General features: G+C 37.8%; 2 protein-coding genes and 1 long non-coding RNA gene across 7 annotated transcripts; all 3 read left to right on the forward strand.

Moving 5' to 3' along the window:
* The first annotated feature begins 46469 nt into the window (after window positions 1–46469).
* Window positions 46470–134789, forward strand: LOC149779639 (apoptosis regulator Bcl-2-like). Of its 4 annotated transcripts, none has more exons than XM_089940448.1 (3): window positions 46470–47140; window positions 48111–48227; window positions 134456–134789. In XM_089940448.1, the coding sequence occupies exons 1-2, from the start codon at window positions 46715–46717 to the stop codon at window positions 48216–48218; spliced, it is 534 nt and encodes a 177-aa protein (XP_089796574.1). In that variant the 5' UTR covers window positions 46470–46714; the 3' UTR covers window positions 48219–48227; window positions 134456–134789. The 4 variants fall into 4 exon arrangements, with proteins under 4 accessions (XP_089796574.1, XP_089796572.1, XP_089796571.1 ...); XM_089940446.1 differs by lacking the exon at window positions 134456–134789 and adding an exon at window positions 58249–58509; XM_089940445.1 differs by lacking the exon at window positions 134456–134789 and adding an exon at window positions 57315–58509 and having other exon boundaries at window positions 46472–47140.
* LOC149779640 (apoptosis regulator R11-like) lies at window positions 123239–227901 on the forward strand. Of its 2 annotated transcripts, none has more exons than XM_089940450.1 (2): window positions 123239–124253; window positions 225707–227901. In XM_089940450.1, exons 1-2 carry the CDS (start codon window positions 123828–123830, stop codon window positions 225812–225814), a joined length of 534 nt encoding a protein of 177 aa, XP_089796576.1. In that variant the 5' UTR covers window positions 123239–123827; the 3' UTR covers window positions 225815–227901. The 2 variants fall into 2 exon arrangements, with proteins under 2 accessions (XP_089796576.1, XP_089796575.1); XM_089940449.1 differs by lacking the exon at window positions 123239–124253 and adding an exon at window positions 222047–224550.
* Window positions 201657–207519, forward strand: LOC149779641 (uncharacterized). Its single transcript, XR_016415690.1, has 2 exons — window positions 201657–204263; window positions 205455–207519. It is a non-coding gene; the product is annotated as an uncharacterized LOC149779641 (long non-coding RNA).
* Window positions 227902–288358: the final 60457 nt, after the last annotated feature.

Below are 288358 nucleotides of genomic sequence, written 5' to 3' on the forward strand. Positions count from 1 at the left end.
GTAACAGCACAACGTGTTGTGGGGAAACACCTCCATGGAACTGTCACTGGGTAAGGTTAAGTAAAATTGGTTTTGGTGACTTATAATTCCAGAGTTCTGTGGCTGTCCGAGGGGTTACTGGACGTCAGAGGCGTGTCTCCGCCCAAAATGGGGTTCTTGTTGTTCGAGTGGTGACTGACACTGGCACTGGACACAAGGTTCCCGTGGTTCCCGTTCGAGGAGAATTTCAGGAAGGGATTGGGAAGCAGGTAACGGATGCAACTGCTCAATAAAATGGTCCACAATTGTTTGTCTCCTTATTGCAAACTCAAATTGGCAATGGCTGCCCCGATGACACAATACACCACGAAGATTTGGCAGAAAAAGACGATTTGCGTTTTAGGCACACGTTCTTTGCACCACACCCACAAGGGTTGTTTTTGTAAATCTTGCAGAGAAGAACTGGGTGAAGAAGTGGTCGACGTAGCTGCGTCTGTGTGAAAGGGCATGATGGTCACTTCTTTTTATAGTCGATGACTTGCAAAGCGTCGATCCAAGAATCAAAACTGGGTGGATATCCTTTCCAACGTACTTTGACTTCTTTGACACGTCGTTTGCCCACTTTACGGGTTCTGCGTTCGAGAATGCTTTCGATGTCGTACACGTCGTCTTCTTTTTTGGTGACACGTTGTAACTCGGGCAAATAAAACGTTCCTTTGAGCACTTCTCCGCTCATGTCTTCCAATTTATAGACGGCAGGATGACGGCCATGCACTCGTCCAGTGACACGAAACAATTCGGTCGTCCAGTTAGGTAAGTAACCTTTGTCGAAAGTGCGTTTGGTTTTGCCAATGCGCACCCAATCTCCTACGGCCAACACTCCACTTTTCTTGGGGACAGCCCTCGTCGGGGACGTACCAAACAGGCGCTCAAACACCAACACTTCGTTGTTGGGAGTCACTTCTTGCGGGGCACGTCCGATGCTTCGATGGTAAGATTGGTTGTACGCTTGCACCAGGTACGGTAAGATGTCGATGTACTTCAGAGTGTGGTGATGCGTAAAATATTTCCACATGCGTTCTTTCAAAGTGCGTTGAAAACGTTCCACGATGCTGGCTTTGGTTTCAGGATTCTCGGTGGTAAAAAAATGAATGTCACGTTTCTTTAATTCTTTTTGGAAAGCTTGGTTCAGAAATTCGGTACCTTTGTCCGTTTGCCATCGAAGAGGGTGACGACCGCTTTGTTTCAACACCCGTTTCAGGGCTCGCACTAACTCGCTGCTCGATTTGGAAGTCAAGGGCACGACCCAGGCAAATTTGGAAAAGACGTCGATGACACAAACAAATATTTGTAGCCACGATTGTAGCTGGCCAAATGAGAGACATCGGCTAAATCGGCTTGCCATTGATGATCGATGCCTTCCACTCGGGTGCGACTTCTGGAAAACATGCGTCGAATGGGTTTGTGTAAATTGTAGGTAGCTTGTTCTTGTAACCATCGTTGCACTTGAGGTAAACGGAGACTTTTCAGTCGCATTTTGGCAGCACGATACAATTTTTGAACTCCTGCGTAACCTGCAGGATGGGAGGGATCGTAGTAAATGTTGGCTAACACTTTTTCCTTTTTGTTGTGTTTGTGTGTTAATAAGACACTCACTCTTGGAGGATGCTACTCTTTTTCTCTTGGGGTATTTTCTTGGATTGCAATGCTTTGCGTGTGCGACCGGTAATAGGCGTCGAGGAGGAGGATGTGTAAACAGGAGATATCAGTTCTTGTTTCACTTCTGTTTTCACTTCTGTCTTCACTTTCTTTTTCTCTTGTGATGAAGAAGGGGTGGCCATCATCTTTTTAATCCATCCAATTCTGGAGGTAGGTGGTGTTGTTAACTTGCGTACTTTTTCTGGTGGAGTTTGAAACCCTTCTTCTTCTTCTTCTCCTTTTTCTGTCTTGGTCACTAGTAGTGGTGGTACTGGTACTGGTGATGGTGCTGGACTTTTCATCAAGGTCTTAAAATCTTTCAGAGTGGGTAGAGCTGTTTCGTCTAAAGCTTTCTGGTGAAAGAGTTGCAGTCGTCGCAAGAGTTGACCGTACTTTTGCGATTTTTCTGTTTCGGACAAATCTTGGCGATCCATCAAGGACTGCAATTCGTGTTGTAACTGGGACATCTCGCTCAAATGAGGATTGGGAGGTAAATGCGGGGTGCGTTGTTCTTGCCACCGATGGTATTCCATCCATCGTTTGTAAGGCACTAAAGCTAGTTTTCGTCCTTCCATGGGGTTGTCAGGTGTCGATTCTGAGATCTTGGGACTTCAGAGGGCCTTTTTATCTTGCTCCCACCAGTCCTCCCAACATGGTTCCCAAGACTCCTTTCAGTAAGGGACCTAACAAGAGGGGTAAAATGCCTCCACGTTGGACCAACATCTTCTTCTTTTGACGAATGGGAATTTTCTTTTGAACCATTTGGCGAAGAACGTGACGATGTTTGCCTAAGCATTGTTTCTGGTGTTTGGACAAATGGATCGTGCCTTTCAAGAAGTTCAAACAGCATTCGCACACGGTATCGATGACCTCTTTGGAGGCTGATTGAATGAGTTTTTTTCGTAGAGGTGGAGAAGCTTTGGACAGGACAGATAACATGTCCCCATGTTTGACTAAACGTGGAGGCAGTCCTTTTCTTTTCTTTCCTTGGGGCTGTTTAGAAGAGGGATGTTTTCTGGAGGGTGACATCTTTGAGTCTTCAGCACCAAAAACACTGATACCCCGACTTGGTCACAGGCCTTTTTTATACTGGAACGCGTCGCCACTGATTGTCTTTACGTCGTATCAGTTTGAGGACAGGCATGACACGTCGTGCAGGGGTACGCAACGGACTAAATCGAGCCAGTTCTTGCTTGGACAAATCCAGTAAACTTTGTAACATGCCCGATCTTTCTTGGACTTTGATTTTGGGAGAAGGTACTTTGTGAGCAGCAGCCACTGCCACTAAATTGGAGGGTCCTGCCACTGGGGAAGTTCTTGGGGTCATCAACGGAGAAGTTCTTGGTGTGATCAACGTCTCCAAGTACTCTTCAGTTCTTGGTGTCATCAACGGAGAAGTGGATGAACCTGAGGCTGCCGGAGACGCAGTCACCGCCGTGGCAGGTCATGGTTTGCGAGTTTATGGTTGCGTCCTGGCCGAAGAAGTGCCTCTCTTGCGACTAGTTTTCTTCTGTGGACTTTTCTTTTTCTGTGGACTTTTTCTCTGTTTCTTTTTCTGGGGCTTCTTTTCTTTTTCCGGGGTGGTGTCTGGTAAGAGGAGGGTCCCGCCACTGGAGAAGTTCTCCTTGGGGACCTGGTCTTTTTCTTCTTCTTGGGGCTTCGTTTGTCTTTTTTCTTGGGGAGAAGTTTGGGGGCGTTAGATCCCATCTTAAGAGAGAGTGAATGATGACCCCTCCTAGAGTACCGCTCCCTCCAGGTTTCAAAATGATTTGTTTTTTGGTTTGAGTGTTGATGCGGGGATCGGCCAGTTGGGTCAAAGCGACTTTGTTTCGATCAAAAAAGCGTTTGGTTTGATGAGGAATCTGAATGATCCCTTGGAGTAATTGACGTGCCGTCACCGTGAACCATCGTAAGACTTCTTTGAGACTAGCTTCTAAGAAACGAGCTCGTATTTGTGGATTTTTTTCTCGACTGATGCCATACAAGGCACGAATCAATTTGACGGGAAGATGCGACTGAAGGGACGTCATGTTCAAAATGTGTGTGAGACAGACGAAAAGGGTCTGAGGTTTTTATAGATTATTTTGTGGAATGAAGTTAAGTCGAGGACGGAGACGTGTACAGGACAGACCCTCCGTCTTGGCACCAGTGGTGAAACAAGTGGGTACGAAATCGCAAATCATCGGGGGTCGTAGGTTTCAAATCGACGAGTAAATAGGCGTGTGGCGTTTGAGTGGCGTCGTCGTACGCCTGAGTCAACCAAGGCGTTCCTAACTGTTTGGCTAAGACTTGCACTTGCGATTTATCTCGAGGGCTTTTAAACAAGACCACGTAATGCCCATTGAGACTGATGGTGCGATGGGCTTTACTTTGTTGAAACAAATTTTGGGTGATGTAAACGACACTGGCATTACGGTGATGCCCTTTGCGCGTGAACCACAGTTTAATTTCTTCTTCGTCTTCTCCTAACATGTCGTCGAAAATGACCAAATGGGTTTGACGGGAGTCAGAGACGATGCCGTCGTCTTCTTTAGGAATGCCTTCCACAAACACGATGGAATCGCCTTGACTTTCTCGCAAGAGGCTGTACGTCGATTGCCACTCTTTGTAACACCACACGATCCGCTGAGGTGGTCGATCGATCAAATGATGTTTATGTTCGATCAAACGTTTGACGAATTCGGTTTTGCCTGAACCGCTAGGTCCAGCAATGAGCATGTTAAAGGGATGGCGAAGATACAAAGCCTCCCAACTGGCACGATCTAAGTGTTCGTCGATGACTTTGACAGTGGAGGAAGAGGGAGCAGGACAGCAGAGGTAGCCATAGTGTCAGGAATGTCACTTGTGACACGAAAACAAACAAGACAAGAGTTGATATACTTTTTTTCAGAACACGTTTATTGAATGTTTTAAACATGAATACGAAAGACAAAAATACATAAAAGCCAAAGGCTTAAGTACAACGATAAAAGGCACTTGAAAATCATTAACGTGGAATAAAAACAAGTGTCTGTACAACATGTTTTGGGTAAAGTTCTGACCAGTTCTATAGGGGGTAAGGTCACACAAGTGCCCTCCCGAAAGGGTCTTTCAGGCCTGTCCACGACAGTCCTGTCCTGGGTGACGGGTTCTTCTGGTACCGTCACTAACACAGGTTGAAAAGTGACTTTTTTCCTTGAACAACTCTCGTGCATACTGGGCCACTTCTTGGGTCCAAGCCTCAAAATCCCATTCTTTCCAGGCACGGACATCTGTCCAATGGGGGTGTAAGTCACAAGCTACGCACACATCGTCATACACGTCTTGGGTAGCTAAAAGTTGACGAATCTTTTTTCCCCGTAGAGGTCGAGAAGTATCCAGATGAAAACGTAAGGCTTTGAGCAAAAGGAGTCTCTCGTGAACATTTAAAGGCACCACTTTCATGTTGAATGGGTGGTAAGTACTGTTCGTAAAGAGTCCACAAGGAATCGGCTGGTAAACGAAATCGCAGAAAACAAGTCACTAAGACACACACCACTTGTCGACCCAAATTGAATGGATACAGTTCTTGTAATAATCGATGGTAATGATCCACGGTTTGAATATGGTCATTGAGTTCCTTCCACGGAAGCTGTTGGATTACATGCGATAAAAGTCGTGGCAAGGCAGCCTGATTTATAGTCTCTTTGTTTCGGAAACAATACACGTACTTTCTAGCCAGAGATCTTCGTTCTCCAGTGGGGAATTTAAATGTTGCATACTGTAACCGAAACGTCAGACTTCGTTTAGAAGTTTCCTCTTCCGCTAAGTAGATTCCACGTAAAATATGTCGGTAATCCTTTACCTTGTCTTCCTCAATGTGTTGTACTAGGTGAATCTCGAAGTAACCAAAATGATCAACACGTGGATCATCGGGGGCCTGGAAGTATTGAACAAGGTCTGACCACTGAAACAATTTCTGACGAATCAGTTCTCTTATACCATTCAGGTACCAGTGGTTAAAGATCTGGTGACGTAACGGATGCAACTGTTCTTTACGTTTCACTTGTATTTTGACCAGCTCTCGGTAAATGCGTTCTCTCAACTCCACAGGCAAAGCACGAATGTTCTCGTGTAAAGTATCCATGAACAGATTATGGTAAGTTACTTCAATGTCTCGGTCCCACTAAGGGTAAGTAATGACAATTCGGTGACCATCGAGCATGTTCTAAGTAGGCCGAATCTTGCGGTTTCCAGTGGTGAAGTGACACACCGCAACTGAAGCACTTGACTTTATCTCCTTCGCCCAAGTAGAAAAATCCGGCTCTGGCTAATTCTTCGGGGGTCAGGCCTCCCAGATACTTAGGCCATTTTCCTCTGAACGATTGAAGACGATTTTCAAAGTCGCAGTATTCCGACAAACGCACAGGAAACGTATATTCGTCTTTCACAGGTTCGTTTCGATGAGGGCTGAGTGACATGGGCAGGAGTTTGCTCAGATCTGAATGACATCCGTAGGGGGGTAGACGTGAAGGTGAACATTCCCCTTTAAAACGAAACCCAGTAAAATGTCCAAGAGGACGAGTGGCATTGCTTTCGCATCCCTCAGGTTTGAAACGCACAGCATCACTTTCCATGATAGGGGTAGTGAGAACAAAGTTCTCATGATGCTTTACGGCATCGCTAAGGTCACAACGTACAGCATCGTACCCATCGCAAGGCTCACAATCGCATTCCACTTCCGAAGCCCCACACTTAAATTGTGCCTGTCTAAACTTGTTTTGTGTTTCTCTGAAAGTATTCATCTTGTTCGCTCGGTCTTGGTAGTCCCAATGAACTATCGATCTTGACCATAGCCCCTTTTTATACTAGTCGCAATGCAGTCTCAAGCTTGTACATCGTTCCTTTTTTATGTTTTTTATGTCTTGTTTTGGAAGGTACCGTCTCTAAGGTACCGTCATCATTGTAGCGTAATGTCATGGGTGGAAAGGCCATAGAAAGGTAAGGGCAGTGCGGAGACCATCGAGTATGTTCCAGAATAGCTGAATCTTTATAGATACATAGATCCATTCGTAACTTCAGGCCACAAGCGAAACACCGTACTTCATATCCCAATCCTGACTCAGGCCCCAAGTAGACAAATCCTGTTCTAGCTAAAATATGCGAAGAAGGTAATCCTTTCCTATCCGTAGGCCATGCTTGAAACGTGTCCAGTCGACGGGCACAATCACAATAGTCAGGCAAGAAAACCGGAAAAGGGTAGGGTTTGAACTTGGAGTTCTCATCGGGTTTCTCACTCGATTCTTGCTGAGGCGAAGTCATCCTTCTGGTGGGTGGCTATCCGCTTACAACCAAAGTTTTATACCAACATGTCCATACGGCAAAGTGAAATGATTGGGCAGTCGCACTCGCTTCTGGCACACGATTTGATAGACTTTTTCCAAGGTCGACTGACGATGTGGTGAGTGGGTAAACGTACAATCTTTGTTCGGTTGATAGGTGTTCATCCTCTCCGGATTGCAAGGCTTCTTTCAATACCCCAAAGTTGACCACACGACTGGTACGATAATTCAGAGTCAATCCTTTCACTTTGCACGTCGTGTGCACTTCTCCTTGTTTGTCCCGGTATTCGTAGCCGTAATTTTTGGACCGCCACTGACGAAACATAGAATCTTGTCGTCGGGATGCTCGTCTGTCCAGGCTCCTAAACGGTCTCCTTCGATGTCAGGGTGTTGTTGACTCGGGTGATGGATGTAAATGCAACTGTCCGTGTCAAAGTACAGGACGCGTTCCCCTAACAGTTCTAAAGCTTTGTACATTTTTAAGCGAGCATGAGCTGTCACGTAAGCCGCAATGATGACATTTCCCAAAGGGTCGTCTTGTACAAAGTCCAGATCTTCTTCGTAATTGACCAAGATCAAATCCTCGCGAACGACGTCCACGTGTTTCATGTATTTGGTTTTGTCGTGAATCATCTGGAAGTAGCGGGAAGGTTCGGTCAAATATTCCGTCTTGGGTAAACACGGTCGTTGTGCCATTTTACCCCACAAGCAATTTAACATCACTTTGGCAAACGATCGCCTGCCTTCGTTTTTCTCGATGTGGTCTAAAGAGATGCCTTCTTGTTCATAGTATTTCTCTTTGAAATGTATTTGGTCTTCGGGAGTGTGACACCAGGACGGATAGCCGCTGGCTTCTTGCTTCAGTTTCAAAAAGGCATCCACGTAGTCGGCGAAAATGCCTTTCTGCGTGGGGTCACCCTTGTGGTATTGTTGTGTCTTGGGAAAGTGGCAAATTTCGTACACTTCTAACAGGTGGTATCCCATGTCCAGAGCTTTGAACAATTCCACGCTGACCCAGGTTCCCGTCAAGGCACGTTCTTCCTGGGTGTGCTGACAAGGCTGGTCTTGGTTGCACGTTTCGGCACAAGTACGGCACAAAGGAAACATCAGTTTGCCTTGGCAATGCTGAGGTAACACGGGATGGTACAAGTCCGTTGGCGGCAAAACTTTACACTTGATCAGACCTTCGTATTGTCGAATGTTTTTCAGGTCGATGTGTTCCGTCAGCAATTGTGGGTGCCCTACAGGAAAGCGACAATATTTGCACACGTAGGGATACAGCGAACACACGTCCAAGTATTTGATTTCTTCTCCTTTCTCTTCGTCGGCTTGGTACAGCAAACAGGTGGCATTGGTTCTACCTTCGTACAAACTATCCCTCGGGTTCAGCGGGTCCACCCACTGGTAACTTTCTACGAGGCGTTTAAATTCGGGATCGGTTTTGAAACGGTGATCGTACTCGTGTTCCCACATTTCCACCACTTGGTATCCTTCCTGTTCTAACTTTAGGCGTCGCTGACAAGTGGCCTGGTACAGGTCTTCCATGGTTCGTTGTAAAAACTGATTTTTAGTGTCGCGGTCAGGGTAACAGACGGGACATCCGTGAAATAAGCAACCGTTAAACTCGTACACGATCTTGGGGTTTTCTAAGTCCCAGCCATCGACCGAATGCGTTCCGATGGTCTTTTCGCCCCCTCCGTTGCGGGCATGCTGAATCCATGTGTCTTCCTTGTCGCACAAGTAATGTAACCAACGTAGGGCTTTGACCGAGTATTGACGTTTGACATAGTTGGTCGTTTGAGGACTGATGACAGCTACGGTGTTTTAAGGCATGAATCGTTGTCGATACACTAAGGAACACGCTTTGGCAATGGTGCAAGCTTCTTTCAAAGGATCGACCCCTCCGTGTTCCATGAACAGTTCTCGAAATTTTCCACAGCAACGCCGTAAAATGTCCACGTCGGAACGACAATACTTTAACATTTCTTCCTGAAAGTCGAAAGGGTCGGAGGCGTGAGCCTGGTACCAAGCGTAGAGAGCTTCTCGTTGTTCGGTACGCATGTTGTCGGGGTCGTAATAGTGAGCCTCAGGTAAATGGGGTAGAACGGCGTGTTGATTGGCTTCCGTATTGAAAAAGTGTGGAAAGTACCCTTTAGCCATTTCTGTCATTCCAAACGTTTTAGGCATTCGACTCAAAGGCATGGCCAAGTAACTCATCGAATCTTTAAACTGTACTTGTCCCACTTGCATGAAAATGATTTTGGCTCCGTTCAAAGTCACTTTAGGACGTTCGGTGCCATGTTCCGTATAGTATCTGAGAAGAAACTGTCCATCGTATCCGGAGAAATTGTGAGCCATCACCGTGGCATGACGATGACAATCTCCGTAACGTTCGATGTCCTCTTGGCTCCACGTCTTGTCGATGGGGTCTAAGACCCATCGAGCGAAATCGGCTAGCGTGTTCGGTCCCCGAAAGATTTTTTCCCGTCCTCCAGGAATCTTGCTGCAGTGAGGGCAATGACTGAAGATAGGTTCTTGAATGCACTTCTCGCACGCTCGATGAGCCACGCAGAAATTAGGAATGTGAATACCGGTCTCTTGCATGCATTCGAAATCGAAAAAGATGAAATTGCCTTTCTTCTTGTTACCGTCCTCTTTCTCTGGTGGGGGCTGGTATTTTTGCACGTAGCATTGGTGTTCCAAGTCCACGATGTGGTGACAAATGTGACATTTTATCTTTCCTGAACATACGTGTGTCTTGGCACTGTTGGTACATAGGCCTTGTCCACACGTAGGGCACAATCTCAGCAGTTGACAAGCACATTTCTGCTGTGAACCTTGCGTCTTCAGATGTTGCTGGTAACAGGCAGGGCTGACAAACGTGCGCAGACAAGCAGGACAATGTCTCTTTCTTGTCCTTCGCTCAGACAGGGTGGAGAGGCCAAACATCCTGAACATTTCAATCCGCAATGTTTGTGTTGCTCTCGATTATTATAACCATAGTCACATTTCTCACAGTAATAACCGTATCCCAGGAATGCAGTGATACTGGTAATGGTATCGAAATGGTCATCGTGATAATAGACATGAATGTATTTTCCGTCCTTAAAATCTTGGCCTCGAAACAACATAGGTCCGCGCACTTCTTGAGGGTGTACTTTCAAGGTGTTGAATGGAGCTAGGACATCTTGCAATTTTTGCATTTCAGGAATGCCACAGGGTGTGTCTTTGGACAGTCCGGCTTGTTGCAACAGGAGTTCTGCTTCGTTTCGTTGTTTGGCTCAGTCCGATTGTCGAATAGTTTTCCAGGCTCTTTTCCATTCTGTCGTGTCGTTCTTGTTGGCATAGGTTCGTCCCACCACAATGGCTCGGGCTAAACACATCTGGTCTTGAAAATTGTGAATTTGGACGAGACTCTTTTTGGTGCTGCGAGGGTCGTTCACCAATAACACTTTATTCCGTTGTCCGGTCCCTTGAGGAGGAGAGACGTGGGTCATGTCCAGTGTGGCTTTTCCATCGGTGATGTCAAACTGGTCATTAGATTGTTGTACGTGTTGAATCTTGTCCATGACTTTGGAAGCAGTCAATTCTTCGGGTCTGCTAAACTCGATCCAAACAGGGAATTTCAAACCGTCGTGTTGTATGGAAAGTCTCAAGTGATCGTCTTCTTTGGGTTGACATTGTCGCTTGAGTGCGGTGAGCAAAGAATCCCACACCCCGGTGATGAACCTTTCTGCTTTCTCTAACGGTACTTCAGCCTTGAAATCTTGAAACTTCACTTAGCATTTGTAAGCCGTGGTTCTAAATTTTCTAGAGGAGCGCTTTTCCGTCTCTCGAATGGAATAGTACTTTTCAGGGTTGACTAAGGGTGGTGAACTTGGTTTAGAGGGTTCGGATTCTGGTTCACTCATGTCCTCTTCAAAATCACTGGCATGAATTTGTGCCAAGACTTCAGCCCTGGTACGAGGCGATAGATCACGTTTCTGCCTCTTACTTTCTTCTTCTTTCTTCTCGAATGAATAGGATCGTTTCATCTTGAGTGCAAAACGTCAAATGACTCAAGTTTAAACACCATAGACTAATTTATAGTCATGGCAGACCAGCGTATATAAAAGGGCGTGTGTCTTGTCCTTTCACTATTCATTTCACTCTCAAACCGAGCACAACGATGGAAGAGACTAGCCAAATCGAACGTTTCATCGGAGCTTTGCGAGGGGTCATTAGAAAATTCTCTTCAGACCAGCCGACGGACTACTCTCCTTCCTTTCAAGATAAAAGTCAAGATACTTCCTATATCTGTCAAAAGAAAGGGCATTGGTCTTCAGAGTGTCCAGACCGTCAAAAAAGAAAAACAGGGGCTAAAAAAGACAAAAGTCAAGATACCTGTTATTATTGTAAAGAAAAAGGACATTGGTCTCCAGATTGCCCAAAAAAGAAACAAGAGGAGTCAGAAGAAAAGAGATATTCTTCAGAAGAAGAGAGGGATTCTTCAGAGGAAGAAAGCAGCCAGGTGAAGAAAAAGAAACAGGAGAAGAAAAGAAGAAGGGAAGAAAGTGAGGAGGAAGAAGAGGAAAAGACTGTGACGGTGAAGAAATTGAAAAAACAGAGAGAGTAAACAATGAGATAGAAGAAGTCTATGAACTTTTTAAAGTGTTCTGTTGTGAATTGTGAATTGGATTGTAACTATTGAGAAAAGAATAAATTAATTATATAAGGTAAGTGTCTTTGATTTTTGATTTTAAAATAAGAAGCTACACTCACGCACTCATATACACGTACTATAGGGGTAAAATGGATTTTTTTTTTGAGTTATTGGCAATTGAAAGTGTATCTCTTTTCGAGAGACGTGGGTGGCCCTGAAAATTGCATTTTTTTGGTGTAGGGGTGCGTTTAAGCAATCAACTTTAACTGCCTTAAGCCTTTGCCACGGCCAAGGCCTACTTCTGGACTGCGTACTGTTGATGATGATGATGATTTGGTTGAAATCACTAAGGGTGGTACGGTAGGCTTAGTCACAGGGTTGACGTGTTTAGCTCTGGAAGGTCGTATTCTCTTCGGTCGTAATAAAGAAGTCTGATACATTTGTTTCATACTTCTTAACTCCGCTAAAATGTCCAACAGTACCGTGACGGTTTGACTTTCACCCTCTTGTTTCTTTGCTGCTACTTCTTCTTCTTGTTGTTTTTTTCTTACCTCTTCTTCTTGCTGCTGTTGCTGTAGGAGAAAAGCTTGTTCCGCTTCCTTTTGTCGTTGTATAAATTTCTCCAATTCTTCTTTCTGTCTCTGTCTAAAATTCTCCACTTGCGGTAATGAAGAAGGAGACGAAGGTTCCGGAACAAATTCTTGCGAGGTAAGAAAATCCACAAAATCCCAATTTACCTCTTCTGAAAGTAAGTCCGGGTTCCCTTGGACGGTCTCCACTGCTGGTGCACCCCAATGAATCGTTTTCTGAGTTTCCGTCATGTTGAATCACTGTCGCATAGATTGACTGCACACAGGCGCTAGCGAATCTATATAGACCACGTGACGTCACAGACTGCTCTCTTCGGATTGGATGCGGGCTGACTGAATTTTGTAACGCGTGTTTGGATTGGTCAATGAACTCAATCCGTTTCAATCCTTCCTCTACCTATAAATAAGTGCAGTTCACTGCATTGATTCACCTGTTCTCGGCGCCTCAAGATGTGGACCGATGTGCAATCTTCTACGCTTGTGTCTTCGATGATGTTCCGGACGGACATACCCATGTATGTCTGGTCCAAGTGGACAGTTGTCCACAGGACAGACACCAGTCTGTGGATACGTAGGATCTACGTAGAAAGACAAGGATGCCTCAAAAGAGTCCTGATTTACGGTCCTACAGTGAGGCGCAGTCTAAGGACAAGAAGAAGACCAATGCGGTGCCCCTTATGTTAATGGATACATTAACATATACCCAAAGGCCCTTTTCAGGGCCACCCACATTTCTCGAAAAGAGATTGACTTTCCATTGCCTACCCCATTTTTGTTTTTTTTTTATTTTGATTTTTGATTTTTGATTTTTTTAAAAAAAAAATAGAGTGACCCAAGACTTTTTTACCATTGTTCATATGCCCTTGAGGCTAAACAGTCCCACCCTGTTTATTCCCATATTCCCATGTTCAATTCCCCTTGAGGCTAAACAGTCCCACGAGTTTTCGTCCATGTTAAATTTCCCTTGAGGCTAAACAGTCCCAGGATGGTTAATGTTAAATTTCCATTGAGGCTAAACAGTCCCGGGGGGGGGGGGAAGGTCTGTAATGCTAATTCCCATTGAGGCTGAATCGTCCCTATTCACTACTCCAGATTCTAACTTCATCTTTTTCAACCAACAATTTCATACAGTCAGACATCACTGGCGATATCAGAACGGCACAGTTAATGTATCATTTAAAAAGAGGCAGTTCTTTGTATACTTGTTTTCTTTTGTTTGTTGTTTGGGGTTTTAAACTTAATTATTTATGAACATACCCAGCCTCTTACAGGATTAATATAATAATAATAATAATAATAATAATAATAATAATAATAATAATAATGAGAACTTTGTATAGCGCCTAATCTTTTGAAGCTCTAAGCACTTTACAACATTAGACAACACCTATAAGATAAAAAAACATATATAATGATATGATTACAAACACAAACACAATGAAATTAGAAAACAGAGAAAAAAACATGCTGAGAATATTTAAGGCAGGAAACATTATTAGGTCTTTAAGTTTGTTCTTGCAGTCGAAATAAGTGAGTTTTGAGAGCACTCTTGAATGTGATCACTGTGTCTTTGTGTCTAAGTTCAGTGGGCAATTCATTCCACGTTGCTGGGCCCTGGTATGCAAAAGAACGCTGTCCATATGACTGTTTTCATAGTGGGAATAATGAGTATACTATTGTCAGAAGAGGAGCGTAAGTATCTTGCTGGTGTGTACACATGGGTGAGGTAGGATAGGTATGTTGGACTAGAGTCCGTCAGTGAAACGTGGCACAGAGAACAAATTTTGTGTTTGATTCTGGATCGAATGGATAGCCAGTATAGGATACAGAGCAGCGGAGAGGTGTACTCTGATCGTGGTACTCTAAGTATGATCCGAGCAGCTGTGTTTTGAACTTTTTGAAGTTTTTGGAGTAGATATTGAGATGAACCAGACAGAATTGAGTTACAATAGTCCAGTCTTGAAAGTACTAATGAACACACAAGTGTTTTAGTGGCATCAACTGAAAGATATTTGCGAATGGAGCTGATGCGTCACAGCTCAAGATATGCAGCCTTGCATATGTTCATGACATGTTGGTGCAATGTGAGAGTACTGTCCAGAGTAACACCTAGGTTTCGTTCTGATTGTGTGAATTTAATGTTGGTGTTGCTGATATTTATTGTTTGAGGTAAAGGATGTGAATGAGAAAGTCTTTGTGTTGTAATCAGAATGGCCTCAGTTTTATCATTATTCATCTGCAGCTTGTTACATGTCATCCATTATTTCACGTCAGAAATGCACCTCTCTACACCTTGGATGGTAGCATCAACTTCAGTTGGGTGGCTAGATTTGTATATTGGGGTGTCATTAGCGTACAATTGGTGAGACACTGGATGATGACCTATGACACTTGAAAGCGGCTGAGTGTATAGAATGAAGGGAACAAGTCCAAGAACAGACCCCTGTGGAACACCGTAACATAGATCAACTGGGCTGGAGAAATATAATTTCTTGACGGAAATAGAACGACAATAAAATGTTAAAAAATATAAAGGTGTAACAAATTTACCTTATAAGATAGAGTTAATATTTTCTTCTAATATAAAAAATTCCGTAGACCTGTGATCTGCGATGATTAATAAGAGATCGACCTTTCTATTGGGGTGGGGGGAGCAAGCTTCAAAAAATATTATCTTACTCTGGTTTGTAGAAAATATTACCTTTTTCTATCCATCACATTAGTTTGTTCGTATAAAAAACTTGCCATAAAAGAGAAGAAAAAAAACCCCAATAGCATACTACAGTGTATTTGCAAATAAAATCGTCTCCACCTTGACACCCCAACCCTACCCCCGCATTTTAAATGGTCAGTCCCTAAACGGTGGTACCTTGGACTGTTTGAGACGGTATGTGAAAATAAAAATGAAACTGGAGACTTAAATAGCTGTGCGTGGCATTAAAAATGTTGTGGTGGGGCAAGATGGGCGAAACGTCTGCATTCTTCGCCTACATGTATGAAGTTTATGTATTTATTCAATAACGTTCGACTTGTTGGAAATGCCATGTTGCTTCTAATATCAATGCACAAATCACAACCCTGCTATTTTTCACCCAGATATAAGCTAATAAATTGGATACCAAAAGCCATCTTCGCTAGTCAAGGACAGGTTAACATATTGGAGCTTTGGCTACCGAAGACGACCAGTCGCATCAAGTTGTTTTTTGTCATATTACAGAATATGGGATGAACGCTGGTATCTTGAGAAAGTCTAAATGACTGCGTCTCAGTCTCATATTGACCCGATTTAAAAGTAAGTCAGACGAAAGAAACACAAATTTCTGTAAACAGGATTTGTTGATTGCACGGAACACATAGAGGCTGTGTGTACTTTTAACTTGACATATCTTCCGATTGTTTATTTACACAAAGCGAGTTCGTTTTCAAAACACATTTTACCATAGACTTTTAAGTGTACCTCCATTTTCTTTCTGTCTGTATTTTCCAATTTCACCATTTGATTTTCATTCTTTTTTGTTGTTGTCCCTTTTGCTGTTTTCATATCATCATCCGTACGTACTTGTTACTGCTTTGTTGAATAAAATGAATGGCATGGGTTACAGAAACCAAGATCCTAATCGGTTATATATTATCACGCTTTTCTGTCTCGAGGCTATGTCCTAAAAGGACTCACCCGAACTACGTCCATTATGCTGTGAAGAAATCTATGTTTGTACCCTGATGTACATTTGTAGGGGTTCTTTCAAAATCGTTTGGAAATGTTTGGGATTTTGTTATTTTGTTTTGTAAAATTCGTAAAAGGAATACAAATAAAATCAAAATTAAACAAATTAATTGTTTCTGGTGGCACTTAATTAAGTATTTACACCCATTTGTAATTAAAACAATTGCTTGTTCTATTGGAGCGTAATGCATTATGTATAACTATTTGTAAATATTGTAATGCACCCAAGTAGTAGGTACTCCTGTTAGTTAGAATTAGTTGCGTTCATTCGAGGTCTTATTGCCAAGACTCAGTGTGTAAAGACCATATTGGGCACATGCACATTAATAACACTAATTTCTTAATGTTGAGCGCCTAGCAAGGCAGTTGTTAGTACCATTTGTGTAAGTCTTTGGTATGACTTGGCCCGGGTTCGAACCGCGGACGCTCTAAACACCAGGCCACCGGAGCAGTTAACTTGAAGTCAATAGGAGCAAAATACTAGTCGATGACAGTAAACTTTAAGTTGAAACATTTTACATACATCTAAGATTTGTTTGCTTTGGTTGAACCAAACCATATTGTGAATGACATTTTAATACCCAGATGAAGAAATATTATAAATATACATTTAACATGCATCAATTGATTGGTTAATTTACATTAATTACACCGCATAGTTCGATTTTAATCGATTTGATAATTCGTAATGTTATTTAATAATTCATCAGGTTCGTTAAATTCCAAAACTTAGTTTCAAGGGCAACGTTGTTTTGGTCTACAACAAGCAAAAAAGAAATACATAGAAACTTGTTAAAGAGAGGTAAGTGGGATATTACAAACATGTCGATACATGAATAGGTTAGTAGAATTTCAACAAATATCTCTAAGGATATCAATATCTACTTAATGATAAGCATTGTAGATGGAATTTGTATTCAACTGTGAAGTTTAATAACGTTTACATCGTTCCTAAACTTTCTTTAATATTCATCTACAGCAGGGGTTCCCAAAGTGGGCAGTACCGCCCCCTTAAGGGCGGAGGGATTACCGAGGGGTACGCTAATGTGAATAACGCTTGTTACGGGGTTAAACAGTTTGAAGATAGTCATACTTTGGTACAGCTACACCAACAGTTATATCAGGTTTCAAGGTAGCACGGTAATGTTTTTTCCTATAAAAGGATACCGAAACTGGCAAGTTGTTGTTGTTGTTGTAGGGTTTAACGCCATTTTCAGCACACGATAGTCTATACATGGCGGCAGTATTAATGGTGGAGGAAGAACCCGGGAAAACCCCGGAAAGAACCACCGACCTACGAGAAGTTACTGGCAAGCTTTCTCACATACCCACATTGGCCGAATCCGAGACTCGAACCCACGCAGACAGAGGTGAGATGGCAGTGGGCCCCAAACTGGCAAGTAAGAAATTAATTTTGTTTCTTCAAATGTGGTAGTCGTAGTCTGACCTACATAACATTACTGAAATTGTGAAGTTACTTTTTACACCTGACATTCTTTAGCATGGCGAGTCAGTGATTTCTTTGTCTGTAGAAGATATTTCCTAATGCATGCTAGGATATCAAATGCATACTAGGATCTCCAATGCATACTTGTGATAATCGATGCCAGATTTTGAAACTTGGTAAGCATCTTACTGTAGAGTCTGGTGTCCTGAATCGGCAACAAAATATAAGCACCTGTGTTAGTAGATGCTTTTGAGTGGAAAATATATAGACATCATCTATATCGTCTTTACATAATAGCACAGAGTTTTCAACTACCATTAGCGCAGTCTAAGACAGTTCAAAAGTACCATCTCACAATCTTACACAGTTCAAAAATACCATTTGCGTAATCTTAGAGCGAAGCAGCTCTTGCTATTCAGCCGCAGATTGATCTCTACACCGGGTTACATTACCTGGCTCTGTACACACACACACACACACACACACACACACACACTCTCTCTCTCTCTCTCTGATCTTTAATGTTGAAAACACTTTCATTTTATATTTTAATTTTAATTTAGATGCATGAACTATGCAGTCTGAAATAAGAATTCTTATCTTAGTTTGTATATTTTTTGATTTCCTACAAATTTACATTTACATCCTACACATAGAACCATCCAGCATATTCATTTGTGTCCATTCATACTGAAGTAATCACAAATCTATTAAAAATACACAATAAAGTATTCAATTGTACTGTTTAATGATGAAATCAATAAATATTGAAATGTATGGTATGGAAATCCTGTTGTATTCTCTTTTAATATTTTGGTTTAGTTTAGTTCTTTACGGCACATCAACAGCAGCAGGGGGGGCGAATCGGACAATATTCCGACAAAATTTTGATTGAGGCCTCAAAACGACAAATAGAGCCTTCCTTCGAAATCTTACTTTTTAAACAAAAAAAAAATAAAGTCTCCATTTGCCAAATGGAGACTTAGCGTTTTTGCTCGAAAACACACAACGTTTTCCCATGGTAATCATTGGGCGTCCCGCGTTGTTGTCATTCGCACCCCCCTGCTGCTTACAACTAACCGAATATTTTACCAAGTTCGTTACAAATTCATGTGGGGGTTAACTTCGATGGGGCGGGTCCATTCCACAATTTGTTGTTATTGTTGTTGTTGTGCAAAATAAAAAAAAAATTCCATTGGAATAATGCCCCACCGGCGAGTGCTAACCGACGAAGACGTCAGCGAAATCATGCGACTCCGTGGGAAAATACCAATATCGGAAATAGCTGATCAATACAAAATCAGCTACCAGCGTATATACAAACTATGGAAAAACGAACCCGGCAATGATATCAGAATGATGGATATCAGCATCGACGATGAAATAAAACAGATTGTTGACGCACCCAGTAATGCGAATTTATCCATGGACGCCATTGCGGATAAACAGACCATTCAAGACCTGCAATGGCGGTTAAATAACTTAACCAACGAGAATAAATCATTACAGCAACGTGTCAAACACGTGTCAAATACAGCCGATTACAATCGCATACAACGGCGTTATGATTATTTGCAACAGCGTTATGACGATTTGCAACAGCGTTATGACTGTTTACAACGGCGTCACGATGATGCGCAACGGCGTCACGATGACATGCGACGCACCATTGGTGGGCTTCAGTATGAACTCGGAAATGTCCGGAAGGAATTAAATGAAGCACAACACGATAATGCGCTACTGATTCAGCGAATCACCGAGATGACCGCCGCCCTCAACGAGCCGGAAAAGAAAAATCCCCGCGAGAATAAACCCCGCGAGGACAAATTCGTAATTGATGAAATTCCCGGTGTGGTATCTCGCAAGGACATCAGGTTTGTGAATCGCATGGACAGGGCGCTTCAAGATGGCGACTGAACCCTTCGTTCGGTAATTACCCATACTGTATCAAATCGTTTGACATCATGGTTTGGAAACATTTTTTCATATTCTCTCTGGTAATATTTGTTGCGGAGAGACAACCGAGCTTTCGCTGAACGACTCTCAAATACCATACAATCGTACTTATCCCCGCTGGGGAATTTTTGAACCGCATGAAAGGTTCCGTTCTTGTATTTTACGCTGATTGGCATTCTCGGGCAGGACTTTTTATAATAGCTAATGACGCTGTCGAATTTCACCGGGTGATATTTCAACAGCGCCATTATAATTAAAGCCGTTATTTAATTAATTATTAAAATGATATTAGAATAGTATGGGATTTGGATCGCATCATGTTTCTCATGATAGAATAAATTGGATTGACCGCAGCAATAATGATTTACCGCCTTATGTTCCACCACGGCAATTTCGATATGATAAAACCCGAAAAACAACACCCGATGGCGTCGTTATGGGCTGGCAAATAAATACTATCTGTTTGAACATCTCAAAGAAAAAAATTATCGAGTTTGATTCAGCGCCAGAAACCGCTAGGCATTTTAATATTTATCAAGTCCACAATGATGATCTCCCCTGTTATCTCGTTGATGGCATCGGAGACATTTGGATTATACTCCGCGGGGATATTCCTGATGAAAAATGCGCTTGGTTTGATAACCTCGAAACGTTATTCGATAACGCCGTTGATGATCTTCCGTTGCGTTGTCGCGACGAGGTAGCGCGAATGCTCCGACGACCTATTAGTTAATTCAAAACCATCGTTGGATAACCATCTCGGTGGGAGCCTATCAAGTTTGGGGAAAGTTACATAATGACATCGGGAGAACCAATCGCATCACGGGGTGATTGCCGTGGTCGTGGAAGCCTTATTTCGCCGTGAAAACGACTTATTGATGGGGAAACTGTCAAAATTACTATAATAAATATTAACTCTGACACTTTCCTCATTACTCTGACCGGCATCAATGGATGAGGAAACTGTCAAAATTACTATAATAAATATTAACTCTGACACTTTCCTCATTACTCTGACCAGCCTCCATCGATGGGGAAACTGTCAACACTTTGACCAGCCTCCATCAGTGGAATTACTGTAATAAATATTAACTCTGACACTTTCCCCATTTTACTCTGACCAGCCTCCATCGATGGGGAAACTGTCAAAATTACTGTAATAAATATTAACTCTGACACTTTCCCCATTTTACTCTGACCAGAATCCATCGATGGGGAAAATGTCAAAATTACTATAATAAATATTACTCTGACACTTTCCCCATTTTACTCTGACCAACATCGAGAAAACCAACCGTTGACCGACCACACATGAAATCGTAACATTGTAGTGTGCTCGTCCGTCGCGGTAACATTCCCTCCAGCGAATCCAACATCATTGATTGTCTCGTTGTTCCACGCCGGATCGCCTGCAAAATCAGATTTGGGCCACTCAGGATAATACAGCGTATAGTTAGATCGATCAGCGTGTTTAGTATCATCCGATTGTAATCGCCCGCCGAACCCCTTGTAGATCGATTTGATTTTTTTAATAATGTGTCTCGGCGTCAAATTACCCCTTCTAAACCTCATGTCCGGAAATATATCGCCGAAATGTTTCAACAGCGCGTTGTACTTGTTAAGTTGATCCGGTTGCGCCAACATCGCTGAAATATTTTTGATCAACTCGCCGCGGTTAATTGGCACGCATGCTATATCCAATCGATCCGGAACCACATCAGGGAGTTGTAGCGCGTCAAGGACATCGCGAACAATTTTAAGTTGTTGCCGCGGACTGATTTTATCGGATCGACAAGGCGTCGTTTCCACAGCGCTGCCGTTATTATGCTCGTCGACGAGAACCCGCTGATATCGCTGCAGTCGCGAAACGTTTTTATTTAAATATTCTATCCTGTCGCCGTCTAGTTTCTTCACATCGGTCTGAAATACGTAATTGAGATATGTCAACGCCTTTTCATATGGCTCTAGCCGCTGTTCGGGGTCGTATTGGTAGTATTTATCACGTGTGGTCTCACTGTTGACCGCAGCAATTCTTTCTCCGATGGAAGATTTCAAGAAATCATCTACACGTGGATCGCTATTGAGTACCGCGTTACTGACTCGTTTTCGCCTCCGTTGTTTTTTTTCCTTCCATATTTCGTATTCATCTGGTAGCTCCCATTCAACTGAATAACCGGTTCGTTTCATCATTTCAACGAGTCTGCACGTGAAATAACATTTGGAGTTGTTCTCGTCGATAATTGTGCTGATAAACATATATCCGTAACCGGTATGCACGTCACAGCGATTTGGGGTTCTAAACGGCAACTCTGACGGCGATAGATTCCTTTCATGTGATTCGATTGCGAAAATAATATCATCGCGGGTCAGTGGGAGCTCCGTGCGACCTCGTCTTGTTGCTGAATAATGTATTTCTGAAATATTTCTGAAACGATGGATAGCCTGTTTGGTCGCCTCTACAGAACCCAATTCCTCAGAAAACACCGTCATGTACTTGAATCGCGGGTCCACAATGGATACCCCGGCCTCGACGGTATAATTGTAGATCACCACGTCGATGTTTTCAAACGCCGCAGTGGTATCAGCGAAATCTCGTTGGTTTTCGGCCGGGTCAGTGTCCGCATGATAGTACTTTACCCGGTATCCTAAGTGCTGCAACAATCTGGCAAGTGTTTCCACAGAATAATTCCCGCGTCGTTTATTGTGTGCGAATACAACCACACGTTTTCCCTGTCGTAACGTATCCAGTAGTTTACTGTAGTTGTCGTTGTGAGATTGTTCCACAATGAAGTTTTTACCATAATTGGGCTGATACGCGTTAATAATCAACTTCATGTCGGGGCGATTTAGGTGTTTTCTGAATAATTCTAAGTCGTCATTGTTGGCATCCGCGTCAAGTACAATTACCCGTCTCGCGGATGAAATCAGCCATGTCAGTGCGCCCCATATCTGTTTACCGCGACTTGATGAGACCACCTGTCGAAGGATTCCGTGCCACTCATCGAGCAACAACACGTCAGGAATCCCCCGGACTCGCACAATCGACTCTATCTGGGAAATGACTCTACGGGGTGTTTTAACATTGAATATAATATCCCCATGGATATTTTCGTACGATTCGAGACTATGATCGATGGTAGTCTTTCTGGTGAAGGTCTTTCTGTACGAGACACACAACACGGACTGATCATCTCGTAGTGATTTCCATGCCGACTCTGATTTGCCGAGCCCACAGTGGGATCCGTCCATATAGTCATCGTTGAGTATGATTTTACATCCCCGGCCGCCTTCATGAACAGGTGGCTCACAGTAGGTATAATCGGGGGTCCTCTTGGGAAACTCACCACTGTGATCTCCACGGCGGTAATTAAAACCCCTCACATACCTTTCGTAGTCACCGGCGGTTTCAGTATCACGCGGTATTATTATTCTCCGCGTGCTTCTGTAACAACCGATTACAAACTGATCAGAGTAAACGCATACAAATGCGTCAATGGCCTTCCTCTCGATGAATCCACCGATCTCATTGTACCCGTGACGTCGCTGGCAAATATTGCAAAATGAGCCTGCAACTCTCCCCAGCGATATCATGTTGCCGAGTTGATTTGTGGTTCCGGTGATTTGATCGGGCTGTCCGGACAACAGTGTGGAAAACTGTCGAATTTGTTCAGCGGTGATTTTATCATCACCAGTGATTTTATCACCAGTGATTTCATCACCAGTGATTTCAGGTTCCGGTTGTTCGTAACACGGCTGAACAGAGACCGGACAAGATAGCAGCGTGCCGGTGAATCCAACAGGATGAATTAATCGCTTATCAACGCTGTTTGGCCTCGCCGATCTGGTTCCGGGCAATTTGATGCTATGCAGCCCAGCTTGTGTATCAACATTCCATGTTGGTCTATCCGCGGCGATTTTCCTCAACAGCGCCCGATGTTCCTCGAAATCTACCGGGATCGTTTTTAACAGAATGTGATAACCGCCGCTGGTCTCAAAAACCAAAACATCGTTGATGGAATCAACTAACTCATGGAAATACGACAACAACTCGGCCAGCGATGGCGTCTTGGAATCCACGTCGATGGTCGGATATCTACATCGGTGTTTCGGAATGATCTCATTGACCGCGGCCCCACCCCGGAATTCCATTATGTCCGGATCATCCACAAACACGTGAAATCTCCCCATCTGTTGAATGATTACTCCACGGAACCGATAGTCCGCAACGGTAAGAAGGTCAATTGCGGACCTTTTACTGGAAACGCTCCAAGACGGCCCCAAATGCCTTCGATAGTACTCTCGTAATTCATGATACGTTTCCGGGTGCGTAAAAAAGTCATCCGGGGACTCCTTGTAGTAAGATGTTCCGCGCCCCAACTCGTCGATGAAGGCGTTATGGGAATAATTATTATCCATTATACTGTATTGTTTTTTAGTATTTAATTGAATGCTTATTAATGGTTAATGATAATGGTTAATCCTGCGCTTGCTGTCAACAAATGCAAATGGCTCCCCCAGGGATCCAGGGTCACATGTGGAAAAAATTGCTACGGCGAGTTTTGCGGGGTACATAATTGTCGATCAAAACAGGGGCGCAAGGACGGTCCTCAGCCCTGTCTCGGATGCGGCACGGGAGTCCGAGGAAAGATTAGAATTTGTATTGGTTGTGGAAGCCCCCAGTATCGGTCAGCGGTAGAATACTGCCAACGAAAGAATAAACCGGTACCATCCCCGGAGGAGTTTTTAAAGTCCCGAAAGGAAGCGAACGGGGACCGTCACACATGAGGAAAGTGTCAGAATTCCTATAATGACAGTTTCCTCATTGATGCTGGTCAAGTAATGGAGGAAATGTCTGTAGAAACCATGACACTTTCCCCGCAATGATACAAACCCCGCAACATTGCCCTAAAACAACCGTGGAAGACTTATTTCGTCGTAAAAACGACTCATCGATGGGGAAAGTGTCAAAATTACTATAATAAATATTACTCTGACACTTTCCCCATTTTACTCTGACCAGCATCCATTGATGGGGAAACTGTCGACACTCTGACCAGCCTCCATCGATGAGGAAAGTGTGGAATCTCTATAATAATAATAATAATACCACACTTTCCTCATTACTCTGACCAGCCTCCATCGATGGGGAAAGTGTCAAAATTACTATAATAAATATTACTCTGACACTTTCCCCATTTTACTCTGACCGGTATCGATGAGGAAACTGTCAAAATTACTATAATAAATATTACTCTGACACTTTCCTCATTACTTGACTGGCATCGATGGAGGAACTGTCAAAATTACTATAATAAATATTACTCTGACAGTTCCTCCATTCCGTGTATCCGCATATGGCCTTCTATTCGTGCATCCGCATGTCAAATTCCCTATCCCCATTTTGTGTATCCGCATATGGGACCCGTAGAGCCTTCTATTCGTGCATAGGGGCCTTCTATCCGCATGTGGGGAAAGTGTCAAAATTACTATAATAAATATTACTCTGACACTTTCCCCATATGGCGCCCTGCTGGAATATCCCCCTGGCCGACCAACGGAATGTGCTACCACCACACGCTTCTACGTGCCAGCGGAAATGTTTGTTCTTGCATCAAATGCGGCACAAAAAAAATAATGGAGGATAAATGAATTATAAAAATATTTTTTTTCTGCGGTGAAAAATATATCAGTTGTTTTTATTGTTGTTGTTATAGCAAGGTTACTACTAGTAGCAACTGCTTGGGGGGTATATAACAACAACAATAAAAACAACTGATATATTTTTCACCGCAGAAAAAAAATATTTTTATAATTCATTTATCCTCCATTATTTTTTTTTTGCCGCATTTGATGCAAGAACAAACATTTCCGCTGGCACGTAGAAGCGTGTGGTGGTAGCACATTCCGTTGGTCGGCCAGGGGGATATTCCAGCAGGGCGCCATATGGGGAAAGTGTCAGAGTAATATTTATTATAGTAATTTTGACACTTTCCCCACATGCGGATAGAAGGCCCCTATGCACGAATAGAAGGCTCTACGGGTCCCATATGCGGATACACAAAATGGGGATAGGGAATTTGACATGCGGATGCACGAATAGAAGGCCATATGCGGATACACGGAATGGAGGAACTGTCAGAGTAATATTTATTATAGTAATTTTGACAGTTCCTCCATCGATGCCAGTCAAGTAATGAGGAAAGTGTCAGAGCAATATTTATTATAGTAATTTTGACAGTTTCCTCATCGATACCGGTCAGAGTAAAATGGGGAAAGTGTCAGAGTAATATTTATTATAGTAATTTTGACACTTTCCCCATCGATGGAGGCTGGTCAGAGTAATGAGGAAAGTTTGGTATTATTATTATTATTATAGAGATTCCACACTTTCCTCATCGATGGAGGCTGGTCAGAGTGTCGACAGTTTCCCCATCAATGGATGCTGGTCAGAGTAAAATGGGGAAAGTGTCAGAGTAATATTTATTATAGTAATTTTGACACTTTCCCCATCGATGAGTCGTTTTTACGACGAAATAAGTCTTCCACGGTTGTTTTAGGGCAATGTTGCGGGGTTTGTATCATTGCGGGGAAAGTGTCATGGTTTCTACAGACATTTCCTCCATTACTTGACCAGCATCAATGAGGAAACTGTCATTATAGGAATTCTGACACTTTCCTCATGTGTGACGGTCCCCGTTCGCTTCCTTTCGGGACTTTAAAAACTCCTCCGGGGATGGTACCGGTTTATTCTTTCGTTGGCAGTATTCTACCGCTGACCGATACTGGGGGCTTCCACAACCAATACAAATTCTAATCTTTCCTCGGACTCCCGTGCCGCATCCGAGACAGGGCTGAGGACCGTCCTTGCGCCCCTGTTTTGATCGACAATTATGTACCCCGCAAAACTCGCCGTAGCAATTTTTTCCACATGTGACCCTGGATCCCTGGGGGAGCCATTTGCATTTGTTGACAGCAAGCGCAGGATTAACCATTATTATTAACCATTAATAAGCATTCAATTAAATACTAAAAAACAATACAGTATAATGGATAATAATTATTCCCATAACGCCTTCATCGACGAGTTGGGGCGCGGAACATCTTACTACAAGGAGTCCCCGGATGACTTTTTTACGCACCCGGAAACGTATCATGAATTACGAGAGTACTATCGAAGGCATTTGGGGCCGTCTTGGAGCGTTTCCAGTAAAAGGTCCGCAATTGACCTTCTTACCGTTGCGGACTATCGGTTCCGTGGAGTAATCATTCAACAGATGGGGAGATTTCACGTGTTTGTGGATGATCCGGACATAATGGAATTCCGGGGTGGGGCCGCGGTCAATGAGATCATTCCGAAACACCGATGTAGATATCCGACCATCGACGTGGATTCCAAGACGCCATCGCTGGCCGAGTTGTTGTCGTATTTCCATGAGTTAGTTGATTCCATCAACGATGTTTTGGTTTTTGAGACCAGCGGCGGTTATCACATTCTGTTAAAAACGATCCCGGTAGATTTCGAGGAACATCGGGCGCTGTTGAGGAAAATCGCCGCGGATAGACCAACATGGAATGTTGATACACAAGCTGGGCTGCATAGCATCAAATTGCCCGGAACCAGATCGGCGAGGCCAAACAGCGTTGATAAGCGATTAATTCATCCTGTTGGATTCACCGGCACGCTGCTATCTTGTCCGGTCTCTGTTCAGCCGTGTTACGAACAACCGGAACCTGAAATCACTGGTGATGAAATCACTGGTGATAAAATCACTGGTGATGATAAAATCACCGCTGAACAAATTCGACAGTTTTCCACACTGTTGTCCGGACAGCCCGATCAAATCACCGGAACCACAAATCAACTCGGCAACATGATATCGCTGGGGAGAGTTGCGGGCTCATTTTGCAATATTTGCCAGCGACGTCACGGGTACAATGAGATCGGTGGATTCATCGAGAGGAAGGCCATTGACGCATTTGTATGCGTTTACTCTGATCAGTTTGTAATCGGTTGTTACAGAAGCACGCGGAGAATAATAATACCGCGTGATACTGAAACCGCCGGTGACTACGAAAGGTATGTGAGGGGTTTTAATTACCGCCGTGGAGATCACAGTGGTGAGTTTCCCAAGAGGACCCCCGATTATACCTACTGTGAGCCACCTGTTCATGAAGGCGGCCGGGGATGTAAAATCATACTCAACGATGACTATATGGACGGATCCCACTGTGGGCTCGGCAAATCAGAGTCGGCATGGAAATCACTACGAGATGATCAGTCCGTGTTGTGTGTCTCGTACAGAAAGACCTTCACCAGAAAGACTACCATCGATCATAGTCTCGAATCGTACGAAAATATCCATGGGGATATTATATTCAATGTTAAAACACCCCGTAGAGTCATTTCCCAGATAGAGTCGATTGTGCGAGTCCGGGGGATTCCTGACGTGTTGTTGCTCGATGAGTGGCACGGAATCCTTCGACAGGTGGTCTCATCAAGTCGCGGTAAACAGATATGGGGCGCACTGACATGGCTGATTTCATCCGCGAGACGGGTAATTGTACTTGACGCGGATGCCAACAATGACGACTTAGAATTATTCAGAAAACACCTAAATCGCCCCGACATGAAGTTGATTATTAACGCGTATCAGCCCAATTATGGTAAAAACTTCATTGTGGAACAATCTCACAACGACAACTACAGTAAACTACTGGATACGTTACGACAGGGAAAACGTGTGGTTGTATTCGCACACAATAAACGACGCGGGAATTATTCTGTGGAAACACTTGCCAGATTGTTGCAGCACTTAGGATACCGGGTAAAGTACTATCATGCGGACACTGACCCGGCCGAAAACCAACGAGATTTCGCTGATACCACTGCGGCGTTTGAAAACATCGACGTGGTGATCTACAATTATACCGTCGAGGCCGGGGTATCCATTGTGGACCCGCGATTCAAGTACATGACGGTGTTTTCTGAGGAATTGGGTTCTGTAGAGGCGACCAAACAGGCTATCCATCGTTTCAGAAATATTTCAGAAATACATTATTCAGCAACAAGACGAGGTCGCACGGAGCTCCCACTGACCCGCGATGATATTATTTTCGCAATCGAATCACATGAAAGGAATCTATCGCCGTCAGAGTTGCTGTTTAGAACCCCAAATCGCTGTGACGTGCATACCGGTTACGGATATATGTTTATCAGCACAATTATCGACGAGAACAACTCCAAATGTTATTTCACGTGCAGACTCGTTGAAATGATGAAACGAACCGGTTATTCAGTTGAATGGGAGCTACCAGATGAATACGAAATATGGAAGGAAAAAAAACAACGGAGGCGAAAACGAGTCAGTAAAGCGGTACTCAATAGCGATCCACGTGTAGATGATTTCTTGAAATCTTCCATCGGAGAAAGAATTGCTGCGGTCAACAGTGAGACCACACGTGATAAATACTACCAATACGACCCCGAACAGCGGCTAGAGCCATATGAAAAGGCGTTGACATATCTCAATTACGTATTTCAGACCGATGTGAAGAAACTAGACGGCGACAGGATAGAATATTTAAATAAAAACGTTTCGCGACTGCAGCGATATCAGCGGGTTCTCGTCGACGAGCATAATAACGGCAGCGCTGTGGAAACGACGCCGTGTCGATCCGATAAAATCAGTCCGCGGCAACAACTTAAAATTGTTCGCGATGTCCTTGACGCGCTACAACTCCCTGATGTGGTTCCGGATCGATTGGATATAGCATGCGTGCCAATTAACCGCGGCGAGTTGATCAAAAATATTTCAGCGATGTTGGCGCAACCGGATCAACTTAACAAGTACAACGCGCTGTTGAAACATTTCGGCGATATATTTCCGGACATGAGGTTTAGAAGGGGTAATTTGACGCCGAGACACATTATTAAAAAAATCAAATCGATCTACAAGGGGTTCGGCGGGCGATTACAATCGGATGATACTAAACACGCTGATCGATCTAACTATACGCTGTATTATCCTGAGTGGCCCAAATCTGATTTTGCAGGCGATCCGGCGTGGAACAACGAGACAATCAATGATGTTGGATTCGCTGGAGGGAATGTTACCGCGACGGACGAGCACACTACAATGTTACGATTTCATGTGTGGTCGGTCAACGGTTGGTTTTCTCGATGTTGGTCAGAGTAAAATGGGGAAAGTGTCAGAGTAATATTTATTATAGTAATTTTGACATTTTCCCCATCGATGGATTCTGGTCAGAGTAAAATGGGGAAAGTGTCAGAGTTAATATTTATTACAGTAATTTTGACAGTTTCCCCATCGATGGAGGCTGGTCAGAGTAAAATGGGGAAAGTGTCAGAGTTAATATTTATTACAGTAATTCCACTGATGGAGGCTGGTCAAAGTGTTGACAGTTTCCCCATCGATGGAGGCTGGTCAGAGTAATGAGGAAAGTGTCAGAGTTAATATTTATTATAGTAATTTTGACAGTTTCCTCATCCATTGATGCCGGTCAGAGTAATGAGGAAAGTGTCAGAGTTAATATTTATTATAGTAATTTTGACAGTTTCCCCATCAATAAGTCGTTTTCACGGCGAAATAAGGCTTCCACGACCACGGCAATCACCCCGTGATGCGATTGGTTCTCCCGATGTCATTATGTAACTTTCCCCAAACTTGATAGGCTCCCACCGAGATGGTTATCCAACGATGGTTTTGAATTAACTAATAGGTCGTCGGAGCATTCGCGCTACCTCGTCGCGACAACGCAACGGAAGATCATCAACGGCGTTATCGAATAACGTTTCGAGGTTATCAAACCAAGCGCATTTTTCATCAGGAATATCCCCGCGGAGTATAATCCAAATGTCTCCGATGCCATCAACGAGATAACAGGGGAGATCATCATTGTGGACTTGATAAATATTAAAATGCCTAGCGGTTTCTGGCGCTGAATCAAACTCGATAATTTTTTTCTTTGAGATGTTCAAACAGATAGCATTTATTTGCCAGCCCATAACGACGCCATCGGGTGTTGTTTTTCGGGTTTTATCATATCGAAATTGCCGTGGTGGAACATAAGGCGGTAAATCATTATTGCTGCGGTCAATCCAATTTATTCTATCATGAGAAACATGATGCGATCCAAATCCCATACTATTCTAATATCATTTTAATAATTAATTAAATAACGGCTTTAATTATAATGGCGCTGTTGGAATATCACCCGGTGAAATTCGACAGCGTCATTAGCGATTATAAAAAGTCCTGCCCGAGAATGCCAATCAGCGTAAAATACAAGAACGGAACCTTTCATGCGGTTCAAAAATTCCCCAGCGGGGATAAGTACGATTGTATGGTATTTGAGAGTCGTTCAGCGAAAGCTCGGTTGTCTCTCCGCAACAAATATTACCAGAGAGAATATGAAAAAATGTTTCCAAACCATGATGTCAAACGATTTGATACAGTATGGGTAATTACCGAACGAAGGGTTCAGTCGCCATCTTGAAGCGCCCTGTCCATGCGATTCACAAACCTGATGTCCTTGCGAGATACCACACCGGGAATTTCATCAATTACGAATTTGTCCTCGCGGGGTTTATTCTCGCGGGGATTTTTCTTTTCCGGCTCGTTGAGGGCGGCGGTCATCTCGGTGATTCGCTGAATCAGTAGCGCATTATCGTGTTGTGCTTCATTTAATTCCTTCCGGACATTTCCGAGTTCATACTGAAGCCCACCAATGGTGCGTCGCATGTCATCGTGACGCCGTTGCGCATCATCGTGACGCCGTTGTAAACAGTCATAACGCTGTTGCAAATCGTCATAACGCTGTTGCAAATAATCATAACGCCGTTGTATGCGATTGTAATCGGCTGTATTTGACACGTGTTTGACACGTTGCTGTAATGATTTATTCTCGTTGGTTAAGTTATTTAACCGCCATTGCAGGTCTTGAATGGTCTGTTTATCCGCAATGGCGTCCATGGATAAATTCGCATTACTGGGTGCGTCAACAATCTGTTTTATTTCATCGTCGATGCTGATATCCATCATTCTGATATCATTGCCGGGTTCGTTTTTCCATAGTTTGTATATACGCTGGTAGCTGATTTTGTATTGATCAGCTATTTCCGATATTGGTATTTTCCCACGGAGTCGCATGATTTCGCTGACGTCTTCGTCGGTTAGCACTCGCCGGTGGGGCATTATTCCAATGGAATTTTTTTTTTATTTTGCACAACAACAACAATAACAACAAATTGTGGAATGGACCCGCCCCATCGAAGTTAACCCCCACATGAATTTGTAACGAACTTGGTAAAATATTCGGTTAGTTGTAAGCAGCACGGGGGGGGGGGGGGCGAATGACAACAACGCGGGACGCCCAATGATTACCATGGGAAAACGTTGTGTGTTTTCGAGCAAAAACGCCAAGTCTCCATTTGGCAAATGGAGACTTTATTTTTTTTTTGTTTAAAAAGTAAGATTTCGAAGGAAGGCTCTATTTGTCGTTTTGAGGCCTCAATCAAAATTTTGTCGGAATATTGTCCGATTCGCCCCCCCCCCCCCCTGCTGCTTCAACACAAGTAGGTTATTTAGTGTCCAGGTAAGTGGAATAAAGTGTTTTGCCCAAGGACACAATGCTTTAGCTGACCCAGACTGGTCCGACGTCAGAATTCGAACCCGTTGCTTTTAGGAATGACTTTTGAAGCCACAGTTTAAAACTGAGTTTCTCGTTTACTTCAGGTAAATCATTTTTTATTTTGTTTCAATAAAAATGATGTAAAAATAAAAAAAATTGTAACATATAAATATTGCACATCTAGTGAAAACAAATATCGGTTACTTAGAAGATAAACAAAAAAATTCCTTGGGGTGGGTGGTGATAGTGTATATATGGAGAATCACATAATATAAGATTGTTGTAGTGTGAATCAGACATTCCCATACTATGCGTAGTACTACAAAATGTAATGAGTACAATTGTTGCAATGTAAATCAAGCATTTAAATACTATGCTTAGTACTAAAAAATGTATCGAGTAAAATTGTTGTAATGTAAATTAGCCATACTATGCTGTGATGTGAATAAGACCTTCCCACTCTATGCTTAGTACTACAAGATGTAATGAGTAAAATGCAGAATGAGTATACTACGTCCGAGATGTACGTCAAGAATTATTCTTTGCTCTCTTCTGTTAGCGAAGCCACAATAGTCTTCATCGTTTTCCACAAAACCACATTTGTCCAAATATGGTCTAACTACATGGGTAACCTGCACAATTACATGCATCCTGATTTTGAAGTTGAAAAATGTGTCTGGAGCCAATTTACGAAACTGTAGTGTGCCACTAAAGAGCAAGGAATAAGGTCACGTGTCTTGTAAAAGTACACGGTCCTAGTATGCATCATTAAGAATACAACTTCTTACATTGATTTGAATAGACCAGTTTGACAATACCTGAAAATATCGCTCTCGGGTTATCTCGCAAAATCTCGAAATTCCAAAACGAGACGCTCGTTAAGAATACGGCTTCTTTCATTGCTCAGAATTGAGTTCAAATTCATTTCTTCATTCTAACTGTGTCGTGAAATTGCATCGATATTACCACTTTATCCTAATTTTTTTAGTCGTATGATTATAATCTATACATACGTATTGCAGAATCGTAACATCTTGACCTGTAATACTTTACATTGTAGTGCTGTAGGCTTACTTTGATTTCGAAGGGTTTAGCTTTTGAAAGCTTTTATTCATTTTGACATTTTTAGAACTGTGCTTTTAGTTGACAATGTCTAGCTATTATTGTTCTTAAAACAACAACAACAACAACAACAACAACACATTGTCGTATTACTCAGATTTTGTACTCATTTTAATTTGATTTTCAGAACAAGAATAATGTAAAAATGGAAAATCAATTACGTATTCGGTGATTCATTATTATTGTTTATTTGAATATGGCGCAGTTCCATTATCATATTGTTGACATATTATCGTATTGTTTATATACTCAAGGCTTTGTACTCTTCCAAATTCAGATAGTGTCAGCCATGACCAGCTGGCACGCACTTTAAGTCAGGTAAACACACACAAGGATTAACTATGAAGTTACAGTAACACGCGTTTATCTGTTTCTGACGGATCTTACTTTATATAGCTCCACTGAACTCGTAAACACCTTGCTGATGGTTACTTGCCCCCCCCCCCCCCCGTTTTTGCATTGCATAAGAATTATTTGGAGAGCTTCGGTTGCTATACTGATTCATTTTTATTTTCGTTAATTAATACATCTATCTAAATTAGAAGGATATTGTATCGTATTTTCATGATTTGTTTTCAAAACATACAATATTTACACGCATGCACCCACCACAATATATAGTAAAATAAAACTGGCCAGTGTTTATTCTTTAGAGATTTAAAAAAAATATATTTGGTCATAAGCGCTAGAGTGTACTAGCTGTTTTACCTGTATTGACAGTAAAGCCCGACACGATTTATTTTATGACATGGTTTACCTGGGTTGTGTATCTTATGTATCATAAAGGTACAGTCATGTTACCTTCATGCAGTGCCGGATTACCCATGAAGCACGCTAAGCACGTGCTAAGGACACTGGGCCAACAGGGGCACCAGAAAAAAAGTTCAGATTAATTGTTGATGATTAAATTGAATGAATTATGTATGACCATTTCGATCTGCATGTGCGAGTATTTTGATTTGGAATGATGGCAACACTGGTATTTTACCACCTTATTAGATTTTAATATTTTTCTTTTGTTCGAGTTTCACATTTTGTAGGACTAGCAGCTGCCTCGCTTGGCGCTCAACATTAAGAGGTTGTTGTTGTTGTTCATGGGTTTAACGCCATTTTTCAGCACAAGATAGGCTATACATGGCGGCCAGTATAACTGGTGGAGGAAGAACCCTGGAAAACCCAGGGAAGAACCACCGACCCGCGAGAAGCTACTGGCAGGCTTTCCCACGTACCCATGCTAGCCGAGCCTTGGACTCGAACCCACGCAGACAGAGGTGAGATGGCAGTGATCCGGAACGGTGAGCGCTTTAGACCACTCGACCACTCGGGGCATTTAGAGGTTAGTGTTAGGACTGGTCGGCCTGGTGTCAGGATAATGTGACTGGGTGGGGACATCATGCTACATGTCTGCGGCATGATGCCCCAATGCTAGACATCACTATATACTGTCACACTGCAGACATAGTAGAGATACGACTGAAAAATTGTTAAAGCTATGTTAAAATTCGAAATCTCTCTCTCTCTCTCCCTCTCTCTCTCTCTCTCTCTCTCTCTCTCTGTCTCACACACACACACACACAAACACACACTTTATAGGGGAGGGGGCATCATACTATTTTCAGTGCTTAGGACCCTGGAAGGCCTTAATCCGGCACTGGCTACATGTATCATATTTTGTCACACACGCACAGTCTCTTACAGGGCACGTTTGAGGCACTTTTGGGGATTAGCACGAAACGAAGACTGTCCATTTGTGAAAATGGATTAAAAACGAATTCTTTGTGATTTTCTGTATGCCATCATGAAATAAATGTTCATTTCTGTTTGAATATTTGCGTATCTGAAATTTCTACTTTAATGAGATGATGTGATCCAAACTGTATTCTATATTTAATGGAGCACTGCTGCATACATTTTCAGACTTTTTTATACTTTAATTTAGATTTGTTTTCTCCGTTAGATTCAATATGTCGAACAATGTTGAAATTAGGCTTGTGTTAGATCCAAAGAGGCTGAAGATCGCTTTTAAAGACGGTCAAACTTCGACGTTCTCGTCTAAAAATAGAGCTTGGCGACACGTAATATGCTCACATGACAGATCAAAATGTTAATCTATTGCACTTACGGCGCTTTATACCTTCACATTATTTTCATTGACAAAAGAAGACTATCTACCGCTGTCGCCAGTGGGATAAAAGAATTTAATACATAGCAATGTTTTCTCCTTGCAGTAAAACAGTTTGTTTTAGAGCAGCGGATAAAGCAATTAATTTTGTGTATAATGTGTTAGTGGGGGACATCTCAAAGTGTAACCGATTAATGTTACTTTATAATCTCTCTCTCTCTCTCTCTCTCTCTCTCTCTCGTAAAATAACAAAAATTAAAAGGATGAACCCTATATATGTTTATCTATATGGTAAACACACACTAACATCAAGATCGCCCATAGTGAAAAATTTAATGTTAATAAGTGAAGATCTATATGACTTTCAGCATATATAGTGAAGTCAGATGGACCGATACAATTAGAGGGACAAAGTAGATCCAATATACCGCCAGCTAACTGGTATTTAAGGGAAATATTTTGAACGGGTCAAAACTCTTGACTGCTTTTCAACAAATGAACTCTATTAGGTTCATGAAACACACTTTAAAATAACCAAATACGGCTTACTAGGCTAACTTTGAAATAAACGTAAAAAAAATAATATAAAAACATAATAATAATTTGCAGGTTAAACTTGGCTCAGAGAGTTTTTCTCCCAGCTGCATTAATGTCAGGGACTGTTCAATAAATTTTCAAAAGGCGGTGGGGGCTGGAATATTTTACCCCAAAACCACAAATTACCAGCCCTCAAATAGCCTGAACACATTCTCTCTCTGATTTGTTGACAAAAGACTTATCATATCGATAATATTATTTGAAAAGAATTAATTATCTTGAGTTAATAGAAAAAAAAATTATAGTTTGCAAGAAAATCCAAGGCGCCACCCCCACACTGACAAAATAAAAATTTTTCCCTTACAGGACAGTTTTTCTCCATAGATACAGCTATTGCAGAAAATGTAAAAAACAACACCTTATATTTCTTTCAGTCACTACATATGTTCATGCAGGATCGATGATAAATGAACAATGTATGATATTGTACGCGTCATGTCTCACTTTTTATGACGCTAGCAGTAGGAACATTCCTCAGATTCTTAGCCCATTAAAAAAATAGTCAGGTGAAGAGCTCTTTGGAACCAAGCATTTTTGTCATAGTGAACTTATGGATAGTAATTTTGAAGAAGACATCTTCAGACAGGCAGCATATCTGTATGCTCCTCCCTTTGACGCATTATTAACTGATATTGCTATAGCTGCATGCATAGAAAATTGATGAACATTCCGCTATACAGATGGCCAAGATACACAGAGCACCCAGAATTTCACACCATTGTCACATGGGTTGATATCATAAGCGCGTAGAGTTATCCGCTCTTGAAGATGGCACCAAAAACAGGCTGTAAGTCACAAGAATACCACGCATCACATTATTATGCCGATCTCGTTTATTTTTCCAGACCAAAGACCTTGACCTTTGAGCTACAAGTCTGGCAGATTCATGATAACATGTGGAGTTAGACAAAATTTCATAAAACTATATTAAGTGGTTAAAAGATGACAGCCTGGATAGGAAAATAGACCAGTAACCTCCCTTGCTTTTGACTTAATGCTTGGTGGCAGAGGGTATGTCCACGAATATATATATATATATATATATATATATATATATATATATATATATATATATATATATATTTCTTGTCTATGAACTTAATCTTCATACTGAAATCATGGATTTTTTTTTATCACTAATAATGAAATATAACCGGTTCGAATTAGATTAAAATATCTTCAGTATTTTAAAAGTCTTCCTTCAGAAAATGTAAAAACAAAATCACAAAGTTATGTTTACCCGTGCCTTGCTTTGAACTTAACTTAGAGGCCGGGGGGGGGGGATTTTACGGCACGTGACGCAACGTCTAGTCATGATATGTACATGGCCGAAGTTTCATAGAATCTCACCAACTGCCATAAAGTTATTTGCTGGACAGTAAGATGGACGGATGTAAGATGGACGTAAAAATGCACAAATAGTCATGCCATAATTTAACATGTGACCAGAAGTGTTCTTTATTTGACCTTGAACTTGGAAAAAAAGACAGAATATGGCATGTAACACACTCTCTGTTTCATTATACATACATTCTTCCTAATATCTTTAACAGCTTCACTCTACAGGCTCGATATATACGTTAAATACCAAAACATTTTAGATAGAACTATGAAAGTGGTATACGCAATACTGTCCAATCATTATGGAAATGAGCATATTCAGTTTCCTGTCTCTAAATATGGGCTTTAGTTCAAGACTTAGCAAGAAATATACGCATATCGCCATGTGATCGTAACTTTGTAGCAAAGATAATGAAAGCCATAAAACGTTAACATATAAAATTGTACAATGTTTGATAATAATTGTCTTAATAGCTTAAACTTACAGCCATGCCAACAAGAGTAAGTAACATTATGATGACCATGTCCTTAACTTTCCAAATAGGACCATGATACTGGTTCAGAACACACCATCAAAAATATTTTATTTTCATTCACTCAAACAGCTATTGAATTACAGCCCAACCATGCAAAATGGCACAGACGTTTAAAATCGGATATAAAAAAAATAGTGTGTTATGTGGCATGACCTTAGGTCATGATGCATGAATAAACACAGTCTCATCTCACTATTCTTGCTAATGTGAGAGCTTCGACAGAGAAATAGATAATTAACAAAACACTTATGACAATATCAAGACCAACAAAATGACACAGTCAGACGTTACGAGTTAAACTTGAGTTTAATTAGACCACCTTCAATGAATTTTGAGATACAGTCCTAAATGAAAAGGCAAGTAAGCTTCACGCGAGAGTTCGATGTTGCTGATAGGATCACGATATTGACACGGATGATACGTACATAATTTACCCTCAAGCTTAGATTTTGCAGGGTGAACCATTCCATTATCTGTAATAACAGCGTCTGAGTGACAGCTGCGACACAACAATGTTATTGACCTGTGACCCGAGACCTGGACTTACAATAGGTCCATGAAAGTGCCACCGATAAATATTAATGTCCACATTTGACTTTCACATGAGAAGTGGCAAATTTGACTCCCTTGTCTGACATGTTTAACAGTTTATTGATTTTCATGCTACTGCTTCTATCATATTCAGATTTACTAACAGCATATAATGTTGAGTCGGTGGTTCTTTCCGTGGTTTTCCCGGGTTCATCATCCACCATTAATACTGGCCGCCATGTATAGCCTATCGTGTGCTGAAAAATGGCATTAAACCACACAACAACAACAACAACAACAACAATAAACAGCATATCCTCAGGGTAACATTAAGTTTAATAAGTGACCTTGACCTTCAAGAAAGAATGACGACACTCTATTGCTCTGATAACATTTACAAAACATCATCCGGCCAATAGGTTAGTTTTAGTAAACATTCCAAGAAGAATAGTATTGGAAGATTTTGTACAAAATTACACTAGTAATTTACTAAAACAGCTTTTGAACAGCAGCCTACTTGCAGACACATTGATTCCACATTTACTTTAGAAAGCACCTGGACAGTTTCACTTGATTAGTTTTCACACAGAAGGATTGCTGGCGTCACGATCAGATTCAGTGTAATCCAAAATGAGATACAGGAAAATACCTAGAATCAAGTAAACGACATGGCATAGAATATCACGATGCTTCCAGTCTATATGAAAAAGGGTTTAGTCTGATTCCGGGGCAACGTAGAATATCACGATGCCTCCAGCCTAAACGGCAAGGGGTTTGGCCTGATCCCGGGGCAAATGTTTCAATACTCCGAATAATTATGCCTCTATTAATACCTAGTAAGTGTATACATGGGTATATCATGGGAATCCCAACAGTTTCCAAGTTATGAATCAAGGGCAACTTCCTTACTCCGGGGTCATGGCACAGGATGTGTGTCGGATGTACAGGTGCATATATTTCCCTTGTGTTCATTAACCGATCCTAACAGTTTTCAAGATATGACCCATGGTCAAGATCCCAATCACAGGGGCACAACCCAGGGTCTATCCTGTATATATGTCTAATTTTGTCTTTCCGTGCCTTTCAAACCTTTATATGGGTATTAGCTGGGGATCTCAACAATTTTAATGTGATGACTCGAGAGCAACTCTCTTTCTTAAGTAATCATATCTCAAAGTTTCCAGTCTGTGTCTTTATGGTGTAGGAAATACATTGCATTACTAATGGAGGTATGTAAAGGGGGGGGGGGGCGCGTACAACTGACGAACAGACAGGAGACATAATCCACACATTTTGAAAAGATGCATGCGGATATAAGTGATGTTAATTTTTATCACGAATTTAAACATTGTGACCGTGATTGATACTTATAGCTTTCATATACGATCGATACTTAGGAGAAAATTCCTTCGTTGAGTACACCTGCCATGAAATAACCTTTCACGATAGGAGCAACATAAAACAAATTTACGTACATCTAAACTTAATGCTACAGTTAATAATTTCACATATTTACTTTATAGAAAACAATTTCGTTTTATTTTTTTAATTTTAATTTTCAATATCAATTATACTTTAATTACAGTTAAAAAATAACAGAACCTCTAGCTGAAACATAATTTTCAAACTACCCTAATTATATGATATTACAATTGTCTTCCGGCTTTTAATAAAATATACTTTCGATTCAGTTGTCAAGACCATCGAAAGAATGATTATGAGTTATACAAGGAGTGAATGGGAAAAGAAAACTGCAAATAGCAACCTATGGATACTGCAGCTGAATATTATGATCATTATTATTATTACAAGTTTCACAATTAGAAAAATAAAGCGTTTACAGTTTATTTATTTTTTTATTTGTGTGTGTGAAACTGTCAGTTGGCGAATGTATGGTATTTTGTGACAGCCAAGTCCCTGCGCTTACTAGGTATTATAATTCAACTGAAGTTTGCATCAAGAAAATGTGACAATTTCTCTTCAGATGATAATTTTAAAAGATTCTGAGATTATAATATATATTATAATACCGGATAGCAACACTTCTTTAAATACAAACATTAAGACAAACCACCATTTTACTCATTGTAAGAACACAATTGTCAGAGATGGAAGACGAGTTGAGATCCCCCACACTTTATGGTACTTTGGTTATCGTTATATGGCAGATGATCGACCAATGTGGTACTGTTGTTGTTGTTGTTGTTGTTGTAGGGTTTAACGCCATTTTTCAGCACAAGATAGGCCAGTATAATTGGTGGAGGAAGAACCCTGGAAAACCCAGGGAAGAACCACCGACCCACGAGAAGCTACTGGCAGGCTTTCTCACGTACCAACGTTAGCCGAGGCTGAGACTCGAACTCACGCAGACAGAGGTGAGATGGCAGTGATCCGTAACGGCGAGCGCTTTAGACCACTCGGCCACTCGGGGCCCCCATGTGGTACTGACCGAATCGAGTAAACAATAAAATAAAATATGAGAATAATGGATGGAATAACAGATATCTGAGCAGAGATATGGAATAGAACAACATGAGCCCTAGAATTCAAAATATAAGAATTCAATCAGTTATATGAAAAAGAAAAATGAAATTGAACATGACATTTGAATGCTTCACTTTCTCTTAGAAATAGTTACAAAATTTATAAGAAATACAAGTAGCCGCTCTATGTAATTACACCGATAAAACAAATTTCATCATATAATCGAGCGACTGATCGAACTCATATTGCCAGCATGTCAGCATCACCTGGTTGCTTCCCGTGTTTTCCAAATCACTGTTGGTGTAGGTCAGCGTTTGCACTGTGCAATACAGGTATGGAGCTATTGCCTTCAAATAAAATAACCAACCTATATTCGTGTCAGGTTTTATCTTCTCCTGGGATCAAACAATATTCCCACTATTTTGCGTCAGATATGGTCAATCGTTATTCAACAGAACTAAGATATGGTCAGTTCGCAATCTAAAACACACTCGTAAACTATTATCGTGAATTTATGTCTTTCTAGCTGCTCTTCGCATTCCTACTACATTCTCCAGCTAATTAGATCTCTCATATAAACCATCACATCACTCTGTGGCTATAAAATACCAGCTGACTATGTAAGTCTGTATACGTTCCTAATGCCACACTATCGATTGTCGTTGGAAAAGAATTCACAACTTAATTGCACAAACGAATTAATGGACATAGACCTTGTCCTACCTATGTTCCTTTATTAATTGGCGAGTCATTTACCTATAGTTCCAGCCATATAAAAATCATTTTCAGCATACATGATACAAATCATTTCAGATTCAGAGAAATACACGAGATTTTTAGGATTCTTGATTCCAATTACATACAAACCACTAAATCCGAACACATTCATATAACACACGAGTCATTTAAAATTTGAGACAAAGGCACGCGAACCCTTAGCTTCCGAAATCACGGAAAAATTGATGTATGAATTTAAAATGAATAAATTCATCAACAAACAATTACAAACTTACATCACTGCATACTTTATGTGATTCAGGCTAACCTTGTGTTTTATTGATACTCCTTCTTAATATGCAGCTGAATCCCTCTATTTTAGTCCTCAGCTTTCCAACACACGCCCCTTATAACAGTCTAACGAGAAATACTTATTTCCCGGAGCTAAAATTCTTATTCTCCTTAGAACTTAGACTGACTAATTTCGCGTGGGGAATTTCTTAAAACCTTGAAGTCCGTCTGGGACCCCCCACCCCTTTAGCTTAGCCAATCAGGTTTACTTTCTCTAACAGCCAAAAGATTTTAACACTCCCATCGAAGTCAGAATAATCCTCTCCAGACTGCCGTTATTAATAACTATTCTGGAAAATGTCATTTTATGACACTCATTTCAAATGGCACAAGATTTCTCAAACTCCAGCGCAATTTCCAAGTATTTGACCTTACTCTAACATTGGTCTCTTCCATCTGTCTGGCCGTTATCGGATGGACTCTAATTAAACTTCAATTCATACCCCAAACAAGAGAGACTAACCATCAAGAGCTGTCAAGTCAATGGGAGCCTAGCCCATACTCCAATCTTAATGATTACGTGTCACGCTGACCACGACATAATGTACTGCGAAATTATCTCTAGTAAATTTTGCACCACTACAACAGTGTATATGAATTCTGCAAACAGAAACAATTACCATTCATTGGATGCATTTTAAGTACAGTACAGTTCTGATTAAGGTAAACCTATGCAAAGCATCCGTCACCATGAAACTAAACTTTTCTCCATGTAAGCTAAGTTCACAATAAGTCTAAATGGATAGAAGAGTTTCTGAATCATATATATGGCAGTTACTGTAAGGCCTCTGCTAAGATGGCTTGAATAGTTCTGTTAAACCGTGGGTGGTTTACCTTGATGTAACGTGATACCTGAACGTTTTTAAAATAAGGAATATAAACTAAAACACATTCATTAAGTAGTATAAGATGCTGAATGCACCCGCAGTACATGCAGTACGCAACGAAGAAACTTCGAGTAAAACAACTGAATCGGAATTTAACAGTAACAGATTTCCGCATTAATATTAAAGACGTTAGAAATCGTTCCAGGTTATGTTGACAGCACGCACTGCAGTGGTGCACTCAATTAAAGGTCAAAATGTGTTAAACATACAAGCTGTTCTCCGCCTTTTTTTCTGACTTGACTGGTTGCCAGATTAGTTAAATCTCTCCCCTTAAGGAAATAGGTTTTGCAGGGTGCTGACTGAACCTGTTATCTGGTATAAAATGAAACTGTATATAAAAAGAAATCCGTATAAAAATCATAATTACATATAATTCAGTAAAACACATATTGACAGAGTTACACAAGGAACAATTATACTTTTTCAGGGCGAAAATCAAGAATCTTTTCTTGCAGAAAAGACGCGATTTGCAGAATCAAGATCTATAGGGTGATAATCATAGATACTTTAATTTCCAGAAAAAGACTGGATTGGCAGAATAAATATCTTTTTTCTGCTCTTTCTACTAATACACAGTATTTCTTTTCAGGTGAGCATTGCTATAATGCTATGCAAGATTATCACCAATATATATGAAAAGCATAAATCCAAAATTCCATGTTTTCCATCACGTCAGCGCGAATGTTTTTTTAATCCGTCTTAGATACACAATGCTAAACAGTAATAATACTGCTTTCCGTCACGTCCGCGCCAGGAATATTTTCAATCCAACTTTAACATCTAGCTCTGCAACAAGAAGATAGATAAATGGTGCCCACAATTGGTACTAATAACAAGACCATGGAAGCAAGACTTGGCACTCCAGTATAATAGCCCAGACTACGAAAATTCCAACCGAGTAACAATAACAGGGATGATAAATGAAACGAAGCTAAGCGTCTCCATCACATCAACGCGAGAGACAGATTTCAATCCGTTTTAGACTATCAAGATCAATAACAAAAGTCATATGATGCAAAATCGAACTAATGATGTTTTCCATCGTGTCCGCTTTGAGAATAATTTCAGTCCGTCTTTTGAAACAAGATCGAAGACGATAATACTCAAACAAGAGGCGAAAAATAACAAAATAAATAAAGAACCAACAAAATACAATAATTAATAACCTTAACCATACACACAAAAATACCAAACACGCACTCATTAACAACACACGCCACATTTACTTAAACTTTCCGAGCTTTATTTTTATTTTTGTTTAGTACTTCTATTTTCTTCTTTCTCTCCCAGGAAGGTTATTTAATCACAGACAATAGACTGTAACAAGAAATTTGACTTAGACAAGCTCATCCCGAACAACAATACTTTTGTTGTTGTTGCTGTGGGGTTTAACGCCATTTTGCAGCACATGATAGGCTATACATGGCGGCCAGTATTAATGGTGGAAGAAGAACCAGAGAAAACCCCGGAAAGAACCACCGACCCACGAGAAACTACTGGCAAGCTTTCTCACATACCCACATTGGCTGCCGAACAACAATACAGAAATAAAATACATCTTGGTACCCTGGTTCGTAACATAAAACAACCAGCGTTTTAACCAACGACCCAGGGTTACCCGGACGGAGTGAAATTGCACACAACACACGCAACACTAATAGCACCACACCATGGGAGAATAGTTACATGTCTAATAGAGCTTAAGGGTAAAGGTTAGTATTTAATCAAAACATTGGAATTTATAATGATGATCCCCAGGCTGAAATGTTTTGAATTTTGTAATAATCGGTCTTCATATGCTATACAAACTGATTGACCCAAAGTCATACAAAAGAGAAAACAAATGAATATTGAATATATTTTAAAGAAATGTCTCTAAAATACCAACACCATGTATATAACTAAACTCTTTCCCTACACGTGACCTAATTGACTCGCCATATATTCCATTGCAGAAAAACACGAGGAAGCCTTCATGTATGCATGTCAAGCTCACTGTCTCTGACGATGCGTCGCTACACTTTGTTTACCATTCAGGCTTAGTGACTGTCGTAACATCCAACAGATCTTGAAGGGAACGACCTTCTAACAGGCCTGGCCCCAGTATGTGAGGGGCCCAAGGCAGTATGCGCGGCCCAAGGCAGCAAGCGCTGTGCGCGGGGCCCCAAGCACAAAAAAAAAAAAAAAAATGCATTGCCTGAAAGCGCGGGGCCCAAGGCGGTTGCCTCGTTCGCCTTGCTCTAGGACCGGGCCGCCGTCTAAAGCTTGCATTGTCTGATACATCTTACAAGATCACCCACATTTGTCCGTGTGTCTTGGTTGCCAAATAAGAGGTCGCGAGCTCGAAACTCGCTGCAGCATCTCAAATTATTTCAATACCTTTTTTGAACTTTTACCTTTAAACTTCGTCTTAAACTGCCTCATCCCAATTTTTCTTATTTTGTTTTTAACTTCTTGTTTTAATTCATGTCATATAACAGGTAATTAACCTTGTTTTTACATAATTAATGGTTTTCTTCTCATGAACACGATGAACAATACCTTCTGCTTTATGGGAAGTACCTCCTCACACAGTTAGAACGTCCCCCCCCCCCGAATGTGGGTGGTCGCGGGTTCGAACCTCGGCCGAATCATATCAGATACTTATAAAATGGTACTAGCAGCTGCCTCGCTTGGCGCTCAGCATTAATAAGTTAGTTTTAGGACGGGTCAACCTGGTTTCAGGATAATGTGACTGGGTGGGACATGATGCTACATGTCTGCGGCATGCTGCCCAAGTGCTAGACATGACTTTAAACTGCCACACTGCAGATATTGTTGCGTTATGATTCAAATTGTTAAAGCTACATTAAAAATATACAAAAATATAACCCCAAACAAACCTTCTCACACTCTAGTGGGAACGCACCCTCCACCAAAGGTATTTCTCACTGTGGCAAGTAGAAACAATGCATGTACCATTTACAAAGAAATATAATGCATACTTACGATACAGAACAAATTAACGTAGTTATCGTTAACTTTTGATAGGTATTAAAAATTACGATTTCAAACACCGGAAGACACACATACACGCACGCATACACACACACACACACACACACACACACACACACACACAGAACAATATACGATGAAGCGACAGAGGACTAGCAAATGGAATGTAAGCAAACAAATAACTCAGTTGATATAATGCATATTAAACATGTTTTAAAATTTTCTGTTAACAATGCCGATCAGAACTATACTTTCTTTATGGAAACTTTGATAGCACCGGGCTACTGATATGTGTGGTATATAACTCTTTTTCGAGGGATTATATTGATTGGAACATAACCAATATGGCTGCCTTAATTACATTACATCGGGATGTTTACCACGTGCGGTGTACGTCAGGCCCCATGTGCATGCAAAATGTAAAGCTAGGTTATCGACATTTTTCAGCACATGATAAACTGTACATAGCCGGCAGTATAGTGAATGGAGGAAGAGCCCAGAAAGCACCACCAACCCACGGGAAGCTGCTGGCAAGCTTTCTTGCATATCCACGTTGGCCGAGCCCGAGACTCGAACCCGCGCGGACAGAGGTGAGATGTGTGTGATTTGTAACACGCGGTCGGATTATAACTCACTTTCGTTATTCGTACAGAGAAAAATCATATACATCTGTTAATCTATAACTTCAGATCTGAGGTTGTATTAACTAAATTGTTACAGTGCAGCACACATGCTAAGGTAACCTTTATGTTTGTTTACCAACATTTTTTTTTGTTTGGTTCGCAAAGAATGCATCACTATCTTTCCAGAAGTTTTTGTTTTGAATAAAATGCGATATCCAATTAAGAAAACCTAGGTTTTCCAAAAGGAAAATTTAAATACGTGTGAAACAATTGGAAAGGATATATCGACAATGCGTTGTTTATCTTTACGTCTAAAAATAAACACGCCGAGTGTATATAGCCACTGTGCAACAAGCGAAATGAGAATTTTGAAGTGCACGTCAATACTGCGGGAATAGACCTATTATACCGAGAAGGATATGGAGAACTGTACCTCATTTCAGGATGTTCTTTTGGCATGTATCAATGACAGGTTAGTGGAGAATGGATATACACCATGGACAGGGTATCCCATTAAGACAGGCGTCAAAGACCCGAGGGTCATAGAAACGGCCTCGAGAGTATGCAAGGAATACAGTAACCATGACTCTCAGAGACTGCAAAATATTTTGACAATATGCCATGACTTGCACATTACCGAGAAGAACGTGCACGTTGCATGCTCTTCTATCTGCGAAGGAGGAATGCATTGGAGCAAATTTGTAGCTATCCTAGTTTTTGCCAGCATAATGTCAGTTGAATGCTGTAAAAGAAATGATCCATCGCAGATTAATTACGTTATAGACTGGACTTCTGAATTTGTCTGCACGCATATTTTGGAATGGATGAACAAAAATGGTGATTGGGTAAGTAAACCAAACATGTATGTATGTATGTATGTATCTGTGTGTGTGTGTGTGTGTGTGTGTTTATTCATCCATCCCATCGAATCCAATCGAATCGTAGCTCGAGCATTTATTCTGAAAGTAAAGATCCAGGTTAATGCCTGTCCATGAACAACAGATATGCCTCGTGGTACATATTTAACCCATAATTTTTTTTTCAAATAATACCTTTATTAAAACTGTACATTACCACAACGAAATTCTATTTGGGAAAATCATGTTTTGTTTGAAACTTTGGCAGTGATTACTTAAATCTACTAAGTTGCATAATTTATGTTTACATATTCTAGCCAATCTCCACATTTTTATAAATCATGAACATTTTACATTTGAAAAATCTTCGGTACCGACTAATTCATTTGTGGGTGGGTGTTGAGAAAGAATTCTGGATCGCAAATATCTTGCTGATTGATGGAACCACCTCCTCGCCAAACATATATATTCATTTTATTAGTTGCAAAATAATTATCTCGAGGTGTAAAAGCAAAAATCTGGATCGAAAGAAAACCCTGCCCCCCCCCCCCCCCGAGAAAAAAGAAAGAAATACCACGATACCACGATCCCTAACTATTCAAAGTAGAGTTTCAACCCACCATTTTGTACTTATTGCCTTCTATAACATTTTCAGAGATCGGGACATGTTTTCCCATAATTATTAGAATGTTGGTGAGAGTCAAAGTAATTAATGGGTGGCAGTAACAATAACAACACGTATCACAATTGTTTTAAATCTTAGCCCATCAATACGCTTTGCTCGACAACACAAGTCAAAATAATTGTTCAGATTATTGTTAGATGTTAGATGAGAACGTTCTCATGTAGATACTTTACGTAGAAGAGTGTCTTATTGATTTCTGTTTAGGAAAAGTTAAAGTTAATATATTTATGATGTCTAGTTTTCCGAATACACCAAATGTTATTTAATTTACAGGCCGGATTCGTCTATAAATTTGCAACAAGAGACACGATAAGTTGGAGATCATTTTTCGATGCTGTAAGAAACGTGGCCATTGGAAAGTTGGCACTGAAACAATTCTGACGAAGCATGGTAATCCACAGCTGCCTCAAATTTCCCTTGAAGTTCCAGTACTTTCTGTTTTGATAACTCAGTAGTATTTTGATAATTAATTGTGCTGTTCTTCTTGTATACATCAGGATAAAAGAGGGAGTGATCCGAACAGAGAGAGAGAGAGAGAGAGAGAGAGAGAGAGAGAGAGAGAGAGTTTATATGTGACAGGGGCTTGGTGGGTTGGGTAGCAGCACATCGGCACAATACAAGCTGCATAGTACCAGAAGATGTTATTCCGCCACCACCACCCCATTTATACAAAACAAAGAGAAAAGAAAAAGCTAAAACACTTGAAATCGTCGTATATACATAGACATGCTGCACTATTGTAGAAAGTTCAACCTTCTTTGATGAATATAATCCCAGCGCTCATACAATTACACGGTACCAGCGGTGGATCTAGAAATATCGTTTTTTGGGGGGCGGTGGTGGTGGTTAAATAAGTAGTTGAGAAACTATGTGATGGACCTCCATGGGAGACCCGGAAGCATCTGCATTTTAAGCGTTTGCAGAGAATAAATTGAACCATCTAACTGTAAAGAAAACTTGCTCAAGGAAGCGTTCCGGTTGTTACGCACTTATTTTTATGGGGATTTTAGCGCCGACTGCTCCCCTCTCCCCGCCCCATTTGCTCCGAATACATTTATAACCTCGTACAATAGTTTCATCATTCAGCTAGAAAAATATATATCAATTTATTATTTATTTGTCACATGCAGTCTTTCAATATACAGAAGAGATGTTTTCTCTCCTAAATAATTTAAGAGAACGCATTTACAAAGGATGAGAAGTTTCATGTACCAATGTGTTTATGCAATTCAGTGACAGAACTTTATAACTCATTTTAGCACATGCTTGTAACATTCAATAATATTTTTTTTGTAACCGAGACTTTTCATTATTATGTCATTGGATGCGATATTTTTTTTAATGCAATTGACAAAGTTTTTACTGTTTCTTTATTTGATATTACCATGTATGCCCCCACCCTCACACACGTTGTTTTGCTGAGACTACATTAGTCCAGTCGGGATGCTTTCAAGATAGAACATTTTTCATATGACTAGGATAAGAATGAATTAACATGCTTTTGTTTTTTGTAAACGAAAATCATAAGAAGATCTCATAATTGTTTATATAGACACTCGTACCATATCTTAGTTATTTTTTATTTACTTTTTCAAAGTATACAGTGAGCATTATTATTTCCAAACATGACACTATAGTTCAGGTTATAGTATATTTGTATTTCCACACACAAACACACACACACACACACACATATATATGTATGTATCTACATATATATATATATATATATATATATATATATATATATATATATATATATATATATATATATAATCCATTTGTTATTGTAGAAAAAAAATATATTCGATGTAATTTGTGCTCATATGTTAGAAAAATTGGCAGTAATACAAAAAGTCACCAGGTTTGACGAACCTATAATAAATTAGACGTGATAAAGAGTGAATAAAACCTCCACGTATGATTGTGTCTGTATTCTCGCACCACTGCCCTACTCATCACCGCATCATAACACCCTTAAATGTTTCACTTCTATGACTACAACATACCTCCTTCTGTTGTTGTTGTTCATCTACTTGTAACACTGTTGAGATGTGGTGTCCAAGTGGTTTACTTGCCAGACGGATGCGAGTTAAGATCATACCGTCGGATCAGCTCGTGTCAGAAACCGTGGTGTGTCCCTGGGCAAGGCACTTTACCCCAATTGCCTCGGAACTAAATGAACTATATGCAGGGCCGTAGAGAGCGATCGCGGGCCCTGGGGTAAGAAATACTCTGGCCTCTTCCAGTTTTTGTTCAAACAAAACTTTTCTTTTATAAAATTAAAACTTTTTGTTCGGCCCGAGCCCCCTAACGGGCCCAGACTTGCCCCAACCCCCCGTGTTGGCCCTGCCTATATGTGTTGCTTCGCTGTTAAACACCAAACCAATCTTCTTGCACTACTGTTTCTCTTGTTGGTGGTGGTCAGCTTTTAATGTTGTGAAAGGAACAAAAATCTTTGTACTATTATCAATATAATCATCACTATCATTGTGGTCAGTTGACTTCAGCCACTGCTACTAGTTTCTGCTGTGACTATTCTGTGTCCTTTGCTGTTTGCTTTGCTGCAGTCACGAACAAGAGCACGACAATAATACAGTTAATTTTTTTATATACCTTTTCCCCCTCTTCTTTAGGAACCCTGTATTGCATACAGTCTTTCTGAAATTTGGTGTAAAGTTACATATTGTCTGAGATAATATATACAAATAAAATTATTATACCTTAGTATAATCTTTTATTTATTTATTCAAAAACATCTTAGTTTCTTTCAAATATTATAAACTTTATTTGTGAAGCATTTCACTTCACAAGAAAGGGAAGAAAGCTCAGGTTTTTCCATTGTATTAATTATTACAACATCATTACTTACATTTAGATATGGATACGATTCTGTTTTGTGTTTTGTTTAAGTTCCTTCCCTTGTATCAAGGGTTGCCTCCTCATAGTTGATAGTTTAAGGTGCAGTAGCTGGCTGAAAGTGCATTTTCTTAGCTTAAAATGATGTTAAAGACATAATTGTTAACCATGTAATAATTGTTTCAAATAAATATAAGAATATATGTAGTTTTTGTCATACTTATTGTTGTTAAAATATAAATTGAAATGGTTGTTATGTTTTCACAATATAGTGATCATACGGAGGTATTTCATGAACGAAAGGGTAGCAACTCCTGTGTTACTAAAGAGCTGATTTGTATTCGTCGGAGAGTAGTATGATAACAGAGATTTGGAATTTTGTTACTGTTCCTCAGCCAGGGCTTCTATCTACCCCATTCCATGACGTTGCCCTCACATCACACGCGAGTGCAGGCAAAGTTGCCACTAGGCGCCCCGCCATAAAAAGGCCATGTGGGGTGGAAGACTTTAACTTTGACCGGTAACCAGAGGAACCGCTATTATCATACAACTTGATTACGAAACCATACGAGTGATAATTGTGATTCCAAATTCCGAAGCCATACGAGTATAGCCCATAAGTGAAGGTATCATGAGGTGCCCCAATGCAATCGTTGTTAGGCGCTGACAAACATTTATTCGATTTTCATTGCCTGTAATCAGGGTTGTTAATACCACGGTTTTGTATATATGGAGACGTCGATTGTTTTCCATTTTCGACAACACTATAACGAACTCAGCCATATTAATTGTTTATCATCAATAGCTGTCGATACACCCCCTCATTAAATTAGATTGTTGTACCTATGATAATTGCTATGGTTAGAATTCGACCAATACCAAAGCCAACAGTGGTAGCTGAGATGATCCCACAAATAGCATCTACAACGACACACACGCGTTTATATTTCACGAGTAGAGCCGTTCTCTATGCAATTTTATCTCGCAGCTTCAGTTGGTAACATTGAGGGTCCATCATAATTATTTATATTAATAATCTGGTCGCGAAGTATAATTGCTCAACAAACTGGCATTGTGTAGGTGCTATTCGCACACACACAATTTAAACCAGTTACCTTTCTTTAATTGTACAACTGCCTTGCAATCATAGAAAATATGTGCTTGGGGGAATATTACGTTTCCGGTAATTGTTTGTTCCGGGGGCCTAACACCACGTTCACTTAGAAATATATTGATGCGCTATCTATTGTTAGTACCATAATTTTTGAAGCAGATATTCTGCGACAAGTGGAACCAAATTATTGTCAATGTTGGCATCACTGGCGGCCAGCTGCTTCAACACTCCGTCGACGAATTCCGCAACATCATTACCGCGTTCAGAATCCATATCTTATATGTAATAAAAAAAAAATCTTGAACATAAACGCCAAAGACGTATAATACCGCTTCATCTGCAATATTTAATCCACGTGTCTCAATTCTTTTGTCTTTATTCATCTTAGGAGCCTGTTACTGATAAACGTTTTAGTGACTTGTCATTGAGAACTGAATTGAATAACCACTTCATAGATTCTGGTATTTAAATTCAAAAGTATTAGGATCTTTGAGTGATTGTCTTTGTGATACTAATCGAATACCAAGAAAGCCCATATAATAGCAGACATGTGCATAATAAAGAAATAATATCCATATCTATCATCAGCATGTCTAAAGAGACCACTAGGATAAAAATATTAATATCTACATTTGATAGATGATATGCGCAAAGTACTGGTTGTGGTGGTTCATACGCCGTTATACTTTTTGGTAACTTGTTGTTACCAACCACGACCTTGATAGAACTGATTTTCATTTTTACATAGCATTGTTGCAGCATCAGTATCATCTGTGGGCTCAGGAATCTTGTGAATTCGATTCCGTTCATAATAAGGTCTCTACTCATTTTATCGCCAGACGTTTGATATTTCGATACCGTATTTGTGTCGACGTAGTCTTTGATAAACGCAACCGGCATACCAGAGTCCCTGTTTCGGCCAGTTTTTTGCGACGGCGCCTCGAAGCCTCACAACATAATTTTGAATATCCACGTTAGACGTCTTAAGTTTTCCAGTTTGATATTGGGAAATCACAAGCACTCGCGTGTCGACGTGAATAATAACCCATTTGATAAACTCAGTAAAATCCGCTTTGGTGACAAACTTGATCAGATTTACATAAGCACCGCGTCGTGTTGCTACCACTTCACGTCAATAAATATAAATCGGCGTTTCATATAATGTTAAGCGTATTTTTTAAGCGACAATTTAAATCATAAAGCTCGCTTGGTGTTGGTGAACGCTCGAGTGCACGTAGTGCTTTAGTGATAAGATATACGTGTCTGGGGCCGTCCAGCCGAGCTTGCAACGGTAGCGTTGAATAAAACAGCAACTTAAAGTGGTGGCGCAAAATACAAAATATGTCGAGGCGTTACCAAGTATTCGACCCAAAGCAGTTCCAGGTGCTGTTGTTAAATCCAGATAAACAATCACAGTTTCCCACTTGCGGAGGATATTCGGTGCAAGTTCATCCCGCAGAAAGTCTCCTCGAAATATTAAACTGACTTTGCCATAGCGAGTAAATCAAAATTGGTTAATGGCGAGGCATTTATTTTCGCACACTCATTTGGTATAAGGTGAACTTTAACTTCTTGATAGGACTTGTTTTTTTAAAAAAAGTAACAGATTAAATTATTATGTTACGGATGTTTTGTTGTTTCGTCAATGAACTCATTCGGCCACATGTTTCTGCCAACACCAGAGTCTTGTCAGAGAGGATCACATCAGTCCATCTGTAACCACCGGGGCGATGGGCAATGGCGGCGGAAAGGGGCCCATTTTATAACTCAAGCGAATTATTTGCGCCAGGGACCAACACGATCGCAGTCAGATATTAGGCAACTGTAATAAGTTCGCAACGACACTAGTCCAATCTCGATTGCGTGACATTCCTCAGCGATGATTGCTGTTGAGAAATCCAAATGAAATTCTGGTTTCGTTGATGCAGTGTAAATGAAAGAGTTAACACTCTTGATTGTATTTGCAACGACACACTTCGTTACAGCATTGATTTTGCAAAGAATCGCCTCAGCATTCATCATTAGTGTTATGTATATCATGGATATCTTCAGTTTGTTCGCGCATCAACACGCGATACGTTCGTGGGTCCATGACGTCTTTGGTGAGCAACCACTGACAAATCAATGTGGCTTCATTGATGACGTCTGGTACGCTGTTGCCTACGCGGACTGACCCTACGATTGTTTTTAACAAATTCATAAACTCGTGGGGGGTTATACGGTCCACCAAGTCATTTCTACGTCCTTTGGTTTTTTCTATTCTTCCTTTTGTCCTCTTAGAATTCTTGTATATTGTGACACAGACTTTTGTGAACGTTCTGCTAACTTCTTAACTTATTTTTTATAATCTTCACAGTACTCGCCACAAGCTTCATTAAAGTCAATAATTTCCCTGACTCCCCACTTGGTCCATATGACTTCTTGGAATATCTCCATCTGCGCTGGCAGGTGTTCAGTAGCTCGTGGTGTTCTAACAACCGGACCTATCGTAGTCACAATATGTTTTCGCAACTTTCTTTAAATCTTCCAAGGTTTCTCGCGTGGATTTTATCAGCGGTACAATCATTTGTTAGAAGCCCTCTGTGAGATCTTTCCGTGCAGTCTTTCAGGACTGTAATATATCTTTGCTACATTTACGACTGACTATATCATTACGGATTAGTTCCTATTATTCGCGGGAAGCTTTGTGGCGTCGCGCTCCATGCCTTGCTTTGGTGTCACTCTCAGGTTGTGAAGTAATATTTATTATGGTTGCTTAAATTGTCATGTCCAGATCTGCGTTAAAGTTTCCCTAGGAAGTTCTGGTCAATAGTGAGGAAACTATCCAGGTTCCGATGACCCGTACAACCATATTCCCAATCTCACCTCACGAGTTGTTCAGTGAATGTTTGCAAGGCCATGAGCATCAACACCAAGAAATATAATGAACATGCTGAAGTTCTCTCGGATCACTTTGGTCACGTGTGCGTATTGTTCTTGTATAGAGCACATCTATGTTTTTACGATTGAAGATTCCACGAGATTCCACTGGCTTGTGATTTTTAAAGCATCTTCACTGTCACAGTAAGCGGCATAATCAAGTACACACGTAGAAGAATCTTCAGTTTAACCAAGGAGGTTTCTGTATGCTGTAACGTTAATATATTGCCCGGACGCATCTTTGCAAGAAGTTTCACCTCGCCTTTACCTGGCTCGTATTTGGTCGGAATAATGTTCCGATAATATTTTAAATCCCTTAAATCACCACGACGTTTATGTAACTCAAACTCAGTGACTTGCAGTCGTGGTGCTTTTGCGGCAGCTTCATTGGCGATAGAGATGAAATACAGCGGTGACGCTCCTATTCGTCGCCAACCACCATCGGTGTACCTGATTCGTGTAGGAATCTTGATATAATACTGCGATGCTATTTCGCGAAGTTACTTACAGTCATACGCTGCTTAACTGTGGAGAGTCCTAAGATTACATGCATCTCGGCTTTTCTTATTGCGCTTGTATCCCACACTGTCGCGAATTTCGCTTGAATTAGTTTTCAGTCGGCATGCTAGTATATATCGGAGAATCATTATCTTATTGCTTATTGTCAATAATATTTTATAATATCTTTACTTTACCAGAATCAGTAGCTGCAATCACTTCAATCCTGGCAATCATTTCATCGACTTATGTATCGTTGACGTCGTCGTTTGTTTCTAAGACAAGAGGTTCTGTATTTGTTGCGCTGGCGAGTCCTTGCTTACGTGCACGATACTATTCGTTAACAGATCAGCATGTTGGACGCGACTTTACCCCGATACCACATTTAAGGCATGGTCGAGCATTGAAATCAGCACGTAACGCGAGCAAGTGGGATTTACAGAATTCATAATGGCATGTTCTGTTGCATAGTTGATATTTTCCAAGGTATACACCTTTGAACTGGTTGCATTCTAATACCATTGATCATTTTATATATCCGGAATCTTTATTTAATTAGGTAATTGTCACGTTATAAATAAGGAACAATAGCCAGATTGCATCATGTATATGCTAGACCCTGAGGCTAATTATTCGCTTCATAAATGTTGCGAGTGTCAGCCTTGCGAACAATGAGTGTCAAAGCGATGTGTACACAGCTGGCCGGCCGGCTTATGTTACGATAGTGTAAGCCGACATCAAAAGCACGGGTGGGAAGCCAGTTGTATATAACATGGCCATAGGAACTTGTTACTGGCGCCTTATTTGGCTGCGTGTGATTCACAGGTAAATGGCATGAATTGCCGGTGTTGGGCTCAAAGGAACATTACGTGGGGGTTGTAAATCCACCCTTGACAGACTGCCGGGGAGGGGGCAATGTCTGCTAATTATGTAGACCATGGATAAATCGACATCCACTCGGAATTGAGCAAGGCGTGGCCACCATTGGAATCGCAAGTTGAAATCTAGTGTCTTGAAACTAAACGTCAGTAGTCGCTAAACCATCTTGCGTGAATTACATAAGGAAGTTATAAGCTACTCCGACGTCATTCGAAATTTGCGGGAAACATTGTTATTCTGGGAATTACAAAGGAGCTTCGGACAGGAAGCTTTTAGGGACCGGAGGAGCTGTAGGAGACAGAGAAGGAAATACCCTGGTACAGTTGGTCCCGAGTCTCTGGGAGACAAGAAAAGGAGAGAACGGAAGTGGAGGAAGTGGAAGGGTGAAGGACGTGGTTGTTGGGCTAAAGGCGTCCTGGGTACCAGTCAAGAAATGCTACAGATGAGTAGAAACACAGGACAGGAGGAAAATCTATCATACTAAGTGAGATGATGAAATAGGCCGTCACTTGGTCGAGTGAAAGACGAGTGATAGGGTTTTGAATATTGAATTTCATTTGAGGAAGGACTGTCTGTAATTGAATGGCATTAAATTTGATGTTTATTTGAATTTCACCTTTTGTGTATTCAGTAATTTAACTGTCGGCATCGCTGACTGGGGGCTCGGAGCTTTGCATCTCTATCACTACTTCAATTTCTAACAAAAACGAGCCAGGGTGGGTCTTCTGTAATAATTAAAAATAATACTGGGAACACCCCACCCCAACCTAAGGTACTCTACGAGACCTCTACAGTAACAATACAGTACTACGAAGAGTAAGTTCGTCATTTATGGTAATCTGAAATATTGTACGAAGGTCCTGTAAATAAGCAGGCTTGCAATCTGTATAATGAGTAATAAATAAGTCTACAAACTTGTGTAAAATGTGTTTTAAGTTAATGCCGGCCTAAATGAGCTAAAAGAACTCATAACTGTTTACCCGCATACTTCTGTACACAACGTCAAATTCAATAATTCTAAACGTTTTGTTGTGTTTATATATCTCGGCTATGGTTTTGCTTCTCTGGATATAGAAACTGTTTCATAAATCTCTCGTTGCTTATTGAGTATGGATGCCATATGTATATTAATACTTAAAATATTTCTTTAAATATGGTGATCCTCGCTAACTTCATTTTAATGTCAGTGTCTTCACGTTTCATTTCAGTATCTTCCTCCAAGGATCGCTTACTGGCGACACGGCTAACGTCAGAGACTTGAAGTTTTCTTGCACAGTATCATGCTATGACTTTTCACGCTTATTGTGACAAGCTTGACCGAGTTACGTCGTTCTTCTTCCAATGCAATCCCTATGTCAATGACTTTTTTGGGACATTCCGAATAAGTATTTGAAAAACTGTACATCTGTTGAGTCTCTTTTACAAATCTGTAAGACGCGTACACGTGAAATAGCGTTTTAATAATCTTTGTGGCATTCGAAGCATTCCATTGTTCGTACAATGTGAATCCACCATTAGATACGCTCATTAATCAATCTATGATGTTTTTGTCATTATATAAGGTTTAAAGTCTCTACAAAATATAGCTACAATCGATATAAAACAAAGCTACACTAAGAAAGAATATCAGCAGCATATTTTATATACTGTATAGTAACGATCAATAATCATATTCTTGTAGCAATGTCATCACATATATGGTACAGTCACAATTAATAATAATGACCTGACTGATGCGCCTTAAAAGAAGTTCACTTATGGGAGCAAATTCGTATGTTTCCGGGATTAGGAACCATAATCATCAATCGTATGTTTTTCGTATCAAGAAGTATGATAATAGGGGTTTGTTTGGTTACTGATCTATGTTGTTTTCCTACCACGCGTGACTTTCTTCTTGCCGGGGATCCTCGTGGTAACTTCGCGTTATGGGTTTGCATGCATTCGCGTGTAATGTGAGGATGAAGTCATGGGGGATAGAAGGCTTTGATCTACATCAGTAACAAAAATCCCAAAATACAAGTATGCTCCTTTTTGAGAAAGTCAACCGGTTCCATATGAAGAAATGAAAAACCAAACCAGAAAACAGATGTAAACCTCAGTCGAAATTGTCTTCAACAGTATTTTTTTTTTTGTTTTCATTAGGAAAAATATCCATTCAAAAACGTTCGGATGCACAGGGAAAAACAGACATATAAGCCTTTGGTATCTGGAAAAAGAATGAGCATCTCTAAAGCTCTAACGGTTTTCTCTTTTTAAGGTGAGTAGTTTCTCTGTGCTGGGACGAGTGGTTTCTCGTTTCTTTGTGCTGGGGCGAGGTTGAGAGGTGTCCACAAATAGAGAAGTACTTAAGTTAAATGAAAATCCTGTAAAATATATTATGTTTAGATAAAACGTTTCAAACTATCAGTGTTGTTCGTTCATGGTACATGTCGCAAAATCGCAAGCTTTAGTTAGTAATGTCAATAGTCTTTCTAGATATACAAGGACATGCATCATCAGTCAATTAAGCGATTTGTACAATATTCATCCCCTCTTAATTTTACAGTTTGTTTTATATAGTTTATATTTGTTTAATCCCAATATTTTTGACATGTGAACAAACATTCCAACCTTGTCATGCTACACTTAAGTGTGTGAGCCACTTGAACTGGTATTTACAGCAAGGATAAGCATCTTGTGACTTTGAGCAATACATGAAACTGCATTACTTCTCAGACGCGGAAATTATTATTTGCCAAATTTATTTGATTCGTCACTGTTTGTGTCTTTACGAAGCGTTGCCCCTTTAACTATTTTGACAGGGGAAAAACCCGGCATGTATCATCGCGCAACTAGACTGGCCTTTGTGGTCAGATAGGGTAAAATAGTTTACAAAATGTCCAAAATGGTATTTATTGCAAGAGATTTGTTCATTCCAAATGAATAGTTATCTCAAATGGCTGATATTTTTACGATCAGCCGATACATGCGCTTGAAAGTGGGGTGAACTTACGAAATGGTGGAGGTCGTGTGCGGAAGAGTGAATTTAATCTTTGAAGCTTCGACTCGGAGCACGTTTGGTATATAATAAAACTAAAAATGTTTCTATGTTAATGCCGTATATAATTCATCTTGTGGTACAAAAACGATTTATTTTAACGAGTGGCGAAGTTACTCGTTAAAATACCACATTTGTTTTGTACCACACGACGAAATATATCCGTTATTGATGTAGAAAAATAAAATATCCTCTTTGTGTTGCCGGCACATGATCAGAGAGTTAAGTGGAGGTAGGGTGCAATTAGCTGAGAAAAATTAATTCACACGAGAAGAAGCAAGGATAGTATCACATGAAATGTACAAGACGGAAGTGAATAATTTATCTCAGGGTGTTGTTTCCTCTTGACAAGTACAGCAATGAACATACGTCATATAATACGTCACATCCAAGTGTATTTTCCTGTGACTAAACATCTACTTAGTAATTTGATGGATTTTCCCTAAATTTTATAAGTGTACATTAAGTCGAAATATGTCAATCCTAATAATTACTAATTGCAATGTTGATCATTTCTACGTTGTGGAGAGCAGAGCCTTCAATTTATTCCCCCACAAAATTATCAAATGAAGTAAACAGCACTACAATTAAGCCTAATTAGACACACTTACAGCCAACTTGACCTTCTAAAGTAAGCATTTATTAGCAAAATTCACTACATGACCATTTTATTTCATAGAACACGTTAATCATTTGGTTATTTGGCAAGGACTAAATCAAAGAAGATGCGTGAAATTATTCGTTTTAAAGGTTGTTTGAAGAAAAGCATTTTGGTTGGTACGCAAATCAGTGGCTTGGGAAATTGGTTCTGTTGTCTCCAAAGAAGGATCATTGTTCTTATGATTCCTGAATTCGTGCTTGAAAATTTTGCTACCACGAAATCTGCAAAAACTTGTTAGCCGTAAAAAAGATAGTGAATTTGATGTAATGTATACGTTCATTAGTTTTGGAATTCATTGCCATTATCATAATACACACGTAGATGCATATCTTTGTTGTATGGTTTTAATTATCTGAAATAAAGTTATGTTGTAGCAATATGACTACGAATGTGCTCAAGTTTGACTATCATCATGACTGCTTTTGTAAATAACAGTCGATATCTTTATCCGTCTAAACAGTCTTAAGTCCTTTTAATATCCTTCTTAATATGACAGTCTTTGATTTTCATCCGTTTAAAACAAACAATTTGATTGTACCCGAGGCTTTGGCTAACTGAAATTCTATCGACTGAAAGAAAATCATCTTAAATTAATCCGGTATGCAAGATGTATTAAATACTTCATGTATACATATTCATGAAAACTTTGTCAAGAATAAATATAAAGCATTGATGTGGTTCTTGAACATGTATTTTTGATGGTGATACAATAAAGTAGATAGTTTTAAAATTCTTGTTTGCAACGTCAACGATTTTTACGGTGATATCTGTTGAATTTCTACCGGTTAAAAGGGTTCTTTTTCCCCCCAAAAATTATAAGGATGAACAGTTTCTCACAACACTGCTAAGAAACCAAACATTTTCAAAGACATTAATTTCGTATTATTACCAGCTTATAATAAACATGGATCTATTAAATGTGTCTGCTAAATTGTCACAAGGGTCAAGCATATAGTGAAATGCAATGCAGAGTTAATGGACCATAAACGAGGTACTCTTTAAACTGTTTGCAAGGCCATCCACGTCAATCACATGGTAAAATACAACGCAGAGTTAATGGATCATAAGCGAGCACTAAGTAAACAGACTTGCAATAATTGCTTTAGTTCTCTGAGTTCATCAAATTTCGACTTATCGACATTTAGATTCTCAATAACGAACAGTCATTTTCACATAGTGTTAATTTTTTAAAGGTATTTAGGAACGACAGAAACATAACAAGGGAAAAATGAATTTCTCAATATTTCGAATAAGTGAAACATATCGTTTATATTTTTATAAGTATTTAAAATTTATAGGTTTCTCAAACTGACAAATTGGGGCCCCGAGTGGCCGAGTGGTCTAAAGCGCTCACCGTTCCGGATCACTGCCATCTCACCTCTGCCTCCGTGGGTTCGAGTCCAGGCTCGGCTAGCGTGGGTACGTGGGAAAGCCTGCCAGTAGCTTCTCTTGGGTCGGTGGTTCTTACCTGGGTTTTCCAGGGTTCTTCCTCCACCAGTTATACTGGCCGTCATGTATAGCCTATCTTGTGCTGAAAAATGGTGTTAAACCCTAGAACAACAACAACAACAACAACAACAAACTGACAAATTTGCCAAATGAGTTTCATAAAGCACAAATGAGAAATGTTGTAGCGTTAAAAATGTATAATAAACCTTAAGGTATGTGTTATTTGTATATTCACATATCCATTTACAACTTTGTTAGAATTTAGTGACTATTTGTTGATTATGATGAGTTATTATTGGGAAGTAATTAGTCAGTTTCTGGAAGCAGACATCATAATGTACAGTATTTACTAAACTTTATGATAGCATGGATTCCTAAACTGGATACTTCCTAATTTCTTCACACGTGGAATTCTGTGGATATTCTAATGTATACGTGTGTAACGTCGCCATCTTAGTTAGAGGGGTGGTTAATTGGGTTTGGCTGGCGTTATTCAAAGGATTACCTCCCTCGATATTATAGCCCTGCGGGAGTGAAAGAAGAATGGAATTTCAACAGAGAACTGAGCGAGAATACTAGGAAGAAATAAACAATACGAGCCCCCTTTTGACAAGAAAAGAACAAATATAATCAGAACAAATTAAAACGGCAATACCACTTCAGGTAAGATTATCTAAGTAGAATTTAACTGGTGTGTCCAATTTGGATTTATTACATCATCATAACGAGAGGCGAAAAGAGCGCAATGTCCACGATCGATTGAATCACCTTCATTCACTTTGACCGTATATCAACGTCTTCTAGTTCATCCTTCCTAAACGCTATGTTCTGCCCCTTCCTGGACTTCCTGGTCCTTTTATTCTGACCTCGTCCTTCTTTCTTTCTTTTCTCCGTACTCCTGTCTTCGGACTGTCTCGTCTTCCTCTCAGAAGCTGTTTCTTAAAGGACAAATTTACCCCATAATTCCGTATACCCACTATTTAGAGGTACATACAAGTCACTTAAAGTTATTCAGAGCCTGTTGCTATCCACACACCGCGTAAATTCTGACTTAGTACGGTAGGACATTGATCTCGCTTTCCAGCGGCAGGTCTTAAATTACCACGTGAACGTCTACCGAATTTTACCGTATCATTTTACATATGCCACAACATGTTTGATTACTATTGCATGAAATTCAAAAGAAATATAATTCATGGCATTGCTTAACTACAAGATTATCCAAGCATTACAAAATCAGATATAATTAGGTAATTATCGTTAACTCACGATGATCTGTAGCGTCCTAACAACAAACGAAGTTATTTCATATAACCATATGAAATCTTACACATGTGAACATTTGGATCGCATGCAATCAATTCTATCAATGAACTAATAACTGTATAATTTAAGGTAAATTGCATAACAATTCTAGCAACAACACTTTCCATGAAATTGAATAAAATAAATTGCATAACAACTCTAGCATCAACACATTTGCATAAAACAAACAATCAAATAATAGAATATTTCGTGAAACTAAAGTTGCGTACCTTATCGCTATTTCTTCTTTCAGGACTTGTGCGTCTTAGCACTAACCATGCCTTTCTTTTTACACGACGACCACCTGGTCCCTTTCTTGTGTCACGAGGAAAGCACTAACCACTTTTATGCTTTCACCGTAGTCGAATAAGCTTTCTCTTCTAGGAAATTTTCAGACTAAAGAATTTCGACTAGGGTCGTCACTTTAAAGTCAGATTGCTCTAAAGTGTACGCCCTAACTATTCTACCCAATCGTAAGCGGTGGTCCCTAATCTTTCCCAAAGAAATAATTCCCATCGTCAGATTTAGACAGCTCAGAATCTGTGTACGACAGTGCGTGACAATTTCCTTTTGAAAATATGATAAGTGGACATAGATTCCTACCAAGCGGTTAGGGTTAGTAGCTCAAATGTTTACTTTCTAAGGACCGTGTTAAGATACCCCGGTCAATTTCACTGGGTCGGAATTCTGTTCCTTTGAAGTTTACACTGAAATGGGGGGGTGGGGGGTGGGGGGAGATGAACGAAGAAAGGTCCAAGTGACCCTTCACCAAGACTTTCTGGCTTAAATGCGTTAAGACTTTAATTGCTCAATGCATTCAACTTTAAAATTTTCTGTAATTCAAAATTCGACACTTCACAGCGTGTCTAGTAATTTGAGATAGGAAAAAATCCTTGTACTGAATGTTTGGGTCATGTTTTGTAGTGCATGGCATAAAGTACCAATCTTCGACTTGGAGAAGCTTAGTGATGAGTCATACAAATGTGATGCAAGAAAGCCCGTGTCATTGTGAAATTAGAAGCAGCAGAGAGGGTGAACAGACCATAGAATTCCGACAAAATAAATAAAACAAACAAATAAAACATCTCGTAGAAAGGTCCAGATTTTACAAATGAACTTTCCTTGAGATGTTTATTTTTGCAATGACCGATTGTACTAATAAAACCTCAGTTCGAAATAGCATCTGAAAAAATAAAGTACTCTACGTGTTTATTTATTTCTTGTTTATTTTTTTGACGACCAACGTTGGTAGGTACCCTCTCTGCTGCTCCCCCTGTTACCCAAATATTTTATCAATACCCACACGATATCTTGTTCTTGGATCATGTAAATTTATTGTTATAAATCCATGTGGGGTAGCTTGCGCTCGTGAGAAGAAATTTTTGAATTTAATTATATCCATGTCACCACCACACCAGGTTTGATGAATATTTCGCAACGTGTGTGTGTCTACGCCATTAAACACAACTAAAATGTTGCAGTTGTCTCTGATCACTTTTGGTATTTGTGTATATCGTTGAGTAACATAGATCACGTCTGTATTTTTATGTCTCCCTCGGGAAAATATTCTGGCTGGATTTGATTGTTTATCTAGCATCACATCGTCGTACACAACTAAATTATTAATAAATCCGTTTATGGAATCTACGGATGGTGCTTCATCAATATCGGTTATAAACTCTATAACATCAGTATCTTCATCCAGTAATCGCGCGTTTTCATTGAAATCTTTAAGTATATCATAACATCGTTGATCATCAACGGATGGTGCTACTAAATACAACTTATCCCATTTCAACCATCTCATTATCAGATTAAGTAATAATTGCGTCTTACCCGATCCAGATGGTCCTATGATAATCATTCTGATGGAGTTCGGTAGCGCAGGATGATGCTTAACTGGCTCTCGCTGCCGAGTTGCTGAGAAATCAATTATATCCATATATATTATAACATGAATTTATATTGTTTACGCTGTAAAGTTAAAACTCCAACTATTGATTTAGTTACGGTTATAACAAAAAACAAAAAAATAGCGTATGGTGGAAAATGTTCTGTGTGCGGTAGGAAGAAATTTTCATTTTTACCTAATAAGCACGGTGGTGATATTGCTAATTTGATGTCAAAGTTTCCAGGTGCTCCATGGGCTAAATACAGCGGAGAAAAACATCTACCAGGATATAATTATTGCGGTCCTGGTACTCGACTTGATATCAGGCTCGATAATCAAGATCAACCAAAACCAGGCGAGGAACCAATAAACGCTATTGATCGAGCTTGTCATGCTCATGATGTAGCTTATAAAAGTAAAAATCTACAAGATAGGCATATTGCAGATGTAAAATTAATTCATTCATTAAATTCTATAAAAAATAAAAATATTAGAGAATCATTAGCTAATTGGTTAGTAAGATCCTCGATGAAAGGTAAATTAGCGATTGGGGCTGGTAATTAATAATGGAATCAATTTATTATTCACCGAGAGGATACTGGAGAGGCAAAGCAGCAATTGATAAACTTGCTGATGCAGCATCGGTTAAACATTCTACTGCTAAAACATGGTTATCTAAACAAGCAATATGGCAAATTTATCTACCACGTCCTAAACAAATTCAGTACTCGTATTTCGATGTCAGTGTTCCTAATGAAGTTCATCAAGCTGATATTCTGTTTTTACCGCATGATACTGTGCGTGGAAAAACGTACAAGTACGCGCTAACCGTAGTTGATGTTGCAAGTAGATATAAAGAAGCAGAGCCGCTATCGGCGAAAACATCATCTGAAGTAGCCGATGCGTTTGAACGAATTTATCAACGAGGTGGTCTGCGATGGCCGCAGCTACTACAGGTTGATCCTGGTAAGGAATTTCTTGGTCCAGTATTATCGCTGATGAAACGACATAATACCAAAATACGACGAGGTCATACTGCAATTCACCGTGATCAAGCAATTGTTGAGCGATTTAATCGAACACTTGCTGAACGGTTATTTGGATATCAATACGCGAGGGAATTTATTCAGGATAAAAGATCTCGTGAATGGGTTGCAAGATTACCAATCGTGATAGCTGCATTAAATAATGAGATCACACGAACAACCAACATGAAACCCATTAGCGCGGTCACAAAAAAAAATATACCAACACAACGAAAAGATGTTGGAAAACAAAAAATATTAGGTGATGTCACAGTCAGATATTTATATGAGCCTGGTGAACTTGAAGGTGGTAGCGCGAGAGCAACTGATCCTATTTGGAGTGTTACCACACACAAAATATCTACCGTGACAAGGTCCACTGGAAGAAATGTAGGCGTTTCCAGACCTGCAATCTACAGATTAGATTCGGCCGCTCCTCAACGTGGATTTACACGTGAACAACTACAAATAATTCCCGCGGATACACAACTACCGCCGCGATCACTTCGGTGATTTCGATCACTTAACTAGCGCCAAGGGTGCCTGCACCCCGACGTCGATTACACTCAAGACAGGTTAACATGGTATTTTCTCGTGTATGACCGCGACTATTATCTTTTCTATCTACGGTAAATTGTCTTGAATCATTACTCGAATATCGCCATAACATTATACAATTACAACTGGTGCAGTGATTGTTCTGCTGCTGTTTTAACTCAATAATAAATTCAACATCAAGATCAAAGTCGCGTTTATTTTTTTTGTCAGATTGTTTGTATCCGATTAATTTTTTTCTTATTATATCATCATCGATGATGTTAAATTTATCAACGATTTCAGGAATTATAATTCTACGTAATTGAGATATATTTCTGACCCTCGATACCGCTAAATAAACTAAATTTGACCACTCGATGCGATCGTCTACAATCCAGACTCGTGTGTCAGAAATAGTTAATCCCTGAGACGAGTGGATCGTCATAGCGTATCCCAACACCCATGGAGATTTGTCAGCGCGTACTGCATCTTCGACCACACTGATATCAACGGCGACAATATCATTTAATACGAGATTCTGTTTCCTTGACTCTGTCTGTCCTGGAATATCAACATTAATATTCTGTTTTCGTGTATCTGATGGTCTATAACACAACGGTACGGGTAGTTCTGAATATTGTTCTTTATGTAGCTGAAATAACTGCTGCTGTAAAGCGTCTCTGATTATTTTTCTACTTGCTACGATCAAATCGGTGGGTCTCCATGAGTTCAAAAAATCACTCATTGATGTCTCTGAGATCACTCCACGTAATATTTCACACTGAATTTTGTTTGATTGTAATCTGATTAATTTTTTAAACTCCTTCAAATTTGCATCAAGAGCTCTATGATCATCATCTATTTCTTCGTAATAATCAACGAAATTTTTTAACCAATCATGTGGAGATGGTCCAACAAAGGGCGGAGGTTGACCATGATCGCCACACATTATTATGGCGGTATTTTTCGTCAACAACCAATCAAGAAACATTTTTAATGTATCTAATGACACCGTGCATATCTCGTCCCAAATAATTATTTTAGGTATATATTTTTCTCCCATTCGTTCAGGAGTCCATGTATCTCCGCGCCATCGGAAGAAACTATGATACGTACACGATTGTACTTGCCGCTGTTTCATCTCACGTGCAAGTCTATGTGTGGGTGTCAGCACGATTATATCTGAATTTCTAAAAACATTAATCGTTCGAGTTGTTTTGCCGCATCCACCAGGTCCATTGAGATATACTGTCTTATATCTGGTTATTGGATCACTCAACGATGGTGCCTTCGACATTTCTGATATTTTATTACCCTCACGATAAACATCTCTCACTGGAACATCTGCTGATTCTACATAATTGTGTAATAGTTCCTTTTTTATTCTCCACGAACCCCATCGTTCATCATTACTTGTAAATTTCATAACAGGTTCTAAATATTTACTTGAAATATAAAACGAGTCCGTTGCGACTCTGACTGCGGCCTCAGGAAATCTATTAATCATCGATAATAAATTTATAGAAACATAAGCCAACATGGAAGATCTTAGATGAGTATATTGCGGGGATACGTCATTTATGTAACTAACGATCGTACCTAATTTTGTTCCGTCGGATAAATAAACACTCTCTCGATTTACAAATGTATTTTTCGCTGTTGTATCAGCGATTATAAAATCGTACTCGGCATCATCTAAAATTAATCGTGCGTGATGTCTTTTATAATCATATGCACCACCTTGAGTAAATTTACCTATAATTTTTCTACCGAGATCTTTTGCGGTTTTGAGTTTATTAGGAATATCGTCCTTAAACTCGCTAATAACTTCAGAATCTGACATGGGCAACCAAACTTTGGTCTGTGCATGATATGATATAATTGCCTCACTGACCACCAACGATGTCAGTATCGCACAATCTAGCATATATCGCAACAGAACTATAGGTGCCCAACGTTTTTCACAAAAATGTCTGCCAAACCAAACATAACAAATCTTGTGAAGATTTTCGTTAAACTCGAATGATTCAATACAGGCGAATCCAGTCAGATCAAAATCAGGTAATGGTCCATTAATTGCCACTCGCGTCATCTCGTTTGTAGGGTGACCAAATCTTTCAAAGTACGTAGAACAATCTCCGTATTCCAGAAAACTTCCTGGATAACATGCAACCATATCAACCGAAATAACATCATTGTAATTGTATTTGGTATTCCATAATCCGACATGTCCATATTCGACGCAACTTGCGCGTACGTCCTCGAGTAAATCAAATCGTGTTGGTTTCCATGAATTTCGTTCCCTGGCGAAATGAGCCGCAACAGATGGAACGGTAAAACAATTAGTTAGTAATTTGTCAGTATTTTCCACGTGCTTGCACTGTAAAAACGTCGCAAGATTTTTCATCTCGTCATGGAGAGATTCTGTGCGATATATTTCACCACTCGGTTTGACAAACTGATCAAATTCACCCTCCTCATTACTTTTGAATAACCATACCGATACAGGATCGGTTTTACTTATTTCGTTAATAAAATCAAACATACTCATATCTGCCACAGATAATTCTGCCACAGATAATTCTGCCACAGATAATTCTGTGGGATAAAATCTAACAGTTCGATCACGTGGAAATATTGTTACTGCGTTAGTCCATGCGTGTGCGTTATGATCGATAATATTTATTGGAGCTCCTTTCGATTTATATTTCGACTGGTACAGTACTTCTCCCGTTATTGTTGCTACGGTTATTGGAAATTTTAATATTTTTCCTAACTCAGCAACATCTTTTATTGTAGCACCGTTATCCTTAACTGAATCAGCCCACGAGTTTATTTTTTCACGCCTTAAATCAGTTAATCCATTTCCACGCATCGCGTTTGTAAAGTGTTCTATTACTCGTTCAGCCACACAATTTAACCTTGACAAGGTCAAGGATGATAATTTCATCGGCGCTAGTTTATCAACGTTGGGTTTTTTATTTATCTCATAAATTCCATAAATAACCGCTGTTACAGGATATGCTCGTTCATAATACGGTTTATCAATACCCGTCAGTAGACCCGGTCTGGAATTTTTACTTAATATGATAGTTTTATTATTGCCAAGGACAGGATCATATTTGTCACGGATAATCCAACTATCTGTTTCTGTTAATACAATAAATTTTACTCTGAATAAATATTTTTGATTGCCCTCGTATTCAGCGATGTAGTTAATGATAGTTGCCGCTCGCTTGTCATTCATTGTAGCGTCCGTGACAAAGTCAGTGTCCCTGACGGAGTTGACACTGACAAAGTCAGTGTTGCGTATAATCTTGAACGTTGACCATGTATGAGATGCACCATCCGTGTAAAATTCTTTCTTAGCGTCATGAATTTTCGAGATCAAACTTTTATTTTTCGGATCAACCAGATCTCGTACTGGCAAGTCAGAAGATAATCTGTCAAGGTTGAATTTATACTTAACAGGCCTAGTTTGGGATAATCTTTCAAACTCGTTCATATAACTAAAACAAATATTTAAATAAAGAAAATTATATATATATATATACAATGTCCCAATGTAGATGGTTGATGATCGGCTCAGTAAATCGATGCAACAAATCCTGTAGAAAGGAATATTGTTGGATGCACTCACAAAACATACGACGAGGAAGTCTAGGACCAATACCATGTCTACGGTGTGGTATTGGAGTGCGAGGAAAGACAAAATTATGTGGAAAGTGTGGCGGGAAACGGTTCAGAGAACTTAAAAGATATTATGACAAAAAAAATAATAGCGGTGAAAACGCTATAAAATCCGTGGAGGATTATATATCAAGATTTCAGACAAACAATGATTTAAACATATAATATTATTATAATGGAGCAAAATATATTTGTCCCACATCCTGTCATAACAAACTATGAATCAAATATTAATGGTATCATCAGACACCGCAAGTGGAAGAGACAAGTTGGTTTTGTCATTAATACTGGTTATCTAATGTTTACTGCTGGAAGGAAAAATTATCTCTGTCATCGTTTCACATACGAGTGTCACAAGGGTTTGATCAATGATGGTCTTGTTATTGATCATATTGATGGAAATCCTCAAAACAATAATTTATCCAATTTACAAGCTATCTCTCACAGTGAGAATAATACACGTGGAAATACAGGAAGATATAAGACAATCGGAAAGAGGGTGGTAATTTCTACAAACATAGAAACCGGTAAAGAAATTATGTTTCAGTCTATGAACGCGGCTGCGACATATTTTGATATTAACTCGCGTGTGGTAAAATACGTCGCAGATAATATGACCAGATCTACTTTCTCGAAAAAATATAAGCAGAAAATTATCTTTAAGTATCAATAACTATCATCACCACATTATTAACTATCATCATCACATTATTAACTATCATCACCACATTGAATTAATTTTTTTTTAATTTATGTCACAGAGGTCCTCCATACACTACTGAATTTTTGATTTAAGGGGAGATTACTTTGTAATATATAGTTTTCTTCGTAGATGGTTGGTTTTTTATGATCGTAATTAGTCAGTTTAACTAATTACATCGTAACTAATTACTCGTAGAAGTATTATTTATGGTTTTTAAATATTTTCCCATCATACAAAAGATAATATTATTGATCCGTAGGAAGTTGTGTGCAAACAGAAACCGTTACTCATTGTAATTGACCTGCAGTTGTGTGTTCACTGAACTTACAATTCTGGAAAGTTCCTTGACTGGTGCATTAATGCCACTATATTATTGATTTTCGGTCTGCTACAAATACAGAAACTGTTATTATCCAGAAACCGCTACAAATACAGAAACTGTTATAAATACAGAAACCGCTACAAATACAGAAACTATTATTCAGAAACTATTATTCAGAAACTATTATTCAGAAACTATTATTCAGAAACTGTTATAAATGCAGAAACTGTTATAAATACAGAAACCGCTACAAATACAGAAACTATTATTCAGAAACTATTATTCAGAAACTATTATTCAGAAACTGTTATAAATGCAGAAACTGTTATGATTCAGAAACCGCTGTTTAGTGTAAATATTGGTTCCTTAGCTATATATTAACTTCCGAAACATATGTTCGTAACAAGGTTTGATAGCTCGATCAGTATGGTATTGGACTGTGGCGCTCGCGGTCCAGGATCAAACCCCCATGGCTGACAATTTGTCGGTGGTGCGCATAATTGCGATTTTTATAATAGTGGGGGGAACCGCAAGAACCCCTCCGCTCAGCAAATTCACAACCACAATATTGACTGGTTGTTGATACCTATTTTTCGTATCACCCACTGGATTAATTATTATGGGTGTGATTTTGCTGAGCGTACCTTAATTAAGTTATATGTTTGTGCTGTCCCAGAAACATCCCGACGAACTCGAAGGGGGTCTGGGATATTTTTTTTTATTTTAAAGATTTATATATATTATATAATGAACCATGAAAATATCAATGATGTAATTGTCGCTATTAAAAAATTAAAAAAAGATGGAATTAATATATCTGATGAACTTAATCCTGAAAAAATAGTTTCTGACTTTGAGATTTTACAAGAACGTAAAACCATGGGGACACACACACTATCATCTGAATACAGGCTCATGAAACGGATTCAATCGGCAATGTTTCAGTCGCTAGCTACCGTAGAAGATGATCATGTGAAGGAGTTCGTTCCTCTTTCTACCGCCGTAGAAAGAATTAAGTCGTTATTATCCCACGAGTATGAGGCAAAGAAAACGATTAGTACTCGCATAAGACAATTAAGAAAAATAATGTCAGCGAGTAACTTCGTTACTGGTGAAACGATCCAAGGTAACTTCGTTACTGATGAAACGATCCAAGGTAACTTCGTTGGTGAAACGATCCAAGGTAACCTCGTTACTGATGATAATGAAAATGAAAGTTTTGGTAACTGGGGTCCAAGTCAACGCTGACCACATGTATTGGTAGTCAAAATCAAGAAAGTTCTAACCTTGTCAAATTTGTTCCTAATAAATTTTATTTATTATAAATTTTATTTATTATAAATTTTATTTATTATAAATTTTATTTATTATAAATTTTATTTTTACTGAGGATTTATTTTTTTTTTACTAAAATCAAGAAAAATGCACAAATTACTTGATTCTGACGGGGTAGTTGGTAGTCAAAATCAAAGAAAAATGCACAAATTACTTGATTTCTGACGGGGTAGTTGGTAGTCAAAATCAGGAAAATTGAGCAATTTCGTTGTATTTTAGTAAAAAAAAAATAAAAATCTCAGTAAAAATAATATTATTAATAAATAAAATTAATTTATAATAAATAAAATTTGTTAGGAACAATTTGACAAGGTTAGAACTTTCTTGATTTTGACGGGGTAGTTGGTAGTCAAAATCAAGTAGTTCGTGCATTTTTATGTTTCTGACGGGGTAGTTGGTAGTCAAAATCAAGTAGTTCATGCATTTTTATGTTTCTGAGGGGGTAGTTGGTAGTCAAAATCAAGTAATTTGTAAAATCAGGAAAATTAATAAATATTATTTTTTTTTGTGATAGAAATTTTAATTTTACTTTCATCGACCTAGCTTTTTTAGTTGCCTAGGCCTTAGTTGCCTAGGCCTTAGTTGCCTAGGCCGATTAATTTGTACCAAACACAAATTTGTGCCAGTAATAATAAAATATTTTTTTAAGTTGATTGAATTTGATTTTGATCTCCGTTACAAATGTTCTTCTAACTGTTAAGAAATCCTCGTGTGTAAAAACCCTCCACATAAAGATCTACGATAAAGTCTTTACGACAAAAGTCTTTACGACAAAAGTCTTTACGACAAAAGTCTTTACGACTTTACATACAGATTTATTATAAGCTCTTCTTCACGTATGTCAATCAAGCGATTAAGGTGGTCTGTGAGTTTAAAATTGATTCGTGTTAACATATTATTGTGACACCGCAAATACACGGGATTAGTTGGTTCTTGCACGATTAAATTTCCAGGGGGAACTTGTGGTGTGAACGTGTACAGGATGTATCCTTGTTGAGCCTGATTTGATCTTCCGAGATCTATTTGATAGCTGCCATCGATTACGTCACAAACCAGATTGACCGCGACCGTCGGTGTTATATTAACGATCCGCGGGGATACGTGTCTTCCGCCGCCGTGTGGATCATTATCATGTCTAAGAACAGCTGCTGGTGGAATTAATTTTCTCCATGCATCGAGTATTTTAGGAAAAAACTCATCAATGACATCATTGACGATTTTCTTAATTTATCCGGATTATAATCAGGAAACTTATACGTTACAATGTCAGCTTCGGGTATTCTCTTAAAGACTGCGAAAAATCTTCTATAATCGCCTGGCGATTCAAAAACCAGGTTTATGATTCTATTATGAAAATATTCAATAGTATCGGCTATATGATTTAAAATTTCCACCTGTTTAATAATTTTTTCACGCGTAGATGTCACATCGGACAAATATTCATGAAAACTATCACGTAAATTAACCAGTTGTTCTTCGTGATCTGAATTTAAGATACTAATGACATTACTGATATTTATATCATAAAATGAATTACCACCTTTAACGTTGTGTAAAACCCAATAGTATTTACCAGTTGGCTCGACACGAAATTGATCACGTTTATCCCATACCCGTTTTTCTATGTTCCACCAAAAACTTGTATAATTCATTTTAATATTATGATGAAAACTTTTCGATGATGTAAAATCATCCCGAGTTGGTTCTGGTAGTCCTTCATACACCGTGGGAATTTCAGGCCATCCTAGCACGGATCTGATTGAAGATTTATAAATATCAACGGCATAATCAGGCGAGTTTATTTCAACCGTCGAGGACAACGTCGGCTCGTGAACGTTTATTGATATTTTTGATTCCTTTCCCGTTATTGATTTTATTCTACGCGCAAATTCCTCACCGATCTCTTCAATCTGGTAACTGCCGGTTGGTATTCCAACAACAACCCAGTCAGTTGTTCCATCGGGTTTGTTGTTGTTAGTAAATACAAGCGAATTATTTGCTGGTGTACCATTAAATGATTTTGATCTGATATTTGGCCAGCTGTAATATACTCGTAATTGTGCAAGTGCTATTTCTTTTACTGGAATTGCAGTAGGAAAATTAACACTAAATTCAGGATTAGTTGAACTTACCGAGATCATCGTTATCTTTGGCGGAGTTGTGTTGGTCACGATCTGCTGGAGTAATTCTGTCATTATTGATACTTGTATCTTTAATACCTTCATCGTATATTTTGGTCATCATTGAAAATTCGAAATCAGATATAATTCCATCACTGAGACTCGCTGATAACAACGAGGATAATTTCGAGTATGCTACCGTCACTGTATGTAATTTTATTTTGTAATCGGATAACTTTTCGTTCGTACAAGTACATATTTTTTTTGTGATGATGCCAAGCACACCTGCAATAGTTGTTGCTGCTGAAATGCAGATAGTTACAACTACTGGTGCCATCGTTGTTAACGCTGATAATATTACACCGGTTGCAGCAACAACAGCGGATACTGAATAAACAATCACATCAACGATAACCAATCGTCGTCGATATTTTTTTACTTTTACTGTATATTGATCAACTTGATCTTTTAGCGCAGCCTGCCATTCACGCGCTTGATTGTATCTGTATTGCGCACCGTCCATATATATTTTTATGCCGTAACCAATTGAGGTGTTTCAGCTACAAATTCCAAACACCACCAGAAGGATGTTGCGGTTAATTCCTTATCAGCTACTTCCAGAATAAATATTTCTTCGGTTCCGCTATTTAATACAACAGATACAACCCCGGAAAACCTGTCTGTGGAATGACGCCATGGAAACGTTGTAAATATTTCAAACTTAGCGGCGGAAAACACAGATAGCCTGTACACGCCAGTGACTGTTGCGGTATATTTGATAGTATTATTTTGCTGCGACCATGTTGCAAATCCCGATGATACCGTGCATACGATGTTTGTGATATGCCCGGGAGTTATTGCAGCTGGAATTTTAATCAGATTGGTTTTATTGACAATCTCAGGAATTCCCGCTACGACGTCTTGCTGTGTTTGTTTGATCGTGTCTAGGTTATTTTTGATATCAACGAGTTTCATGTCAATGACGGAAGGAGTTCCAAAGAACTTACTTATGGAATCATCGGTCCTTTGAAAATTTCTTCGATGCCTTAAAAAACCGGTTACGTGAACATCATATTCGGCCCGTAACGTGGATAATTTACCGTCTACGGTGTCGACGTATTTTTTTGTTGCTGCGTCTTCGTCAGATGTTGGATCCGCTAAAACTACTATTTTATTTCTGTTCATGCTAAGTTCACCCATCATTGTGTCACCGGTGTTTCTCACGCGATTAGCAACACTTTTTGCAATTTCATCTCTGATGGTTTTAAGTGACATACTTGAATCTCTGATTTTACCGCTATCAGTAAACACGGGAATATTATCTGTAACTGCACCAAGTACTCGCCGGACTATATCATTCCATTTGATATTGCTGGTTTTTAGTTTACCATATCGATCTTGAAAAATAACAACCTCATCTGGATCAACTCCAGCAAGGTTCATAATATCAGCGAGGTCATCTTTAGTCGCATACTTTGACAGATCAACGTCGGATTTTATTTTCTTACTAGTAGAAGATCTTCCGTAAATGTCAACCATTATAATAAGATCCGTTGTTTAAAATGCTTTACGCGCAACAAATCGGTTGCTTGTATAATCGTGCACGACTTTATGTGGCGGCCTGGATGATTTTGATATAGCGTCGAGTACATTAATTACTTCACGGCCGCATATTGGCGGATCTGTCATTGTTTGTGTGGGTAGCGTTGAATACCAAACTTTGGTTGTTGCATGGAGTGGTGCGACATACTTGATAAATTCAACAGGTGGAGCTAACCCGTACGAATCAAAATAAACAATTCCACGCGGGTCAACCGCGTATGATACCCAATGAGTACCAGGTCCGGAACGTTTGTCAAGATTAATAATACCTGTTTCAAGTTTGTTTGGTTGTTTCGGTAATTGATCTCGCATAAAAACACCTCTAAAGGCGGATATTTTTAATTTTTTAGCAGCATCAAGTAAATCAAAATTTGATGATGGAACGTTTAACGAAATGACCCTGGAAGCCTTAGGCCTTTTCCCCAACGAGATCCCGGTAATCTTAGACCGCGTCCCTTTTTTTTGTATCCCTGCCCTGTTGCTTTCTTTAGTGCCATTCCAGCGGCTGTTCCAACAGCACCTAACGCGGCCGCTTTTGCTATGGCTGGAGCAGCCGCAGCTATTAATGCCGGAATGGCCGCAAATAATGGGAATATACCACCCGTTTTAACCATGTCTTTGATGGCGCTCGGGGAGAGATGGAATTGAACTCCAGTTTTTGATTCTAGGGCTTTATTGAAATGTTTAATCTGATTATTTGTCAACGATAATTTGTTTGGACCACCACTAATATGATCTCGTTTTAGTGATATTTTAGTTCCGCATTTGTTGGCGGTTTTTGATTGAAGCTTTTTTACCTGACCCGGGGTCAGAGTAACATTAACATGACTATACGACATTTTTATATAAAATATATTTTTCTAAATAGCACGATTAAAGATTTTCCACCGGTGCATCAACGACCCTCATTCGACCACTGCCACCTTCAAGTAACATGGCCTTGTCGCTAAGTATGACCGCGATCGCTCTGTAAAAGCCGGGAACAACTGGTGGACCGGGTATATCAGGAGGAGGGTTAGTAACATGAGCTCGAAAGTGTATATCAACAACAGATTGTTTGGATAAATCAAGATGTTCTAGTGAAAAATAATAAATCGGATATAGACCTGTAAAATCTAGTTGTGATATTTGCAACCCGGTATCTATATTTTGATCACGTCCCATGAATGACATTAAACGATGATATGCGCGCGCTACATGATTTTGTGCATAATTTAGTTGTATATCCTCGGCTGGTTCTTGATGTCCATTTATCCGTAAAGAAACTTCACTAACTCCAAGGTTGTCAAATATCATATGTGAACGTTCTTGATTATTCGTCCGAGCATTATCTTGTAGTGCAATAAAAATATGTCGTGGTGCAGAAACACCTTGTTGTGATGCTATATGCCATGTAAATAAACCATTAATATTGCTTTGAGCAGCATCTGTGGTTACTGTTAACCATGATAACAATGATTTACCGCCTTGATCCATAAAAGATAGTAATTTTTGTTCCTCAGTAATAGATGGAGTCATTACTGGCATCCACAATGAAAGTTTTGATATATTTACTTTACCCTCGGCAACACCAGCACCTCGCCAGATTGCATCATTATCATCACCTTTTCTTACGAGCACAATTGTGTGTTTAGCTCCAAAGATGACTTTTCTAACATTTCTGCAAAATCCAAAGATGTGAGATAATGGAATTGCACATGAAAAATTTCTATTATTTCCCGACAGCGCCGCCCGGCGTGTTGCAAATCCCAAGTTGTAAGTCGCATTAACGCTTTTTATAACATCATAATCAGCACCTGGTCTGTCTGCGTGCTCAAAATCAGCCGTTTGTGGATCAACTGAAGTAGCTCGTGTTACCAGTACTTTGGTATACTGAACATGATCAGCATTGTCAGTAATATCCTTAGCAAACATCATTGTTGGACCGGCTGATCTTGTAAAGTCGTCAGAATATCTCGCCAGACCAATTATTGTTGTAGCAACGTCGACATCATTCTGAACTGATTCAATATTTTTTCCATCAATCATGTATGTGGCGCCACTAAATAATGCCATGATCCCGTTGTTGACAAAACCAACACGCAAATTAGCAGCATATGCCGTATTAGCTACAACATTCGTTACAAGTCTACCTTCTACTTCAATAAACGCCTCAGCGGGCAAGAAATATCTACTTGTATCATGAACCTGTAATTCGATTCTCCCCCGCTGATTTGGTAGTCTTGCGTCATAAGAATAAAATTGATAATCACGTACTGACTCGTACTTAAGGACAGGTGCCTCCATATCAAATGCTGGGTCTGATTCGCGCCTGAACATTTTATTATAGTTACCATTTTTCCAAATGATGATCATCGTCGACGAAGACCACTTCCTGCTATTAAATTTGATGTTATATTTTTTTCTGCTTCTTCAGATATCGCCGCTAGTTTTTGATTTGCAGCCTGATTTATTATTTTACTTACGTCTGCAGGCATCACCTCAGTACTTGCCAGTTTCACCGGTGGTTGTTGTTTTCGTCGCAATAATCGTGATAATCTTTCTTTAATCGCCGAGAACGCCTTACCAGCAACATTGACAATTGCTCCAGGAGCTTTATCACGAACAATATCAATAGCCTTCATCGATAATTGTTTTGCGACGGGTGCTACTTTTGGAGCTATCCTCGTGAATAATCCTCGGATGACATCACCAAGTCCATTTCCGTAAATTGCTTCATAGATTGGTAATCGTGAGTTTACCGCTCTAACCTGTGTGGGTTTACGATGATTATCATGCACAATCATCTTATTTTATTTACCATTTATCTAACAACTAGTCATCAACGAGCTCATCAATAAGTTCTCGGTAAGCGCCAATATCCATGATACCACCTTGAAATAGTCGCCGACAAATATCAGCTATTTCATTAATTATTTCTGGTGAATTATTTCCGGCACGTTTTCCTCCTATGAGAACCTCTAACCGTGATACGTCATTGATGATATTATCAGGACATAAACCAGATCCTGTTTTAGGTTCATCTTGAGGTGTTTTAAATACTGGTGGTTGCATTACCGGAGTAAGTACTTCAGTGGTGGCCGGGGGTGAACCTTCTCGAAATCCATGTGGTGAATCTGTCGGTGTAAATGTCATTTTCGGTGCAGAAATTTTACGTAAAGGTGAAGGAATTTTCTTCGAGGTGAGTAATTTAACTAGCTCTTTAGTCTTTTTAATTTCCGACTTCAACTTTTGCTGTGGCGAAGATTGTTGTTGTTGTTCTATTTGTTGCAGAGGTGGAGGAAGCTGATACTGGAAAGACTCTCCTTGTTTTGGTTGTTCCCATCTCTCTCTATAAAGTCTTTTTACTTCTTCTTTAAGTTTTTCAAATTCTGGACCTCTAGCTTGTTTTTTGTCGTAATATACGCGATATATCCATTTAATGAAATTATCATCATTTGTTTTTTCAAAACGGGGTTTTAAAATACTAGATTTATTAGATATACTATTTAATATTGCTTCAGGTAATCTCTCTCTTTCAGTTTTTCTAATTTCCTCAACAACTCCTTCGTTAAATTTTGCAATTAATTCTACGTTTTCTCCTGCTGGTTTGGATTTAGATGCAAGTTTTTTTCTCACATCGGCGACTTCAGTACGAAGTTCTCCAATACCTTCAAGTATTTCCTCATCAACAGGTGGAGGTTGAGCTGCGGCTATTTCCCTGGCTATGCCAGGTGGAAGGTCTCGTAAAATCTTCTTTGTCTGTTTGGTTCTTCTTGCTGTTTTTTCTAATACCGGAAAAATACCCTTTTTCCTCCTCTCATCTTCCTCCGCAATATCTCCCCATATAGTTTTTTCAGCAGCCGCCGCAGCTTTCTCAGTAGCTGCAGTGACGGGTTTAAACAGTTTTTTAGTGTCCTCTTCATACTCAACTTGTGCTTCTTGCTGCGCTTGCAAGTTTTTTCTAAATGAGTCTCTGACAGGAAGAAATTTTTTAATTGTTTCTAATCGTTCTCGTGCTGTTCTTGCAGTATGAGATTCTGGATGTACCATTTTTATTATAACATGATAATTTAATTAATATCAGCAAAAGAGGAATACAGAAGTTTGATGAACTATTACAGAAAAAGAAAGAACATAAATCCCAAAGTAGAAAAACCACCATCAGAACTTGAATATTACTTGAAACATAGAACAAATTCCGAAGATTCAGATGAAGATGAAACAGATGAGGAAAAACGACAGCGAGAACGTGTTGAAAAATATTCATCAAACTTGGTATGGTGGTAAATTAATAGCAGCAGAGAGGGTACCTACCAACGTTGGTCGTCAAAAAAATAAACAAGAAATAAATAAACACGTAGAGTACTTTATTTTTTCAGATACTATTTCGAACTGAGGTTTTATTAGTACAATCGGTCATTGCAAAAATAAACATCTCAAGGAAAGTTCATTTGTAAAATCTGGACCTTTCTACGAGATGTTTTATTTGTTTGTTTTATTTATTTTGTCGGAATTCTATGGTCTGTTCACCCTCTCTGCTGCTTTAGAGTTTCGTGATGTGTGGCAATCACGTGATCATATACAATTATTGATGTTTAAACGTTTAAGAAAGATTATTTCAGCTGGCAACGACTGTTGTGTTAAGATATTTGGAAATAGAGGAAACATTGACTTCAAGCTAGACTCACGCAGGTGTTGTTTGAGTCGCTAGGTAATTAGACCCCCTTGCATGTTACAAAATATTATCGCACAATAATATAGTGCTGTAATTACTACTACTACTACTACTACTACTACTAATAATAATAATAATTATATCAGACCTTATTTTGATGTCTGTACAAACTTGTGAAGAAAAAAACACATCATCGGAACATAAACCCAGTTTTAAACTTTCATACTTATTGTCGTGTAGTAGTATTGTAACTCAAGCATAGGTTATTAACTGAGTATTGAACAGCACTGGACCCAAGGTCACGTAGCACAGGATTCCCGAGCTTGAGATGACGAGTGCTGGAGCAACTGATTTTCAGCATTGGTGCTAGGTTGAAAGATTTACAGTCTTTGTCGGCTTCTGGTGACCATCACATTCATGACTAGGTCAGCCTTCCACGTTTCCGTCGCCATTTCTTTTCGCCGCGGCTAGATGTAGTTCATCGAATGTCGGCTAGTGTTTATCACATAACGCAGCGGTGAATATTTTTACTTATCTACGGCCTATACCGCTTGCAGTCTTAATTATCAGTCCCCCTTTTCCCCAAACCTATCTTGATACAGATGGATAGTTTAATGATTTGATGTCACCTGTTCATTAAAATGTTTAATTGTGCATGTAAATTTGTCCGGAAACTACAGTTTACAGTTTAGACACTTAACATATGTTTGGTAGCGGCCACATTCATGAACGAGGTTCAAAGTGGCCACATGCCAAAGGCATGTGTTATTCCCATCGATTTACAAGTTCTCAAACAATGCATTCGATCTGTAAATAGTTTGTACATATCATCAAAAGGACCATTCAGCGGTCGGTAGCTCAAGAGATACGAAAACTACCAGGTAAGTGTTTAAAATGCACTCCGATACTTGCGGACAGATCTGTCTACAATGAATGGATGACATCACACAAACAAATTGGCCATCATTACTAACACATATTGGGGAGGGGGGCTGATTTATCGGACTATTTTGCTTGGTATTGACCTGTAGCAACAATGTTAACCTAATGAGATTATTTATTAAGTGTATAAGCCATATTTATTTTGTATATGTATATTGTGTGCTTAATTTTTGTCCTCGATTGGGTATAATGCCTACCTGATTTTTGTCATGTTTCTATGAAGTAAACAAGAGTTTACTTGGATTTGAGTTCAAACCTGGATTTTTCGCTAGGCACAGTGAACATAGTTTATACAGGATTTGGTAAACAATAGTTTATACCTTTATTATGACCCTGCTCTGGAATCATTTGCAGTTGTGTTTAGATATAATTTGAGAGGAATTATTTATTTAAATTATTAATTTGAATTACAAAGCGCTCATTACTCTTTTGACTAAAACCTACATCGTATTACAGAGGCATTCAAAGACATCGTGGATTATGTTATCGTGATATATCAAGACACAAGTCATTGAAACATTTGTACTTTTCGATTGTGATATAACATTTATGAATATTTCGGATTTTATTCTATGTTGGGGATGTCACTCTCCAATGATGGGTTTCCTGTTTTCAAGTTTAAGCAGTTTTCATTACACATATTTTGTCAAGTATATCCAATGCCGCTTTTTATAATATTTGAAATCAATATATGAAGTTTTCCATTAGGAAACCAGCGACTTGGAGGGCAGCTTTGGATGTTTTACCAACACTTTCATTTTCCCTTCATAACATTATGACTTGTCTGCCTACAATATATACTAATTTTTCCAGATTGTATAAGAAAGAACGTGTCTATAAGGTTTTGCAAGTCCATCAGTGTGAAAAGGAAATCCGAAAAGATGATGCAATATTTCTTTAGAGATATTTCAATGTAGTTCAAAGAATATGGCTATAATTTGGCCCTAAAAATTTAAAATTTATTCTGTAACAGACTCGAGATGGTGCCGTGTATATGCAGGCAAGACTTCAAAAGCTGATCTATACATTATGGAGACATTTTAGATCTTTGGAAGACCAAGATCTTTGGAAGGTCAAGATTAGATCTTTAGAAGACCTGAATAACCGGATGGGGACATTCCGGTCTGCTCCATGAAATATATTGGCCAAGTGTTGTATTTGACATTGTTCCTGAGGTGTATAATATGTGGAAGGAAAGTTAGTCTGCTAAAGAAAATATGTGTACACATAAATACACAGGGGCGGGATGCAGAGAGAGAGAGAGAGAGATTGTTTGAATTTGTAATTTTAAAACAATTTTTAACAGCTTATACACACTTGACTTCTGACCATAATAATGATCAATGTCAGATTTTCTAAGTGACACGTATGGAGGATAACGACAAAATTACATTTATCTTCGACATCATCAGCAGTTCATTAGTAGAACAAACGACATAGACTTTGGTCTGCCAGAGTATTTTGCGAAGGCAGATCAGGATCTACGTTATTTGCAGTTGGAATCACATTTTAAGTGACTATATACGGTATTATGTATTCTAAGCGTGAATAACCGCAGGACAATATTTCTTTCTTGCAAGTGTATCTACTATGTTCATTAATGTGTAATATGGCTGCGTAGTTTTAACTGAAATTTTATCTGGACGCAAACAAAATGTGATTTAATAGGCATTACGTATTCATATTAAACCATGCTATGCAGCTACACTGTGAATAGGATACATGAGGCGGGGTGGTCGAGTTCGATGAATTTGACTAAACCATCGTCGTCTTTCCAGGTTTTGGTAACTTATCTGCAGTTATCATTGATTAATCTTTTAAATATTATGAATTTAGAAATTTATTAGCTCTTTTGAATAGAAAATAGTTTGATTTGTGCATTCGTCATGATACAGAGAGCTATAATATGTCATATGTTTGTTGAAATGTATTCGTTAAGAAAGAAGAAAATACGACCAAACTTGTAATAAAAGTGTTGATTATCTTCCGTATGTAAGTATGTATGTATATGTATATATATATATATATATATATATATATATATATATATATATATATATATATATATATATATATATATACTTACATACGGAAGATAATATATATCAGGAAAGGATATAATTGCAAGCAACAGTCTATCAAATGCTTTATAATGACCTTATACAAAAATCAAACTTTCATAGAGATTTTGGCATTTTGCGTCATTGACGTCAATTTTACAAGGCAGGTTTGTCGGTCTTAGAACGCTGATTTCAGCTAATGATCGAATTTATCCAAATGATATATGCTAAAGCCAGTTAAGTAAGTGTGATTAAAACGACTTTTGTTGCTGAATTCAATATAGTGCATTTGGACCAGAGGATCTTATATCAGACGATTATAATTTTAATTTGCACCAGAATAATTTGTAGATTTTATAATCCATTTATCGTGATATAAACTATATATTAATATCGTGTGGTCTCGGAAGCACAATAAAGATTTGTAATTGCGATACCTACTTTCATGATGAAAACGGATACTACATTGTCAGTAGGCCGATAAATCAACCCTTCACCCGTTATGATATTGATTTTCGGGTGAGGGGATGATATCAGCTATTCATTAAAAGCTGCAGTTATCTGGTTCCAAATTTGATTGCACACATCGGTGTACACTTTATACACTCACCGATATTTCTCGTGGCTGTGCAGCTACCGTAGGCTAAAGGGTTCTTTTGGTGACATATACATTATATTTCCGGAGCAAATCCTAAGTTTGTTGACTTGTAAATCTACGTGGAATAACAACCATCTGTCCTGTGGCCATTTTGAATTTCGCGCTTGATATGGCTGTACCAATTACTTGTATGTGTCTAAAGTGTCCGCAGGTTTGCTCCGGAAAGATTTGCATGCAGTCCCACAATATCGTCCATCAGTATCAACACAAATTTGGGGGTGGGGGGTGGGTGGATGATTTATCAGACTACATTGTCAGTTATACAAATTACTGACATTTAAGACAACAAAGTTTCTGTCATGTTTTTTATTTATCTTTTAAAATATTTTTTAAGCACTGAATCTTCCATCAATTTGGTTGACTGTTACTCCTGTTGCTACGACTGAGCTTCTTCAAATTATTTTTCCAACAGTTCATATAGGGTTTATTTCTCTTTGTACCAGACTAATCGACCATCCTCCACGTCGGATAACATAGGATAAAATATTTATGGAATAAATAAAATATTTGTTTCAACTGTGAGGAAAAAATCCCGTCAACTTCAACCATCTTTATCGAAACATTCGAAAAGTAAGTGGCGAATATTAGGCGAAGATCGATTAACTCATTGATTACCCCATTCCCCCGCAAACAGGCACACACACACACACACACACACACACACCATGAAAACATTATTTTTCACCTCGTATGTATGTCTCTCTCCAATGTAAGCTTGCAAAATCAAACATCTTATACAGGGTCTTAAGTTTCTTGTGAATAAGATCGCAACATTAAATTGCAACTTTGTGCGAACTTTGTGTACTAGTTACGTTAACTAGATATAAAATATGCCCCTAGATATTTCATTTTTGGCTGCGCAGACAAATGTTTTCTTGCTGAACACTTGAAACAATAGATGGTCGTAGATGATGTTTGGGACTATGTAAAGAATTCTAAGCCTTGGATCCTGATAGATTTCAACATATTTTGGTTTTATGCCATAACTTGCGTATACACAAGAGGAAATACGGTGAACGCACTGTAGGTATCTGTACACTAGTTAGTCAAAACAACAGCTACTGCATTCTATTGAAATCGCTAATAAAATCATTACTAGCTTATTCCACATGGTCGTTTACCCACCGTTTCTTGTAATATTTCCTTGTATTATAATAACTGATAATCACACAGCTTTTCCACAAGTATCAGAATGGAAGCATGTGTCGTTCTTCAAAATAAGAGGTATGACTGAAATCGAACCACTCGAAAAGAAGAACAGGAATTGTAACAACAACATTAGTATTTTCAGGAACAGCACGCATGGTTACTTCTTGAAACCTAAAAATGCTTGCTCGACAATATCAGTTGAAATCCTTCATAACTGTTAATTGTTGTTGTGGGTTTAACGCAATTTTTCAGTTCACGATAGGCTGTATATGGCAGCCACTATAACTCCGTGAAGGAAGAACCAGGGAAACCCAGGTAAGGACCACCGACCCACGGGAAGCTCTGTAAAGCTTTCTCTCATACCAATATTGGCCGAGCCCGAGATTCGAACCGACGCAGACAGGTGAGATGGCAGTTGCTCGGTGAAGGCGAACGCTTTATACCACTCGGCCACCCGGTGCCCTCATATATTTTGTACAGGATACTGTTGTCATGTAGATATGATTCGTAGAAGGCAGGTGTCTCTGGTTTCGTTTCTAGGAAAACAAAAATGCTATTACTAATACTGGTATGCTGTATAGTTTTCATAGAAAGAAAACACTGGAAAACAGACCGATTTAGTTCATCATTTTGCACCATGAGAAATGATAAGCTTTTCGAGAGTGTGCGAAATGTGATCACTAGAAAGTAGGCGCTGTAAAGTTTCTGATGAAAAACAAACAAGTGGACAAGAGGAAGAAAATAGTTCAAATGTCATTGTTTCTGTGAGAGTGAGTGACACAGGAAGAGAGCATTCATCCTCATTTATTTATCGCTCCATGTTTTTCAAAGACACAAAAGGAGTTGGATCTGACAAATTAACCCAAAGCGCTGCAAAACGAAATAAAAAAATGGGGCAAATTTTCACGTGCCGAAGAGGCTTCTGTGTTACCTCAGATAATATAGATTTTATTTGTAAACCGTTTTTTAAATCCAAAAGTTACGAAATCTAAGGCAGATTTCTCGATATATTTAGATGGGGTAAGAATTATTTTACATAATTTATATTACTGCAGAATGCAAGCCGATACAATCGTCCTAGGTAAATACTGATTTAGATTGATGTTTAAAACTTTCAGTGTTTTAATACAGTTATAGTCGCAGTTGGAAAGATCAAACGGTAGTTAAAACGAGCAACATCATCATTTAATAACACAACCTGTAAATAATAGTTTCAATGTCACACAAGAAGGTTATAATATCAGTCTGATACGAACTGACTACTAATACTAGAGTATATATTTATTGCAAGATTAAGCATATCCTAAATGATTTGATTTAGTACTTTAGTGTCCGTGATTTCGTTCTAAACGCTAAATCTATCGTATTAATACTTGATTTTAAATGTTAGATAAAAATAGATTTATTTGTCTCATTTAAATTAATAGTAGTGGCAGTGGTATTTTGTTACTGTTCTGAGAAGGAAATGACTCATCAGAAAACGATCAAGAGCATGTCTTATTTTACTGCAGAAATTTTATTTACATGAGAAGAAAAAAGGATAATACTGCGCGCAAAGTTATAGACGGGCATGCATGATTAATTTCTGGCTTTCCTTTTTCTCTAGAAGAGAACAGGAATCAAGGAAGCACATCATAGGTCATATCTATGTATATTTTCCTATGACTATCACATCTACGCAGTCATTTCTGAAAAACAAAAGTTGAGCCATCTAATAGTTTACAGTAATTTCCCTCGAACTAATTAAAACCTAATGATTAGTGATAGGAAATTTCATTTCAAATTTCATTATTTCTACGTTGTGGAGAGGAAACCCAACAATTGATTCTCCCACAAGATCGTCATTTGGGGGCCAGTATTAATATTAAACATTATAGGAGTTCGGAATTACTATTAAACGTTATAGGAGTCCGGTATTACTATTAAACACTATATGAGTCCAGTATTACTATTAAACATCATATGAGTCCGGTAATGCTTTTAAAGTATAGGAGTCCGGTGTTACTATTAAACATTATATGAGTCCGGTATTACTATTACAAATTATTGGAGACAAGTATTGCTATTAAACGTTATCGGAGTCCGTTATTACTATCAAATGTTATTGGAGTCCGGTATTGCTATTTACTATTAGTCGAGATATCTAAAGTCAACGAACAACATAATTCATGGAACACTTGAATCTTTAAGGTCAGACAGTAAAAATAATTAAATCTCAGGAAAACTCAGAGAATACATAAAATTTCATTTTCATTTTCGTTCTTATAATTGTTTGTTTCGTAAAACAATATTTCGTCAGTACGTACTTTCGTGGTGTGGGAATGTAGTCCCATTGTCTGCACCAAAGGATCATTGCTCTTGGGATACTTGAATTTGTTGCAAGAGAATGCTTTCTCACAAAACCTTAAGACAATTGTATATTTTTCGATAATAATAAAAACGAACTGAACTTTTTCAAACCAAAGTCTTTGTCTGATTGCTAATAATAACTCATCATAATCAACAAATAGTCACTAAATTCTAACGAAGTTGTAAATGGATATGTAAATATACAAATAACACATACCTTAGGTTTATTACACATTTTTAACGCTACAACATTTCTCATTTTTGCTTTATAAGACTCTTTCATTGGTCTTGTGAATTTGTACGAGTATATATATATTCAGAAATGAGGATGTGCAGGGAAGTTAAGTTAATAATATCTGCCTAAGTGTACTTGAGAATACGTTCATTATAATGCATGCAACATGACATATGATAATATTACGATATCTTGTGTCCAGCTTCGAGCCTTACATGAATAAGATCATCTTGGTGCAATTGAAGTTACAACTAAGGCACTGCATTTCATCACAAAGGGAAGGAAAAGGTAATATAAAGGGAACTTAATTAGTAATTTATTAACAACATTTAGCCCAAATTGGCATAGTACTGCCTTTAGCAATTAGGATTGTAAAACATGTAGCAATCAGCATGATGATTCATGTAGCAATCAATATAGCAATACACATTGCAACTAGTATAGTAATGCCTGTAGCAACCAACACAGTAATTTAGGGCAATTTGTAAAATGCATGTAGCAGTTACGCCGGCAGCAATTAGCATGGTGATGTATATTGCAGGTAGTATTGTAATATATGTAGCAGTTAATATAGTAATGTATGTAGCAGTTAATATAGTAATGTATGCAGCAGTTAAAATAGTAATGTATGCAGCAGTTAATATAGTAATGTATGTAGCAGTTAATATAGTAATGTATGCAGCAGTTAATATAGTAATATATGTAGCAGTTAATATAGTAATATATGTAGCAGTTAATATAGTAATGTATGCAGCAATTAATATAGTAATGTATGCAGCAGTTAATATAGTAATGTATGCAGCAGTTAATATAGTAATGTATGTAGCAGTTAATATAGTAATATATGTAGCAGTTAATATAGTAATATATGTAGCAGTTAATATAGTAATATATGTAGCAGTTAATATAGTAATATATGTAGCAGTTAATATAGTAATATATGTAGCAGTTAATATAGTAATATATGTAGCAGTTAATATAGTAATGTATGTAGCAGTTAATATAGTAATGTATGTAGCAGTTAATATAGTAATATATGTAGCAGTTAATATAGTAATGTATGTAGCAGTTAATATAGTAATGTATGTAGCAGTTAATATAGTAATATATGTAGCAGTTAATATAGTAATGCAGCAGTTAATATAGTAATGTATGCAGCAATTAATATAGTAATATATGTAGCAGTTAATATAGTAATGTATGCAGCAGTTAATATAGTAATGTATGTAGCAGTTAATATAGTAATATATGTAGCAGTTAATATAGTAATGTATGTAGCAGTTAATATAGTAATGTATGTAGCAGTTAATATAGTAATATATGTAGCAGTTAATATAGTAATGCAGCAGTTAATATAGTAATGTATGCAGCAATTAATATAGTAATGTATGCAGCAGTTAATATAGTAATGTATGCAGCAGTTAATATAGTAATGTATGTAGCAGTTAATATAGTAATGTATGTAGCAGTTAATATAGTAATATATGTAGCAGTTAATATAGTAATGCAGCAGTTAATATAGTAATGTATGCATCAATTAATATAGTAATATATGTAGCAGTTAATATAGTAATGTATGTAGCAGTTAATATAGTAATGTATGCAGCAGTTAATATAGTAATGTATGCAGCAATTAATATAGTAATGTATGCAGCAGTTAATATAGTAATGTATGCAGCAGTTAATATAGTAATGTATGTAGCAGTTAATATAGTAATATATGTAGCAGTTAATATAGTAATATATGTAGCAGTTAATATAGTAATGTATGCAGCAGTTAATATAGTAATGTATGCAGCAATTAATATAGTAATGTATGCAGCAGTTAATATAGTAATGTATGCAGCAGTTAATATAGTAATGTATGCAGCAGTTAATATAGTAATGTATGTAGCAGTTAATATAGTAATGTATGCAGCAGTTAATATAGTAATGTATGTAGCAGTTAATATAGTAATGTATGCAGCAGTTGATATAGTAATGTATGCAGCAGTTAATATAGTAATGTATGTAGCAGTTAATATAGTAATGTATGTAGCAGTTAATATAGTAATGTATGCAGCAGTTAATATAGTAATGTATGCAGCAATTAATATAGTAATGTATGCAGCAGTTAATATAGTAATGTATGCAGCAATTAATATAGTAATGTATGCAGCAGTTAATATAGTAATGTATGCAGCAATTAATATAGTAATGTATGCAGCAGTTAATATAGTAATGTATGTAGCAGTTAATATAGTAATGTATGCAGCAGTTAATATAGTAATGTATGCAGCAGTTAATATAGTAATGTATGCAGCAGTTAATATAGTAATGTATGCAGCAGTTAATATAGTAATGTATGCAGCAGTTAATATAGTAATGTATGTAGCAGTTAATATAGTAATGTATGCAGCAGTTAATATAGTAATGTATGCAGCAGTTAATATAGTAATGTATGTAGCAGTTAATATAGTAATGTATGCAGCAGTTAATATAGTAATGTATGCAGCAGTTAATATAGTAATGTATGCAGCAGTTAATATAGTAATATATGCAGCAATTAATATAGTAATATATGTAGCAGTTAATATAGTAATGTATGCAGCAGTTAATATAGTAATGTATGTAGCAGTTAATATAGTAATGTATGCAGCAGTTAATATAGTAATGTATGCAGCAGTTAATATAGTAATATATGCAGCAATTAATATAGTAATGTATGCAGCAGTTAATATAGTAATGTATGCAGCAGTTAATATAGTAATGTATGCAGCAGTTAATATAGTAATGTATGTAGCAGTTAATATAGTAATGTATGCAGCAGTTAATATAGTAATGTATGCAGCAATTAATATAGTAATATATGTAGCAGTTAATATAGTAATATATGCAGCAGTTAATATAGTAATTAGTAATGTATGCAGCAGTTAATATAGTAATGTATGCAGCAATTAATATAGTAATGTCTGTAGCAATTATCACATTTATGGCCAAAGGAACGAGTGTAGTAATGTCTGTAGTAATTGGTATGGCAATATCTAGCAATTAGCACAATATGTCTATAGCAATTAGTATAGTGCTGCCTGTAACAACTAGTATAGTAATGTCTGCAGCAATTAATATAGTAATGTCTGTAGCAGTCAGCGTAGTAATGTCTGTTGCAATTAGTATAGTAATCCACATCAGTTAGTATAATGTAGGTAGCAATTAGCACCGTAATGCCTGTAACAATTATCATAGTAATGCCTATAGTAACTAGTATAGTAATGTTTGTAGCAACTAGTATAAAACATTTGGTAGTAATTAGTATAGTAATGTCTGCAGCAATTAGCATAGTAATGTTTGTAACAATTGGCACAGTAATGCTTAAAGCAACTAGTATAGTAAAGCATGTAGCAATTAGCATAGTAATTTCTGTAGCAATCAGTATAGTAAATTCTTTAACAATTAGTACTGTAATTTCTTTAGCAATCAGTATATTAATGACTGTAGCAATTAGTATAGTAACTTCTGTAGCAATTAGTATAGTAACTGTTCTGAGCAATTAGTATAGCAATGTCTGTAGCAGTTAGTATTGTAATGTCTGTATCAATGTTGTAGCCATTATCGTCTTAACCTCTTACTCTCTGTAAAGTGTTGCAGAAAGTATGACACGCCAACAATTATACTATTATACATTTTTCATTGGTCTTGTGAATTTGTACGAGTATATATATATATATATATATATATATATATATATATATATATATATATATATATATATATATATATATATATATATATATTCAGAAATGAGGATGTGCAGGGAAGTTAACTTAATAATATCTGCCTAAGTGTACTTGAGAATACGTTCAGAATAGACGGATGCAGATTCATTTTCGTTCATTTACACCCGTTTTTCTCGATGGATGTCTGCAAATTAATATTTATAATGTTCCCTCAAATAATTCCATTAAAACCGTAAATTATTTCAAACAACTAGATTTAGTTTAAAATCAGATTTTACTGCAAGCCGATATTTATTGCCTAAATTTATGAAGATGGATGACTTTTATGTGCAAAGACGTTCAGATTATTGTAAAACCTGAACGTTGTGCTTGTGTAAAACTTGTACCGTTTGACAGCTTATTCCACATGGTCGTTTACCCACCGTTTCTTGTAATATTTCCTTGTATTATATAATAACTGATAATCACACAATTTTTCCACAAGTATCAGAATGGAACCATGTGTCTTTCTTCAGAATAAGAGACATTTTCAGGAACAACACTCATGGTTACTTCTTGAAACCTAACAATGCTTGCTCGACAATATCAGTTGAAGGCCTTCATAACTGTTGTTGCTGTTGTGGGTTTAACGCAATTTTTCAGTTCACGATAGGCTGTATTTGGCCGCCACTATAACTCCGTGAAGGAAGAACCAGGAACACCCAGGTATGGACCACTGACCCACGGGAAGCTCTGTAAAGCTTTCTCTCATACCAATATTGGCCGAGCCCGAGACTCGAACCGACGCAGACAGGTGAAGGCGAACACTTTAGACCACTCGGCCACCCGGTGACCTCATATATTTTGTACAGGATACTGTTATCATGTAGATATGATTCGTAGAAGGCAGGTGTCTCTGTCTTCGTTTCTAGGAAAACCAAAATGATATCACTAATTATGATATGTTGCATAGTTTTCATAGAAAGAAAACACTGGACAACGTGTTTTCTTAAAGTTACAGACCGGCTTAATTCAGCAGTTTGCACCATGAGAAATGAAAAGCTTTTCGAGAGTGTGCGAAATGTGACCATTAGAAAGTAGGCGCTGTAAAGTTTCTGATGCAACACAAACAAGTGGACAAGAGGAATAAAACAGTTAAAATGCCATTGTTTCTATGAGAGCGAGTGACCCAGGAGGAGAGCATTGATCTTCATTTATTTATCACTCCATATTTTTCGTAAACACAAAAGTGGGATCTGAAAAATTAAAGCAAAGCGCTGCAAAAGGAAATAAAAATTGGGTCCAATTTTCACGTGCCGAAGAGGCTTCTATGCTACCTCAGATAGTATAGATTTTATTTATAAAACGTTTTTTTTTTTTTCAAACCCGAAAGTAACGAAATTTAAGACAGATTTCTCGATATATTTAGATGGGGCAAGAATTATTTTACATAATTTATATTACTGCAGAATGCAAGCCGATACAATCGTCCTAGGTAAATACTGATTTAGATTGATGTTTAAAACTTTCAGTGTTTTAATACAGTTACAGTCGCAGTTAGAAAGATCAAACGGTAGTTAAAACGAGCAACATCATCATTTAATAACACAACCTGTAAATAATAGTTTCAATGTCACAGAAGAAGGTTATAATATCACCAGTCTGATACGAACTGACTACTAACACTAGATTATACATTTATTGCAAGATTATGCTTATCCTAAATTATTTCATTTAGTACTTTAGTGTCCGTGATTTCGTTCTAAATCTTAAATATATCGTATTAATACATAATTTTAAATGTTTGATAAAAATAGATTTATTTGTCTCATTTAAATTAATAGTAGAGGCAGTGGTATTTTGTTACTGGTCTGAGAAGGAAATGACTCATCGGAAAATGACCAAGAGCATGACTTATTTTACTGGAGAAATTTTATTTACATGAGAAGAAAAAAGGATAATATTGCGCGCAAAGTTATAGACGGGGCATGCATAATTAATTTCTGGCTTTCCTTTTTCTCTAGAAGAGAACAGGAATCAAGGAAGCACATCATAGGTCATATCTATGTATATTTTCCTATGACTATCACATCTACGCAGTCATTTCTGAAAAACAAAAGTTGAGCCATCTAATAGTTTACAGTAATTTCCCTCGAACTAATTAAAACCTAATGATTAGTGATAGGAAATTTCATTTCAAATTTCATTATTTCTACGTTGTGGAGAGGAAACCCAACAATTGATTCTCCCACAAGATCGTCATATGGGGGCCAGTATTAATATTAAACATTATAGGAGTTCGGAATTACTATTAAACGTTATAGGAGTCCGGTATTACTATTAAACACTATATGAGTCCAGTATTACTATTAAACATCATATGAGTCCGGTAATGCTTTTAAAGTATAGGAGTCCGGTGTTACTATTAAACATTATATGAATCCGGTATTACTATTACAAATTATTGGAGACAAGTATTGCTATTAAACGTTATCGGAGTCCGTTATTATTATCAAATGTTATTGGAGTCCGGTATTGCTATTTACTATTAGTCGAGATATCTAAAGTCAACGAACAACATATTTCATGGAACACTTGAATCTTTAAGGTCAGGCAGTAAAAATAATTAAATCTCAGGAAAACTCAGAGAATACATAAAATTTCATTTTCATTTTCGTTCTTATAATTGTTTGTTTCGTGAAACAATATTTCGTCAGTACGTACTTTCGTGGTGTGGGAATGTAGTCCCATTGTCTGCACCAAAGGATCATTGCTCGTGGGATACTTGAATTTGTTGCAAGAGAATGCTTTCTCACAAAACCTTAAGACAATTGTATATTTTTCGATAATAATTAAAACGAACTGAACTTTTTCAAGCCAAAGTCTTTGTCTGATTGCTAATAATAACTCATCATAATCAACAAATAGTCACTAAATTCTAACGAAGTTGTAAATGGATATGTAAATATACAAATAACACATACCTTAGGTTTATTACACATTTTTAACGCTACAACATTTCTCATTTGTGCTTTATAAGACTCTTTCATTGGTCTTGTGAATTTGTACGAGTATATATATATTCAGAAATGAGGATGTGCAGGGAAGTTAACTTAATAATATCTGCCTAAGTGTACTTGAGAATACGTTCATTATAATGCATGCATCATGACATATGATAATATTACGATATCTTGTGTCCAGCTTCGAGCCTTATATGAATAAGATCATCTTGGTGCAATTGAAGTTACAACTAAGGCACTGCATTTCATCATAAAGTGAAGGAAAAGGTAATATAAAGGGAACTTAATTAGTAATTTATTAACAACATTTAGCCCAAATTGGCATAGTACTGCCTTTAGCAATTAGGATTGTAAAACATGTAGCAATCAGCATGATGATTCATGTAGCAATCAATATAGCAATACACATTGCAACTAGTATAGTAATGCCTGTAGCAACCAACACAGTAATTTAGGGCAATTTGTAAAATGCATGTAGCAGTTACGCCGGCAGCAATTAGCATGGTGATGCGTATTGCAGGTAGTATTGTAATATATGTAGCAGTTAATATAGTAATGTATGTAGCAGTTAATATAGTAATGTATGTAGCAGTTAATATAGTAATGTATGTAGCAGTTAATATAGTAATGTATGTAGCAGTTAATATAGTAATGTATGTAGCAGTTAATATAGTAATGTATGTGGCAGTTAATATAGTAATGTATGCAGCAGTTAATATAGTAATGTATGCAAGTAGTAAAGTGGGCCACCCTAGGGACAATGGGAATTAGCATTACAGACCCCCCTGGGCCACTCTAGGGGCAAGGGAAATTTAACATGGAGAAAAACGCTGGGCCACTCTAGGGACAATGGGAATTTAACAGAGAGTTTGGGCTTGTCTAGGGACAAGGGAAATTAACATGAGGAATAGAGTTTGGGCTTGTCTAGGGACAAGGGGAATTGAACATGGGATTTTTTTTTTAAAAAAAAAAATTTGAAAAAAGGGGTAGGCAATTGAAAGGCTATCTCTTTTCGAGAAATATGGCTGGCCCTGAAAAGGGCCTTTGGTTTATCTTCTTCTTCTTCTGCTTCTAATTTCTTCTTTTTCTCCACCAACTTCTTATTTTATCTCCTACACTCTTTCTCTTCTTTTCTTTCTTTTTTTTCTCCTCCTCTTCTTTCTTCTTCTTCTCTTCCTCCTCTTCTTTCTTCCTCTTCTCATTTTCTTCTTCTTTTTCAATTTTTTCGTTCCATTTGCATATTCTTATCCTTTCCTCTTCATCCTCCTTCTCCTCCTTTATCTCTTTCATGACACCACTTATCATATCCTTTACCTTTCTTAAGTTATTAATTTCCATCTTTACACGATGGGGACTATAGGAATAGTGGTCTTCAACGAGTCTTATTAACATCTGCTCCATCATTCCTAAATTGTCCAAAACGTCTTGCAATGTTTGCATTTTGTCAATTTGGTTAGAAGCCATCTTCTTTGTAGAATGGTTTGAACGACGAATACTGTGGGTTCTTATAGTGAAAGCGCGTACGTGAAGGAAAACATCCCCCTAACACATAAAATTGATCTTACCTAGATCATGACCCAACAACGCGCGGACGTGAAGGAAAACATCCCCTACTTTCTCATTTCATATAATAAAACCAAAACTATACTCTCCACATACGCTAAGAAACAATAAATAAACCCATAATCTACTATTCACATAAACATACCTGAGCTCTTACAAACACTAACACACAAACACATACCCTCACATTTTTTAAAAAAGAGTTAGTGTTTATATTCACACTACTCTACCTACACACATTGGCAAATTAATAGTTATTTCTTTTCTAGAGTATTGGGTAGCCCTGAAAAGGGCTGTTTTTTTTTTTTGAACTCCAGATGCACCTATCTAATGGTTGCACCTTCCTGGTCTGGCGCCACACACGCATCTTCTTCCCCAGTCTCCTTTCACCTTTCTTCTTGGGAGTGCAGAGGCAGGATATGTGGCTTCAGAATCCCAATTTTCGGTTTCTGGGATTCTGAAATTTCTTCTTCTCTCCTTTTCCTCCTCCTCTTCTTTGTTTCTTCTCTCCTCTTCTTTTCTTCTTTCCTCCTCCTCCTCCTCCTCTTTCATTCTTGCTTCTTCGACAATGGCCTCCGCGGCCAGTTCATTTAGTATGCGCCTGGCATATTCCAGGTGCATCTGGAGTTCTAACAGTTTCACAATTCTGGTGTTCATTCTTCTGGTGGTGTTGATCAATTAACAAGGGTAGCTAGACTGCCGAGCGAGTTTCAATTTATACTGAAAGCGCGGACGTGATGGAAAACATCCCCTAAAAACATAAAATTGATCTTACCTAGATCATGACCAAAAAACAACAACAACGCGCCGACCTAAAAGAAACGCACACTCACTTTTTTATGCTACCCATTACTATTTTAAAATTTTTTTTATAAATCACTTCAATATACTATTTACATACGCAAAGCAATCCAATCTAACCCCAAATATACACCTCAAACATCATATTAATCTACTATCCACACCAACTTACGTTAGCACTTACAAACACACAATCCTATACACAAACACATACCCTCACATTTTTTATAAAAGAGTTAGTGTTTATTTTCACACTACTCTACCTACACACATTGGCAAATTAATAGTTATTTCTTTTCTAGAGTATTGGGGTAGCCCTGAAAAGGGCTGTTTTTTGTTTGCTATGGCAATCTTTTTTAGTTTCTAAGAATGCGATGTCCTCTAAGGATAGACTTTCTGGCGATAGGTCTGCTTCTTCGGAAAGAGAAGAAGAACTCTTTGGTGTCGATACGACAATCGACAAAGCCTCTGTCAGCTTCAGGTTGCTGCTGCTGCTGTTGTTGTTGTTGCTGTTGTTGCTGCTGTTGCTGCTGTCTCTGAAGTCTGTACTTCTCTGTCCATTCTTCTTTTTCCCTGTTCATTTCTTCTCTGAAGAGCTCTTCTATTAGGTCTTCAGTGACTTTTGGCATTCTCACATTCTCTATCTCTTCTGGCTTCGGTATCAGACTGTGTCTGACCCTATGCAAATTCACGTAGGCTTCGTTGAGCTTAGCTAGTTTGGAGCACATCTTCTTAGGAGGATGAGTCGACAATGGATGGTTCGACTGGAAACAACCCGGTTCGTAAAGTCAAAGCGCGGACGTGAAGGAAAACATCCCCCACACGGTTTTCGAGTCGCAACGTTCAATGAGTGTCATGAGAGGGATAGTAAGAAATTAAAGAGCATCAATCCAACATTCTTATAGTAAACAAAAGACAAAGGCATTTTTTTTCAAAACACAACATTTTTTATTCAAAAATCACTTAACACTAAACAACAACTCTAACAATAATCCAACATGATAACATCAAACATTGTTTCTTCAAATACAGTCTACTTTAAACAGGGCTGACAACGTTGTGAATGAAATTGTGATTTCCACTGTTGGAAATCATTAGGCCATTGATGGACACTACGTTTCCTAGCTTGAGACAAAAGATAAGCATAATGGTCACAAAACCATCGATCTACTTTCACATCGTTTCTAGAAGAAGAACGAGGATCAAAATGAGTCACTAAATGTTCTAAGGAATAACCTAGGCTGCGATGATGCAGAAAATACACACAGTACTGTCCACACACCAAGGAATCTGTGCCTTGTAATTTCACATTATTGAATCGGGTGGTCTGAGCATTTCTTCTCATAAAGTCAATGATATCGTCTTCCAAAGGGGGCAATCCGTACGAATCGAAATATTCCACACATCCTTCTTGAGGAAAGTAAACGGCTACCCAGTGGGTTCCTGGGAGATGACTGTCGTCCGTGTTGATCACGTAAGCTAGATGGTCTTTAGGTTTGCGATGAGGGAGTTCATCTTTAGCACAGACAACATGATTCCAAGAAGACGTATACGAACTGTGGTTCAAAAGGTAATAAAGTTCCCAGGTATCCATTTGTGTGTTGTTTTCTTCTTCACAGATAATAATACATCGTCAATTCGATCCTGACTTTTTGCTTGAAAATGTCTGACAAATAACCGTTTCTTCGTTTCGTCTCCTCACTCTGATTCAGGAGAGCTTCGATACGATGGATCTCTTGAGTGGTTAATGGTGGACAAGAATGTTCACGCAAGTCTTTATAGCACTGGTACAACACGTCTTTGTCCGAGATGAGACTCCAAGCCTCGTCCAGATACTCGTCCAATTTTTCTTCTTGACTCAGCATCAGGCATTTATCGTGTTGAATTTGACTGGGATGATCGTTTTGGCATCCATAGCAATTTTTCTTGATCAATTCCGTCATTTTTTCCACCAAATGTATGACAAAACAGGAGACTAAATGGGCTTCTTGTTCTGGCCATCTTGACTTCATCATGATTACTTCTTCTTCTTCCACAGTTTCCTCACATTTCATGTCTAAAGTTTCTCCACTAGGTAAAGAGGGATAACAGTCTTCCATGGTTTCTAATAGTCTAGAATGACTTCTCTTAAACTGTTGATTTCTATGGTATTGTCGAATTCTGCATACAGGATGACGTTCACCATTTCATCAGGGACTCGGTTTGCAAACTGAATTTCCACACGAATCTGGCCAGATTTTATAGGGTGGAAATGTCCCTCGTCGCTGCCTTGGTCTGGAGTGAAATCAAAAGCCCACAAAGCATAGCCTCCGTCATAATCGTCGTACGTAATACCATGACTGGTGTTGGTTCCTAACTGTCCGGTGGCTTCGTACAGGGACAAGTACGATCTCAAGTAATTCTTCTTGGTAAAGTCGGGTTCGAAAGGTCGGGTACACAAGGTCTTGCCATCGCGACTGACTTCGATCTTGGACACGCCAAAGTGTCGAAAGTAGAAAGGATTTTCATCGAAGTCTCCGTTGAAGGCTGAATTCAGGACCATACCAAGGATTAAACGTTTGGGTAACTGTCCTTGGAACAGATGATCTTCGATCATGGATCGCTGTCCCTTGGGAATGGTGAAAGTTTCCACTTCCACGCGTCGTATAGGATACTTGGCGGTCGTTCTGCTCAACGTCTGACTGATGTCGTTTCCCACTTTAGGTAACACTTCCACACGGCGTACGTAGAGTCTGGCCTCCTCGATTTTGGTTTTGGGATTGCCACCAGTAGTAGCATCAGTATCAGCGAACAAATGGAAAGCGGCACTGCTACGATTCAGGCTCAGGCGGACATTCACCCCGTTCAGCAAATACTTTTCTTGCAACCACATATCCAGATGTAAACGATCCATCAGTTCTAAACTTTGGTTGGGTCCTTGGATTCTCTTTCTTCGTTCTACAAATCCCTCATTGGTGGTTGTTTTTGATTTGGGGTCAGGTTCAAGCTCTTTTTCATTAAATTCGCCCGCTTCGTCAGGTTCCCATAGTACGCAGGTATTGAGATGAGTGTTCTTGGCGTCTATTCCATACGTCAAGAGATTTTCCAGGTAGGCACGGTAAGGGTAAGTATCCATGCTGCTACTGACCAGTTTGTTATTCAAGTACAAGTCCACTCCACTGAACAAGGAATGCATGAAATTGTTGACGGGAGCTACTTTCTCGTTACCGTCTATATCACCTCCAGTTTTATCTTGAACTTTGACTTTCAAGTACAAGTAACTGCTATCCAGATCGATGTAATCTTCGGGCTGTCCTTTGATTTCAAACTCGATGGGAGCGGAATCTGTCAATGAGGAGACGGGGTGAAATTCCACCCATTGGGATTCTTGCATGGTCATCATGGTGGGGGGGGGGGGGCATGGCAAACAGATCCAGTTCCGTCTTGGAACAGGCGCAAGATTCTCGGTGCATCATTTTTTGTTGCAGTGTCTCAATAATCGAAAACGTCTAAGTCTCGAACGGTTCTTCTTTTCTTGGCCTTTCTAGCTTGAAGTCTGGTGAAAGGATGTTTTCTTCGTCGTCTCTTTCTGCCTTGTCCTTGCTGAATGCCTGACTCGGTAGCGTGCAGGGCATTTATATGTGTGTCTCGGCGACCCAAAATGTCTTTGCCCGTTTGCAGCAAGACATTTTTACCTGCCCTCAGGAAGGCTTCTTTAGGGTTTTGTTTGTCGATGATGACATTTTGGAGAAATTCTTTGCCTTGTGTCAGTGCTGCATCTTTCAAGGCGTGCAATCCGCGTGTCACCATCGGTTTCAACACCGGGGCCACCGAACGAAAGGCCGATTTTAACATATCTCCTAAACCGTGTCCTCGCTGTCGAGCAACCCCTCGGTACACTGGATACATGACTTACTTACGAGTCGTGAGAGAACCGTTTCGAAAATGGAGTTTCACCGTGACTTTTCCTTTGGTGAATGGAATATTTTGTCCCAAATCTCCTTTTATAGCAATGTTGACCGTGTCCAAATAAGACTTGCTGACAGGCAAATAGTGAGGATGGACAAATTCCCGGTGAACGTGGTAAGTGTTTCCACCTTCCTGGTCACTGGTTGTGGTACTATCCACTTTGAAAGGAATGACACGCAGTAACGGTACGGATGTGTGTCCCACCACGTTATACTCCACCACATCGGAGTACACGAACATCAAATTCAGTCCTTGGTTCAGTTCTACAGGGAATCGAAAATACTTGTAAAATTCCGTATTGCTGTTGATCTTCGGATTAAAATTTGGAGCCATTTTTGTGTCTCCACCTAAAATATCAAACAAGTCACGATTAAAACTGATGGACAACGTTTGGGTATCCGGAAATTTCATCAGTAAGCGACGAGCCACTTTATGGTACTCCAGGGTGACACGTTTGTTGGTTTGTTTGCTCAGGGCTTTGGCAAAGACTAACTCGAACCTGTCCACAATAGTGTCCACCAAATGTTGGCCACTAAAATAAAACCCTGCCGGAATTTTCACGGTGTAGATACTGAAGGCTGGATTGCTGGCTGGTCTTGTGATCCCTGAAAACCCACCGATGTCATTCATGGTCTTTTGTAATTGTTCGTTCAGGATTTCGACCTCAAAAAAGTTTTGCTTATCAGTGATGTTTTGGATTTGTGTAGGGTGAATCATTTCCACTAAAGCCACTTCCCAATGGGCTTCGTTCGAGGAGAATTTCAGGGAGGGATTGGGAAGCAGGTAACCGATGCAACTGCTCAATAAAATGGTCCACAATTGTTTGTCTCCTTGTTGCAAACTCAAATTGGCAATGGCTGCCCCGATGACACAATACACCACGAAGATTTGGCAGAAAAAGACGATTTGCGTTTTAGGCACACGTTCTCCACACCACACCCACAAGGGTTGTTTTTGTAAATCTTGCACAGAAGAACTAGGTGAAGGAGGAGTGGTCGACGTAGCTGCGTCTGCTGTGTGAAAGGGCATGATGGTCACTTCTCTCTATAGTCGATGACTTGTGAAGCGTCGATCCAAGAATCAAAACTGGGTGGATATCCTTTCCAACGTACTTTGACTTCTTTGACACGTCGTTTGCCCACTTTACGGGTTCTGCGTTCGAGAATGCTTTCGATGTCGTACACGTCGTCTTCTTTTTTGGTGACACGTTGTAACTCGGGCAAATAAAACGTTCCTTTGAGCACTTCTCCGTTCATGTCTTCCAATTTATAGACGGCAGGATGACGACCATGCACTCGTCCAGTGACACGAAACAGTTCGGTCGTCCAGTTAGGTAAGTAACCTTTGTCAAAAGTGCGTTTGGTTTTGCCAATGCGCACCCAATCTCCTACGGCCAACATTCCACTTTTCTTGGGGACAGCCCTCGTCGGGGACGTACCAAACAGACGCTCAAACACCAGCACTTCGTTGTCGGGAGTCACGTCTTGCGGGGCACGTCCGATGCTTCGATGGTAAGATTGGTTGTACGCTTGCACCAGGTGCGGTAAGATGTCGATGTACTTCAGAGTGTGGTGATGCGTAAAATATTTCCACATGCGTTCTTTCAAAGTGCGTTGAAAACGTTCCACGATGCTGGCTTTGGTTTCGGGATTCTCGGTGGTAAAAAAATGAATGTCACGTTTCTTTAATTCTTTTTGGAAAGCTTGGTTCAGAAATTCGGTGCCTTTGTCCGTTTGCCATCGAAGAGGGTGACGACCGCTTTGTTTCAAGACCCGTTGCAGGGCTCGCACTAACTCGCTGCTCGATTTGGAAGTCAAGGGCACGACCCAGGCAAATTTGTAGCCACGATTGTAGCTGGCCAAATGAGAGACATCGGCTAAATCGGCTTGCCATTGACGATCGATGCCTTCCACTCGGGTGCGACTTCTGGCAAACTTGCGTCGAATGGGTTTGTGTAAAGTGTAGGTAGCTTGTTCTTGTAACCATCGTTGCACTTGAGGTAAACGGAGACTTTTCAGTCGAGTTTTGGCAGCACGATACAATTTTTGAACTCCTGCGTAACCTGCAGGATGCGAGGGATCGTAGTAAATGCTGGCTAAGACTTTTTCCATTTTTTTGTGTTGGTTGGTGTGTTAATAAGGCACCCACTCTTGGAGGATGCTACTCTTTTTCTCTTGGGGTATTTTCTTGGATTGCAATGCTTTGCGTGTGCGACCGGTAATATGTGTTGAAGAGGAGGATGTCTGAGCGGGGGATATCGGTTCCTGTTTCACTTCTGTCTTCACTTTCCTTTTCTCTTGTGATGAAGAAGGGGTGGCCATCATCTTTTTAATCCATCCAATTCTGGAGGTAGGTGGTGTTGTTAACTTGCGTACTTTTTCTGGTGGAGTTTGAAACCCTTCTTCTTCTTCTTTTTCTGTCTTGGTCACGAGTAGTGATGGTACTGGTACTGGTACTGGTGATGGTGCTGGACTTTTCATCAAGGTCTTAAAATCTTTCAGAGTGGGTAAAGCTGTTTCGTCTAAAGCTTTCTGGTGAAAGAGTTGCAGTCGTTGCAAGAGTTGACCGTACTTTTGCGATTTTTTTGTTTCGGACAAATCCTGGCGATCCATCAAGGACTGCAATTCGTGTTGTAACTGGGACATCTCGCTCAAATTGGGATTGGGAGGTAAATGCGGGGTGCGTTGTTCTTGCCACCGATGGTATTCCATCCATCGTTTGTAAGGCACTAAAGCTAGTTTTCGTCCTTCCATGGGGTTGTCAGGGGTTGATTCTGAGATCTTGGGACTTCCGAGGGCCTTTTTATCTTGTTCCCACCAGTCCTCCCAACATGGTTCCCAAGACTCCTTTCAGTATGGGGCCTAACAAGAGAGGTAAAATGCCTCCACGTTGGACCAACATCTTCTTTTTTTGACGAGTGGGAATTTTCTTTTGAACCATTTGGCGAAGAACGTGACGATGTTTGCCTAAGCATTGTTTCTGGTGTTTGGACAAAGGGATCGTGCCTTTTAAAACGTTCAAACGACATTCGCACACGCTATCGATGACCTCTTTGGAGGCCGTTTGAATGAGTTTTTTTCGTAGGGGTGGAGAAGCTTTAGACAGGACAGATAACATGTCCCCATGTTTAGCTAAACGTGGTGGCAGTCCTTTCCTTTTCTTGCCTTGGGGTTTTCTGGAGGGTGACATCTTTGAGTCTTCAGGAGCACCAAAAAAACACTGATACCCTACTTGGTCACAGGCCTTTTTTATACTGGAACGCGTCGCCACTGATTGTCTTTACGTCGTATCAGTTTGAGGACAGGCATGACACGTCGTGCAGGGGTACGCAACGGACTAAATCGAGCCAGTTCTTGCTTGGACAAATCCAGTAAACTATGTAACATGCCCGATCTTTCATGGACTTTGATTTTGGGAGAAGGTACTTTGTGAGCAGCAGCCACTGCCGCTAAATTGGAGGGTCCTGCCACTGGGGAAGTTCTTTTGGGGGTCATCAACGGAGAAGTTCTTGGTGTGATCAACATCTCCAAGTACTCTTCAGTTCTGGGTGTCATTAACGGAGAAGTGGACAAATGTGAGGCTGCCGGAGACGCAGTCACCGCTGTGGCAGGTCGTGGTTTGCGAGTGTAAGGTTGCGTCCTGGCCGAAGTACCTTTCTTGCGACTAGTTTTCTTCTGTGGACTTTTCTTTATCTGGGGACTTTTTTTCTGTTTCTTTTTCTTGGGGCTTCTTTTCTTTTTCCGGGGTGGTGTCTGGTAAGAGGAGGGTCCTGCCACTGGAGAAGTTCTCCTTGGGGACCTGGTCTTTTTCTTCTTCTTGGGGCTTCGTTGGACTTTTTTCTTGGGGATAACTTTGGGGGCATTAGGATCCCATCTTAAGAGAGAGCGAATGATGACCCCTCCTAGAGTACCGCTCCCTCCAGGTTTCAAAATGATTTGTTTTTTGGTTTGAGTGTCAATGCGGGGATCGGCCAGTTGGACCAAAGCGACTTTGTTTCGATCGAAAAAGCGTTTGGTTTGATGAGGAATCTGAATGATTCCTTGGAGTAATTGACGTGCCGTCACCGTGAACCATCGTAAGACTTCTTTGAGACTAGCTTCTAAGACACGGGCTCGTGTTTGTGGATTTTTTTCTTGACTGATGCCATACAAGGCACGAATCAATTTGACGGGAAGATGCGACTGAAGGGACGTCATGTTCACACTGTGTGAGACAGACGAAAAAGGGTCTGAGGTTTTTATAGATTTTTTGATTGGGAGTGAAATGAAGTCGAGGACGGAGACGTGTACAGGACAGGCCCTCCGTCTTGGCACCAGTGGTGAAACAAGTGGGTACGAAATCGCAAATCCTCGGGGGTCGTAGGTTTCAAATCGACGAGTAAATAGGCGTGTGGCGTTTGAGTGGCATCGTCGTACGCCTGAGTCAGCCAAGGCGTTCCTAACTGTTTGGCTAAGACTTGCACTTGCGATTTATCTCGAGGGCTTTTAAACAAGACCACGTAATGCGCATTGAGACTGATGGTGCGATGGGCTTTACTTTGTTGAAACAAATTTTGGGTGATGTAAACGACACTGGCATTACGGTGATGCCCTTTGCGCGTGAACCACAGTTTAATTTCTTCTTCGTCTTCTCCTAACATGTCGTCGAAAATGACCAAATGGGTTTGACGGGAGTCAGAGACGATGCCGTCGTCTTCTTTAGGAATGCCTTCCACAAACACGATGGAATCGCCTTGACTTTCTCGCAAGAGGCTGTACGCCGATTGCCACTCTTTGTAACACCACACGATCCGTTGAGGTGGTCGATCGATGAAATGATGTTTATGTTCGATCAAACGTTTGACGAATTCGGTTTTGCCAGAACCGGTAGGTCCAGCAATGAGCATGTTAAAGGGATGACGAAGATACAAAGCCTCCCAACTGGCACGATCTAAGTGTTCGTCGATGACTTTGACAGTAGAGGAAGAGGGAGCAGAGACAGTAGAGGTAGCCATAGTGTGAGGAATGTCACTTGTGACACGAAAACAAAAAAGACAAGAGTTTATATACTTTTTTCAGAACACGTTTATTGAATGTTTCAAATATGAACAGGAAAGACAAAAATACATAAAACCCAAATAGTGATGTACAGGAATAAAAAACACATCAAAACGATCAAAGTGGAATATAAACAAGTGTCTGTACAACATGTTTTGGGTAACCAAGATGTCCTAGGGACAGTGTGTAATGTTCGTACAGTCTCTACATGAGGTATTGTCACACAAGTGTCCTCCCGGAATGACCTTTCAGGCATGTCCATGACAGTCCTGTCCTGAAGCGAGTGGTTGTTCTCGGTGACGGGTTCTTCTGGCACCGTCACTAACACAGGTTGAAAAGTAACTTTTTTCCTTGAACAACTCTTGCGCATACTGGGCCACTTCTTGGGTCCAAGCCTCAAAACCCCCCTTTTTCCAATCACGAACATCTGTCCAATGGGGGTGTAAGTCACAAGCTACACACACATCGTCATACACGTCTTGGGCAGCTAAAAGTTGACGAATCTTTTTTTCCTGTTGAGGTCGAGAAGTATCCAGATGAAAACGCAAGGCTTTGAGCAAAAGGAGTTTTTCGTGACCATTTAAGGCCATTGAGGTGGTAAGTACTGATCGTAAAGAGTCCACAAAGAATCGGCTGGTAAACGAAATCCCAGAAAACAAGTCACTAAGACACACACCACTTGTCGTCCCAAACTGAATGGATAAAATTCTTGTAATAATTGATGGTAATGATCCATGGTTTGAATATGGTCATTGAGTTCCTTCCACGGAATCTGTTCAGTGATATGTGACATAATCCGTGGCATGGCAACTTGATTTTATAGTGTCTTTGTTTCGGAAGCAATAAAGGTAATTTCTAACCAAACATGTTGGTTCTCCAGTAGGGAATTTAAATGTTACATACTGTAACTGAAACGTCAGAGTTTGTCTAGATGTTTCGTCTTTTTCTAAGCAGATTCCATGTAACAAATGTTGGTAATCCTTTAACTCGTCTTCCTCAATACGTTGCAGTAAGTGAGTCTCGAAGTAACCAAAATTACGAACGTCTGGTCCATCATCATTCACAAACTGAAAGTGTTCAACAAGGTCTGACCACTGAAAAAATTTCTGACGAATCAGTCCTCTTACACCATTCAGGTACCAGTGGTTAAAGATCTGGTGACGTAACGGATGCAATTGTTCTTTACGTTTCACTTGTATTTTCACCAGCTCTCGGTAAATCCTTTCTCTCAACTCCTCAGGCAAGCCCAAAATGTTCTCTTGTAAAGTATCCATAAGTATATACACTGTTTTTGGAATCGTTGGGTGGTGGCCAATAGCCTCGTTTAACTTTGTGCCTAATGTAATATCCACTCATAATCAGTCTTCTTGTACTTTGGAACAGAGCATAATTTAAAAACGGATGAATCACTTTGAGTTTGCGTTTCACTTGTATTTTAATCAGTTCTCGGTAAATGCGTTCTCTCAACTCCACAGGCAAAGCACGAATGTTCTCTAACAAAGTATCCATGAATAGGTCATACTAAATCCTCTTTGGTCTGACACAAGAAATGTACTGTTTGCACAAACATGGTTTTACTTCAGTGTCGAATTTAAATCGTTCAGTCACTAATCTACACATTACAATTCGTTCAGAAGTTTCCTCTTTCACCAAGTTGACATTGTGTTCAAGATGTTGGTAATTCGTTAACTCTTCCTCTGGAATTCGATGCAGACGTTTACAATGATGTAGGTAGAATCGTCCATACCAAACCAATCCTTTTTAAAACTAGAGGATCGTTCATCAATGTCTGTCCGATGGAACACTTTCAATTGAATCAGTCCTTGTATAGCCTTCAGGTACCAGTGGTTCAAACACCGGTGACGTAACGGATGCAATTGTTCTTTACGTTTCACTTGTATTTTGACCAGCTCTCGGTAAATGCGTTCTCTCAACTCCACAGGCAAAGCACGAATGTGCTCTTGTAAAGTATCCATGAACAGATAATGGTAAGAAGTTACTTCAATGTCTCGGTCCCACTAAGGGTAAGTAATGACAATTCGGTGACCATCAAGCATGTTCAACGTAGGCCGAATCTTGCGGTTCCCAGTGGTGAAGTGACACACCGCAACTGAAGCACTTGACTTTATCTCCTTCGCCCAAGTAGAAAAATCCGGCCCTGGCTAATTCTTCGGGGGTCGGTCCTCCCAGATACTTAGGCCATTTTCCTTTGAACGATTGAAGACGATTTTCAAAGTCGCAGTATTCCGACAAACGCACAGGAAACGAATATTCGTCTTTCACAGGTTCGTTTCGATGAGGGTTGAGTGACATGGGCAGGAGTTTGCTCAGGGCTGGATGACATCCGTAGGGGGGTAGACGTGAAGGTGAACATTCCCCTTTAAAACGAAACTCAGTAAAATGTCCAAGAGGACGAGCGGCATCACTTTCGCATCCCACAGGTTTGACACGCACAGCATCACTTTCCATGATAGGGGTAGGGACACTAAAGTTCCCATGATGCTTTACGCCATCGCTCAGGTCACAAGGTACAGCATCGTATCCATCGCAAGGCTCACAATCGCATTCCACTTCCGAAGTCTCACACTTGAATTATGCCTTTCTAAACAACTTGTTCTGTGTTTCTCTGAAAGTATTCATCTTGTTCGCTCGGTCTTGGTTGTCACAATGAACTATCAATCTTGCCTAGGGTTCCTTTTTATATACAAACCAATACCGACGTGACCGTACGGCAACGTAAAGTGATTGGGAAGTCTCACTCGCTTCTGGTACACGATTTGATAGACTTTTTCTAGGGGCCGACTGACGATGTGGTGAGTGGGTAAACGTACAATCTTGTTCGGTTGATAGGTGGTCACTTTAAAGTTTCCATCCTCTCCCGATTGCAAGGCTTCTTTCAATACCCCAAAGTTGACCACTCGACTGGTACGATGATTCAGAGTCAGTCCTTTCACTTTGCACGTCGTGTGCACTTCTCCTTGTTTGTCACGGTATTCGTAGCCGTAATTTTTGGGACCGCCACTGACGAAACTTAGAATCTTGTCGTCGGGATGCTCGTCTGTCCAGGCTCCTAAACGGTCTCCTTCGATGTCAGGGTGATGTTGAATCGGGTGATGGATGTAAATGCAACTGTCCGTGTCAAAGTACAGGACGCGTTCTTCTAACAGTTCTAAAGCTTCGTACAATTTTAAGCGAGCATGAGCTGTCACGTAAGCCGCAATGATGACATTTCCAAAAGGGTCGTCTTGTACAAAGTCCAGATCTTCTTCGTAATTGACCAAGATTAAATCCTCGCGAACGACGTCCACGTGTTTCATGTATGTGGGGGTGTAGTGGTTGTTTAGGGGTGGGGTTCTTCTTATAGACTTTAACGAATTATGAGAAGTTCCCCTGGTCCTTATTCAGAAGGTTAATTCTGGACACTATATTATTTATTGACTAAATATATTTATGGCTACGAGCCCCCAGTCAGCAATGCCGACAGTTAAATTAAAAGAAATACAAAGATGAAATTTAAACAATAACAATTTAATAAATGAAATTTAAAAGAATTTAAAGTAATCAATGTCTCTCTTTCACCCAATGATCCCTTTGATCATCATTTGAGTTCACAGTGTGAGGAGATTTTTCCCTTCTTGAGTGCTACTCATCTAAATCTCTTCGTTCCCTTGTCTTTCTCTCCTTTCGTGATCTCCACTTCCGCTTCCTCTTCTATAATCCTTGTTCCTTGCCGTTATCTTGACTTCCGGTTCCTCTTCTAGTATCCGGAACCCTTGACGGTATCCCTTGAGGTCACCCGAAATTCACTCGGTATCTCTCACCGTCACCCGAAATTCTCTGAACTTCTCTCGTCCCCCGAAATTCTCTGAAATTCTTTCGTCCCCCGAAAGGTTCCTGTTGAAAGGTATAATGCATTAGCATACGGTTATAAAAATCTTCCCTCACACTACGTCACTGAACTGAACCATCAGTTTAAGGCGGGACATTTGGGTCGCGCATGCGCACACATCGAAATTCCCATACACTTCCGCCGCTTACAAAAATGGCGCCATAACACAATCACACAAAGGATTCAAATATCTACATACTGAGCCCTATCAGTATATACATACAAAATATTTCAAATATGATTGTACTAAAATATTACTACGATTAGTAATATGACTATCTATATATTTATATATATTTATATATATTTCCTACACAAGCGTACCAAATCCACAATATTCACATTCAAATGGTGATAAACGGCAATCCGTTACTCAATGGCAAAATCTATCATTACGTAAACAAATTTCTTGTCTACCAAAATATAACTACGCAAAGAATTACAATATTAATTCTTATAGCGGCTAGCGAGCAATACAATTCTTCACAAATACAAATCGTCCTTTCAAAAGGGCGTAAACGTAATAATCCACGAAATAATATGCACACATATTACTAGCGAAAGAAGAGAACATTTTCGCCTCACAAATAAGGTGTACATAGTAACATTATGAATAATGATGCAACGAATCAACATCGTAATCAATCGTAAACAAAAGTACTAGCTAAAGTCATGAAAAAAATGCAAAATATTAAGGTCATAATTAACTATTCATACTTCAATACAAGTAAAATGTATACATACGACAAATTCTCTTCAATTAACAGCAGTCGTATCAAGCAGAATCAACGTAACATCAAACTTACCTGATCGAAGCTATTTCATGAATTTCCTAAATTCCGCCAATTTTTACGAATGGCTAACGGAGTGTGTGTCACTGCGACTCTTAAACACCAACTGACGAATTTCAGGCTTGTACAAGTCTTATGCCAGTTTCTCGAATCAAGTCCCACCTACAACGCATCCCGATTGGATGGCGACGGACTCTGGTCATTTGATCGAACTGTCAATCATAAAAATGTCAGTCTGTGTGTCCCCATGTACTGTCCAGCCTACCATTGTCGGCTTCCGGCTCTTTGAAGTTGTCTACGTCACGTGTTCCCATGTACAAAGATTCCCGCCAGATTTCCACTCAAGAGCTCAAACAAAGACTGGGTTACGTAAGAGGATTAGCCAACTTAGGTACTTGGAAAAACAAAGCTTACCTGGCTCCACTTACAGACTTATAAATACATGTATAATACAAGGGGTTGGGGTAAAACATCACAATGTATTTGGTTTTGTCGTGAATCATCTGGAAGTAGCGGGAAGGTTCTGTCAAATATTCCGTCTTGGGTAAACACGGTCGTTGTGCCATTTTACCCCACAAGCAATTTAACATCACTTTGGCAAACGATCGCCTGCCTTCGTTTTTTTCGATGTGGTCTAAAGAGATGCCTTCTTGTTCGTAGTATTTCTCTTTGAATTTTATTTGGTCATCGGGAGTGTGACACCAGGAAGGATAGCCGCTGGCTTCTTGCTTCAGTTTCAAAAAGGCATCCACGTAGTCAGCGAAAATGCCTTTCTGACTGGGATCACCCTTGTGGTATTGTTGTGTCTTGGGAAAGTGGCAAATTTCATACACTTCTAACAGTTGGTATCCCATGTCCAGAGCTTTGAACAATTCTACGCTGACCCAGGTTCCCGTCAAGGCACGTTCTTCCTGGGTGTGCTGACAAGGTTGGTCTTGGTTGCACGTTTCGGCACAAGTACGGCACAAGGGAAACATCAGTTTGCCTTGACAATGGTGAGGTAAGACGGGATGGTATAGGTTCGTGGGAGGCAAAACTTTGCACTTGATCAAGCCTTCGTATTGTCGAATGTTTTTCAGGTCGATGTGTTCCGTTAACAATTGCGGGTGCCCTACAGGAAAGCGACAATATTTGCACACGTAGGGATACAGCGAACACACGTCCAAGTATTTGATTTCTTCTCCTTTCTCTTCGTCGGCTTGGTACAGCAAACAGGTGGCATTGGTCCTTCCTCCGTACAAACTATCCCTCGGGTTCAGCGGGTCCATGAACTGGTAACTTTCCACGAGGCGTTTAAACTCGGGATCGGTTTTCATACGGTGATCGTACTCGTGTTCCCACATTTCCACCACTTGGTATCCTTCCTGTTCCAACTTTAGGCGTCGCTGACAAGTGTCCTGGAACAGGTCTTCCATGGTCCGTTGTAAAAACTGATTTTTAGTGTCACGGTCAGGGTAGCAGACGGGACATCCGTGAAATAAGCAACCGTTAAACTCGTACACGATCTTTGGGTTTTCTAAGTCCCAGCCATCGACCGAATACGTTCCGATGCTCTTTTCGCCTCCTCCGTTGCGGGATGCTGAATCCATTTATCTTCTTTGTCGCACAAGTAATGTAACCAACGTAGGGCTTTGACCGAGTATTGACGCTTGACATAGTTGGTCGTTTGAGGACTAATGACAGCCACGGTGTTTTCAGGCATGAATCGTTGGCGGTACACTAAGGAACACGCTTTGGCAATGGTGCAAGCTTCTTTCAAAGGATCGACCCCTCCGTGTTCCATGAACAGTTCTCGAAATTTTCCACAGTAACGTCGTAAAATGTCCACGTCGGAACGACAATACTTTAACATTTCTTCCTGAAAGTCGAAGGGGTCCGAGGCGTGAGCCTGGTACCAAGCGTAGAAAGCTTCTTGTTGTTCGGTACGCATGTTGTCGGGGTCGTAATAGTGAGCCTCAGGTAAATGGGGTAGAACGGCGTGTTGATTGGCTTCCGTATTGAAAAAGTGTGGAAAGTACCCTTTAGCCATTTCTGTCATTCCAAACGTTTTAGGCATTCGACTCAAAGGCATGGCCAAATAGCTCATCGAATCTTTAAACTGTACTTGTCCCACTTGGATGAAAATGATTTTGGCTCCGTTCAAAGTCACTTTAGGACGTTCGGTGTCTTGTTCCGTATAGTACCTCAAAAGAAACTGTCCATCGTATCCGGAGAAATTGTGAGCCATCACCGTGGCATGACGATGACAATCTCCGTAACGTTCGATGTCCTCTTGGCTCCACGTCTTGTCGATGGGGTCTAAAACCCATTGGGCAAAATCGGCTAACGTGTTCGGTCCCCGAAAGATTTTTTCACGCCCTCCAGGAATCTTGCTGCAGTGAGGGCAATGACTGAAGATAGGTTCTTGAATGCACTTCTCGCACGCTCGATGAGCCACGCAAAAATTAGGAATGTGAATGCCAGTCTCTTGCATGCATTCGAAATCGAAAAAGATGAAATTGCCTTTCTTCTTGTGACCGTCCTCTTTCTCTGGTGGGGGTTGGTATTTTTGCACGTAGCATTGGTGTTCCAAGTCCACGATGTGGTGACAAATGTGACATTTTTTCTTTCCTCGACATACGTGTGCCTTGGTACTGTTGGTACGTATGCCTTGTCTACACGTAGGGCACAATCTCAGGAGTTGACAAGCACATTTCTTCTGTGAACCTTGTGTTTTCAAGTGTTGTTGGTAACAGGTAGGGCTGACAAACGTGCGCAGACAAGTTGAACAAGGCACTGGTTCTTCGCTCAGACAGGGTGGAGAGGCCAAACATCCTGGGCATTTCCATCCACAATGCTTGTGTTGCTCTCGATTATTATAACCATAATCACATTTCTCACAATAATAACCGTATCCCAGGAATGCAGTGATACTGGTAATGGTATCGAAATGTTCATCGTGATGATAAACGTGAATGTATTTTCCATCCTTAAAATCTTGGCCTCGAAACAACAGGGGCCCGCGCATTTCTTGAGGGCTCACTTTCAAGGTGTAGCGTGGAGCTAGGGCATCTTGCAATTTTTGCATCTCAGGAATGCCACAGGGTGTGTCTTTGGACAGGCCAGCTTGTTGCAACAGGAGTTCTGCTTCGTTTCGTTGTTTGGTTCGGTTCGATTTTCGAATGTTCTCCCAGGTTCTTTTCCATTCTACCGTGTCGTTCTTGTTGGCATAGGTTCGTCCCACCACGATGGCTCGAGCTAAACACATCTGGTCTTGAGGGTTGTTAATTCGGACGAGACTTGTTTTGGTGTTGCGAGGGTCGTCCACCAATAACATCTTTTTGCGTCCAGTCCCTTGAGGAAGAGAGACGTGGGCCATTTTCAGTGTGGCTTTACCATCGGTGATGTCAAACTGGTCATTGGATTGTTGTACGTGTTGAATCTTGTCCATGACTTTGGAAGCAGTCAATTCTGCGGGTCTGCTAAACTCGATCCAAACAGGGGATTTCAAACCGTCGTGATCTATGGATAGTGTCAAGCGATCGTCTTCTTTGGGTTGACATTGTCGCTTGAGTGTGGTGAGCAAAGAATCCCACATCTCGGTGATAAACCCTTCTGCTTTCTCCAAGGGTACGTCGGTCTTGAAATCTTTAAACTTCACCGTGTAGGTGTAAGCCGTGGTTCTAAATTTTCTAGAGGAGCGCTTTTCCGTCTCTCGAATGGAATAGTATTTTTCAGGGTTGACTAAGGGTGGTGAACTTGGTTTAGAGGTTTCAAATTCCGGTTCACAGATGTCCTCTTCAAAATCACTGGCATGAATTTGTGCCAAGATTTCAGCCCTGGTTCGAGGCGATAGATCACGTTTCTACCTCTTACTTTCTTCTTCTTTCTTCTCGAATGAATAGGATCGTTTCATCTTGAGTGCAAAACATCAAATGACTCAAGTTTAAACACCATAGACTAATTTATAGTCATGGCAGACCAGCGTATATAAAAAGGGAGTGTGTCTTGTCCTTTTCACTATTCATTTCACTCTCAAGCCGAGCACAACGATGGAAGAGACTAACCAAATCGAACGTTTCGTCAGAGCTTTGCGAGGGGTCATTAGAAAATTCTCTTCACACCAGCCCACGGACTACTCTCCTTCCTTTCGAGATAAAAGTCAAGATACTTGCTATATCTGTCAGAAGAAAGGGCATTGGTCTTCAGAGTGTCCAGACCGTCAAAAAAGAAAGAAAACAGGGGCTAAAAAAGACAAAAGTCAAGATACCTGTTATTATTGTAAAGAAAAAGGACATTGGTCTCCAGATTGCCCAAAAAAGAAACAAGAGGAATCAGAAGAAAAGAGGAATTCTTCAGAAGAAGAGAGGGATTCTTCAGAGGAAGAGAGGGATTCTTCAGAAGAAGAGAGGGATTATTCTGAGGAAGAAAGAAGACTGGTGAAGGAAAATAAACAGGAGAAAAAAAGAAGAAGGGAAGAAAGCGAGGAGGAGGAGGAAGAGGAAAAGAGTGTGACGGTGAAAAAATTCAAAAAAGAGAGAGACTAAACAAGGAAACAGAAGAAGTTAATGAACTTTTAATTAAAGTGTTTTGTTGTGAATTGTGAATTGGATTGTAACAATGGAGAAAAGAATAAATTAATGATATAAGGTAAGTGTCTTTGAGTTTTGATTTTAAAATAAGAAGCTACACTCACGCACTCATACAAAAAGACACGTACTATAAGGGTAAAATGGGTGGGTTATTTTTTTTTTTTGAGTTATTGGCAAAACTGAAGGGCTATCTCTTTTCGAGAAATGTGGGTGGCCCTGAAAAGGGCCTTTTTATTTCGGTGTAGGGGTGAGTTTAAGCAATCAACTTTAACTGCCTTATGCCTTTGCCACGGCCAAGGCCTACTTCTGGACTGCGTAATGTTGATGATGATGATTGGGTTGAAATCACTAAGGGTGGTACGGTAGGCTTAGTCACAGGGTTGACGTGTTTAGCTCGGGAAGGTCGTATTCTCTTCGGTCGTAATAAAGAAGTCTGATACATTTGTTTCAGACTTCTTAACTCCGCTAAAATGTCCAACAGTACCGTGACCGTTTGATTTTCACCCTCCTGTGTCTTTGCTGCTACTTCTTCTTGCTGTTGTTGCTGTTGTGTTTTTCTTACCTCTTCTTCTTGCTGCTGTTACTGTAGGAGAAAAGCTTGTTCCGCTTCCTTTTGTCGTTGTATAAATTTCTCCAATTCTTCTTTCTGTCTCTGTCTAAAATTCTCCACTTGCGGTAATGAAGAAGGTAACGAAGGTTCCGGAACAAATTCTTGCGAGGAGAGAAAATCCACAATATCCCAATTCACCTCTTCTGAAAGTAAGTCCGGGTTCCCTTGGGCAGTCTCCCCTGCTGCTGCACCCCAATGGATCGTTTTCTGAGTTTCCGTCATGTTGAATCACTGTCGCATAGATTGACTGCACACAAGCGCTAGCGAATCTATATAGACCACGTGACGTCACAGACTGCTCTCTTCGGATTGGATGCGAGCTGACTGAATTTTGTAACGCGTGTTCGGATTGGTGAATGAACTCAATCCGTTTCAATCCTTCCTCTACCTATAAATAAGCGCAGTTCACTGCATTGATTCACCTGTTCTCGTCGCTTCAAGATGTGGACCGATGTGCAATCTTCTACGCTTGTGTCTTCCATGATGTTCAGGACGGACATGCTCATGTATGTCCGATCCAAGTGGACCGTTGACCACAGGACAAACACCAGTCTGTGGATACGTAGGATTTACGTGGAGAGGCAAGGATGCCTCAAAAGAGTCCTGATTTACGGGCCAACAGTGAGACGTAGCCTAAGGACAAGAAGAAGACCAATGCGGTGCCCTTTATGTTAATGAAAAGAGATAGCCTTTCAATTGCCTACCCCTTTTTTAAATTTAAATTTAAATTAAAAAAAATTTAAAAAAAAAATGTCCCATATTCAAATCCCCTTGTCCCTAGACAGACCCACACTTTATTCCCCCATGTTCAATTTTCCCTTGTCCCTAGACAGTCCCAAACTCTATTCCCATGTAATGCTAATTCCCCTTGTCCCCAGATTGTCCCACGATCTTTCTCCATGTTAAATTTCCATTGTCCCCAGATTGTCCCAGGGGTGTTTTTAATGCTAATTCCCATTGTCCCTAGGGTATCCCACCTTACTACTTGTGTTAATTAACCGATCCTAAAAGTTTCCAAGGTATGACCCATGGTCAAGATCCCAATCACAGGGGCACAACCCAGGGTCTATCCTGTATATATGTCTAATTTTGTCTTTCCGTGCCTTTCAAACCTTTATATGGGTATTAGCTGGGGATCTCAACAATTTTAATGTGATGACTCGAGAGCAACTCTCTTTCTTAAGTAATCATATCTCAAAGTTTCCAGTCTGTGTCTTTATGGTGTAGGAAATACATTGCATTACTAATGGAGGTATGTAAAGGGGGGGGGGGGGGCTTACAACTGACGGACAGACAGGGGACATAATCCACACATTTTAAAAAGATACATGCGGATATAAGTGATGTTAATTTTTATCACGAATTTAAACATTGTGACCGTGATTGATACTTATAGCTTTCAAATACGATCGATACTTAGGAGAAAATTCCTTCGTTGAGTACACCTGCCATGAAATAACCTTTCACGATAGGAGCAACATAAAACAAATTTACGTATATCTGAACTTAATGCTACAGTTAATAATTTCACATATTTATTTTATAGAAAACAATTTCGTTTTATATTTTTAATTTTAATTTTCAATATCAATTATACTTTAATTACAGTTAAGAAAGAACAGAACCTCTAGCTGAAACATAATTTTCAAACTACCCTAATTATATGATATTACAATTGTCTTCCGGCTTTTAATAAAATATACTTTCGATTCAGTTGTCAAGACCATCGAAAGAATGATTATGAGTTATACAAGGAGTGAATGGGAAAAGAAAACTGCAAATAGCAACCTATGGACACTGCAGCTGAATATTATGATCATTATTATTATTATAAGTTTCACAATTAGAAAAATAAAGCGTTTACAGTTTATTTATTTTTTTTATTTGTGTGTGTGAAACTGTCAGTTGGCGAATGTATGGTATTTTGTGACAGCCGAGTCCCTGCGCTTACTAGGTATTATAATTCAACTGAAGTTTGCATCAACAAAATGTGACATTTTCTCTTCAGATGATAATTTTAAAAGATTCTGAGATTATAATATATATTATAATACCGGATAGCAACACTTCTTTAAATACAAACATTAAGACAAACCACCATTTTACTCATTCTAAGAACACAATTGTCAGAAATGGAAGACGAGTTGAGATCCCCCACACTTTATGGTACTTTGGTTATCGTTATATGGCAGATGATCGACCAATGTGGTACTGATCGGATCGAGTAAACAATAAAATAAAATATGAGAATAATGGATGGAATAACAGATATCTGAGCAGAGATATGGAATAGAACAACATGAGCCCTAGAATTCAAAATATAAGAATTCAATCAGTTACAAGAAAAAGAAAAATGAAATTGAACATGACATTTGAATGCTTCACTTTCTCTTAGAAATAGTTACAAAATTTATAAGAAATACAAGTAGCCGCTCTATGTAATTACACCGATAAAACAAATTTCATCATATAATCGAGTGACTGATCGAACTGAAATTGCAAGCATGTCAGCATCACCTGGTTGCTTCCCGTCTTTTCCAAATCACTGTTGGTGTAGGTCAGCGTTTGCACTGTGCAATACAGGTATGGAGTTATTTCCTTCAAATAAAATAACCAAGCTATATTCGTGTCAGGTTTTATCTTCTCCTGGGATCAAACAATATTCCCACTATTTTGCGTCAGATATGGTCAATCGTTATTCAACAGAACTAAGATATGGTCAGTTCGCAATCTAAAACATACTCGTAAACTATTATCGTGAATTTATGTCTTTTTAGCCGCTCTTCGCATTCCTACTGCATTCTCCAGCTAATTAGATCTCTCATATAAACCATCACATCACTCTGTGGCTATAAAATACCAGCTGACTATGTAAGTCGGTATACATTCCTAATGCCACACTATCGATTGTCGTTGGAAAAGAATTCACAACTTAATTGCACAAACGAATTAATGGACATAGTCCTTGTCCTAACTATGTTCCTTTGTTAATTGGCGAGTCATTTACCTATAGTTCCAGCCATATAAAAATCATTTTCAGCATACATGATACAAATCATTTCAGATTCAGAGAAATGCACGAGATTTTTAGGATTCTTGATTCCAATTACATACAAACCACTAAATCCGAACACATTCATATAACACACGAGTCATTTAAAATTTGAGACAAAGGCACGCGAACTCTTAGCTTCCGAAATCACGGAAAAATTGATGTATGAATTTAAAATGAATAAATTCATCAACAAACAATTACAAACTTACATCACTGCATACTTTATGTGATTGAGGCTAACCTTGTGTTTTATTGATACTCCTTCTTAATATGCAGCTGAATCCCTCTATTTTAGTCCTCAGCTTTCCAAAACACGCCCCTTATAACAGTCTAACGAGAAATACTTATTTCCCGGAGCTAAAATTCTTATTCTCCTTAGAACTTAGACTGACTAATTTCGCGTGGGGAATTTCTTAAAACCTTGAAGTCCGTCTGGGACCCCCCCCCCCCTTTTAGCTTAGCCAATCAGGTTTACTTTCTCTAACAGCCAAAAGATTTTAACACTCCCATCGAAGTCAGAATAACCCTCTCCAGACTGCCGTTATTAATAACTATTCTGGAAAATGTCATTTTATGACACTCGTTTCAAATGGCACAAGATTTCTCAAACTCCAGCGCCATTTCCAAGTATTTGACCTTACTCTAACATTGGTCTCTTCCATCTGTCTGGCCGTTATCGGATGGACTCTAATTAAACTTCAATTCATACCCCAAACAAGAGAGACTAACCATCAAGAGCTGTCAAGTCAATGGGAGCCTAGCCCATGCTCCAATCTTAATGATTACGTGTCACGCTGACCACGACATAATGTACTGCGAAATTATCTCTAGTAAATTTTGCACCACTACAACAGTGTATATGAATTTTGCAAACAGAAACAATTACCATTCATTGGATGCATTGTAAGTACAGTACAGTTCTGATTAGGGTAAACCTATGCAAAGCATCCGTCACCATGAAACTAAACTTTTCTCCATGTAAGCTAAGTTCACAATAAGTCTAAATGGATAGAAGAGTTTCTGAATCATATATATGACAGTTACTGTAAGGCCTCTGCTAAGATGGCTTGAATAGTTCTGTTAAACCGTGGGTGGTTTACCTTGATGTAACGTGATACCTGAACGTTTTTAAAATAAGGGATATAAACTAAAACACATTCACTAAGTAGTATAAGATGCTGAATGCACCCGCAGTACATGCAATACGCAACGAAGAAACTTCGAGTAAAACAACTGAATCGGAATTTAACAGTAACAGATTTCCGCATTAATATTAAAGACGTTAGAAATCGTTCCAGGTTATGTTGACAGCACGCACTGCAGTGGTGCACTCAATTAAAGGTCAAAATGTGTTAAACATACAAGTCGTTCTCCGCCTTTTTTTCAGACTTGACTGGTTGCCAGAGTAGTTAAATCTCTCCCCTTAAGGAAATAGGTTTTGCAGGGTGCTGACTGAACCTGTTATATGGTATAAAATAAAACTGTATATAAAAAGAAATCCATATAAAAATCATAATTACATATAATTCAGTAAAACACATATTGACAGAGTTACACAAGGAACAATTATACTTTTTCAGGGCGAAAATCAAGAATCTTTTTCTTGCAGAAAAGACGCGATTTGCAGAATCAAGATCTATAGGGTGATAATCATAGATACTTTAATTTCCAGAAAAAGACTGGATTGGCAGAATAAATATCTTTTTTCTGCTCTTTCTACTAATACACAGTATTTCTTTTCAGGTGAGCATTGCTATAATGCTATGCAAGATTATCACCAATATATATGAAAAGCATAAATCCAAAATTCCATGTTTTCCATCACGTCAGCGCGAATGTTTTTTTAATCCGTCTTAGATACACAATGCTAAACAGTAATACTACTGCTTTCCGTCACGTCCGCGCCAGGAATATTTTCAATCCAACTTTAACATCTAGCTCTGCAACAAGAAGATAGATAAATGGTGCCCACAATTGGTACTAATAACAAGACCATGGAAGCAAGACTTGGCACTCCAGTATAATAGCCCAGACTACGAAAATTCCAACCGAGTAACAATAACAGGGATGATAAATGAAACGAAGCTAAGCGTTTCCATCACATCAACGCGAGAGACAGATTTCAATCCGTTTTAGACTACCAAGATCAATAACAAAAGTCATATGATGCAAAATCGAACTAATGATGTTTTCCATCGTGTCCGCTTTGAGAATAATTTCAGTCCGTCTTTTGAAACAAGATCGAAGACGATAATACTCAAACAAGAGGCGAAAAATAACAAAATAAATAAAGAACCAACAAAATACAATAATTAATAACCTTAACCATACACACAAAAATACCAAACACGCACTCATTAACAACACACGCCACATTTACTTAAACTTTCCGAGCTTTATTTTTATTTTTGTTTAGTACTTCTATTTTCTTCTTTCTCTCCCAGGAAGGTTATTTAATCACAGACAATAGACTGTAACAAGAAATTTGACTTAGACAAGCTCGTCCCGAACAACAATACAGAAATAAAATACATCTTGGTACCCTGGTTCGTAACATAAAACAACCAGCGTTTTAACCAACGACCCAGGGTTACCCGGACGGAGGGAAATTGCACACAACACACGCAACACTAATAGCACCACACCATGGGAGAATAGTTACATGTCTAATAGACCTTAAGGGTAAAGGTTAGTATTTAATCAAAACATTGGAATTTATAATGATGATCCCCAGGCTGAAATGTTTTGAATTTTGTAATAATCGGTCTTCATATGCTATACAAACTGATTGACCCAAAGTCATACAAAAGAGAAAACAAATGAATATTGAATATATTTTAAAGAAATGTCTCTAAAATACCAACACCATGTATATAACTAAACTCTTTCCCTACACGTGACCTAATTGACTCGCCATATATTCCATTGCAGAAAAACACGAGGAAGCCTTCATGTATGCATGTCAAGCTCACTGTCTCTGACGATGCGTCGCTACACTTTGTTTACCATTCAGGCTTAGTGACTGTCGTAACATCCAACAGATCTTGAAGGGAACGACCTTCTAACAGGCCTGGCCCTAGTATGTGAGGGGCCCAAGGCAGTATGCGCGGCCCAAGGCAGCAAGCGCTGTGCGCGGGGCCCCAAGCACAAAAAAAAAAATGCATTGCCTGAAAGCGCGGGGCCCAAGGCGGTTGCCTCGTTCGCCTTGCTCTAGAACCGGGCCGCCGTCTAAAGCTTGCATTGTCTGATACATCTTACAAGATCACCCACATTTGTCCGTGTGTCTTGGTTGCCAAATAAGAGGTTGCGAGCTCGAAACTCGCTGCAGCATCTCAAATTATTTCAATACCTTTTTTGAACTTTTACCTTTAAACTTCGTCTTAAACTGCCTCATCCCAATTTTTCTTATTTTGTTTTTAACTTCTTGTTTTAATTCCTGTCATATAACAGGTAATTAACCGTGTTTTTACATAATTAATGGTTTTCTTCTCACGAACACGATGAACAATACCTTCTGCTTTATGGGAAGTACCTCCTCACACAGTTAGAACGTCTCCCCCCCCCCCCGAATGTGGGTGGTCGCGGGTTCGAACCTCGGCCGAATCATATCAGATACTTATAAAATGGTACTAGCAGCTGCCTCGCTTGGCGCTCAGCATTAATAAGTTAGTTTTAGGACGGGTCAACCTGGTTTCAGGATAATGTGACTGGGTGGGACATGATGCTACATGTCTGCGGCATGCTGCCCAAGTGCTAGACATGACTTTAAACTGCCACACTGCAGATATTGTTGCGTTATGATTCAAATTGTTAAAGCTACATTAAAAATATACAAAAATATAACCCCAAACAAACCTTCTCACACTCTAGTGGGAACGCACCCTCCACCAAAGGTATTTCTCACTGTGGCAAGTAGAAACAATGTATGTACCATTTACAAAGAAATATAATGCATACTTACGATACAGAGCAAATTAACGTAGTTATCGTTAACTTTTGATAGGTATTAAAAATTACGATTTCAAACACCGGAAGACACACATACACGCACGCATACACACACACACACACACACACACACACACACACACAGAACAATATACGATGAAGCGACAGAGGACTAGCAATTGGAATGTAAGCAAACAAATAACTCAGTTGATATAATGCATATTAAACATGTTTTATAATTTTCTGTTAACAATGCCGATCAGAACTATACTTTCTTTATGGAAACTTTGATAGCACCGGGCTACTGATATGTGTGGTATATAACTCTTTTTCGAGGGATTATATTGATTGGAACATAACCAATATGGCTGCCTTAATTACATTACATCGGGATGTTTACCACGTGCGGTGTACGTCAGGCCCCATGTGCATGCAAAATGTAAAGCTAGGTTATCGACATTTTTCAGCACATGATAAACTGTACATAGCCGGCAGTATAGTGAATGGAGGAAGAGCCCAGAAAGCACCACCAACCCACGGGAAGCTGCTGGCAAGCTTTCTTGCATATCCACGTTGGCCGAGCCCGAGACTCGAACCCGCGCGGACAGAGGTGAGATGTGTGTGATTTGTAACACGCGGTCGGATTATAACTCATTTTCGTTATTCGTACAGAGAAAAATCATATACATCTGTTAATCTATAACTTCAGATCTGAGGTTGTATTAACTAAATTGTTACAGTGTAGCACACATGCTAAGGTAACCTTTATGTTTGTTTACCAACATTTTTTTTTTGTTTTGGTTCGCAAAGAATGCATCACTATCTTTCCAGAAGTTTTTGTTTTGAATAAAATGCGATATCCAATTAATAAAACCTAGGTTTTCCAAAAGGAAAATTTAAATACGTGTGAAACAATTGGAAAGGATATATCGACAATGAGTTGTTTATCTTTACGTCTAAAAATAAACACGCCGAGTGTATATAGCCACTGTGCAACAAGCGAAATGAGAATTTTGAAGTGCACGTCAATACTGCGGGAATAGACCTATTATACCGAGAAGGATATGGAGAACTGTACCTCATTTCAGGATGTTCTTTTGGCATGTATCAATGACAGGTTAGTGGAGAATGGATATACACCATGGACAGGGTATCCCATTAAGACAGGCGTCAAAGACCCGAGGGTCATAGAAACGGCCTTGAGAGTATGCAAGGAATACAGTAACCATGACTCTCAGAGATTGCAAAATATTTTGACAATATGCCATGACTTGCACATTACCGAGAAGAACGTGCACGTTGCATGCTCTTCTATCTGCGAAGGAGGAATGCATTGGAGCAAATTTGTAGCGATCCTAGTTTTTGCCAGCATAATGTCAGTTGAATGCTGTAAAAGAAATGATCCATCGCAGATTAATTACGTTATAGACTGGACTTCTGAATTTGTCTGCACGCATATTTTGGAATGGATGAACAAAAATGGTGATTGGGTAAGCAGACCAAACATTTATGTATGTATGTATGTATGTATGTATCAGTGTGTGTGTGTGTGTGTGTTTATTCATCCATCCCATCGAATCCAATCGAATCGTAGCTCGAGCATTTATTCTGAAAGTAAAGATCTAGGTTAATGCCTGTCCATGAACAACAGATATGCCTCGTGGTACATATTTAACCCATAATTTTTTTTCAAATAATACCTTTATTAAAACTGTGCATTACCACAACGAAATTCTATTTGGGAAAATCATATTTTGTTTGAAACTTTGGCAGTGATTACTTAAATCTACTAAGTTGCATAATTTATGTTTACATATTCTAGCCAATCTCCACATTTTTATAAATCATGAACATTTTACATTTGAAAAATCTTCGGTACCGACTAATTCATTTGTGGGTGTCGTCGGGGTGGGTGTTGAGAAAGAATTCTGGATCGCAAATATCTTGCTGATTGATGGAACCACCTCCTCGCCAAACATATATATTCATTTTATTAGTTGCAAAATAATTATCTCGAGGTGTAAAAGCAAAAATCTGGATCGAAAGAAAACCCTGCCCCCCCCCCCCCGAGAAAAAAGAAAGAAATACCACGATACCACGATCAGTCCCTAACTATTCAAAGTAGAGTTTCAACCCACCATTTTGTACTTATTGCCTTCTATAACATTTTCAGAGATCGGGACATGTTTTCCCATAATTATTAGAATGTTGGTGAGAGTCAAAGTAATTAATGGGTGGCAGTAACAATAACAACACGTATCACAATTGTTTTAAATCTTAGCCCATCAATACGCTTTGCTCGACAACACAAGTCAAAATAATTGTTCAGATTATTGTTAGATGTTAGATGAGAACGTTCTCATGTAGATACTTTACGTAGAAGAGTGTCTTATTGATTTCTGTTTAGGAAAAGTTAAAGTTAATATATTTATGATGTCTAGTTTTCCGAATACACCAAATGTTATTTAATTTATAGGCCGGATTCGTCGATAAATTTGCAACAAGAGACACGATAAGTTGGAGATCATTTTTCGATGCTGTAAGAAATGTGGCCATTGGAAAGTTGGCACTGAAACAATTTTGACGAAGCATGGTAATCCACAGCTGCCTCAAATTTCCCTTGAAGTTCCAGTACTTTCTGTTTTGATAACTCAGTAGTATTTTGATAATTGTGCTGTTCTTCTTGTATACATCAGGATAAAAGAGGGAGTGATCCGAAAAGAGAGAGAGAGAGAGAGAGAGAGAGAGAGAGAGTTTATATGTGACAGGGGCTTGGTGGGTTGGGTAGCAGCACATCGGCACAATACAAGCTGCATAGTACCAGAAGATGTTATTCCGCCACCACCACCCCATTTATACAAAACAAAGAGAAAAGAAAAAGCTAAAACACTTAAAATCGTCGTATATACATAGACATGCTGCACTATTGTAGAAAGTTCAACCTTCTTTGATGAATATAATCCCAGCGCTCATACAATTACACGGTACCAGCGGTGGATCTAGAAATATCGTTTTTTGGGGGGCGGTGGTGGTGGTTAAATAAGTAGTTGAGAAACTGTGTGATGGACCTCCATGGAGACCCGGAAGCATCTGCATTTTAAGCGTTTGCAGAGAATAAATTGAACCATCTAACTGTAAAGAAAACTTGCTCAAGGAAGCGTTCCGGTTGTTAACGCACTTATTTTTATGGGGATTTTAGCGCCGACTGCTCCCCCCTCCCCGCCCCATTTGCTCCGAATACATTTATAACCTCGTACAATAGTTTCATCATTCAGCTAGAAAAATATATATCAATTTATTATTTATTTGTCACATGCAGTCTTTCAATATACAGAAGAGATGTTTTCTCTCCTAAATAATTTAAGAGAACGCATTTACAAAGGATGAGAAGTTTCATGTACCAATGTGTTTATGCAATTCAGTGACAGAACTTTATAACTCATTTTAGCACATGCTTGTAACATTCAATAATATTTTTTTTGTAACCGAGACTTTTCATTATTATGTCATTGGATGCGATATTTTTTTTAATGCAATTGACAAAGTTTTTACTGTTTCTTTATTTGATATTACCATGTATGCCCCCACCCTCACACACGTTGTTTTGCTGAGACTACATTAGTCCAGTCGGGATGCTTTCAAGATAAAACATTTTTCATATGACTAGGATAAGAATGAATTAACATGCTTTTGTTTTTTGTAAACTAAAATCATAAGAAGATCTCATAATTGTTTATATAGACACTCGTACCATATCTTAGTTATTTTTTATTTACTTTTTCAAAGTATACAGTGAGCATTATTATTTCCAAACATGACACTATAGTTCAGGTTATAGTATATTTGTATGTCCACACACAAACACACACACACACACACACATATATATGTATGTATCTGTATATATATGTATCTATCTATATATATATATATATATATATATATATATATATATATATATATATATATATATATATATATATAATCCATTTGTTATTGTAGAAAAAAAAATATATTCGATGTAATTTGTGCTCATATGTTAGAAAAATTGGCAGTAATACAAAAAGTCACCAGGTTTGACGAACCTATAATAAATTAGACGTGATAAAGAGTGAATCAAACCTCCACGTATGATTGTGTCTGTATTCTCGCACCACTGCCCTACTCATCACCGCATCATAACACCCTTAAATGTTTCACTTCTATTACTACAACATCCCTCCTTCTGTTGTTGTTGTTCATCTACTTGTAACACTGTTGAGATGTGGTGTCCAAGTGGTTTACTTGCCAGACGGATGCGAGTTAAGATCATACCGTCGGATCAGCTCGTGTCAGAAACCGTGGTGTGTCCCTGGGCAAGGCACTTTACCCCAATTGCCTCGGAACTAAATGAACTATATGCAGGGCCGTAGAGAGCGATCGCGGGCCCTGGGGTAAGAAATACTCTGGCCTCTTCCAGTTTTTGTTCAAACAAAACTTTTCTTTTATAAAATTAAAACTTTTTGTTCGGCCCGAGCCCCCTAACGGGCCCAGACTTGCCCCAACCCCCCGTGTTGGCCCTGCCTATATATGTTGCTTCGCTGTTAAACACCAAACCAATCTTCTTGCACTACTGTTTCTCTTGGTGGTGGTTTACTACTACGTCAGCTTTTAATGTTGTGAAAGGAACAAAAATCTTTGTACTATTATCAATATAATCATCACTATCATTGTGGTCAGTTGACTTCAGCCACTGCTGCTAGTTTCTGCTGTGACTATTCTGTGTCCTTTGCTGTTTGCTTTGCTGCAGTCACGAACAAGAGCACGACAATAATACAGTTAATTTTTTTATATACCTTTTCCCCCTCTTCTTTAGGAACCCTGTATTGCATACAGCCTTTCTGAAATTTGGTGTAAAGTTACATATTGTCTGAGATAATATATACAAATAAAATTATTATACCTTAGTATAATCTTTTATTTATTTATTCAAAAACATCTTGTTTTCTTTCAAATATTATAAACTTTATTTGTGAAGCATTTCACTTCACAAGAAAGGGAAGAAAGCTCAGGTTTTTCCATTGTATTAATTATTACAACATCATTACTTACATTTAGATATGGATACGATTCTGTTTTGTGTTTTGTTTAAGTTCCTTCCCTTGTATCAAGGGTTGCCTCCTCATAGTTGATAGTTTAAGGTGCAGTAGCTGGCTGAAAGTGCATTTTCTTAGCTTAAAATGATGTTAAAGACATAATTGTTAACCATGTAATAATTGTTTCAAATAAATATAAGAATATATGTAGTTTTTGTCATACTTATTGTTGTTAAAATATAAATTGAAATGGTTGTTATGTTTTCACAATATAGTGATCATACGGAGGTATTTCATGAACGAAAGGGTAGCAACTCCTGTGTTACTAAAGAGCTGATTTGTATTCGTCGGAGAGTAGTATGATAACAGAGATTTGGAATTTTGTTACTGTTCCTCAGCCAGGGCTTCTATCTACCCCATTCCATGACGTTGCCCTCACATCACACGCGAGTGCAGGCAAAGTTGCCACTAGGCGCCCCGCCATAAAAAGGCCATGTGGGGTGGAAGACTTTAACTTTGACCGGTAACCAGAGGAACCGCTATTATCATACAACTTGATTACGAAACCATACGAGTGATAATTGTGATTCCAAATTCCGAAGCCATACGAGTATAGCCCATAAGTGAAGGTATCATGAGGTGCCCCAATGCAATCGTTGTTAGGCGCTGACAAACATTTATTCGATTTTCATTGCCTGTAATCAGGGTTGTTAATACCACGGTTTTGTATATATGGAGACGTCGATTGTTTTCCATTTTCGACAACACTATAACGAACTCAGCCATATTAATTGTTTATCATCAATAGCTGTCGATACACCCCCTCATTAAATTAGATTGTTGTACCTATGATAATTGCTATGGTTAGAATTCGACCAATACCAAAGCCAACAGTGGTAGCTGAGATGATCCCACAAATAGCATCTACAACGACACACACGCGTTTATATTTCACGAGTAGAGCCGTTCTCTATGCAATTTTATCTCGCAGCTTCAGTTGGTAACATTGAGGGTCCATCATAATTATTTATATTAATAATCTGGTCGCGAAGTATAATTGCTCAACAAACTGGCATTGTTTAGGTGCTATTCGCACACACACAATTTAAACCAGTTACCTTTCTTTAATTGTACAACTGCCTTGCAATCATAGAAAATATGTGCTTGGGGGAATATTACGTTTCCGGTAATTGTTTGTTCCGGGGGCCTAACACCACGTTCACTTAGAAATATATTGATGCGCTATCTATTGTTAGTACCATAATTTTTGAAGCAGATATTCTGCGACAAGTGGAACCAAATTATTGTCAATGTTGGCATCACTGGCGGCCAGCTGCTTCAACACTCCGTCGACGAATTCCGCAACATCATTACCGCGTTCAGAATCCATATCTTATATGTAATAAAAAAAATCTTGAACATAAACGCCAAAGACGTATAATACCGCTTCATCTGCAATATTTAATCCACGTGTCTCAATTCTTTTGTCTTTATTCATCTTAGGAGCCTGTTACTGATAAACGTTTTAGTGACTTGTCATTGAGAACTGAATTGAATAACCACTTCATAGATTCTGGTATTTAAATTCAAAAGTATTAGGATCTTTGAGTGATTGTCTTTGTGATACTAATCGAATACCAAGAAAGCCCATATAATAGCAGACATGTGCATATTAAAGAAATAATATCCGTATCTATCATCAGCATGTCTAAAGAGACCACTAGGATAAAAATATTAATATCTACATTTGATAGATGATATGCGCAAAGTACTGGTTCTGGTGGTTCATACGCCGTTATACTTTTTGGTAACTTGTTGTTACCAACCACGACCTTGATAGAACTGATTTTCATTTTTACATAGCATTGTTGCAACATCAGTATCATCTGTGGGCTCAGGAATCTTGTGAATTCGATTCCGTTCATAATAAGGTCTCTACTCATTTTATCGCCAGACGTTTGATATTTCGATACCGTATTTGTGTCGACGTAGTCTTTGATAAACGCAACCGGCATACCAGAGTCCCTGTTTCGGCCAGTTCTTTTGCGACGGCGCCTCGAAGCCTCACAACATAATTTTGAATATCCACGTTAGACGTCTTAAGTTTTCCAGTTTGATATTGGGAAATCACAAGTACTCGCGTGTCGACGTGAATAATGACCCATTTGATAAACTCAGTAAAATCCGCTTTGGTGACAAACTTGATCAGATTTACATAAGCACCGCGTCGTGTTGCTACCACTTCACGTCAATAAATATAAATCGGCGTTTCATATAATGTTAAGCGTATTTTTTAAGCGACAATTTAAATCATAAAGCTCGCTTGGTGTTGGTGAACGCTGGAGTGCACGTAGTGCTTTAGTGATAAGATATACGTGTCTGGGGCCGTCCAGCCGAGCTTGCAACGGTAGCGTTGAATAAAACAGCAACTTAAAGTGGTGGCGCAAAATACAAAAGATGTCGAGGCGTTACCAAGTATTCGACCCAAAGCAGTTCCAGGTGCTGTTGTTAAATCCAGATAAACAATCACAGTTTCCCACTTGCGGAGGATATTCGGTGCAAGTTCATCCCGCAGAAAGTCACCTCGAAATATTAAACTGACTTTGCCATAGCGAGTAAATCAAAATTGGTTAATGGCGAGGCATTTATTTTCGCACACTGATTTGGTATAAGGTGAACTTTAACTTCTTGATAGGACTTGTTTTTTAAAAAAAGTAACAGGTTAAATTATTATGTTACGGATGTTTTGTTGTTTCGTCAGTGAACTAATTCGGCCACATGTTTCTGCCAACACCAGAGTCTTGTCAGAGAGGATCACACCAGTCCATCTGTAACCACCGGGGCGATGGGCAATGGCGGCGGAAAGGGGCCCATTTTATAACTCAAGCGAATTATTTGCGCCAGGGACCAACACGATCGCAGTCAGATATTAGGCAACTGTAATAAGTTCGCAACGACACTAGTCCAATCTCGATTGCGTGACATTCCTCAGCGATGATTGCTGTTGAGAAATCCAAATGAAATTCTGGTTTCGTTGATGCAATGTAAATGAAAGAGTTAACACTCTTAATTGTATTTGCAACGACACACTTCGTTACAGCATTGATTTTGCAAAGAATCGCCTCAGCATTCATCATTGGTGTTATGTATATCATGGATATCTTCAGTTTGTTCGCGCATCAACACGCGATACGTTCGTGGGTCCATGACGTCTTTGGTGAGCAACCACTGACAAATCAATGTGGCTTCACTGATGACGTCTGGTACGCTGTTGCCTACGCGGACTGACCCTACGATTGTTTTTAACAAATTCATAAACTCGTGGGGGGTTATACGGTCCACCAAGTCATTTCTACGTCCTTTGGTTTTTTCTATTCTTCCTTTTGTCCTCTTAGAATTCTTGTATATTGTGACACAGACTTTTGTGAACGTTCTGCTAACTTCTTAACTTATTTTTTATAATCTTCACAGTACTCGCCACAAGCTTCATTAAAGTCAATAATCTCCCTGACTCCCCACTTGGTCCATATGACTTCTTGGAATATCTCCATCTGCGCTGGCAGGTGTTCAGTAGCTCGTGGTGTTCTAACAACCGGACCCATCGTAGTCACAATATGTTTTCGCAACCTTCTTTAAATCTTCCAAGGTTTCTCGCGTGGATTTTATCAGCGGTACAATCATTTGTTAGAAGCCCTCTGTGAGATCTTTCCGTGCAGTCTTTCAGGACTGTAATATATCTTTGCTACATTTGCGACTGACTATATCATTACGGATTAGTTCCTATTATTCGCGGGAAGCTTTGTGGCGTCGCGCTCCATGCCTTGCTTTGGTGTCACTCTCAGGTTGTGAAGTAATATTTATTATGGTTGCTTAAATTGTCATGTCCAGATCTGCGTTAAAGTTTCCCTAGGAAGTTCTGGTCAATAGTGAGGAAACTATCCAGGTTCCGATGACCCGTACAACCATATTCCCAATCTCACCTCACGAGTTGTTCAATGAATGTTTGCAAGGCCATGAGCGTCAACACCAAGAAATATAATGAACATGCTGAAGTTCTCTCGGATCACTTTGGTCACGTGTGCGTATCGTTCTTATATAGAGCACATCTATGTTTTTACGATTGAAGATTACACGAGATTCCACTGGCTTGTGATTTTTAATGCATATTCACTGTCACAGTAAGCGGCATAATCAAGAACACACGTAGAAGAATCTTCAGTTTAACCAAGGAGGTTTCTGTATGCTGTAACGTTAATATATTGCCCGGACGCATCTTTGCAAGAAGTTTCACCTCGCCTTTACCTGGCTCGTATTTGGTCGGAATAATGTTCCGATAATATTTTAAATCTCTTAAATCACCACGACGTTTATGTAACTCAAACTCAGTGACTTGCAGTCGTGGTGCTTTTGCGGCAGCTTCATTAGCGATAGAGATGAAATACAGCGGTGACGCTCCTATTCGTCGCCAACCACCACCGGTGTACCTGATTCGTGAAGGAATCTTGATATAATACTGCGATGCTATTTCGCGAAGTTACTTACAGTCATACGCTGCTTAACTGTAGAGAGTCCTAAGATTACATGCATCTCGGCTTTTCTTATTGCGCTTGTATCCCACACTGTCGCGAATTTCGCTTGAATTAGTTTTCAGTCGGCATGCTAGTATATATCGGAGAATCATTATCTTATTGCTTATTGTCAATAATATTTTATAATATCTTTACTTTACCAGAATCAGTAGCTGCAATCACTTCAATCCTGGCAATCATTTCATCGACTTATGTATCGTTGACGTCGTCGTTTGTTTCTAAGACAAGAGGTTCTGTATTTGTTGCGCTGGCGAGTCCTTGCCTACGCGCATGATACTATTCGTTAACAGATCAGCATGTTGGACGCGACTTTACCCCGATACCACATTTAAGGCATGGTCGAGCATTGAAATCAGCACGTAACGCGAGCAAGTGGGATTTACAGAATTCATAATGGCATGTTCTGTTGCATAGTTGATATTTTCCAAGGTATACACCTTTGAACTGGTTGCATTCTAATGCCATTGATCATTTTATATATCCGGAATCTTTATTTAATTAGGTAACTGTCACGTTATAAGTAAGGAACAATAGCCAGATTGCATCATGTATATGCTAGACCCTGAGCTAATTATTCGCTTCATAAATGTTGCGAGTGTCAGCCTTGCGAACAATGAGTGTCAAAGCGATGTGTACACAGCTGGCCGGCCGGCTTATGTTACGATAGTGTAAGCCGACATCAAAAGCACGGGTGGGAAGCCAGTTGTATATAACATGGCCATAGGAACTTGTTACTGGCGCCTTATTTGGCTGCGTGCAATTCACAGGTAAGTGGCATGAATTGCCGGTGTTGGGCTCAAAGGAACATCACGTGGGGGTTGTAAATCCACCCTTGACAGACTGCCGGGGAGGGGGCAATGTCTGCTAATTATGTAGACCATGGATAAATCGACATCCACTCGGAATTGAGCAAGGCGTGGCTACCATTGGAATCGCAAGTTGAAATCTAGTGTCTTGAAACTAAACGTCAGTAGTCGCTAAACCATCTTGCGTGAATTACATAAGGAAGTTATAAGCTACTCCGACGTCATTCGAAATTTGCGGGAAACATTGTTATTCTGGGAATTACAAAGGAGCTTCGGACAGGAAGCTTTTAGGGACCGGAGGAGCTGTAGGAGACAGAGAAGGAAATACCCTGGTACAGTTGGTCCCGAGTCTCTGGGAGACAAGAAAAGGAGAGAACGGAAGTGGAGGAAGTGGAAGGGTGAAGGACGTGGTTGTTGGACTGAAGGCGTTCTGGGTACCAGTCAAGAAATGCTACAGATGAGTAGAAACACAGGACAGGAGGAAAATCTATCATACTAAGTCAGATGATGAAATAGGCCGTCACTTGGTCGAGTGAAAGACGAGTGATAGGGTTTTGAATATTGAATTTCATTTGAGGAAGGACTGTCTGTGATTGAATGGCATTAAATTTGATGTTTATTTGAATTTCACCTTTTGTGTATTCAGTAATTTAACTGTCGGCATCGCTGACTGGGGCTCGGAGCTTTGCATCTCTATCACTACTTCAATTTCTAACAAAAACGAGCCAGGGTGGGTCTTCTGTAATAATTAAAAATAATACTGGGAGCATCCCACCCCAACCTAAGGTACTCTACGAGACCTCTACAGTAACAATACAGTACTACGAAGAGTAAGTTCGTCATTTATGGTAATCTGAAATATTGTACGAAGGTCCTGTAAATAAGCAGGCTTGCAATCTGTATAATGAGTAATAAATAAGTCTACAAACTTGTGTAAAATGTGTTTTAAGTTAATGCCGGCCTAAATGAGCTAAAAGAACTCATAACTGTTTACCCGCATACTTCTGTACACAACGTCAAATTCAATAATTCTAAACGTTTTGTTGTGTTTATATATCTCGGCTATGGTTTTGCTTCTCTGGATATAGAAACTGTTTCATAAATCTCTCATTGCTTATTGAGTATGGATGCCATATGTATATTAATACTTAAAATATTTCTTTAAATATGGTGATCCTCGCTAACTTCATTTTAATGTCAGTGTCTTCACGTCTCATTTCAGTATCTTCCTCCAAGGTTCGCTTACTGGCGACACGGCTAATGTCAGAGACTTGAAGTTTTCTTGCACAGTATCATGCTATGACTTTTCACGCTTATTGTGACAAGCTTGACCGAGTTACGTCGTTCTTCTTCCAATGCAATCCCTATGTCAATGACTTTTTTGGGACATTCCGAATAAGTATTTGAAAAACTGTACATCTGTTGAGTCTCTTTTACAAATCTGTAAGACGCGTACACGTGAAATAGCGTTTTAATAATCTTTGTGGCATTCGAAGCATTCCATTGTTCGTACAATGTGAATCCACCATTAGATACGCTCATTAATCAATCTATGATGTTTTTGTTGGGCTCAATCATTACTGACTTGAAAAGGCCCTAATCTGTAGTATTTTGGTGTGCCGAACACGAATATAACCGTGAAAAATTTGTATTGGCTCTCGGTTTGAAGATATTCATATACCTCATTTTCTATGTTTCACTGTGTAAATTTCTCCAGTAGGACTGCAGCAACATCCGGAATAATGATGTAACATTGCATAATACCATCATGCTCACATCATCCACAGTTGATTGCATCATTTTCTGATGCAATGCAATACTAATGCCATGCAGCTGCTGAAGTAAGTTGACGTCAGCAGTGTACTATACATGTGTAGGCCTATTATACTAATGCCAGGCGGCTGCTGAAGCTGACGTAAGCAGTGTACTATATAAAGCCCAATCAGATAGGTTCAGCATTTAAAATATTTTAGACGTTGTGCGAGACAGTTCAAGCTACTGTTACATAAAACTTATTATTTTATCCATTTACGTACAATAAAGAACAGTAATGCCTCGAAAGTGTGTTAATACCGCGGACAATTTTTGCTATATTTGTGGGGAAGTGACATTTGCCAACCAGAAGAAAAGTATCAATTCTCAAGTGAAGAAGGCATATCATCTTTACTTCGGATGCAAGGTTGGTGACCAAGACAAGCCTTGGGCTCCGCATATATGCTGTGCTACATGTACAACACAGCTTTCACAGTGGTTGAATTGCAAAAGGTCATCAATGCCGTTTGCAGTCCCAATGGTGTGGAGAGAGCCAAGCAACCACCTAAATGACTGTTACTTCTGCTTGGTTCCTCCTCTTTCCGGCGGAATAACGAAGCGAAAGAAGTCGAGAATAGTCTACCCAAACATTCCGTCTGCATTGAGACCAGTTCCACATGGTGAGGGACTTCCTATTCCAGAACCTCCAGCAGAATATTCTCTTGATTCATCTGACGAAGACAAAGGTGAGTCGACCTGTTCTTCTCCTGGTCCATCAGCATGCAGTGATCCAGATTTTCACTGTGGTGCATCATCAACCCCACACAGAATAACACAGGAAGAACTAAATGACCTGATTCGTGATTTGGACTTATCAAAGAACAAGGCAGAATTGCTAGGATCAAGACTCCAACAATGGAATCTTCTAGAAGAAGATGTCACAATTACTGCATATCGAAAGCGCCACCAGCAATTGGAGCCTTTCTTCAGAAAGGAAAGTAATCTGATATTCTGTTCCGATATTGAGGGCCTCATGAATGCTTTAAAAATCACTCATGACCCACAAGAATGGAGACTATTTGTGGACTCTTCGAAACTGAGTCTCAAGGCTGTGCTTTTGCACAATGGAAACATTCTTCCATCTATTCCAGTAGCGTATGCTGTCCACATGAAAGAGACATACGATAACTTAAGGCAGCTACTGAATTCCATTGAGTATAACAAGTACAGCTGGCACCTCTGTGGTGATTTGAAGGTAGTTGCCCTTTTAATGGGACTGCAGCAAGGATATACAAAATACATGTGTTTCTTATGCGAGTGGGATAGCCGAGCAAGGGAAATGCACTACATGAGGAAGGAATGGACTCACAGGCAGAATGTAGCCATTGGAGAGAAGAATATCCAACACCCAGCTCTGGTTGAGGCTCAGAAAATCTTGCTACCACCCCTTCACATCAAACTAGGTTTGATGAAGAACTTCGTGAAAGCCATTGACCGGACTTTGCCAGCATTCCGATACCTGCATGAAAAATTCCCTCGACTCAGCGAAGCAAAGATTAAAGAGGGAGTTTTTGTGGGTCCTCAGATTCGAGAGCTTTTCAAAGATGACCGGTTCAACAACTTGCTGGAAGGTGACGCGAAACAAGCATGGAATGCTTTTCGCCTAGTTTCTACAAACTTCCTCGGAAATGTTAGGGCAGAAAACTATAAGGAACTAGTAGAAGACATGTTGATGAAGTATAAGAAACTTGGCTGCAATATGTCTCTAAAGATTCACTTCCTTCATTCCCATTTGGATTTCTTTCCTAGCAACTGTGGTATTGTTAGTGATGAACACGGCGAACGTTTTCATCAAGATATCGCAACAATGGAACAAAGATACCAGGGAAAATGGTCCACTACAATGCTGGCTGACTACTGCTGGACACTCCTCAGAGATGCTCCCGAACAGCTGTACAAGAGACAGGCGAAGAAATCTAAGATGTAGTCAATGACTTGATTTTTTATAGGTAGGCTATTACAGTTGACCTTTTACTATTGGAATGCATTTCGTTATGTAAACATTAATTTCTTGCAGATTACAAAAAAACTAGAGCCAATTTTGCAATTTGACTGTCATATTCGTGTTCAGCACATAAAAATTGATAAGAATTGACTAATTTTATTTCAGTAACATGACTTTTGTAAAAATTTGTTGTCCAGTGTAATCATATTCTTGTAGCAATGTCATCACATATATGGTATAGTCACAATTAATAATAATGACCTGACTGATGCGCCTTAAAAGAAGTTCACTTATGGGAGCAAACTCGTATGTTTCCGGGATCTGGAACCATAATCATCAATCGTATGTTTTTCGTATCAAGAAGTATGATAATAGGGGTTTGTTTGGTTACTGATCTAGGTTGTTTTCCTACCACGCGTGACTTTCTTCTTGCCGGGGATCCTCGTGGTAACTTCGCGTTATGGGTTTACATGCATTCGCGTGTAATGTGAGGATGAAGTCATGGGGGATAGAAGGCTTTGATCTACATCAGTAACAAAAATCCCAAAATACTAGTATGCTCTTTTTTGAGAAAGTCAACCGGTTCCATATGAAGAAATGAAAAACCAAACCAGAAAACAAATGTAAACCTCAGTCGAAATTGTCTTCAACAGTATTTTTTGTTGTTGTTGTTTTCATTAGGAAAAATATCCATTCAAAAACGTTCGGAGGCACAGGGAAAAGCAGACATATAAGCCTTTGGTATCTGGAAAAAGAATGAGCATCTCTAAAGCTCTAACGGTTTTCTCTTTTTTAAGATGAGTAGTTTCTGTGTACTGGGACGAGTGGTTTCTCGTTTCTCTGTGCCGGGACAAGTGGTTTCTTTGTGCTGCAGCGAGGTTGAGAGGTGTCCACAAATAGAGAAGTACTTAAGTTAAATGAAAATCCTGTAAAATATGTTTAGATAAAACGTTTCAAACTATCAGTGTTGTTCGTTCATGGTACATGTCGCAAAATCGCAAGCTTTAGTTAGTAATGTCAATAGTCTTTCTAGATATACAAGGACATGCATCATCAGTCAATTAAGCGATTTTGTACAATATTCATCCCCTCTTAATTTTACAGTTTGTTTTATATAGTTTAGTATGAAATATGGAAAAATATTGTTGAAATATTTTTCATATTTGTATAACCCCAATATTTTTGACAAAAATTCCAACCTTGTCATGCTACACTTGAGTGTGTGAGCCACTTGAAGTGGTATTTACAGCAAGGATAAGCATCTTGTGACTTCGAGCAATACATGAAACTACATTACTTCTCATACGTGGAAATTATTATTTGCCAAATTTATTTGATTCGTCACTGTTTGCGTCTTTACGAAGCGTTGCCCCTTTAACTATTTTGACAGGGGAAAAACCCGGCATGTATCATCGCGCAATTAGACTGGCCTTTGTGGTCAGATAGGGTAAAATAGTTTACAAAATGTCCAAAATGGTGTTTATTGCAAGAGATTTGTTCATTCCAAATGAATAGTTATCTCAAATAGCTGATATTTTTACGATCAGCCGATGCATCCGCTTGAAAGTGGGGTGAACTTACGAAATGGTGGAGGTAGTGTGCGGAAGAGTGAATTTAATCTTTGAAGCTTCGACTCGGAGCACGTTTGGTATATAATAAAACTAAAAATGTTTCTGTCTATGTTAATGCCGTATATAATTCATCTTGTGGTACAAAAACGATTTATTTTAACGAGTGGCGAAGTTACTCGTTAAAATACCACATTTGTTTTGTACCACACGACGAAATATATCCGTTATTGATGTAGAAAAATAAAATATCCTCTTTGTGTTGCCGGCACATGATCAGAGAGTTAAGTGGAGGTAGGGTGCAATTAGCTGAGAAAAATTAATTCACACGAGAAGAAGCAAGGATAGTATCACATGAAATGTACAAGACGGAAGTGAATAATTTATCTCAGGGTGTTGTTTCCTCTTGACAAGTACAGCAATGAACATACGTCATATAATACGTCACATCCAAGTGTATTTTCCTGTGACTAAACATCTACTTAGTAATTTGATGGATTTTCCCTAAATTTTATAAGTGTACATTAAGTCGAAATATGTCAATCCTAATAATTACTAATTGCAATGTTGATCATTTCTACGTTGTGGAGAGCAGAGCCTTCAATTTATTCCCCCACAAAATTATCAAATGAAGTAAACAGCACTACAATTAAGCCTAATTAGACACACTTACAGCCAACTTGACCTTCTAAAGTAAGCATTTATTAGCAAAATTCACTACATGACCATTTTATTTCATAGAACACGTTAATCATTTGGTTATTTGGCAAGGACTAAATCAAAGAAGATGCGTGAAATTATTCGTTTTAAAGGTTGTTTGAAGAAAAGCATTTTGGTTGGTACGCAAATCAGTGGCTTGGGAAATTGGTTCTGTTGTCTCCAAAGAAGGATCATTGTTCTTATGATTCCTGAATTCGTGCTTGAAAATTCTGCTACCACGAAATCTGCAAAAACTTGTTAGCCGTAAAAAAAATAGTGAATTTGATGTAATGTATATGTTCATTGGTTTTGGAATTCATTGCCATTATCATAATACACACGTAGATGCATATCTTTGTTGTATGGTTTTAATTATCTGAAATAAACTTATGTTGTAGCAATATGACTACGAATGTGCTCAAGTTTGACTATCATCATGACTACTTTTGTAAATAACAGTCGATATCTTTATCCGTCTAAACAGTCTTAAGTCCTTTTAATATCCTTCTTAATATGACAGTCTTTGATTTTCATCCGTTTAAAACAAACAATTTGATTGTACCCGAGGCTTTGGCTAACTGAAATTCTATCGACTGAAAGAAAATCATCTTAAATTAATCCGGTATGCAAGATGTGTTAAATACTTCATGTATACATATTCATGAAAACTTTGTCAAGAATAAATATAAAGCATTGATGTGGTTCTTGAACATGTATTTTTGATGGTGATACAATAAAGTAGATAGTTTTAAAATTCTTGTTTGCAACGTCAACGATTTTTACGGTGATATCTGTTGAATTTCTACCGGTTAAAAGGGTTCTTTTTCCCCCAAAAAATTATAAGGATGAACAGTTTCTCACAACACTGCTAAGAAACCAAACATTTTCAAAGACATTAATTTCGTATTATTACCAGCTTATAATAAACATGGATCTATTAAATGTGTCTGCTAAATTGTCACAAGGGTCAAGCATATAGTGAAATGCAATGCAGAGTTAATGGACCATAAACGAGGTACTCTTTAAACTGTTTGCAAGGCCATCCACGTCAATCACATGGTAAAATACAACGCAGAGTTAATGGATCATAAGCGAGCACTAAGTAAACAGACTTGCAATAATTGCTTTAGTTCTCTGAGTTCATCAAATTTCGACTTATCGACATTTAGATTCTCAATAACGAACAGTCATTTTCACATAGTGTTAATTTTTTAAAGGTATTTAGGAACGACAGAAGCATAACAAGGGAAAAATGAATTTCTCAATATTTCGAATTAAAATTGCAGGGTTTTGATGATAAGTGAAACATATCGTTTATATTTTTATAAGTATTTAAAATTTATAGGTTTCTCAAACTGACAAATTGGGGCCCCGAGTGGCCGAGTGGTCTAAAGCGCTCACCGTTCCGGATCACTACCATCTCACCTCTGCCTCCGTGGGTTCGAGTCCAGGCTCGGCTAGCGTGGGTACGTGGGAAAGCCTGCCAGTAGCTTCTCTTGGGTCGGTGGTTCTTACCTGGGTTTTCCAGGGTTCTTCCTCCACCAGTTATATTGGCCGTCATGTATAGCCTATCTTGTGCTGAAAAATGGCGTTAAACCCTAGAACAACAACAACAACAACAAACTGACAAATTTGCCAAATGATTTTCATAAAGCACAAATGAGAAATGTTGTAGCGTTAAAAATGTATAATAAACCTTAAGGTATGTGTTATTTGCATATTCACATATCCATTTACAACTTTGTTAGAATTTAGTGACTATTTGTTGATTATGATGAGTTATTATTGGGAAGTAATTAGTCAGTTTCTGGAAGCAGACATCATAATGTACAGTATTTACTAAACTTTATGATAGCATGGATTCCTAAACTGGATACTTCCTAATTTCTTCACACGTGGAATTCTGTGGATATTCTAATGTATACGTGTGTAACGTCGCCATCTTAGTTAGAGGGGTGGTTAATTGGGTTTGGCTGGCGTTATTCAAAGGATTACCTCCCTCGATATTATAGCCCTGCGGGAGTGAAAGAAGAATGGAATTTCAACAGAGAACTGAGCGAGAATACTAGGAAGAAATAAACAATACGAGCCCCCTTTTGACAAGAAAAGAACAAATATAATCAGAACAAATTCAAACGGCAATACCACTTCAGGTTAGATTATCTAAGTAAAATTTAACTGGTGTGTCCAATTTGGATTTATTACATCATCATAACGAGAGGCGAAAAGAGCGCAATGTCCACGATCGATTGAATCACCTTCATTCACTTTGACCGTATATCAACGTCTTCTAGTTCATCCTTCCTAAACGCTATGTTCTGCCCCTTCCTGGACTTCCTGGTCCTTTTATTCCGACCTCGTCCTTCTTTCTTTCTTTTCCCCGTACTCCTGTCTTCGGACTGTCTCGTCTTCCTCTCAGAAGCTGTTTCTTAAAGGACAAATTTACCCCATAATTCCGTATACCCACTATTTAGAGGTACATACAAGTCACTTAAAGTTATTCAGAGCCTGTTGCTATCCACACACCGCGTAAATTCTGACTTAGTACGGTAGGACATTGATCTCGCTTTCCAGCGGCAGGTCTTAAATTACCACGTGAACGTCTACCGAATTTTACCGTATCATTTTACATATGCCACAACATGTTTGATTACTATTGCATGAAATTCAAAAGAAATATAATTCATGGCATTGCTTAACTACAAGATTATCCAAGCATTACAAAATCAGATATAATTAGGTAATTATCGTTAACTCACGATGATCTGCAGCGTCCTAACAACAAACGAAGTTATTTCATATAACCATATGAAATCTTACACATGTGAACATTTGGATCGCATGCAATCAATTCTATCAATGAACTAATAACTGTATAATTTAAGGTAAATTGCATAACAATTCTAGCAACAACACTTTCCATGAAATTGAATAAAATAAATTGCATAACAACTCTAGCATCAACACATTTGCATAAAACAAACAATCAAATAATAGAATATTTCGTGAAACTAAAGTTGCGTACCTTATCGCTATTTTTTCTTTCAGGATTTGTGCGTCTTAGCACTAAACATGCCTTTCTTTTTACACGACGACCACCTGGTCCCTTTCTTGTGTCACGAGGAAAGCACTAACCACTTTTATGCTTTCACCGTAGTCGAATAAAGCTTTCTCTTCTAGGAAATTTTCAGACTAAAGAATTTCGACTAGGGTCGTTACTTTAAAGTCAGATTGTTCTAAAGTGTACGCCCTAACTATTCTACCCAATCGTAAGCGGTGGTCCCTAATCTTTCCCAAAGAAATAATTCCCATCGTCAGATTTAGACAGCTCAGAATCTGTGTACGACAGTGCGTGAAAATTTCCTTTTGAAAATATGATAAGTGGACATAGATTCCTACCAAGCGGTTAGGGTTAGTAGCTCAAATGTTTACTTTCTAAGGACCGTGTTAAGATACCCCGGTCAATTTCACTGGGTCGGAATTCTGTTCCTTTGAAGTTTACACTGAAATGGGGGTGGGTGGGGGTGGGGGGAGATGAACGAAGAAAGGTCCAAGTGACCCTTCACCAAGACTTTCTGGCTTAAATGCGATAAGACTTTAATTGCTCAATGCATTCAACTTTAAAATTTTCTGTAATTCAAAATTCGACACTTCACAGCGTGTCTAGTAATTTGAGATAGGAAAAAATCCTTGTACTTAATGTTTGGGTCATGTTTTGTGGTGCATGGCGTAAAGTACCAATCTTCGACTTGGAGAAGCTTAGTGATGAGTCATACAAATGTGATGCAAGAAAGCCCGTGTCATTGTGAAATTAGAGTTTCGTGATGTGTGGCAATCACGTGATCATATACAATTATTGATGTTTAAACGTTTAAGAAAGATTGTTTCAGCTGGCAACGACTGTTGTGTTAAGATATTTGGAAATAGAGGAAACATTGACTTCAAGCTAGACTCACGCAGGTGTTGTTTGAGTCGCTAGGTAATTAGACCCCCTTGCATGTTACAAAATATTATCGCACAATAATATAGTGCTGTAATTACTACTACTACTACTACTACTACTACTACTACTAATAATAATAATAATTATATCAGACCTTATTTTGATGTCTGTACAAACTTGTGAAGAAAAAAACACACCATCGGAACATAAACCCAGTTTTAAACTTTCATACTTATTGTCGTGTAGTAGTATTGTAACTCAAGCATAGGTTATTAACTGAGTATTGAACAGCATTGGACCCAAGGTCATGTAGCACAGGATTCCCGAGCTTGAGATGACGAGTGCTGGAGCAACTGATTTTCAGCATTGGTGCTAGGTTGAAAGATTTACAGTCTTTGTCGGCTTCTGGTGACCATCACATTCATGACTAGGTCAGCCTTCCACGTTTCCGTCGCCATTTCTTTTCGCCGCGGCTAGATGTAGTTCATCGAATGTCGGCTAGTGTTTATCACATAACGCAGCGGTGAATATTTTTACTTATCTGCGGTCTATACCGCTTGCAGTCTTAATTATCAGTCCCCCTTTTCCCCAAACCTATCTTGATACAGATGGATAGTTTAATGATTTGATGTCACCTGTTCATTAAAATGTTTAATTGTGCATGTAAATTTGTCCGGAAACTACAGTTTACAGTTTAGACACTTAACATATGTTTGGTAGCGGCCACATTCAGGAACGAGGTTCAAAGTGGCCACATGCCAAAGGCATGTGTTATTCCCATCGATTTACAAGTTCTCAAACAATGCATTCGATCTGTAAATAGTTTGTACATATCACCAAAAGGACCATTCAGCGGACGGTAGCTCAAGAGATACGAAAACTACCAGGTAAGTGTTTAAAATGCACTCCGATACTTGCGGACAGATCTGTCTACAATGAATGGATGACATCACACAAACAAATTGGCCATCATTACTAACACATATTGGGGAGGGGGGCTGATTTATCGGACTATTTTGCTTGGTATTGACCTGTAGCAACAATGTTAACCTAATGAGATTATTTATTAAGTGTATAAGCCATATTTATTTTGTATATGTATATTGTGTGCTTAATTTTTGTCCTCGATTGGGTATAATGCCTACCTGATTTTTGTCATGCTTCTATGAAGTAAACAAGAGTTTACTTGGATTTGAGTTCAAACCTGGATTTTTCGCTAGGCAATTTTATCGTGTCTTTGGTACAGTGAACATAGTTTATACAGGATTTGGTAAACAATAGTTTATACCTTTATTATGACCCTGCTCTGGAATCATTTGCAGTTGTGTTTAGATATAATTTGAGAGGAATTATTTATTTAAATTATTAATTTGAATTACAAAGCGCTCATTACCCTTTTGACTAAAACCTACATCGTATTACAGAGGCATTCAAAGACATCGTGGATTATGTTATCGTGATATATCAAGACACAAGTCATTGAAACATTTATACTTTTCGATTGTGATATAACATTTATGAATATTTCGGATTTTATTCTATGTTGGGGATGTCACTCTCCAATGATGGGTTTCCTGTTTTCAAGTTTGAGCAGTTTTCATTACACATATTTTGTCAAGTATATCCAATGCCGCTTTTTATAATATTTGAAATCAATATATGAAGTTTTCCATTAGGAAACCAGCGACTTGGAGGGCAGCTTTGGATGTTTTACCAACACTTTCATTTTCCCTTCATAACATTATGACTTGACTGCCTACAATATATACTAATTTTTCCAGATTGTATAAGAAAGAACGTGTCTATAAGGTTTTGCAAGTCCATCAGTGTGAAAAGGAAATCCGAAAAGATGATGCAATTTTTCTTTAGAGATATTTCAATGTAGTTCAAAGAATATGGCTATAATTTGGCCCTAAAAATTTAAAATTTATTCTGTAACAGACTCGAGATGGTGCCGTGTATATGCAGGCAAGACTTCAAAAGCTGATCTATACATTATGGAGACATTTTAGATCTTTGGAAGACCAAGATCTTTGGAAGGTCAAGATTAGATCTTTAGAAGACCTGAATAACCGGATGGGGACATTCCGGTCTGCTCCATGAAATATATTGGCCAAGTGTTGTATTTGACATTGTTCCTGAGGTGTATAATATGTGGAAGGAAAGTTAGTCTGCTAAAGAAAATATGTGTACACATAAATACACAGGGGCGGGATGCACAGAGAGAGAGAGAGAGAGAGAGAGAGAGAGAGAGAGAGAGAGATTGTTTGAATTTGTAATTTTAAAACAATTTTTAACAGCTTATACACACTTGACTTCTGACCATAATAATGATCAATGTCAGATTTTCTAAGTGACAGGTATGGAGGATAACAAAGAAATTACATTTATCTTCGACATCATCAGCAGTTCATTAGTAGAACAAACGACATAGACTTTGGTCTGCCAGAGTATTTTGCGAAGGCAGATCAGGATCTACGTTATTTGCAGTTGGAATCGCATTTTAAGTGACTATATACGGTATTATGTATTCTAAGCGTGAATAACCGCAGGACAATATTTCTTTCTTGCAAGTGTATCTATTATGTTCATTAATGTGTAATATGGCTGCGTAGTTTTAACTGAAATTTTATTTGGACGCAAACAAAATGTGATTTAATAGGCATTACGTATTCATATTAAACCATGCTATGCAGCTACACTGTGAATAGGATACATGAGGCGGGGTGGTCGAGTTCGATGAATTTGACTAAACCATCGTCGTCTTTCCAGGTTTTGGTAACTTATCTGCAGTTATCATTGATTAATCTTTTAAATATTATGAATTTAGAAATTTATTAGCTCTTTTGAATAGAAAATAGTTTGATTTGTGCATTCGTCATGATACAGAGAGCTATAATATGTCATATGTTTGTTGAAATGTATTCGTTAAGAAAGAAGAAAATACGACCAAACTTGTAATAAAAGTGTTGATTATCTTCCGTATGTAAGTATGTATATATATATATATATATATATATATATATATATATATATATATATATATATATATATATATATATATATATATATATATATACATACTTACATATGGAAGATAATATATATCAGGAAAGGATATAATTGCAAGCAACAGTCTATCAAATGCTTTATAATGACCTTATACAAAAATCAAACTTTCATAGAGATTTTGGCATTTTGCGTCATTGACGTCAATTTTACAAGGCAGGTTTGTCGGTCTTAGAACGCTGATTTCAGCTAATGATCGAATTTATCCAAATGATATATGCTAAAGCCAGTTAAGTAAGTGTGATTAAAACGACTTTTGTTGCTGAATTCAATATAGTGCATTTGGACCAGAGGATCTTATATCAGACGATTATAATTTTAATTTGCACCAGAATAATTTGTAGATTTTATAATCCATTTATCGTGATATAAACTATATATTATTATCGTGTGGTCTCGGAAGCACAATAAAGATTTGTAATTGCGATACCTACTTTCATGATGAAAACGGATACTACATTGTCAGTAGGCCGATAAATCAACCCTTCACCCGTTATGATATTGATTTTCGGGTGAGGGAATGATATCAGCTATTCATTAAAAGCTGCAGTTACCTGGTTCCAAATTTGATTGCACACATCGGTGTACACTTTATACACTCACCGATATTTCTCGTGGCTGTGCAGCTACCGTAGGCTAAAGGGTTCTTTTGGTGACATATACATTATATTTCCGGAGCAAATCCTAAGTTTGTTGACTTGTAAATCTACGTGGAATAACAACCATCTGTCCTGTGGCCATTTTGAATTTCGCGCTTGATATGGCTGTACCAATTACTTGTATGTGTCTAAAGTGTCCGCAGGTTTGCTCCGGAAAGATTTGCATGCAGTCCCACAATATCGTCCATCAGTATCAACACAAATTTGGGGGTGGGTGGGTGGGTGGATGATTTATCAGACTACATTGTCAGTTATACAAATTACTGACATTTAAGACAACAAAGTTTCTGTCATGTTTTTTATTTATTTTTTAAAATATTTTTTAAGCACTGAATCTTCCATCAATTTGGTTGACTGTTACTCCTGTTGCTACGACTGAGCTTCTTCAAATTATTTTTCCAACAGTTCATATAGGGTTTATTTCTCTTTGTACCAGACTAATCGACCATCCTCCACGTCGGATAACATAGGACAAAATATTTATGGAATAAATAAAATATTTGTTTCAACTGTGAGGAAAAAATCCCGTCAACTTCAACCATCTTTATCGAAACATTCGAAAAGTAAGTGGCGAATATTAGGCGAAGATCGATTAACTCATTGATTACCCCATTCCCCCGCAAACAGGCACACACACACACACACACACACACACACACCATGAAAACATTATTTTTCACCTCGTATGTATGTCTCTCTCCAATGTAAGCTTGCAAAATCAAACATCTTATACAGGGTCTTAAGTTTCTTGTGAATAAGATCGCAACATTAAATTGCAACTTTGTGCGAACTTTGTGTACTAGTTACGTTAACTAGATATAAAATATGCCCCTAGATATTTCATTTTTGGCTGCGCAGACAAATGTTTTCTTGCTGAACACTTGAAACAATAGATGGTCGTAGATGATGTTTGGGACTATGTAAAGAATTCTAAGCCTTGGATCCTGATAGATTTCAACATATTTTGGTTTTATGCCATAACTTGCGTATACACAAGAGGAAATACGGTGAACGCACTGTAGGTATCTGTACACTAGTTAGTCAAAACAACAGCTACTGCATTCTATTGAAATCGCTAATAAAATCATTACTAGCTTATTCCACATGGTCGTTTACCCACCGTTTCTTGTAATATTTCCTTGTATTATAATAACTGATAATCACACAGCTTTTCCACAAGTATCAGAATGGAAGCATGTGTCGTTCTTCAAAATAAGAGGTATGACTGAAATCGAACCACTCGAAAAGAAGAACAGGAATTGCAACAACAACATTAGTATTTTCAGGAACAGCACGCATGGTTACTTCTTGAAACCTAAAAATGCTTGCTCGACAATATCAGTTGAAATCCTTCATAACTGTTAATTGTTGTTGTGGGTTTAACGCAATTTTTCAGTTCACGATAGGCTGTATATGGCAGCCACTATAACTCCGTGAAGGAAGAACCAGGGAAACCCAGGTAAGGACCACCGACCCACGGGAAGCTCTGTAAAGCTTTCTCTCATACCAATATTGGCCGAGCCCGAGATTCGAACCGACGCAGACAGGTGAGATGGCAGTTGCTCGGTGAAGGCGAACGCTTTATACCACTCGGCCACCCGGTGCCCTCATATATTTTGTACAGGATACTGTTATCATATAGATATGATTCCTAGAAGGCAGGTGTCTCTGGTTTCGTTTCTAGGAAAACAAAAATGCTATTACTAATACTGGTATGCTGTATAGTTTTCATAGAAAGAAAACACTGGAAAACAGACCGATTTAGTTCATCATTTTGCACCATGAGAAATGATAAGCTTTTCGAGAGTGTGCGAAATGTGATCACTAGAAAGTAGGCGCTGGAAAGTTTCTGATGAAAAACAAACAAGTGGACAAGAGGAAGAAAATAGTTCAAATGTCATTGTTTCTGTGAGAGTGAGTGACACAGGAAGAGAGCATTCATCCTCATTTATTTATCGCTCCATGTTTTTCAAAGACACAAAAGGAGTTGGATCTGACAAATTAACCCAAAGCGCTGCAAAACGAAATAAAAAATGGGGCAAATTTTCACGTGCCGAAGAGGCTTCTGTGTTAACTCAGATAATATAGATTTTATTTGTAAACCGTTTTTTAAATCCAAAAGTTACGAAATCTAAGGCAGATTTCTCGATATATTTAGATGGGGTAAGAATTATTTTACATAATTTATATTACTGCAGAATGCAAGCCGATACAATCGTCCTAGGTAAATACTGATTTAGATTGATGTTTAAAACTTTCAGTGTTTTAATACAGTTACAGTCGCAGTTGGAAAGATCAAACGGTAGTTAAAACGAGCAACATCATCATTTAATAAAACAACCTGTAAATAATAGTTTCAATGTCACACAAGAAGGATATAATATCAGTCTGATACGAACTGACTACTAATACTAGAGTATATATTTATTGCAAGATTAAGCATATCCTAAATGATTTGATTTAGTACTTTAGTGTCCGTGATTTCGTTCTAAACGCTAAATCTATCGTATTAATACTTGATTTTAAATGTTAGATAAAAATAGATTTATTTGTCTCATTTAAATTAATAGTAGTGGCAGTGGTATTTTGTTACTGTTCTGAGAAGGAAATGACTCATCAGAAAACGATCAAGAGCATATCTTATTTTACTGCAGAAATTTTATTTACATGAGAAGAAAAAAGGATAATACTGCGCGCAAAGTTAGAGACGGGCATGCATGATTAATTTCTGGCTTTCCTTTTTCTCTAGAAGAGAACAGGAATCAAGGAAGCACATCATAGGTCATATCTATGTATATTTCCTATGACTATCACATCTACGCAGTCATTTCTGAAAAACAAAAGTTGAGCCATCTAATAGTGTACAGTAATTTCCCTCGAACTAATTAAATCCTAATGATTAGAGATGGGTAATTTCAATTGAAATTTCATTATTTCTACGTTGTGGAGAGGAAACCCATCGATTGATTCTCCCACAAGATCGTCATTTGGGGGCCAGTATTAATATTAAACATTATAGGAGTTCGGAATTACTATTAAACGTTATAGGAGTCCGGTATTACTATTAAACACTATATGAGTCCAGTATTACTATTAAACATCATATGAATCCGGTATTGCTTTTAAACATTATAGGAGTCCGGTGTTACTATTAAACATTATATGAGTCCGGTATTACTATTACAAATTATTGGAGACAAGTATTGCTATTAAACATTATCGGAGTCCGTTATTACTATCAAATGTTATTGGAGTCCGGTATTGCTATTTACTATTAGTCGAGATATCTAAAGTCAACGAACAACATATTTCATGGAACACTTGAATCTTTAAGGTCAGGCAGTAAAAATAATTAAATCTCAGGAAAACTCAGAGAATACATAAAATTTCATTTTCATTTTCGTTCTTATAATTGTTTGTTTCGTAAAACAATATTTCGTCAGTACGTACTTTCGTGGTGTGGGAATGTAGTCCCATTGTCTGCACCAAAGGATCATTGCTCTTGGGATACTTGAATTTGTTGCAAGAGAATGCTTTCTCACAAAACCTTAAGACAATTGTATATTTTTCGATAATAATAAAAACGAACTGAACTTTTTCAAACCAAAGTCTTTGTCTGATTGCTAATAATAACTCATCATAATCAACAAATAGTCACTAAATTCTAACGAAGTTGTAAATGGATATGTAAATATACAAATAACACATACCTTAGGTTTATTACACATTTGTAACGCTACAACATTTCTCATTTGTGCTTTATAAGACTCTTTCATTGGTCTTGTGAATTTGTACGAGTATATATATATTCAGAAATGAGGATGTGCAGGGAAGTTATCTTAATAATATCTGCCTAAGTGTACTTGAGAATACGTTCATTATAATGTATGCAACATGACATATGATAATATTACGATATCTTGTGTCCAGCTTCGAGCCTTATATGAATAAGATAATCTTGGTGCAATTGAAGTTACAACTAAGGCACTGCATTTCATCACAAAGGGAAGGAAAAGGTAATATAAAGGGAACTTAATTAGTAATTTATTAACAACATTTAGCCCAAATTGGCATAGTACTGCCTTTAGCAATTAGGATTGTAAAACATGTAGCAATCAGCATGATGATTCATGTAGCAATCAATATAGCAATACACATTGCAACTAGTATAGTAATGCCTGTAGCAACCAACACAGTAATTTAGGGCAATTTGTAAAATGCATGTAGCAGTTACGCCGGCAGCAATTAGCATGGTGATGTATATTGCAGGTAGTATTGTAATATATGTAGCAGTTAATATAGTAATGTATGCAGCAATTAATATAGTAATGTATGTAGCAGTTAATATAGTAATGTATGTAGCAGTTAATATAGTAATGTATGTAGCAGTTAATATAGTAATGTATGCAGCAGTTAATATAGTAATGTATGCAGCAGTTAATATAGTAATGTATGTAGCAGTTAATATAGTAATGTATGCAGCAGTTAATATAGTAATGTATGTAGCAGTTAATATAGTAATGTATGTAGCAGTTAATATAGTAATGTATGTAGCAGTTAATATAGTAATGTAAGCAGCAGTTAATATAGTAATGTATGCAAGTAGTAAAGTGGGCCACCCTAGGGACAATGGGAATTAGCATTACAGACCCCCCCCCCCCCGGGCCACTCTAGGGACAATGGAAATTTAACATGGAGAAAAACGCTGGGCCACTCTAGGGACAATGGGAATTTAACATAGAGTTTGGGCTTGTCTAGGGACAAGGGAAATTAACATGAGGAATAGAGTTTGGGCTTGTCTAGGGACAAGGGGAATTGAACATGGGATTTTTTTTTTTTTTTTAAAAAATTTGAAAAAAGGGGTAGGCAATTGAAAGGCTATCTCTTTTCGAGAAATATGGCTGGCCCTGAAAAGGGCCTTTGGTTTTTCTTCTTCTTCTTCTGCTTCTAATTTCTTCTTTTTCTCCACCAACTTCTTATTTTATCTCCTACACTCTTTCTCTTCTTTTCTTTCTTTTTTTCTCCTCCTCTTCTTTCTTCTTCTTCTCTTCCTCCTCTTCTTTCTTCCTCTTCTCATTTTCTTCTTCTTTTTCAATTTTTTCGTTCCATTTGCGTATTCTTATCCTTTCCTCTTCATCCTCCTTCTCCTCCTTTATCTCTTTCATGACACCACTTATCATATCCTTTACCTTTCTTAAGTTATTAATTTCCATCTTTACACGATGGGGACTATAGGAATAGTGGTCTTCAACGAGTCTTATTAACATCTGCTCCATCATTCCTAAATTGTCCAAAACGTCTTGCAATGTTTGCATTTTGTCAATTTGGTTAGAAGCCATCTTCTTTGTAGAATGGTTTGAACGACGAATACTGTGGGTTCTTATAGTGAAAGCGCGTACGTGAAGGAAAACATCCCCCTAAAACATAAAATTGATCTTACCTAGATCATGACCCAACAACGCGCGGACGTGAAGGAAGACATCCCCTACTTTCTCATTTCATATAATAAAACCAAAACTATACTCTCCACATACGATAAGAAACAATAAATAAACCCATAATCTACTATTCACACAAACATACCTGAGCTCTTACAAACACTAACACACAAACACATACCCTCACATTTTTTAAAAAAGAGTTAGTGTTTATATTCACACTACTCTACCTACACACATTGGCAAATTAATAGTTATTTCTTTTCTAGAGTATTGGGTAGCCCTGAAAAGGGCTGTTTTTTTATTTGAACTCCAGATGCACCTATCTAATGGTTGCACCTTCCTGGTCTGGCGCCACACACGCATCTTCTTCCCCAGTCTCCTTTCACCTTTCTTCTTGGGAGTGCAGAGGCAGGAGATGTGGCTTCAGAATCCCAATTTTCGGTTTCTGGGATTCTGAAATTTCTTCTTCTCTCCTTTTCCTCCTCCTCTTCTTTGTTTCTTCTCTCCTCCTCTTCTTTTCTTCTTTCCTCCCCCTCCTCCTCCTCTTTCATTCTTGCTTCTTCGACAATGGCCTCCGCGGCCAGTTCATTTAGTATGCGCCTGGCATATTCCAGGTGCATCTGGAGTTCTAACAGTTTCACAATTCTGGTGTTCATTCTTCTGGTGGTGTTGATCAATCAACAAGGGTAGCTAGACTGCCGAGCGAGTTTCAATTTATACTGGAAGCGCGGACGTGATCGAAAACATCCCCTAAAAACATAAAATTGATCTTACCTAGATCATGACCAAAAAACAACAACAACGCGCCGACCTAAAAGAAACACTCACTCACTTTTTTATGCTACCCATTACTATTTTAAAATTTTTTTATAAATCACTTCAATATACTATTTACATACGCAAAGCAATCCAATCTAACCCAAAATATACACCTCAAACATCATATTAATCTACTATCCACACCAACTTACGTTAGCACTTACAAACACACAATCCTATACACAAACACATACCCTCACATTTTTTATAAAAGAGTTAGTGTTTATTTTCACACTACTCTACCTACACACATTGGCAAATTAATAGTTATTTCTTTTCTAGAGTATTGGGGTAGCCCTGAAAAGGGCTGTTTTTTGTTTGCTATGGCAATCTTTTTTAGTTTCGAAGAATGCGATGTCCTCTGAGGATAGACTTTCTGGCGATAGGTCTGCTTCTTCGGAAAGAGAAGAAGAACTCTTTGGTGTCGATACGACAATCGACAAAGCCTCTGTCAGCTTCAGGTTGCTGCTGCTGCTGTTGTTGTTGTTGCTGTTGTTGCTGCTGTTGCTGCTGTCTCTGAAGTCTGCACTTCTCTGTCCATTCTTCTTTTTCCCTGTTCATTTCTTCTCTGAAGAGCTCTTCTATTAGGTCTTCAGTGACTTTTAGCATTCTCACATTCTCTATCTCTTCTGGCTTCGGTATCAGACTGTGTCTGACCCTATGCAAATTCACGTAGGCTTCGTTGAGCTTAGCTAGTTTGGAGCACATCTTCTTAGGAGGATGAGTCGACAATGGATGGTTAGACTGGAAACAACCCGGTTCGTATAGTCAAAGCGCGGACGTGAAGGAAAACATCCCCCACACGGTTTTCGAGTCGCAACGTTCAATGAGTGTCATGAGAGGGATAGTAAGAAATTAAAGAGCATCAATCCAACATTCTTATAGCTAAACAAAAGACAAAGGCATTGTTTTTCAAAACACAACATTTTTTATTCAAAAATCACTTAACACTAAACAACAACTCTAACATATTTTAAACAATAATCCAACATGATAACATCAAACATTTTTTCTTCAAATACAGTCTACTTTAAACAGGGCTGACAACGTTGTGAATGAAATTGTGATTTCCACTGTTGGAAATCATTAGGCCATTGATGGACACTACGTTTCCTAGCTTGAGACAAAAGATAAGCATAATGGTCACAAAACCATCGATCTACTTTCACATCGTTTATAGAAGAAGAACGAGGATCAAAATGAGTCACTAAATGTTCTAAGGAATAACCTAGGCTGCGATGATGCAGAAAATACACACAGTACTGTCCACACACCAAGGAATCTGTGCCTTGTAATTTCACATTATTGAATCGGGTGGTCTGAGCATTTCTTCTCATAAAGTCAATGATATCGTCTTCCAAAGGGGGCAATCCGTACGAATCGAAATATTCCACACATCCTTCTTGAGGAAAGTAAACGGCTACCCAGTGGGTTCCAGGGAGATGACTGTCGTCCGTGTTGATCACGTAAGCTAGATGGTCTTTAGGTTTGCGATGAGGGAGTTCATCTTTAGCACAGACAACAGGATTCCAAGAAGACGTATACGAACTGTGGTTCAAAATGTAATAAAGTTCCCAGGTATCCATTTGTGTGTTGTTTTCTTCTTCACAGATAATAATACGTCGTCAATTCGATCCTGACTTTTTGCTTGAAAATGTCTGACAAATAACCGTTTCTTCGTTTCGTCTCCTCACTCTGATTCAGGAGAGCTTCGATACGATGGATCTCTTGAGTGGTTAATGGTGGACAAGAATGTTCACGCAAGTCTTTATACCACTGGTACAACACGTCTTTGTCCGAGATGAGACTCCAAGCCTCGTCCAGATACTCGTCCAATTTTTCTTCTTGACTCAGTATCAGGCATTTATCGTGTTGAATTTGACTGGGATGATCGTTTTGACATCCATAGCAATTTTTCTTGATCAATTCCGTCATTTTTTTCCACCAAGTGTTTGGCAAAACAGGAGACTAAATGGGCTTCTTGTTCTGGCCATCTTGACTTCATCATGATTACTTCCTCTTCTTCCACAGTTTCCTCACATTTCATGTCTAAAGTTTCTCCACTAGGTAAAGAGGGATAACAGTCTTCCATGGTTTCTAATAGTCTAGAATGACTTCTCTTAAACTGTTGATTTCTATGGTATTGTCGAATTCTGCATACAGGATGACGTTCACCGTTTCATCAGGGACTCGGTTTGCAAACTGAATTTCCACACGAATCTGGCCAGATTTTATAGGGTGGAAATGTCCCTCGTCGCTGCCTTGGTCTGGAGTGAAATCAAAAGCCCACAAAGCATAGCCTCCGTCATAATCGTCGTACGTAATACCATGACTGGTGTTGGTTCCTAACTGTCCGGTGGCTTCGTACAGGGACAAGTACGATCTCAAGTAATTCTTCTTGGTAAAGTCAGGTTCGAAAAGTCGGGTACACAAGGTCTTGCCATCGCGACTGACTTCGATCTTGGACATGCCAAAGTGTCGAAAGTAGAAAGGATTTTCATCGAAGTCTCCGTTGAAGGCTGAATTCAGGACCATACCAAGGATTAAACGTTTGGGTAACTGTCCTTGGAACAGATGATCTTCGATCATGGATCGCTGTCCCTTGGGAATGGTGAAAGTTTTCACTTCCACGCGTCGTATGGGATACTTGGCGGTCGTTCTACTCAACGTCTGACTGATGTCGTTTCCCACTTTAGGTAACACTTCCACACGGCGTACGTAGAGTCTGGCCTCCTCGATTTTGGTTTTGGGATTGCCACCAGTAGTAGCATCAGCATCAGCGAACAAATGGAAAGCGGCACTGCTACGATTCAGTCTCAGACGGATATTCACCCCGTTCAGCAAATACTTTTCTTGCAACCACATATCCAGATGTAAACGATCCATCAGTTCTAAACTTTGGTTGGGTCCTTGGATTCTCTTTCTTCGTTCTACAAATCCCTCATTGGTGGTTGTTTTTGATTTGGGGTCAGGTTCAAGCTCTTTTTCATTAAATTCGCCCGCTTCGTCAGGTTCCCATAGCACGCAGGCATTGAGATGAGTGTTCTTGGCGTCTATTCCATACGTCAAGAGATTTTCCAGGTAGACACGGTAAGGGTAAGTATCCATGCTGCTAATGACCAGTTTGTTATTCAAGTACAAGTCCACTCCACTGAACAAGGAATGCATGAAATTGTTGACGGGAGCTACTTTCTCGTTACCGTCTATATCACCTCCAGTCTTATCTTGAACTTTGACTTTCAAGTACAAGTAACTGCTATTCAGATCGATGTAATCTTCGGGCTGTCCTTTGATTTCAAACTCGATGGGAGCGGAATCGGTCAATGAGGAGATGGGGTGAAATTCCACCCATTGGGATTCTTGCATGGTCATCATGGTGGGGGGCATGGCAAACAGATCCAGTTCCGTCTTGGAACAGGCGCAAGATTCTCGGTGCATCACTTTTTGTTGCAGTGTCTTAATAATCGAAAACGTCTAAGTCTCGAACGGTTCTTCTTTTCTTGGCCTTTCTAGCTTGAAGTCTGGTGAAAGGATGTTTTCTTCGTCGTCTCTTTCTGCCTTGTCCTTGCTGAATGCCTGACTCGGTAGCGTGCAGGGCATTTATAGGTGTGTCTCGGCGACCCAAAATGTCTTTGCCCGTTTGCAGCAAGACATTTTTACCTGCCCTCAGGAAGGCTTCTTTAGGGTTTTGTTTGTCGATGATGACATTTTGGAGAAATTCTTTGCCTTGCGTCAGTGCTGCATCTTTCAAGGCGTGTAATCCGCGTGTCACCATCGGTTTCAACACCGGGGCCACCGAACGAAAGGCCGATTTTAACATATCTCCTAAACCGTGTCCTCGCTGTCGAGCAACCCCTCGGTACACTGGATACATGACTTACTTACGAGTCGTGAGAGAACCGTTTTCTAAAATGGAGTTTCACCGTGACTTTTCCTTTGGTGAATGGAATATTTTGTCCCAAATCTCCTTTTATAGCAATGTTGACCGTGTCCAAATAAGACTTGCTGACAGGCAAATAGTGAGGATGGACAAATTCCCGGTGAACGTGGTAAGTGTTTCCACCTTCCTGGTCACTGGTTGTGGTACTATCCACTTTGAAAGGAATGACACGCAGTAACGGTACGGAAGTGTGTCCCACCACATTATACTCCACCACATCGGAGTACACGAACATCAAATTCAGTCCTTGGTTCAGTTCTACAGGGAATCGAAAATACTTGTAAAATTCCGTATTGCTGTTGATCTTCGGATTAAAATTTGGAGCCATTTTTGTGTCTCCACCTAAAATATCAAACAAGTCACGATTAAAACTGATGGACAACGTTTGGGTATCCGGAAATTTCATCAGTAAGCGACGAGCCACTTTATGGTACTCCAGGGTGACACGTTTGTTAGTTTGTTTGCTCAGGGCTTTGCCAAAGACTAACTCGAACCTGTCCGCAATAGTGTCCACCAAATGTTGGCCACTAAAATAAAACCCTGCCGGAATTTTCACGGTGTAGATACTGAAGGCTGGATTGCTGGCTGGTCTTGTGATCCCTGAAAACCCACCGATGTCATTCATGGTCTTTTGTAATTGTTCGTTCAGGATTTCGACCTCAAAAAAGTTTTGCTTATCAGTGATGTTTTGGATTTGTGTAGAGTGAATCATTTCCACTAAAGCCACTTCCCAATGGGCTTCGTGATCTAAGGGGATGGCTTGAGGTAACAGCACAACGTGTTGTGGGGAAACACCTCCATGGAACTGTCACTGGGTAAGGTTAAGTAAAATTGGTTTTCGTGACTCATAATTCCAGAGTTCTGTGGCTGTCCGAGGGGTTAGTGGACGTCAGAGGCGTGTCTCCGCCCAAAATGGGGTTCTGGTTGTGATTGTTGATGGAGTGGTGACTGGCACTGGCACTGGACACAAGGTTCCCGTGGTTCCCGTTGGAAGAGAATTTCAGGGAGGGATTGGGAAGCAGGTAACCGATGCAACTGCTCAATAAAATGGTCCACAATTGTTTGTCTCCTTGTTGCAAACTCAAATTGGCAATGGCTGCCCCGATGACACAATACACCACGAAGATTTGGCAGAAAAAGACGATTTGCGTTTTAGGCACACGTTCTCCACACCACAACCACAAGGGTTGTTTTTGTAAATATTGCACAGAAGAACTAGGTGAAGGAGGAGTGGTCGACGTAGCTGCGTCTGCTGTGTGAAAGGGCATGATGGTCACTTCTTTTTATAGTCGATGACTTGCGAAGCGTCGATCCAAGAATCAAAACTGGGTGGATATCCTTTCCAACGTACTTTGACTTCTTTGACACGTCGTTTGCCCACTTTACGAGTTCTGCGTTCGAGAATGCTTTCGATGTCGTACACGTCGTCTTCTTTTTTGGTGACACGTAACTCGGGCAAATAAAACGTTCCTTTGAGCACTTCTCCGTTCATGTCTTCCAATTTATAGACGGCAGGATGACGGCCATGCACTCGTCCAGTGACGCGAAACAATTCGGTCGTCCAGTTAGGTAAGTAACCTTTGTCGAAAGTGCGTTTGGTTTTGCCAATGCGCACCCAATCTCCTACGGTCAACTCTCCATTTTTCTTGGGGACAGCCCTCGTCGGGGACGTACCGAACAGGCGCTCAAACACCAACACTTCGTTGTCGGAAGTCACTTCTTGCGGGGCACGTCCGATGCTTCGATGGTAAGATTGGTTGTACGCTTGCACCAGGTGCGGTAAGATGTCGATGTACTTCAGAGTGTGGTGATGCGTAAAATATTTCCACATGCGTTCTTTCAAAGTGCGTTGAAAACGTTCCACGATGCTGGCTTTGGTTTCGGGATTCTCGGTGGTAAAAAAATGAATGTCACGTTTCTTTAATTCTTTTTGGAAAGCTTGGTTCAGAAATTCGGTACCTTTGTCCGTTTGCCATCGAAGAGGGTGACGACCACTTTGTTTAAACACTCGTTGCAGGGCTCGCACTAACTCACTGCTCGATTTGGAAGTCAAGGGCACGACCCAGGCAAATTTGGAAAAGACGTCGATGACACAAAACAAATATTTGTAGCCACGATTGTAGCTGGCCAAATGAGAGACATCGGCTAAATCGGCTTGCCATTGATGATCGATGCCTTCCACTCGGGTGCGACTTCTGGTAAAGTTGCGTCGAATGGGTTTGTGTAAAGTGTAGGTAGCTTGTTCTTGTAACCATCGTTGCACTTGAGGTAAACGGAGACTTTTCAATCGAGTTTTGGCAGCACGATACAATTTTTGAACTCCTGCGTAACCTGCAGGATGCGAGGGATCGTAGTAAATGCTGGCTAAGACTTTTTCCATTTTTTTGTGTTTGTGTGTTAATAAGACACCCACTCTTGGAGGATGCTACTCTTTTTCTCTTGGGGTATTTTCTTGGATTGCAATGCTTTGCGTGTGCGACCGGCAATAGGTGTTCAAGAGGAGGAGGATGTCTGAGCGGGGGATATCGGTTCTTGTTTCACTTCTGTCTTCACTTCTGTCTTCACTTTCTTTTTCTCTTGTGATGAAGAAGGGGTGGCCATCATCTTTTTAATCCATCCAATTCTGGAGGTAGGTGGTGTTGTTAACTTGCGTACTTTTTCTGGTGGAGTTTGAAACCCTTCTTCTTCTGCTCCTTTTTCTGTCTTGGTTACTGGTACTGGTGGTACTGGTACTGGTGTTGGTACTGGTGATGGTGCTGGACTTTTCATCAAGGTCTTAAAATCTTTCAGAGTGGGTAGAGCTGTTTCGTCTAAAGCTTTCTGGTGAAAGAGTTGCAGTCGTTGCAAGAGTTGACCGTACTTTTGCGATTTTTCTGTTTCGGACAAATCTTGGCGATCCATCAAAGACTGCAATTCCTGTTGCAACTGGGACATGTCGCTCAAATTGGGATTGGGAGGTAAATGTGGGGTGCGTTGTTCTTGCCACCGATGGTATTCCATCCATCGTTTGTAAGGCACTAAAGCTAGTTTTCGTCCTTCCATGGGGTTGTTAGCGGTCGATTCTGAGATCTTGGGACTTCCGAAGGCCTTTTTATCTTGCTCCCACCAGTCCTCCCAACATGGTTCCCAAGACTCCTTTCAGTATGGGGCCTAACAAGAGAGGCAAAATACCTCCACGTTGGACTAACATCTTCTTTTTTTGACGAATGGGAATTTTCTTTTGAACCATTTGGCGAAGAACGTGACGATGTTTGCCTAAGCATTGTTTCTGGTGTTTGGACAAAGGGATCGTGCCTTTCAAAACGTTCAAACAACATTCGCACACGGTATCGATGACCTCTTTGGAGGCCGTTTGAATGAGTTTTTTTCGTAGAGGTGGAGAAGCTTTGGACAGGACAGATAACATGTCCCCATGTTTGGCTAAACGTGGTGGCAGTCCTTTCCTTTTCTTTCCTTGGGGTTTTCTGGAGGGTGACATCTTTGAGTCTTCAGGAGCACCAAAAAAACACTGATACCCTACTTGGTCACAGGCCTTTTTTATACTGGAACGCGTCGCCACTGATTGTCTTTACGTCGTATCAGTTTGAGGACAGGCATGACACGTCGTGCAGGGGTACGTAACGGACTAAATCGAGCCAGTTCTTGCTTGGACAAATTCAGTAAACTTTGTAACATGCCCGATCTTTCTTGGACTTTGATTTTGGGAGAAGGTACTTTGTGAGCAGCAGCCACTGCCACTAAATTGGAGGGTCCTGCCACAGGGGAAGTTCTTTTGGGGGTCATCAACGGAGAAGTTCTTGGTGTGATCAACGTCTCCAAGTACTCTTCAGTTCTGGGTGTCATTAACGGAGAAGTGGATAAACGTGAGGCTGCCGGAGACGCAGTCACCGCTGTGGCAGGTCGTGGTTTGCGAGTGTAAGGTTGCGTCCTGGCCGAAGTGCCTCTCTTGCGACTAGTTTTCCTCTGTGGACTTTTCTTTTTCTGGGGACTTTTTTTCTGTTTCTTTTTCTGGGGGCTTCTTTTCTTTTTCCGGGGTGGTGGTGTCTGGTCAGAGGAGGGTCCTGCCACTGGAGAAGTTCTCCTTGGGGACCTGGTCTTTTTCTTTTTCTTCTTGGGGCTTCATTGGACTTTTGTCTTGGGGATAACTTTGGGGGCATTAGGATCCCATCTTAAGAGAGAGCGAATGATGACCCCTCCTAGAGTATCGCTCCCTCCAGGTTTCAAAATGATTTGTTTTTTGGTTTGAGTGTCGATGCGGGGATCGGCCAGTTGGACCAAAGCGACTTTGTTTCGATCGAAAAAGCGTTTGGTTTGATGAGGAATCTGAATGATTCCTTGGAGTATTTGACGTGCCGTCACCGTGAACCATCGTAAGACTTCTTTGAGACTAGCTTCTAAGACACGGGCTCGTGTTTGTGGATTTTTTTCTCGACTGATGCCATACAAGGCACGAATCAATTTGACTGGAAGATGGGACTGAAAGGACGTCATGTTCACACTGTGTGAGACAGACGAAAAAGGGTCTGAGGTTTTTATAGATTTTTTTTATGGGGAGTGAAATGAAGTCGAGGACGGAGACGTGTACAGGACAGGCCCTCCGTCTTGGCACCAGTGGTGAAACAAGTGGGTACGAAATCGCAAATCCTGGGGAGTCGTAGGTTTCAAATCGACGAGTAAATAGGCGTGTGGCGTTTGAGTGGCATCGTCGTACGCCTGAGTCAGCCAAGGCGTTCCTAACTGTTTGGCTAAGATTTGCACTTGCGATTTATCTCGAGGGCTTTTAAACAAGACCACGTAATGCGCATTGAGACTGATGGTGCGATGGGCTTTACTTTGTTGAAACAAATTTTGGGTGATGTAAACGACACTGGCATTACGGTGATGCCCTTTGCGCGTGAACCACAATTTAATTTCTTCTTCGTCTTCTCCTAACATGTCGTCGAAAATGACCAAATGGGTTTGACGGGAGTCAGAGACGATGCCGTCGTCTTCTTTAGGAATGCCTTCCACAAACACGATGGAATCGCCTTGACTTTCTCGCAAGAGGTTGTACGCCGATTGCCACTCTTTGTAACACCACACGATCCGTTGAGGTGGCCGATCGATCAAATGATGTTTATGTTCGATCAAACGTTTGACGAATTCGGTTTTGCCTGAACCGCTAGGTCCAGCAATGAGCATGTTAAAGGGATGGCGAAGATACAAAGCCTCCCAACTGGCACGATCTAAGTGTTCGTCGATGACTTTGACAGTAGAGGAAGAGGGAGCAGAGACAGCAGAGGTAGCCATTGTATGAGAAATGTCACTTGTGACACGAAAAACAAACAAGACAAGAGTTTATATACTTTTTCAGAACACGTTTATTGAATGTTTTTTTTCAAACATGAATACGAAAGACAAAAATACATAAAAGCCAAAGGCTTAAGTACAAGAATAAAAGGCACATGATAACCATTAACGTGGAATAAAAACAAGTGTCTGTACAACAACATGTTTTGGGTAATGTTCTAACCAGTTCTATAGTAGGGGGTAAGGTCACACAAGTGTCCTCCCGAAAGGGTCTTTCAGGCCTGTCCACGACAGTCCTGTTCTGGGTGACGGGTTCTTCTGACACCGTCACTAACACGGGTTGAAAAGTAACTTTTTTCCTTGAATAACTCTCGTGCATACTGGGCCACTTCTTGGGTCCAAGCCTCAAAACCCCATTCTTTCCAGGCACGGACATCTGTCCAATGGGATGTAAGTCACAAGCTACACACACATCGTCATACACGTCTTGGGTAGCTAAAAGTTGACGAATCTTTTTTTCCCGTAGAGGTCGAGAAGTATCCAGATGAAAACGCAAGGCTTTGAGCAAAAGGAGTTTTTCTTGACCATTTAAGGCCATTGAGGTGGTAAGTACTGATCGTAAAGAGTCCACAAAGAATCGGCTGGTAAACGAAATCCCAGAAAACAAGTCACTAAGACACACACCACTTGTCGTCCCAAATTGAATGGATACAGTTCTTGTAATAATCGATGGTAATGATCCACGGTTTGAATATGGTCATTGAGTTCCTTCCACGGAATCTGTTCAATGATATGTGACATAATCCGTGGCATGGCAACTTGATTTTATAGTGTCTTTGTTTCGGAAGCAATAAAGGTAATTTCTAACCAAACATGTACGTTCTCCAGTAGGGAATTTAAATGTTACATACTGTAACTGAAACGTCAGAGTTTGTCTAGATGTTTCGTCTTTTTCTAAGCAGATTCCATGTAACAAATGTTGGTAATCCTTTAACTCGTCTTCCTCAATACGTTGCAATAAGTGAATCTCGAAGTAACCAAAATTACGAACGTCTGGTCCATCATCATTCACAAACTGAAAGTGTTCAACAAGGTCTGACCACTGAAAAAATTTCTGACGAATCAGTCCTCTTATACCATTCAGGTACCAGTGGTTAAAGATCTGGTGACGTAACGGATGCAATTGTTCTTTACGTTTGACTTGTATTTTCACCAGCTCTCGGTAAATCCTTTCTCTCAACTCCTCAGGCAAGCCCAAAATGTTCTCTTGTAAAGTATCCATAAGTATATACACTGTTTTTGGAATCGTTGGGTGGTGGCCAATAGCCTCGTTTAACTTTGTGCCTAATGTAATATCCACTCATAATCAGTCTTCTTGTACTTTGGAACAGAGCATAATTTAAAAACGGACGAATCACTTTGAGTTTGCGTTTCACTTGTATTTTGATCAGTTCTCGGTAAATGCGTTCTCTCAACTCCACAGGCAAAGCACGAATGTTCTCTAGCAAAGTATCCATGAATAGGTCATACTAAATCTTCTTTGGTCTGACACAAGAAATGTACTCTTTGCACAAACATGGTTTTACTTCAGTGTCGAATTTAAATCGTTTAGTCACTAATTTGCACATTACAATTCGTTCAGAAGTTTCCTCTTTCACTAAGTTGACATTGTGTTCAAGATGTTGGTAATTCGTTAACTCTTCCTCTGGAATTCGATGCAGTAAGTTTACAATGATGTAGGTAGAATCGTCCATAACAAACCAATCCTTTTTAAAACTAGAGGATCGTTGATCAATGTCTGTCCGATGGAACACTTTCAATTGAATCAATCCTTGTATAGCCTTCAGGTACCAGTGGTTCAAACACCGGTGACGTAACGGATGCAATTGTTCTTTACGTTTCACTTGTATTTTGACCAGCTCTCGGTAAATGCGTTCTCTCAACTCCACAGGCAAAGCACGAATGTTCTCTTGTAAAGTATCCATGAACAGATTATGGTAAGTTACTTCAATGTCTCGGTCCCACTAAGGGTAAGTAATGACAATTCGGTGACCATCGAGCATGTTCTACGTAGGCCGAATCTTGCGGTTCCCCGTGGTGAAGTGACACACCGCAACTGAAGCACTTGACTTTATCTCCTTCACCCAAGTAGAAAAATCCGGCTCTGGCTAATTCTTCGGGGGTCGGTCCTCCCAGATACTTAGGCCATTTTCCTTTGAACGATTGAAGACGATTTTCAAAGTCGCAGTATTCCGACAAACGCACAGGGAACGAATATTCGTCTTTCACAGGTTCGTTTCGATGAGGGTTGAGTGACATGGGCAGGAGTTTGCTCAGGGCTGGATGACATCCGTAGGGGGGTAGAGGGAAAGGTGAACATTCCCCTTTAAAACGAAGCCCAGTAAAATGTCCAAGAGGACGAGCGGCATCACTTTCGCATCCCACAGGTTTGACACGCACAGCATCCCTTTCCATGATAGGGGTAGTGACACTAAAGTTCCCATGATGCTTTACGGCATCGCTAAGGTCACAGCGTACAGCATCGTACCCATCGCAAGGCTCACAATCGCATTCCACTTCCGAAGCCTCACACTTGAATTGTGCCTTTCTAAACAACTTGTTCTGTGTTTCTCTGAAAGTATTCATCTTGTTCGCTCGGTCTTGGTAGTCACAATGAACTATCGATCTTGACCATAGCCCCTTTTTATACTAGTCGCAATGCAGTCTCCAGCTTGTACATCTTTCCTTTTTAACGTTTTTTATGTCTTGTTCTGGAAGGTACCGTCTCTAAGGTACCGTCAACATTGTACCGTAGTGTGATGGGTGGAAAGGCCATAGAAAGGTAAGGGCAGTGTGGAGACCATCTAGTATGTTCCAGAATAGCTGAATCTTTATAGATACATAGATCCATTCGTAACTTCAGTCCGCAAGCAAAACACTGTACCTCGTATCCCAATCCTGACTCAGGTCCCAAGTAGACAAATCCTGTTCTAGCTAAAACATGCGAAGAAGGTAATCCTTCCCTATCCGTAGGCCATTTCTGAAACGTGTCCAATCGACGGGTACAATCACAATAGTCAGGTAAGAAGACTGGATAATGGTAGGGTTTGAACTTGGAGTTCTCATCGGGTTTCTCACTCAATTCTTGCTGTGGCGAAGTCATCTTTCTGGTGGGTAACTATCCTCTTACAACCAGTGTTTTATACCAACGTGTCCATACGGTAAGGTGAAATGATTGGGAAGTCGCACTCGCTTCTGGTACACGATTTGATAGACTTTTTCCAAGGGTCGACTGACGATGTGGTGAGTGGGTAAACGTACAATCTTGTTCGGTTGATAGGTGGTCACTTTAAAGTGTCCATCCTCTCCCGATTGTAAGGGTTCTTTCAATACCCCAAAGTTGACCACTCGACTGGTACGATGATTCAGAGTCAGTCCTTTCACTTTGCACGTTGTGTGCACTTCTCCTTGTTTGTCACGGTATTCGTAGCCGTAATTTTTGGGACCGCCACTGACGAAACTTAGAATCTTGTCGTCGGCATGCTCGTCTGTCCAGGCTCCTAAACGGTCTCCTTCGATGTCAGGGTGATGTTGAATCGAGTGATGGATGTAAATGCAACTGTCCGAGTCAAAGTACAGGACGCGTTCTTCTAACAGTTCTAAAGCTTCGTACAATTTTAAGCGAGCATGGGCTGTCACGTAAGCCGCAATGATGACATTTCCAAAAGGGTCGTCTTGTACAAAGTACAGCTCTTCTTCGTAATTGACCAAGATCAAATCCTCTCGAACGACGTCCACGTGTTTCATGTATTTGGTTTTGTCGTGAATCATTTGGAAGTAACGGGAAGGTTCTGTCAAATATTCCGTCTTGGGTAAACACGGGCGTTGTGCCATTTTACCTCACAAGCAATTTAACATCACTTTGGCAAACGATCGCCTGCCTTCGTTTTTCTCGATGTGGTCTAAAGAAATGCCTTCTTGTCCGTAGTATTTCTCTTTGAATGTCTTTTCGTCTTCGGGAGTGTGACACCAGGAAGGATAGCCGCTGGCTTCTTGTTTCAGTTTCAAAAAGGCATCCACGTAGTCGGCGAAAATGCCTTTCTGACTGGGATCACCCTTGTGGTATTGTTGTGTCTTAGGAAAGTGGCAAATTTCGTACACTTCTAACAGTTGGTATCCCATGTCCAGAGCTTTGAACAATTCTACGCTGACCCAGGTTCCCGTCAAGGCACGTTCTTCCTGGGTGTGCTGACAAGGCTGATCTTGGTTGCACGTTTCGGCACAAGTACGGTACAATGGAAACATCAGTTTGCCTTGACAATGGTGAGGTAAGACGGGATGGTATAGGTTCGTGGGAGGCAAAACTTTGCACTTGATTAAGCCTTCGTATTGTCGAATGTTTTTCAGGTCGATGTGTTCCGTCAGCAATTGTGGGTGCCCTACAGGAAAGCGACAATATTTGCACACGTAGGGATACAGCGAACACACTTCCAAGTATTTGATTTCTTCTCCTTTCTCTTCGTCGGCTTGGTACAGCAAACAGGTGGCATTGGTCCTTCCTCCGTACAAACTATCCCTCGGGTTCAACGGGTCCATGAACTGGTAACTTTCCACGAGGCGTTTAAACTCGGGATCGGTTTTCATTCGGTGATCGTACTCGTGTTCCCACATTTCCACCACTTGGTATCCTTGCTGTTCTAACTTTAGGCGTCGCTGACAAGTGTCCTGGTACAAGTCTTCCATGGTCCGTTGTAAAAACTGATTTTTAGTGCCACGGTCAGGGTAACAGACGGGACATCCGTGAAATAAGCAACCGTTAAACTCGTACACGATCTTGGGGTTTTCTAAGTCCCAGCCATCGACCGAATACGTTCCGATGGTCTTTTCACCCCCTCCGTTGCGGGCATGCTGAATCCACTTGTCTTCCTTGTCGCACAAGTAATGTAACCAACGTAGGGCTTTGACCGAGTATTGACGTTTGAGAAAGTGGGTCGTTTGAGGGCTGATGACAGCCACGGTGTTTTCAGGCATGAATCGTTGTCGATACACTAAGGAACACGCTTTGGCAATGGTGCAAGCTTCTTTCAAAGGATCGACCCCTCCGTGTTCCATGAACAGTTCTCGAAATTTTCCACAGCAACGTCGTAAAATGTCCACGTCGGAACGACAATACTTTAGCATTTCTTCCTGAAAGTCGAAAGGGTCCGAGGCGTGAGCCTGGTACCAAGCGTAGAAAGCTTCTTGTTGTTCGGTACGCATGTTGTCGGGGTCGTAATAGTGAGCCTCAGGTAAATGGGGTAGAACGGCGTGTTGATTGGCTTCCGTATTGAAAAAGTGTGGAAAGTACCCTTTAGCCATTTCTGTCATTCCAAACGTTTTAGGCATTCGACTCAAAGGCATGGCCAAATAGCTCATCGAATCTTTAAACTGCACTTGTCCCACTTGCATGAAAATGATTTTGGCTCCGTTCAAAGTGACTTTAGGACGTTCGGTGCCTTGTTCCGTATAGTACCTCAAAAGAAACTGTCCATCGTATGCGGAGAAATTGTGAGCCATCACCGTGGCATGACGATGACAATCTCCGTAACGTTCGATGTCCTCTTGGCTCCACGTCTTGTCGATGGGGTCTAAAACCCATTGGGCAAAATCGGCTAACGTGTTCGGTCCCCGAAAGATTTTTTCACGCCCTCCAGGAATCTTGCTGCAGTGAGGGCAATGACTGAAGATAGGTTCTTGAATGCACTTCTCGCACGCTCGATGAGCCACGCAAAAATTAGGAATGTGAATGCCAGTCTCTTGCATGCATTCGAAATCGAAAAAGATGAAATTGCCTTTCTTCTTGTGACCGTCCTCTTTCTCTGGTGGGGGTTGGTATTTTTGCACGTAGCATTGGTGTTCCAAGTCCACGATGTGGTGACAAATGTGACATTTTTTCTTTCCTCGACATACGTGTGCCTTGGAATTATTGGTAAGTATGCCTTGTCCACACGTAGGGCACAATCTCAGGAGTTGACAAGCACATTTCTTCTGTGAACCTTGTGTTTTCAAATGCTGTTGGTAACAGGTAGGACTGACAAACGTGCGCAGACAAGTTGAACAAGGCACTGGTCCTTCGCTCAGATAGGGTGGAGAGGCCAAACATCCTGGGCATTTCATTCCACAATGCTTGTGTTGCTCTCGATTATTATAACCAAGGTCACATTTCTCACAGTAATATCTGTATCCCAGGAATCCGGTGATACTGGTAATGGTATCGAAATGGTCATCGTGATAATAAACATGAATGTATTTTCCATCCTTAAAATCTTGGCCTCGAAACAACAGAGGCCCACGCACTTCTTGAGGGTAAACTTTCAAGGTGTAGCGTGGAGCTAGGGCATCTTGCAATTTTTGCATCTCAGGAATGCCAGAGGGTGTGTCTTTGGACAGGCCAGCTTGTTGCAACAGGAGTTCTGCTTCGTTTCGTTGTTTGGTTCGGTTCGATTTTCGAATGTTCTCCCAGGTTCTTTTCCATTCTACCGTGTCATTCTTGTTGGCATAGGTTCGTCCCACCACGATGGCACGGCCTAAACACATCTGGTCTTGAGGGTTGTTAATTCGGACGAGACTTGTTTTGGTGTTGCGAAGGTCGTCCACCAATAACATCTTTTTGCGTCCAGTCCCTTGAGGAGGAGAGACGTGGGCCATTTTCAGTGTGGCTTTACCATTGGTGATGTCAAACTGGTCATTAGATTGTTGTACGTGTTGAATCTTGTCCATGACTTTGGAAGGGGTTAGTTCTGCGGGTCTGCTAAACTCGATCCAAACAGGGGATTTCAAACCGTCGTGATCTATGGATAGTGTCAAGCGATCGTCTTCTTTGGGTTGACATTGTCGCTTGAGTGCAGTGAGCAAAGAATCCCACATCTCGGTGATAAACCCTTCTGCTTTCTCCAATGGTACGTCGGCCTTGAAATCTTTAAACTTCACCGTGTATTTGTAAGCCGTGGTTCTAAATTTTCTAGAGGAGCGCTTTTCCGTCTCTCGAATGGAATAGTATTTTTCAGGGTTGACTAAGGGTGGTAAACTTGGTTTAGAGGTTTCAAATTCTGGTTCACTCATGTCCTCTTCAAAATCACTGGCATGAATTTGTGCCAAGATTTCAGCCCTGGTACGAGGCGATAGATCACGTTTCTGCCTCTTACTTTCTTCTTCTTCTTCTTCTTCTTCTTCTTCTTCTTCTTCTTCTTCTTCTTCTTTCTTCTCGAATGAATAGGATCGTTTCATCTTGAGTGAAAACGTCAAATGACTCAAGTTTAAACACCATAGACTAATTTATAGTCATGGCAGACCAGCGTATATAAAAGAGTGTGTGTCTTGTCCTTTCACTATTCATTTCACTCTCAAGCCGAGCACAACGATGGAAGAGACTAACCAAATCGAACGTTTCATCAGAGCTTTTCGAGGGGTCATTAGAAAATTCTCTTCAGACCAGCCTACGGACTACTCTCCTTCCTTTCGAGATAAAAGTCAGGATACTTGCTATATCTGTCAGAAGAAAGGGCATTGGTCTTCAGAGTGTCCAGACCGTCAAAAAAGAAGAAAAAAAACAGGGGCTAAAAAAGACAAAAGTAAAGATACCTGTTATTATTGTAAAGAAAAAGGACATTGGTCTCCAGATTGCACAAAAAAGAAACAAGAGGAATCAGAAGAAAAGAGGAATTCTTCAGAAGAAGAGAGGGATTCTTCAGAGGAAGAGAGGGATTCTTTAGAGGAAGAAGAGGAAGAAAGAAGACAATTCTATTTACAAGAGGCAAAGAAACAGGAGAAGAAAAGAAGAAGGGAAGAAAGCGAGGAGGAAGAAGAGGAAAAGACTGTGACGGTGAAGAAATTCAAAAAACAGAGAGACTAAACAAGGAGAAAGAAGAAGTCAATGAACTTTTAATTAAAGTGTTCTGTTGTGAATTGTGAATTGGATTGTAAAAAATGGAGAAAAGAATAAATTAATGATATAAGGTAAGTGTCTTTGAGTTTTGATTTTAAAATAAGAACCTACACTCACGCACTCATACACAGACACGTACTATAAGGGTAAAATGAGTGTTTTTTTTTGAGTTATTGGCAAATTGAAATTGTATTTCTTTTCGAGAGAAGTGGGTGGCCCTGAAAAGGGCCTTTTTATTTTGGTGCAGGGGTGAGTTTAACCAATCAACTTTAACTGCCTTAAGCCTTTGCCACGGCCAAGGCCCACTTCTGGACTGCGTAATGTTGATGATGATTGGGTTGAAATCACTAAGGGTGGTACGGTAGGCTTAGTCACAGGGTTGACGTGTTTAGCTCGGGAAGGTCGTATTCTCTTTGGTCGTAATAAAGAAGTCTGATACATTTGTTTCAGACTTCTTAACTCCGCTAAAATGTCCAACAGTACCGTGACCGTTTGATTTTCACCCTCTTGTTTCTTTGCTGCTACTTCTTCTTGCTGTTGTTGCTGTTGTTTTTTTCTTACCTCTTCTTCTTGCTGCTGTTACTGTAGGAGAAAAGCTTGTTCCGCTTCCTTTTGTCGTTGTATAAATTTCTCCAATTCTTCTTTCTGTCTCTGTCTAAAATTCTCCACTTGCGGTAATGAAGAAGGTAACGAAGGTTCCGGAACAAATTCTTGCGAGGAGAGAAAATCCACAAAATCCCAGTTCACCTCTTCTGAAAGTAAGTCCGGGTTCCCTTGGGCAGTCTCCCCTGCTGGTGCACCCCAATGGATCGTTTTCTGAGTTTCCGTCATGTTGAATCACTGTCGCATAGATTGACTGCACACAAGCGCTAACGAATCTATATAGACCACGTGACGTCACAGACTGTTCTCTTCGGATTGGATGCGAGCTGACTGAATTTTGTAACGCGTGTTCGGATTGGTGAATGAACTCAATCCGTTTCAATCCTACCTCTACCTATAAATAAGCGCAGTTCACTGCATTGATTCACCTGTTCTCGTCGCTTCAAGATGTGGACCACAGTTGAGTCATCCACCCTTGTGTCTTCCATGATGTTTAGGACGGACATACTCATGTATGTCCGATCCAAGTGGACCGTTGTCCACAGGACAAACACCAGTCTGTGGATACGTAGGATCTACGTTGAAAGACAAGGATGCCTGAAAAGAGTGCTGATTTACGGACCAACAGTGAGACGCAGCCTAAGAACAAGAAGAAGACCAATGCGGTGCCCTTTATGTTAATGAATACATTAACATAAACCCAAAGGCCCTTTTCAGGGCCAACCATATTTCTCGAAAAGAGATAGCCTTTCAATTGCCTACCCCTTTTTTAAATTTTTAAAAAAAAAAAAAAAATCCTATGTTCATTTCCCTTTGTCCCTAGACAACCCCAAACTCTATTCCTCATGTTAATTTCCCTTGTCCCTAGACAAGCCCAAACTCTATGTTAAATTCCCATTGTCTCTAGAGTGGCCCAGCGTTTTTCTCCATGTTAAATTTCCATTGTCCCTAGAGTGGCCCGGGGGGGGGGTCTGTAATGCTAATTCCCATTGTCCCTAGGGTGGCCCACTTTACTACTTCTGCAGCAATTAATATATTAATGTCTGTAGCAATTATCACATTTATGGCCAAAGGAACGAGTGTAGTAATGTCTGTAGCAATTGGTATGGCAATATCTAGCAATTAGCACAATATGTCTATAGCAATTAGTATAGTGCTGCCTGTAACAACTAGTATAGTAATGTCTGCAGCAATTAATATAGTAATGTCTGTAGCAGTCAGCGTAGTAATGTCTGTTGCAATTAGTATAATAATCCACATCAGTTAGTATAATGTAGGTAGCAATTAGCACCGTAATGCCTGTAACAATTATCATAGTAATGCCTATAGTAACTAGTATAGTAATGTTTGTAGCAACTAGTATAAAACATTTTGTAGTAATTAGTATAGTAATGTCTGCAGCAATTAGCATAGTAATGGTTGTAACAATTGGCACAGTAATGCTTAAAGCAACTAGTATAGTAAAGCATGTAACAATTAGCATAGTAATTTCTATAGCAATCAGTATAGTAATGTCTGTAACAATTAGTACTGTAATTTCTTTAGCAATCAGTATATTAATGACTGTAGCAATTAGTATAGTAACTTCTGTAGCAATTAGTATAGTAACTGTTCTGAGCAATTAGTATAGCAATGTCTGTAGCAGTTAGTATTGTAATGTCTGTATCAATGTTGTAGCCATTATCGTCTTAACCTCTTACTCTCTGTAAAGTGTTGCAGAAAGTATGACACGCCAACAATTATACTATTATACATTTTTCATTGGTCTTGTGAATTTGTACGAGTATATAAATATATATATATATATATATAATATCTGCCTAAGTGTACTTGAGAATACGTTCAGAATAGACGGATGCAGATTCATTTTCGTTCATTTACACCCGTTTTTCTCGATGGATGTCTGCAAATTAATATTTATAATGTTCCCTCAAATAATTCCATTAAAACCGTAAATTATTTCAAACAACTAGATTTAGTTTAAAATCAGATTTTACTGCAAGCCGATATTTATTGCCTAAATTTATGAAGATGGATGACTTTTGTGTGCAAAGATGTTCAGATTATTGTAAAACCTGAACGTTGTGCTTGTGTAAAACTTGTACCGTTTGATAGCTTATTCCATATGGTCGTTTACCCGCCGTTTCTTGTAATATTTCCGTGTATTATATAATAACTGATAATCACACAATTTTTCCACAAGTATCAGAATGGAACCATGTGTCTTTCTTCAGAATAAGAGGCATTTTCAGGAACAACACTCATGGTTACTTCTTGAAACCTAATAATGCTTGCTCGACAATATCAGTTGAAGGCCATCATAACTGTTGTTGCTGTTGTGGGTTGAACGCAATTTTTCAGTTCACGATAGGCTGTATTTGGCCGCCACTATAACTCAGTGAAGGAAGAACCAGGAACACCAATGTATGGACCACTGACCCACGGGAAGCTCTGTAAAGCTTTCTCTCATACCAATATTGGCCGAGCCCGAGACTCGAACCGACGCAGACAGGTGAAGGCGAACACTTTAGACCACTCGGCCACCCGGTGACCTCATATATTTTGTACAGGATACTGTTATCATGTAGATATGATTCGTAGGAGGCAGGTGTCTCTGTCTTCGTTTCTAGGAAAACCAAAATGCTGTCACTAATTATGATATGTTGCATAGTTTTCATAGAAAGAAAACACTGGACAACGTGTTTTCTTAAAGTTACAGACCGGCTTAATTCAGCAGTTTGCACCATGAGAAATGAAAAGCTTTTCGAGAGTGTGCGAAAGGTGACCATTAGAAAGTAGGCGCTGTAAAGTTTCTGATGCAACACAAACAAGTGGACAAGAGGAATAAAACAGTTAAAATGCCATTGTTTCTATGAGAGCGAGTGACCCAGGAGGAGAGCATTGATCTTCATTTATTTATCACTCCATATTTTTCGTAAACACAAAAGTGGGATCTGAAAAATTAAAGCAAAGCGCTGCAAAAGGAAATAAAAATTGGGTCCAATTTTCAGGTGCCGAAGAGGCTTCTATGTTACCTCAGATAGTATAGATTTTATTTATAAAACGTTTTTTTTTTTTTTTTTTTCAAACCCGAAAGTAACGAAATTTAAGGCAGATTTCTCGATATATTTAGATGGGGCAAGAATTATTTTACATAATTTATATTACTGCAGAATGCAAGCCGATACAATCGTCCTAGGTAAATACTGATTTAGATTGATGTTTAAAACTTTCAGTGTTTTAATACAGTTACAGTCGCAGTTGGAAAGATCAAACGGGAGTTAAAACGGCAAACATCATCATTTAATAACACAACCTGTAAATAATAGTTTCAATGTCACAGAAGAAGGTTATAATATCACCAGTCTGATACGAACTGACTATTAACACTAGATTATACATTTATTGCAAGATTATGCTTATTCTAAATTATTTCATTTAGTACTTTAGTGTCCGTGATTTCGTTCTAAATCTTAAATATATCGTATTAATACATAATTTTAAATGTTTGATAAAAATAGATTTATTTGTCTCATTTAAATTAATAGTAGAGGCAGTGGTATTTTGTTACTGTTCTGAGAAGGAAATGACTCATCGGAAAACGATCAAGAGCATGTCTTATTTTACTGGAGAAATTTTATTTACATGAGAAGAAAAAAGGATAACATTGCGCGCAAAGTTATAGACGGGGCATGCATAATTAATTTCTGGCTTTCCTTTTTCTCTAGAAGAGAACAGGAATCAAGGAAGCACATCATAGGTCATATCTATGTATATTTTCCTATGACTATCACATCTACGCAGTCATTTCTGAAAAACAAAAGTTGAGCCATCTAATAGTTTACAGTAATTTCCCTCGAACTAATTAAAACCTAATGATTAGTGATAGGAAATTTCATTTCAAATTTCATTATTTCTACGTTGTGGAGAGGAAGCCCAACAATTGATTCTCCCACAAGATCGTCATTTGGGGGCCAGTATTAATATTAAACATTATAGGAGTTCGGAATTACTATTAAACGTTATAGGAGTCCGGTATTACTATTAAACACTATATGAGTCCAGTATTACTATTAAACATCATATGAATCCGGTATTGCTTTTAAACATTATAGGAGTCCGGTGTTACTATTAAACATTATATGAGTCCGGTATTACTATTAAACATTATATGAGTCCGGTATTACTATTAAACATTATAGGAGTCCGGTGTTACTATTAAACATTATATGAGTCCGGTATTACTATTACAAATTATTGGAGACAAGTATTGCTATTAAACGTTATCGGAGTCCGTTATTATTATCAAATGTTATTGGAGTCCGGTATTGCTATTTACTATTACTCGAGATATCTAAAGTCAACGAACAATATATTTCATGGAACACTTGAATCTTTAAGGTCAGGCAGTAAAAATAATTAAATCTCAGGAAAACTCAGAGAATACATAAAATTTCATTTTCATTTTCGTTCTTATAATTGTTTGTTTCGTAAAACAATATTTCGTCAGTACGTACTTTCGTGGTGTGGGAATGTAGTCCCATTGTCTGCACAAAAGGATCATTGCTCTTGGGGTACTTGAATTTGTTGCAAGAGAATGCTTTCTCACAAAACCTTAAGACAATGGTATATTTTTCGATAATAATAAAAACGATCTGAACTTTTTCAAACCAAAGTCTTTATCTGATTGCTAACGTTACATGGAAACACAATTCTACATTATATATTAACTAGTCATGGGAAGAACATGTTAAAATACAAAGTAGGGCTGCCATAGTTTCAACTGATATACTCCATGAACCAAATTACTTTCAATAATTGCTAAAATATTTTCAAATGGTCAAATTTCATCTTAGTCAGCTCCATATGTTCTATACTAAAACAAACAAACAAAAAACAAAACCCGAACAAACAAGCAACCAACAACCCCCACCCCCCCAAAAACAACACAAGCAAACAAAAACACAAAACAAAACAAAGCAAAATAAATTGTTCCACACGAGGCAATTTTAATCAAGAATGCGAATAAGTAGATAATGAATTACTTTCTCAAATTTCGAATCAGTTCCACAATGTTTTGCGGCATAAGACAATGCTTTTATTATAGCTGAAGTATATTTATTGATTGTATCAAATTGGTAAGTATTTTCAATTTGGCAATTTCGCTCAAAGAGATCTGTAGGATCACATAATTCAATTAAACTTGTTTTCTACACAAAAAGAGTATTGTATTCTGATGTACCACAGCAAAGACTTATCGGACTACTGCTATTGCTACAAGTACTAAAACTACCATCACTACAACTATTTATATTTCTATAGGTACTAAAACTACCATCACTACTACCACTGCTATTGGAACAAGTACTAATACTACCATCACTACTACTACTGCTATTGGATCAAGTACTAATACTACCATCACAACTACTGCAGCTATTGGAACAAAGTACTAATACTACCATCACTACTACTACTGACATTGCTACAAGTACTAAAGCTACCATCAGCACTACTACTGCTATTGGAACAAGCACTAAAACTACCACCACTATTACTACTGCTATTGGAAGAAGTACTAATACTACCATCAGTACTGCCACTGATATTGCTACAAGTACTAAAACTACCATCACTACTACTACTGCTATTGGAACAAGTACTAATACTATCATCACTACTACTACTGCTTTTGGAAAAAGTATTAATAATACCATCACTAATACCACTGCTATTAGAACAAGTACTAAAACTACCATCACTACTACTACTGCTATTGGAACAAGTTCTAATACTACCATCAATGCTACCACTGCTATTACTACAAGTGCTAAAGCTACCATCATTACTACTACTGCTGTTGGAAGAAATACAAAAACTAGCATCACTGCTACTACTACTATTGGAACAAGCACTAAAACTATCATCACTTTTACTACTGCTATTGCTACAAGTACTAACACTACCATCAGTACTACCACTGATATTGCTACCATCACTACTACTACTGCTATTGCTACAATTACTAATACCACCATCACTACTGCTGCTATCTCTGTAACTAGAGGTACCAATAATAGCATCACTACTACTACTGCTATTACTAATTATACTGATAATAACAGCACTACTACTGCTGCTATTGCTAGAAATACTAATACCACCATCACTACTGCTGGTATTTCTATTTATAGAGGCACTAATAGTAGCATCACTAATACTCCTATTGCTACAAATACTAATACTACCATAATACTACCATCACTACTACTACTACGTTCGCTACAAGTAATAATACTACCATCAGTACTACCACTGCTATTGCTATAAGTAATAATACTACCATCACGACTTCTACTGCTACTGATACAAGTACTAAAACTACCATCAGTACCACCACTGCTATTGATACAAGTACTAATACCACCATCACTAATACCGGTACAATTACTAATACTACTATCACTACTATTACTGCTATTGCTACAATTACTAATACCACTAACACTACCATCTGCTAATTCTGTTACTAGAGGTACCAAAACTAGCATCACTACTACCGCTATTGCTACAAGTATTAATACTAACGGCACTACTACTGTTGCTATTGCTACCACCATCACTACTGCTGCTATTTCTATTTATAGAGGTACTAATACCAGCATCACTACTACTCCTATTGCTACAAGTACTAATACTACCATCAGTACTACCACTGCTATTGCTATAAGTATTGATACTACCATCACGACTACTACTGCTACTGCTACAAGTACTAATACCACCATCACTAATACCGCTACAATTACTAACACTACCATCACTACTACTACTGCTATTACTACATATACTGATAATAACAACAATACTACTGTTGCTATTGCTACAAATACTAATAGCACCATCACTACTGCTGCTATTTCTATTTATAGAGGCACTGATACTAGCATCACTACTACTCCTATTGCTACAAGTACTAATACTACCATCACTACTACTACTGTTATTTTAGTACTACTGGTACTATTTCTAGTACTATTAAACATATTACTACTACTGATACGACAAATGCTACCAGTACTACTAGTACAAATACCACCGCTACTACAGTAGAAATCATACTTCAGGTGTTGATGTGTGTAAATGCTGTAGCGAAACACATGCACTCAAATTTGTCTGTCCAACCTTAACCGATTTTCTAGTTACGATTAATTTAAGTTATGTACACATTCAGTGTTAATATTTCAGTGTAACATTGATTATATCCAAGGCATATTAAATATAAAACATGTAATCAAAATTAATGGAGGGAATACCCTTTGAGGTCACAAACCAAAGAGAATGACGTAAAATACAAAGTTAGACACCATATTTATTGAAGTAAACAATTCTAGTTTTGCCTTTCATTATTACGTAATGGCAATATTTGTTTTGCTATTTATGCAGAAATATATATTTACATTACTATATCGGGAAGGGACAAACAACATGGACTATTTATGAAAATAAAGGCTGTAAGCTTACGTTTTCAATAGGATATCCCTTAGTGAAACTGATCAAATTACCTTGTAGCGAAAAATTTGAATTCATCGAAACGACAGGTAGTGTTTCTTATTGTGTTAAATTTGCCTAACTGAAAGTAATTGGAGTTATATACACTCGCTTTCTATCGTCAAAATGTATGAAATGTATGTCACAGTGAACTGGGTTTTAAATGATAGATGCTCTATATGGTCGTAGAACGCTGATTTAAATTAGTTGCGCATAGCGTTATGGCTTGGATGAAGAAGGCAAGAGATGTTGTTGTTGTTGTTGTTGTAGGGCTTAACGCCATTTTTCAGCACACGATAGGCTATATATGGCGGCCAGTATTAATGGTGGAGGAAGAACCCGGGAAAACCCCGGAAAGAACCACCGACCCTCGAGAAGCTACTGGCAAGAGATGTGAAAGGGTTATTAAAACAATATTTTGTAAATAAGTCTGTATTTTGGACCCGCAGTTATGATTTGCATCAAACTAATATTTGTCTTTACAGTTTTCCCACATGACCAAATTAACTTAGATGCATAGAGAACCGATCCGGTTGCCTATGTGGAGAGAGCGTCCGCGTGGTGCGAGAGGTCGCGGATTCGAACCCTGACCGACTCATTCCCAAAACTTATAAATATATAGTACTAGCAGCTGCCTTGCTTGTCGCACAGCATTAGTGTCAGGACTGGTTGGCCGTGTGTCAAGATAATGTAATTGGAGTCGGACATGATGCCACATGTCTGCGGCATGAAGCTCCAGTGCTAGACATCACTATAAACTGCCACACGACAGACATCGTACCAATATGACTCCAACTGTTAAAGCTACGTTAAACACACACACACACACACACACACACAGACAGAGTTGTGGGGTCGGATTTCAATGAATGTGTCATTTTTCCTGGACGTTATCTGTTTGATAAGTCTTCTAGATCGTCATGTTAATGCTAGTTGCATTGAATTTCAATCTGTGTATGTAAGGTAATCATATATCCAGGTAATCGGATTACTGAATTCAATGAGATGGCAGTAATTTAATTATGTACCTGACATCACATGGACGTGTCCAGAATACATCAGAGGAGAGATATTACCTGCCTCTGGAAAATGTCGTAGCAAACATTCAGTACAGTTAAATAAAATATCCCATAATTAGATGAAAATTATACGTTTTAGGCAATTATTTCATTAAAAAAAACATAAAAGGATAATATTTTGTGAGAAGCCACATCTCGCCGACCACGTGCCCTAACTATTATCCCCCATTTTTGGTACGTAACAACATGGGACTATAACAGTGATTGCAGAAGCTCAGTGGTAGAATTGCTTCCATAGAAAAGAGCCAAGTTGCCTACACTTTTGAATGCTTATAGAGTCCTTTAGACAGAAATTCCAGGATTGCATTTACTGCTTCCTATTAGTCTCTGGCACTGATAGCAGATGTTTATGCAATTAAAATGACCCATTGTCCCGAGACTTGTAATCGATAAGAGATGTCATTTCATTCCATCTCTTATATATATATATATATATATATATATATATATATATATATATATATATATATATATATATATATATATATATATATATATCCTTGCATATTGATATGAACATGTACAAAGTACATATAAATGTGATGAAGCACATAGTGGAGTTTAATCTACTGATTCCAAAACTCGGCTTATTTCTATACAAAAAATATTAAAACCACAATGAATTGGTTAATGATGTATCGTTAGAAAACTTGCAACTTATTCCAATGATATGAAAATGTAGAAAGTCCAAATAAATAGAACAAGATTTACTGATCTATAACCTAAGTGAAGTCACGCGTACTATTGCGTACATGTATCGTTTTTTGAACATCTCATCCTTTGTTATGATGAGATCAGCAAATAGAAAGTCGTCTACATCAGCTGACCGCACCAATCTCTCTCTCTCTCTCTCTCTCTCTCTCTTGCGCATTTTATGCAGAAGTAGATACTGTTGAAAATGAAAATGATTTAAACTAGACTGGATAAACATTTGTTTTATCAGATAAGGATATCTGGTGTACACTTAATGTCTGCTTAAGAAAGAAAAGAGACCATATTGTTAGTAACCCGTCCACATGCAGATGCGTATGCCAGATTCTTTATACACTGTTACAATGTGAACATTATATTTACGAGACAAACTACATACTAATGTTTTGCATAAAGAGATGTAGGTAAAATTCATAGTTGACTGTTTACTGCTCTCTTTGTTTGCTTTTGGGATGACTTTATGGACTATTCAAGAGTATAATTTGGCATTATCTTTGTATTGGTCAATGTAAAGGTTGAGAAAATAACCTTATATGATTGACATTGGTTGTCCTCAGTGTAACACCTAATTCAAAATCAGTTTAATGGCGTGCATTAATTGGCAGAAGTGGGTATCCAGTATTTCGGTATAAGGGAAGTAACTTTAGTATCGAACTGTGTGCTTAAGCAAGATTTAGTCCCCTTTGCTAATCTCGGACACCGTAGTAGTGGAATGCACAAGAAAAAGAAAACAGTATATATTTCGTCGTAAAAGAAAGACATTCTAAGAAGTCCACCCCCACCCCACCCCATAAAAACCTTATTCTGGGACCCCTTCCCAATACAAAACTGTTGTTTGATAGGATATCTGGGGGTCTGTTCCTCAGCACCGCAGTTGCACGGGTTGATTATTCGGTCGCTTCGCCATTGTAGTTACGATAAATTGCAAACTGATACTAAGATACAAACAAATCAATGTAGCTTTGTTACTAAATCGATTAGTATGCATTGAGTTTCGTTCTATGCAGCATACAATATATACATATACATTCACAGCAGCACATACTTGCCAACTAACCCACAAACTCACGTATCAACCTACCCACTACATACATACATAGACAATGTAAGTATACGACTGACATTATCAGTATTACGAGTAGCTGTAGCTTTCTATTGAGGTCTCTCTGACAACCATGATTAAATATGGCTGCAGTTTTGATTCCATGCAGAAGGGAATTTCCTTTTAGCCTCCATTTTAGAGCTGTAAACCATTTCGTAAATCATTACAAGAACATAAATATGCATCATTTCAGATTTACCATACCTTATTTTACAATTGTTGTCAATGTTCGTAGAAGACTACGGTGAATCAACAGAAAGATAGTTTCTGTAATTACCATGGACTGAATCGTGCACAAACCGTTCCAAGTTCGTAGTCTTCATTTTGGTCTTGACCTTTTGGTCACGTGACTCGTAATTCGAAAATCCGATTCTGGGTGGCATGATTACTTAGATACAATCCTGACAGATGTCATTGTTGCTTAAATTTATAACAGCCAATGAAATGTTGCATTCATTGATGAGCTGAAACTAATTGAGAAATATTCTTTTTTGACAACATGATTAAAGAGTTGAGAAAAGATGCTCATTTATCACTGCCTTTGAAAGTTCCCACATAGTTTGCCATCCCCTGCGGTAGCGCGCATGCGTTCTATAGATCAGGCCTACAAGCCCAAACAGCTTATGTTATCGATGTACCTTTCACAACTTCTTTGATTTGTTACCTAATTTGAAGTTGGGCCCTTTCTTTACGCAAGCCGCAGAGGCTTAGAAGTTAGCATATCAGACTCTGGACCAGAAGGACGCTAGTTCTCATCCAGTGAAGACTAGGCCGGGTTGGTTGGTAGGACACTTTACTCCAAAATGATCGCTATATCAACTCTAGTTGACTTGCCTTTAAACACAAATGATTCAATCCATTCTAATGATTCAGGGCCAGACATAGTAGTAGGATGGCCGTTGTATTTCCTTAGGGAAGATTCTTCGACTACCAACATTGAAGTTATGGTCTTTCTCGTTGTTGCCAATTCTGTATAGATTTAGCGACCTCATTGGTCTCATCTTCCTTAACCAACGAAAGATGCTCAGTGTTTCCGCCAAAGATCTTAAAAAAACATATCTGAAATATTCCAATGCATTCAGATGCGCATTGGTTACTAAATGATATTGTGTGACATCACGCATCAGCAATTCGAAATGCTCAAGTTTTCTTATTCAAGTTTGAGCTATTAGAAAACTGTATGCTACTTATTTTGTGGAATAAAAGGTATTATGATGGCTTCGGAATAGTACTATTTTAGTTTAGTACTACAGGATTTGACAGTTGTCTGCCATCGTCTGGATTTTACATTTTAACTCTGCAGCACTCCATCAAATTAGTTCCCAGATAAATGTTTGAAGAAATCATCGAGACGTTCCAATTGCTACTTATCCTAAAAGTTCCGAATGTATTTGTTATCTAATGTAGAAAAGTAGGTTTTCTTTTCTATCTGTAGTACTTGCACGGTTATGGTGTTTGCACTCATCTAACGTTTCAAGGCCATGATATAGTTGTTGTATAAATGGCAGATCCACTGACAAGTTCATTTTTCAACTTAGGATAGTTCTTTTTCATCGTTGTTCTTCAGTGCTTTCCAGAGACAATTCCAAGTCTGAATATAGGTGCAATATTTATTTTTATTCTCCACTACTGGAACCTAAAACTCACATTTGGTCCCTAAACAAATGTTACATTTATGTTCAGTGTTGTAGCTGTTATTTAAAATACCTACGAATGTTACGAGGAAAATTCATCAAGATCGTTCCGTCTAGTCTGTTAAGTTTTTGGGACGCCCTGGTTTTGCGGAATTACACTCAGTGACACGATGGTTTTTCTCAAGAGCTAGTCTCACTTTTGTGTTGAGGTCCCAGATCAGAAACATGCGCTGTGTTTATATGATTGTTTTACGTTGGACAATTTCACAATTTTAGGTAAGAACATGTTTGAAGTTTAGAAAGATAATTGTGTGATTGAATAAGAATTATACTGACTATGGGAGAGCGAGATCAGGGTCAGGTCCAGAAATATTGTTTAATATAGTTTTTTTTCCGGTGGTGGGGTGGTGGTAGTGGGGTTGATGCATAGACGAGTAGGGGGACTGTGGGATGGAACCCCTTTTGGGACCCAAAATGGCGGTGGCTCAGGAAGATCCTGAATTTTAAACTTTTCCAGGCCATAATTTAAACCATCTAGTTTTAATTAAAACTTATTAAGAAACTTTTCCGGTTTTTAACGCTAACTTGTTTTTGGCGGGGTGGGATAGAGGAACACCCCTAAGATCCGCTCCTGGAAACCACTTGTTTTCCCAACCACAGGTAAGTTATAGCTGGCTAATTCTTACTGCACGTTCATGTGGACAACTTTATCGAATTGTCTACGTGATATTGGAAATCATACTAGTGTAATTATATAGAAAAAGGGAAACCAGCCTAATGTAATTGCATAGTAAAATACTGGAAGTCATCCTAGTGTAATTATATAGAAAAATACTGGAAGTCATCATAATGTTATTACATATTAAAATACTGGAAGTCATCCCAGTGTTATTGCATACCTATCGACACGAAGGGTAAAGGACTGCAGCTGATCTATCACTCCCTTTCTCTTGAATTTGATGTAAATGTTTTGCAAATTATATTTACCAATTCCTCATTAGGGCCGTTATAAATTCACTTAATTGCATTATCTAGGAACTAATTGCGTGGCAATGCAGCGTTATTTAAACAACATTGTTTGCACTATTTTTAAGTCACTTTATATACATCTTAAAACTCCAGTCTTCCGTGTAGCGGATGCCTCGGGATGTCATGGCTTCTTCGCTCTGAATAAGTGTGCCGATAAACACATGGTCACATGTTTTCAGATATAACTTATTGTAGAACACAACTTTAATTTTATTGAGACGATCATGGGCCATAACTCTTTCAGCATAGACGAGGAAGGCTGATTATTAAAGCCATGACTTGCGCATTTCCACAGCTGACAACATTTACACAATCGAGTATTTTCAACAAGACTTGGTGCACATTACATGCAACAGTGACCACAAAACTTTGAAACGTAGACAGAAAAAGCTAGACTTTAAATCGGACTCGTGAAAAATGCTGTTGAGGTAACTCTGAATATCAAATATAGTTGAAAATTAATAAGTAATGCGGAATTTGGAGCGTTAATTTAAAGATTATGTTGAATCATACATTGGGAAAGGGACATGATTATGTGAAATAACTTAAGGGGACTCGTGCTTATCGAGCATGGCTGATTCTTTCTGAGAGATGGGTAAAACGTACCTTCATATCAGATTTAGTTGATATCTGCTTTAAAAGAAAATGTTGACTTTGGAGCATTAGTAATAGTATTTTTGGTGACATGTTAACGGACGTTGTTAGTCTTCACGACATTTTATATTATCCATTAGGCTCTATGAGCGGTAACACGGAACATTTAGTGCAGCTTTCATCGGAAAGGGGCGATAACCTTCACAAGTTTTGACGAAAACTAGGTTTCCGATTGGTCCGATAACATGCTTACGCATACCATTATACCAATTTTTTGTTAAAATTCTACAAAAACTACAGACTTTACAATGTAGTACAGCCAACGTTAACGAACATCCCTTGTTGACCTTTCCGGAGTTTGTTAGGCAAAGGGCTGTATAAGGAGTTACAGGGAGTTTTTAAATACGTATTTGTATTTATTATATTTGCCACATCTTTTGAGAACCTGACACAAATATCCTATCCCTGTTAATCATATTAGGGGGATAGACGGGGGTTTGTCATAGGGCGTACGCCAGCTTACATTGGCACACATCTCTTGCAGATCTCCTCCAGGCTGTGTTCGTTAATAATAGGTATCCTGGACTTAAATGGTGGTTTTGAAATACATATTCGTTGTATTATATTAACCATCTGCTGGGAGAACCTGATACGAATTTCCCATTACTGCTTATCCTTTTAGAATCACGGGCAGTAACGAACCAAGGATAAATGGCGCCCGTTGCGACAATGAAGGTCCAAAGGGGTTTTTGGCGCTCCAGCACGTCTGTCGCCTGTGGTTTTGGCGCCCCAAGACCTCTGACTCCCGGGGTAACCGGCCAGTCCCCCTCCCTCCGTTATCACGCTACTGGCCACACGGGGGTTTGTCATATCACATATGCTATCCACAAAGTATTTCATCCAAGAAACTGGGACATGATACAATGCTTTGCGACGGTGGAATTTTGAACCTGTATTTGGAAATGTTCAACTCTACAATACCGTGAAAATGTGTCTTGTTGTTCGTCCTTGAGTTTGAGGAGGACCAAAACGTTACTAACTGGTTTGGTTTCTCTGAGCATGTGATAGTTTTTTGCTCCTGACAATTTTGTACTCTGAAATGTCTGTTTCACAATGGATATGCCGTTTGGGGGTTAGTGCAGCTCCGCGATTTACGCTGCTCATAATTCTGCACGAACTATGCACGAAGACATACTTCAACTATCTGTCACGTTCGGATATTCTCTTGATTCGTCGCTTAATTTCTCTCGGGTACACCATCAGTAACAAAAGAGTTTACAGGTTCCTTTCGAATATCCGAAATGATCGTCTATAGGTCGCTGAAAATGAGGTTGAGACATCTTGAGAGTCAAGATCTCGTAGCGGTTTGTTTACTAGCAACGCAAGATTGTGTAGGCATGCGCAGTGTGAAGTGTAAGCTGTAATATTTGTAGTCGTAACTATCAGCCGTCAGTTCTTGTTGTTGTTGTTGTTGTAGGGTTTAACGCCATTTTTCAGCACACAATAGGCTATACATGGCGGCCAGTATTAATGGTGGAGGAAGAACCCGGGAAACAAAGAACCATCGACCCACGAGAAGCTACTGGCAAGCTTTCTCCCATACCCACATTAGCCGAATCTGAGACTCGAACCCAAGCAGACAGAGGTGAGATTGCAGTGATCATCAGCCGTCAGAACTAAGTTATTATGTCAGTACTGTTAATGGTAAGGAGTGGAAATTGTGAGACAAAGAAAGAAAACAGGTGAAAGGCAAATACCTGAAAGAAATACTATTGAATGAATTAATACCTACGAATCGATGAGTATAATTTAAGCCGTGATTTAGAGATAGGAAAATATCTCTGCTGCATATATTTTCTAGACTAATTTCGGTTCATTGATAGATAATATTGGAAACCATTATTTTCTCTTTACATTAGTCTGTATACGCCAAGTAATACATATCAGTGTTGAAATCGTTCACGGACTGTTGCATCACTTCATTTTTTGATCTATCAAGGAGCAGCAGAGGGGGTGAACAGACCACTTAGGGGAATGGTCACCCTTGTGTTTAGACAAAAAAAAAAGTGACCCTTCATAGAGGTCAATACCACGTCTACGATTATTGTTTGTCCCAAACAGAATTGTAAACAGGACCCCCTCTGCTGCTATTAATTAAAAAATTGTTATATTAAAAATAATGGTATATCCAGAATCTCACACTGCAAGAATAGCACGAGAACGATTAGAAGCAATTAAAAAATTTCTTCCTGTCAGAAACTCATTTAGAAAAAATCTACAAGCGCAGCAAGAAGCACAAGTTGAGTACGAAGAAGAAACTAAAAAAATGTTTTAACCCGTCACTGCAGCTACTGAACAAGTTACAGCTGTCATCAAAGAAGATCTTCTTCCGGTATCAAAACAAACAGCAGAACAAACCGAAAAAATAGCAAGAAGAACTAAACAAACAAAGAAGATTTTACGAGATCTTCCACCTGGCATAGCCAGGGAAATAGCTGCGGCTCAACCTCCACCTGTTGGTGAGGAAATACTTGAAAGTATTGGAAAACTTCGTACTGAAGTCGCCGACGTGCAAAAGGAACATGCACCTGAACCCGAACTAGTAGAAAAAATATAAAATTAATTGCAAAATTTAAGGAAGGGGTTGTTGAAGAAATTAGAAATACTAAAGAAGAACAATTACCCGAAGCAATATTAAATAGTATATTTAATAAATCTAGTATTTTAAAATCCCGTCATGAAAAAGTAAGTGATGATAATCTTATTAAATATATATATCGCGTATATTACAACAAAAAACAAGCTAAAGGTCAAGAATATAAAAATCTTAATAAAGAAATAAAAAAGCTTCATAGAGAGAGACTGAAACAACAAGAACAACTATCCCAGTATCAACTTCCTCCACCTTTACAACGTAAAACAATTTCTGCACCGGCAATGACATATTCACCGGTAGATTCACCACATGGATTTCGAAGAAGTGACTCACCTGACATACCCCCAGTCACCACTGAAGTACTTTCTCCGGTAATGCAACCACCAGTATTTAAAACACCTCAAGATGAACCTAAAACAGGATCTGGTTTATGTCCTGATAATATCATTAATGATGTGTCACGGTTAGAAGTTCTCATAGGAGGAAAACGTGCCGGAAATAATTCACCAGAAATAATTAATGAAGCATCTGATATTTGTCGGCGATTATTTCAAGGTGGTATCATTGATATCGGAGTTTACCGAGAACTTATCGATGAACTTGCTGATGACTAGTTGTTAAATAAATGGTAAATTAAAAAAGATGATCATACATAATAATCATCGTAAACCCGTACAGGTCAGAGCGATAAATTCACGATTACCAATCTACAGAGCTACTTACGGAGATGGGCTTGGTGATGTTATTCAGGGATTATTTACAAGGATAGCTCCAAAATCAGCACCCGTTGCAAAACAAATATCGATGAAAGCTATCGATGTTGTTCGTGATAAAGCTCCTGGAGCAATTGTCAATGTTGCTGGTAAGGCGTTTTCGGCAATCAAAGAAAGACTAGCACGATTATTGCGACGAAAACAGCAACCACCAGTGAAACTGGCAAGTACTAAAATTATGCCAGCAGACGTAAATAAAATAATAAATCAGGCTGCAAATCAAAAACTAGCGGAATTATCTAAAGAGGCAGAAAGAAATATAACATCAAATTTGATAGCAGATCAAGGACCCAATCAGGCTGCAAATAAAAAACTAGCGGAATTATCTGAAGAAGCAGAAAAAAATATAACAGCAAATTTAATAGCAGGAAGCGGTCTTCGTCGACGATGATTTAGATCATCATTTGGAAAAATGGTAATTATAATAAAAATGTTCAAGCGTGAATCAGACCCAGCATTTGATATGGAGGCACCTGTCCTTAAGTATGAATCTGTACGTGATTATCAATTTTATTCCTATGACGCAAGACAACCAAATCAGCGGGGGAGAATCGAATTACAGGTTCATGATACAAGTAGATATTTCTTGCCCGCTGAGGCGTTTACTGAGGTAGAAGGTAGACTTGTAACGAATGTTGTAGCTAATACGCCATATACCGCTAATTTGCGTGTTGGTTTTGTCAACAACGGAATTATGGCTTTGTTTGATAGCGCCACTTATATGATCGATGGAAAAAATATTGAATCAATTCAGAAGGATGTTGATGTTGCTACAACAATAATTGGTCTAGCGAGATATTCTGATGATTACACAAGATTGGCTGGTCCAACAATGATGTTTGCTAAAGATATTACTAACCACGCTGATCATGTTCAATATACTAAGTTACTGGCACCACGAAATACTGCAGCTGATCCAAAAACCAGTTGATTTTGAACACGCAGACAGACCAGGTGCTGATTTTGATATTATAAAATGTATTAATGCGACTTACAACTTAGGGTTTGCAACACGCCGAGCTGCGTTGTCAGGAAATGATAGAAATTTGTCCTGTGCAATTCCATTATCTCACATCTTTGGATTTTGCAGAAATGTTAGAAAGGTCATCTTTGGAGCTAAACACACAATTGTGCTCGTAAGAAAAGGTGATGATAATGATGCAATCTGGCGAGGTGCTGGTGTTGCTGATGGTAAAGTGAATATATCAAAACTTTCATTGTGGATGCCAGTAATGACTCCATCAATTACTGAGGAACAAAAATTACTTTCTTTTATGGATCAAGGTGGTAAATCATTGCTATCATGGTTAACAGTAACCACAGATGCTATTCAAAGTAATGTTAATGGTTTATTTACATGGCATATAGCATCACAACAGGGTGTTTCTTCACCACGACATATTTTTATTGCGCTGCAAAATAATGACCGGACAAATAATCAAGAACATTCACATATGATATTTGACAATCTTGGAGTCAATGAAGGTTCCTTGCGAATAAATGGACATCAAGAACCAGCTGAAGATATATTGTTAAATTTTGATCAAAATCACGTAGCGCGTGCATATCATCGTTTAATGTCATTCATGGGACATGATCAAAATATAGATACTGGTTTGCAAATATCACAATTAGATTTTACAGGTCTATATCCGATTTATTATTTTTCACTAGAACATCTTGATTTATCCAAACAATCTGTCGTTGATATACACTTTCGAGCTCGTGTTACTAACCCACCAGGTGCTGGTGCCTTCTACAGAGCAATCGCGGTCATACTCAGCGATAAAGCCATGTTACTTGAAGGCGGTAGTGGTCGAATGAGAGTCGTTGATGCACCAGTGGAAAATCTTTAATTATTCAGAAAAATATTATTTATATAAAAATGTCGTATAGTCATGTTAATGTTACTCTGACTCCCGGTCAGGTCAAAAAGCTTCAATCAAAAACCACCAGCAAATGCGGAACTAAAATATCACTAAAACGAGATCAGATGGGTGGTGGTCCAAACAAATTATCGTTGACAAATAATCAGATTAAATATTTCAATAAAGCCCTAGAATCAAAAACTGGAGTTCAATTACGTCTTTCTGCGAGCGCCATCAAGGACATGGTTAAAATAGGTGGTATATTTCCACTTCTCGCGGCTATTCCAGCGTTAATAGCTGCTGCCGCTCCAGCCGTAGCAAAAGCAGCCGCGTTAGGTGCTGTTGGAACAGCTGCTGGAATGGTTCTAAAGAAAGCAACAGGAAATGGATACAAAAAAAGGGACGCGGTCTAAGATTGCCGGGATCTCGCTGGGGAAAAGGTCTAAGGCTTCCACGTTAGATGTTCCAGCATCAAATTTTGATTTACTTGATGTTGCTAGAAAATTAAAAATAAAAGCCTTTAGAGGTGTTTTTATGCGAGATCAATTACCAAAACAACCAAACAAACTCGAAACAGGTATTATTAATCTCGACTCGAATTCAGGACCTGGTACTCATTGGGTATCATACGCGGTTGATCCACGTGGAATCGTTTATTTTGATTCGTACGGGTTAGCTCCACCTGTTGAATTTATCAAGTATGTCGCACCACTTCACGCAAGAACCTCTGGTTCCAGAGTTTGGTATTCAACGCTACCCACACAAACAATGACAGATCCTCCAATATGCGGCCGTGAGGTAATTAATGTACTCGACGCTATATCAAAATCATCCAAACCGCCACATAAAGTTGTGCATGATTATACAAGCAACCGATTCGTAAAGCGATTTAAACAGATCTTGGATCTTAAAATATAATGGTTGATATTTACGGAAGAAGATCTTCACGCGTTAAGAGAAAATTCGGCGATGTTGATCCGTCGAAGTATGCGACCAAAAATGAATCTTGCTGGAGTTGATCCAGATGAGGTCGTTATTTTTCAAGGTCGATATGGTAAACTTAAAACGAGCAATATCAGATGGAATGATATAGTTCGACAAGTACTCGGTGCAGTTACGGATAATATTCCCGTGTTTACTGACAGCGGAAAAATCAGAGATTCAAGTGTATCATTTACAACCATCAGAGATGAAATTGCAAGAAGCGTTGCTAATCGCGTGAAAAATACCGGCGACACAATGACGGGTGAACTCAACATGAACGGAAATAAAATAGTAGTTTTAAGAGATCCAACATCCGACGAAGATGCATTAACAAAAAAATACGTTGACACCGTATAGATGGTAAATTATCCACGTTGCGGGCTGAGTATGACGTTCACGTGGGCGCTTTTGAAAGATTTCGCAGAAACCATCAAAGAACCGCAGAAGAATTCTTCGGCACTCCGCACTCCGTTGACATAAAACTTTCTGATATCAAGACGAACATCGACACAACTAAAAAAACAATTGAAGACATCGTAGCGGGGATTCCTGATATCGTTAACAAAACCAGTCTGATTAAAATTCCCGGCGGGGTTACCCCCGCTGATATTACCAACATCGTATACACGGTATCATCGGGATTTTCAACATGGTCGCAGCAAAATAAAACTATCAAATATACCGCAACAGTCACTGGCGTCTACAGGTTGTCTGTGTTCAGTGGTGCAAAATTTGAAATATTTACAACGTATCTATGGCGTCATTCAACGGATAGGTTTTCCGGGGTTGTATCTGTTATATTAAATAGGGGAACCGAAGAAATTTTTATTCTGGAAGCAGATGATAAGAAATTAAACGCAACATCTTACTGGTGGTGTTTGGAATTTGTAGCTAAAACACCTAAATTATTTACTGCACAAAAATATATGGACGGTGCACAATACAGGTACAATCAAGCGCGTGAATGGCAGGCGGCGCTAAAAGATCAAGTCGAACAATATACAGTAAAAGTAAATAAATATCGACGACAATTAGTTATCGTTGATGTGATTGTTTATTCAGTATCCGCTGTTGTTGCTGGAACCGGTGTTATATTATCAGCGGTGACAATGATGGCAGCAGCAGCCGTAACTATTTGTATTTCAGCAGCAACAACGATTGCAGGTGTGCTCAATATCATCACAAAAAATATGTACTTGCATGAATGAAAAATTATCCGATTACATGATAAGATTGCATACAGCGACGGTCGCATACTCAAAGTTATCCTCGTTGTTATCAGCGAGTCTCAGTGATGGAATTATATCTGATTTCGCGTTTTCAATAATGACTAAAATATGCGACGAAGGTATCGGTATTAAAGACATAAATACTAATAATGACAGAATTACTCCAGCAGATCGTGAATAATACAACTCCGTCAAAGATAACAATGATCTCGGTAAGTTCAACTAATCCTGAATTTAGTATTAATTTTCCTACTGCAATTCCAGTAAAAGAAATATCATTAGCTCAATTACGGGTATATTACAGCTGGCCAAATATCAGATCAAAATCATTTAATGGTACACCAGCAAATAATTTGCTTGTATTTGCTAACAAGAACAAACCAGATGGTACTCCTGACTGGATAGATGTTGGAATACCCACTGGTAATTATGAGATCGAACAAATCAATGAGGAATTTCAACGTAGAATAAAATCAATAACCGGAAAAGAAGCAAAAATATCAATTAACGTTCATGAACCAACGCTGTCCTCGACGGTTGAGATACATTCTCCTGATTATGCGGTTGATATCTATCAATCCACGATAAGATCCGTACTAGGTTGGCCTGAAATATCAACACCGATAACACCAGAACCAAAAAAGTCTGATTATGTCACGGACAATAAATCATACCACGGAGTTTTACCATCATACGAGGAAAATTTAATTGGGCTAAAAAACGCAACGTTTGGTAGTATATTTGAATTTCACAGTAAGGATAATATTATGTGGTTTTTTACTTATGAACGACTCCAAAGAGGAGGAACTAAATACTTTAATATACGCCTGGTTGATATCAATAATTACTTCAAATTAATTGATAAAGAGCATAAAGAACAACTACAGCGACTACGGCAATTTTCCCAGGAACATCTTTTTGATATAACTTTACGCAACGAAATTATTAAACAAATTGAGATATTAAATCAGCTCGCATACGACATGGAATATTTTAACCAGCGATTAATTCAGGCGATAATTGATCATGTTCACAGCGATACAAATAAATCTAAGCAACAGTTTTTAGATTTATTTAGAATACCAGAGGCGAATTTACCGAATTTTAAACTCCCTTGGTATAACGTAATCGAGTTAGGAAAATCTGTCAATGATGTCATTGATGAATATTTTCCTAAAATACTCGATGCATGGAGAAAACTAGCACCACCTCCAACTGTTCTCAGATATAATAATGATCCACATGGCGGCGGCAGGCACGTATCTCCCGGAATCGTTAATATAACCAGCACGATCGTGGTCAATCTGGTTTGTGACGTAGTCGATGGCAGCTATCAAATAGATCTCGGAAAATCAAATCAGGCTCAACAAGGATATATTTTATATACATTTACACCACAAGTTCCCCCTGGAAGTTTAATCGTGCAAGAACCAACTAATCCTGTGTATCTGCGGTGTCACAATAATATGTTAACACGAATAAATTTTAAGCTCACAGACCACCTTAATCGCTTAATTGACATGCGTGGAGAAGAGATTGTGATAAATCTGTATGTGAAATCTTAATTAATCCAGTAAATATTATATAATGTACCAGCATGTGATTGTTTTTATACATGACAAAGAAGCACTTGAAAACGCCATCAGAACAGTGTTTTCACAAGACACAGAGCAATTTAGCGTTAATTTAGTTATTGATGAATACGGAAGCGAGGATTTCTTATTAACACAAGAACAGTTAGATGAGCTCCGCCAAGAACATATTATTGAGATCATCTGTAACAGAGATCAGATTCTAAATTATACACACTCCTGTATTAAACTCGATCAACTTAAAAAAATAATATTTCAGAATAAATAAATATAATCACTGATGGGATAAATTGCATAAATTAATCAATTTTGTACAATCTGAAATAATTCTGAAATGAATCAATCTGATGGGGTGGTTGGTACTTAAAAGTATAGAAATCAATCAGTTTGCTAATTCTGATGGGGTAATTGCTACTGAAAATTATACAAATTAATCAGTTTTCCAAAAAATACTACCAAAAAAATATTGTATTATTATTCTGAAATATTTTTATTATTATTCTGAAATATTTTATCTTTTATGAATCAATCTGATGGGGCGATTGCTACTTAAAAGTATGCAAATCAATCAGTTTATTAATTCTGATGGGGTAATTGGTACTGAAAATTATACAAATTAATCAGTTTGCTAATTCTGATGGGGTGGTTGGTACTTAAAAGTATAGAAATCAATCTGTTTTCAAAAAAATACTACAAAAAAATATTGTATTATTATTCTGAAATATTTTTATTATTATTCTGAAATATTTTATTTTTTTATGTAAATTAATTCTGATGTGATATACAGTGAGGGAAATTATACTACTACTCAGGGTTGCTTTGGTCGTTACCCGCTGACATAATTTTTCTTAAGTGTCTTATGCGGGTTCTGACTGTTTTTTTTGTTTCGTATTCGCTGGATAATCCCGACCTGATCTTTTTTACTGCAACAGAAAGAGGAATAAATTGATTTACTTGATCATCGTTCACCATAGCCAGTGACTGAAACATAGCTGCCTGAATCCGCCTTATGAACTTATATTGAGATGATAGAACATACTTATTTTCATTTTTAAGTTCTTCTAACGTTTCAAAAGGATTTAGTTCATCAGATACATTAATTCCGTTTTCTTCTAGATTTTTAATAGCAGAAATATTTGATATTTTCATGGTTCATTATATAATATATAAATCTTTAAAACAAAAAAAATTATCCCTATAGAACCCCTATCGAGTCTTTAGCGAGTTCGTCGGGATGTTTCAAGGACGGCACAGGTACTACCCCCCTATGAGAGCCTACAACGGTCTAGAGGCCCAAGAGGGTGTGTTTGGTGAAGATATACAATGAAATGGATATATACAATGAAATGGATATATACAATGAATGAGTCTTTAGCGAGCTCAAATTATGGATATATACAATGAATGACGGCACAAACATATATTATGAAATGAACTTCTATTCGAGTTTTTTAGCAAGATCATTAAGTATGAAATGAATATATACAATGAAATGGGTATGTACAATGAATGAAGGACGTTACAAACATATAATGAATAAAGGACAGTACAAACATATAGGCTCAGCAAAAACCCACCCACAATAATCAAGCCCGTGGGTGATACGAAAATATGTATCAACCACCGGTTGATATGGTGGTTGAGTTTTGCTGAGCGGGAGGATTTGGCGGAGCCCCCAATTATTATAAAAATCGCAATTATGCGCAAACCACCGACATGTTGTCAGCCATGGGATTCGATCCTGGACCGCGAGCGTCACAGTCCAATACGATACCGATTGAGCTATCAAATCTTATTACAAACATATGTTTCGGAAGTTAATATATAGCTAATAATCATTGAAAAGGAACTAATTTCGAATATATTTACTCAAAATACAATTCTGAATTCAAGAAATACGTTTATATAATATATTCTCACCAAACAAAGCTAAATTAAGGAATTTCCTATTTACTATACCACGCCATCTATGATAGAACATCCGGTCTAGATCATCTAACTGCTAGATTTTTCCATCCTCTCTATGACTGGTCAAAGGGAGTTTACTCCATAAATAAATAATCACACATACATACACAATCTCGCATTATATTTCTGCACTGAACAAGGAAAATGCAACTCATTTTTAACTCCAAACACTATCATGGACCTATTTCTGTAATCGAGTCAGTAGATGCAGGATCCATGTGCTGTACATTGGATCTAAAATTAACCCGCCACAATCGATACAGACTAGACGCTGGATTCTGCACTCAGTAGGCTGGAATATACATGTCATGCTGCGCTCGGTTTTCTGTAGGTTAGATGAAATATGCATGTATTCTATGTGTTGCGCTGTTCTAAATCTTTCACGAATAGGGCAGAAAAATACACGAACTGTATATTTTTGTAAGTTAGAAATCATAAATACTTTCTGTAATGCATACTGTTCAACTTTCTCCACCAGGCATCACAGACCTTGGATGTTGTATATGATTATGACCATATACCGAGGATCATAAAATTACCTCCCTTTCATGAGTCAAAAAATAAGTAGTATAATAATGACAATTTCTGACCCCCCAAAAAATAAATATAATTCGAGGTGGTGATGATAGTTAACAATACTGAAAGGTGATTTTCTGCTTATATTTTTTTGAGAAAGCGGTTTTATATATATTTTCTGCTACTTTTTGCACTGAAGACATGCAGATATCAAAGGATTTCGCAGCTGCGTTCATTGAATGAAATATAATTTCCTCGCCAGTTTCTGTGTTTGTGGAATTTACCGCCCTCTTTCCGATTGTTTTACATCTTCCAGTATTACCACGTGCAGAGTTCACGCTTTGTGTGACAACACGAAGGTTGGATAAATTATTGTTTTGAGGATCCCCGTCAACATGATCAATAACAAGACCGTCATTGATCATCCCATTATGACATTCATACACAAATCTATGACAGAGATAGCTTTTCTTTCCTCCCTCATATGTGAACGCTAGATAACCAGAATTAATGACATGACCAACTGGTCTCCTCAACCTACAGTGTCTGATGACACCATTACGATCTGATTCATAGTTTGTTATGACAGTATGTGGGACAAATATATTTTGCTCCATTTATATAATAATATTATTTGTTTAAATCATTGTTTGTCTGAAATCTTGATATATAATCCTCCACGGATTTTATAGCGTTTTCACTATTATTACTTTTTTTTGTCATGATATCTTTTATGTTCTCTGAACCGTTTTCCACCGCACTTTCCACATAATTCTGTTTTTCCTCGCACTCCAATACCACACCGCAGACACGGTATTGGTCCTAGACTTCCTCGCCGTATATTTTGTAAGTGCATCCAACAAAATTCCTTTCTGCAGGATTTGTTGCATCGATTTACTGAACCGATCATGAACCATATGCATTGAGACATTGTATATATATAATATTCTTTATTTAAAATTTGTTTTAATTATATGAATGAGTTTGAGAGATTATCCCAAACTAGGCCTGTTAAATATAAATTCAACCTCGACAGATTATCTCCAGACTTACCAGTACGAGATTTGGTTGATCCGAAAAATAAAAGTTTGATCAATAAAATTCACGACGCCAAGAAAGAATTTTACACGGATGGTGCATCTCATACATGGTCAACGTTCAAGATTATACGCAATACTGTCAAGGACGCCACAATGAATGACAAACGAGCGGAAACTATCATTAACTACATCGCTGAGTATGAGGGCAATCAAAAATATTTCTTCAGAGTAAAATTTATTGTACTAACAGAAACAGGTAGTTGGATTATCCGTGACAAATATGATCCTGTCCTTGGTAATAATAAATTTGCCATATTAAGTAAAATTCCAGACCGGGTCTGTTGACGGGTATTGACAAACCGTATTATGAGCGAGCGTATCCTGTAACAGCGGTTATTTATGGAATCTATGAGATAAATAAAAAACCCAACGTTGATAAACTGACACCCATGAAATTTTCAAGGTTAAATTGTGTAGCTGAACGAGTAATAGAACACTTTACAAACGCGATGCGTGGAAATGGATTTAAGACGTGAAAAAATAAACTCGTGGGCTGATTCAGTTAAGGATACCGGTGCTACAATAAAAGATGTTGCTGAGTTAGGAAAACTTTTAAAATTTCCAATAACCGTAGCGACAATAACGGGAGAAATACTGTACGAATCGAAATATAGATCAAAAGGAGCTTCAATAAATATTATTGATCATAACGCGCACGCATGGACCAGCGCAGTAACAATATTTCCACGTGATCGAACTATTAGATTTTACCCCCCAGATACGAGTATGCTTGATTTTATCAACGAAATAAGTAAAAACGATCCTGTATCGGTATGGTTATTTAAAAGTAATGAGGAAGGTGGATTTGATCAGTTTGTTAGACCAAACGGTGAAATATATCGAACAGAATCTCTCCATGACGAGATGAAAAATCTCGCGGAGAAGTTTTCCAAGTACAAACACGCGGAAAAAACTGACAAATTACTAACTAATTGCTTTACCGTTCCATCTGTTGCGGCTCATTTCGCTAGAGAAAGAAATTCATGGAAACCAACACGATTTGATTTACTTGAAGATGTACGTGCAAGTTGCGTCGAATACGGACACGGCGGATCGAGGAATACCAAATATAATTACAACGATGTTATTTCGGTTGATATGGTTGCATGTTATCCAGGAAGTTTTCTAGGATACGGAGATTGTTCTGTATACTTTAAAAGATTTGGCCACCCTACAAACGAGATGATGCGAGTGGCAATTAATGGACCATTACCTGATTTTGATCTGACTGGATTCGCTTGTGTTGAATCATTCGAGCTTAAGGAAAATCTTCACAAGATTTGTTATGTTTGGTTTGGCAGACATTTTTGTGAAAAACGTTGGGCGCCTATAGTTTTATTACGATATTTACTAGATTGTGCTGTACTGACATCGTTGGTTGTCAGTGAGGCGATTATATCACGCACAGACCGAAGTTTGGTTGCCCCTGCCAGGTTCTATCAGTATTTATGAAGTTATTAGCGAGTTCAAGGAAAAATGTCCTGATCTTTCCGAAGATGATATTATCAAAGAAGCTCCTAAAATTCTCGAGATTAAACTTAAAACCGCAAAAGATCTTGGTAGAAAAATTATAGGTAAATTTACTCAGGGTGGTGCATATGATAATAAAAGACATCACGCACGATTAATTTTAGATGATGCCGAGTACGATTTTATAATCGCTGATACAACAGCGAGAAATATATTTGTAAATCGAGAAAGTGTTTATTTGTCCGACGGAACAAAATTGGGTACGATCGTTAGCTACATAAATGATGTCTCCCCACAGTATACTCATCTAAGATCTTCCATGTTGGCTTATGTTTCCATAAATTTATTATCGATGATTAATAGATTTCCTGAGACGGCAGTCAGAGTCGCAACAGATTCGTTTTATATTTCGAGTAAATATTTAGAATCTGTTATGAAATTTACAAGTAATGATGAACGATGGAGTTCGTGGAGAATAAAAAAGGAAATGTTACACAATTATACAGAATCAGCAGATGTTCGGATGAGACATTTTGATCGTAAGTGTAATAAAATATCAGAAATGTCGAAAGCGCCGTCAGTGAGTGATCCAATAACTAGATATAAGACAGTATATCTCAATGGACCTGGTGGATGCGGCAAGACGACTCGAGCGATTAATGTTTTTAGAAATTCAGATATGATCGTGCTGACACCCACACACAGACTTGCACGGGAGATGAAACAACGGCAAGCACAATCGTGCACGTATCATAGTTTCTTTCGGTGGCGCGGGGATACATGGACTCCTGAACGAATGGGAGAAAAGTATATAACTAAAATAATTATTTGGGACGAGATATGTACGGTGTCATTGGATACATTAAAAATGTTTCTTGATTGGTTGTTGACGAAAAATACCGCTATAATAATGTGTGGCGATCATGGTCAACCGCCGCCTTTTGTTGGACCATCTCCACATGATTGGTTAAAAAATTTCGTTGATTATTACGAAAAAATAGATGATGATCATAGAGCTCTCGATGAAAATTTAAAGGAATTTAAAAAATTAATCAGATTACAATCAAACAAAATTCAGTGTGAAATAATATGTGGAGTGATCTCAGAGACCTCAATGAGTGATTTTTTAAATTTATGGAGACCCACCGATTTGATAGTAGCAAGCAGAAAAATAATCAGAGACGATTTACAACAGCAGTTATTTCAGCTGCATAAAGAAAAATATTCAGAATTACCCGTACCGTTATGTTACAGACCATCAGATACACGAAAACAGAATATTAATGTTGATATTCCAGGACAGACTGAGAATCAAAATCTCGTATTAAATGATATTGTCGCTGTTGATATCAGTGTGGTCGAAGATGCATTATGCGCTGACAAATCTCCATGGGTGTTGGGATACGCTATGACGATCCACTCGTCCCAGGGATTAACTATTTCTGACACACGAGTCTGGATTGTAGACGATCACATCGAGTGGTCAAATTTAGTCTATTTAGCGATATCGAGGGTCAGAAAAAATATCTCAATTACGTAGAATTATAATTCCTGAAATCGTTAATAAATTTAACGTCATTGATGATGATATAATAAGAAAAAAATTAATCGGATACAAGCAATCTGATAAAAAAAATAAACGCGACTTTGATCTTGATGTTGAATTTATTATTGAGTTAAAACAGCAGCAGAATAATCATTGCACAAGTTGCAATTGTATAATGCTGTGGAGGTATTCGAGTAATGATTCAAGACAATTTACCGTAGACAGAAAAGATAATAGTCGCGGTCATACACGAGAAAATACCATGTTGACCTGTCTTGAGTGTAATCGACGTCGGGGTGCTGGCACTAGTGCTAGTTAAGTGATCGCGGTGGTAATTGTGTATCCGTGGGAATTATTTGTAGTTGTTCACGTGTAAATCCACGTTGAGGAGCAGCCGAATCTAATCTGTAGATTGCTGGTCTACCCGTGGATCTTACTACGCTAGATACCTTGTGTGTGGTAACACTCCAGATAGGATCAGTTGCTCTCGCTTGACCACCTTCAAGTTCACCCTGTTCATATAAATATCTAACTGTAACATCACCCAATATGTTTTGTTTTTCAACATCTTTTCGTTGTGTTGGTATATTTTTTTTTGTGACTGCTCTAATGGGTTTCATGTTGGTTGTTCGTGTAATCTCATTATTTAATGCAGCTATCACGCTTGGTAATCTTGCAACCCATTCGCGAGATCTTTTATCTTGAATAAATTCCCTCGCGTATTGATATCCAAATAACCGCTCCGCAAGTGTTCGATTAAATCGCTCAACAATTGCCTGATCACGGTGAATTGCAGTATGTCCTCGTCGTATTTTGGTATTATATTGTTTCATCAACGATGATACTGGACCAAGAAATTCCTTACCAGGATCAGCCTGTAGTAAATGTGGCCATTGTAAGGGTCCTCGTTGATAAATTCGTTCAAACGCATCGGCTACTTCAGATGATGTTTTCGTTGATAGCGGCTCTGCCTCTTTATATCTACTTGCAACATCAACTACAGTTAACACGTACTTGTATGTTTTTCTACGTATAGTATCATGTGGTAAAAATAAAATATCTGCTTGATGAACTTCATTAGGAACACTAACATCGAAATACGCGTACTGAATTCGTTTCGGTGGTGGTATATAAATTTGCCATATTGCCTGTTTGGATAACCACGCTTTAGCAGTAGAATGTTTAACCGCTGCTGCATCAGCGAGTTTACCAATTGCTGCTTTGCCTCTCCAATATCCTCTTGGTGAATAATAAATTAATTCTATTATATATTACCAGACCCAAACGCTAATTTACCTTTCATCGCGGATCTTACTAACCAATTAGCTAATGATTCTCTGATATTTTTATTTTTTATGGAATTTAACGCGTGAATTAATTTCACATCTGCAATATGCCTATCCTGTAGATTTTTACTCTTATACGCAACATCATGAATATGACAAGCTCGATCAATAGCGTTTACTGGTTCCTCGCCTGGTTTTCGTTGATCCTGATTATCGAGCCTGATATCAAGTCGAGTACCAGGACCGCAATAATTATATCCTGGTAGATGTTTTTCTCCTGGGTATTTAGCCCATGCAGCACCTGGAAACTTTGACATCAAATTAGCAATATCACCACCGCGCTTATTAGGTAAAAATGAAAATTTCTTTCTACCGCATACAGCACATTTTCCACCGCACGCTATTTTTTTATTTTTTGTTATAACTGTAGCTAAATCAGTAGTCGGAGTTTTAACTCTACAGCGTAAACAATATAAATTCATGTTATAATATATATGGATATAACTGATTTCTCAGCAACTCGGCAGCGAGAACCTGTTAAGCATCATCCTGCGCTACCGAATTCCATCAGAATGATTATCATAGGACCATCTGGATCGGGTAAGACGCAATTATTACTTAATCTGATAATGAGATGGTTGAAATGGGATAAATTATATTTAGTAGCACCATCCGTTGATGATCAACGATGTTATGAAGTATTAAAAGATTTTAACGAAAATGCAAGATTACTGGACGAAGATAATGATGTTATAGAGTTTATAACAGATATTGATGAAGCACCGTCCGTTGATGTTTTAGACAGATTTAATAATAATTTAGTTGTGTATGATGATGTGATGCTGGATAAACAATCAAATCCAGCCAGAATATTTTCCCGCGGCAGACATAAAAATACAGATGTGATCTATGTTACTCAACGATATACACAAATACCAAAAGTAATCAGGGACAATTGTAATATTTTAATTGTGTTTAATGGCGTAGACACACACACGCTGCGAAATATTCATCAAACTTGGTGCAGCGGTGATATGGATATAATTAAATTCAAAAAAAATTTTCACGAGCGCAAGCTACTCCGCATGGATTTATAACAATAAATTTACATGATCCTAGAACAAGACATCGTGTGGATCTTGATAAAATATTTGGATAAATTAATAAATTTAATTAAACAGATATCATTAATATAATGAACAACTGTGCGTGGCTGCGTCAAGGAACCACTAACAAATGTGATAAAAAATGCCGTTGAGAATATTGTAAAAAACATAATTATCTTATAAAAAAAAACCCTCATGCTGGTCCAAGAAGTTGTGTTGGTTGTAACAACGGCGTTAGAGGATTATATCAAATTTGCAAAAATTGCGGTGGAGATCGATACAGAAGTTTAATGACATATTACAAAAAAAGAAAAAACATAAATCCAAAAATAGAAAAACCACCATCAGAACTTGAATATTACTTGAAACATAGAACAAAAGATTCCCAGGATTCAGATGAAGATTCCCAGGATTATTGAGCAGCAGAGGGGGTCCTGTCTACAATTCTGTTTGGGACAAACAATAATCGTAGACGTGATATTGACCTCTATGAAGGGTCACTATTTTTTTGTTGTCTAAACACAAGGGTGACCATCCCCCTAAGTGGTCTGTTCACCCCCTCTGCTGCTCAAGGAACCATCAATCTTATTCATCGAAAATCACTTCATTATCCTACCTACCGTCAAATTATCAACCCGTTTTCTCGAAACCGAAAGGTAAACGTAAAGCATACATTGTGCTGGAAACCTATTAATTCCTTGAGTTTCAGCCGTGTATAAAGGTCCAATGTGTTATCCGATACACTAATAGAAATCTTGGAACAGTTTTTGTGTATGCAATACAACTAATTTTCGATCACACACATTTCATAACGTCAAGAAATTATCTTTTTAAAAATCCAAATTTTGAAGTCTATTAACTTTCTTCCAGGATCGTGGATTTTCTTAATGAATTTTTTTTTTCTAATTTGTGAAACGTTTGGAAACCACATACATAACAACGTGTCATTCATTCACATAGTTTCAGTTTGCCTAAAATAACTACACGTAACCTATAACCTTGTGTAGGCCAGCTGTGCTCAGGAAGTTAACGTTGTCAGTTGCTTGATAAGCTACCAAGCCAGTTCTGAGTGAGTCAGTTTTACTACAGGCAGCTACAAATGGAGGACTGTACCTCTTTTCGCGACTTACTTGTGACGTGTATCAATAACGCACTAGTGGAGACGAAGTATACGCCATGGATGGATTATCCTACAAGTATATCTGCCGAAGACTCAAGGGTTAAAGAAACCGCTTTGAGACTATGTAAAGAATTCCATGACCACGATCCCCAGAGATTTCAACAGATTTTGTCAATATGCCATGACCTGCATATTACCCAGGAGAACATCTATGTCGCATATTCTTCCATCTGTGAGGGAGTAATGCACTGGAGTAAAGTTGTAGCTGTTTTAGTTTTTGCTCGGACAATGTCAGTGGAATGTTATAGAAGGGGTGACGCAACACTGATTTCCTGCATTGTAGAGTGGACTTGTGAATTTGTATGCAGATTTGTTCAGGAGTGGATGAAAACAAATGGAGGTTGGGTATGTTAAACACGGTTATGAAAAATCTCCATGGCATCTCTCTGTCAATCAATATATACCCATAATACCCTATGTCAATCGATATATACCGTATATACTCGCTTTTAAGCCTAGTCAAACAGCAAGCTGCAAAGACCCAAATCTGCTATCGCATAATACTCCGGCAGGTCTTGGTCTATGCAGTTTGTTAGGAGTAATCAGTAGAACAAACAACATAGACCCTGATCTGCAGGCGCATTATGCTACGGCAGATCAGGATCAAAGTTGTCTGCAGTTGGACTCGACTTATAGGCGTGTATATACGGTTTTCTCTGTCTTGTATTATGAATGTCTACATACCGTGGGTATTAGTTCTGAAAGGACATTTAAATGAATCTGCAAGCTTAGTTTATACAATAAACTTGCATACTTTTCTATCTGCAAAGGATGAACGCATGGGACTAAAATTGTAGGATTCTTATGGTAGCACATTTTCATCGATATAGAGCAAACGATGCCTCGATTATATAAAATATTAAACAATTACACTAACATTAAACATCCGTGCTCTTTGTTGCCAAGAATTTACACGAAAACATAGTTTTTGCAAATAAGATGATTATGGAAAAGTTTATTATTTTGAAAGTAAATTCAAATGTTCGAAAATCATAAGAAAACCTAAAGGAACTGTAAACGTAGGCTCCAACACCCTGATTAAATAAATGAAAACCCCATGAATTTGCTGCATTCTATCGATTGTTGACGCAGTGCCACCTATCTCGCACGAATTATACACATCTGTTTCATGTACATACTTAATATTACATCATACACGTAAAAAGAGTTCACACTATCTCGCCACTATCTCCGGGGAGTAGCGTTCTGGGTAGAGTTGGTGTTCTAAAGGAGATAAACACGATGCAAATTTTCTCTAATGCTTAACTCTTGAAATCATGGGATTGTTTTGCTGAAACCCCTAGCAAACACACACAGACACACACACACACACACACGTTTTTGATTTATGCTTATAACCAAGTAAATGACCTAACCAAATGCACTCATACCACTTGCGCTATATGACTGTCTTTATCATGCAGAAAGCGTTGTAGTGGTCAGGAGATTGACAGCTTCCCGTATTTGACTTCGTTTCTTGCATATAATTACTTTGAAATGAAAAGTGTTTTACAAATGTTCCGATTTAAATTGCAGTTAGGATTTGTCGAGCACTTTACGCCGAGAGACACCATGAGTTGGAAATCGCTATACGATGCTGTCAAAGATGTGTTGATGGGAAAACTGGCACAGAAAAGTTTCTAAGTAGAAGACGAAATCGAAACAGGAAGACGGTTACCAAGTACCAAGAAGTATTCGCTAGAGAATGATAAACCAGTTTACTCTTTTGTTTGCACAAACGTGAGGAGTATGCAACACAAGCTGGTTACTAATAGGTGCCCGAGAAATCACTTTAAAGAAAATGGACGTAAGAAAGTTTTGAGTTTGCAAGGTGTATAGTAGCTGAGTACTAGTGTGCACTGTTGTACAGAAATTATCATTTGCACACACTTAACGCTTTAATAATAATAATAATAATAATAATAATAATAATAATAATATTATTATTATTATTATTATTAGTATTATTATTATTCGATGCATTTAAGAGCGCGCGATCGTTTGTATAAATTTTAATGCTTTTTCAGCCTATTTAAATGCATTTTATTACGTATTATGTTACTTTATTTTGCTTCCACATAAGTAGTGTCTTTGGAAGACCTCAACGAGGAAATATTGTTCGCATGACAAGGACGCAAATGAGTATAATGTTTTCGTTATTGTACCATCAGTTCAGTAAAGTCACAGCAATCCATTGTGTTGCAGGTTTGTATAATACCGTAGTCATTTGTTACATTTTAGAATACGTAATGGACAAATATAAAAAATGTTGATATTAAGATGTATGTAATGTTTAAAATTAACCGATATAAACTGTGCACCACGTTTCAGAAAGAAAACAAAATTGAGGGTAACAGCAGGATGTCAGCGTCGATATTGTATGGAGAATATCTACCGTATTTTTAGTAGATATACGGCAATATTTCACGTAAGAAGTGGAAACATTGTATTGTCACGAGTGTTGAAAGAAACTAGTAGGTCGATTGTTTTCCATGCACGAGACACGGAATGTCTAATTTTCCCGAGCATAAAGGTCATTAGAATCTACCTTGTAAACATCTACACTTACATAGAAACTGATTTCATTCTTATGGACTGCAAACAATTTGTGGGGAAAATATAGTATCATATCTATATCCATGCATTTAACTTACATTACGGATAGACACTTTATTTTTACTTTACAGGGATATTTTTTTGTATTATTTAAAACAAAAATAGAGGAAATTTCAGCATCATTTTCATTCCACCATTCCCTCCAGTTGTCCAGGAAAAAAGTTATCGAAAGGGACAGATTTAATTATTTTTTGGGTTGGCAAATATTTCGAGAAAAAAAGCCCAATAATATTTACAGATTTTATTCCAAATAACAAGTTTGCCAATTTGTTTGCTTTTTTCATAATATATAAAAATACGTAAGAACGAAACAATATAAATTTTGAAACCGATGAAAACCCAGTATAGAAAAAAACATAACCTACATATTAGTTTACAGTATATTTGCATTTAAATGATTCCCATCTCAGTATATACATATATGATGAAACTACTTTTTCTGCTCCATACATTTTTAAATTTCCTTGCGTATCAATAAAATAAGAAAATATGAAAAGACTCCACAGAAATATTAAATTTAAGATCAAATTTAATGCCAGCTACTGATACTACATGGAACCAAATTTATCAATATTATTTAAAGTCACTTTACATTGACCAGTATTATATCATTTTAAAACGTGCAAGCGATTCCCATGAAATGAAAATGCAGAAAATTGTAATAAACAGCACAATATATACTGATCCACAAACTGAGCAAAGTCTCAGGTACTGTTGCTTCCGTGTATATTTATCATTGGTGAACATGTCATTGTCTATTTAGAGATGCGATCCGCAAATATAACGTTATTCCTCACAACTGACCACCAGTTCTCCGTCATTCTCTCGCTCTCATATTTTTATACAGATGTGTATAACTGGATTGTGTACTTCTGCTTGCACTTGCATAATAAATAGCAAAATTCTAGTTCAAGCGATTGCGTATAAGCCTTATGTCTTTTTTGTTGTCATTTTTTAAACGTAATAAAGTATTTGTAAACTAAAATTGACAATTGTTCTCGGAAGGTATTTTGATGAACATATCTTGTGTACTTAAAAGTAGATTAATTTATTCGTTTATTATAAGAGAAAGGATTTACATTATCGTCAATATCATCAGTATAGAAAATTAATTATCCAGCATATTTGTCGTTGCAAATGCGAGATAATTTATTGTAGACAAATTATGTTTTGGTAAAGAGTGCAGCAGTAAGCAACACTTATTAGCAAGGTGTTTAGTTGATTGTTGATGATATTACTGCTGGGTTTGGCGTGCAGAGGTTATACCAAGCATATGTGCTGCTTCTGGCAATGAAAGTGGAAACTATAATCTCGGTTTTGCATTAAGGAGTGACCTCACTAACGACCACCGTTAAGTTTGCATGCTCTTGCCACTAAGCTCTATTTTTGGTTTTTTGCCGTGATATTGATACCGTTTTTAGAAGGGTTAAGCACACGATGGTGTTGGAAAGAGCGGATCCTAATACACATAGGCATCACGCAGATGGTGTTGATCCCGGCCAATTTATTTTTAAGAAGCTATCGTTTGGATGACATGTATTTTACAACATGGCGCTGACCCGTATTGCTGTGTCAGTCAATAGTAGACAATATCTCTAAAGAGGCTGTTATTGTCTAAAATGATAATTATAATGAGTTATATGAACGCAAAAGTCGTTCTGAGGCCATCCCAGGAACAATCGATTTCAGCAGCACATCAAAATGACCTGGAAAACGTCAACATAATTGACGGTATTCTCTAGCATTTACCAAAATTTTAACAAAGCAAAACGTTCTGATCTGCAAAACAATTAGATCACACTGATGGAGCCTTACCAACACTCCTAGCCAATGTTGATATCGAAAAGGTGCTCAAGAACATAGAACTGTTTCGCGGTGTTTTCCAATGATGGGTTACCCGCAAAACAATTGAGGGATGAGGAACGCCGCGTCATCATCATTATCATTATCATCATCATCGAGAATTATTGTTATAGTTCTAAAACACAGTGGGTAGCGATGGTTAACAAACTAGACAGCGATGTTGTAGAAAACTTGACTCTTTTGGTTTGCCACTTTCCGATGCCATCAACAATATACTTCCAGTGCAGGACGCGGATGTGCTTATAATTTACTCAGATACAGCGTGCGGATAGCTCGGCTTTATTGTATTCATAATATCAGGTCACGAGATAAAGAAAAATTACGTTAGACATCTGACTCGAATTTAACCCTCATCCCACTCGAGTTTTAGAGCGCGTTTTGATTACAAGTTGACAGCAAGCTACTACGTATCTGAATGCCAATAACAGGGCGTGTTTTGTCTAAACGTTCAGCATAATGATAGCCTCGTCGTATTTATGGTGCAAAAAGAATACGGATAGCAAACTAAAAATGTGACTCCTGTGTCACATCCCCTTTACAGTATTAGGACTAATATGGCAGAAAGGTGAACATTTAAATTTTGAATGGCTCACGAGCCCCCAGTAAGCAGTGCTGACAGCCTAAGTACATGAACAACTAAATGTAAAATATATAGCGATCGAATAAATACTAATAATACATAAACTATTCAAGTAATTTCTTGATATTAATCTTCCAATTATAATTCACTAATAAATTAATACATTAATTGGCCTGTTAACAAATGCCTTTCTTTATTTCACCACATGAGAGTTCACGTCCCAATGTGAGAGAGTTCCGTTTAAATGAGTAGTCTCTTGTACTCATCTGAGTTCGTTTCCCTCTTTTTCTATTCTCCATTCTTCTTCCCACCTGCTCTCCTCCTGTGCCACTTCTTGTACTATTTCTCCTTTCTCCTGCAATATTTCTGCGCTACGTTTTGTACTCTTTCTTTCTGCACTCTTTCTGTACTAACGCTTGTACTTTCTCATTCCATCTCTTGGAATTTCATTGCCGTCTCTTGCATGCACCCTTGGAGCTTCCTGTAGAAAATATAAGGGATGTACATACTGTTCCCTTTGTATTAATCTCCGTAATCTACCACTCGCAGACTTCCCATTAGACGAATGGTGAATACTTTACCAGGTTCTTCTCACACACTAACGGCTCCTCATTTCACACACCCCTTGTCTTACACACAAATAGTATTACTTACGAAGTTCCGTAACACGCTCACACACCGTCTAAATGCTATTTTCTGACACAGCAGTCTATCATTGTTACGGTAATAGTTCATATTGCTTGTGTCCTACAAATTATAGAATGTTATATAGCAATATGTAAATACCAATGCATACAAATCCAGCGTGTCTACTTCGCATAATTCTTAATCTACACACTGATAAATGTAAATACACATCCCAATTCCATTTTGTAATACATTCAAATATACACTATAATGTGCTATTCTCTAATAATTCTACGATATGTTGTGTTCCGTGTCCTAATAAATTAGATATACGTTATTATTCACAAGCTATTAAATTCCTGTCTACGCAAATCAACACAAATATTCGACAGAGATCTTTCCTACCTGTAGAAGCTTCCTCTGTCTTTCCCAGTTCAATTTCTCTACCCCTTTTTACGAGTCTCGCTCGCTTAGAGTGGTCTTTCTCCCAAAATCTTATTTGATACTTCATTGTATTTCAGCAACACTCCAGCCTTCTCAAAGGTCAGGAAACCACTGATTAATGTTTACACCGGTAATCCCTTTATCTGTCTGAGAGATTGGCTCCGATTTTTAAATTCCTATTATTCCGATTGTCTGGTACACATCATTTGATGTACGGCGGTGCTTGAGCCCATATCTTTTCACACATAACTGTGAGCGCAGAAATCCGGCCTTCCTAGCGACACAAAGAGCTAAAATCCCTCTGAAGCGACTAGCTGACTCAACCGTCCAATTACTAAATAAAGACATAGCCGGTCATCGGCTGTTGGCCTCACAAAGCCTTTAGCCGACTGTCATTGTCATAAACCTTACGTAATCCTTCATCCAACAAAGAAGTTACAAATTGAGGCCACAAAGAGTGAAGAATTCTCACTATATTTACTCACACCGGTTTGCAGCAAAAGAAAGTAAAGATTCGTTAAATTTACTATCTCACGCGGCTGCATTGAAACCTGCAAGCCTGCAGTTGTCTGAGATACCCAGATTATTTTTTGTATTTTGCCTTTGTATCGATGCATGCATGTATTGATATTTGCATTCAAGACAATGTGATAGTTGGACACTGCAACCCATATAAAGGACGTAGAATTTATAGGGGAGACCTTGACCTACACTAGGATATTGGACGACTTCTAAAACCAAAGGGTGGTTGAACTTTGCAAAGATGCAAGTACACTGGTCCATATAATCCTCTGCATGAGGAGCTGGATGCCACTGATCAACGGCTGCCTGGTTAAGAACCCAATATATCCAAGTAGATACCACGGCTATGAGGCATGCCATTTTTTACAGAGACGTTCCAGAGGAAAACATGGGTGAGACAAGATTATTTTAGATGAGTTAGCAGCAATAAGGCCAAAGAGAGTTAGAGAACGATTGTACATAACGTTCGTCAGACATTCGATAGGATTAAAGTATAATCCTGGAATAGTATTAGATTGTTTAATTGCATCTCGAAAGTGGCTGTCGCCAACCGCTTTGCGTTTGACCTATTTTATTATACCCGGAAGAGCATTGCGTTTGACGCCAGTGACGTCATTGAGGGGGGCAGACAAAACAATCGGAAGTGATTATAGAGCGAGAACCACACAATCACGCGATTCACTGAGTGCAAGAAAACATTTTCTGGTTTTGAAAAGATCTTTGCGGCATGCTTTAGTAGGTTGAAGACACTCGGCAGACTAGAAAGAACAATAAACTTTAAGATAAAACGTATTCTGTCCAGTGGGGTACGTCTTCATCGTGGTATTAAAGTCTCCCTTGACATGGGCGTCTTCTTTACAATAATCATAAGTGAGGAAACCGAAGCGCATTTTACAAGGAAACCATTCCGCATTCTTTCCATCAAGGATATCTATTCCATTCCCCAAAAATATACACTTTGAAGCTCTCGCAAACAGCATAGGCAATATTTGTCATAAGAAATTCTGGTTGGACCTTGCTTAACGCTTCAAAGTGCACCATAAACACGGCCAAGTATTCTGCAGCCAAGGATCCCAACTACGTAGGAAGGCACAAAGTTAAGACAAGGTAGACCTTACAGGAATACGATAATCGACGTGCAAAAATTTGAGCGGCAGAATAATATGTCTGTCAACGCTTTTGGTATCAATGAGAGCAATATTTATCCATTGTACTTTTCAAAGATATCAAGAATAAGCAATGTAAGAAACAAATGTTGTGTATATTATTATTTTGGAAATCAATTTCTATATAGTATGTTGATGTTTTCAAAGACACATGAAAAAGTCACTCGAGACAGGATAAGGTCCAAGTTACTGTCTTAATAACACCTTGTAAATATTCATGCAGAAGTCACTCGATACATGATACGGTCCAAGTTACTGTCTTTATAACACCCTGCAAATATGCATGCAGAAGTCTCTCGATACATGATAAGGTCCAAGTTACTGTCTTAATAACACCCTGTAAATATGCATGCAGAAGTGACTCGATACATGATAAGGTCCAAGTTACTGTCTTAATAACACCCTGTAAATATGCATGCAGAAGTCACTCGATACATGATAAGGTCCAAGTTACTGTCTTAATAACACCCTGTAAATATGCATGCAGAAGTCTCTCGATACATGATAAGGTCCAAGTTACTGTCTTAATAACACCCTGTAAATATGCATGCAGAAGTCTCTCGATACATGATAAGGTCCAAGTTACTGTCTTAATAACACCCTGTAAATATGCATGCAGAAGTCTCTCGATACATGATAAGGTCCAAGTTACTGTCTTAATAACACCCTGTAAATATGCATGCAGAAGTCTCTCGATACATGATAAGGTCCAAGTTACTGTCTTAATAACACCCTGTAAATATCAATGCAGAAGTTACTCGATACATGATGAGGTCCAAGTTACTGTCTTATTAATGATGCACTGAATGACCACACACTGTTCCGTGTAGTTGGTGCATCAAGATGAAATGGGTTCTTCGCTCTAGTTAAGTGTACTGAGAAGTTATGCTGATATGTGGTAACCTGCTTTAAGCGATATCTTGCATAAAACACAACTTCTTTATTAAGAAGGTAAAGTGCCATGACTCTGTCACAGCAGTCAAGGAAGGTTGATTACTAACATCGTTACTCGTCTGTTTCCACAGCTTACATGATCTATATCACAGAGCATTTTCAACAAAATTTGGTACATGCTACATGCAAAACATGGCTACAAGACTTTGAAATGTAGACAAAACTAGCTAAACTTTACAGCAGGTTCTTGTTGTTGAGATGAATCTGATCATTACATATAGCTGAAAGCTAATTAGAAATGTGGGACTGTAGAACGTAAATTTGAACATTTTGGTGAATCAGACATTGATGCGTGAAATCACGTTAGAGGACTCGTACTTATCGAAAGTGTCTGATTCTCTCTGATATCGTGGTAATATATACTCGTCCTTATCTAAAGTGTCTGATTCTCTCTGATCTCGTGGTAATATATAACGTAATGTCACATTCAGTTGATATCCATTAAAGTTTACACGGTATAGCATTAACGATAATATTTTAGTGACAAGTTCTGACAGACATTGTTAATTCGTCCGAGATCGTATTGATATATGTATTCATGGCACATGAGGTCGAACCAGATTGGAATTTTGAACCGGTAACATGGAGCAGTTAGGTACAGTTTCCATTACCTTCAGAAATACCGACAGAAACAACTGGGTTTCAATTCTTCCGATAACTTGCGGAAGAATACCTCTTATGCCTATAAATCGATAATGAATATGAACTCTTCAACTGATTGTTTCCAGAGTGTGTTAACCAACGAGTTGTATCTAAGACTTAATGGGTATTTTTGAATTACATATTTATTGTGCTATATCTATAGCTTGATGTGAAAACCTGACACAAATATCTCATCCAAATTTATCACACTACGGTCTGGGATTTTTGGTATGACTCATATGCAGACCGCAAAGTTATTCCATTCATGAAACTGGGACTTAGATTTTGATAGCATGCTAAGCTGCAATGGAATTTTGAATGATTCTTTTTCAGTGGATATAATGAATGCCGCAATATCAGTGAAACGTGCTTTATCTATCTATTGAGCTATCCATCACATTCGGATAATCTCTTGAGTCATCACTTAAGTTTTCTCGGGTACATCATAATCAAAAAACAAGTTTTACAGTTAGAGATACGAATGCCCATATCGACGACTCAGGTCACAGAAATACGAGGGAATGTCATCTGGAGATCGGGGCCCCGAGTGGCCGAGTGGTCTAAAGCGCTTTCCGTTACGGATCACTGCCATCTCACCTGTCTGCGTGGGTTCGAGTCTCGGATCCGGCTAATGTGGGTATGTGAGAAAGCTTGCCAGTAGCTTCTCGTGGGTCGGTGGTTCTTCCCGGGGTTTTCCCGGATTCTTCCTCTACCATTAATACTGGACGCCATGTATAGCCTATCGTGTGCTGAAAAATGGCGTTAAACCCTATAACAACAACAACAACATCTGGAGATCAATCAAGACATTGTAGCTGTTCACTTGCATTTCAATGTTGGGTTAGACGTGCGCATTACAAATGGATTAGGCGTGCGCATTGCAAACTGTCATATTCATAATTTTAAATATCAGCTGTCAGACTTCAGTTATTAAGTCAATATATTTTGCTGGGTAAGATTCGAAGTTATGCAAAAAGAGACGAAACTTGTGTTCGATGAGTAGAATTTATGTCATGATTTAGGGATAGGTAAATATTTCAGCGGCACACTAATTTAGATTTAGTGATAGCTAATATTGACAACTATTATTCTTAGATTTAGTGATAGCTAATATTGACAATTATTATTCTTAGATTTAGTGATAGCTAATATTGACAACTATTATTTTTTCTCATCGCAGTAGTCTGCTTATATCAAATTGACTCCAAGTAATAATTATAATTTTAAGACAGTTTATTAACTGTTGCGTCACTTCATTGGTCAGTCTATCGTGAAATTATTATAGGGGGCCCCGAGTGGCCGAGTGGTCTAAAGCGCTCTTCGTTACGGATCACTGCCATCTCACCTCTGTCTGCGGCGGTTCGAGTCTAAGATTCAGCCAATGTGGGCATGTGAGAAAGCCTGCCAGAAGCTTCTCGTGGGTCGGTGGTTCTTTCCGGGGTTTTCCGGGTTCTTCCTCCACCATTAAGACTGGCCGCCATGTATAGCCTATCATGCTGAAAAATGGCGTTAAACCCCACAACAATCGTGAAATTATCAATACTGTTCAATCAGTACTCAAAAGGTAAACCATATTTTGTTTGTTACCTATTTTTCGCAAACGTTGCAACCTTCAAAGAATAAAAACTTAGAACATGTTTTATCTATACAATAATTGGGCTGAATTGGAACGGGGTGGTGGCTGGGTTTTCGGATCCCTCAGGCTAAAAATTGCCCCCTCCCGTACACAGTCACCCATCAACATCTTTTTATTCTTGCGCACGTTTATTCGGTATTCTGCGGACTTTGAGTAAACATACACATAGACTTTTGCTTTAGTGCCCTTTCGAGGAAAGACAGGGCTCTTCTGAAATTTTGTCCCCCCCAACACACACTTGACCTGATCCGGCTCTGCAATACGAATAATTTCCGAGCACGCTATCTTCATAGTCTCAACAAAATTATATTTCAAAGGATAATATTTTTGAAGTGTAATAACTTTCTTCTACGATCCTGATATTTCTAAATGGAATTTTGTACATTGTAAAATATTTGAAATTCACGGATCAATAATTTGTATGGAGAATATCTACCGTTTTTTTTTAGTAGATATACGGCAATATTTCACATAAGAAGTGGGAACATTGTATTGTCGCGAGTGTTAAAAGAAACTAGTATGTCGATTGTTTTCCATGCACGAGACACGGAATGTCTAATTTTCCCGAGCATAAAGGTCATTAGAATCTACCTTGTAAACAGCTACACTTACATAGAAACTGATTTCATTCTTATGGACTGCAAACAATTTGTGGGTAAAATATAGTATCATATCTATATCCATGCATTTAACTTACGTTACGGATAGACACTTTATTTTTACTTTACAGGGTAATTTTGATATTATTTTTTAAAAAATGAGGAAATTTCAGCATCATTTTCATTCCACCATTCCCTCCAGTTGTCCAGGAAAAAAGTTATTGAAAGGGACAGCTTTAATTACTTTTGGGTTTTGCAAATATTTCGAAGAAAAACTCCAACAATATTTCCAGATTGTATTCCGAATAACAAGTTTGCTAATTTGTTTGGTTTTTTTCATAATATATAACAATAAGCAATAACGAAACAATATAAATTTTGAAACCGATGAAAATCCAGTATAGAAAAAGACATAACCTACATATTGGTTTACAGTATATTTACATTTAAATGATTCCCATCTCAGTATATACATATATAATGGAAACTACTTTTTCTGCTCCATACATTTTTAATTTTAATATTCTGACTTAAATTTCCTTGCATATTAATAAAATATTGAAATATGAACAGACTCCACAGAAATATTAAATTTAACATAAAATTTAATGCCAGCTACTGATACTACATGGAACCAAATTTATCAATATTATTTAAAGTCACTTTACATTGACCAGTATTATATCATTTTAAAACGTGCAAGCGATTCCCATGAAATGAAAATGCAGAAAATTGTAATAAACAGCACAATATATACTGATCCACAAACTGAGCAAAGTCTCAGGTACTGTTGCTTCCGTGTATATTTATCATTGGTGAACATGTCATTGTCTATTTAGAGATGCGATCCGCAAATATAACGTTATTCCTCACAACTGACCACCAGTTCTCCGTCATTCTCTCGCTCTCATATTTTTATACAGATGTGTATAACTGGATTGTGTACTTCTGCTTGCACTTGCATAATAAATAGCAAAATTCTAGTTCAAGCGATTGCGTATAAGCCTTATGTCTTTTTTGTTGTCATTTTTTAAACGTAATAAAGTATTTGTAAACTAAAATGGACAATTGTTCTCGGAAGGTATTTTGATGAACATATCTTGTGTACTTAAAAGTAGATTAATTTATTCGTTTATTATAAGAGAAAGGATTTACATTATCGTCAATATCATCAGTATAGAAAATTAATTATCCAGCATATTTGTCGTTGCAAATGCGAGATAGTTTATTGTAGACAAATTATGTTTTGGTAAAGAGTGCAGCAGTAAGCAACACTTATTAGCAAGGTGTTTAGTTGATTGTTGATGATATTACTGCTGGGTTTGGCGTGCAGAGGTTATACCAAGCATATGTGCTGCTTCTGGCAATGAAAGTGGAAACTATAATCTCGGTTTTGCATTAAGGAGTGACCTCACTAACGACCACCGTTAAGTTTGCATGCTCTTGCCACTAAGCTCTATTTTTGGTTTTTTGCCGTGATATTGATACCGTTTTTAGAAGGGTTAAGCACACGATGGTGTTGGAAAGAGCGGATCCTAATACACATAGGCATCAAGCAGATGGTGTTGATCCCGGCCAATTTATTTTTAAGAAGCTATCGTTTGGATGACATGTATTTTACAACATGGCGCTGACCCGTATTGCTGTGTCAGTCAATAGTAGACAATATCTCTAAAGAGGCTGTTATTGTCTAAAATGATTATTATAATGAGTTATATGAACGCAAAAGTCGTTCTGAGGCCATCCCAGGAACAATCGATTTCAGCAGCACATCAAAATGACCTGGAAAACGTCAACATAATCGACGGTATTCTCTAGCATTTACCAAAATTTTAACAAAGCAAAACGTTCTAATCTGCAAAACAATTAGATCACACTGATGGAGCCTTACCAACACTCCTAGCCAATGTTGATATCGAAAAGGTGCTCAAGAACATAGAACTGTTTCGCGGTGTTTTCCAATGATGGGTTACCCGCAAAACAATTGAGGGATGAGGAACGCCGCGTCATCATCATTATCATTATCATCATCATCGAGAATTATTGTTATAGTTCTAAAACACAGTGGGTAGCGATGGTTAACAAACTAGACAGCGATGTTGTAGAAAACTTGACTCTTTTGGTTTGCCACTTTCCGATGCCATCGACAATATACTTCCAGTGCAGGACGCGGATGTGCTTATAATTTACTCAGATACAGCGTGCGGATAGCTCGGCTTTATTGTATTCATAATATCAGGTCACGAGATAAAGAAAAATTACGTTAGACGTCTGACTAGAATTTAACCCTCATCCCACTCGAGTTTTAGAGCGCGTTTTGATTACAAGTTGACAGCAAGCTACTATGTATCTGAATGCCAATAACAGGGCGTGTTTTGTCTAAACGTTCAGCATAATGATAGCCTCGTTGTATTTATGGTGCAAAAAGAATACGGATAGCAAACTAAAAATGTGACTCCTGTGTCACATCCCCTTTACAGTATTAGGACTAATATGGCAGAAAGGTGAACATTTAAATTTTGAATGGCTCACGAGCCCCCAGTAAGCAGTGCTGACAGCCTAAGTACATGAACAACTAAAGGTAAAATATATAACGATCGAATAAATACTAATAATACATAAACTATTCAAGTAATTTCTTGATATTAATCTTCCAATTATAATTCACTAATAAATTAATACATTAATTGGCCTGTTAACAAATGCCTTTCTTTATTTCACCACATGAGAGTTCACGTCCCAATGTGAGAGAGTTCCGTTTAAATGAGTAGTATCTTGTACTCATCTGAGTTCGTTTCCCTCTTTTTCTATTCTCCATTCTTCTTCCCACCTGCTCTCCTCCTGTGCCACTTCTTGTACTATTTCTCCTTTCTCCTGCAACATTTCTGTGCTACGTTTTGTACTCTTTCTTTCTGCACTCCTTCTGTACTGACGCTTGTACTTTCTCATTCTATCTCTTGGGATTTCATTGCCGTCTCTTGCATGCACCCTTGGAGCTTCCTGTAGAAAATATAAGGGATGTACATACTGTTCCCTTTGTACTAATCTCCGTAATCTACCACTCGCGGACTTCCCATTAGACGAATGGCGAATACTTTACCAGGTTCTTCTCACACACTAACGGCTCCTCATTTCACACACACCTTGTCTTACACACAAATAGTATTACTTACGAAGTTCCGTAACACGCTCACACACCGTCTAAATGCTATTTTCTGACACAGCAGTCTATCATTGTTACGGTAATAGTTCATATTGCTTGTGTCCTACAAATTATAGAATGTTATATAGCAATATGTAAATACCAATGCATACAAATCCAGCGTGTCTACTTCGCATAATTCTTAATCTACACACTGATAAATGTAAATACACATCCCAATTCCATTTTGTAATACATTCAAATATACACTATAATGTGCTATTCTCTAATAATTCTACGATATGTTGTGTTCCGTGTCCTAATAAATTAGATATACGTTATTATTCACAAGCTATTAAATTCCTGTTTACGCAAATCAACACAAATATTCGACAGAGATCTTTCCTACCTGTAGAAGCTTCCTCTGTCTTTCCCAGTTCAATTTCTCTACCCCTTTTTACGAGTCTCGCTCGCTTAGAGTGGTCTTTCTTCCAAAATCTTATTTGATACTTCAATGTATTTCAGCAACACTCCAGCCTTCTCAAAGGTCAGGAAACCACTGATTAATGTTTACACCGGTAATCCCTTTATCTGTCTGAGAGATTGGCTCCGATTTTTAAATTCCTATTATTCCGATTGCTTGGTACACCTCATTTGATGTACGGCGGTGCTTGAGCCCATATCTTTTTACACATAACTGTGAGCGGAGAAATCCGGCACAAAGAGCTAAAATCCCTCTGAAGCGACTAGCTGACTCAACCGTCCAATTACTAAATAAAGACATAGCCGGTCATCGGCTGTTGGCCTCACGAAGTCTTTAGCCGACTGTCACTGTCATAAACTTTACGTAATCCTTCAGCCAACAAAGAAGTTACAAATTATGGCCGCAAAGAGTGAAGAATTCTATGTTTACTCACACCTGTTTGCAGCAAAAGAAAGTAAAGATTCGTTAAATTTACTATCTCACGCGGCTGCATTGAAACCTGCAAGCCTGCAGTTGTCTTAGACACCCAGATTATTTTTTTGCATTTTGGCTTTGTATCGATGCATGCATGTATTGATATTTGCATTCAAGACAATGTGATAGTTGGACACTGCAACCTCTATTAAGGACGTAGAATTTATAGGAGAGACCTTGACCTACACTAGGATATTGGACGACTTCTAAAACCAAAGGGCGGTTGAACTTTGCAAAGATGCAAGTACACTGGTCCATATAATCCTCTGCATGAGGAGCTGGAAGCTACTGATTAACCGCTGCCTGGTTAAGAACCCTATATCCACGTAGATACCACGGCTATGAGGCATGCCATTTGTTACAGAGATGTTCCAAAGGAAAGACATAGGTGAGACAAGATTATTTTAGATGAGTTAGCAGCAATAAGGCCAAAGAGAGTTAGAGAACGATTGTACATAACTTTCGTCAGACATTCGATAGGATTAAAGTATAATCCTGGAACAGTATTAGAAGATGACTTGCAACAGCCAGTACAAAAACGTTATCTTTGACGCTAAGTGGTTGTCAATGGCATTGATAACAGTTTTTCTGCTTATCTAATAGATCCCGAAGAAAATTCCATGGGTAATGGTGGTGCTAAGTACCCGTAGAATATTTTGATGTTTCTAGGAAATATGCATGGAGCCTGCCGCTTAAAAGAGAAACTGAAACGGCTATCGGAGACACCTTTGAAATAGCTACAAGATCATGCAAACCAACGAATTTTGGGTCGATCTTTGTGGCGAGTTCAATAAAAAATTTGAAAACTGTCTCGAGCAAAATAAGATATTCAACGTTCAATAAAGACAATGCAGTGGTTGTTGAACGATTCAATCGTACATTAAATGCGATGTGAAAGCATTTTACAAAAAAGCAGACGAATAAGTACGTAGATGTTTTGCAGTTGCTAGTAAGCAAGTACAACACTACGAACCACATAAGCATTGGGAAGACGCCCCCGCAAAACTTGTGACAATCGAAATTGGAGGACGTTGCCAGCAAACTGTTTTTAGACAGAAGTTCAGTGCAGGTGACTGGGCGAGGTTTTATAAGATAGAAAATGGTAAGAGAAAGGTTACACCGCAAACCGAACGAAAGATGTCTTCACCGTAATAATAGTGCTATTTATGGCAGATCGTGAGATATAATTCTGTCCTATACAGCTATATTTTTGACTGGCCATTAGTTTGCACATGGGCAGTCTTTTCTGGAAGACCCATCCTTAAAAATATTTTCTGGAAGATGTAGACGAATATTATGAACTTTTGTCTTCCTGGAAGATCGAGCGTCATAAAATTTCTAAGGATGTCACACGACAGGTTGTCCCAGCTATTTCTTGATATGATATTTTCTGGTATACTTTCGTGGATAAGTGCATTTGAGCATTCTCCACTTGATTGTACACAGGCTTCACGTCTTCACTTGTACCTAACATCTTTTTTTAAGTTCTATAATGTCAAAGGCTATTCTTTATATCAAAGATGCTTATTTAGAGGAACATGAAATAATCATTAATGCCATCGCAGCCCTGTACAAAAATCCAGAAGCAAGGATCGAGTTCAATGTTGATTTAACAAAGCTAGTTGCGAAAACTAGTGGACGGACTAGGTCAAATCAACATCTGCTACAATAATGACTTGTTTCAGGCCTCATGCGTCAGACAGGGACGTCATTTCAACTTTTTCGAAGGGGGGGGGGGTCAACACTTGATGGGGGTAATTTGATTCAGGAGGGGGCAAAGCTTGACGCGCTTGTTAATTTTCGTATATAGGCTACATCAATTTTACAGCACATGCAAATTCCGAGGTGGGAGTGGCAGGGGAGGGCATTCCCCCTCCCCCGAATTTGCATCTGCTGTAAAATTGCTGTAGCCTATATACGAAAATGCGGACTGGCTTGCTTGTAAAATACTCTTCGGTTTCCTCACTTATGATTATTGTAAAGAAGACGCCCATGTCAAGGGAGACTTTAATACCACGATGAAGACGTGGCCCACTGGACAGAATACGTTTTATCTTGAAGTTGGTTGTTCTTTCTAGTCTGCCGAGTGTCTTCAACCTACTAAAGCATGCCACAAAGATCTTTCCAAAACAAGAAAATGTTTACTTGCACTGAGTGAATCGCATGATTGTGTGGTTCACGCTATATAATTACTTCTGATTGTTTAATTGCATTTCGAAAGTGGCTGTCGCCAACCGCTTTGCGTTTGACCTATTTTATTATACCCAGAAGAGCATTGCGTTTTGACGCCAGGGACGTCATTGTGGTGGGGGGTGGGGCAGGGATTTTGCATCACAGAGCGTTTTCAACAAAATTTGGTACATGCTACATGCAAAACATGGCTGCAAGACTTTGAAATGTAGACAAAACTAGCTAAACTTTACAGCAGGTTCTTGTTGTTGAGAGAAATCTGATCATTACATATAGTTGAAAGCTAATTAGAAATGTGGGACTGTAGAACGTAAATTTGAACATTTTCGTGAATCAGACATTAATGCGTGAAATCATGTTAGAAGACTCGTCCTTATCGAAAGTGTCTGATTCTCTCTGATATCGTGGTAATGTATAACATAATGTCACATTCAGTTGATATCCATTAAAGTTTACACGGTATAGCATTAACGATAATATTTTAGTGACAAGTTCTGACAGACATTGTTAATTCGTCTGAGATCATATTGATATATGTATTCATGGCACATGAGGTCGAACCAGATTGGAATTTTGAACCGGTAACATGAAGCAGTTAGGTGCAGTTTCCATTACCTTCAGAAATACCGACAGAAACAACTGGGTTTCAATTCTTCCGATAACTTGCGGATGTATACCTCTTATGCCTGTAAATCGATAATAAATATGAACTCTTCAACTGATTGTTTCCAGAGTGTGTTAACCAACGAGTTGTATCTAAGGCTTAATGGGTATTTTTGAATTACATATTTATTGTGCTATATCTATAGCTTGATGTGAAAACCTGACACAAATATCTCATCCAAATTTATCACACTACGGTCTGGGATTTTTGGTATGACTCATATGCAGACCGCAAAGTTATTCCATTCATGAAACTGGGACTTAGATTTTGATAGCATGCTAAGCTGCAATGGAATTTTGAATGATTCTTTTTCAATGAATATAATGAATGCTGCAATACCAATGAAACGTGCTTTATCTATCTATTGAGCTATCCATCACATTCGGATAATCTCTTGAGTCATCACTTAAGTTTTCTCGGGTACATCATAATCAAAAAACAAGTATGACAGAGATACGAATGCCCATATCGTCGGCTCAGGTCACAGAAATACGAGGGAATGTCATATAGAGATCAGTCAAGACAATGTAGCTGTTCACTTGCATTTCAATGTTGGGTTACACGTGCGCATTACAAATGGGTTAGGCGTGCGCATTGCAAACTGTCATATTGATAATTTTAAATATCAATTGTCAGACTTCAGTTATTAAGTTAATATATTTTGCTGGGTAGGATTCGAAGGTATGCAAAAAGAGATTGAAGTTGTGTTCGATGAGTATAATTTAGGCCATGATTTAGGGATAGGTAAATATTTCAGCGGCATATATTTTCCATACTAATTTAGATTTAGTGATAGCTAATATTGATAACTATTATTTTTTTCTCATCGCAGTGGTCTGCTTATATCAAACTGACTCCAAGTAATAATTATAATTTTAAGACAGTTTATTAACTGTTGCGTCACTTCATTTACCAATCTATCGTGAAATTATCAGTACTGTACTATTCAATCAGTACTCAAAATGTTAACCATATTTTGTTTTGTTACCTATTTTTCGCAAACGTTGCAACCGTGTATAGAGATCAGTGTGTTATTATTCCTTCAAAGAATAAAATCTTAGAACAGGCTTTATCTATACAATAATAGGGCCGAATTGGAACGGGGTGGTGGCTGGGTTTTCGGACCCCTCAGGCTACAAAATGCACCCCCCCCCCCGTACACAGTCACTTGTCAACATCTTTTTATTTTGTGGACTTTGAGTAAACATACACATAGACTTTTGCTTTGGTGCCCTTTCGAGGAAAGACAGGGCTCTTGTGAAATTTTGTTCCCCCCCCCACTTGATCTGATCCGGCCCTGCAATACGACTACTTTCCGAGCACGCTATCTTCATAGTCTCAACAAAATTATATTTCAAAGGATACTATTTTTGAAGTGTAATAACTTTCTTCTATGATCCTGGTATTTCTGAATGGAATTTTGTAGATTGTGAAACCACGGATCAATAATTTATCATTCATTCACGTAGTTCGCAATAAAAAAAAAAGGTTGCCTAAAAATAACTACACGTATTGTATGATGTTATGTACGTGGGTTGAGCTATTCGACAGGCTTGAGGGTCAGTATTGAGTATATCAGTTTAAGTAAAACAAATTGCTGGAAATGGAGGACTGTACCTCTTTTCGCAACGTTCTTGTGTTGTGTATAAATAATGGACTAGTAGAGGAAAAGTGTGCGCCATTGATGGAGTATCAGACAAGAATATCTGCCGAAGGATCAAGGGTCATAGAAACCGCCTTGAGACTATGTAAAGAATTCCATCACCACGATCCCCAGAGATTTCAACAGATTTTGTCAATATGCCATGACCTGCATATTACCCAGGAGAACATCTATGTCGCATATTCTTCCATCTGTGAGGGAGTAATGCACTGGAGTAAAGTTGTAGCTGTTTTAGTTTTTGCTCGGATAATGTCAGTGGAATGTTATAGAAGGAGTGACGCGAAAATGATTTCTTACATTGTAGAGTGGACTTGTGAATTCGTATGCAGATTTGTTCAGGAGTGGATGAACAAAAACGGAGGTTGGGTAAGCTGAACACAGTTATGAAAAATATGCATGGTTCATATCTGTCAATCAATTCATACCGTATATACTCGCTTATAGGACGAGCCAAACTGTAGACTAGAAAGACCCAGATCTGCCGTCTCATAATGCGCCGGCAGATCTGGGTCTTTCTAGTATGTTAGGAGTAAACAGTAGAACAAACAACATAAACCCTGGTCTGCAGGTTCCTTATGCTGCGGCAGATCAGGATCTATGTCGTTTGCAGTTGGACTCGATTTACCGGCGAGTATTGCGATATTTCTGTCTGTCTTTGTATGTTATACTACGTATTGGTTCTAAAGGGGTATATTTAAATGAATCTGCAACCTTAATCGGTCTTGTTCGTAGCTGTAAAGTGCATACTTTAGTATCTGCGAACGACGAACGCATTGGAGTAAAGTTACAGCGATTCATGGTGCAAGAAATGCATATATTGCATACAGTACTAAACAAATACACGAACAGTAACTTCCGTGTTTTTGTGTTGCTAAGAAACCACATGAAAACAGTTTATACGAATTAGATGGTAAAGGAAAACGTTGACTGGTTTGAAAGAAAATAAGTTTTCTAGATTCAGAAGAGAAACTCAATGAACCGTACATGTAGAGTCCACTACCCTGATCAAACAAATGAAAACCCCATGAATATTCTGCGTTCGATCGATGGTTGATGTGCATGAAGTATGCACATATGTTTCATGTACATAATTACTCTTACAATAATGTAAAAATAGTTCACACTGTCTCGTCACTGTCTCAGGAGATTAGCGTACTGGATAGAGGTTGTGTTTTTAAAAAAAAAAATGTTTTGCAATTTTTCTTTAGTATTTATCTCCTTAAATCAAGGGATAGTGTTTAGTACAAACCACAAGAAAACATAGACACACACGCACATACAAAACATTCACAATTACACTTTTAGTTTATCCAATTAACCAAGTAAATGACCTAATCAGATGCATGCATACATCTTGCACTATAGGACTTCGTTTATCATGCAGATACCATTGGTCGAGGTTAACAGGCAGAACATTTCCCATATGTCTAATCTAATTTCTAGGAAACAAATCTTTTTAATATAATTATACAACCATCTTGAATTGAATGGTGTCTTATGATTATTTTGATTTAAATTGCAGTTCGGATTTATCGAGCACTTTTCACCGAAAGACAGCCTAAATTGGAGATCGCTATACGATGCTGTCAAAGACGTGGTGATAGGAAAACTGACTCTGAAAAGTTTTTAACAAAACGAAACTGATAGAGAAAGTCAAGTATAGAGTACCAAGAAGTAATCGTTGACGAGCGATAGATCTGACTGACTCATTTGTTTGCTACGTGTCCTGAAAATATGTCACACAAGTTGGTTACTAAAACGTGTCCTGGAAACCACTACAAAAGAAAATGGACGGAAGAAATTTTTCAAGCAGCAAGGTGGATCGTAACTGAATGTACAGCCAGTTACCAAATGTACACGCTGAACGTTTAAAGGATTGAATTTTCATTATTATTATTATTATTATTCGATGATTTTATCAGCTTGCTATTGATTATAGAAATCTTAACTCTGGCACAGTTTCATTATATGCATTTCGGTTTGCTTTTCACTAAATAACATCAAGGGAAAACCTCCACTTCTATAGTATCACGGGAAAACCTCCACTTCTATAGTATCAAGGGAAAACCTCCACTTCTATAGTGTCAAGGGAAAACCTCCACTTCTATAGCATCAAGGGAAAACCTCCACTTCTATAGTATCAAAGGAAAACCTCCACTTCTATAGTATCAAGGGAAAACCTCCACTTCTATAGTGTCAAGGGAAAACCTCCACTTCTATAGCATCAAGGGAAAACCTCCACTTCTATAGTATCAAAGGAAAACCTCCACTTCTATAGTATCAAGGGAAAACCTCCACTTCTATAGTGTCAAGGGAAAACCTCCACTTCGATAGCATCAAGGGAAAACCTTCACCTCTATAGTATCAATGGAAACCCACCACTTTATAGTATCAAGAACAAACCTCCACTTCTATAGTATCAAGGGGAAATCTCCAATTCTATAGTATCAAGGGAAACCTCCACTTCAATAGCATCATGTGAAAACTTCCACTTTAGTATCAAGACAAACCTGTACTTCAATAGTGTCAAGGGAAAACCACCATTTCTATAGTATCAATGGAAACCCACCACTTCTATAGTATAAAGCGAAAACCTCCACTTCTATAGTATCAAGGGAAAACCATCACTTCTATAGTATCAAGGGACAACCTCCAATTCATTAGTATCATTGGAAAACTTCCACTTTAATAGCATGACGGGAAGACCTTTACTTCAATACAATTACGGGGAAAACCTCCACGAAGAAATATTGTTCACATGACAAGTATAATTCCTTATATTGCAGATTTGTATAATACTGTAGTCATTTGTTACATTTTAGAATACGTAATGGACAATATTAAAGTAATATGGATATTCAGATGTATCTAATGTTTCAGATTAGCAGATATAAATTGTGCACCATGTTTGAATAGAGTAATAAAGTAGAATATAAGGTCAAATTATATATATATATATATATATATATATATATATATATATATATATATATATATATATATATATATATATATATATATGGCGACCGTATTACTCCGGTTTTATTCGAAATTCCAAGAAGTTGACAGTGTTTGGGACCGCATGGCGACGATCAGGATAGAAATTAGAAATTGATAAATGAAATGACTAAATTTTGTGTTTTTCTAAAAAAAATCCTTAATACCGTATGTTTTTAAAGTTGATATGAAGGTACAAAGAAACGGGAAAGTATGCGAATAGTATAGTAGCATCACTCCTAGTACCACAATCAACATCATCATCACCACTAATGCAACAACAACAATCACTACTACTGTTACTGATGTAAGTGATACCATTTCTATCGCTGTTGTCGGTCTATCACAACACATATCTTTCAGCCTAACTCTCGGTCAGTTGAGATCATTTCCAGATCGTATGATGAAAAATTGGGACCTGGACAATTTCCAGGTCTCCCGGCCTGTTGTAGTTACGAGATATTATCATACGTAATGTGTTAATAGAAACAAGTATGTATGATTGCTATTCACGCACGCGATGGGCAACGTCCAATTTTTCTCAAGGGTAAAGGTTATTAAAATCTACTTTGTAAAACTTGTTTAGAAACTTATTTAATTCTTATGGACTGTAAAATAATTTAAATGCTTCATCTCTACAGGTATGGGGCAAATATAATATCGTACGTTTGTATATACACGTATTTAACTGAATTTATAAATAAAAATGTATGTTTGTTTTCTGTACTTTTGTTACTATGTAGGGTAGATATGCATGTATTTTATAAAAAAGCTTTTGGTGACAATGTCAGCAGTATTTTTAACTCCCATATATATATATATATATATATATATATATATATATATATATATATATATATATATATATATATATATATGTGTGTGCGTGTGTGTGTGTGTGTGTGTGTGTGTGTGTGTGTGTGAGAGAGAGAGAGAGAGAGAGATACAATACTAACTTACCTCCTACCAGTTGAATTACACATAGAGGGTAAACCGAAAGACCAATAATTTCCGGAAACATCCATCCCACTGTAAAAAACCCGAATTAGTTGATTTCACCTTCGGCCATTCGTAGCAAAACTACCTTCATATGTCAAAGATACCACGGACTATTTCAACAAAACACCAAACAAACTAACCTTCCAAATAACACTTTTCGTCATCATGGACGTATGTCCCTTATACACAAACATCTAATACGAGGAAGGCATCACAGCCTGCAAAGAATCATGGGATAGTCGATCCATCCCTTCCAACTTTGTCATTGGTAAAATGTTTAACACAGGTTCTGAAGCTTAACAATTTTGTATTCAACAACGAACACTTCTTACTGTAATAGGCACTGAAAGGGCCCCTTCGTATGCCAGTACTTTCATGGGAAGACTAGAGGAAAAGCTTGAACGAATCACCATATAGACCCCTAAGTTGGTGTAGATTCATTGACAACATAGATTCGAAAGAGATCGAAACAGGCGACAATTTCAAAATGTTTTAAATTCGCCAACAATATTCACCTTACCATTACATTTACGTAGGAGACGTCGAACAGGTTGGTCCATAATCTTTTTGGATACTCAGTCTACCCCTCAGGAGGGGAACATGAACTGACCTGTACTCTAAACCTACTGCCTCACAATAATAGCTGGCACCCTCGACACGTAATAAAAAAAATCACTCTTACGGTATAAACAAACACATTTGCTCTAATCCTGCCACCTTTGAAAAGAGAATCGGAGAGCTCAAGGGATACCTTAGAAGGAGAGGATACAGAAGGAGCTACGTTAAGGAAGCTATTAATAAAATCAGTCTCTTCGACACAAGAACCCTCGTGAAATATAAATCTAAGAACACCAACAAGTGTGCTAACTTTCCACCCCAATTCCCCAAAGCGTCAACAGATCATGAGCAGGCAATGGCATAGTCTGGTTCCCTGCTTTGTATTCTCCGTTCGTTGCACTCCGCTATACTATACCGGAGTGCAACAGCAGCGAGCAAACTAAGAAGGGAACCAGACAAGCAATGGCACCATATTGAATCATTAGGACGTCTCATGGGTATATGTCAAGACGTTCCCATGGTTGCGTACCGTAGATCTAAGTCTCAAGGACCAATTGGTAATGTCAAACAAGATAACAGATTCAAGCACATACCAGTGCAAAGATAAGCGTTGCCTAATTTGCAAACATATTCCAGAGACAAAATCTTTCCTTTCGACAACAAGAGTTAACTACACGATTCATCAGAAGTAAGGATGCCCAGCCAATACTACAATCTATCTTATGACATACAAGATCTGTGTCATTTAATATGTTGGCGAAACCATTGATTTCAGAAAGCGAATGAAGAATCACAAAAGCCACACTGGCAACAAAATCAAACGCGAAAGTCGCCAATCACTACAACTCGAAAGGACATTCAGTCGAGTCGCTCGAGATGTTACCGTTTGAATCTAACCTAGGGTAGACGGACATAGAACGCACACGTAAGGAACGATACTGGATACTACAATTGAAAACTAACGGAGAATTTGGCCTAAATGAAAAAATCTAACCTTCCCTTAGCAGCCTTGTCAAAATTACAGACAGTCATCAGTTTTTCACCCGACGCATATTTTGCTCTAATATCTACCCAAGTATTATTATTATTATTATTATTATTATAGCTCTTGTCCATTATCCCGACACACATTTATTTTAATATCTTTCCTTCCGAACCTCTTTGCATAACTCTACCTGTATATACTTTCTGGGATCGATCTCTCATCACACTGTTTCTGTCCTTTGTTCACAAATTAGAAGTAGGTCAAAACGCGCTGGTTTGCTATGTGTTAGACATAAGAACCCGCTGGTTTGCTATGTGTTAGACATAAGAACCCACTGGTTTGCTATGTGTTAGACATAAGAACCCGCTGGTTTGTTATATTTGCACAACTTTGTATTGTCATATCTCTTGTTGTAAAACAGCCTCTAGTGATTCTATCATGTCGGAGTATAGAATTGTTCATACATTCTGTGTTAAGTTTTTCTTTCGTTTATGTAACTTGCTTTTCCCCTGCTGAAGAGCTTTTTTTTTGTGCTCGAAACGTTGGGAAACCGTATTTTTTCGGAACCATAATTTTTTTAATTTAAAAATATAATACTTAATTTTTCCTTGTATATTTATAAATTATAAACAGCGTGCACTGAAATATTTAAGAAAACAGAGAGCAACGCATGCAAACAACTGATACTAAAATGTTTTCTTTTTGTATAAAATGTTATCTATTTTTGTAAAATGTTATCTATTTCTATAAAATGTAATCTATTTATATAAATGTTCTTGAAATCCTCAAATATTATGCCTCACAACAACTGACCACAACAAGTTCTCTGTCATTCTCATATTTTACACAGGTGCATATAACTGTATTCCATACTCCCGCTTACACTTTTGTAAACAGGAGCACAATATAATTTTAAGCGATTGCTTACAAGACTTTTGTCATTTATGTTGTTATCTTTAATCAAACATATTTAAACAACAATGGACAGTTGTTGTTCTCGGAAAAGGATATCTGCTGTACATTAATGTAAGCTTAAAAATGAATTCATTTAGTCGTTTGTTATAAAAGAAAGTGTCATCTTTATTGTTTTGTCGTCCGTCTACTTAAAGGTATGAATAGCAGACGTTGTATACAATGTTAAAGCGTGAACATTTAATTTGCTGATTTGGCAAACACCATAATACATGTTTGACACAAAGATTTAATGTGACATCGTCTTTATATTTGTCCAGGCACAGGTTGAGAACAGGGTCCTTTTATAATTTATATCGTTTATGGTCCATGTATTTTTTCTTTTATTACTCCTTAATAATAATTTGGTACATAAGCTAGCACTTATTTCGTTATAACAGTCCAAGGGAAGTAACACCGTATCCATTTATTTATCTTAGCAAGATTCACATCCCTTTGAATATTCTTCAATTTCTCGTCACTGATGGATCACAAATAATCAAAACAAAAAGTATAAAGCACTTGATTCGTTTGATAATATAAAGGAAATATAAATAATAGAGGCAATTACTTATTGTATAGAATCAATTCAAAATATTAATTAAAAATAAAAAACTCAATCTTTGTACGTCACGAACAAAACTAATTTGGCAGTGAATGGCTCTCCCAAATAATACAATCCTTTCATATACACGCTGTGCTTATTTTTAGAACTGTTATCCACATGTTCACCTAACCAGTGGTGTGTGTGTGTGTGTGTGTGTGTGATTTAATTGGTCTTTTAATCGAAAAATATAGCCACTATCCGGACAACAAATGTTCTTTCAATCGAATTATATATCCAGTAATGGAACACCAAACGGTCGAATTTTATAGCCAGTTACGCGACACTAAAAAGTCTTTAAATCGTATTGTATAGCCAGTCACAGGATAACAAACGGTTTTTAAGTCGATTCGAATTGTATAACCAGTTACAGGATACCGAACATTCTTTAAATCGAATTGTATAACAAGTCACGGGACATCAAACGGTTTTACAAATCGAATTGTACAGTCAGTCAGCGGATGCCAAACGGTTTTACAAATCGAATTGTACAGTCAGTCAGCGGATGCCAAACGGTTTTGATACATGTAGAAGGTCTAAGAGCATACAGCTGTATCTGCCTACACACTACGCGTTATACATGAGCAAGAATACTGAGAAAATTTTGGAGTTAAACCTGCAGTACAACCACGCTTCTTGTGAGTCTAATAACAATTTTTTAAATTTCACTAGAGAAAGGATAAAATGACATGATCTTAAATTATTTAAACAAAAAAAAAAAAAAAATAAAGAAAAAGAAGAAAAAAAAAAACGATTCCATAAAATCATGTTTATTTTTCTGGATTTATTCATAAATGTCATACACTGACACCTTTTTCGCAAGGTAATGTTTTCACTGCGATCTCTGAGAGATGACAATATATTCAGGCAATATCGTACAAAAATGACACGCCTGATTTCCATCTCATATTTAGACCACCACCCCCATCTCTCACTCAACGTCTCCATCTATTCTCGGTATTAAAATCTGTATCTATCAAAACTCAACGTAAGTACTGTACGCAACATGTTTTCATTAATATATTTCATGTACAGTTCCAAAACAAATTTACTAAAATATCATGCCAAAGAAGATGTAGGATCTTTCTTTTTATCGTCAATTTTCTTTTTGCGACGAAACATCCGCGGATTTTGCTGATGAATTACTCACGTTTAATTTGAGGAGATAACTGTGATGGGTTACAGTTTTTTGTGCTATTGGGAGTGCGTTCTCTTTGATTATATTTTTGTTTCGTTTAACTTGAAGAGATAACGACAATGGATTACATTCTGTCTAGTGTTTGAAGTTCGTTGCCTCTGAGTATTATATCTTTTCAAAAGTATAAATGATATTTCCACGAAGATTTGTATACAGGAAACACATACCGCATCCTCTATCACAAAGAAGATTTGTATAAAGAATAAACCAACCACATCTTCTATATCCACATATATTTTATATACAGCATATACCTACCGTATCTTGTATTGCCACAAAACTTTGTATACAGAACATGCCTGTCGTGTCTTGTATTGCCACGAAAATTTATATACCGAATACGCCTGCCGTATCTTCTATTACCACGAATATTTTGTATACAGAAGATGCCTTCCGTATCTTCTATGACCATTAAGTTTTGTATACAGAACATTCTTGCCGTATCTTCTATTACCAGGAAGATTTGTATAAAGAACATTCCTGCTATATCTTCTGTTACCACGAAGGTTTATATCCATAAGATGCCTGCCGGATCTTCTATTACCACGAAGATTTATATACAGAAGATGCCTGCCGGATCTACTATTACCACGAAGATTTATATACATCAGATGTCTGCCCGATCTTCTATTACCACGAAGATTTATATACAGAAGATGCCTGCCCGATCTTCTATAACTATGATATAAATATAAAGAGTTTTATGTCATTATCTGTTAATCATCATATATAATAAGCCATTTAATTCTACCCATCAAATAGAGCACAGATTCTTTCTCTCCCTTACACTATCTTTTGAGCGTATTCATCGTGTGTATCATAAACAAATGTCTTAGAACAAACTCTTGATTTAAAATGATAACAATGCAGATATAACATCGTTCATATGCCATACCTTGTCAAAAGCCTTCTTGAAGTCAATAAAGACACGATAGAGGCCCTGTTGATGCTGCAGATACTTTTCAAGCATGATTCTATGGTTGAAGATCTGTTCTATAGAAATAAATCCTGCTCTGACACCAGCAAAGATGTGAACTGCGTTGGGGGTGTGCGTCTGTTGAGGATGAACTTAAGCAGAACCTTTGCTCGGGTGACTGATGAGGATGGTTGTTCGGTAGTCCTGGCACTGATGCAGAATCTAAAAGGAGATTGATGACAAGAGACTGGGTCCATTGTGTGGGCCATTCTCCCGTTTACCAGATTTTGTTGAAGATTGTTGTGGGGACATGTAACACAGAGGTTCCTCAAGCTTAAATAAGTTTTGCTGGTATATTATCTAACCCAGCTGACTTCTCTTTCTTTAGTCCATTTATTGCAGCCTCTACTTCTTCCCTGAGGATCGGGTGGTCAGCCTCTGTTGTGGTTAGTGGGAAGTTTATTTCCAGAAGTCTCCTGGCTGAGAAGCTCAAACAGTATTCCGTCCAACTATTAAGAATCACTTGGTTTTCTGTGAGACTCTTGCTAGATCTGGCCTGTTTCTATCTTGTCAGGTCTTTTACAAACTGGTATGCCTTTGTACTGCTATTATGCTTCAGACGTTTCTCGGTTTCCTTATATTGATCCTGTTACCAGATTCCCTTTGCTCTTTGTAAGGTCTTCTTAATTGTTTTGTTAATCTGTTATGTATATTTAATTTAATTGTTAATCTGTTACGTATATTTAATTTAATTGTTTGTCTGTTAGTCTTAAATTTCGTTTTTATTCAATTATATGATATTGTAAAGTAACATTGGTTGCTGGACTTGACCTTGTCCAGAACTGAGTTCAGTTTTGTTTGACCTGATTGACTTTTATTTGAAGTTTATTATTATGTTTAAATAAACAAGGCTCATTAATAAATTCTAGAAAATTATTTTCCATTAGGTAATGGTTGTTTTAAAAAAAATGTTAATTTGTGACCTGATGTTAAACAGAGAACTATATTATCTTGTGACTGTCAGAATTCTATCCGTTGTGCTTTAACACCAAGCACTTTAAGTTGTGTTATTTTGTGAGCAGTTTGGGCTGAATTTTATTTTCTTCAAGTTATTGAATTCATGTGATTATTTTCTCTGGAAATACAAAAGTACTCTGACAAAATTCTTGGATAAAGACATTCACTGGAATTTATACTGAATTCAAAATTGGAATACTATTTTCTATGATTCAACAAGAGACTGATGACACATCAGCACTTCGCTAACTATAACAGACTTCATCACCTTCAGCTTTGGGATCGCATCAGGGCTCGAACTCAGTTTAATTCAGGAATTTTTATTACTAGGACTCCTATTTTTTAATTCTTGGATAATTTTTGGATTTAATTCGCAAGACCTTAAATTCTTTTTCCTTATCTTTTACTTTGAGTTCTAGGGAAATAAATTATTTGTTTAATTTTTCTGTTACTTATTTTAAGATCATAGACTCGTAACAGAAAATTACTAAAATATTTCAGATTTAACATATTTTTTTAAAAACTCACCTAGGTTCGGAATTTTTAAAATCCCAAGTAATGTTTCACATTTTAGAAATCGTTAGTGAAATCAGCAAGCTTTGTACAATGTCATCAAAAGTGGAGATCTTTATTTCAAATCCTACCCAGGAGCAGTTAGACTGTTTGAAAAAAGATGAATTGCTTCAACTTGCCGGAAAATATGATCTTTCTGAGGTAAAAGCTTCTTTAACAAAGGAAGAACTAAACGTATTTTGGTTCAATATTTGGTGAAAAAGAATGTTTTGGATAAAAATGCTTTGGTTTCGATCAGGAAGTCAGTGTCAGACTCTAGCATAAAAGTAAAGGAATTAAAATTCAAATACAAAATGGAATTAGAGTTAAGAAATCTTGAACGTCAGAAAGAGGAAAAACAAATGCAAATGCAGTTAGATAAGGAGGAAAGAGATAGGTAAATGCTACTGGAAAAAGAGGATAGAAAGAAGCAAATGCAGTTACAGAAAGAAGAGAAACTAATGCAAATACAACTAGAATTGCAGAGAGAAAGAGAAAAGGAAGAAAGGGAATATCAATTTAGATAAAGATAATTAGATCCAGCAAGTGAAATTCACGTTCTCAATTTACATACAATTTCAAGTTTTGATGTTACTAAGAATATTAGGTTAGTGCCCCCTTTTAGAGAAAAGAAGTAGACAAATATTTTCCTCATTGTGAAAAAAATTGCTGAAAATTCAAAATGGCTAAGGGAGCATTGGACTCAGTTATTAGAGAGTGAACTTTGTGGCAAAACCCGAGACGTCTGTGCATCCCTGTCAGTACGGCAGAGTATTGACTATGATCTGGTTAAAGAATGCATCTTAAAGGGTTATGAGTTAGTTCCTGAGGCTTATCGGCAAACATTCAGGAGATATAAAAAAGAAGCTGGACAAAGTCTTGTCGAGTTTGCAAAAGAAAAAGAGCAGTTATTTGATAGGTGGTGCTTAGCCAAGAAAGTTGATCAAAATATAGAAAATCTCAGACAACTCGTAATACTTGAAGAGTTAAAAAAAACCTGTATCCATATTAACATTAAGACTTATCTTGATGAGCATAAGGTCAAAACCTTGGAAATGCTGCTCGTACTGCTGACGACTACTCCTCAGCTTATGCTGTTTCCTTTGTAAGGAAGTCTTCCACTCAGCAGTCTTCTAGTAAAAAATTATTTCAGCCTAACACGAGTCCTTCTAACTTTCAGTCTGGTGCAACTTTTAGAAATCAAGTTTCTGATTGCTACAAATTGAAAAAAAAAAACACCAGAATCAAGACAGAACTTTGGCAAATGCTTTTATTTCTAAGAGGTCATGGTCACGGTCATGTGTCGAAAGCACTACATTAGTTGGGTCTAAGAAACACAGTCTGATTTTATTATGGAGAATTATGAACCATTCATGTCGACGGGTTCTATATCACTCATAAGTGATTCGTCCAATCCCATCCCTATTCAAATTTTAAAGGAAACAGAAGTTTCTCAGAGTTTTTTTTATTATAAGGTACTATGAGGAATATTAAAACAACAATAATAGTAAAAGATTTGATAAAAAAATTTTATACTCAGTTTGGCCTTCACAAATCTGTCCAATCTGATAAAGTGTCAAACTTTATGTCTGGAATTTTCCAGCTAAATATGCTTGAATTTGGCATTCATCAATTCAAGTCAAAAGTGAAATTATGGTTTGACAGAACTACAGTAGAGAGAACATTTGAGTCTGGTAACGTCTCTCTCGCTCATTCTTCAGAATATTATTCTGATTTGGTATTACGGCCCTTACAAAGTTAAGAAGAAAATGAATAAATTAAATTATAGTAATATTACTCCTGGGATGTAAATAACTTAAGGGAGTACCTGTATGTTGAGAGAGATAGCCAGGTTAATTATGCAATTAATTTATTTGTACCTGTCCCACTCAGTGAGAAGAGAAGGAATGCAATCGGACTCTATTGATTTTGGAGTGACAAATATTCGGAATTCAGAAATTATGAATGATCTGGACCAGAAACTTTCACATTTGAAACAACAAGAAAGGAATGAACAGCTATTACTTGAATATGAGTAATTTTTCCAGATGTTCCTACGAGAACAAACAAAATCTACCATGACGTTGAAATAGTAAATTCCACACCTGTGAAACAACATCCGTGCAGGATGAACCCTCTCCAAAAGGAATCCTTAAAAAAAGAAATTCAGTATTTACTGGAGAAGGATTTCATAGAGCCGAGTAAAAGGGACTGGAGTTCACCATGTATACTTGTTCTAAAACCAGATAATACTTTCCGCATGTGCACTGATTATAGAAAGGTGAACAGTGTGACAAAAATAGATTCATTTCTATTGCCAAGAATCGATGACTGCATTGATAAAACTGGAAACGCCAAGTATATCACCAAATGTGACCTTCTGAAAAGATATGAGCAAATTACACTGACGGAAAGAGGAAAGGAAATTTCGGCATTCATGAGTCCAGATGGACTTTATCAATTTAAATTGTGATGCAGTTTCTAGTTGGTTTGTGGGGGGCCAAAGGTGCTCTTGTAGGTGGCAAAGTCCAGGAGATTCAGTCCTTCCGTTCAAGAGTCCAACACCTGATCAAGTGAGACGCTGCGGCTTTCTCAGATTAATGATTGATAAAGTAAACATTTGGCTGATATAAAGATATTTATATGTTGTAAAAAAATACGTAAGCCATTATTATTGACAACAACAAACAATTCAGCGGTTCATGACATCAATGCTGTCAACAATAAATGCTTAAGTTACTTATGACAAGTCCGACTGTCAACAAGAAAGCATATGCGATTCGTGATAAGCATGGCTGTGAAGAACACATGTTTAAGTTTTTAACGAGAAGCCTTACTGACAATAACCATTAGTTAAGTGATTCATGACAAACCTTACTGAGAACAACAAACACCGAAGTGATTCATGAACGGACAAGAACAAATACTTAAGTGTTTAATGACAAGCCTTGCTGTCAAGATCAGATATATAATTCACGAAAATCCTTGCTGTCAACAACAAATACTTAAGCGATTTATGACGAGCCTTGCTGTCAACAATACGTGCTTTAGTGGCTTATGACAGGTCTGACTGAGAAGAAATTCATAACCGAAGCGCTGGTTATAAAACTACAATTAAAGAATAAAACTTTTTGTAAGCCTCCTACGTATAGAGTTTGTTTTGTTTTATGATCATTATACACTCAGACTGAAATGTACACTTGTCGTAATCATGACACGAGTACAAAGGGAGATAAACACAATCGCTTCAAAAGTCACTTTCGTTAAATTAAGGGGGTAGTGATGATGTTTGTTTCTCTAAGGTTAGTTTATTGCTATCTTGACAACAATTTATTCTTGTTTATTTGTTGAAATCCCAATGTTAATTTGTTTAAAAATTGAATGTTACATAGATCTGCTGTTTTCCTTTTTGAAGGAGAATATTCATGTATTCATTTTCCTCCTTCCATGGAACAATTGCTAACGGTTATTTTCATAGGTTTTTATAGTTAGACAAGGAAAATAAAAATAATTTGTTAGTTATAAGCCAAAGATTCCAGGTCACATTGGTAAATGTTTTGGTTTTCTAAATCGACTTAAACTCATGCTTCCATGAATACATTTCTGTTAAACTTTCCAAGATGTGTATCAGTTTAGAGCGATCTCCATGTGCAGGGCAAATTATAAGGTCAAATGTCAAGGCCACATGATAAAATAGTATAAAATTTGAAGAATTAATTAGGTCTTCTATTTTTAGTGATCTACAATTATCGAATTTGGCCTAATATTCACCATAGCACAATGAACGTTTCTACGAAAATACGGTCAAGTTGTCCAATTTCATGGTTCGACTGGTTCTTTGTTTCTCCGTCCTTCCTCATTTGCATCTGTTCTAGAACAGGGAACCAAAAGTGCATAGTAAATATACGCTGTCTGAACGAATAGTTCGGTTAATTTCATTCATATCTTGAAATAAAATCTTGTTGTAGAACCCTTTAAAACTAACCAACTTCAAATGCATTGAATGTTAATTCTTTAAATTTGTGTTTTAAAGTAATGGGTATCAGGTAAGTCAATCTATAGTTCACTTAAACTCCGGAAAAGAGACTGAATACCCTTAAAGGTAAGGGTTGTGTAGCCGACTGGTCTTTGAAGTGATGGAAACGAGAGATCTATCTGTACAGCGCCCTATAAAGCAACACGTCATTGGTGTTTGTGTCTTGATGAATGCTCTTCGTCCATAGGCCAGAGTTACAGATTAATTCTTCGCAATTCCACCATACAGCGGATGCTGTACGTCTGAGTGAGTTCAACTTATTACAAGTGCACGTTATCACCATAAATAACTTCAGTTATCAATATAGTTTAAAAAGAAAATTATCTTCATTTCTGCGAGATTGAGGGCAACGACCAAGACATTTCAATGCTAAACTGACGATATGAATATCTTTGACTTTGGTTGATTGATGCAACGACCTTTCATGCAAATTTGGCATTGTTGTATGCACCGATTCGTTTGATTCCTGTTTTAATAAGCATTCAGATTGCGGGCAATGACCAATACATTTCAATACTAAACTGACGATAGGAGTATCTTTGACTTCGGTTGATTGACGCAATAGCCTTTCATGTAAATTTGGCATTGTTGTATGCACCGATTCGTCTGATTCCAGTTTTATCAAACTTGTATCCGTGTATTCGGATTTCCCTCAGGATTCATATATGCTTTCTCACGCACACAATAAATATTTAATGTAATTTTTTTCAGAAGTTCAAATACCATACGATAATTTGATAATGTTTATATCAGACAGAACATTCCTTCTCCGTGCCATTAAAAAATAGGTAAAAGTCCTTTCTTGTTAAAAATAAAACGTCTAACATTGTACGTGTGCTTACATTATCTTTGTATGTTTATTCATCTGCCTCAGTTATGTCACTTTCTAAAACTTGCCTTTTAGGTTTTTCACCAGACACTGTGTACATAAATTTAGTTGATAATAAGTTTCTTTTTTCTACTGTACATAGAGATGAAAGTTTCAAACCACCAGTTACAAGGGTCTCGAATAATCAGGAACGTAATGGAATGGATGACATCCTGTTTCACATGAATAGGAACTGGAGCTGGACGACCACTAAACTTCGTTTTGAATAGTACAATTAGACGATTATAAAGCAATACAAGTACTTTCCACTACGCCCTCCTGGTCAACCTCCCATTCTCTTTTAATATACCAAATATATCGGTTTCATTTTTCCAAATAGGCCATCCACCTGACAGAATGCAGTTACTACGAAATTAAAGTTCAGACTAGTTGCAGCATCTGAAAAGCCGCTGCAATCGCTTGGTCTATTTTAATATCAAACTTGTTTATAATCCGGTTGAATTGTGCTTAAGTTAACCGATATATTTACATTACATAAAATTTCCTTTTCTAAAACGGTGTAGTGAAAAAACCTCAGTCTAACGTGACATGTGCCTTAAGTTCCTAACTTGGGGACGACCGAAATGTATTCTTATAATGACATATAGTCTCCTAAACAATTCTAAGGTCTACTGCAAGTATAGAATTTAGTTCCTGTAGGTGAGTACTGATTACGTTGGAAATTCATGCAGATTACATTCTGATGGCTTAAGCATAAACAATGGTCTTTGATGCAGTTCATATATAGTTTGTGGTCTTCTCCACATATTTGGCATGTGCCAAATCTGATATGAGTCTATACTATGTCATCTCTGAAGACAGATGAATTCTCTGGAGGGATTGTCCTTGAAGCTTGCTTTGTTTCAACCTTAAATTCCTACATAGAGGAAATATACGTTTTTTGTTTAATAGATATCAGGAAATATTTCACGAGTGAAGTGGGGAACATTGTAATTTAACAAAAGTGGCGAGGTCACTAGTGATAATACAAAATATTTCCACTTCACATCGTTGTCACTTACTGTTTGCAACCAATACTGACAAATGTTCAATTTATCCATCGTTTTCATACACGATTGTGATTGTGTTGAGAGTTTAAATTGCTGCCTAAACATTTTTGTTACTATATCTATTCAAGACGTTGTCCTGAAAATGTGTCCGTCTGTCGTGGAGTGCACTGCATGGGTAACAGAATATCAAATAGCAACAGTTCGTATAAAGTTTAGTCACCAATTGTTTGCTGGATTCATTTGGCGGACTAATTGTAAAACGCTAATAGTTGAAGCCTATTTTGTTGCTTCGAGTTCATTTTAATGTATTTGTTGATGGAATCTCCTTCTTGATGAAATAAATTTATACTACACGGTCTAGTCTGACACATTTAAATATATATTAATATTGAGAGAGAGAGATAATAATGAAATTGGCCTAAATATAGACATAAAACATTGAATAACATATATTAGGGCATATATATTTTGTAAATGGAAAAATAAATTAGTTCTAGGCGATAAAGTAGTGTTGATGCTGTGACGATGTCTCAGTATCTCATTATGAAGGATATAATAAAATCTCTTCTTATTTCGAACTATACTCTGTTGATGTATTTAGACTTTCTTGGGGATTAATAATAAGTCTCCAGGTACGAACAGACTGAAGACAGAATACCTTTTAATCCGAATCTTTGTTACAGGCGTGAAGATTGATACACTTTTTAGAGCAGAAAAATAAGCGTTTTATTATTAATTTGTCCAATTTTCTGTTTCTTTTTCTATACGAATGTCCCCATTAACTCTTACACCTGTCACTATATTTACACGTCTTACCTGATTAAACGAATGAAGAAATATCAGCTTTAAATGGAATTTATGTTTTCCACCCAGTGTTTCTGTGTTTGTACATTCTGTCTCGGGATCGTCATATTCATTTACAATACACTCGATCGCGCGTGTTTCATACAGGTATTTCATTCGATTTGTACTGTCTTTTCTACACTACTTTTTGATAACATCTTTAACATTTTATTAACTAAATACCTGTACGCATTTGACTGGAAGGTTAACTTTATTATGAAATGGCTTATGTCAGGAAATGCTTTAAAACTTATTCCATGTCTAGCAATCTACCTCTTTCACGCAGTTTAATTAATTTTCAAACCATTTCATTTCTACGGTGTATATGCAAGGAGTTCTATTTTCCCTATATAAAGAGGAATGATTCCATAACATCGGGATCAAGGAACTTGAATACCCTTGGAGGTAAACAAATTTCATCGACCTGTTCTTCAGGTTTAGAAAACGGTTGAAATATAGTTGAACCTGGACATGTACTTGTTACTGGTTAGTTTGATAAAACATAGCATAGCAGTGCTTTACCATACTACACAAACTTAATTACCAATGGTTGCAACAATACAAAGTAAGCTTTAATCTGGACGGATGGGTCTCCTAAGTACAAAATGTTTAGATTATTTGTAACTTTTTGCAAGAATGCGGTATTGACCTGGCATTTATTTTATCAAAATTAGTAGAAGTTACCTTTGATGTGGTAATTCAATTGCTGAACTTTACCGTATCCCAGATCATGGCGTACATTCAACTGATGCACCTGTCGTATCCCAAATGAGGGGAGAGGTAAATTTAAGTGGTTCATTTACTGTACCCACCCCAAAAGTCATGTACAGTACTAGTATGGCATAGTAAAACCTTTAAGGTTAACGTACCTTGAAAATGAAGTTTGTTTAGAGACACCAGTCAAGGGGCCACTTAAATGTCATTTTTAAGATGGTCTCTAAAAATAATCTTAGATCTTCTGTCGGAATTGATTTTCTTCCGTTATGTTTGAGGGGAAATTCATAGATAAGTGTCTTCGGACAACATAGTAGTCCTGCCGTCAGAGTTGTGTGTTTTTGTGTGAAAGGACATCTATAGTTGTTTTAATTTTTCACATACCGGTATGTAATGTGTTGAAACTGGGGCCTCATTTTGTCCTCTGTAACCATGTATTATAACTTAAGAATGATTGTCTTTCAAATGTGTCACAGTCTTTGAACAATTTTGAATTGCTCTAAATTTTCTTTCCACCAATAATCCCAATACATGTTAATAGTTGGGGACCAATAATTAGCCCCAATTAACCAAATGACGGAAAAGTTTGACCCGCATCTTCTTCGTTTTGAAACATATGCTCTTTCGATCTTGCTATATTAGAAAACGTGCACCACTTCTTTATACATAAACTGGGAGTATATCGCTCCGGTGACCTAGTGGCTAGAGCTTCCGTCTAGGACGCGGGAAATCGTGGGTTCGAACCCCGGCTGAGTCATACCAAAGACTTATAAAAATGTACTAACCTCTACCTCGCTAGGCGCTCGGCATTAAGAGGTTAGTGTAAGGACTGGTCGTCCTGGGGTCAGGATCATGCGACTGGGTGGGACGTGATGCAACATGTCTGCGGCACTATGCCCCATTGCTAGATATCACAATAAACTGCCATACTGCAGGTGTCGTAGTGATATGACACACACACACACACACACTGAGAGAGAGAGAGAGAGAATACTAACAGGTTTCTAGGATTCTTCTCTTTTTTCAGAAGACGTGCTCAAGAGCAACCTTTCTGTAACAGGAAACCAAATGGTACATACTACGTAAATGATAGATATAGATGAAGACTATCTCGATGAGTTCCATTCAAATCTGTAAATAATAATTTATTGTTTTACTTTTAAGAACCAACTTGTTTTCAATCACATTTGTAATCAGGCAATTTGCTCTGCAGTTTCAAATAACGCTGAATTGAATGCTATTAGATTTGATTCATTGCTCACAAATCAGCAACTTTTCTATATTATCGTAAAATATATGGACCGCTACATGAAATTTAATGTTAAAGTGTTTAGATATTGTCAAACACCTATGTATTGATTACTATCCAAAACGAATCCTTTGATAAACTATCCAACACCTACATTTGATTAATATCCAATATCTACCTTTTGGTTGCTATCAATCACCCACTTTTTCAGTACTATCCAATACATCACTTTTTTATTACTATCGAACCCACATTATTTTGGACTGTTATCCAAAATAATTCTTTATATAATTATCCAACACCCACATCATGATTACTATCGAATTCCATACCATATTATTCAATACTTCACATGTCGTGACCAATACTTAGTTTATACTTCAACGCAAAATATACTGTGACACAAGAGGGGCGTCGGATGTAAAAGTATTGGAATAAATATACACACATATACACAAACTGTCACACACAAGCAAGGCAAACGGAGGTATTGTTTAGAGATAGATTATACGCACAAACATAAGAGGGAGATCTGCATATTTGAGTGGATTATAAAAATAGACGGAGACAAACTCAAACACACAGACATGAAACAGATAGCGAAGCAATGATTTTAAGTAGTGCCTCTTGTTTCGAAGAGATTTTCGTGACCATGAAAAGGGCAGTCTTTTCCGTCACCACTTTCCATTATTGACCACATTTATTACATCCATCGACCATCAAACCACATATTAATAGAATGAAAGGGAAAAAATGTGGATGATTAGTCTTCCCCACCCCCAGTCCTGCATTGATGAAACGATACGTTCAGGCTCCTGATGTTATTGCTGTTGCCATTGAAGAAACAATATGTTATTCTGCTCTGACAAATTTTTACTTTCTCCAATTCTTCCTCCAGCAATAATGTAAGATTAATAATTCTTAAGCTGTTGCAAAATGGCTCACTCCCCTCTTGAAAGCTCGCCTATTGGAATGCGGTTTCATATTTTCCACGTGGAATAGAAGACGCTTCAATACTTCAAGTGCACTAATGTTTCGCTTAACCTGGCTCTCATATTCTGGCTGTTCATTCTTCTACGCTAACAGGTCAACGATGGATGGCAAGAATAGTGAAGGCATCGTTTCATATGAGAGAAGGATGGACGTGGATACATCCCTCAGATATGGTACTCGAATGCGAAAGTAAACATACACATGTAAGCATCTCAATTTAAAAGAGAATGTTAAATATAATTTTAAAAATAAAAATAAAAACATCACTAATGTTTTCTAACTGAAACATCAACTATGAAGAGTGAGGATTGGGTCACGTCCCTTCCGCTATATTAATAAATAAAGAAAGCTTAAACATGAACGTATTTACGAGGTTGACGATGTTTTGGAGCCAGACAAGACTTACAATGATTTGATATACTACTATTTGCCATAGATGCACGCTACATTTATGAGCTAAAATAGAAAGCCAAAAGTTCACAAAGTCACATTACTATTTCATCATCGTATCTAGAGTGCTCACGGTAAAAACTTGGCACAAGAAAGTTCCAAAGGAAATCCAAGACTGCGTTGTTGAAGAAAATATATACAATGTTAACCACGCAGTATGGATTCAGATGCTTGTAATGTCATATTATTCAATTGAATATACAGTAGTACTTCTCGCAAAGTAGATGATGTCGTCTTAAAGAGGACGCACTCGATACGAATCAAAATATTCCACACTGTTGTCATTGGGAAGTAGACGGCTACCCAATGGGTTACAGGGTGATGACTTTCACCTGTGGTGAAGACATGAACTTCTTTGGGTGTTCGATGTGGAAGTTAATCTTTAGTACAAGCCACTGGATTCTATGAAGCTGTATACAAACCATGAATTAGAGGGTAATGAAGTTCTGTTACATCAGTTCACATCTGGCCTTTTCCTTGAAAATGTATATCCTGTAAGTGCATGAACTAGTAGCCTCCGTACTCTGTTGCCAGAGAGCTTCGATGCGTTTCGTCTCCTTTGGGAGGTAAGGAGTGGTCACGGAAGTCTTTAGATCTTTATAACACTTTTTCCAAATCTTCATTTTTGAGTTGAGGGCCCTTGCCTCTTCCAGATACTCTTGAAATATGATATATGAACTCCTTATCAAACATTTATCGTGTTGGTTTTTACTTTGATGACTCATTTGATATCCTCAACAATGTTGCATCGCTAGGCCTGTGATTGTTTCGGCCAAGTGACCATAATCAGGTCTTCTTGAAAATCGCAGACATGCGAACTTCTGCCGCTACGTCTTGATGTTGTGTCACATAAATCGTCGCCAACGTTTGAATTCTGCTTTATCACTGCAAATGTGATCGTTTCTTGACAGTAGATGATCCAAGGTTAATTTTACTTAATACCATCTATCTCCGTAAATAAAGAGAACCTTTCAACCTAATAGAAGACACTCGCCGAGTATTCAGTCTGTGAATACACACAAGTCACCACATATAGGCCTTCTGGTCAAAATTTTGCAGAGAGTCATTCCAAAGTATACTGTCAACAAGACTTTTGACTACTTATTTCAAAATAAAAGTCAATCTACATGCTATGTCTATTCGGACTCCAGAATGTCCACATCGCAGAGAAAAATGAACCTCTAAGAGAGAATAAAACATAAAAAAAGGTAACGATATATGTTATCAATATCAGAAAAAAGACCTTCAGAGCATACCAAAGAGAAGATGTACTCAGAAGCAGAAACAGTAAAATAACCCATTCCAGTTAAGGACATCAAGAGGGCAAGACAGGCGGAGGAATCAGTAGGAGAGGAAGCACCCATACCACTTAAGGAATCCATAAAGAGAAAGACAGTAAAACATTATTCACTGTATGTGGTCTGATTGAACCAAAATATTCCCACATACAGCAGATATTACTCATCCTGAGACATATATTTAATTTACTTGGTCAGATTATACAAAATATTCCCAGAGACACAAGACAGTACTCCTCTTGGCACATGTATTTACTTTATGTGGCCTGATTGTACAAAATATTACCAGAGACACTAGATAGTATTCCTCTTGGTACATGTATTTACAGTATGTGGTCTGATTGTACAAAATATTCTCAGAGACACTAGATAGTACTCCTCCTGGCACATGTATTTATTATATTTACTGTGTGTGGTCTGAGTGTACAAAATATTCCAGAAACACTAGATAGTACTCCTCCTGGCACATGTATTTACTGTATGTGGTCTGCTTGTACAATATATTCCCAGAGACACTAGATAGTACTCTTCTTGGTACATGTATTTACAGTATGTGGTGTGATTTTACAAAATATTCTCAGAAACACTAGGTAGTACTCTTCCTGGCACATGTATTTTCTTTATGTGGCCAGATTGTACAAAATATTCACAGAAACACTAGATAGTATTCCTCCTGGCACACGTATTTATTGTAATTACTGTATTTGGTCTGAGTGGACAAAATATTCTCACAGACACTAGATAGTACTCCTGCTGGCACATGTATTTACTGTATGTGGCATGACTGTACAAAATATTTCCAGAGCCACTAGATAGTACTCATCTTGGTACATATATTTACAGTATGTGGTGTGATTTTACAAACTATTCTCAGAGACACAACATAGTACTACTACTGACACATGTATTTACTATATGTGGCCTGCTTGTACAAAATATTCTCAGATACACTAGATAGTACTCCACCTGGCACATGTATTTACTTGATGCTGTCTGACTGTACAAAATATTCCCAGAGACACTAGATAGTACTCCTGCTGGCACATGTATTTACTTTATGTGGCATGACGGTACAAACTATTTCCAGAGTCATGGGATAGTATTCATCTTGGTACATGTAATTACAGTATGTGGTGTGATTTTACAAAATATTCTCAGAAACACTAGGTAGTACTCTTCCTGGCACATGTATTTACTTTATGTGGCCGGATTGTACAAAATATTCACAGAAACACTAAATAGTACTCCTCCTGGCACATGTATTTACTTTATGCTGTCTGATTGTACAATATATTCCCAGAGACACTAGATAGTACTCCACCTGGCACATGTATTTACTGTATGTGGTCTGATTATACCGAATGTTTCCAGAGATACTAGATAGTACTCCTACTGGCACATGTATTTGCTGTATGTGGTCTGAGTGTACAAACTATTCTCACAGACCCTAGATAATACTCCTCCTGGCACATGTATTTACTGTATGTGGTCTGATTATACCGAATAATTCCAGAGATACTTGATAGTACTCCTACTGGCACATGTATTTACTTTATGTGGCCTGATTGTACAACATATTTCCAGAGACACTAGATAGTACTCATCTTGGTACATGTATATACAGTACATGGTGTCATTGTACAAAATATTCTCAGAGACACTAGGTTGTACTACTCCTGGCACATGTATTTACTTTATGGTCTCTGATTGTACAAAATATTCCCAGAGATACTAGATAGTACTCCTCATGGCACATGCATTTACTGTATGTGGTTTGACTGTACATAATATTTCCAAATACACTAGATAGTACTCATCCTAACACATGTATTTACTTTATGCTGTCTGATTGTACAAATTATTCCCAGAGACACTAGATAGTACTCTACAAGGCACATGTATTTACTGTATGTGGTCCGATTGAACAGAATATTCCAAGAGACGCTAGATAGTACTCCTCCTGGCACATGTATTTAATGTATGTGTGTGATTGCACAAAATATTCCACGATACAGTAGATAGTACTCCTCCTGGCGCATGTATTTACTTTATGCTGTCTAACTGTACACAATATTCCCAGAGACACTAGAGAGTACTCCTCCTGGCATATGTATTTATTGTATGTGGTCTGGTTGTACAAAATATTCTTAGATACACTAGATAATACTCCTCCTGACACATGTATTTACTTTATGTCGTCTGATTGTACCAAATATTTTCACAGACACTAGATATAACTCATTCTGTTCCTTTTTACTTTATGCGGTCTTCCAGCAAGGAAACCAATTACTGATGGTTGACATACCATCGCTGATTGTGGAACTGTGGATCTAATCCCGGGGCAGCCGAAGTGCAGATCGTATATCCATACAGCAGTTATATACAAAATGAATAATAACTTGAAATGTCATCATTACGGTAAACTTTTAAAACCATATTTTATGGATTCTGAAATGTTCTTTCGTTTCTGCTGCTTTGTTCAACTGGACAAATTCTGAAACAGAGAACCAAAAGGTACATACTACATACACGCTATCTAAAGGAGATTTGCGCGGGTAAGTCCGTTCAGATCAACGAAAATTAAAGCATTGCGTGGCCTCTGATAAGCACCTTTTTATAAATGTATTTACGATGCGTTGATTGTTTTGAATTGTCAAGCAATCTTTTTGATAACTAACAGCTGATTGTTTACATCAGCTTTTGCCAAGACTGTGTATAACGTCTCAGGTAAACGGTTGCGGACCTGAGAGGTCTCCGAGTGGAAGGAAATGGAGAGGCATGTACCGAGATGGGCACAGAACAAAACTTCAAACAATGTATCAGCATAAGTTCAAGTGCACCAAATAGAAAAGTTGAAATTAATTTCTTTTACAATCTGCCATCCTGCCAACGATGCATTATTATGTCAATTTATTCCCAATAAAGTCCAACTTATAATCCTGAACGATTCAAGTGGTCTATTGGGATTAAAATCGTAATTGAATCATTTCAAGATTACGACAATGACCGTCATTTCAAGAACAAAATTATAATCGATACAGGATCGGCTCCAGCTATTTTATGCGCATCTGTCATAGTAGTGAGCACCACTCCCACGATGAATGAACGTATGTATAACAAAATCATTATGCTGACTACGTTTTGTACAAATTTAATCCGTCTGCTCCGGATTCCCTGAAGACCCATACACCCGCACCATTTTCGCTAAACATCAGTATGGTTTTACTATGTGGTTCAAAAATAGAAATAGATACCAGCCTAATGTAAATTGGATGTTTGTTTTTCATCATTATTTATATAAATACAGTTGACTTTTCGTCTGGGGCTTGCTGCATTTATCAAAAGATCTTTGTTAATGCGTATATCAGACAGTACATAACGTATCAATATACATTAGAGAATTTTCTGTATTACTTTCTCAAGATAAAAATTATCTTAATTTGCATGTGCATTTAATACATTCTACTCAGTCTAGCATATATATATATATATATATATATATATATATATATATATATATATATATATATATATATATATATATATATATATATATGGACATATGAAATTACGATTGTATCGGATTGTTGTATAAGGACCAGTTAAGAGGAAAATAGATAATAAAAGATGGACAACCAACCATTACTGGCTGAATAGACATTCATAATAAGAACAGGAAAGGTGCAGATAAAGTGATCCAAGACGGTTTGTAAAGTTCAATATTTGCTTAAACACAAGAAGAAAAATGGAAGCAGTAACGAGAATGGTTCTCCTATCTCTAAATGTAGCAAAATTGTACTGTTTTCCTGTAAATATTTGTTGACTTTATAGATCTCGGTTCACACCCTCCCCCAATGTAACCCCATATGCAAGGATAACATCATGACTGTCTTTAAGTATTTGTTCTGTCTCCAGGCTTAGCACAATGACGTATAATCGTGACGAAAAGAATGTATTGTCGAGCGTCCATCATTACCTCTCAATTTTAATTTTTGATTCTGTTATCCTGTATTTTATTTTTATGTTTTGCACATTGTTATCGTTACATTGTGATCGTTACATTGTTATCGTTACATTGTTAAAACTGAAATTTAACGAAAGGAAAATGGAAATATGTTTTTTGAAAACAGCTCTTGCTAAAACACTACACGCCTAAAAAATCTGATATATGTTGGATTATGGAGAAAAAAAAGCAACATACATCCTCTCCAAATTTAGCATGCAAAATAATTTTATTTATGACTATAGCAACATCCATCACCCAACATACTTAGCATACAACATATATTTACTCAAGGCTAAAATTAAATAATTCGGAATAATATCAGGAATAGATACCAGGTAACAATATTTTTTGTAACTGCTGCAAGATTGAAACTTTTACTTGGCTGCATTTGGAATGATGTCAATGAATGCACGAACTTTAAATATCATTTTTCTATTTTATTGAGAAATGCCCTGATAATATTAATCGTATGCAGATCTTCAATTTCCTGAATTTTATGATTCATCTCTCCTGTGCTGTTGCTAATATAGACGATACCTCGAGAACAATACATTTGCAAACATAATAAGTGTAGCATAAACACTGACAGATATTTCAATTTCTGGACCCAAAATAGAAACCAGTATAAATTTAATGAAAATTTTATCTACAATGCTGTCAAGCATTTCTGCGCACTTAAGGTTTCAGTCACCAATATTGAAGCAAAAATGGATACCGAACTCGACCAATTGACGAAAATAAAATACTGCAATGCCTACCATTTGAAAAGAGGCAATTGTCACCATAATATTCTGTTAAAAATAATAATAATTTTGGACACACGGGATAACATCCGTGTATTTTCATGACTCAGATATTTCGACCTATTCTACGCATAGCTTTGAAAAGATGTAATGTTTATCCATCGGTCTATAGAAATGAAATACATTACTTTGGACTGTTTCTGTCAGCATTTCAGTCGAGTAATTAGGTCAGGTTTATAGCTAGTTTTACAAACTTCAACGTAACAATGCCAATAAATGGCAAGAGATATTAAGCAAATTAAACAGATCTTGTAAAAAAATTAGTAAAGTTCAACATTTTTTAAAAGAAAATAGCTCTTATGTTGAATAGAAACAACAATAAATAGGATGTAATAACTTTACAACGTTTCGTTTATCGGAAAAAATACCAAAGAATTTAGAAACAAACTATACGCCGGGGAATTTCTTGAGAATCCCGTTCTAGCGACAAGTTGACAGTTTGAATAGCAGACGATTTTGTATGTGAGGGATAACTGCTTGCGAATATGGAAACTTGGATCAAAATGTAGTTTCTTTTCAAGGTATATATTTCCATCTTTTATATAATGCATTTATTTGTATGATTCTAAAAGATATATAGGAAATAGGACTGTCTGGGTTAAAAGTTCAAAACGGCCATGAAGTGGGTCTTGACGTTGACATTTAGAAATCACATTTTCATATGCGTTTAGGTGAGAAATGTGGAATAGTTTTGCACGCTTTATGAACATCACTTTCTCAATTAAAGGACGACCGTTCTTTCTCGGTACAGATTTTCGACAATAACCTACACGTGATCCAATGTTTATAGGAATGTCGTATCGTTGCGCAGAATTACCCGACGCGCAGAATCGGCCGACATGGTGGTATGTACGTTTTATATGCAAACATACTAACTCTCTGCCTATGGGCTGATTCCAGTAACACAATTCATCAAATAATATGCATTAAAAGAAACCGAATCACAGAGAGTATATAATGTTCTTTTCAGTTAGAATAGTTTGCAAAACTTTTGTAGAGCTAGAAATATAACTTACGCTTTTTATCGAACTTATCTTAAATTCCAGGTCACCGAATACAAGTGAGCCATGACAAGAATTGCTTCTAAATGGACAGGCGTTGTCGCGGTAAAAATGGCATCATTTACTGACGAGGGGTTTCCTGAATAAAGCGATAATACCGTTATTACTAATTCGGAATCTTTTAGAAGCTTTAACAATCATTGATAAGTACTACGTAGAGAAGTGTAGAAAACCCACACCCCACGCCTTCCTTGACTTGTATGGGTTCAGATTTGTTGCCATTTATAAGAACAATGCTATAGACATTAGAGTATGATTCCTTACAGCGAGGAGCATGCCATTAATATCCAAAATGGAAAGCTTCATGAAACGTCCTTTGTGACATACCGTGTCAAACGTGTCCCTTATGTCTAAAAAATGCGGTATAGACTTTTGATTAGAATCCCATTCTAGCGAAGATAGCTCCACGTGACCTACAAGGTGCCTTTAAATTAAATCACTTTTGGTTCTGAGTATTTGGAAAGTGTTGTATATTCGTACAGAACCACACACACACAAAGATATATATATATATATATATATATATATATATATATATATATATATATATATATATATATATATATATATATATATATATATATATATATATACATATATATATATACATATATATATATATATATATATATATATATATATATATATATATATATATATATATATATATATATATATATATATATATATATATATATATATATATATATATATATATATATATATATATATATATATATATATATATATAGGTAGATAGATATATAGATAGATATGCACATGCAATAAATTGACACTGAACAGTGCAACACCAGTTTCTAGATAGTCTGACAATTTCAGCTCTTTTTCACAGAACAGAGAGACCGCTCCGGTGGCCTAGTGGTTAGCGCGTCCGCCTCGAAAGCGGGATGTCGTGCGTTCGAACCCCGGCCGAGTCATACCAGTGACTTACAAAAATGGTACTAACAGCTGCCTCGCTTGGTGCTCAGCATTAAGAGGTTAGTGTTAGGACTGGTCGGCCTGGTGTCAGGATAATGTGACTGGGTGGGACATCATGCTACGTGTCTGCGGCATGATGCCCCATATCACTATACACTGCCACAATGCAGACATCGTAGCGATATGACTGAAATATTGTTAAAGCTACGTTAAAAATCCTAATCACACACACACACACACACACACACACACAGAACAGACACAAAACAATGAACACAAAAAGCGTTGATATTACAGAGTTTATTTATCTTTTTCTACTGGACTGAAAGCTTGAAAATGTTTCATATTTCGCTTAGTTGTCTACAACTTGACTGCTTGACTGCTGTCCCTTTTTATCGACCTTTAAAGTCTGTTTTTATATAAATTGGTGGAACGGTACATTATATCCCAGATATTTCATTGTTTTTGTAGTAATTATAGGTGACGGTTGAGTAATGAGCAGATTGAAAAAAGAAAATTATTTAAATATTAATGTGATGGCTTTAACAAGATGGTGATTTTATTGGCTCGTCGTTGTCTCTGGATTTAATCAGTTTCAATATTCCAGTAAGATTCCTTTTCTTTCCTGGCTTCGGAACTCCAGATGCGGTAATGTGCTATTGCAGTTAGTGTTGTATCACTGAAAGTGTGGTCAGGAGAAGAGATGTACTCTGCGACTGGACTTCTGTCTAGCTTCTTTGTCATCTAATCATATTTATGAGATCGATCCCTTTGCATCCCTTTTCATTTTCCCTGACAAACTGAAGGTCACAGATCCTACATATTATGATATAAATTACATTCTCCGTTTGACATGTTCTGTCTAGACCATTTATGCTAAATTTTTGCGCTCGTCGTTGTGCTAGAGAATATGCTGGTCTCTATCATATGCTGACAAGTTTTGCACCCTTTTTCACAACATGGACCAGATTTGCTAGGGTGATCTGGGTTTGTGATTGGTGTTAGCTACACTCTCACTAGGATGACTTTGAGGTTTTTTTGGTCTGAGGTAGGTTACTACTGGTTTGTTCGGGAGGATTGACTATAGTGTTTCACAAGATTCACGATGGGCCAGTGTTTCTGGATGATTTTTTTACCTACTTTGGGTTGTCTGGATTGTAAGTCAAGATAAATGGTATACAATCGATCCTTTTATGGAAATACTGGAGGTATTAGCACACGAGGGGTGTCATTTGTAATTCTTGGACCCAAAAAACCAGAATTCATTTATCATACAATTCATCAAATCGTGTGTATTAAAGATAACTCAATGGCCGAAAGAATATCGTAATTCTGTTGCATGTGATTGTTGGTATAATATTGTATTTAGGTAGTAAAATTTCCATGTATAGGATATTTTGAACAAATGAAAGAACAATATATTATAACACAATGGCTAAAGTTAAATAATTCTGAATAATTTCAGTCACAGATACAGGGTGAAAATTTATTTGCAGCGTCTACAAGATCGAAACGTTGACTTGGCGGCATTGATCGTCTTTCGCTTGGAATGATGTAAGCTAATGCATCAACATTAAATATAATCCCCTCCCCCCATTTATTGAAAAGTGTTCCAACAATAATGAACGTGTGCAGGGCTTTAATTTCCTGAATTGAGTGAATTGTCTCCCCTGTTTTAATGCTAATTTAAGGGTAATTCGAGAACAATACATTCGCAACCATAATGAGGGTTGCATAAAAACTGACCAACATTTTAATTCCTGAACCCAAATAAGGAAACCAGTATAACATGTTATGAAAGGTTGATTTATTGTTCTAGGTTATTTATGCAAATACGCCGTCTCTCTGTCTAGAGGATGATTCCTGTACCATACAATTCATCAAAATCATGTGTGTTAAAGGTAACTGAATCGCCGAGAAAATAACGTGTTTCACTTCCTTAAGGATTGTTGGCAAAACCGTTTGATAGCCCGTAAAATTTCCACGCATAGGATTGTTTAAAAGTTCAATAAAACATGTTTCTACTCTGCTCTGTATTCAAATTGCAAATATTTTTATTTCTACGGTTAGGTGCCATTAAAATCGATCTTTTCTCTCACCGTTGACTCCTAATATTTCCAACATCAAATGTAACAATAGCTACTACTACTACTACTGCTACTACTACTATTACTATGGACTGTGATCTGTATAATTCATTCTCTGTGAACGAAAGAAATCCCAGTATGGGCTTAAGAGCAGGTGAATTTAGAACGAGTACATTCGGCGCTAAATATTTCTCTACTGGATTTGTGTGAACGATATCTTGCTCTTTTTCCTCGTAATAGGACCCCTGAATAGGAAACTTCTCGAAGGAAATGAGAAAATGGAATTCCAAGGTTTTGTTGTGGGACTATACATGGATAGACGACGTGGAATATTTCACTTCATTTAAAGGTTTTATTTTTGTTTGTGACACAGCCGTAAGGTAGACGGAAGAATTAACTTTGGTCTCAAGATGAATGAAACAAAAGGGAGAAGTGATTAATGAATCTAATTTTCATTTGCCAGTGTATATTTGTTAATTTAAAGGATATAAAAAATGGAAGTTTCGTTGTTCTCAATAGCAATAATAATGTCTGCATGACATTTCAACCAAATGCTCTGTAAGTATGTTTGTATATATAAGAGGTAACAGTAATGAACATTTCTTTTATAATGTGTTGTTTAAAAAAATGGACGTTATTGAAGAAGGTCATGAAATGGTGAAAAACTAAGTTAATGAAAATATTAGCTACGTATGTCATTTGAAGAATTTTTCAATACAACATCGGCATGAAAGGTTAGAAAAGATGTGAATATTATTTATTTATTCCATTGCATGGAAGCTTGTCACTAAATAGTTCCGTACGTGTATAAAACCTGAACATGTTTATTGCACAATGTGATAATCTAAAAGTTGATTCTATATTTGGTGAATAAAAAATGGAGGTTAGAGAGAGAAAATAATTTACGAAGTAGAAAGTTTATTAAGAGTTCATGTTAGTGACAGTGGCATATTCAAACATACGCTATTAATATCTGGTTTTTGCAACCGTGGCGAGTACTTAGTTAACAAACTTAAAGACAACAACAACAACCAAAAAAAAAGAAGAAAATAAAAGAGAAAATTCAAAGCGGTAATGGTAGCCTACTACTCTGAAAGATTAACCTAAGTCCAGTATTGATTCATGTTTTGTATATTGGATTTATTTGATATTTGATTTAATTTAGTTGTTTGTACTATTTTTAATTTCATTACATGTCAAAGTAATGTAATTTTGTTTACTAGGAATTTGATATTTTCCAGAAAATTCAGTTTGACCTGAATCTTTTCATAAACACTTAATAATAGACACACTGTTTCAATTTTTGACTTAGTTACCGACCTTGATTCAGAAATCACTGAGACAAGTAAACAAACTTCTATTCTTATTTTATTCTCGGAGTAAAATGATTGGTTTTATCAAGGTCATACTGGGAGTATGTGACTTTAGATCGTAAACATCCCTATTTCGCAATTCTGGGTTTTCCGAAATTGCGCAGTATTTAGATTTAATAGTGATATTTAGAGAGATATTTCTCAGTTGGGCTTTACACTGGAAAGTGTTTGTTTGTGATCAGTTTGGAATAATATTTTAATTTTTATTCTAATTATTTGGATTCTAAAAGATTAATTCGTTTTTCCTGGAAATATTTGAGTGATCATACAGAATTCTTGGACAAAGACATTTTTTAAAATTTTATTCGGAAATTCAAACACCGGAATATTGTTTGTGAATCAACAAAGAACTGTAGACATAACAGCACAATACTAGTACAGTATACGTCATCGCCTTACATTTTGGAACTCGTACTTGAATTCATCAAAACATTTCATTACTAGGACTTCTAAAATTTGATTCGTGGATTATTCTTTGATTATTTTTGGATTTGATTTTTAAAACGGTAAGTTCTTGTTGTTTTCTTCATTTTTACAGTGTTTTTCCAGGGAAATGGATTATTTGTTAAATTTTTCAGAGCTTTTTGTTTTCACTCTTTTTTTTGTTACTGTGTATTAGAGACTAAACAAGTAACATTCATTCAGTGCTAACGTAAACACACAGACCTTATTAAGATTTGTTTTGCAAGTGAATCTGTGCTTGTTATTGTTGTCATCACTGTCTTTTTCCTTTGATTTCCTTTTACACGGTTTGTTTGTGAAATGTTTCCACAGTTGTGAATCTAAATATTGAACAGAACAGTCTTGACATAAGCCATGGTCACAAAATTAACAAAAGAAATTGAAAGAAATTTTGGTAAAATTTGTTTCTAGATCTTTTATTATATATTTTTTCAATTTTCTTTTTCACATATTTCTATATACCTTTTCAAGGAATTTTGACAGTTTACCAGATTTAAAAATAATTTAAAATGTATGTATATATTTCTTATGATCTTTCCAAATTATCTTATTTCCTTTCTGCAGAATATTTGCCATGCTTTTCTGTATATTTGTCAATAAATTATTTTATATATTTTTCAAATTATAATTTCAATATGTTCTTCCGAAAACCTTGAAAAGTCTTTCCATATTTTTTAGATTTGTTTCTATATATTGTTATATTTTCGATGTAATATTTTTAAAAAGTTTCTCGAATAAGTATGTCAAATAATTATTTTGTGATTAATAGCACAGTGTATTTTATAAATGATCATAAATAGAAACAAAAAAGTAAGTTTTAGGGGCTAAATAATGTGTTTTCTTTAATACATCACAAGATAAACATAAAAATGTTAGTTATAAACATTATATAAGATGTACCTTTAATATTGTTCTGATGCATTTATTGCTGATAACAACGTTATGATTTCGAATTTCTTAGGTTGTGTCAGTGATGATATTAGGCAAAACATTATAAAGATTGGAAGCATTGGCTATTAACAATTTACGATCAACATCACAAACAATATATTATAGTTTTGGTGGCTTATTTCTTTGTCACGTTACATGTTATGCAGCTTAATTAACAGCTTTTTTGTGCGAGGTAGACTGTTTTTGGTAAGCAGTTAAATTAGATGTCACTTTATGATCTTTAAAATAGTTGCATTATATTGTATATTATATAAACAACAGACGTACCTATTACTGTATTTTTCGTTTAAGCTAAATCAACACATTATTGTTTGCAATCGTTACCTTTTGCTATTTTGTCTTGAGATTTATGTTCATTGATGTTTCGTTGAAAATTAAGCCTGACAAAACTTGTTTTCAGATTTTTGATTTGGTCACCATTCTGTTTAAATATATGTATATTGCTTAAATCCACGCATCTTGTAACAGCAGTCCAGATAGAGTATATGTGAACACAACATGTATAAAAGTCAGATGTTATTGTTACATGTATTGTTAATCTATACGCACGTACTTTTTCGCACGATAATTTAAAATGTGAGAGCTATTTGATATAGAGTATAATATAAACGATTGATTTTCAAATGGTTTAATTATTATATATTAAAGAAGCATGACCTTCTGTTTTGATGGTATAATCGTAATCTAAGTACAAGCTTATTCACGATTTATGAAATAAAAGTATTTGTTTCAGTATTTGGTGGAAAACAATTTTTAGGATAAGAATACTTTGGGTTTGATTTAAAAATCTGTATTTGAATTTGACTGAAAATTAAAAGAGTTACAGTCAAACAAGCAGATGTCAATAGCCTTAAGAAAGCTTCAGAAATTTTGGAAATGCAAATTCAATAATTTCTAAAGAGTCATGAAATGGATAGCAAAAGTGAGATAGCTTTCCAGAGGCAGAAAAAAGAGAAAGAGAAATACAATACAGAGCAGTGGGTGGGAGAGGCAGATAGAAAAAGAAGAAAGGTAATAGACTGCAGAGAGAGAGAGAGAGAGAGAGAGAGAGAGAGAGAGAGAGAGAGAGAGAGAGAATGAAGAAAGGGAAATGCAGTATAGGTTAAAAGAATTAGTTCTGGCAAGTAGATCACGCTCACCTCCCCTATCACACACAAGTTCAGGTTTTGATGTAATCAGAAAAATCAAGTTGGTACTACCTTTTTAGTAAAAAGAAGCTGATGAATATTTTCTTCCCTTTTAGAAAATTGCTGAAACTTGCAATGATCACGATAGCATTGGACTTTGTAATTAGATAGTGTACCTTTTGGCAAAGCTCTGAAGTGTCCACTTCACTATCTGTACAACAAAATTCTGATTATGATGCAATTAAGGATTGTATCTTGAAGAATTATGATCTGGTATCTGAAACAGATCGTCAGAGGTTTAGGAGTTTTAGAAAAGAAACTTGACAAGCCATGTAGAATTCGTAAAGGTGAAAAACAACTATTTCAAAGGTGGTGCACAGCCAAGAATGTTAATCAAGTTTACTATAATCCCAGACAACACATATGAAATGAGGACTTCAATAATTGCGTCAATAATGACGTCAAGACCTACCATGATGAGAAAAATGTGCACATATTTAGAAGATGCAGCTCGCACAGCTGATTATTGTTCCTTGACCCAAACGTTCCATCTGACAGTAATCTTTCCTCTCAGCAGCAATTGGTAAACAATATAATATCATTCTCATACGAATACTTCCAAATCTCAATCTGGCACAACGTTTACTAATCAAGCTTCTGATAAGACTTATCAGAAATCCTTATCTCGTTCCACGTGTACTTATTTTATGGTGAAATATCACATTATTTCTGATTGCTGCATACTAAAATATTAAGCAACAGAATCAAGACAGAACTATTCCAAATGGTCTTAATTCAAAGAGGTAATGATTACGGTTTTGTATTGAAAGCAATATATTGGTTGGGTCAAGCCAAACGCACTTTTAATATTGGTTTTAATATGGAAAATTATGAACTATTCATGTCGAAAGGTTTTGTATTACTTATTGTTTATCACATCAAGCCTATCTCTATTAGAATATTGAGGGACACATGAACAGGAGTTTCTCTGAAGCTTTTATAATCATGAACCTTGTCTTTTTCCTGAGAAGTATTCTTCTCATGAAACAGTTCTTACTCACGTAGTAGAGCGAGGCTTTGTTAATGTTCCTCTCCACTGTGTCAGTTTTTTGAGACCATACTTAATCACAGGACCCATAAGAGTTGAGCCATGAGAGTCAGAACAGTGATTTATTTGTCCATTGAAGGTATTCATTTAGTACTAGGATATGACCTACCTGGAGATAAGGTTGTGGTTTATCAACTAGTAATTAACAAGCTTCGTTTGGGTTAGAAATTTGATCCTATTGAGATTCAAATCCTTGATTTATACCCTGTTTGTGCAGTTATCAGAATTATGACAAAAGGAGCTCTCGAGATTGTTGATCAGGAATTTATTGCCGTCTGGCACGAAAAATTCTCCTTCAGCATTCCATTATTTAATGAAATATATAACATCTGGTGTAAATAGATGTGATGAAGTCATCATCTATAATGTTGCCAGGAAAAATCACTTGCAAACCATTCGGAATTTTCTTGATTGCTTCAGGGATGGTCGTTAAGTTAGTTAAAATGACATTTGCCATACTTGTGTTACATTTTAGGACAAACTGTGGGACGCTCATGCTAGACCGTAGAAGTTATGGTGAAGGCTATCTCACTTGTCCCAATGCCTGCTAATAAAAAGCAATTAATTTGATTTTTGTGTATGGCTGGATATTGTCGGAACTTTTGCTCTTAATTTTTACATAACTGCTGAACCCTAAACCTATTCGGTGAGTAAGAAACCTAAGTTTACCTGGTCTGAAAAATGTCAGGAGGCGTTTGATTAATTAATAGCTGTACGTAAGAGTACATAATTTTCTTTTGCTCCATATTCCATTCAACCATTAAACATATCTTTTGATGTAAGTGATGTCGGGTTGGCGGAATAATGCTGCAAGAAAACAAAAATGTTGTGGATCATCCATTGTTATACATTTCTAAAATAATAAACAAGTACCAGATAAATTATTCAACAATCAACAAGAAATGTTTGGCTATGATATTTTCTTTTCAACACTTTAAAGTGTGTATTAGTTCAGATGCTTGTACGACTTTTATATTCAGTGATCACAGTCCCTTCGCCTTCATTACCTAACAATGCAAAATAGAAATCTGAGTTTGTTTTGATGTGCAGGAGTACAATATTGGCATTTGGCAAGTAAACGCAACAGTTAATATGAACGCAGATGTACTTTCACGTGTATATAAGCATTATATTGCGTTGTCCTGTATATATTTTGTATGATTCATCAGTTGGTTCTTCCTATGAAACTTAACTGTATGAATATTTGATTAATATGTCAAAGAAAGCCTTTTTATGTAAATCTTTCTTTCTTAGGGTATGTATGTATGTATGTATGTATGTATCGCAAAAATTTCGAAAGATGTGTTTTAAACAAGCTTATAATCGCTTTCACAAAAACTGTCCTGTTTATAAGTATCAATCAGGATTTCTTCCTGGTTAATATGCTGGTTTCCAATTAATCGAAATGTTATGTGCAACTCAGTGGCATAATCTGAAAATTCTTTCATTGTATTTGGTGATCTATCTCAAGTTTTTGATCGGGTCTGGCGCATAGGCTTATTATTTAAATTAAACGAATACAGTGTATCAGGTAATCTGATAAGTTGGTTTGAAAATTATCTAAGTAATAGAAAACTAACAGTCTTTTGTGCACGAAACGTTTTGACGAGAATTGATGATAAACGCTGGTGTGCCACAAGGATCCGTGCATGAGCCTATCTGGTTTCTAATTTATGTAAAACGATTTTGCCAATGATATTAAGTCTTTATCACCCATTTTTTTTATATCTCTATATATAATATATTTCAAAGATTTGAAAACATTATTGAAAACCTATATAACAAACATTTAAAACAACTTCTTGAAAAAAATATGTTGAAAAATTTCTTGCAAAATATATAGAACATTATACATAATTGTCTTGAAAATATATATAAAAAAATGTTTCAAACATTATTAGATATAGACACTTTAAAAAAACAACTAGTTTGCTTATATATTTTAAATGCACATACACAAACATATCTACAACTATATATTCTTAAACTAAGTAACAGCAGGAAAGAGCAGAAACCAACAAAGTCTGTAAACTTCAATCAGTAATACAACGTAGAAATTTGAAAAGAACATACCATATTGTGAATTGAATTCCAAATAATCATAAAAGTTCTATCAGAAGTACACATGTATAAAGTTCCAAATGAATTCCATCGGTGTTCGGAATAAATTCCAATATTGGACGTGTTGATGTGCCCGTAATCTCCAATGGGGTAGTGCCTTGGAATGTGAGATTGTGTTGACGGTCTATTGATGTATCATGCTATTATAATCAAAACTATCATTGATTGAATTCATTGTATTTCCAAATTATTAATTTAGTCCAATAAGTATTAATGAACACTTTGTAATTCCAGACAATAATATAAATAAATAAAACCCAAAGTAATTTTTAAAAATGGACACAACAATAAGACTGATTCCACTTCGGATGTTAAAGTAATTTTTAATTAAAAAAGCACATTTATATAAAAAGCTAAAACGAAGTAACAAAGCCAGAATCAAAGTCATTTTCGTTGATAAAATATTCAAAGTTGTCGACAAATTAAGGAATTTCCAAGTGGAAAACGAATGTCCTAGATTCAAGTAAACATGTATTTCTCCTGTAATAATGATCTGAATATTTATTCTACAATCATAGAGAAATATTAGCCATGTATTTTGTTGTTTATAAAATAAATGCCACTAGTCATATGGACCATTAACTTGATTTTGGACTAAGGTAAGTTTTTAAATATAAATATACATACCATATAATCATTGAGATAAACAAACAAACAATAAAAAATAATTAAGCATAACATGTACAGAAAACATGTAATAATTAGGCTGTTATTTTTTTATTAATAATGTATATCTTTCAATTTTATTGTACACTTCACCTACTTCCGCAATTGAGGGTAGGAGTTTGGGCCTACGTGACAAATGTCTTTTCTTCAAACACACACACACACACACACACACATATATAAGGTCAGGGGTCGGGAACTATTTATTTCGTAATTATAAATTTGGTAAGGTAAATATTTTGAGGTATTTTATTAATGATTTGGAAATCTATTCTGAAACTCTTTCAGAGACTTTACATGGAGAACGAAACGAGATCGTTCTATAGAATAGTAAAAAAACAAAAAACAATCAGGTATCCTTTGGTTTTAATGCTTGATGTTGATAACATCTCCGTAAGCTGACTACTTTAAATGTCAGTTCTCAGCTCCATTCGGTTATACTGTGAATCTCTGTAACTTGTATGTTGTTTGTTCAAAATCCAGTCATGACTGGTTTACGTCCCTTTATCCGGTCAGTTGTGACAACGCTGTTCGAGCTTGTAATCAATTTTGTTTTCTGTAATCTTTGCATACGGACTTAGCGTTTATAATAATGTTCGATATCGTATTCATCGTAGTGGGATCCAGAGGCACGTCTTGAGACCACTAAAATTGTATCGCCTGCAAATATAGTGGCCCATTTAAGTGTCTTATCAGATTCGCATCCTTGATTCCTTGTCCTTGATTATGGTGAAAGAAGGAAACACGTTACCATGACCTAGGACAGTAAGCATTGGTGATGAAGATTTTTTAAAACTAGGACATGGAATTAAAGATGAAATTTTTGAATCCAACCGTGGATGTGAGAAAAGGTAATGTAATATATTTATATATCACTGTCGTGTCTGCCTATCTATCTATCTACATATCTATATCTATCTGTCTGTTTGTATGTCTATCTAACTATCTGTCTGTCTGTCTATCTGACCCCTCAGGAGGCCTAGTGCGTCCGCCTTGGATGCATGAGGTCGATCTTTCGAACCTCGGCCGAGTAACACCAATTACATAAAAATGGTACTTACAGCTGCCTAGCTAGGTGTTCAGCAATAAGAGGTTAGTGTTTGGACTGGTCGGCCTGGTGTCAGATTAATGTGACAGGGTAGAACATCTTGTTACATATGTACGGCTTGATGCCCCAGTTCTAGACATCACTATAAACTGCTACACTGCAGACATCATAGCGATATGACTGCAAAATTGTTAAAGCTATGTTAAAAATCCAAATCTCTCTCTCTCTCTCTCTCTCACACACACACACACACACACACGCACACACACACACACACATCAATCTATCTGACAGAAAAAGCACAGCTGAAATCGAGCGTTTAAATAGTGCGCAGAAAACTTCTCAAGCGCTACATCGTACTTGCACGCTATTGCACACTTTGCAATTTTTGCATGTGGTAAATACTTAGTTTTTTACATGTCGTAAATAGTTCATTTTTAATGTCGTAAATGCTACATTTTTGATGTCAAAATGTTTCATTTTTAATGTCGTAAATGCTTCATTTTTAATATAGTAAATGCTTCATTGTTTAATGTCGGTAATGCAGAACCATATCATATATCAAAAAGATCGCCTAGACAAGGAATCTAGATTTTGATTCCTGTGTACACCTTACATTTAACAAGCTGTAGCTTTTAATCATGTTCATTTGTATTTATATGTTTTGGATTATGCATATTCTCGACAACGAAGATATTTTGTCTCGAGAACATTTTATAATTTCAGGACTGCTGTGTTATCTACCTGTGATCAGTTTTGTTGTACACCTATGACGTGTTATGACACTGCTTACGTCAAACAACATAATGAATACTTGGAAAAGTGCTTCTTCATCCCATCTTCCCAATTCCGCCATAAGGGGTCGAAATTTTTTTCTATGGCAACTACGTAAAGTGTACTTTAAACGCATTCTTCAAATGTTTCTTTCAACCTTATGAAATTACGTAAATCACGAGAAATATTTTCATGAGGGAATAAACTACTGCCAGTTTGCTTTTCATCTCTTTTCCCTATATTATACAAGCTCGAACACGCCAGATACTTTTATTTTCTTTTGCAGGAATTTTATATCACGTGTTTAGGCTCGAATAAACAGTAACACAAGAAAGAGTGAAAACAACAAGCTTTGAAAAATACAATAATAATTCTTTTCCCTGAAAAATTCTGCAAAAATGAAGAAAAAAATATGAACTTACGACTTTAAGACTCAAATAAAAAATCCATGAATACAATTTTTGAAGTCCTAATAACAAAATGTTCTACTGATTTCAAGTTCGAATCCCGACGAAGAATCCAAGATGGAAGACGATGACGTATGCTGCATTCCGGAGTGTTGAAGTGTACAGTTCCATGTAGAAACAAGAATTATCACTCCAGTTTCGGAAATTTGAATACATTTTTATTCAAAAACTGTCTTTGTTCAACAATTTCACACCAGAACACGTATTTTCCAGGAAAAAATAATTAATCCTATTGAATCCAAGCAATTTGAAATAACTCCAATCCAAGGAATTTGAAATAACTCCAAACAACTCAACATACAACTTCCAGTTTAACAGCCCAACTTCTACATGAGAACAATGCTCCAAAGCAAAGGTTATATCGTCTTCTAAAACGTAACATGGTCTCGAAGCTCGTAGAAATTAGGTACTTGTTAAAGATCACGCCCACTCATTATGGCTCTGACGAAAACCAATCATTTTATTCTAAGAAATGAAAAACATATTGTTTACATCATAAAGACGTAGTCCCATCATAACCTTTACAACAGCCAATCATTTTAAAATACATTTTTATAGAAAAAAACTGTGCTTGTTCAACAATTTCACATGAGCACACGTATTGTCTAAGAAAAAAAGAATTTATCCTTTTGAATCCAAGTAGTTTGAAATAACTCCAATCCAAATACTTTGAAATAACTCCAAACAGCAAAACATACAACTTCCAGTGTAACAGTCTAACTTCTACTGAGAACAATTCTCCAAAACAGTGGTTATATCGTCCTCTAAAACGTTAAAAGGGTCACGTGATGATGTTCTCGAAGTTCATAGAAATTAGGTACTTGTTAAAGATCAAGTCCACCCAGTGTGACCCTGACGAAAACCAATAATTTTACTCTAAGAAATAAAAGAAATATTGTTTACATCATAAACACGTAGTCCCATCATGACCTCTACAACAACCAATCATTTTAAAATAAAAATAGAAACTGTTTACGTGGTTGCTACTAATTTTGAATCAAGGTTAGGATCTAGACCAATACCTGGTGTTTATAAAACACACAGTCAAGGTCAAACTATTTTCCGGAAAAAGTATCATCGCCAGTGGTTAAATTTACATTACAATAGCATGTAACGAAAAATAAATAAAATTTAAAACTGACAAACAAATAATTAAATTAAAATTAATATATATTAAATCAGATATAATTAAATCAAATATACATAACAATATATATATATATATATATATATATATATATATATATATATATATATATATATATATATATATATATATATATATATATATATATATATATATATATCTTCGCGGCCAGAACCACTTTACTTTTTGCTCCTCAGATATACTTTTTATTTGCTGAAAAATTATTACTAATAAATCTTATTATAAATAATTACTGCAGTGTCAAAGATTACTTTTTTTAAAATCTATTTTAAATAGTATTGAGGTTTTAAAAATATTTGAAAAAACGAAACGTATAGATTTTAATGAAGGTGTGGTCCTGGCTGTCTTACTAACATGCCTACCTGTTTAGCTGTTCGCTGCCCTTGCTGCGTTAAATGGATTAACTGACCTCTCGAGGACTTCAGTAGTGCTCTTGGCATTAAATAAAATAACCATCCCGTTAAGGTCCGAGTTCCTGTCTTTAAAATAAATCACGGTGGTTCACAGAGGACTTTTAAATACAGTATGTGGTGAAAAAAAATTAAAACTGGATAGGAAATGTTGAAGTTACAAAGATTATAAATTTTAGCATCGCATAACTCAGCAGGTGATAAGCTTGCTTCTTGTATGACCACTTGACAAGCCCAAACATGAGCAGAAACTCAAACGTATACTATCAGCTGAGCGAGTACTTTAGTCAGCGGGCCACTGCGATTACCTTAGTCAGTGGGCCACTCGATTACTTTAGTAAGGGGGCCAACGGAGTGTGATTATATGATTCGTAATTGACAGCCTCTGCGCTTATCCAAGAATGTGCCCAATACTTCATCTAATAAAGAACTTTCTACCTGTCAAGGGACGTAACAAACAGCTACATGATAGTGACTATACAAGTTTGATTCTTAACCACCCTGCATAAGAAAATAAATGAGGTGGTCATCAAGAAATCAGATGATGTGATTATCAAGAAAACGGATCATTGGTTATCAAGAAACCAGATGATGTGATTATCAAGAAAACGGATCATTGGTTATCAAAAAATCAGATGGTGTTATTAGTAAGAAACCAAACGATATCATAATCAATTGAAGTTATGAGAAATTAAATAATGTCTGTCATCAAGAAATCAAATGGTGCGGTTATCAAGAAATCAGATAGTGTAGTAATCATGTTATCAAGAAATTAAATAATGTCTGTCATCAAGAAATCTAATGGTGCGGTTATCAAGAAATCAAATAGTGTGGTAATCAAATGATGTTATCAAGAAATTAAATAATGTCTGTCATCAAGAAATCAAATAGTGTAGTAATCAAATGACGTTATCAAGAAATTAAATAATGTCTGTCATCAAGAAATCAAATAGTGTGGTAATCAAATGATGTTATCAAGAAATTAAATAATGTATGTCATCAAGAAATCAAATGGTGCGGTTATCAAGAAAGCAAATAGTGTGGTAATCAAATGATGTTATCAAGAAATGATTGATGTGGTTATCAAGAAACAAAATGATGCAATATAAATCAGATTATGTGGTTATCAAGAAATCAGATAACGTTGTTATTAAGAAAACAAATGTCGTAATCAAATGATGTTATCAAGAAATGAAAAGTGTTAGTTAACAAGAAACCAGATGATGTGGTTATCAAGAAAAAAATGAAGTGATAATCAAGAAGTGAAAAATTATTATTACGAAATCAGATGATGTGGTTATCAAGAAATCAAATGACGTTTTTTTTATATAGAAATCAGATGATGGGTTATCAAGAAATCAAATGACGTTTTTTTTTATAGAAATCAGATGATGGGTTATCAAGAAATCAAATGACGTTTTTTTTATAGAAATCAGATGATGGGTTATCAAGAAATCAAATGACGTTCTTTTTTAATAGAAATCAGATGATGTGGTTATCAAGAAATCAAATGACGTTTTTTTTTTATAGAAATCAGATGATGGGTTATCAAGAAATCAAATGACGTTTTTTTTTATAGAAATCAGATGATGGGTTATCAAGAAATCAAATGACGTTTTTTTATATAGAAATCAGATGATGGGTTATCAAGAAATCAAATGACGTTTTTTTAAATAGAAATCAGATGATGGATTATCAAGAAATCAAATGACGTTTTTTTTTTTTATAGAAATCAGATGATGGGTTATCAAGAAATCAAATGACGTTTTTTTTTATTTATAGAAATCAGATGATGTGGTTATCAAGAAATCAAATGACGTTTTTTTTTTATAGAAATCAGATGATGTGGTTATCAAGAAATCAAATGACGTTTTTTTTTTTCATAGAAATCAGATGATGTGGTTATCAAGAAATCAAATGACGTTCTTTTTTTATAGAAATCAGATGATGTGGTTATCAAGAAATCAAATGACGTTTTTTTTTTATAGAAATCAGATGATGGGTTATCAAGAAATCAAATTACGTGGTTATTTAGAAATCAGATGATGTGGTTATCAAGAAAGAAAAAAAGATGACGCGGTTATCCAGAATTCCAATGATGCCACTAAAAGAAGCTTCCTTTTGCCGAATATCAGCGTAAAGTCCATTGCGTCTTGCAAACTCAAACCTAAAGTTCAATGAGGCATAGAAATTTCAGACCTAAAATTGAAAGCCGCTTGCAAAATTCAGACCTAACGTTCATGCGGCCTGCAAAATTCTGACCGCTGAAGGGACCGAATATTAGCCTTAGAGTACTGAGCTCTCTAATGTTTCAGTAAACGGAATAAAACATTTTTTTTCTTCAGTAGAAGAACTTGTTTACTTAGTTTGCATTTGATATCACTATCATTCTCACGTGAGCTCATTTCGTCTCCTGTTAGCTATAATTATCATTCTAACATGAACTCGTTTCGTCTCCGTTTAGTTATAATTATCATTCTAACATAAAGCCATTTCGTCTCAGTTTAGTTATAATTATCATTCTAACATGAACTCGTTTTGTCTCCGTTTAGTTATAATTATCATTCTAACATAAAGCAGTTGGTCTCCGTTTGGTTATAATTATCATTCTAACATAAAGCCATTTCGTCTCCGTTTGGTTATCATTATCATTCTAACATAAAGCCATTTCGTCTCCGTTTGGTTATAATTATCATTCTAACATAAAGCCAATTCGTCTCCATTTAGTTATAATTATCATTCTAACATAAAGCCATTTCGTCTCCGTTTGGTTATAATTATCATTCTAACATAAAGCAGTTGGTCTCCGTTTGGTTATAATTATCATTCTAACATAAAGCAGTTGGTCTCCGTTTGGTTATAATTATCATTCTAACATAAAGCAGTTGGTCTCCGTTTGGTTATAATTATCATTCTAACATAAAGCCATTTCGTCTCCGTTTGGTTATAATTATCATTCTAACATAAAGCCATTTCGTCTCCGTTTGGTTATAATTATCATTCTAACATAAAGCCATTTCGTCTCCGTTTGGTTATAATTATCATTCTAACATAAAGCCATTTCGTCTCCGTTCGGTTATAATTATCATTCTAACATAAAGCCATTTCGTCTCCATTTAGTTATGATTATCATTCTAACATAAAGCCATTTCGTCTCCGTTCGGTTATAATTATCATTCTAACATAAAGCCATTTCGTCTCCATTTAGTTATGATTATCATTCTAACATAAAGCCATTTCGTCTCCGTTTGGTTATAATGATCATTCTAACATAAAGCCATTTCGTCTCCATTTAGTTATGATTATCATTCTAACATAAAGCCATTTCGTCTCCGTTTGGTTATAATGATCATTCTAACATAAAGCCATTTCGTCTCCATTTAGTTATGATTATCATTCTAACATAAAGCCATTTCGTCTCCGTTTGGTTATAATGATCATTCTAACATAAAGCCATTTCGTCTCCGTTCGGTTATAATTATCATTCTAACATAAAGCTGTATGTCTCCCTATTAATCGTTTCGACAAAACGGTGTATCTTGTCCTGCATACTCATTTCCCTTTCTGGAGACACTTGGAACACGCAACCGTGATCGACCTGTGACATTTGGGAGGCGGGCGAGTTTGGTATGTTACATTTTTCTCAGTTTCACACCCGAGTTGTGTAGTCACTCAACACTGCTGTAAAATGATCGCTGTCCTCAAATCCCGCCATATGGTGTTTTAAAGAATTTTCTTTTACAAGGTTGTCAGTTCATTCAAGCCATGAATTTTATCTATCCTGGAAATTTGTTTCACGCAAAGATATAATACTAATACTAATACTAATAATAATAATAATAATAATAATAATAATAATAAATTTATTATTGATAATAATTTAATCATTTTAAATACAATGCTTGCCGTAGAATAAAAAAATGACTTTTGTGCCACGAAAATAGGAAGAAAGGTAAAAAAAATACGCAAGGGTCTTAGTTTTACTGAAAATAGTATACGTTTGTAAAGCCTTAACATAGAAAATAGAAATACAATTGCCACACTGAAACAAAATCTACATGAATGTAGTCTTCATTCATATTTATTCAAATTAGGCCGAATTTAATAGTCGAAGACACGTAGCTTTTTTTTTACATCTCGTTAATATATACAGTAATTGTCCTGTGAAAGTCATGGAATCATTGTGATTTGGTTTAACAGGTAGATAACCTACACTAATCCCTCGATAGGTAATCCCAGATTAAACCTCTTTGGTCCGACTTATTTTAATCTGTCTAAAACAATTTATAACGTGTTGAAACTGGACCTTAGTAAATGAGTAATTGTACTGTCATTAATGTGTCGCTGTAAATCATAGACGATTTCAAAACCAAACACTAATGGTAAGTACATGGACCTCGCAACAAGGCTGAAAAGGCGATTCAACTTTTATGTCTTTTTGTTTTGGTTGCAATATATACAGTGCATCATGGGCCGTTGATTCTTTGTATTCCTGATTAATTCGTTTTCAACTTACTTTCGTTTTCTTCTTAGAGAAAATACTAGTGACAAATCTACTGAGAGCGCAAACAAAGAATCACACTACCTCAGAAGTCACATACTCAAAGACATTTTGCTGACAATGAAGTAAAATGTGCAATGCGTGTAGCATTAAACAACGCACTAATAGACCACTCCAGTGGCTTAAGTGCACGTGGTAAGAGCGTCCACCTCGGATGAGGGAGGTCGCGGGTTTAGATCTCATACCAAAGACTTATATAAATGGTATTAGCAGCCACCTCGTTTGGCACTCAGCATTAAGAGGTTAGTATTAGGACTGATCGGCCCGGTGTCAGGATAATATGACTGGGTGGGACATGATGTTACATGTCTGCGGCATGATGCTCCAGTGCTAGTCAACACTGTAAACTGTCACACTGCAGATATCGTAATCGTAGCGATGTGACTAAAACACCTAACTCGGGCAGTTTTCCTAAGGAGAAAGGGAAGGACCACTGTCAAAGATTTGTAATGTTGTCATTAATGATATATTTTTGGTAAGGTTTGATATCTGAAAACACCATATTTCAAAGGAAGAATCTATGACATGTTTTCTGAACATTCTGAGAAAAAGTTATATCACAAATTTCTTAAAATCTTGACATATACCGAAAAACATTAAAAATAGCACAATTTTGACATTTCAGGCCAAAGAACAGTTGACAGCGCCATCTAGTTTCTTGAGTATGATGCAGCACTGCATATCGTAGTTGTGTTAATTCCAAACTCAGGACCTGTAACAATAAATTAATGTCAAATATTTTAAACATATCTCCTTAGCAAAACTGTCCACGAAACGTTTGACATCTGATAACTCTCAGAATTGTTTTTAAAGCTTGAGATGACCACCTGTCCTTCGTTCCACGTGATTTCAATGTAAAACTCTGTCCTGATATATCATTTTATTGAGTACTGTCAAGTCATTCCGGAAGGTAGCAATATTTGTCTTTAATAACTTCATTTAAAAAGGTAAGTAACATTTGATTTGTTCTTGTAGTAAAGGTACATTTCTATCACAGTCAGATACACTATTACCACGTAAGAAAGCAAAGATGTCAGAAATAAATACATCTTCATCACATTCTGTACATAGTTTTTGACATAAATCTATGATTAAAGTGACAATAAACAAGACGAAGGACACAACCTTGTCTTGTTCTAACCATGCAATCAAAGTACCTTCATTTTTACCTTGTTCCGGTTAGCATATACGTCTTCAAACAGGAATACATACTTTTAAACTTGTAGAAATGTTTCATTAATACCCCTCTGTACTAAATACAAAAACAATTTACCGTGTTGAATATGTAAAATAAAAAGTCTCCATGGAAACAACAAGCACGTCAATCATTTAGCATGTCATGTCTTCGCCCATACTTGCTATCGTTGACATTTCATGGCAGTAACCATTTTCAGGTGATATGACTTAATGAAAATTTGGAAGGACTCAATGAGCAGTTAAAAGTCAAGGACAAACTACAAAAAAGGAAAGAGGTTGTACATTTCCTTTAGTATGAATTTGTCTTTATTCCAGAAAATATGTCCTTATCGCGACATGATTGTTTGTTTGTTATTGGAAATTTAATGATGCTGGGATTGACAGGTGATGCATAACACCTTATAGATTACCAACCAATGTTAAATGACAACATAAGGGGACTAACTGGCCAACTGTTCAGTACACAACGAGATTGACCAGTAGGTGTTTCTTATACACAGCGAGACTGACCAATAGGTGTTTCTTATACACAACGAGATTGACCAGTAGGTGTTTTTTATACACAGCGAGACTGACCAATAGGTGTTTCTTATACACAACGAGACTGACCAATAGGTGTTTCTTGTACACAGCGAGACTGACCAATAGGTTTTTCTTATAAACAACGAGACTGAGCAATAGGTGTTTCTTGTACACAGCGAGACTGATCAATAGGTGTTTCTTATGCAGAACGAGATTGACCAATAGGTGTTTCGTATACACAACGAGATTGACCAATAGTTGTTTATTATACACAACGAGATTGACTAATAGGTGTTGCTTATGCACAACGAGACTGACCAGTTTGTGTTTCCTATACACATCGAGTTCGACCAATAGGTGTTTTGCATACCATACGAGATTGAGTAATAGGTGTTTCAGATACACAAATGAGACTGACCAATAGGTGTTTTTTATACACAACGAGATTGACCAGTAGGTGTTTCTTATACACAGCGAGATTGATCAATAGGTGTTTATTATACACAACGAGATTGACCACTATCTGTTTATTATACACAACGAGATTGACTAATAGGTGTTTCTTATAAACAACGAGACTGACCAATAGGTGTTTTTTATAAACAACGAGATTGACTAATATGTGTTTCTTATACACAATGAGACTGACCAATAGGTGTTTGTATTCACAACGTGACTGACTAATAGGTGTTTCTTATTAAACATTGTTAATAACTGTTAAATAACCAAGTTCCACCTACTCGAATGATCACAATTCATTTGTAAAATATTCTAACTACCGCGAGAACCAAACTGAAAGTTATTCATGTTTCATTTTTTAGAGACCACTCCGGTCGTCCTAGTGATTAGAGCGTCCGCCTCGGATGCGGGAGGTCGCTAGTTTGAATCCCGGCCGAGTCATACAAAAGACTTTAAAAACTGTTACAGGCAGCTGCCTCGCTTGGTACTCAGCATTAAAAGGTCAGTGTTAGGACTGGTCTGACTGTTGTCAGGATAATGTGACTGGGTGGGACATGATGCAAGATGTCTGCGACATGATGCCCCAGCGCTACACATTACTATAAACTTTATCACAGACATTTTAGCGATATGTCTGAAAATTGTTAAAGTTACGTCAAAAATTCAAATCACACACACACACACACACACACACACACACACACACACACACACACACACACATTTCTCAGAACTGGTGGCATATTGAAAAAAGACAAATTATATCGAACATGGCATAACGTATTCTTTAAGACCGTTAGGGTTACTTAGTGTGAAGATGTGTGTGTGTGTGTGTGTGTGTGAGAGAGAGAGAGAGAGAGAGAGTTCTCTTCTTCCGAAGTATATAACTAAATATATAAATAAGGAATAAACTTGATAATAATTGGTGCGGTATATTTAATAATTCAATGTATAAACATTTCTTAAAGTACACAACCAATTTGCTAAACGATGCGAGGAAGATTGATACTATGCAATGAAAATTTCGCTTTTGTTCTTGTTGACTTATTGAGGTCCAGTACAATCGTATGAATGAGTATTGTAAACATGGGTCAATTACAGATATATAGCAAGCATTGTACACTGAAAATGCCATAAAGAGATTACAACAAACGAAGCGCATTCGACCGATCGGTTTCGAGATTAGACCTTTTGATGTATACGTAAAATATTATATAATAATCTCTTATATTTTTCTCCATTCACTTTCGTGAAATATTTGCTATCGTCAGTGATATTTCTAAGTGGACACATTCTGAACAGAGTAGAATAAGGATACTAAAATCTGAGTGTTTTATACACATAAATAATTGATTCATTGTATCCCATTAGTTTTCAGAGGTACCAAACTATGTCCAAATACGTCTTTGCATGTTTGTTGGAGATATAATTTTATTTGTAATCTAATAGGAAAGTCCTGGTGACAATGTTTGTTCAGGATGACCACTGCCACCGTTTCAAAAAGGTTATATTTTAATAAAACATAAACATGAGTATCTAAACTACACCCAACACCCACGTCATGTGAAATAAATTAACACAAAGTGTCCTTTTTATTGCACCACATTACCCTTGATACAACTTCACGTAAGAACATTATCATAGCTAAAAATGAACAAGACTTAACCTCTTTGAATATGCTATTTTGTATCCTTTGAAGATTTCTAGTTAGATGACCCTATAAGAAATTAAAAGATTTAATCGAAACAAACTTCAAGGAACAAAGCTTCTCTTTAATTGCTATATATGCAAATTAGCTATAGCATGAGAGAAAAAAGAATAAGTTTGAATGTCGTAGAATAGAGCGACTTACTATACTGAAAACAAAGTCAGTCAGTATATCATTTGTGCCGTAGGTAAGTCCATTGTGTGAAATATTCGCAAAAAAATACAACCATGCCGATGGCTACGAAGTCGAATTTGAGGCAATTTATATTAATGTAATCAAAATAAAGCACGTATTTTGGTAGTTGTGAACTTTTCTACGAAAATGTTAAAATGTGCAAATTTGTATCGGATCAACGAAGTAAGTTCAAAATCCATGAGGATGGGACATGGTCGATACGAACAAACATTTTCAACTAAACATTCCTATCAAATCACAAAAATAAAATTGTCGCGAAAACAACATGTGCAAAAACGTATTTTATCAAAGCTGAAACACACCTTTAATACCAATCAATGTCATGATAATGAACCTGTCTAATTTTGCTGGAAGGCAATACGGGGCTTGGTTAGTGTAAATATTGACATATCATCATGATTTTAGTTTTCTTCATTTATTTCCAGCACATTGTTGCAAAAAAGAATTTCAGGACTAATGTACACTCTATGCACCCATAAAACAAACACAAAAGATGGCGTTTTCGACAGAATTTTATTGACAATTAAAACTCATTTCAACTAGATGCAATCAAATTGAAGTTGATTGACATCACGCTTAGATTATCAAATTTACTCCGTTCATATTGTAAATATAGTATGTGCCGATACATACGCTCATTAGTCTTCTTAAATCTAATTGCTAATGTTAATTACTGATAAAAGATTAATATATTTTCTTCTTAAACTTTCCACTGCAAAATAATACCGTTAATAGTTTCAATATCGTCACAATGTTGGGGTGACATTTGTTTGAAAAGGAGCATTTGTTTGCTTGACATTTGCTCTGTTGAATCTTGAATTCAACGTGGCGTGGATTCAGGTCCCAGTGACAATGTCGCTTTCAAAATTATCACCAGGAATGATTAAAGTATATTAGATCAAGATTCGTCGATTCAGTGAGAGCAAACAAAACAAATGGTTGATATTTGTCTGAAGAATGAAGTTTTCTGAAGGTTAGAAGGCAGAGCCATACAAGTAACTGATAATTTTGCAACACGTTAATTTACAGCTGTGGCCAAATTAATCCAAATGTTATATAAATTATATCTGTGTGTGTGTATGTGTGTGCGTGTTCGATTTGGATTTTTAACGTAGCTTTAACAATTTTTCAGTCATATCGCAAGATGTCTGCAGTGTGGCACTTCATAGTCATTGTGATGTCTAGCACTGAGGCATCATTCAACATACATGTAGCATCTTATCCCACCCAGTCACATTATCCTGACACGAGGCCGACCAATCCTAACATTAGCCTCTTAATGCTGAACGCCAAGCTGGGCAGCTGCAAGGACCACTTTTTATAAGTCTTTGGTATGACTCGGCCGGGGTTCGAACCCGTGACCTCCCGCATTTGAGGCGTACGCTCTAACCACTTAGGCCACCGTAGCGGTCATGTAAATTATATAATTGTGCGAATGAAAAAATCCACGTTCACGAAAGCCTGCTTGATCAACACTGCAACGTGTACATAATCTAGCCAGCATGTATACGTGCCAGTTCTCTACAACGTCACGCACACATTCTCGCGTAAAAGGATGGGTTATAGTCGAAGAAAAGGATTTGAGGTCCATCAGAACCAATTACTAGGGAAGCGGTAATTAGCCCGAAGATGTACGAACAAAAAACAGAGCTGGTTACCAAGAAAGATTTTTTACCTCCGTATTTCCGAACACTGCGTATATTATGGACCAACAATTTAAAACAATTTGGGACAGGGACTTAAGATGCTTCTCATTTCCAGTTCTTGCATAGCTGAAAAACTACTATGATGTTTTAAAGAAAGATAACACCATGGCATATCCTATCATTTATTTGAAGATAATGTATTATTTTAAAATAAAATAAAAAAAAATAAAAATAAAATAAAATAAAATAAAATAAAATAAAACAGCCTGAAACAAAACCGCAGCGCCCTTGCCCCCTCAAAGTAAATGGTCAGAACGTTATAGTTGACCAATTTATCATGTGGATGATACTTCCTGTATAAATTGTAATCAAAGTGTGAGTATTAAATTGACACTTTAGCTGACACCCTGCAAAACTTATGTCATTAGATGGCTTGTTGATAAAAATATTAAGTACTGTGTTATGTCTTTGTGGTCTTAATCTCAGTAACAAACAAAGAGTGAAAACCAAAAGAGTTTTGTAAATTCAATTAATATAATTTATTTCATAAAATAGATTGTGAAAAATTAAAAGTAACTTGCAGTATGGTGCATGGAATCCTAAATAGTCCTAAAAGTTCTTAGTCCTAAAAGTTCTATCAGAAGCCCCAAAGTATCGAGTAATCCAAATGCGTTCCAGTGGTAATCCAGATGAAGTTCAAGCTATTGTGATGATGTGCCAGTATTTTTGATGTATCGCAATGATTTAGTCCAAATATGTCTTTAAATGAGTTTTACTGTAATTCATTATAGCTACTAAATCCAAAAGTCTGAACACTTTGTAACTCCAATTAATAATTGAAATAAATAAATAAATCCACTTAAATGATCACAACTGTTTGTCTCTCCTAAGACTCATGTTCATACTGGGAATAACTAACTTTAAGTAAATCATCTTTTCTATCAAAAACTGAGACGCAATATACAAATGTCATACGCCGTAAAATTAGTCAGTCCAAATTTTCTGTGAGAGGCAAGAAGTATTGACTCCGGGGAAGATAGCGAGTATTTTTCTCGTAAAAATGTTCTAAGGGGCGTGTATGGAAGTCTTGGGACACGATTTTGTAAAAAGGAGAAAACAGAGAAGGTATGTTAATTTCATCCAACTTTTCTTTGATAAGAGTCTAAATATAATTGTTAGCATTTATATATTTCGTTTCATACGATGTTCTTCTGATATGAATCTTAAGATAATTGTTTGAATTTATTTGTCTTGAATGTTATATGACTCATGTACTCTAAGAATTTGTGACATTATTTTCTTGATAGAAGGCTTGAGACAATTGTTTGAATTTATTCGTTCATATACGAATAACGAATGCTAGGTATTAGGTCTGTAAGATGTTATGCCACTGAATTGTTAGTTATCAATATCGCAGTTAAGAGAATAACTGAAATTTTCTTTAATCCATCTGTATAACTAAGATGTGAATTCCCTTAACCTACGAATCTGTGTAGTGGCACTGGAGCTACAACAAAGACCATACGGCTTTTACTGTCGACCGTATGTATGCGAGTGTCCGACTTAGTCAAGATGGTGGGGCTTAATTGTTTGTTAAGTGAGGCCAGACTGTGCTATATCTCGATTAGTGATGTTAAATAATATGTTGGAAAAATCCATTAAACTTTCCGTACTGTGTTTTGTTAATGGAAGAAACTGAGCTAGAATTTATATTGTATGAAATGCCAGAATGCGACCTGAAAACCTTATTAGCTGTTAGTGTCTGTTTAAATTACAATACGACGATATCTGACGCAACGAGAGAGGAGATGACGTTCTATCCATGAAGTAAAGACCCAATTTATTTATTTAATGGGGAAATAGTTCCGCGCGGAGACGCATAATAAATACGATCTATATTGCAGGTAAAGCCGTGTAAGAGGCTGGAGGCGAGAGAGAAGTCGTTGTAGGCAGTAGCACAAATTAGCCATAGGGATAAGTCAACCCCAACATACTACTAGTACTGCATATGGAGTGACCTGCAGCCAAGAAAACATGTTATGCAGCGATGCTTGGCTAATATGTTCGAACGCTCACTCAATTGTATGATGATATTTGTCAACAAAACTGCTAATTGCATGTTTAATAAATTTTGGTAATTAATTTCTAGTAGAAGTGTTTCATTCAAGTTTCCAAGTGTCTTATTCAAGGTTTTTATTCTATATAATCGATTAAATTTTTATATTTTATATACGGGGGCTCTTGTTGTTAGATTATATGTCCCTGCTAAGATCTCCATTTATTCCATCTATTAATTTCTTATTTTTTTTATTCACTCGATCCGGACTATTACACCGAGGTAACTCATCTTCTAGATAACGATTGCCACTACACCACCACCACCCCATAACAAGTATGTTATTTACTAAATAACTCTTAAAACTAGAATCATGCAAAATAACACATATTATATAGCTATACGCAACATTTGGCACTGACTTAGCTACGCCATTAATGTAATAGAAAGTGAACTTTGAATAGAGTGTAAGATATTTATCAGAAAGGGACACTAACTCAATTGACTCAACCAACGAGTAGTTATTTAGTGGATCAGAAATTACACAAAATTCAAACAGATAATAACTGTTCTCCTGACAATGTTAGGATGTTTCTCAGTCTTACAAATGAATACCTGTACTTAACAAATTACTATTCATTATTTGTCTTGAATGTTATATGACTCATGTACTCTAAGAATTTCTTACATTATTTTCTTGATAGAAGGCTTGATACAATTGTTTGAACTTATTCTTTTATATGTCATTTTACTATTTTGTCATATTTATTTATCGGAAATGTTTCCAAAAATTGGATTTGGCCCGAATATCTTTAACAACATCCATAGCATGTGTGACACGGGCCATACATGTGATTCAAAATTTATAAATTTAATTGTATTTGCTGGTGTCGGCATTACTTTTGTGACAGATTCAACTATTTCGTCAAACATTTATAATCTTTGTAAATAATTTTCTTAAAAAATTGAAATTATACTTAAATTAATTAAATTCGTACCAAGTTTACTCATCAATTTCCGTACATTCCTTACTGACAGAAATTATCGATGTACCATTACAATGAAACAGTACCATGGTACGTCTACCAGACAAAAATTACCTAGGTCTATCGCTATTACTGTGCACCTCTATCAAAGCGAATAACACCAGTATATTAAACAGTCTAGAGAGTTATGATTCATTCCAAGCAGAAATCCAGAAATCGAACCCGTGCTGCGAGTAACTGCACTTGTGGAACCACATTTACACATATTTCTGTTGTTGCTGGCATATAAATGATAGCAATTGAAAGAAAAATATGGGCAATGCGATAATGGTTCTATTTCCAATATTATTTTCTTAATTGGTGTATCCTATAGTCAAAGATATACTATGTACTACAGGATTACACGACTGAAATGAGTTATATGACGAAAAGGTGCTTTTTAATAAAATAAGTTTGTCGTGTGAGTAGATAAACCTGTTCTTGCAAAGAAACTCATTGGACTGATGTCCCATCGACGTCAGTTCAACCGTTGATTGACTTGGCCCTTTAAAGTATGGAAGGGTATCATAATTGACGAACATATAATTTCATAATAATTTAACATTGACAGTGCTAAGCTCAAAGGTGTTAAATATTTTCAAAGCTAATTGATTGTAATACATAACTCTTTTTCAAGGTCATATCTCATATCTTCTTATCTTCCATGTTATATATTTCCCATCTTTTTACCAACATTGTTCTAAAATTAGCAGCGAATTCTCGATGTTAATATGTCAAGCAATTTTATTTGTCTTTAGATTGCATGTTCATCCTTTTAAACACAGACGTTATGCGAATAGGTTTTCAGTTTGATTTTTCCAATACTAAGCATGTTCATTTTTAATAAAAATGTCTTTGGGCATAAACTATAGATACCTTTGCAGTAGAAACCGCATATTATAAAGAATTCGAATGGAAAAGTCAGTTTTTATAACTTTAAAACTGAGAATTGTACCATGAGAAACAAATATCTCTACAAATGTACCAAGTCTCATTTATAGACAGGAATTAACAAGGCAAAATAATTGATTTAAACTGTTTTTAATTCTGAGGCAAAACCATTGACGGTTACTGCGTTGATCAGCTAAGTCAGCCAGCAGCGATTATCTTTAAGTTCAAACAAATGCGCTACTGATTCATAGTAATTAACAGAATGTTAAGTCATTATATATGACCCATTTACTGACATTTTATATATCTATCAATGTTTTACTCAAGAAAAATGCATAACTTTACAGTAATTTCATAAACGTTGGGAAACCTTTTCCGGTTCTGTACCATCATGAACTCAAATGAGACCTGTAATTCAATTTAGCTACTAAATCCAAAACGTCTGAAGCACATTTTTTTTAGACGTTTCCTGGTTACAGTATCAGTGTCCTAAAAATGTACAAAGCTGGAGGAGCTATGCCGAAGCCTCACTTGACATGTAAAAGAAAATGAGTAATATTCTTTGTAGCAAATCTGTATCATCAAGTTTCAACAATCTGCCCAAACCAGCCGTAAATAACTTAGAAAATAATTAGAGATAGCACCAATTGTTACCTTGACAGAAAAAGTGATACTAGGTTTGTAAAATGAAGAATGTATTAAATGGGATTGAGAAGATTTTAATGTTATAATGTATCTCATATCTTATTCTATCCAGTATCCAGTAAATCTAGTTGTAAACGGTGATGTGATCAGCAATGACTTCCAAAATTGAATTGATACAGCGTAATGTTATAACAACATGATAGTCTCCTATACGCAACATTTTTCGGCAAGTCAAGAAAGAAATTATCCTCGTGGTCAATTACAAACACTTGTATAAAAAACAGCGAATCAAACTAAAAGGTTCAAAGCAACAAAAGCCTAGATGATGGAATTTACCTACATGGAGTGTAACTATAGAATCAGTTTCAAATGCGAATATAGGTGAAGAACTCAGCTCCACAAAAGATGATATATAGCCACCCCACCCATCTCTACCCCTCCCTACTCACCAATACCATGAAGTTCTTGCGACTGGTGACCAAATATTAAAGGGTAAAGCACCAGAAAATCAATAATAGCAGGGCACTTTAAAAAAAATGTTTTTATTTCGATGGGCAGAGGACCAACACTGCTTCAGCGCAAGGGTCACAACATCAACATATCAACAACATATCCTTTGAGAGGCAAATAGATATTCCCTTCCGTTCTGACACCATGCACCACCCACTGGATCTGATCTTAAACATAAACAATATCCGAAAGGAGTTCAGTCTATATTTCACTCCAACGTACCAGCAAACATACTTGAATGTCAGCCTTCCACGAGAATGATATTAGCCATCAAGCCAATGCCCATCTGTTGAATCAAAATGGTACCAGTCATGGTCGTGCAATCTTCTTGAGCAGATAGCAAATGTGATATGCAACCACCTTTAATTAGGACAATACCCTGACACACCTTGCACACAAAAAACACCAAAGGGCTGAGCGAATTATGTTGTGATGAAAATTCCATGTCAGAACAAGGAAAGTAATTTTGTAGTAAAGGGAAGCAATTCTTAGAAGTTAAGTCTCATTCTACCCGTTGGGTGGCTAATGGTATATCCAGTTTAAACCAGTGAGAACTTAAATGATGCACCCATTGCCGACAAGGGTGGAATGTATTATTTATAATGTGATCAGGTAAGCATTTTTGGAGAAACATAGTTTTCTCCTGCAAATACTTTTCCTGATCACATAAATTTAGGAGAATAAGTAAGACGAGGAGGAAATGCTAATCGTCCTACTTCAACCTTTATCACACAGAAGGAGCAAGCATTTCTACTAATAGATGAAATTCTTTTAATGTTTGTTTAGCACAACAGCAGACCCTTTTTAATTATACACATGCGAGAAGGACTATATGGCATCCTGCACTTATTTGGTCTCACCTTTAGAGTTGTTTCACGCGAATCCAGATGACCAATACCACGTGCCTACAAGGTTCCCTCTGTTATATATGGGGAGTGGTTACTGTCTGTGTAGCTTACATTGGTCCGGCGAGGATCCGTTCTCTCCTCTGTGAGGCCATGTGCCGCAGATTAAAACTGGAGAAAGTGCTAAGGGCATGCCATCGTACTGACTACACTATGTCTCGAATGGAGACATTACGTTCGAATGCCAAACTTGAGGAAATTGATAATATTCATGAGCCGTGCTATTCATGAAGCGTACTTGTTCTTGAGAAACGTTTGTATACGCTGATTTAATATCTTCCTTTAACCAACCGGCTAGAACTTGTGCTGTTATTCATGATTTCCGGACTTGAGCAGAAAAAGCCTGGTCAGATCGGTGCTGATATTCTCCGTATGTTTTAGATACTATTTGAGAGGATCTTGGAGCTTCGCCTCTCTCAACGTATCGATTGAGGAGAGGTGAATTGCTATTTGTTGGTTGCCTAGTGACGGAAATCTCTTTTCGGCAATGAAGCAAGTTTGTGTCATTGGCACGACTGATCTGTTGAGACGGAACTGCTTGTTGTTCGCATCAACTCAGAGGCATGTACCTCAATGACTTTGCATGCTGAGGCAAGCTCTCTCTGAAAGCAAGTCTTTTACGATAGCTACTTGTTGGATGTGGATGACAGATTGAGCACCTTGGTCTGGAAATGTAGAGATGAAAGTGGGCATTTTTTATTTCACATTGTTACCAAAACGATCTGTCATCGATTGAATGTGAAAGGAATAAGGGATCATTCTGTGTACAATAGTTGTCCTCTTCTCGACAGTGAGCCGGTTAAAACGTTTAAGCGTTCTGGTATGTGGGCAGACCTGAATATTTATCTGGTATTGGGTACACTACCATAGGTAATCCCATACCATGACACAAAGGTCCGACGATTTAGTCCTTTTCCCGTTTTTAATGGTACGTGATCACTACCGAATTAACCGACAGTATTACAACTGTATGTTCTAACTGTTGTATGCGCTGAGGACTGCATTATTTCTAAGATCTGAGTGCGAAGAGCCATCAATCGACACATTAACTTCCTACTGACCGTTATAAAGTCCGCTAGCGAGCGTGTTCCCCAGCCAGTAAGACTAGCATCTGTACAAATAATGATATCCGGTTGTGAGTTATCGAGGGGTATTCCTGTTGTGAGTCACTCCCTGTCTTGTCACTGGAGAAGGACGCTTTTGATATGGATTGATATCGTAATATTCTGATCTAGATGGCCTGTGAAAAAGTCGCCGTTGGGATAGTTACGACATTCGTAATGGGTGCATGTAAGGGTGTTCAAGGTGTAACAAACTGCCGCCGCACTGAGAAGGGCGACGAAAAAAAAGGAGTCAAGCACCCACGGGTTGGTCGCTAGCGGCCGTGGGAAATGTAAGTTACTGATGGGTGGCGGAAGGCTTGGAGAAGAAGAAATGTTGTTTTCTAACTCCTCTCTCTGACTGCCGGCGAGAAGTAGGGGTGTATGACCACCTATAATTTGTATGGCCACGGTTATTCTGTTGACTTTGGGAATTGTCTCTGCTATGTCCATTCTGACGATTGTCCCTTCTTTGGAACGATCCCTGACTATGACATCAGGAAAAAGGGAGCGTGTGCTGATAAATGTAGTGTCAGCTATTGTGACATCTGCTTTGTGACTTCCTCATTTCGAACCCCGAAAAGAACGGAAGAGCCGAACCGGAGAGTGCACAAGGCCGCAGTAAAGTGGGACTTCAGACAGGAAGAGTGCAGGAGTGCTTTTCATCTGACATGTTGATAGAAGGATGTCAGTGCTTTAGCTATGGTGTGGTGAGAACCCATAGTCACATTATTGGCGATACGACTCACAGAATTCCAGACGTGATCGCATCCGGCGTTCCCAGCGAGGCGAAACATGCCGATGACGTTAAGTAGTTAGAAAGTTGACATAACATTCGTCTCTAGCTTGGATATGGCATTGAAAACCTTCCTATGCACTTTATAACGAAGTGGTGAAGTCATTCCGAAAGCGGAAACATCCTTGTCAACATTATTTATTTCCGAACAGTATTCATCAGAGTGCGAATTAATCCAGTTAAACAGGAAGCTAGCTGATAAGTGACGCAATGAAAAGAAGGCTTTTGTATTACCAGGACTGCGATTCTTTTTGAGAGACGTTCGATGATTTCTGCAACTTTCGCTGGCTGCGGCAATATCCTAAATGGTGGACCATCTTAGTCATCGTCTTTATCAACAGAGACTTTCACTTAGAAGCTATTGATGACGGTAGGCGGATGCGGAAGCTGAATTACGTCCGTTCCATTGTCGGATCAGATGAATCAGCATTTTACAATTCATCGCCTTCGTTAGAGGAGTATTGTCCACATTCTGAAGACTCTAGGTTCATGGGTAGAGCATTGCATATGGTAATGATGATGACCCACGTTGTTTCCATGGGATATTCCATTAAAAGTGTTGTTATATATATGCCAACAGCCTGCGGGAAAATCGAATGGTGAGGATATATGATCATGTTCGAAGTCAAATCAAATGGTCAAATGTGACAAAAACGAAAAGTACGATCCATACTATTCAAAATCTATCAGTACATTCACCCGATTGTACGCAAATATATCTGTACATTCACAGGATTTTACACAAATATTGTATGGTCCATAAAAAAGTAGGTGATTAAATTTAACTTATATAATTTGACAAATTAAATGGATTGACTGGAGAATATCCTAGCATGTACAGCGAAAGTGAACAACTGGTTTAAACATGATATACCGATGGCCACCTATCGGATGGGAATTGGGAGTTAACCTGTAAATGGTTGTTTAACTTTGTCTATATAAATATATAGGCAGAAAGTCGTTTTTTCCGTCTTTCCGGAAGGGTTGGACTCTGGGGGTAGCAAGGAAAGGTATCCTAATGTAATCTGATCAAGTAATCTTTTTGCAGAAGAAACGCTGAGAATTAACCGAGAGAGAAGGTGTGGAGAGGCGTGTTTATAAATTATTCATTGATGGAATGAATAAACTTAAAAATAAATAGTTAAATGTAACCTTTTCCAAAACGAAGTTCTTCTTACGACCTTGGACAAACGAATTATCTGATTTGACTACATATTTTTAAAAACTTCATTTGCACAACAAAGACAATGAAAGAAAAACATTCAAGAAACTCTGAAGGAATATATGTATCATTATAGATAAATTTGTTTGGGACAATACCTTCTTTAGGTATTAAGGTAGTATATTATAGAAGAAATATGTTGGTCAATATCTGGGCAAAATAGGCTTATATGTTTGCCAGTGCTAAATAGACTATACCGAATTGATCTAGTAGGCAACCCACGGTGAATAGATATAATTTCGACTTGGTTCTACAGTCTTTGGTGATACTGGATACTCGATATGCACTACCCGACGATTATAGCTGATGGTTGTAAGATAAAATCATGTGTTGCACATAATAATGTACATCCAGACTCTAATAAAATTCAATTACTTAATTTATGCAAGCAAACAGATTTATGTATAATGAACTGGCGTGTAAGGCAATGATGAGAAGATGGATTTTTTTTTTGTTGGACACGGTGGATGTAGAATAATTATAACATTGCTTCTTAGTCCCATTTATGTAATGTTCTATTGCATGATGTTAGTAACATTTTGTCAGATCACCGTGATGCATGCTGTACGCTAACGGTTTAGCACTGTTAAACTTCTCAAAAAGACATATATGAAAGAAAGAGGATATCAAAGAATAGAGGGCAAATATGTATGTAGACCATAGTTCAAGAAGGAATTAAATAAAAATTAAATAATCAGCAGATAGAAATTATTAATGAAAATTTACTTGAGAACGGTGACGATGGCATTATTGGCATGTTTCAAGGCGTTTGTTTGTTATTTCTAAACAAAACTGACACGAATGGCTAGAAACACCCATATATTAAAATTCTGAGTTCAAATATTAAGATAAAATGCAGTAATAAAGGGACGATAAAAAATGTGTGATATTTTAGAACAAATTATTGTTTGGGATCTTATATATAAATATGATGCATTTTTCTTTTGGCGATGCATGCTCATATGTATCTTGTATAATCCCTTGCGATCGCCAGGTATCATTTATCCCGCGTCACCATGAAGGATGAGCGATTTTATACACTTGGTTACACAAACAAAATCAGAGCAATACAAAACATATACAGTATATTATTTAAACACAATCGATAAAACCAGGATGAAATTGGCAGCATTTTTTAATCCTGGCTGCGAACCTTATCAACATCAGCATATACTTATTCTTACTGTAGAATCAGTAAAACAAATGGTCAAAGTTTCAAGAGCTGTACATTGGTCAGTAATTTGTTTTAATTATATATAACGGTAAAGAATATCGTGTCTAATCAAATAAACGTGTCTGACTGCAACATAGCATGGATTCAAATATATCCTCTACAAGGTTCAGAACCGTGACGTTACCTGAACCATACTCGCGTAATACGGACAGGTGTGCAGGCAGTTTAAAAAATGTGAGCTCGACTTAGGTGGTATGTATGTATGTATTTATTTATTTAGGTAGGTAGGTATGTGGCAGGTAGGTATGTAAGTAGGCAGTTATGTATGTATGTATGTATGTATGTATGTATGTACGTACGTACGTACGTACGTACGTATGTATGTATGTATGTATGTATGTATGTATGTATGTATGTATGTATGTATGTATGTATGTGTGTATGTATGTATGTATGTGTGTATGTACAACTCCTATCTCTGCCAGAATCTACCATTGTACAGCGATCATGTTTTGCTAACCAAACAACAATGAAATTGAGTTTTGGATATGCGCAATGAATTTCAATTTTGAAATCGCACATTATTTTATATATTGTATTTTTCATTTTTAAATTATTTTCTAAAGAATACTTTTATTTAGTCAAAGTTTTAATATGGGATGAAAGTTACTTTTTGTTCCTATGGAGGTCTTATTCTACCTTCAATTTATTTCGTTTAGTTGTTGTTGGGTTTAGCGCCATTTTTCAGCACAA

Source organism: Sinohyriopsis cumingii, chromosome 17 (genome assembly GCF_028554795.1).
Source record: "Sinohyriopsis cumingii isolate HCF-2022 chromosome 17, ASM2855479v2, whole genome shotgun sequence".
In the NCBI taxonomy this organism is placed as follows: Eukaryota; Metazoa; Mollusca; class Bivalvia; order Unionida; family Unionidae; genus Sinohyriopsis; species Sinohyriopsis cumingii.

Excerpts from the sequence above, each read along its gene's own strand:
- LOC149779639 (XM_089940448.1), top strand. The coding sequence starts at position 46,715 with ATGGAGAACTGTACCTCATTTCAGGATGTTCTTTTGGCATGTATCAAT. Across the intron at positions 47,141-48,110 it reads TGAACAAAAATGGTGATTGG|GCCGGATTCGTCTATAAATT; the intron begins GTAAGTAAACCA and ends TTTAATTTACAG.
- LOC149779640 (XM_089940450.1), top strand. The coding sequence starts at position 123,828 with ATGGAGAACTGTACCTCATTTCAGGATGTTCTTTTGGCATGTATCAAT. Across the intron at positions 124,254-225,706 it reads TGAACAAAAATGGTGATTGG|TTCGGATTTATCGAGCACTT; the intron begins GTAAGCAGACCA and ends TTTAAATTGCAG.